Here is a 204,101-nt window from a genome sequence, read left to right as displayed (position 1 = left end):
CATTAAAAGGATACTTTATTTAAAGAGGGAGTATAACTAGTTAACTTAAATAATAACCTAAGTATATTCTAGTTAATTATATAATAAATTAAATTCTTCGGTATAATAGCGGTTATAAAAGGTACGAACAGTTTCCGAGGCGCTTTACTATATGTGTTCGAGCTTATTGAAAGTAGATTATTTAATAATTTAAGTATTACTATTATATTCAATCTTTAAAAAAGTATAGAGGTTGCTCTACGTAGGTATATTATAAATAGTATTATACCCGGGCTTACTACAGAAAATTAATATATATTTAGGGGGGATAGCTTAGTTGGAAAGATCTAAGTTTGGCCCCCTTTCGGTTTTATCCGAAAGGTCGTAGGTTCGAATCCCGCTCCCCCCCCTCTTTTATCCGGTTTTTCGGCCGGATTAAATGAAAGATCTTCCCCGCTATCGCTCTACTAAGCGCTCTTAGAAGAAGAGTATTTATAGCGAAATTAAATATAGGGGCCCACCCTAGTCTAAAACCCTGGGTGTACGTAATTGGGTACGTGTTAAAAATCTTATTCTAATCGAAGACGCGCCGGCCTCCCCCGCTCCGCCAATAGGGTTTAGGAATTGGAACCCTACTTCTAAAATCTATTCTAGAACTACGGTTCCGCTCGGATAGAACCCGTCCGGTAATACAATAATTAACTAATTACATTATCTTATTAATCCCGATAAAAGATCGAAGATTCCAATTACGAAAGTAAGACCCTACTTCCCTACCCTTACTTTAAAGATAGAATGAAAGAAGAATACCCGTTTCCGGAATAAAAAACGCTACCAAAGCGTTAGGTAGGGAGTAGGGTCTAAAGGACTAATTAGAAGTAACGAAGTCTATTAGGACTAAAGAGATAATATATTGAGAGAAGATAAGACGAAAGAAGTAACTACGGCTCCCCGGGCCCCCTATAGTAAGGTGGGACGAAGGGTTCGGGTTAGGGTTAGGGTTGAATATAGAGAAGTTGAGGGTTTTTATCCGGATTTTTAATAATACGGTTTTTCCCTTAGACTACGAACGAAGTAGTACTGTATACCTATTGGGTAGACTAGTATAACTAGTTAGCGTAATAAAATAATAAATAAATAAATATATATTTAATTTATATATTTTTAAAATTACCTTCAATATAATTAATAGTGAATAAGAGGGAAATATAAGGGTATTCCTAAAAATATACATCGATATTATAAAAATAATTCCGTAACTATAAGAAACTTTCGCCGGTAAACTTAGTAATATTATATTTAGGACGGTACTTAATACGGGCTAATATAGCTATAGTTAGTAAAGGGGTAATTATAATAATAACTACCAACGAAAGGGTAATAAAAGGAAATATAATAAAAATATAAATCTAATTATAGAAGAGGTAATTTTAATAATAGAACCCGGTAAGGATAGGGGGGTAGTTTCCTACTAAATTTTATTCAATAAGGCCTACGAATATAAACTACTCTTACTAGGATATATATAAAGGGAAGTAATTAAAGAGGAATTTAATTATAGCGAACTGAAATTCGAATAATTATTATTTACGTACGAATTTATTAATTTCCGAGGTTTAAAGGTACGAACGGGAAGCCCAGGGTAATATAAGGGGGTAATTTTCATTACTATCTTCTTCGACGGACTCTATAGTAGGCTAGTATTATTATAATAAGGACGGAGGGGGTTAGGTTGTTTTAATTATAGTAACTATAAGAGTAGTAATATAAAAAGGATAAAGAGTAGCTTTAATAGTATAAAAAATAGACTAGCCGCTATATATATATATCTTAATAATATTAGTTCAACTTCTAGAGGAAGAACTATTAATTTAGAGGTAGTCTACTCGTATTATTAGAAACGTCTTATCGGACTGTACCCCACCTACCTCCGACTAGTAAAAGTATTCTTTCGAAAATTTCGCTAAGATTCCCCGTAAAATATAGGTATTACATTCTTTCATGACTTGACATACGACGGCCTAGACTCACACTCATTTACTAGGCATTTTACAACGTACTTTATAGCGTACCTTATAGGGCATTTAGCGGCACGGTCGTATATTGTACTTAATTAAGCGATTCGATTAAGTGATTAATTAATTTATATTAATCTATACATTTATAATCTACGTAATTTTTATTATAAAATTGTATACTCTAACTACTAGCGAGTTTCCTTTATTAGGCTTAAGTACTAGCTTAAGTACTAGTTAGCGTACTAGTAGTGTAGCTTCCTCTATCTTATATAGAGCTGCCTCCTCTCCCTCCTCTCTATATACTACTATAAGCGCAACTTCGTCCTCTACTTTGTATATTAATTTAAGATTGGCGGTAATCGGCCTTATCCTCTGCCTCTAAATTAACCCCCTCCCAACTAAATACTATTTATTATATATTTGGCCGTACTTATATCGATACCGTAGGATTACGACCGCGGGATAGTCTTAATACCGGGCGTCGGCCGCGAGTACGAGGGGGTTATAATACTTGTACATACGCTAGCGCCGTCGATAGAGGAGGTTGTATAGTAATAGGTATAGTAGATCGGGGAATTCGAAGATTGGGCGCAAATAGCGTATTAATACGAGGGCGGCCTCTTTAGTGTTTAATACAATTAAAGTCGTAGTATCGTAGATACTAGTTATTCTTAATAAGGCTCCTCTCTAGCTATTAATATAAGTGAAAGTCTTTTTTGTTTAGAGTTAGAGGGTTAGTACGGTTAAGAAGTCGCTTTAGAAGTATATAAGAATAGAGTATACTATATTACTAGGTAAAAGAGTATATATAAGGCGGTAGATTATCGGGGTAGGGGTTGTAGTTAGTCGGTACTACTCCTAGAACAATACAATATTAATTTAAAACTATATTTAGAATTCTCTAATAAACGTTATAAAGCGTTATATTTATTTAATATTTATTTATAAATTTACGTTTAAGGCGGGCTTTTTAGTTTTATAGTAATTCTATAATTGAAGTTTCTATAGCCTTGATTATTTCGAAAGATTAGGTAATAATATAATTAATAAGGTTATTACCTATATTGGAAGGATAATTAATATATAGGGTTTAGTATAGGAGGTAGTATAATATATATATTTGGGGATTATTATTTACCTATAACGATGAATCCTTTTAGGTAATAATTGATTAACTTAATTAGCAATATAGTCCTAATATTAAAATTAAGTTGTTTATTAGTATAATACACTAACCAATCCTCCTTTATTAGTATTAAAGTATATTTAATATAATAGAAGATCTCGTCTTACTACGTAAAGAAGTTCGTAAGTTTCTCGTAAGTAGTATAAAAGTCGTTAACCGTAGTAGTATAAATAATATATACCTAAAGATTATATAATCCCTACCTTAAATATTCTACGAAAGGTAGAGCGGGACTAATATAATTATTACTATTAGCAATACAATTTAAACGTTTAATAATAGTATAATTTAAGGGATTAACCTTATTTTCATTAATATCGATATTATTATTCTAGGAGGGCCGGTTCTACCTAGCCTCTTATACCTATTAATTAATAGCAATTATTCGGGTAATAACGGTAGTAGCTGTTTTACTCTATTTCTCCTTAACCTTCTTAACGAAGTTTTTATTAATATAAAAGATATAGAGTTGGGACTTTACTTAGGGATAAACCTTCTTAATAAAAATTCGCATTGCAGTATTAAAATCGGTAATAGTAATAAGAGGGGGGCTAGCGCTAATATATTGACGATAAATATTAATTTGTACTATTAGCTATTCGAATCCCTCTTACATTTCAATATTAATAAGGCTAAAAGCGTAGCTAAAAATATAATTAAAACTATTCTTACCAATAACTTAAAAGAAGAAGAGTCCCTTATTATTAGTCTTATATATATTATCATATATCTAAACTTAGGGGTTGAGCTTCCATTACTCCTTACACTATAGATGAGTCTAAAAAAGACTATATAGTTTAGTATATTTATTATTAACCTATTTAATAGTATATTAAACGCTCCATTTATTAAGTTCTTTGAAAATTGCTTAAAAGGGATTATAACTAGTAGTTGCCTCCCTCTTTAAAGTGTAATAAAGGTTCTTAAACTATCTTTTAGTAAAGACAAGGCCGGGGAACTTTGCGCATACGTCCTTAGCAATTTTGCGATTTATAATAGCGGATCTAATAAAGTATATGCGCACGAAAGCCTTATACTCATCTTTGAAGATACTACGGATTTGAGGGATGATACCGGGGGGGTGATTGTAATAATCCTCTTTTAATATAAAAGTCCATTTACGACCGTATACTACCAGCGACTTGGTATACCCTTTTTAAGGGCAATTTCTTTTATTGGTTAAAATTAATTAAGAATATTCTTTACTATAGCGAATAGGGCTAAGTGAATATTGAAAGTTAATTCTAATCGGACTAGAGCCGTCGGTAGTGTAGTTGGAAGAGCGTATTTTAATGTAACTATAGCCTTAAAATGCGCTCTATTAATGTAGTAATATTTCGAGACTCTTAAAGGTATTGTACTGGGTCGTAAGTATAGGGATTGTAATAGGTTAGGGATTAATAACTTTATTACCGTCTTTATTATCGTCGTTAAATTCGCTATTGCTAGAGTTGCTAAATTCGCTAGAATCGCTGGAATCGCTACTTAAAGGAGTCTTATACAATTCGATTTTAATTTAGGCAAATATAAGCTCGATTAGGGTAATACTCGTTAGTTAATTAGAATTACCCACACTACGGTCGCACACGGGTTAGGTCGCTATATTGGTTATCTATATTACGGTTAGCTGGGGAAATGTATTGAAAAGTAATATACTAATCCGTACTATCGATTAGATAAGAGCGCTTTGTTAATTTAGTAATAATTAGCAATACGCGATATAGTAGATTAATAAGGGTAATAAGGGTAGTAATGTAAGTTGGTAAATGAAGTAATACAATAAGGTATATACTAGAATAATCGCTAAGTTAGACTGGCTAGTTTGGGTGGCTAGTGTAGTACGAGGGTGGCTAGTACAACCCCTAAATGGGCGTAATGGGTTGAAATTTGGGAGTTTGGCGGGCGAGGTACGAGCGGGACTAGTAGTGGGTATGTAGGGTTAGGGTTGGACGTGGGAGAAGGGGTGGGGTATAGTCCGATAAGACGTTTCTAATAGTACGAGTAGACTACTTCTTAATTTATTAGGAATGTAAGCGAAAGGTAGGTTAAAGTAACTATAGTCGTGGCTATACGTAGGGGACGGTAAATTAGGGGTTAATTTAAAAATATATTAATAATTACCGACTATAATAAGATACGCTCCGTTGAACCTCTTTTATATTTATACAAACTCTATTCTTCTATTAACGAATATTATAGAACCTTATATTAATCTAACGCCTCGGCGCGGTACCGGATTATCCTTCCTACGAATCCGACCTAATATAGGCGTTATTATAAATAATCCTACGCTTTTATTAACGAAGGAGAGTAGCAGCCGCTGAGGTGCCTCTATATACGAGCTCTTAGCCTCCTAACACACTGCTAATAAAAGAGAAAGAGTTCAATAGTACCAAAAAATGAGAAGGCTTCGCCCTCGTCCGGAAGATTGGGAGGATATCCTTAATTCTAATAAAACTTAAACAACTAATAATCCAATATAGAAACAATAGGTAATTTTAAACGAAGATAACGATCTAAATAACTTTACTCTTACTAAGAAAAAGCCCTATAGCTGGATATTCTGGGGATCTTTTACTGGAAGGAGAAAAGGGCTTTGTTTCTTTTAGGAAAAGGAGTTTGGCGGAGTTACAACTCAAAAATATATTTTTTTTATCCTTCTAATAGTAGTAGCTTTTTACCGGGAGTATTCCTTTATTTTCCAGTACGATAATACTCCTTCTTATTCTACAAAGGAAACTCAGAAAGCATTGGAATTAATAGGAATCCCTAGGCTTAGTAAGAGGAGGTTTCTAGCCTACTCTCCGGATTTGGCACTAATCGAAAACGTTTAGTATTGGATAAAGTCATTTATCGAGGTTAAATACGATATTCAGTCTCTCAACCCATTATAGCTCAGAGCAGCTGTTCAAGAAGCGTGGGATCTCGTTCCGGAAGAATTTTTACTAAAGTTAGCTCATTCAATACCGGAAAGGATAGAAAAGATCATTGAGGCAAATGGAGATAGTATTGATTATTAGATAAAATAATAGATAAGAAGATAAGCTACAATAAATGCAGCTCTTTTTTATATTAATACCCTGGTTTATTGTACTGCCTTAGTGGCTTGGCTGGCGGCTTGGCTGTACCAAGCTAACCTTTTTTCCCCCTGCGGAGGTGTAACCGGCGACCTAGTCATTTAGCACTTCACCTGCTGGTTTCACTAGTCGCATATGCCAAAGATTGGGTGCTTCGCCGTGCTGTTCCTGCCCGTTGCTTGCTGCCGTCGGGTGTCACAGTCTGAACAATCTCACTGTTTGTGGACGGCTGGACATGGCCGACGTGTTTACGCAAACAAAGCAATAAGCATGACGCGACTTCACACGATATTCTAAGTCTAAGGAATAAGTCCAGCTCCAGGGTATCGCATCAGGGCCGCATCGCCGCTCCCCCCAACGGCCCCATCCCAGCGCTGTGGTACATGCTGTAAGGTACCTTTTGACACTCCATATTCTATGCCTGGAACTGCCCTGAACTCTGAAGCCTAAAGTGAAATTCCTGAAAGAGGGGAGTCCTGGGCTCATCTTCTTCACTTTTCCCGAATTCATCTCAGGCCAACTGGTACCTAGATATACGACAGTTTGGCTGACCACTCTCTTCACAAAGTGGTCTGGGACATCCAACATCACTGCGGGCTTCTCTCAGCCACCACCACCCTCACTTGATCACACCATCAACAACACCTGACTGCTCTTCTCTGTATGCATACAGCCTACTCGCCTGGCCATACTTGAACAAAAAAGTCGGAGGCTTAGAGGTCGTCTCGATTCTCAGGTCATCACCGCTGCAATGGAGCAAGGACAGGGAGTCCGAGGACCGGGTCTTGAGGATCGCTTGAGGACTATGATCCTCACCAACTCCAACGACCCAGAGCCCCAAGTGGAAAACGCCCCCAACGGTTCATCCCCTCCACAACCCCGGAAGCGTCTCAACCAGGCCCAGCGTCGTCAAATGTCCGCTCAGCTGAATATCGCCATTGACCCTCGTGCTCAACCACCTGATCCTGTCCGACCACAACAGGCCTTGAGAGGGTTTGCGCCTCAACCAGGACCTCCGGCTGGACATGAACCTGCGCAGCGACTTGGGCACCAAGTTGGACATCAGCCTGGGCGTCAACCGGCACCGTATGGTAATGGAGGCCGTTATAGAAATCAAAGACCTCAGTCAGGACCACAACCAACAGCTTATCACCACCAGCAGACCGGCCCTAGAGCCCACCAGCCAAACCCGCCTCATACGGGCAACCAGGTTCCGGTACAACTTCAGGGACATGCCCAACCCAGACACCACGCTTCCCGCTCTTACCACGGCCCAGGCCCCCAGCATTTGGACCGTAAAACCTGGCGACAGCCTCTCAGTTCCGGTCCTAATCCCGGCTCGGCCCACCACACTCCCCAAGGATCCTTCGATGGTCCAGTACCTAGAAATCCCAGAGGGGGTGCGCTTTGGAACCCCGGCAGGCAACCCCAGGTCCGGCCGGAACAGCTCAAGGCACAAACCGACATGCTTGAAGGTCTATGCGCAACCATCATCGCGAATGCCCAGATCGAATACGACGACATCGTTGAGAACGAGACTTTTCGCCAAAAGATCGAGGCACTTGCCCAGGCCGTCATCACCCAGTACGAACAATCTCAGAACGGCTTCCACGACTTTCCTCCCCAAAGCGTCCAGCTCCGGTGCTTCGGCAGTCTTGCTTCTGGGTTTGCTACCAAGGCTGCTGATATGGATTTGGGTCTCTTGTCGCCTCTCTCACGCCTGCAGCCAGATGCGCCAGGCTCTCCAATCCCCCGGCTGATTGAAAAGGCGTTTCTCGAAGTTGGACTTGCCGCTCGCCTGCTTTCAAAGACCAGAGTGCCCATCATCAAAGTCTGCGAAAAGCCGCCAAAGAGCTTGTACGATGATTTGGTGGAGGAGCACCTGAAGAGGGAGAGGGAGATGTCAGATAAGGGAGAAGACGAAGAGAACGACGATCCAGAGCATGATTTGGCCGAAGATGACGAACACGAGGCTGATGAGTCGGCAGGCCGTCATGCATCTGCAGGGGATAAGAAGCAGCAGAAGGAGCGGAAAGAGCACAAAGATGACACGCAAGATCAGCCGAAGAAAGAACGCCATGACGAAGAAGGCAACCCAGACGACAATGGTACAGAAAAGAAAGAGTTTAAACTCTACCAAGCCTTGAATCAAACCCTAAACTCCTATTACGGCACAACGAAAGGTTACTTGAGAAGTCTTGGCGGACGCGATTTAACCAACTCAACAATCAACAACTTTTCCCCAGCCGACTTCCAAAAGCTGAACCAAGTTTGCTTAGCATTCGTAGAGGGGCTCGAGGATCGCCAGCTGCGCGATCGTTTGTTCAGTTACAAGTCTCTGGATCGCTATGATCTTGAGTATCGACCCGACCAGCCTCGCACTCTCCAGGGCGTGTACACGCAAGTCGAGGGCGAGCAGATGGTGATGATGTGGGAGTCTCGTCAAATCACCGAAAAGGACGCGGACAAGGAAGCGCGAGGCCAGATGTGCGTAAACAGGTGGAAGACCCTGCAAGACCATCCCAACTGCAGCGCCGATCCTCTGGGGTATGACAGGGACCTCAAGCGGGCGGCTGATCAACTGCGAGTGCTCCCTTCCATCCAGCTCATGCTATTGTCGCAGGGGCAGTACGAGTCAACTGCGCAGTATTGCGCCAGGGCGAAGGAGTTGGTGGAAGACTTGGTTGGAAATGACACGGCTGATGAAAGGAGAGAGGCCATTACCCTCATCTCGCGCCGCTACATCGACGGCATCAAAGACGAGGCCATACGGGAGGCAGTCAAGGAATTCGCGGAAAGTGTTGGATATTCCAATTTCCACGCGATTGGAAAGAGACACATGAGCTACCACCTCGCTCATGACCTGGAGCATTGTCTCGGGAGAAATCTCTATCCTAAGGATACGGAAGACAAAATCAGCTCGTACATCGCTTTCCTCCGGGGACCTATAGTGAAGTCCCCGGTCGAGCCCTTCGAGTGCGGCTTCGAGACCGCTCTGTCCCCAGACCTCATCGAAACCATTTCCCAGATCCGCTCAATCGGCGACCCATCAACCATGGGCCCTAACCAACCCCGCGATCCCTACCGCGACCGCTTCGAGTTTCCCAAGTCCGGTGTAGGCATCCAGTGCGACATCAACTTCTCCGCCCACCTTGCCATGCACAATACTCACCTTCTTCGCTGCTACTCGTCCTGCGACCCGCGCGTCCGGCCCATGGTTCTCTTCGTCAAGCACTGGGCCAAGGTTCGCGGCATCAACTCCCCTTACCGCGGCACCCTCAGCAGCTACGGCTATGTTATGATGGTGCTACATTACCTAATCAATGTCGTCAAGCCCTTCGTCTGCCCAAACCTGCAACAACTCGCCCCACCTCTCCCGCCTGACCTCACGCCAGAGCAGCTCAACGACGTAGCCTTTTGCAAAGGTAAGAACGTGCATTTCTGGCGCGATGACCAGGAGATCCAGCGTCTGGCGGCCATGGGCATGATCAACCAGAACCGGGACTCCATCGGCCATCTCCTCCGTGGGTTCTTCGAGTACTATGCCCAAAATGGCTCATTGTCTACGTTGCCCGGCAGAGGCTTCGATTGGGGCAGGGATGTGATCAGCCTTCGCACGCAGGGCGGAATTCTCAGTAAGCAAGAAAAGGGGTGGACAGGCGCTAAGACGGTGTTGGAGTCGACGCCGGGTGTGCCGTCCACCGTTGCCCCGTCGGCGCAGCAGCCACAACAACCACAGCAACAAACAGCTGCTCCTCTTGCCGGTCCTTCTCCTGGTATGGCACCTCCGCCTGGTCTCGCCCCTCCGCCAGGCTTCCCGGCACATTCCCCTGTCCCTGCCCCTGCCCCTCCCGCTCCTACGACCGAAGAACCCACCCCGACAGGCCCTTTTACCGAGCAACATCAACAGCCGAAACCGGATGTGGAACTCAAAGAAGTCCGCTACCGCTACCTCTTTGCCATCGAGGACCCCTTCGAGCTCGACCACAATGTCGCCCGCACTGTCACGCACAGCGGCATCGTCGCTATTCGGGACGAGTTCAGGAGGGCTTGGAGAATCATTAGGAATGCTGGGAGGCTGCAGGGACAAGGACAGGGATTCCAGGGACATCAAGGACATCAGATTGGAAGTGGAGAGATGCCAGTGCCTGAAGAGGAAAACTTACTGGAGGATGTGCTGGAGGCTGGAAAGAAGAAGCAGAGGGAGGAGTTTGATGAGTTGTTGGATGGGCTACATGGAAGGGTTTGGAGAGGAGAGGCTGTTGGGGAAGCTCGGAAGGAGGAGGGTGGTGGTGGTGGTGGTGGTGGTGGTGGTGGTGGTGGTGATGCTTGATGGTGTATTTACAACGATTGATGGAGGGTGTGTTATGAATGTTTGATGTTGTCCATATTTAGTGGTTCATGTGGATAATTAAAAACTTGTTTGTTCTTGCTTGATTGTTTGAAGTACATGATAGATGAAAAGCGGTACATGCTCAACAAAAACTCTGAGGTATGATAGAAATGGAGTTCGGACACAAAAAATGAGAGAGGAGGAAATTGAAAAGCATATCGAACTTGTAAGATGGCGTGTTCCTCCCGGTCTTTCTGATTTAAAGTCATTCTTGCTTCAGTTTGCCGAAGAAGAGATGTGACAGGCCGGGACAAACGCCGAGAAGGAGAATCGGTAGCAGTGGAAGGAGACTGGGTAGTGATTGTTCTTGCCCTCAAAAGGAACTTGCTCATCGTACCTTGAGGGTATCCCTGTCAATTTTGGTCAAGTCCATTCCTCCTTACCTACCCAATCCACTTTTTGCCGTTTCTTTGAAGGGATATATCTTTCCTGTGATGGCAAGTGCCACCATTTAACCTGCTCTGACTGCCAGCAGGAAAAATCGTGCATCAGTGGTCCTGAACTACCCGTTCTTTTCCCTTTTCCACGTCATTGTTAAATTTGATCCCCTTTCATCTTTTACCACGACAACAAACTCCGTTCAGTTAGTCGAAAACTGCGGCGATATTTTGAGGCTGATGGATGTCCAAGATGTATCCGTTTCTCAACATTGTTAACATCAAGGTGCACCTGAACTTGAATCCACCACGGCGGCGAATATGGTCACTACGCTATTACTCTTTGCGCAGGTGAGGAACATTCTAGCGGAGTGGAAGGAGCGATGTGTCCATAATCGGACCTATCCTCAGCCATCTTCTGTTGGGTGCTTAACTTGGAAGGCGAATGGTGCCTTGAACCCGAGATAATGGCTGGCTGTTGAGGAAGGAGGGACTTGCAGTAGGTTCATTTTCTTTTTCTTCAGATCAACTGGACCGACCTTGTGTTCTGGGAGGGGGCTTGCAGTACGTAAACTATCGCCCATAGAAGCGTTTTTGTGGCTACAAGGCAGATCTCAAGCAGCTCAGGACGGACGGTTGAATTTGTCCTCTCGAAGCCGCGGCGTGACGTTACCCCTTCGTATGAACGGGAAGGTAAGTTTCCATGATTCACCGATTACTTATATCTAGGACTAGTAAATCTGCTCGGTTCTAAGAGAGTTACCATCAAGTACGAACTTCAATCGGAAACCAGCGCGAGGTTCAGCCACAATATCATTCACTTTGAAGATTTCGAGGAGTGTGTTGACGATCCGGTAACATCGCCCGAGATATCTCTTCTCCATCATCTGCACTCTACATTTCCTCCTGACCCCCTGTGAAGAGACAACGCCTAGGAAACTTCTTTCTCTTGCTAACAGCTAACTAGAGTGTTGGGTCTGATATATCGCTGCCATGCTCATCAGCTTCCAGCGCCGTGGGCATGGAGGGAGGGCCTTTCGGCAGCAAGTGTTTAGCAGGCTCTTCTCTCTTGATAAAACAAGTAATCATACCTCTACCCTTACTTCCCGAAATTATTTGGACTTTTTTTCCTTATAAGCAGTGCCTTTTCTCCATTGATCCGTTTCCCTCTTCTTCTTCTGTACTCCGCTTTGCTTCATTCAGTCTCAATATTTTCCTCTTGAGGTAATCGTTCAATCCTGATGAGATGGTGTTTGGCTGGATCATGATAATGTCAAGGAGAAAGATCGCCTACCCGCAGTTACGGACCCATCACTGGCACTTATCTGGGACTTGTGGGATTGAATAGGATACGACGGCGTGAAAAGAGGAAAGTGTCTAACTTGGTGTTTGAAGCGCGCAAGATACTTCATCTGATACCTGGTACTTTTCGTTTGCGTTTGGGGCCTCTTCATTTCATCTCAATTCTTCATTCACTCGTACATTTCTTCTTGTACATTCTCCTCGCCGCCCATTCTTTTTCAATCTTCCAACCCTCATGATCTCTTGTTTTCACTACTCTATCAAGTCCTCCAACTCACACAGGAACCACTGATCATCATCACCAATATCTCCGTTTCTAACGACATCATTCAAAGTCCATATCATGGGCGCCGATATACGCGAAGCTTGATACTTGGTAATGGTCACAAAAGTGAGCTTTGTGGTAACTGATCTGCTAACAATCTGGCGCAGTTGATTGCCAAAAGTTCAGTCGCCGATCGTCAGCCTCTCAGATATCCATCACCATGCCTTCCTACCCCCAAACCCCCAAGCCTCTGCTGTTCCGTCTTCCGCTCGAGGTCAGGCTCATGATCTATCGCCACGCTTGGAAGGTTGATCCCAAGCATCACACAATCAAGGGCTCTCGTCAACTGATGGAGTCCTACTTGAAGCAACAGCTTACAGCAATTGGGAGGTTGGGCGCCATCTGCCAGCAAATGCGGACCGAAGCCTTCGATGAATATTTCCACCATGCTCAAGCTTATCTACGGTGGGCAACTTACGGTAGTGGTTCCAGAACGCTACATAATCGTTCTTACAAAGAACTCCTCTTAAGCTCTCCCTTACTCATGGCTCATCTGAGACACGTGAGCTTCCACTGGTCCGGTGAGAATGCCCACAGAAAGAAAGAAGTCTCACCCACCCAAGCAGTACACTGGCTACATTGTCTTAAGCAGCTCAGAACGCTTGATCTCGTTATTTCACATGTACACGTGGGGTACTTCTACCACGGCTACAGCTATAAGCAAAAGCAGGTGTTACTGAGCTTGGCAAATTTACGCGGACTAAAGAAGGTGACCATCAAGCATGAAGACAATGGCTCCTGGCTTGGCAACCCAGAAAATTCAAGCTCCCGATTGCACAATTGCGACCTGTGTCGAAAGTTTAAGGAGGAGTTTGAGAATCTAGTGATGACACTGCCCAAGGTATTTCCCTTCTTTTCTATCTTGTTCGCATTCAGAACAGCTTTCCCCCTTGCTGCTTTTGAAATGAGTGTCCATGGTCGAAGTAGTCTACCACAGAGTCTGACAGCGTATTTAGGACGCCGAACCTCCCTGCCAGGCCATCAAAGAACACCTGGGGTGCCTCAACCCTCGTTGGATAAAAACAAAGTCCGACAGAATTTAGTAATGGCATTACCAGGTCACCCAGGTGAGTGTTCATGGGCCCTTTCCATGCTAGCTCCTTGACAGCCGCTGATATATGGTTCTTTTGGCGCACAGCTTCAGGGTCCTTTCCCTGATCCAATTCGGGCCATGAGCCTTTTTGCTCAATGACCACTTTGCTATCCAATCGAAATTTCGGAATCTCATTATTTCCGAGGAATCATTGCTTTTTCAGGTCACGATAGGAGGATTAGATGATCTGTTCAACCCGTCGTCTGTTGTTGGTGCATTCACACACAAGCGGCTTCTTCAGGAAATCTGGGTAATCACTTCAACAGATCAGCTGGTATGGTACCCTTGTTTTGGGACTCAGGGACAGTCATTGATCAGGATGGGATTCAGGTCGGGGGATATAAGAGACGAAGAAAGCGAATTAAGCGCGGTAGATCACAGAATGATATGTAAACCAGCGAAACCCATCTTCCTTCCGATATATATTCTATAGGATGTTTTGCCTCCTTCAGTTCTTCCTTCCTATTTTGCGATCATCACTCCTTTTCTCTCACCTCAAGCGTTCTCTGCACACCCACAAACTACAACCTCCCCAAACAGCTGGCCGCCACGTCTTCATCGCACCAAAACACCAAGCCTTTCCCATTTCTACGGCTTCCCGCCGGAATAAGGAACCAGGTTTTTCGCGAAATGTGGACAATCAATCCACCAGCTCCTACCTACAGCCACGGGACACATGCTTGAACGAAAGATGTCGTTTGCCTCAAGGGACACATCTGGTCAATGCGAGTTTTAGGCCGAGTTCGCTGACAGTTCAGGACCGAGATCTTTTACGATTAGTCCACGTCACACATGGCTATATACGATTCCACTCCAGGTGTGATCGGAAGCACTGGAACATCATCCAAAAGTCCCGTCTGAAAAAATACTGAGTGGTGTCAATTCTGCAAAGTGCAGGTGACATGCCCATTGAGGTAGCTGACAGTAAAATAACACAGCCGAGACTTTGAGGACTGGCGTTGGCAATGTCGAGACCAGGCGCAACCCTTTTTACCGATTAGTAATGAGCAGATGCTTTACACACCTACACCGACTCGCGAAGTGTTCAATGCCACAAGAAGTCTTCGGTGTCAAGTTCATTGCACATGGGTAGTGGAAAATTATGGCTTGACTGCTGGTCTCAAACCATCTGAAAGTAGGAGCTTCGCGCAGGGAGTACATGATCACAGTTGCTGATACAAAAGGGAAGGATTGGATTTCCAGAGACAGAAAAAAGGAAAGAAAAAAAAAGTGGGAGAACATAAGAGAACTCACCCGTGAATCGAACGCGTTACAGCAGCAGCTTTGGAACGGGTCCCGATCCGTTCCAAATCCGTAACCGCTATACCATCCGACCCAGGGGCCCGGCTTGTCCAGTCCTCTTGGTGATGGAATTTGGCGCGGTAGAAGTAGATTATCTACCCTCTGACACTGTAGAGGGAAAGTGATTGGTTATGCTGAAGGGTTCCTATCAGAGCACACGGCTCGGGACCGAGTGTTGGTGGTGGGATGAAAATTGGGATGGAAGGTTGAGGGGTCGGGCGGGCAGTCTTAGGCTTTGGGGGTGTTCACATTTCACTTGGAACTGGAAGTCACGATGGCAACGCACTTTCTTGGTTGGTGAAAGAGCAAGAGGGGGCGTCACCCTTAGGAGGAGTTTTGAAAGGGACTGCTGAAGCTTTTTTTTGTACAAGAGCTACTTGGTCGCTTTCTTAGTATCTTTAACTCGCCTATTGTCATGTCATATGCTCATGGGTTTTGACATTCCATTTTATGGCTACAGGGTAGGTATCCAATGCATCAGAATGACGTTCAGGGTTCGGTGGCGATAATATCAAGGAAATTTGGGAAGGGAACAATACAGAAGACCAGAGGTTCTCACACATTGTGCAACAGTCTACAGCTAGTTCGTGGAGGTGCGTGAATACCAGGCCGTTGTGCCCATCCCAGTACTTGGGTAGGGTCGGGTCCGGGTCTCCTGGTCTCCCTTTTCTTCCGATCACCAATATTTGCCACACGTACACACGCATCATCTTTTCGGCGCCCTATTTCTAGTGCTTTCTTTGGATGAAGTGTATTCCAGATGTATCAGGAATCTCTTTGAGCGAAGTTGAATGTTCTTCGCAAGATGTTTGTTTCGATGGTTTTTGCAGAGGTTGCTTTGCACAATGTGGCTGGGGGTCGTGGTGATAGGTGCCTGGTGATGGTGTCTATCCTTTCCACGTTTCCTACTTTATTTCGCCTCCATCTACAGCAAGGATCGGAGCATCTGTTTTGATATTCCAGAAAAATTAGGTATGATATGTAAGCATACTGCTAGGAAACGTGTTGCCTCCCCGAAGCATGGTAAATTCGATCCTTCTACTTCTAGTGCCTTGCATTTCCCACCTAGAGGTATCTGTTCAAGTGCACTGTAGCATGGAGACATCTGAAACACCGTCTTCCACACAATTTCTGGCGGGTATGAATGTTTCCATATGCTTACAAACTATGCCTGATTTCCCTGGAACATAGAAACGGATGCCCCGGGTCTTTGCGGTATGTACTTCTCACCCCATCTCTGAACCGGCTTCCGATTTTCTACCATTTCTCCATTTTGTATTGCACAGTTGTCACAGCGTAGTAGGGTTTGGATACCTTGAATGTGCAAAGGCTTTACTACCTTAATTGCTAACTTGGACTAAAGACAAGAAGTCAAAGAAGAAAAGGGAAATTACAGAAAGGTAGTTTATAGATGGGTAGGGAGTACAGAGTGTCCCGCGACTCTGTAAAAGTTTCGAAGCCAAACCTACAACGCAAACCTGAACCTGAACCTGAACCTGAACCTGAACTATTGTCGTGAATAGAAGCCATCTTGCGGATGGAAGTCACTGGTGAATGAGATTTGGAGCTCGCTCCTCGCGTACATAAAGACCTCGCATCTTCGTTTTCCAACTTCCTTGGTTCAGCGTCCAAGGCCAAGGTAGAAGCGACGTGGGACTTGACCAAAGGTATTGGGTCATCAGTATTTAAGAAGAAACTGACATACTAACGCTCTGATTCAGTTGATACTTGCCCCCTGACGCCCCAAACGACAGCTCTCTTGTAACATGTCTTCTTCTGACAAGGCCTGGAAGATCTCCCTTAAGGCGGCCGGAGATGGCAACAAACCCGCATCCAAGCTTCCGTTCTTCCGATTTCCGCCCGAGATCCGATTCATCATCTACCGCATGGCATGGAGCGTCGACCCAAAGCCATACAGGATCAAGAGGAGCGGTCAGTTGCGAATTGCTTATTTGAAGAAGCAGCTCTCTTTTGTGGTAAAAATGGGTGCCGTGTCTCACCAGATGAGGGTTGAAGCCTATTCCGAGTTCTTTCACCGCACCCAAGCGTATTTCCGCTGGAACACGCAGATGCAGGGCTACTCATGGCACAATGTCCAGGTCATGGCCAAGATGCAGAGTAGCTTTCTGCTCAAGTACCATTTGCAGCATGTTAGCCTATACTGGCCCGAGAATTATGAGCATCGAATTACGACCCTGAGATGGTTGGAAGGACTCAAGCAGCTCAAGACGTTGAAGATTATCCTCTCCAATGGGCCTGACTTGGAAAACAGGAAGGGCGCGCATTACTCCGTCAATGCTATGCGCCGTCTGGCTGTCAGTTTGGCTCGACGCAATGCCAACTCAGAAAAGCCCTTCGTCACATTCGTGGCCGACAGGCTAGAACTCGTTAATCTCTGGAACAGTGTCGACTGGTTCCGCGCGTTGGTGGAGGGCCTCGCGAAGCCTGTACGTTAAAATTTACTCTTCCTTTTTACCTTTAAGAACACATTTTCCTTCTTCTAGGGCAAACCATCTTTCTCCGCACTTCATCTGCGTTGCATGGTTGCGACAAAGAATCTTTACCAGAATAATGGTCGATGCTAACAACAACAACAAAACAGGACGCAGAGCCACCTCACCAAATTATCGAACAGCATCTTGGCTGTCTCAATCCCCTGTGGGCTAGATCACTAGCGTTCAGGATCTAGACGCAACATCACGTTGCTGGGGATCACTAACCTATTTTATGGCATGTTCTCGACCATGGGTAATCTCTCGGGTCATGCCATACTACCTTACCTATACTGGAAGGTACGCGCCTGTGCGGAGGTGAAAGCGTTTGCTTCAAGCAAAGTGCCAACCTCGGCGATGGAAAGGTCTCGAAAATCGGGAGAATGGATTGGGCCACAAGAGTTCAAAATACGACCGATGTTTGCATGAGGATTGGGTTCTTGGGAAAGTCATAGGGAAGGAGTGTCTTGGGAGTGGTTGCAGATCCGCTTGGCAAGTAATGTCGGTAGGGAAGGAGGAGGGTTCCCGTCTGGTTTAATGCAGGACATTCCCATAGCACCTCCTCCTCCATGTCGCAATCTGGACTCCCGGCAATCACCTCTTACACCTCGAACTACCTCTAGAAGTCATCATCATATTCAGCTATTCATTGTGCCCATATTCGCACAGCGTTTCCACGCATCACCGGTGATGGCCAGCCACTGCTCTTGAAAGACGGCCGCAGGCAAAGAACTGGCAGTCTATACAATGAACACCACAGAGTCAACTCGCGTTTTTCTTTCAATCTTTGTTTTCTTGCTTCCACAACCGATATCTATCAGAGCTTGAATGTTTTTTTTTTTAAGGCGTTGTTGGTTGTGCCTTGCCTTGCAGGTGACGCCCATGCACTCACTGCCCTAGGCTTGCCTTCCCGGGAACTCTCGCGGCGTCCAGTGTGACTCTTCGCCTTTCCCAGGCTTCCCTCTGTTTTTCCTCTTCCATCAATGCTGCTGATCAAGTACTGACTCAAGCCTACGTAGTTGTTCCGTCGTCGTCTTTCTTCCAGCTTCATCAGTTACCTGCCCTCCTTCCTCTCAAATCGTTCGAGACTGGGACAGTACAGTTTCGTTGGTATTCTGTCTCTTCTCAGAGACCAGCGCCTTTCTCTACATCCGGTACCCCCGACCGCATCGCCCTCCTCCCAGCAAAATCTCGACAAGACCCTGACACCATGTCTACCTCAGAACAGGCCTCGAAGGCCTCAACAACTCCGCGCGCATCAAGTTACGACCGCGTAAATCCAGACTCATCCAAGAACGCAACAATCATATCCAGTTTTGGCATGAGCCTCACTGAAGAGGGCAAGACCCCGAGACAATATTCCAGATCCGCCGCTTGGAAACTTCCAGCTGTAGGTTCTTCTTGGAAACAACCTTCAACTTGTTTTGATGCGTTAGAGACCGATCTTCAAGCTCGAGTTTATCAAATGGCTTGCGATCCTCGAACAGCTACAGTCGCTGGAGATCTGTTCTCTGTAGAGCCCTACCAACATGGATTGGGATCTCTTGCACTAGGATCATTTGAGGCTGCCAACTGCCATTGTCATCACCAGCGACAATCTCTCCCACGGCTTCAGAAGCTTGCCTTCAGCGCAGAGACACAACGACACCTAGAGTTAGTTGAGACGACTTTCAAGACTTTATACAAGTTGTATCTCAGAAGCTCGGGCTTACGTCTGCGATACGTCGTCCTCTCCTCTTCTTGCCCGGCGCAATTTTCTCGGTTGGGCCGTTAACGTCGAACATGTCGACTGTTATACAGGAAGACGGATAGAAGACGTACAAGATCAATTACATTAACTGCTTGATCCCTGATTAAAAACGTACCAGAAATAGCTGTAAGATTCGACGTCGACAACACAGAGATTTCCCCGGAATTCTCGGCATAAATAGGTAGTCCACCCATCATCTTACCCCCTTCCCTATGCCTCAGTTGACGCTCCAGACCTTCGTGTGACAAGTTCAAAAACGTTCTTCTTCGGTTGACCCGGGTTCATCCTCTATAACTCAAAGTACATTAATGTTTTACACAAGTGTGCGCGTGTTAGCGCCGCAACTGACACTCAAAGGTTTCAGTACAGAGAAAGGAAGAGCGAAACGGAGGGAGCAGAGGAGACACTCGAATATAACTTCAGCTTTAAACAAGCAGTCAATTAGTCCCGTCCCCCAAAATATCACACCTGGTGTCATCTTCCTAACGCATCTACCTTTACCTAACATTCTGACAATGCTTCAACCCTGCTGTTGCTATTCTCTCCATGTGTCAGGGCAGGTATTCCCTAGATTAGCCAGTCATTGTATGTCCACTCACTTAGTCTTCATCCATTCCCTACCCTCTTGCAACTCTCCCTGTCAAATCGCACGATTCTCGGTAGTAATTCTTCCTATTCCAGCACAGGCAAATTCTCGTAGCGACGAGGGGTTTGGTTGGTGTTTGGTTGGGACAAACAAAGGACGACCCCCTGACTTGGCTTTCCGGCGCCACCAAGGGGTAGCACATGGCTTTGTCAGCAACATTCCAGTTGTCTTTTGTGCCATAGCTGCTTGGAATTATCAGAAGATTGTTCTGCGGTACTGGTGCTGGTAGTGGGACACCTGGTTATTCTTGATTAGTCCTTAAGAACAATGGGAAAATATTCGCGGTTGAATACTTGGTCGCTGTACAAAAAGACACAAATGTTTACTTCACCCAAATCACCTCTAAGAATAAGTTCCAATACTGTTGCAATTGCCAAACGTGCTTTGCCTGCCGTGATTCCTTTCCAACTTTCATATGCTAAATGTATGTTCTCTGTAGAACTGCCGGCTGCCACATGGGGCTCAAAAAGGGGGAGGGGTAGTTCTATAGCTAAACATTTCAGCAGATTGGATGAACTTGATGAAGTGAACTGGGTAGAAGTACCTGCATGTGGTTGTATCCCCCCCTCCTACGAACGAACCTCGAGTGAAGGGCATTTCATTATCTAATAGCCCCAATCTTCCAAACATACCGCCTTCGGTTTGTGGGGAGATAGTCCGCCTTTCCCCAGGTTGAATTTTTCAAGGACCCTTCACATGCCTTGAGGCTCTGCGGACCACACAAATCTTGGTCTATTTATTGCCACCCGATGTTTCTTTCCTTGCAAAATAAATACTTGATATCTTATACTACCCTATCTTCTTCCTTTTTTAAGAAGACTTACCATCGGCCATCAGACAATATTTGGAAGAATTGTGTGGGTGCACCTCTGGACTTGAGGCACCAAGTGCCTTGTAGACCACATCTTCTAATTAAACATGTCTTTTGCCAATGATTATTATGGGGTTTGGAACGCCCTTCCTAGTCTAGCCTTAGGTAACGGCTATGGCGCCGGCTATGGCGACGTCTATGGCTACGGCTATGGCAACGGCAACGGAGACGGCGGATGGAACTTCGCCGGCAATCCGGGCCTGGACGACCACTTTAACTGGGACGACTGGGTCACTGGCAACTTGCGCGGTTTCAACTCAATTCTAGACGACTCGGTCATCGACACTTCTGTTGTCGATAATTCCATTATCGACAACCCGATGCCCAACAACTCGCTCAACCCAGCCATAGACACCTCGGTCACAGGTGAGAGGGGCTCTCTCATCGATATCTTCACCGACCCGGTTATAGGCAACATGATTCCCGAATTCCTCCTCGACCCACCTATAGGCACCTCGGCCATAGGCAACTGGATTCCTGGCAACTCAGTCACCAACAACTCGGCTAGAGTCATCTGGACCTCAGGTAACTCGGCCAAAGGCAAAGCTATCACAGGTAACCGTCACTAACCACTGGGTCATAGACAACTCGGCCACAAGCAACTCAGCTAGAGGCAACCAGATCGTATGCAATCCGGTTGGAGCTAGTCCTATCGTAGGCACTCCGGTTGCGGGCAACTCCATCACGGGCAACTGGGCCTTCGGCAACCCTGTCAACGGCAATCAGGCTACGGCCAACCAGTCCCATGTCGTGGCTAATCCTGTCGTAGGCCCCTCCGTCACGGGTAGAAACCCGCCCACAGCCAATGCTCAACATGCGCCTCTTATGGCCGCTGGGAAGCAGGCCTATGTTCAAGGCCAGAGTGCTATTGTTGCGGCTGATGTTCAGGCTTTTGCTCAAATTCAGGCCCAGGCTGCCGCTCAAGCTCAAGGTCAAGCTACCGCTCGGCAGCAGACTTCATCTGCTCTTATGGCCGCTCAGCGGAAGCGTAGTGCTACCGCTCAGTCTCAGGCTATGAACGATCGGCTGAGGCAGAGAGCCATTGCTGCCGCTCAGGCTCAGGCTGCCGCTCAGCTTGCTACCGGCCTCATTCCTGCTGCCCCAACCACTTCCGATGCCGCGTCCTCGCCTTTCGCGCCTCACCCCTTTGTCGGCTTTCCATCCACTCTCAACTACCAGCCCACGGACAATGCCGTCTCAAAAAACTCGGCCTCAATCGCCGCAGTCACAGCCCTAGCCCCAATCCCCTCACCCCCATTCCAGCCCCAAGGAATCTTCCCCTTCATGAAGCTCCCTGAGGAGCTCAAACTGATCATCTACCGCTTCGTCTGGCACACCACCCCCGACACCTCGCCCTCCGACCAATCTTCCTACCAGAAACGCCTCCAATTCTACTCCAACCCCCGCCACCTGCGCGCCCAGCTCCGCGGTCTCTTCAAGCTCGGCGCCATTTCTTCGGACATCCGCAACGTCGCCTACGCCGAGTACTTTCGCTGCACGCAGTTGTACCTGCGGTACGACTCCCATTTCCGCTGGAACTACTCCGACAGCTGGCACGGCAGCGACAAGCTGACGGAGTCGATGAGCCTGCTCTGGCAGGACGCGACCTTGTCGCCGCTGCTGACCGAGTACGTGGAGCACGTGGCTTGGCACGTCGGTCCCGTTTACCGTCGCGAGCAGTGCGACATGCAGCGGGCCGCGCTGGACTGGTTGAAGAACTGCAAGAATGTCAAAACGCTGGAGATCGTGGTGGCGATGCGGAGCGCCCATGTCCGGCCCAAGGATGTCAAGAGTCTGATCCAGCGTAAGGGTCGGTTTGCTAGCGGTAAGATGCCGTATTCGACCTTCAAGTACTTTCGCTTCTTCTCGTGGTCGATCAATCGGCTGGACGTGCTGCGGAAGAAGGGAAGTCTGGAGAAGGTGGTGATTAGCGTCGAGCCGTTTGTGAATGAGAGCACAAGGGTTGCGGACCGGGGCACGATTGACTTGGAGGCGCTGCTGGAGAGGTCGGATTGGTTCCAGAAGTTCAAGAGGGACACGGTGAAGAGCCTTCTTGCTCCTACTAAGAAGCAAAAGATTGATGCCAAGTCTGGGGTAAGTTAATTGTTATTTCCTTTCTTGAGGGAGATTGTCGACAACTTGAAAGTGGGTCTGTTCATTCACTAACGCATCATTGTTGTTTCACAACAGAAGACACAGGAGCGCTCTTTCTACAAGATCGAACAGCACCTCGGTCACCTCAACCCGTGTTGGCATCGTTCTTACCGGATCTAACCGGTCTGTCGTCTTCGACCTCCCACCCCCTACCAAACCCTTGTTCTGTGGCCGCCTTTCGGCCTCTAGCAAAATAAGGTGCCCTATTCAAGGCAATAGGGAGGGAGGTTATCGTCCTCACCGACATCTGGAAACACTGAGTGGTTCCAAAAGTTCGATGAGGATGTGGAAGGCTTTGCCTATCGGCCTAATATTGGGAAAGCATTCATTGTAATGCTCAATACTCATCACGATGCAGTTTAACAAAGATTATTACCTAGAATTTCCGGTCAAGGGAGTAGTCGCTGGCAGGTAGAGACTCATACAACATTCTACCTGGACACGACGCCCTGGTCGATGAAAGGTTAAACGGTCAGTTTGAAATGGGAACCGTCCGCTTTGAGATGAAGGAAGTCGAACAACGGATTCATCACATACATGTAGCTAGGACCCAATCAACAGAAACCAAAGAGAACCTCCAAATTATGTGGCTCGCTACACCTTGCGCTTTTTGTGACATCGCAATGATATGTGCGGGTAGAAGGAATGTTGATTGCATAAGCAGATATCAGACATGTGCCGCTTCGCTTGGTGCAACAAGAAAGCCTATTGTTCAGCGAATAAAGGAAGAAGCCTGGTAAACCTAGATAACAAACATGTGGCAGACTAGGTTGCTAGGCGACAAAGAGGATTGCAATTACTGATAATCTCTATGTTGTTCCGCTATTAATTGGTCACCGGCAGGTACATACCAAAGAGGTAGCTGCTCCCTACATCAGTTCTTCGCAGCCTTGACAGCCTCAACTTCCTCGTCGAGTGGCAGGATATCCGGCACCGGGCCCAACGGCGTGATACCCTTGGGGTTGATCTGAGGGTGCGAGCAAGTGTAGTGCTTCTTGATGTGCAAGAAGTTGGTCGTCTCACGGAAGGCAGGGACGTTCCAGTAGAGATGGCGCATCCACCTGTGGATGGCTGGATATCCAGACCGGATGTCGCGCAAGTTGCACTTGAAATGCTGAACGTAGACGGGGTCGAAGCGGATAATCGTCGGGAACCTGTTCTCATGGTCAGCATCCCTGTCTTCTCACTCAGCTCCCAGGAGGCAGGCAGGTAAAACTACTCACAATCTCACATCCACCTCGGTCAACCTCTCCCCAAACCAATACTCCCCCTTGCCCTTCTCCTGCACCTCCTTCAGATGCTTCTCGACCTTATCCAACCCCTCAAATAGCTTTGTGACATTCCGCTCATACGCCTCCTGCGTCGTCGCGAACCCGCTCTTGTACACCCCGTTGTTGATGTCATGGTAAACCCACTCATTCACCTCATCAATCTCGGCCCTCAAATCCTCGGGATACAAATCCAACTCCTTGGCCTTGGCATCCTCCACGATCTCATTGAACTCGCTCCCCAACATCCTCACAATCTCACTGCTCTCATTATTCACAATGCGCCCCCCCTCTTTGTCGAACAGCACCGGCACCGTGAACCGCGCGTTGTATTCCGGTTCCACCCCGAAATACACCTCCCGCATGTACTGCTTCCCACCGACCGGGTCAGGCACCACTTGGTCCCCAGCCGCATCCCCACCCTCCTTTCCTTCTTCAGCGAGGGGGAACCGCCACCCCAATGGGCCCATGTGCCAGTGCACAGAACTAAAAGAAATGATGTCCTCTAGCCCCTTGAGCTTGCGCACGATCAGGGCGCGCGTGGCCCACGGACAGGCGTAGCTGACGTAGAGGTGGTAGCGGCCCTTTTCGGGGGGGAAGGGAGAGGAAGGGTCAGAGCGCGAGATGAAGGAGCGGAAGGAGGAGACTTGGCGCTTGAATTCGCCCGTTTTGTCGTTGGGGTCTACCCAGTTGGTGATTGTGTCGGAGGTGGCCATCGTGGGTGTAGTGGTGTTGAGGGTTCTTTTAGTTAAGTTGTTTGGTGTAGTTTCGAGGGGCAACGGGAACGGTTGCAATAGAGTTGAGATGTTGCGGGTTGAGGTTCGGACGACGACGGTTGAGACAAGAGATGAACTGATGCTGCTGCGGGGTAGAAGCAAAGTTGGAGATCTCACTGCAGCGAGGTTGAGACGAAAGCGAAGGCTCATGAGGGATTCACAGGTGTGACGATAGTGTTGATGCTAACTGCGCGATCATGTACAAAAGGTTGTTTACGGTATTTATACCGAAATGCATTTACAGGCCCGAAACGTTATTCGCCAAACATCCACCGTGACGCTGACAAACAAGACGCATCATGTTAGTCGCAGATTACTGAGCAGCCCGAAGTCCGATTGAAAGTCGTCAATGACCTCACTGCATCCCATTGGCTGGTCTTGGCTTTTTGGGCCAATCGTGGCTGGTGTCTTCATTTCGATCTCATCATGTGTGGCTGGTGACAGTACATGGCGGTGCAGGTTACACTCGTCGCGGTCATGTGACTTTGCGTAGGTAGCCAGGGATAGAGGCCGCAACGTCGTTCACATTTGCGTGAACAACGCTCCACAAAGTCAACAAACGAGTCGGGCCCTCCACCTCTCTATCGACCGCCGCCTCGTCGTCAATGGGATTCCAATGAACGTGATTGATTGAAATATCTTTTCACCCCCCATTTAACCCGTTAGGCCGTCGCCATGGCAGACTGCCTGCCCTCTACACCACCTCCTCCATTCCCCGATCACCGTGAACCCGATAATCACGACGACGGATGCGAGTCAACCCAGCCGTTTTCAATATCCTCTCCAGGGTCAGTGATGATCATGCTACCGGTGCGATGATTGCTCGGTTTCTCCCGGACGATGCGAATCCAGCCATACGCCCTTTGTCTGCCCCATGTTCGCATTGTCACGCAGGAGCAGCCGGTCGATTGTCACTGGCACCAGGTTTCGTTCAATATCTCCCCCCTCCTCTTCTCCCCTCCCCTATGAACACCGTGGACTGTCGTCGTTCAGTTTCTCGCAGGCCATATGCTCACAGTACACCGCCCAAGGCTGTGAAGAGTCTTTATAAATAGCCAACTCCTACCCAGTAGGTACGCCTGCTGGAAGGACTGGGTCTCTTTATTCGCCTAGGACGCTGCTGAGAGCTTGGGGCCGATGCGTCTGGAAGTACGCGTTTCAAGCTATCAAGGACCTTTATAGATAGTCAACTCCTACCCAGCATGTGTGCACGAGGCTGGAAGGACTAAGGTTCTTGACTCGCTTGAGACCGTTACTGATACAGATACATTGTCTGCAAGAGCTGCGGCACCATGCTCACTGATCCAAATCCTCTCTCGCCTTCCTCCCTCCCTTCCTCTCGGCTAGCGCTGAATGCCCATCACAACACATGCCCGCTCCGTCTCTCGCAGGCCATATGCTCAAAGCATACCGTCCCAGGCTGTCAGAGGTCTTGATAAATAGCCAACTCCCACCCAACAGGTACGCCTGTTGGAAGGACTGGGGCTTTTGATTTGCCTAGGACGCTGCTAAGAACTATATGGCTGATGCTGCGTCTGCAACAATGCGTCCCAAACTGTCACGGGTCTTTATAAATAGCCAACTCCTACCCGGCAGGTACGCCTGTTGGAAGGACTGGGGCTCTTGATTCGTTTGGGACCGTTGCTGATAGTCGCATCGTCACGCGAGATCGGCGGATCTTCCCCTTCTCAGATTACGCTTACGAATATGGTTACAGGGAGATTGGTGGCATCGATGGAGACATGCCCGGCGGCAAACACAACGAAAGTTACGTAGCGACTACATCCTTCGCAAGCGACGATGACGAGAAACGTTGCAAAATCAACCTCTCTGAACTTAATGGAGTTGTTGCCTGGAAGAACGGTATCGACCTGGAGAAACAACACACATCGGATTTGCGTATCGATCTATACGTAGATACCAAAAAGTTGCTAGCCATGTTCAAACTGCATGGCTTTATCCTACTCAAAGATGGCAACACCAAGAAAAAGCTGTACTTGCTTGTTCATCCAGAGACGATCCAGTCGATCGAGTTCGCTCGCAGTCATCGTCCGCCCGCCATGCAGGGACCTGACGGCGACAACTTCATTTCCCTAGAGTTTACGATGACACAACCACCTAGTCTCGTGGCGCCAACGGCAAACAAAGGGTCTTATGAGCCGAGGCCTCGGTATCAAGCTCTTTTTGACAGCATGAAGTCCCTGGCTACATTGTGCCAGTTCACTGTTTACCTGAACCGCCTCAACCTTACACCGGAGTATCGAGAGCAGCTAGCTTTGCTCCCGTCGGTCTTCTCGTCCTCTCGTCCATTTGGCCTAATGCGGACGGACGAGATATTGGCATCGTTCGACGTTTTGTTCCATGGCGGGCCCGGTCAGGTTATCGACTTGGGCAAGACTGCTCCTCCCGTTGGCACCAATCACAACCAGACTTTGGAAGAAATCGCAAAGGAAACAGCAGCGAAACCGACAGACATCATCCCTCCCCCATATACCAACGATAGCTCGTCTCGGAATGCGCCGGGGTACTTGGCCCCTATTGGTACGGTCATCCTGTTTTCCATCACCGTCACGCTGTCTCTCAAGCAGCAACTAACACTGTGCACTTTCAGATCGAAAGCGACGTATAAGTGAATCATTGTCTCCTGTGACGACAGATGAACAGGTGCAGCCGCCTTCCACCTCGGGCTCACTTCTTCAAAGCCCGAATCAGTTCTCCACCCCGACTGGTACGTCCCCTTTGGTATCATCAGCAATCACCTGCTCCAAGCTAATGCCGTTACCGTTCCAGACCGAAAGCGTCGACGCACAAGCGAGCTCTTATCTCACTCTCCAACTGACAAGCACATTCTCCTCGCAATACGTCGAGTGCTCGGCCGCACCGCCAGCCTCGATGTTCGGGTCAAACAGGTTGAGAAACTGATAACCGAGTGTCTCAATGCCGAAAGCACATGCAGATACGACACAGAGGAGGTGGAGCAAATTTTCGGTTACATAAACACCAAAGTCGACGAAAGAATCGACGATCATTTGTATGATGTGCGTCGCGAACTCGAGGGCGCGCTCCTAAGCCAAACAGAGGAATGGGTGGCTGAGACGGTTGAACTAGCCCAAGAGGAGCTGCGGAAGGAGATCGAAGACGAGTGGGTCGAGGATATCCGTCAGGATATTACGGTGAAGATGGAGAAGATGGTCAAGAGGGAGGTGTTGAAGGACATGGCACAGGCAGTGAAGGTGATGAGGAGTGCCCAGGCGCACAAGGATGATGCGAAACCAACAACACGAAGGAGGATGTCCACCAGTACAGCAAGTACACAGAGCACGGTGACGTCTACCAAGCCGATCCCCTCTGCAACGTTAAACCAGTCGTTACCTGGCGCAGCGGACCTCCAGAACGCCATTAGGGATATCCAGAGGAGGTATAGTCCCAAGATCTCTGCGGAAGAAATGATGAGGGTGTTGGATTTTCTAGGCGAAAACCTCATTGAAGCAGTCAAATACAACGGGTGCGGTACCGAGCTGAAGTGGCTGTACGTGCAAAGATGGGCAGCGAAGCAATAAGAGTAGCAGAGCCAATCTCAGCATCACGTTGAATACATCACACTTTTGGTACACTCTTTCATATCTCAGGCCGTCTCCAGTGGACTTTGCTTAAAGCACGATGCATTCCCAATTCAAAGCGTGCCAGATTCAGTCTTGTTCAGCTGTTTGCATTGGCAAATGACATTTCATTGTCTTGTAACGACCCTTCACAATATCAAGTGACCAACATCGGACCATCTACGTTAATGTATTTCTTCCTCCACTCACTCCCTCAGCCCACTTACCAAAAACTCGCGTCGTTTTTCCTACATACGGATTGTAGCCGAATATACATGTATATGAAAGGTGAGAAGGGATAGGGGCAATAAGTGAAATACAAAACGAAACATACAACACCTGCCCAACTACCTACTAATCAGGCCGATTGATTGATAGTGTCCATTAGGTATCTAAGGGACAGCGGACGGGATCCCGATCTCGTGTGGGTGTTTTTTGTTTCCTACCTCAGCTAGGATAGTCTCTACTAATAACCACGTACATGTCTCGCTTTGTCTTGTTTGTGGATGTAATTATGTTATTTGTTATGTGTTTGGTGTAATGTGGTGTGGTGTGGTGTGGTGTGGTGTGGTCTGGTGTTAGCATACAACCTAAACCAGGCTGGAAGTTTGTGTGTTGCAGGTTAGCCCCTATTCTAGGGCCTAGCAGCACTAGATGCGGAACTGGCCTTCACTTGAGGAGCTGATGGGGGTTTTTGATTGGTGGGTGGCTTTGTATTGATATGCTCAGCCTGTCTTAATTACTTTGGGTTTGTGTTTGGGATGGCCTTGAATAGGTGTTAGATACCACGGGAAGAGAGACGGAGTTTTTTTGTCACGTAGTCATGTAGTACGTGGTCATGTAGCCAAGTAGATATGTCGATAATAATTAGCATCTGAACGGGCCTTGAATTACTTCTCACGTGGTAATGTAAGACAAAATTTTTACAAGTAATTGTCCTCTCTTCTGTGAAATATAATTTAATCACTTTCCTGGCACTTCTACTTCAGCGTTTCTATCGTCATCACCTCATCCTTACCGGCACTAAGCCGGACTCCTTCTGCTTCGAATTCATGTACGCCTTATGTAGAAGGACCATAAACCAAGAAGTAAAAAGTAACGTTCTATTGACTTGACTTTGACTGTATTCATTCACCCAAAAACAGCTCATCTGATATCTACACCGTCTTCCACACCAATCCTTTTAGGCCAATCATCTACCTGATCCGCGCCTTAATATAAGGAACCTCCACATCCTCACCATCCGCATCCTCCGTCACCACCTCGAAGATCAACTCCTTCTGATGCGCCGGGATGGGCTTCTTGCTAATCGTCTCCACCAACTCGCTGAGCTTGAGAGCATAGCGATCTTTGAGCTTGGCAGGCGGGAAGAACGAGGCATACAGCAAGCTGACACCGGAACTCAGCATGGAGATGGACAGACCGCGCTTCTCGAAATCATCAATCAGCTCCTGCAGGGTAATGTCGCCGACCTCGAAGCGGTCCCAGATCTTGTCGAGCGTGACCTTGCCGTTGGGGCCATTGTACTCGACCTTGGGGCTGGCGATGGGCTCGGAGAAACCGAAGAAGGGGAGGGCCAGATTAATGAAGCCGTTCTTGTACTGCTCAATGTCGGTCTTGCCGTCGATGATCTTGTACAGCTCGAGGACGACAAGGCCGGTGACCAGGGCCGTCGTGGTGGCGATGGCGGGAATGATCTTGCCGGCGATGAATTTGGTCTTGTGACGGTCGGCAGGCTCAATCTTGTAGTTCTCAGCGCGCAGGTTGCTGGCGGCCGTGATGAAGTCGATGTGGTAGTTGGTGTCATCGTCCTTCTCAAACTCCACAACATTGAGCTTGAAGCCAGCGAGGGACTTGGGCTCAGGGAGCTGGGACTTGAGGTTGCCGAGCTCCGACTCGTCATCGAAGGCAGTGTTATCTGCGTTCGGGTCCTACTTTCAGTTAGCGTCATCCTCAACACACAACTCGTCGTGGCAACTGCTTACAGGTTCCTTCTCATCAGCCTGAATCTTGACGTTCGAGTCAGGGGAGAAATCAGGCACAATCATGCCCTCCAAAGCCTGGAGGTAGTCGGCCTTGCTCTTGCCCTTGGCATTGATACTATAGTTGAAGGCATGGAGGTTGGTAGCAGCCTCGAGGAAGCTAAAGTGGGTGGGGTTTTCAGGGTCGAACTTGAGCGGGTCAGGGGCGCGCTTGGGTCCGGACCAGAAGGGGGTGCCGGTCGAGGACACGGAGTCCTTGGGGAAGTTGTAAAGGAGCTGCTGAATAGCGTTGTTGTACTGCTTCTCGAAAAGCATGCGAGCCCATTGGACACAATCCTCAAAGGTGAGCGGGCGCTCGTGCTTGAGGAAGTCCGCCAACATCTCCAGCGTCGCCTTCTCGTTGCCACTCTGCTTCAGGGTAGTGTCGAGATAGTTTGGCTGGGTCAAGTAGAGGTTGACAGTCTCCGCAGGCTTGACAAATGAGCTCTCGAACAGCTCACGAGCCCAAGCAATGGTGTGCTCGATCTTGTTGGGGAAACTCCTGAGAGTGCACATGGGGAACGACTGCTCAGGAGGATCCTGGGAGGAAGAGTAGGACTCGGTGAGCCTAGGAAGCACCACTTGCGTGTTGCCCTTGGTGCCGAGGGTACCACTCTCAAGGAGAGGCTTGTGGAAGAAAACGCACCGCCTGTCGACATACGTTCTTGCCTCAACGTTGTCCAGCGCGTTAGTGACGCCATCCAAACCCTGCCAGAACTCCTCATTGAAGATCTCCTCGGTCTCGGGGCTAACGCGATCCTTGAGAGAAACAATGTGGCCTTCGAGGTCAGGGTTCATAGCTTGCACAGCCTTGGCCGCGCAGTCACTCTTCATCTGACCAACGTCCTTGGGGCGGAACAAGAACTGTCTGTTCAAGTTGGACTTCTCAATCGAGTCCATATCGGTAACGGTAATCTTGCCCTCAGGGCCAGTGCCGAGACCAATCATGGCCCAGTTCTTGAGCATCTCACAGCCAATGGCGCCAGCGCCGACAAGGAACTGCTTGACGTTCGAGATCTTCTCCTGAAACTCCTTACCAAAGACCGCGATCTGGCCGTCATACCTGCTTCCAGTGGGCGCACAGAGTTCCTCGGTGCGCTTGGAGTTGGTGGGAAGAGCCTCGAGCGCATCGAAGTACATGAACTGCTTGATGGGGTGGAACTTGCCCGAAACAGCCTTAAGGACTTCCTGGGCGGTAAGACCACCGAAGAAAGCGGCCATGGGGTTGAGGTCACCAGTAGCCTGGTAGCTGAGCTCCTTGAGAAGCTTGTCGTCGAACTCGACGTCAACACCCTGCTGCTTGGCAAACTCCTTGGCCGAGGCGATAACCACAAGCGCATCCTCGTCGTTCATCGGCCTTGGTAGACGTCCCTGAGACTTGGCAAAAGCGTGGAGAGCCTGGAATCCAATATGGAGCTGCTGAGGGCGATCGAACTTGGCGAAGTCGGAGATGACAAACTCGGGATCCTTGAGCGCGTTGGTAATGCTCTTGAACTCGATAGTCTTGGGCATTTTGACCTGCTGGTAGAGACCGCCCTTCTTGTACTGGCCAAGCCCGGACACGTCGCCAATAGAGAAGGTGTAGGGGCCCTTGACGGTGACCTTGCGGGGCTCGCAGCCGTTGAGTCCCTCCATACCCTCGACCTCCGAGAACGTCACATAGTCGCCATCCTCAAGCCCATGCCTGGTCTCGTCAAGCGCAGAAACGAGACCCTCCTCGTCGATTCCAGCCACGATACCGTTAACGGGGTTTTCGCCGTTCGTGTCCATGACAGTAAAGTTATCGCCGAAATCGCAGAAGATGCCGCCAAAGAGACCGTGTGTGTTGACAGCGATGAAGTAGATGCCCTTGGAGTGGCAGTATTCGCCGACAATAGTCTGGAGATCGGTGTGCTGGTTCGTAAGGACGACGACTTGGTACTTGTCAAACTGCGACAGGTTATCGGCGAGACTGTACAGAGGCCACGGTTAGCTACCGAACCTTTGAAGCCCACTCCCGTCCGATTCATAACCTACCTTGGCGACTGGTGGATGTGAACGGGGGTATAAGCATTGAGCTCAGCAACGCGGGGAGCGGTGACCTGGTCGCGAGGCTTGCCGACATCCTCAGGGCGGAGGAAGAACTGGGCGGAGAGGTCGGCCCAGGCGGCGGGCTCGGGGTCGTGGAGGGTGAGGCTCTTGACGCCAGCAAGGGCGACGTTCTTGGCGATCTCGACGCCGAGGCCCTTGAGGCCGACGATGAGGACGTTGGAAGCGCTCATGCGCTTCATGGCCTCGTGGCCCAAGACATAGAGCTGGCGACTGTAGAGGGACTCATCGATCTCGGCCGTGGTGCCGGCTACTGACTCGTCGACTTGCATCCTGGTGACAAGGTCGACCTCGTTTTTCTGAGTGTCCTGGGAGATGGCATCACGAAAGTGTCAGACTGACCAGCGCCAGCTACCAGGAACAAGCATCTGCCATCCCAAGTAGGATTCATGCAGACAAACGGGGTTTCAACTCACTGTCATGGTTCTCTTTAGGGAGATGGGTAGGTCCCCTTCGGATACTTTGCGCTTCCCCAGCTTGGCGACTGTTGATTACGGGCGGGCCGGTAGATTATAGATGGTGGAAAGCTCGTGACGCAAACAGAGCAAAAACAAGAACGAGAACCTAGAGTTGTTGATTCGCAGTGGTTGGGTATTGTAATACTTCAAGTTGGCGATGTTGGTCCAAAGAAAACGCCGATGTTGTAGTTGAATGGCTCGGGAAAACAGACGATCAAGCGCAAGTGCTACTATGTCGTACTATGTCAAGGTGCAAGTGCAAGTGCAAGTGCAAGTGGAAGTGGAAGTGGAAGCTGTCTGTAATCTGGAAGGTCGGGCGGCGGGGATGTCGAGGGAGGTTCGGTCAGCCCCGCCACCAGCTGTCAAGCATCAGGTCAAGGGGAACTGCGGGGAATGGTGATGTGATGCACTGTCCGTCGTTGGCCAAGCACCGCTGCAGCGTGCAGGTCGCTGTACTGCTGTTAGTGCAGTGTGCTGTAGCCTTCACCGTAAGGGGCCTCGCACCTACCTATCACTTGTACATCAAGTGGCTATGCTAGCTACCTCTACCTCTACCCAACCTCGATTCACACTGGCTGTGCCCAGTCTCCTATCTGATCGGAAGTCTCATTGATGCTGAAGCCAATATGTATTGTGGTTCACGCGCACATGAAGGAACTGTGAGGACAGCCATAGAAGGATCGAACTATTACTAACATTCCGCAGTAGTACGAGGCGGTCATGCACTAAGGTACTTGCCCCATGTACCGATGGCGGCAAAACGTACTTTGTACAGTAAGCAAGGACCAGCCACTCAGCCCATCCGGCAGGCAACTCGTGCTCTCTTTTCGTAGTGAGCCAATCACATTCAATGAGGCGCTTGTAGGTACTTCTCCATATTAACATAGCTGCGTAGGTACTTCACCCTTCCCTGTATCGCTTAACCTCCGTCATTCAATTAATTCCTCGTCTTTACCCATCAAGGTTCCTCCCAACGTAAACACCAACAATCTGTGTTTGCGTCATGACCATCACCGACACAAGTTATATCTTTCTAAAAGAACTTCAAACTCCAGTGGGTTCTTGTCCAGCGATCCCTACTTTGGCTCATTGGAGGCGTTGAACTAAGGACCTCATCTCCTTTTCCCGAGATCAGTGAACCGCCTAGCTACTGGAGACCCTTGAGATATACGTCACTATCACATATTAGCTTGTATCCTTGCTGTCTCTATCTTGCCCTTCGCTACCTTGACTAAAGAAACAAGCAAGATATGTGGCATACAGGGGACAACTCACAAGATCAAATCCGCGTTCGGAGGAATGTGGCCGTGAAAACCCCTGGTGTGCAATAGCATCGAGTCAGCACAAGGACATTAACTCCAAATCAACACGGCCAGAACTATTGTGTCTGCGGGTAGTGTTACACCATATAGACTGAGTTTTGGATTTTCAGAAGAAAAAAAGAGAAAAAAAGGCCTGTAGGTTACTAACCGCTCTCCGTATCCGTAATCACTAACACATATTGTCTCGTCAGTATCAATTTCTTCCCCTGACACATCGTTCACTCACGGTTAACTCACCTAGAGATATCCAAAGTGGCCTTCTCGCCAACCTTCATTTCCAACACAGCCTCATCCCATCCTATGCCCGTCAAAGAGCAGCACGTCAGTATCAAGTCTCCTATATATGGGAAAAGTGGACTGATGGTGCGCATATACCTCTGATGAGTCTCCCAACCCCGATTTGCGTGACAAAATCCCCACGACCGATCGAGCTGTCGAATCTGGATATAGTGTTATCAAAACTGAGTAACAACCGGAGACGTGTATGGTAAGCCAAGATTTTTCCAAAGGGATAAAAGAACATACTGGGCTCCCTTTCCATCGGCCTGGCTCGAGTCCTTCAGCCAACCAGTATACTCGATAATCACGGTCTGGCCAGCTTCTGGTTGTGGTCCGGTACCCGCAACGTGAGTGATTTTGTTGACACCCATTGTGTTGTTCTTGCTGGTTGTTTGTTTGCTTGCTTGCTTGCTTGCTTGCTGGCTTGCTTGTTGTCTGTGTCCCGGAAAACAAGTGAGTGGCCGAACAGGAGATATCTCTCGGCGTATGTCGTCCGTTCTGGTCCCTAGTTTATATACCCAGCTCTTCAACCGATATCCCCTTTCTCCGATCTCCGACTTTTGGCGTTTGTTTCTTTCCGACTCGTCCACTTACCTTACTCGAACCTAATCACAAGTCTCCGATATCCGATCACAACCTAACCGTTCTCCAGATATCGGTATTACTGTTCGATATATATTGTCGATCTCCGATCGTCTTCCCCAATTTTCACTAGCTCACTACTAGTTAATGATCGACTTCTCGGCCGACCTTGACCCTAGTCTAGTCTACGTTGCTGAAGAACGGCCGGGTGACTGACACCAATTTTCTTAGCCAAGAGTGGACAAGGGATGCTTCGTGTGTTGGAAAAGGGGTGCGAATAAGAAAGCTAGCGTGGTGTGATGAGTCTCCGAGCCGAGAGGGATCGATGAGCAGATGTGAACAGGTTTGTCAGCGCTGAGGTAAATCGGGGGCTTGGCCGTTAACCAAACACCACACGGAACTTCCTGATGTTTTTCCAACCGAACCGTGAGAGACTTCCTTAATGTGACGTGACTTGGGCATCTGAACCAGATCTCGATCGCGTGGGGTCTTCTAATGGCGGATCCGTTCTCTTCTGGAGCCTAAACAGCGTTCCCTAAAGTAGCCGAGTCAAGGGTAACCTTTCAAGTCGACAAACTATTGGGACCAGGGACCTCAGGTGACAAATCCAACGGCGTGACTTAGTAACCCTGCGAGGCAGATCCGGCACCTAGTGAGGTAAGGCGAGGAACCAACACAACGGTAGCAATGCCTGGAAGCTTGTGATATCGACTGTGATGGCAAGCAGCACCGAGTCTAAGGAGTGGTGGAGATGAGCCAGGACGACGTCACGTTTTTTTTTTTTTCTTCTTCCTCTCGCTAGCCCGGAAAGAGTCTAATTTCGAGGGAATGACTCCCAATTGGAGAGATTTAAGAAAACAACCGAGCAAGAGCTGACGAATATATTCCAGGGAAAGAATGGCGTCCAGGACGGTGTCTGGGGATGACTTGTTGCTGGCTTGCCGTTTGGGGTGCGTGGACGAATGAGAATGAAAGGAGAAAAGGCCGGTGAAAGTGCCCAAAAAAGAGATGACGATCCTCCCATATTTGAAGGAAATGTGGAAGAAACCAACATGGATGATACAGTTGAAAACCTCAGGCTCGTGGCACTTGCCCAGTCTTGTTTGTATTCTTGGGACTCGGCCTGGAGTGTGATTTCCAAGTGAGGTTGGTCGTGGAAGTGCGCATCGGGGAGGAGCTACCTTGCCCTTCACTTAGATGATCGGGTAGAGTGCTCATTGGGAGCCAAATACCGTCCCGCGAAATTTATTATGACTCGAAGATCTCATCTGCATATAAGTCGGTAACTGGCATATGTGGTCTACGATTCCATATCCGCATCAACCCAGATTCGGATCCGGGTGGTGTGTATCTTGCCGCGTGGGCGGTAAGGTAGATGTAGCCCTGACTCTTGACTTAGAGCCTCGCATGTCGCGTAATACCGTCTTTGGCCTGTACCATTGAGCCCTGGAAGGGTACAGTAGACGGCCAACGACCCCGGGTTGTTACCTTAACACACCACCTAGACAAATATTAATCTACTAGATGAATACCCATGTGTGATGTGATCTAAGCTAGTTGATTGGAAATGAGGACGGCTGGTTGTAAAATAAAAAAAAAAAAAAAAAAAAAAAAAAAAAAAAAAAAAAAAAAAAAGGAGGGAAGGAATACCAACAGATCTTTGCTCTGCCGCTAACCCCCAGAAGTTTGGAGGTAGGGCAATCAGCAAGTCTGCATTGAATGAGTTAGTGAAACTGCCTAACCAAGCTATAAGCGGATTTCTTGTGGCAACTTCCGCTGGGAAGCTGGCTTCGCTAGTATAAGATTGTGGCTCTGCTGAAACCAGATTCCGTTGATCTGGTCACTTACAAGACCCCAATATCACATAGGATATCTCATCACAGGTCCTCCAGCTGGTTGATGACTGAACTGGATGCCCCGATCTCGGATAACTACCTCAACCCCCCTGCCTTTATGCTTTCCCGCATCATGATGCAAGGCAAGCAAGTCAGATCTAGGACGGGATGCGACAGGACATCATCCGTTGGTTGTTTCTCTCGTGAGTGGTTTGAGGCTCACTTCCATGATGATGCTCATTATGGTGGTTTATTTCGCGAGCCTTTCTGCTGCCTGTCTCTTTTTTTCTTTAGGGCTGTTCCCTTGACAAATCAATTCTTGTTGGACTGAGTTTAGTACTCAAGTTCACGCTCTGACACAGGCCAACAGAGGAATTGTCCTTTGCAAGCCGTTGTCCGTGTTTGTGGCTGCAGGGCCGCTGATCCACAACGGATTGCAGCTGTCTAAAATGAGGAACGTGCAGAGAATGGTCTCAAGACCATATCCCATACTGGCTTAATCCGTCAAAGGGCGGCTGATGCTTTGAACGGTACCATGGAAAAGCAAGGTGCGCCCAAATTTGCTCTGCTTGAGACATAGCAGCAACCCTGTGCCACGTTATGCTCCCCTGGTGTTTGGCCCGAGCACATGGTAGATGATACATCACATTGTCAATTTGAGAAGAGCAGCCGATCTGAGATTGGAGGCATGGGGTCACTCATATCGTGGATGGAAGTTTGGTAAGGGGCGAGTAGTCAGGCATTCATTTGCCCAGTTGCTGGTGATGCTTTCTTTTTGCCACACAGCGCCCAACTCAATGTGGTGTGAAGACGGCCGAGATGCACGGTACCTTGTAAGATGTGAGCCGAGCAAGAGGGAAGTGGTAGCCGATCATTAGATGGACGTTGTGCAATGAATTGATTGACTGAATTGCGCCGTGGAGCAACATCACGCCAGTCTTTGCTGTTGTGAAGTTGCTTCAGATCGACCCGGCATCTGTCCAGTACGCACAGGCTCTACGAGTTCATTTGCTGGGACCTCCCATCTCCTCCATCGCTACCACCGCAATCTTATAAGGAGGCTGGCGTTTAATTGTAGTGTGCAATGGTAAATATAACGAGGTCCCGGCAACTGGCATGCTGAACTGAATAGGGTGGATAAAGAACTTGTAGCTTGATAACAGTTGAGGTTCCGATGTGACAAATGGGCCATATTGTAATCTCATGGTTCGCTTCACTTCTATCCTCTTGTGCCACCCGAACCGGCAACTATGAACTTTGCAGTGTGTCGGCGGCTGCCTTGCCTACCATTTTACATCTGAATTTTTTTTTGTTGAGATTCAAAGACACGATCATTTATCAGGAATAACACCAAGCCCGCCCTGGTACGGCAGCCTTCCGTCCAGCAGCGTCTATTTTGTACCAAGACGCTGGCACGAGTCGACGATCAGTTCAGAACCTAGACTGGCTGGCTGCCGTGATTTATCCATCGGGTAGTGACTTCACCCAGTAGTTGTTGACCGCGAAAACCTGGGGTTGCGCAACAGAGTGAGGATCTGACGCCTTGCAAAACCTGATTTCAGATACCGCCACTCTTGATCTATCGCCGGTACAGGGTAACTGAACTCAATATGTGTTGTCGGTGTTGCAGTTCGGGCGATGGCAGGCACCGTGTCTCGATCTGCGCAACCACGAACTGCATGTCTTGTGAGAATCGCGGCAACTGCTGCTGTTCCTGGGCCAGATAAGGAGGTAGTCTGGTAGGGGGCGTGGTGAACAGCGACTAGAAAAGATTTGACGAACTTAGCAACTGTGCTTGAGCTCATCAACAAGACAGCCATCCGGGAATCTGCATCATGGTTTTGGCGACCCTGACAACGCGCTTCCGGTCTATCTCTTCGCTCTTGCCTGCATTTAAATGCTTGGCCGCTTGTATCGTTGGTGGAACTAGAGAGCTTTGACTGCAGTAGCCGAAAATTGAGACTTGAGGATTACCACCTGTAGAGCTACCGGAATCGGGATGCTTCGTGCGTGGGATGCGGTAGGCCACATCGTATCATACCTGCAATTAGTCCCAGGCTTCCAACTGCAAGTTAAACTAGTGAAAGTCCGTGGGCCGTTTACGCAGCCTGGTTTCCAGTGTGAAAAGGTAAATTATGAGGACATCTACGTGATTGGCCGTCTGTTGGCATAAGCGCAAGGCCATTGAGTAGTATCCGGTAAGACGGAACAGCTGAAACAGACGGCAAAATCCGCATGGTGATACTCTGATGTTTTTATATTTCGAGTCCATGCCGATCGATGTTGATTGTTCCTGACGATAGCACCACAAGGCTGGTTATGGGTACTTTGTCTTGTTTTTCTCTTATTTTCGAAATGGATGACATCCTCGCCTCAACTGTAGCATCCATAGACGATGCCAAATGAATCTGTTTATGATAGTTCCCCTCGTCTCACACCTTCTCGGACCTCGAAAGTAGGGATTGATACAGCCAGGCGATGAGGCGTTGTTGTGGTTTTTGTGTAGATCGTCACACTCGTGAATCGGGATAGGGGCTGACTGCACGATATCTATTGTATCCAAACGTGCTCGTAAAGATAGCCCAATCGTCATGCTCCCCCCGAAACAAGCCCGGCGTCATAAACAGGAGAAGATATTTTTGTGGAGCAAAGTAGGAAGAAAGGAAGTGGAAATGATGCTGTATAGCAGCTGGCCCAAATCTCCCTTTCGGCCTGCGATGGCTTTTCTCTGGATTTGCACCGTCCAGACCTCAACGTCTGCTGCAATGAATTTTTCCTCTGTCTTGCTTGCTCAACACCCATGGCTGACAAACAGAACAAAACGATAAAGATGTGACTGCGCTGCATCACTGGCCGTGCGGGAAGTTTGAAAGTGTACGGGTGAATCAATCATCCCAACATGGGCTTGCCGTTGGTGATTCGACACTTGGGGGCTATTCGTTCGCGTGGGAATTATCCCGAATTCCCGAAACACCTTGATTTTCGGGTATGGCCAGTTGGAGATATAAACTATATCATAAGGAAATTACATTGGCCACTGTAAAACTCTTGGCCGCGCATCACGTGTCGTTTTCCCGCAACTGGCAAGGAGAACCAACCGATGATCCGTTCTTATAGGTAATCGGTAAGTAGCTATAGGAGTAGAGACACTCGCCGGTGAGCCTGGATGGGTGACCCATACACATGAACGCAGAAGCCTCTGGTGTTCTCACTAACCACCTCGTGGCTAATGCTTGAAATGCTGAGTATGGCACTCCGGGGTGATGATCCTACCAACTTTAAATGGTGTGAGTATCTCGAGCGGGGAGCTTGTTGGGATGAGGTAACGATAACTGGAGAAGAGCCTTATTGGACTCGTTGAGCGTGTTTTCCTTTTTGCAAACAAGGCGGCACAAAAATCGGTGATGAAGCAGGAAAAATCGCGGAAACAATCCAAGGGGTGGCGCGGCAGCGCTCCCACACATTCGCCGGACCACGACCATGTTCGGGTGATCGAGTAAGATGGGGTTCAGGCCATATTATGCCTATATCATGGGAGCAGGTTGCACGTTGCCAAATAGTGTAATTAATCTGTGTGAACACGGACGAATCTTTGGCGATCCAGGGGGCAAATGGCACATAACATCGTGCTGGCTGCAACATGCAACAGGAAAGAAAAATGGTGAAGGATACGAGATGGTAGTAGTTCTTAGACAGCAAACTGCTCCGAAGTTATCGCCAAAAGGGGAGAAGGGGTATCATGGTGTGTCAAACGCGGCCAGAACAGTTGAAGATCAGCAGCGCCTTTTGCTCGTGGTTTCCCGCTAGTCGCGGTCGCATAAAGAACAAGGGACGGGTTTGACAAGCTGCGAGGGTAGGAGAGGCTTGAGCATTTTGGACGGGGGGGAATCCTGTCCTCTCGAATGGCAGGCTGAGCGTACAAGGCACAGAGTACAACGTAGGCTGAATATAGAAAAACCGAGGAAGAGATGGGGGGTGGGACCGTTTTTGGCGCCGCCGTTTCGTTTCCCTTGCGAATCCTGGGTCTCTTGAAGAAACACTCGTGGTTTGGCTGAAGTCTTTGTCTCGTTTCACGCTGGCGGTCTTTCCTTTGGCAAGATTATGAGGTCAATATTCGGGTTTGAGGTATGGCGAGCACGCCATGCCGCATGCTGCTTTTAGATAATGGGTTCTCTTGATAGGCACGGATTGCAGGGCTTGAGGCTCTGTCGTTGCTGAACCATGTGCGGAGGGTAGGCTCAATGTTCCATTGAAATGAGGCAGTGCTAATTCTTTGGCCATGCGATGGAGATTGACGTGGTGTTGGTGGCCATGTCAAGATAACCAACCCTCCACGCTGGCGGAAAAGCCCACAATCCGACCCGCCATGGCACACGGCCGGCATTTGTAGGCAGGGGTGCCTCTAGGTAGGTAGAGGTAGCTGAGGTACTGCGAAATGGCGAAACGAATGTACCATGCTGGCTCAGTCGGTTCAACTGATTCCTGAGCGTGGTGTCCCGTTGGTGGTAGGTAGGGCCAGTCCCAGAAGGCCGGAATGGCGCAAACACGCGTGGAGGAGACCCGAAAGGTGTGGACGGGAGGAGGGGGAAAAGATGGAAGCGAAGTTTTGGGGATGGGGAGGGTGACGACGGCAAGGGAAGTGATGATGAGGCCTGGACATGGACAAGGAAAGGAAAAACAAGAGCGGGAGAGAAATGGTGAACGAGTGATGGTGAGGAGTGAATGTGCGTGCGCGGCGCGCTCGGTGCCTTCCCTAGAAGGATGGCTCCCCTTGTTGCTTCCCCTTGCAGAGGTGGGGAGAAGGTTACACAAGCCAATCATCGATCGTCTTTCGTCAGGAACAGCGAGGATTGGATCCACTCAGTCCACCAAGCGGCAAGGGACCGTAGCATAGTGTAGACTGAGCAGCAGCGACTAGCGGCATCAAAATCAATTCGAAATTCAATTGATACACGCTGGGCAGCAGCCAACCAGACAAGACCGGCTAGTATCGATAGACTCCACCAACATCGAACGCCTTTTGGCAAACTTTAACCAGCGAAGGGAAAGTATCGGATACGTTGTTGCACATCTCAGCTTCGCATTCACTCACCCAAAACAAGCCACTTGTGCGACCGAGTGAGTGGTACAGAGAACATGATCATGCCATGGTGCCAAGCCGTCCATCCTTACCTAGCACCGACGGAGTTGGTACTTGGGTTGGTATCGCTTGTTGCTTTTTACATGCCCGTTCTTGTGTGCAGTTGCGAACTTGCGCGCGCGATGCATGCATGGAAGGAAGGGAAGGATATGTAGAGCCGTGGGCCCGCCCCAGTCTGCACCCACTGCTTCCGTTCCACTTCAGTTCCATCTCTCCACGGCGGGCACAGATGAAAGAGGGGAAGCGCGGGAGGGAGAATGTTCAAATGGAACTGAAGATGAGCAAAATCTGTCCAGGGTTTGGTCCATCACATATCCCGATGTTACCCTCATCCAACGCGAACGACCGCCCGGACGCGAAGAGCTTTCGGTTCAATTGCTTCACCCCTTTTCTGTGCACTTTTCGGGTGAGAACATTGGCATGCGTGACTACCGCGTCGATGAGGAACGGGCATATAGCGCATGGTCAATGCAGAATCAAGATCGGAGTGCCGATCTAGACGGACGCCTTGACGTTTCTTCTTCCGCCCTCACTGAGAAACATAAATCAAACCTACTTGACTTGTTCATTTCGGAGCCCAGAGCCTAGACGGCCTTTCTTTTTTCGTCGGGAAGAAATAGCGCGCACTATCGCAAGCCACCAGGATATTATTGGAAGCCCACCTGGTTCGTGGTGGGTGTGTCTGAAGCCGCTGGACGGCGCGGGAGTCGTCAGCAAGGGTTTCACTGAGGTGCTCATCAGTTGAGGTACTGTAGGGTAGTCATGGAATTGACGGAGCGGAGCATGCGATCAAGGAACCATCGCCGACCAACAACGCGCTCCGTTTCATGTTAGGGGGGAAGTCTCCTCCCGCGCCTGCTAGGGCCGGCGGGTACCCGGTTGGCTAGCGGACCTGTCGGACCCCAGATCCTCTTGGATGTTCACTTGGTGACTTGTGTGGTTGAACGGTCCCCTCTTTTTGTCGCATTTGTCCCCCTTCCCCATTTCCCACCCCGGCTCGAGGTAATATCGTTCCTGGGATCGCACACGCAGCCAAGAGAAACCTAGGCACCCTTGCAACGCAGCAGCAGCGCTTCGCTTCGCCTCCCCCCCCCAGCCAGCGGGCCAACGCTCCCGTGTCTCTCACGCAGTCCAGTCCGTTCTCTCTTCAGCCGGTTCCAGTCCTTGAGTGCTCCTCTCTCCTTCCAATTCCATTCAGGCTTCACTGTCACCCTGGCAGAAGCGACCACCGTCTTTACGTCTTTACCGTCTGCTCAGCACACACACCAACAGTCAGTCCGTCAGGTCCTGCTGCTGCTGCTGCTGTCCTGCCACTCGTTTCATTCTTCCAATCTCCCCGTTCCCTTCTCTTTTTTCCGTCCACTCCCTAGTTCCATTCAGTTGTATGGTGTTGAGACGAACCCTTTGACCCTCTTTGGGCGCCTTTCACACATTCGTTCACTTCTCCCCTCACCCTCGCGCTCAACCTTGTCCGCCTTACTCACTCTTCCTCTCACTCTCACCTACTTACCCTTTCTCTTCCTCCACTCCTTTCATCCTTTTCTTCTGCTCCGTCGACCAAATTCGCAACTTGGTTTTCCGGCACTCCCCTTCGGCGACGTCGTCCTTTGCAAATCCTCCCCACGACTCGTCTGCCGTTCAACCTCGCCGCCGCCGCCAGTTGATTTGTGCTCCCGCGACCAGCGACCAGCAACTCGGACCAACAAGACACCCGATAGGTTGACGCGCCTTGCCTTGGTCCCTCCTTCTCTTCCGTTTTCCGATGCCCGTCTTGTCATGAACTCGTGCACACGAATCCGACTCCGATCTCGACGCCGCCTCTGACGGACTCCTTGTACCTGCAACCCATAGACGAGTTTCCTCGTCGAGCCACTCATTTTGAAAACCAACAACAAATCAACAGGGGACCGATAATCGAGATTTCCCCTAATTTGCCTTGAATGTGAGTGTGGATTTGGTTCGGAGAAGATGGGCTGGTTGGTGCCTGGTCCCTTGGCGAAGACACTCGGCAGGGGAAAATGCGGCTATGGGGAGCGTATTGGAGCCGGTGCGAGAGGCAGGATGAAAAGAAAGCGACTTGGACATAGGGACTTGGCCGGGGCCGGGGACGTCGACGGGGACATCGCTGGAGAGTGAGGGCAGTGATGTCGAAGGGCTAGACGCAACGATCAGCGCTCCTGCGATTCCCTTGCCTTGGACCAGGCCAACAACTCACCGTTCCACAGCTGATCGCGGGGATCACCAATACGCTTGGGCCCAAATTATAGATACATGGATTCACTGACTGTTGCTTTCGTCTTCAGATTACCCTCATTTGGCTTATTTGTCAAGTTCACTCGTTACGACTATCTCCTGACAAGTGAGTCCCTTCTTGCCGTTGCTGTCGACCCTTGCTGTCGCTGTTGCGGCGCTGACGACCCTTCGGCGTAGATTCACACACTACACGCCCCGAGTGCCAGTTGACGCCTTCCACTCTCTTATACCAACATCACCTCAGCATCACCAGGGCAGTGCATGATCAACATCGACTAGGACAAGAACGATGCGGACAGTATCCGTTGTTGCGGCCGCCCTATTAGCGGCCTCGTATGTGGCCGGCGAGCATGTGGGGCCCACCAAGCCCAAGTACTACTTCCCTAAACATGTCAAACGCCAGTATGCCAACGCCACGATAACATCCAACGATGCCCCTATTACCACCATCGATACGTCGTCCGACGCCTTATCGCAGACGACCAAGAGGGAGACGACCAGCAACGACCAGAGCGAAAGCTTGTCGGACATTCCCTTTGTCAAGTCGACTTCTTCGCGCTTCCTCGCCTCGAGCGAACCGCAGTCCGAATCCGAGTCAGACACGTCTCGGGTCACGACGGTGGTGATTGCGAGCACCGTTTACGTTTCACCTTCCCAGCCCACAACAGTCGACTTGTCGACCGCTGGCACAGCCGCTCCCTCTGCCCCCGCTGTCGACACCGACTTTGTTAGTTCCACCGATAGCACTGCGGGCTCCTCTGACTCAACTAGCCAGGGTACCACTGGTCTCTCCAGCTCTGCTACTGACAACAGCTCAACCGACCTACTTGGGTTTCCTACGGGAATCAGCTCTGGCTCTACTACCGAGAGCAGCTTATCTGACTCGACTACCGAGGGCACCTCTTCTGGCGCTACTACGTCACCTGAATCTACTCCGGGAACCAGTCTTGGCTCTACCACGGACAGTAGTACTAGCTCACCTGTTACTGCCACCGACAGGGTCGACTCTTCGGCTTCGGCTTCGGCTTCGACTTCGGTTAGCGATAACACCATCTTGCCCAGCTCCGGCGCCAATGTTACCAGCTCTTTTGCCTCGACCACCGACGCTGTTAGCTCGTCCAGCTCTGTCACAGAGACCGCTAGCTCATCCAGCCCTACCAGCGATAGCGCCAGCTCTTCGGCTTCTGTTACTGGCAGCGTCACCTCGCCTGGCTCTATTGCTAACACCACCAGCTCGGCCATCTCTGCTAGCTCGTCCAGCTCTGTTATAGATATTCTTAGCTTCTTGAACCCTGGTTTCGGTAGTGCTAGCTCTTCGGCTTCTGCTACTGATAGCACTACTGCGCTTGGCTCTGTTGCCAACACCACCAGCGCGGCCATCTCTCCTACCGATGTCGCTAGCTCTTCGGCTTCTGCTACCGATAGCACTACTGCGCTTGGCTCTGTTGCCAACACCACCAGCGCGGCCATCTCTGCTACCGATGTCGCCCGCTCCTCGGCTTCTGCTACCGATGTTGCTAGCTCGTCGGCCGCGTCGACTGATGCATCTGGCTCCTTGACTTCGTCCAGCGCTTTACCCACCGTCTCGTCAGGAGTCATTTCTAACACGACTAGTCCCGACTCGTCTAGCCCTTTGCAGGTCCTTACTCCTCCCACCACCACCGTTGAGCCTACTTCCACGGCCAATGCTACCACCGCCGAGACAGCAAGCACCGAGACAGCCACCGATGGGAGCGCTTCCACGGGTTGGCTCCCGCCTATCATCGTCCTTCCTTCGATCCGGACGAGCTCGACTTCTGCGGCCGATGTAGCAAACTCTACCGCGCCTGCGCTCGTTTCTGGGACTGGCCGTGCGACCAACTCTACCATCGGAACTGCCACGGCCTCCGAGATCATCGCGACAGAGGATCCTCTGATCACCAGCTCGAGCAGCTCCGGAATTCTCCTAGCCCCTACAGGCGTCGTCAATGAAACCTCCAGTGCGTCAACCAACCTAATTGAATCTTTGGCTAGCAATGTCGCATCCTTGGTAGGCAGCATACTTATTCCTACGGGCAATGGAACAGCAACCGAACCCACGGCTCCCGTTACTACGTCGGATAGTGTCACGATTCCCTCGGCGACCGAACCTTATGCTAGCGGCTCTGGATCGGGCGTTATCACGCCTTCCGCCTCGCTGACCACCAGCCAGCCTAAGCCTCCTATGATGTCTTCGGGTATCGTCTCTATCCCGATTGGAAACTCAACTGTTTCCTCAACCAAAGCCGTTGAATCGGGCCCAACAACAACCGGAATCCCGGGGTCCTCGGTGCCTATTATTCCTGGAAACTCTTCGATCCCTGTCACATCCATGTCTGACACAACGGTCGTTCTGCCCCCTGTCACTTTGATTAACAGCACCACAGTAGCGGCCAATTCTTCAACCATCATTCCAGTCATCGTAACGAGCGCTTCAGCTGAGAGTTCGGTACCTGTTTCCTCCTTGGAACCTGTTACCACCACTCAGGTTCTGATTCCCCCGCCTGCGCCGACCACGACGATCAACTATCCACCGGTTACGCAATATACTCCTACAGCCACCGTGTCTAACATGCCGCCTGGCTACAATAGCCCAACCACGATTCTGGTGGACCAGCCTCCTCCTGCGCAGACCCACACCGTGTCCTTCGTGCAACAAACTACAGCGACTGCCCTTCCCACTGACCTCCCCAAGGCGATTGCCCCTGATGACTCGACTGCTCCCAAGCCGGAAGACAACGTTTTTATCCAGATCGGTTTCAACTATGGATTCAATTACCCATTTGTGGCCAAGAACAACAACGCTGCGGCGCAGATCTTCCGCCTTCTCCCTGAGGCGCTGGCGTTTGCTTCGTCCATTGAGTCCCACAGAGTAAGAGTCACGAAACTGATGCCCATGAACACGGTGAACACTCTGGGCTACTGGACCACTCTTGCTGTTGTATCATACCCGCAGGCGTATGTTGAGAGCCTTCGACTGGATGTTAAAATCGCCAGTTCTCCGCTCTATAACAACCCTACCCCGCTGGTTTACAACTTGACAATGCAGATCAATCCTGCCATCGACATTATCCTTGGCTCGACCCTCATTGGCGATGGCTCAGGTGGCGACAGTGGAAGTAACCCGTCCAACGCCGGTAACAACGGCAATGCGGACCCATTTACAAACAACAACAACGGCAACCAGACTTCTCAGCAGCGGGGAACCACGGCGGGAATTGTAGGTGGTGCTGTTGCCGTTGCTGCTGCGTATGGCGCGGCCATGTTCGTGGTTGCCAGGAGGTACAAGAGGAAGAAGCAGGCGCACAGACGGGCGAGCTCCCTCGGCGGAAGCCCGTCGGACATGCAGCAGATGGGCGGGGGCAGCCCGGCTCTCATGGGCGGGGCACTCCTTAGTAGGGACTTTACCGGCTATGGAGGAGTGGCTGGCGGCGCGGCGGCGGCCGGCGCCGGTGCGCCTGGTGGACGGGACAGCCATGGCAGCGGAAGGAGCGGGATGGGTCTCTCCTCTCGGACCGCCTACATCTCGGCCCCCGTTGCCGCGGAAAATTCCCTCGGGTGGAACTAAATGACGAATGTGTGACGGCGACATAGTTCTTGTGATTACTTTTCCTATCTCGACGACTGACACCGACCATTTACGCTTCGATGCCCATGGGGAGAATGTTGTTATTTTGTTTGATGCGACAAAGACTGCGACATTTGAGGCTTTTTGCGATGTCAACGTCTTGGGAAGATGGAGGCGGGAAATAAGTTTTTTTTTAAAAAATAAAAGAGGTGGAGAAGAACTCAACACGTATAGACGATTTCTTCGGGGCTGCCTTTCGATGGCAAACATTTTGTGTGCTTTTTCCCCATTTTACATGTCAAGCATCTTTTTCATACCTTCTATCGGCGGACTTGGTTTTGTATGGCCATGCCGTCTGAAATTCAAAAGCCTGGTACCACAATAAATGATCGCAGCTGCACTTTTTGCTTGGCGGCGATTATGGTAACGCGGGTTCTTTCTAACGTTTAATTATCATTTTTCCATCCTATAGTACATGGTTCGAGGAAAGTCGGCTCCTTGATTCGAGATGAGTGGGCGGCATGACGGCAGTCAGTCCAAGAGGTAGAGAGAAGTTTTGATCAGGAAGGACGACCGACAACTGCGACAGAGGAATGCTTCCGCTCGATGCCCAAACCCAGCCCAGCCAAGCAGCCAGCTCTTTGTGCTCACAAAGGTGGAGAGGTGGAGAAGCAGCAAAGGGGGGAGCGAAAGACCAAAAATAATTCCATTTGACAGCAAAAGTTGGGTAATATTTGTGGAATTGAGGAGATTGAGTCGAAGAGGTCATGCATGGCCCCTGGGGACAGTTTGACAAGGTGATATGCGATGGTTTCTGGTTACCTATCTACATATCTCATTTAGACGCAATTTGCATCTTTAATATTTCAGCGCATACCAAGCAAATCCACAAAGATCGAGACCTTTCTATCTTATTTCTCGGTATCACATATATCGACATTGCACGCACGATGTCCTCAGCTGAGCCCAATTTCTCTGTGGGGGATAATCTGAGATCGCCCTGAAATTTCACGGGAAGCTGGGGCATCCCAGCCATTTAACGTCCAGCATCACAGTAGGGGGAGGGGTGCATTCCCGCCGATCTTGGTGTTCGCCATTGGCTGCCAATAGATGGACAGCTGGCGCGGGGTGGGGACCACTAAACAGGTCATTATGTACTCGCCGGCGGCGGTGTTCATCTCGCTCCTCTTGCCATGGGATTGCACAAACATTCGTGAAGATCAGACGAAACAAACCTACGGGAACTGTAGCGTGTTAAACTGGCGGCAACTGCGGACGGATTGTTTCTTGGAGATCCATCTCAAGTTGGTTCCTAGATACCTGGCCGCGGTCCTCACAGACGCCCCAGCATTACGCGGGCAGCACACGGGCATTGCAGTGCATCCAGCGACATTTCAAGCTTTCCGGGCTCCGGGGAAATCCTGGGGTGCATCCATGCCGTTACCGTTACCGCTAGTGCGCTCCGCCTAAGACAAGCCGACACACCTACGTATAGCACTCCTAACGCACACCGACTGTGCATGTGAATTCATGTCAACGAAGCCTGTTTTGACGACGTCACTTGTCCCAACTCTTTCAACACCCACCACCACTGGATCGAAACGAAACGAACCGAACCATTCGATGCCGAATCGGCATGTGTTCTTCTGCAGACTACCTGAGGTATCCAACAAAGGCTAGCGACACAGAACCAGGGATAAGGGACAGGAGTCACCACCCAATCAACAAAGAAAAGAGAAAAGGGGGCGTCCGCAGGGGGCCATCAAGCTTTCGAGAAAGATAAAGAGAACCTACCCACCACACCACACGGTAAACACCGAAGCACAGCCTGACTCATTGAACTCTTGGAGGTTTTGGAAAATAAAAGAAGAAGAAAAAAAAAAAAAGGAAGGAAGTGTGGAATCGTGCGGCAGCAGAGGACAATGATGACGGCCTCCTCTCGGGATAATTCGGTAGGAAAACAAAGGAGTGCGGCAGTTGGTGGACAGGATGGGCGGGGATGGGCACGTGGGAGTCGGTCTGGGGGCGGGAAAAGAATAGGAACAGGAAGTGATGGGAAAAGTCCAGAACAAAGTCAAAACGGTCAGAGAGCGACAAACGGCGGTGATGGGAACGGTACCGGTCAGGACGACAAAGACAATGGACGACGAAGCCCGCAGTCGCAGCGAGTAGGCCACCAACTTCTAGATTCACATTTGTCATCATCCAAAGCAAAGGATCACCATCACGATCACATGGCGACGGACTCCGACTTGGACTTGGACACAGACTCGGAATCGGAGACCACAGACTCGGAAGAAGACCGCCGAATATCAACCGAACTCCACCGGGAAGTCTTCTTCAGTGCTGTTGGCGAGGAAGAGGCGTATGAGTTAACATCGACCAAAAAGAAGCACAAGGGAAAGCGCAAGAAGGGCAACAGGAGGAGGGGAACTAGCAAGTTCCCAGACCTGGATCATGAAAGTGTTAGCACGACAACGAGCGGTAAAAGTTTCCAGCTGCGATACACGCCAGATGAAGAAAGAGCAGTGGTGAAAAAGTTTGATCGTAAACTGGTGCTTTTCGTGGCCCTGCTTTATATGTTGAGCTTTTTGGATCGGTCTAGTGAGTTATGCTGTTTCTGTTTCTTCTTTCACTTCTTGGCTTTCAGGGGCAACTTTGCTATTCTAAAGTCGTGGTTCATTTCCACAGACTGCCACTTTTCACAACTTCTGTTTGCATGTTGAGCAGAATGCTCACCACCCACAGACATCGGAAATGCCCGAATCGCGGGTATGGAAGAAGACCTCCAGTCCACTCCTCCCAAGGATGGTTGGTACGAGTGGGCTCTAACAGCCTTTTACATCGCCTACATTTGCTTCGAATGGATGTCCCTTCTCTGGCGCCTCATACCCGCCCACATCTACGTCTCCATCATCGTTCTCTGCTGGGGCTTGACGGCATCGCTTCAAGCCGTGGCAGTCAACTACCCTATGCTCATTTTTTTGCGCACAATTCTGGGTATCGGCGAGGCGGCCTTTACCGGAGTGCCCTTTTACTTATCGTTCTTTTACAAGCGGCATGAGTTAGCTCTTAGGACGGCCGTGTTTATATCAGGTAACGTATTCACCTTTTTATCCAACAAGTAACTGCATGCTCATGACCCAAAAAAAAACATTCAGCTGCCCCCCTAGCAACCAGCTTCGCCTCCTTCCTAGCCTGGGCCATTTTGAAGCTAGGCGAAATCTCTCCCGTCCGCCCCTGGCGTCTCCTTTTTCTGATAGAAGGTTTCCCCTCCGTCATCGTCGCCGTGCTCGCCTGGCACATCATCCCTGACTCCCCGCAAACTGCTCGCTACCTCACCCGTCGCGAAAAGAAAGTCGCCGCTCTCCGTCTCCGGTCCTGGTCCTCCTCCTCCTCCCCCTTTTCTCATTCTTCTGCCGGTCCGGGCCTCAAAACAAGCGACATCCTAACAACTCTCGTCTCCCCCACCGCCTGGCTCACCGCCGCAATCTTCTTCCTCACCAACCTCGCCTACTCCTCCCTCCCCGTCTTCCTCCCCACTATCTTGACGTCCATGAACCACACGCCCCTCATGTCCCAAGCCCTTTCCGCCCCTCCCTACCTCTGCGCTTTTATTACAGTCCTCTGTACCGCCTCCCTCTCCGACCGCTACCACAACCGTTCCACCCCTTTAATCTTCCACGCCCTCCTTTCCGCCCTCGGTTATTCTGTTCTTGCCTTTTCCCAGTCTCTCGGTTTGGAACCGGGTAGCTGGGTCAGGTATTTAGCCGTCTATCCTGCCGCGATCGGGTTTTTCAATGTGGTGGTGTTGACGATTGCGTGGAGTATCAATAACCAGCGGACTGAGGGGGGAAAGGGGATGGGGTTTGCGTTGATGCAGGTCCTGGGACAGTGTGGACCGCTTGTGGGAACGAGATTGTATCCCGTGAAGGAGAGGCCGTTCTGGAAGAGGGGGATGGGGGTTTGTGCTGGGGCGATGGTGGGAGTTGCTTTCCTGGCGGTTTTCTTGAGGGTATACCTAGCGAGAAAGAATAGGAAACTCGAGGAGGAGACTGCCTATGAAGGTTTGGGGCAAGATGAGGAGGAGGGGTTGGTTGGTGGTGAAAGGGAGGGAGGAAGTGGGGAAGAGAGGTTTAGGTATATGTTGTAATGCTGCAGTTGGTTGTTCTTGAACCAGCCTAGGCGTTGTGTAATGGCGTAGTATTTAATATAGACTGCGTACTTGACTTGAAAATACACATGGCAGGCTCTCTTGTTAAAGACATACCAGCTATTAATTTGTTCGATCATTCTCAATGACGCTAACATATTCTCGGTTTCATGTTCTCCTTGTAGCTCGGCCACTTCATAAATAAAATACGATATGATCTTCTTGAGCTAGCCACCGAGCGGTCGCAAGAATAACCGAGACATCAACAGTCCAAGGCCAATACCACTCACTTGCTTTGGTAACGAAAAAGGCCGTTACACAACTATGATTTACTTCGACAATAAGCTGGAACCATGCTAGGAAGAATCCTATCAAGTGTTATTTAATCGTAGAAATATTCGGAACCTTTGCCCCGCTCGGATAAGTACATTTCCTTTGAACTCTCATCTTACAACCCAAATTTGCTAAAGAGCAATCAAAATCAAACATACTTGACTATGGGGCATAGTATCCGCATGTTGTCTGTCTTTTTACTCTTTCTCTTCCCGATTCCACATTTGAGAGAAGATGACCCGAGCTAGGCATTCTAGATAACAAGAAGGAACTCTAACAGAACAACAACAACAACATCCATGAACAAACCAAAGAGCACTAGTGATGGATACATCAGGCCCCCGATTATCCGTACCACCTATCCGAGCCGTCCAAACGCATAGATCGTACACCACCTTTCCGTTGATAACTATTTTTCCTACCTTCAATTCCCGAGTCGTCATCACCTTCGTTTTCGGGACACATTACTACCTCACCTCACCAGCAGCATCCCACCCCAACGTATATATCCCATCACTATTGAATCAGCACTCCCTACCTTACCTAGGCAAATCAGTTCAGACTAGTATATACTCTTAAGAGGCACACAGCATTCTCTTCCCCTCCCTCCTAAAACTACTAGTTCCCTGCTGTGTCCATCTATTGTGTCTATTGTGTCACGCCAGAAGATAAAAATCCCTCTTCAAGCAACCCATCAGATTCCATGATCGTCCGTCCGTCCGGCCGCCGTCAGCCCTGAAATGTTGCGTGGCAACGGCAGGGATTCTTGTTACATCTGTCTACATAGACTAGAGATGTAGTCTGGAAAGGTTGATGAGGGGGCCACAGCCAAGGGATGCATAACCAGGGGGGTTGTCAAGTAAGGTCGAGGAAAGGCTCGTGAGGGAAGGAGGCGTCCCGACCAAAACGACGCAGACGCAGGACGAATATGAACGGGACGTTACACATTCGTGTTCCCATACGTGCGTGTTCCCGGGTTTGAGAGAGGGGAAGGGGAAAGTTGTGTCACGATATTGACGAGTACTTGGAAGCAGAGAAACGGGGGTGGCTCAGTTTCCGTTGGCTGCGTGATCATCTGGGAAAACGGAGAGAGTATGTGGATAGGCATGGAGCAATTCAAGTCATCAAGAATGAGTATCTGATGAAAATATTTGTAGCTTATGGAGGTACACAACCCCTGTCCGTTTTGGTATACATGATACTGGTGCTTGAACTACTCCTTAGCAAACCTAAACTGCGTTATAAACATACTTTGAAGTGCCAACTTCGTCAAGACGCAAGTGAACACCCTTTTAGAAGCCATTAGAATCATGTAACACAAGTAGAAGCATCAACCACATGAATCTCAACCGTAATATCCTCCACCTCTTCGACACCTCCCTCATCTGACCCGATCTTCTTTTCCACCACAGCTTTGATTGTCAGTCCCTTTTCAGCAACCGACACATGCTCATCACTAGCAGTTTGTTCAACTTCCTTCAGCTCTGCCTTGACAGCATCGACCTCTATAGCAGTAACAGGGGCTGTAGCGGGTTTCTGGAGAACGGTAACAGGCACAATGACAGATTCAACTTCCTCACCGGTAACTGGGGCAACAGTAGTGTCCTCAACCTTAGGTAACTCCAAGATCCTCTTCTTCTTCTCCTTCCTGGCCTTGGTCTTTGTCTTAAATCTCTTCGAGACCCCCTTCCTCTTTGCACGAAACTTGCGAACAACCCACTTCTTGGCTTTGATAGGTCTGCGAAAGATGTAACGCAGAAGCCTAAGAATCGAGCTCTTCTTTTTTGACTGTTGGCGGGGATAAGGCCCTGATGGCTTCCTGTCATTGTCTCGTTGAATATCAGTAAGGAAAGGAACATTCGATATTTCAGTTACTGGAGAGACTGTAGGTGCAACCTCTACGTTTCTTTTCTTGATAGGCGAGCCAAACGAAATGGAAAGTGCAGCCCTTGACTTGGATTTGAGGTACCTTTTCTCCAGTGTGGTCGGAGATTCGGTGGAAAGACGAGGTGGGTTTGTTGACACACGCGGCAGACATTGAGTGGATAAATTACTGGGAGCTTCTTCCGACAGTAGCCCGGCTTTGGAGGAGGCCAGAGCGCGACCACAGGGAGCTAGGTCAAGCGAGGGGAAGGGTGTTGCTCCTGGATTGTTGGGTCCGGCTGAACTTGGACGCTGTCTGGGGAGCGTGGAGCTGTTACTTTTGCCCCTGTGCAGGGCGGCATTGGCTAAGCTGATGATGAGCTCTGTGTTGACGGCTGAGATATCGGCGATGACTTCCTTGGCGTCGCTACCGTTGAGGCTGGGCGTCTCCCTGTGTTCAATATCCTCAATGTGCTCGACCTCGGGCTTGGTCAACTCCTGCTCGGTGATCTCGATACTTTTGTTATCATCTGCCACCGAGGGCTGAGTTTCACGTTCGATGACTGCATTGTTCTTTGCCGCTTCCTGCTCCCGATAAAGATCTCTTAACGCACCCTCCACAGCGGCTGGGTTAAGTCTATGACGCTGACGAGAAACAACTGACTCCTCACTGCTTCGCAAAAACGAGGAGGTTGAAAAGCCGTAAGATTCCAGACTTGACAAAATGCGTCTGCCGAAGGTCATGGGAGGGGAAACTGTAAGCTCGGGGCTTTTGACACCTTCGGATGGGTAGGAAGACGAAGTACTGCGGACGGGAAAGATTCGGTCGAAGAAAGATTCCGCGTCAAGGGACCTTCTGATCTCCGTTCCGTCTTTGTTAGGCATCACCTTGAGTTCCGGTGCATCGGAAGGGCTTTCGAAAGAGAACATTCGGTGACGGAAAGTGGACGCATTGTTTTCTTCAGAGGTCTGCTTGAAGTCATGGCTGGGAACCAGACCATCACCGACAATTAGGCGAGATGGTGTCGGTCCTTGTTGTGTGTCTTCGTTGTGTACCGGAGTATGGCCTTGCTTCCCGGCCTTTACAGGCGTGTTGGGAGCATCGGTCAATGGTATGTTTTCGAACTCCCCAAAGGACTCGTCCAGGTCGACATGCCCGGGCTGCTGCCAATTGATGTCCTTCTCCTAGAGGCCAGCAAACGTATTGGGGATGTTCAAGCGTCGGCGGCCGGGTGAACCGAGGACACGCTCGGAAGCGTTGAGCCTGTTGTTGGATGGGGGTTCGAGGCATGCTGTATCGCCGCTCGGAGTTCGGGTGGGGAGGCTTAAAGCTGACATAGTGATAGCTAACAGAGTTGACTTGACAGTGAATATGGTTGAGACTGTATATATGTCTGGACGACGGTAATGCTGATGAACCCCCAATCTGGATGCATTCAGAAGTTCGACTTGGCTGTCAAAGTCACCGTGGGACTTTTTTTCCGCCACCAAGATCACTGCTTGCCAACGCGATTGAATAAATCCAACCACTTGCACTAAAAAGTCAACAAGTTGGATGGAAGGGGCTTCCAGCCGCAGCCGCTTGCCAAGGAAGGAAGCATCCATCAGGCCACACTCTCCTAATGTCCGAAAATTCGAGTACAGGAAATGATACAATGCTGGGCCGAGACAGTATTGTAGGGGATATCAGAACGACACATCGATAGTTATGAAAAGAGACTAGCCACCCCTTACGGCGCAGCCATCCTCATCTTCACCATCGCCAACTCTGCGCTCTTTGCCCACGACCCATCCGGCGTCTGTCGATAGCACATCAACTTACCCTCATCACCCACGCTGCCCAAAATCTGCCCGTCATCATCGAACCCCACCCTCCACACCGGCGTCCGATGACTATCAAGCCTCGCAACTTCCGTGACCACATGTCTAACCTGGCCCGGCTGCTGCTGCCCACCCAGCCTCAACCTATCCCCCGCGGTCCCACTCAACCTCGACTGATCCGCCAACCCAGCCCTAATTCCTGACTTCAAATGGGTATCCTGCCCACCGCCATGCTGCGCCGCTGTGCCCGCCAAAGCTCTAGCCGCAGCAGTCCCACCACCACCGCCTTCTTCTCGCCTCCCCTCCTGATGCTTCCTCATCTCCCCCACTCCCCATCCCCTGGTTCCTTCCATCCCTTGTGCTTGCATCTGCAGCACCGGCGTCGACAGTCCAAAGACCCTCACATACCCATCCTGACACGCCGTCGCCACGATATCATACCCCCTGATATTCCCCGGCGCCCACGCCACATCTCTCACCAGCCCTCTATGCCCCGCAACTGGATCCTTCGGACTGATCTCCGCAGCGAGATAAAACTCTTTCGCAGCCGTGGCCACGCCCAAGCTGGCGCTGACCGTGTCTCTAGTCCTATACACCTTCACCGAATCCATAGCCGCCACCACCAGTCCCAGCGCATCCGTGGGCACGCCCGCCCGCAAAGCGGTGTAACACACATCCTGGTTGGGGTCAAAGCGCACCCGGAAGGAGGTCTCCTCACCGCGAGAGGGTTTTGGGCAAACGGTGAATTGGTCGATGCGGGAGAACTCGGTGATGTTCTCTGGTGTTTCGTTTTCCAGCACTTCGAGCGTGCCGTCCACGGATAAAAGGGCGAGGTAGGTGTGTCGCGTGTCGTCGTTGTGCTTGAGGCTGAAGGAGCGGATGGGCGATTTGGGGTTGCGGTAGTCGAAGGCCGGCGTGGGTTTACTGTCGCCTGAGGAAAGAGAGGAGAGGCCACCGCCGACGTCGCGACGAGACGAAAGGGTGTTGGCGCCACCATGGTGCCCGCCGTGCCCGGTGAGGTTGACGCCAAAGCGACGACCTGGGGCGGCGGAGGGGTTTTCGGCCCAGAGCTTGAAGCGACCTTCGATGCCGAGGGAGGCAAGGAGGTTCGGGTAGATGGTTGGGGGGAGCCATTGGAGCTGTGGGATAGAGGTTAGTTTGAGTCTGTCGCCACAAAGTATATGAACGACTTGCCTCTAGAATCTCACCGCCGTGGGCACTCCAGCTATCGCAAACGCGCCACTTGCCATCTTTGTGTCTGTTGAAGACGCGAATCTTGCCGTCGACGGATCCGGTCGCGCAACGGTCGCCGTAGCTGTTGAATGCAACGGCCTGGACCAGATCCTGATGGCCATGGTTCACAATGGAGTCTATGGTTGACTTGCCGTCAATGGCGGGCGGATCGCCTAGGTATTGACTAAATTTGGACATGATTGTGGTTGGGTCTTATGAGCTTCACAATCTGATGATGATGTGCCGGTGATGAGCGAAGAAGGTCGCATGGAGGGATGAAGTGAGGTTGAAGAGCCAAGCAGCCAAGACGCTCGTGACAACCGTGGTTGGTGGGGGGTGAAGTACCGCTGAGCCGCCTGATGCTTGCTGTGACTTTCAGTGGACTTTGACCCCTGGCCCAAGCAACCTACCTGCAGGCTCGGAACTGGGACCGAGATCCACCGGGACATCCCGTCCAATGCCCCGCTGCCCTGTCCGGCCCGGCCCAAGCAAGTGTATGCTTATTGATCCTAAATGGGATGGTGTAGATAGGTCTCAAAGTCTTGGAACCTCTTGTTTGTGATATCAATACCCCAAGATCGTGAGAGACTGGACGTATATGTGCGTCTATATTCTAAATATTGGGAGACATTTATACAAAGGAAGATGTCTCAGTCTACGCAGTCTAAGCCCATAACCAAGAAGCTCTACCCTCTTTTCAAACCCCCAAGTTGTCCTGCTTAAACAAAATCAACGCCAACCGATGCCTCACGAACAAACCAAACAGTCCCACTACTATCTGCATCCCCGTGATCTCCATTGCCAACCGGTCCTCCCGCAACGGGCCTCTCCAGACCAGCCACAAGTTCAAAATCGTAAAGTTACTCGTCTCCACGAACCTCCCCTCCTCATCCAGCGTCACCCTCAACAGTTTCACCTTGTCAAGCGTCTTCAGCGCCCACGCCACCGGCGGCTTCGGCTGTCTCTCTGGCGTCCAGGGCGTCACGCTCGGCTCCAACAGTCCCGTGCGCGCGTTAAACCGCGGTAGACGGTGACGTGGGCAGGGCACAAGACCAAAGAGTTGCGGCACGGAATAAACAAAGTTGAAGATCTGCGGAATCAGAAGTAAAATCAACGTCTTGCTGAAGTGTCCCAAGATGCTGACCACCACGAAAACCATGCCCGCAAAATAGCAGTACGTGTCGCCAACAAAGACCCGGGCGGGGTACCAGTTGTGCCAGAGCAGAGCAAAAGACACACCAAGGAAGGGGAGGAGGAAATAAAGCGAGAACAAGTGGGAGTCCGTAGCCGGGTGTGGGTACGGCGTCAAAAGGTAAAGGCAATCGTTGAAGGCGAGCAACAGAGCGATGACGATGGATTGGGTGACTTCGATGCCGTTGATTCCTGCCAGGATGTTGATGCTGTTGGGACTGAAAATGGCAACCGAGGCCATGTAGACGTAGTATAAGGCGCCGAGGTTGAAGAGCTCGCCTAGGTAAGGTTGTAAGGGGGTCGGGATCACGACAGAGGTGACGCCAAAGTCGACAAAGTAGACAACCAAGAGAGGGATGGAAGCGAAGGCGGGGATGAAGAATTTGTGGCGCCAGCGGATGTCGAAGAGGTCGTCGCCGATGCCGAGGAGGGAGATGGATTGGAGGGCCATGACGGCAGAGAGGTAGGAGGCGAGCTGTTGGTGTCGCAAAGTGTTAGCATCTGTTTTTGTGTGTTTTCGTCTCTAAAGGAGAGGGCAACGGATTGTCGACATACCTTCCCATGCGGAAACCGATGTAGAAACCTCCCTTCCTGTACATGCTCAACATGCATCACCACATCGCGGTTTCCACCTCCGCTCGTGGCCGCCACAATGTCCTTGTAGAACGGAAATGGAATAAAGATAATAACAGCCAGCAAGTACACCATGGCTGCTATCGCGCCCATGCATTCCGGCAGCTCCTTTTTATGGTGTTTGCTCATATCCACGCCTTTCAAGCCGGCCCTCATGAAGGTTGGTCCCAGCCATCGGATCATGGAGAAGGTTGCGCTGAATGCCAGCCCGCCAAGCGCGAGCGAAGCGATGAGTGGGTAGCCATCACCCTGGAAGGTGTTGGCGAGGACGGCGACACAAGCGGCGGAGAGGGCGAGGAGGGAAAGGCTCTCGGCCTGCGAGAGGCAAGTGGTCGAATTATGGTGATTTTGGTGGTGTCCCGTCATCGTGGGGTATGCGATCGTGTTTGCGTCGGTTTCCGTAGTTCGGAGAATTCGAGGACAAGTTCGAGGAGAAAGGTAGCGAATGCGTGATGGCGAGCTACCTGATCATTTGGGGTAACATTGGCCGCTTATCGTGGAACAGTTAAGGAATGTCGGGGTCGAATGGATCGATTGATCAAATTGGTGCTTGTTCAAAGCGCAAAACGAGTGGCGCGAACTGAATCGTGAAGGCGAAGACGAAGTTCCTGGAAATCGGAAGGAGGAAAGAAGGACAAACAAAAGACAGATGTCCAAAATGACGAATACACCCATTATTGTGGGGAGCTTCGGCGCGTTCCAGCCTTGTGGGCCTGCTAATCGCCGTCGTGCTACAGGGGTTTCGGTAGTGTGGTGGTGTGGTGAGACAGGGGTTGAACCTCCAGCCGTTTAATTGACCATCTTTTTCAGTTCCCATTGGACAGGGACTGTACATGGAAGTGCGAAAAGGGGCAACCGCCCGTCATTGCATGTGAAAAGAAAGTTGATGCCAAGCATGGGAATAACTTCATGTTGACAAAAATTAAATACGGCCGTTCAATGAAATAACCATGCCTAATTCCACCAGAAACTAACACTGAAGCTAACACTCAACCCCCTCACATAGTGCCACCACCCGATCGGTATGTATAAGGTATCTCCCGGCTCCAAAATACAGTCCACAAACGGCACCTTTTTAAAGTCCTCATCCCGACCCATTTCACTATTCTCTCTGCCCCCTTCATCTCCTGACTTTACCTCCTCCTCATCTTCTCCCTCCAACTTATCCCACCCTTCAACAACCCCAACATCAACCTGACTCGTATTCCCCATTTCCACGCCCCCCTCCTTTCCCCTTGGCCTCATCCTTCCCGTCTGCTCTGGCCCATACAACCGCACATACTTCCTCCCCACTACTTGCACGAGCAAATTATGGTACGGATCCGTGTGCAACGGAGTGATCGTGCCCGGTGGGCCGAACCAGGCGTTGAGTTGCGGCGAGTCAAGTTCCGGTTGATCTTGACTTGGGTCTGTGGGGTGTGAGGGAGGCGCGGTGTAGCAGAGATCCGGAATCAGAATGTCTTGTCGTAAACGGGGCAGTTGGAGAAAGAGGGGGTGCTGCGCTAGGTATGCTATCTGGGTCTTGTCTTTTTCGGGTAGTAGGTCGGAGGATGATGGTTGCGGTTGAGCTGAGGATGACGAGGAGAGGAAAGGGGATACGTTGGAAGATGAGGGAGTGTAGGGGATAGAAGCGTCAATGTACTTGGATAAGAACTCGCCGAACGAGATGATTTTTTGCCCCCAGCCTTCGTCAACGTAGCTGCGGCCGATTTCGACGGGTACGAGCCGCCGGCCGGAGAGCGTGCGAGATAAGAGGTAGGCTGGCTTGTTCCAGGGGTGGGTGGTGAGTGCTGGCCAATGGTCTACCAGACCTGTGATGATCAGGGGAGCTGGGCCTGGGTTACCGTCTGGGCGAGGTTTCGCAAAGTGTGACTGAAATGCCTCAATGGAGAGGGACTCGGCAGAAACCCTTGAGATCGGGTTCTTGACGGGCGGCGTAAAGGGTTCAATGGTGGAAAAGGATGGCGTGTTTTGCCAGCTGTCGTTGATTCCCTTGATCACTTCGTCTTTGGTGTTGGGAGACGATGAGAGACGTTGCTTCTTTTGTGGTCTTTCGCCTTCCTGCTCATCATCATTACCCTTCTTTGCTTCACCAGCAGCAGCTGTGGTCACAGCTGTCATATCCCCCAGAACATCCTCCAACAACGCAAAAGCTTCATCAACCCACTTCCTGCCGCGGCTTTGGCCCGCAGCCCCAGCTAATATCAAACTCAGATCCAGCGTCTTGACCATTTCATCAACAATCCTCTTCCTTTTCATCCTTTCCTCCTTCCTCTTCTCGTCAGCGTCCTCCTTATATCCCGCATCAGCTTCAAAGTCAAACTCAAGCAAAACTAAAACCGCAAACCTCAAGATCGCCGCATCCGTGTAAAGCTGTCGCCAGCAGGCCGGCACCTCCTTATACATGTACGCATAGAACTTGCCATATGCTGTTTTTGTCAACAGTTCGAGTCTTCTTTTTACCAGTGAAATTGCCTTTTCGCGTTCTGCCCCGGATTGGAGACTGGCATAATCGCTGGGAATGGCATCGCCTGAACTGGTTTCATAGAGCTGCAGGATCCTCGACGCTTGTCGGCATAAGAGTTCGACTAATGGTTCTTTGCAGCCTTCCAGCCCGCAGAGCCGGATGCTTCCCAAAGTTTGGACGTTGGATGGAGGCTTTGGTGAGCCAGCATTCTGGTGAGGTGATGGAGACGATGATGAAAAGGCAGGTTCGTCGTCAGCAATGTAGGCGCATTCTTGAATAATCTGTTGGACTGCGCTTAGGCAAAGCCCGATAAGTTTTGACCTTGACGTAGTTGTCATTTCTTATGACATGACCTTGCTAAGAAGATGGCGGGGGTGTTTGTTTACTTGGCAAAGGATTGTGAGAGGATGACAAAAAGGGGGAAGCTTGAAAGACAGTAGCCAACCAGGTTGACGAATCCCACGTTGATGTCGTGTGCACAGCTTTGATGTGCGCGCGCGGTTTATGCAAGTTATGCACGCATGGCACGTGCTTCCCATTGGCTAACGAGATGATTGGATATACGATTTGCCTGCTGCCAACTGCCAGCTAGTTTAGTGTAGTGTAGCAGCGACATCGCCCACTGGGCTTGTGTAACGTCAATAGTTCATGAGACACTCCGCCATCGAAACCACAACCCGGCAACGGGAATAGCTCCGGTGATTCAGAACCAAATGAGGTCGAGAACGCAGACACTGTGCCACGCGCAAAAAAAAAGGTCGTGAAAAGCAACGCTGCTTTCATTTAACCCTGAATTGGAATGAAACCAGCCCAATAACATGCCCGATTTGATCGTGGATCACCGCCGAAAAAAAAAAAAAAAAAAGAAAAAAAAAAAAAAACTAAAAAAAAAAAACACTCTTCCTGAATGGCGGAAATGATGGCGCCCTTTGGAGCGGTGGCCGGAACCCTTCTGGGCATCCCTCCTTTCAAGGTGTCCCCGGCACACTGGGAGTGACTGGGCGTCTCCTCCTCACCTCAGCTTCTTGTCAGCTTGCTGCAGTTTGCACCACCACAACATGAACCCAGGCGCCAACGCCCACCCCTCTCGACTCCCGGGGCGCCCTTCGCCCGTTTTTCCCTCGGTCTGGCCCCACCCCCTTACCCGACAACTCGGATTCGGCCCTTGACTCAGATCCAAATGATCCAAACTGTCGGGTTTCAAGGTGGAACGCAAAAGTAACAAAGGTCGTGTCGTGCTTACGTACTGTACTGCGCATGCAAATCAACGGCTGCTCGCTTGTTGGGGAAGTGGAATTCGGACCCGACAGTATGGTTTGACTGAAGAGCCGATGTGACATGTCAACATCGACTCCGAAGAACACCTTGGAAAAAGACAAATTTGAATCCTTTCTGTTTCGCTCTGTTGTTTCTCGATTCCTCACCAAATTCCTATGTCTGCTGACTACTGCCGAAACTCGTTGTACTCGGATGCGCGCTCAATGGCGGCTTCTGGCCTACTATGAAGTATACCGGCAATTGCGCATGGACGCGCCGGTCGTTCAACACAGCCTTCACACTGCTTTGGAGTTCCTCTCTCTCCTTCTCCTCCATTCCGTTTTCGATAAAGGGCCTTGCCGACATGGCAACACATAGATCCATGCTTACCTCCTTCATGAGCCGGCCTATGATGCGCTGATGCTGGTCCCTGGGCCACTCACCCACCGGTACCTTCATGACGATTTCCCGCACGTTAATGAAACCTATTCGGTGCATCAACTCGGAGATGCGCTGGGCGATTTCAACCTGGAATCCGTATCTGGTTGAGAGCACGTCGCGCGTAAGATCATAAAATCTTAACAGCGCGTGATCAGGTTTAACCGTGTCATCATCGCTGAAAACGTGCGGCTTCACTTCTACGGACTCAACCCAGCCGCCAGGCTTAAGGTTCCTGCGCCGTACACATTAGCGGGATCAAAAAAAGAGGTGACAGATGACAGAAGCAGTCTTACTCAAATATTCTCCGGAATAGCGTTTCGTTGTCTTTGAGCGTTATACTGACCCAGCGCAAATGGATAAAGTCAAAGTCCGAGTCTTGTACCCATTCGTCTTCGATATCGTCTACCACAAACTCGACATTTGGCGGAATCCAGACAGGTTGAATTGGAGACAAGTCAACGCCTACTACTTTGGCGCTAGGATAAATCTCTCCCACTGGCAAAGTGTCAGTTTGACGTACGAACGAAGCAAGAGTGGCTCACCGCAATTCTTCCTCGGTACATACTCTCGATGGCCCAATCGCCAAATCCGGTCCCCAGATCAGCAATCTTTTGGGGACGAGTTCCGATCGGCGCAATAAATAGTTTTCCTTCCAGTATCTCCTTGAGCATGGCATGCCGCATGTATTCGCGGTTGTACTCGAGGTCATCGTTGGGTATCGGGTATCTTCCTTCGCGAAACGTATGATACCGCCTGGACCGAGCATTAGCAACAGTACAAACGAAGAGTGTTGAGTGACCCTTCCCCTGATACGCACCTTCCATATTCCCAGACGTGGTCATTCACGCTGGATGTAAGAGAGCCATATCGCGACTCGGCTATGCTTGGGTCATAATCCGAGGTGGCTGTGTCCTCTCCGCTCTGCCATTCGCCCTCGGCCAGCGGCTCAATAACGCCCGCACCTTGTTCCATCTCGCTGTCAAGTGGTCCAGAACAGATCTCCTCTCGATTCTCCGGGTTGACGTTTGATTCGATCCTGAGAGGTGTAAGTACCGAGTGTCGAAGCTGGAGGTGCATGATCCACCTCACCTTCTTGGACAAAGCATATGTCGCCTCGCTGCTGGATTCGCTTGGGTGGTTGATGTTCTGGAAAGGCCGAGGGAAGTTGTAGATAAGGAACAGAAATGCCTTGTCGGAGAGATCGTGGTGGATCAGGTAAAAGGAAATCGAAACTGGGGCTCCAGAAAGACGTTACCAATGGGTGCTTATGGTCTTTCGGGTCGGCCTGGGAAGAGACTCGTCATTCACTTGGACTTGTCGGAGAAGCCCCGACCAAGCAGAAGAGAGAGACGAGCAGGCGGGGGAAGGGGTAAAATATCTGATATTGGAGACATAGTATCAAGTCCCAATGAAGAGCTTCAAAAGGCGGAGTGCCGTGGATACTCGGGGCTTATACATACAGTAGACACCGCAAAGAAAACCATAATTACCTGGGCTATGAGGGGCGTGTATAGAGCGGAGTGGGTATGATAAGTTACCGGGGCGCCAATCAAGGGGGAAGGGATCTCTAATGACATGGGCCGGATGCATATGAGAAAACGCCATCTATGCATCTCCAGCACCAGCGCACCGAGTAGCCCAAACTCGGGTCTCAGTCAGGCCCCGTCTGCTACGTGCTAAAGACCAAGAAACCTGAAGCGTTGCCGCGCTAAGAGGTCTCTATGGCCTTATGTAGTGTACTACGTGGAAGCAGAGATTCGAAGTCGGAAACGTACCAGTAGCGTCCCGGCAGCGTAGCCAGGACACACAGCGTAGCACCTTGCAAGCCAGTTCGGCAGACGAACCCCTCCCCCAGCTCTGGATCCATCATCCCACAACCGCTGCGGGAGCCGCAACAGAGCCCACCGTGCTGGGACAGTTCCAGTCTGACACCCCCCTGGTCTCGGGCGGCAGGCCAGGGAGCCAGGGAAGCCAATCTGCCCAGCCGTGCCGACACATACCACACCCAGCAAACCAGACACACCAGAGGCAGGACCAAGCCTGTTACCGACCTGTCGGGCACGAGTGCAGGCATTCCGGTAGAGATTGGCATGGGGTTTGCGAGACCTACCCATGGACGAGCGAGCAAGGGCAGGATTCTAGAATAGGATGTCGTCCCCGAAACAGTCGAACATGCACTGAGGCCGCTTGGCCCATTGGCTTGTGTCGTTTTTACACGTTTGAACAAGCAACGACAAGTCCTTTCCGCATGAGGAACCCTTTTCCATTGGCCATGTGGCACAATGGGAAATCCCAAAGTGACGGATCTTGGAATGAGAGCGGAAACTTTCAGCCGCCCGACAGGCCCGGAAATGGAAGTTGGCGAAGCAGGGAATTGCTGGGGAATCTGCGAGGGATCGGAATGGACGATATGTATCGGGGGACGGGGCGAGTCCACATCTGCCACCGTTGCCCACCTTGTCCTTGTCATGGGAGACCACTCTGGTGGCTACCCGAACTCCCGGGACCCAGCTTTTCTTTTTCTCGTGAGGGGACAGAACATGTCCTCGACCTGAACCATTGTAAGCGATCGGACCGGCAAGAGCTCCGCCATGGTAAATCTGCTCCAAATACACCACTTTTGTGCACCGAAAAAACCGCGCGAGAGGGGAATACAACAAGCTTGTCAGGTATCAAGTACCCAGTGAGTATGGCGCAGTAAACATGATGGTGAGCCCATGGCCTCATGAGCACTCGGCCCCATCGTTTCCCCTCGCATCAAACAGCTTGCCGAGCTATGGGTATACGCTTCAAATTGTTACCGCGTCCAAAAGTAGCGTATATCTGGCAAGGTCTGGCTGGCTACCTGCCCAAGTCCCCGGGTCGCTTCCATGCGTGACTCTAGTGAACTACACGGTAGGCGCACCCCAGGGCAACTTACAAACCACAAGTGTTTTGAAAAAGCGTGTCGATCACCTCGTTGCTGGGTCCAACCATCAGTCAGTTCCTCTGAACAGCCTTCTTCCTGCTTTGGTCAGTGAAGGCAGAGGAGCGGTCAGGTTGACCGTAGAAAAGCGTGGGCCGCAAGAGTGGCCGCCGTCGTGGCTGGCTTGGCAGGCCGGCTGGCTACTGTAGTAGCATGGATGGAGTAAAATTGAGACTGTCGCCGACGAGACGGGGAGTGGTGTGGGTGTCGTGGTGGATGGTCAGTGTTGTGAGTGGTGTCTGGTGTGCGGCAGTTGTTGTGTTGTGATCCGAGCAATGGAAATGTGGATTGACAACTGAAAAGAGGGACCAAACTAAACAGAAAAGATGGAAGCTGGATTATAGGTCGAATCGGAAATCCGGAGACGCTGATCCGGAATCCAGGATTGGAAAGCACATCGTTAGATGGCCCCTTCCTGTACTAGGTATTGTACTTCAACTCGCACTCTGCAATCTCGGAATAGTTGTTCATAATCCCCCGTCCCTTCCTTCACCGCGGACCTTTCTGTGGGACATGGATGTCTGTCGGGACACCTATGCTAGGAGATGGAGTGGAAAGAGCAGCTGGTTACCCAGGTTGATAAATTAGTTCAGTTCCAGCTGTTGGGCAGCCCCACGGTGACAGTGTTCTCAGATGATTCCACGGCAACTAAAGAGTTCACTAAAATCCAGGGACATTCGCCAACAGGAATTCTCGTGAAATTCCACGTTCGACCAGGTGGACAAGTTGCAGAAGTGGAAGCTTCTATCTCATTGCTGTCGTGCAGGAACCTGACTGGCCGTTGTTCCGTTGTCCTCTGGGCAGGCATTTGCCTATTAGGTATGTACCTAGTGTAGTTTATTACTGTACCAATGCCCGTGCTTCGGTCGAGGGATGGCCGCCCCAGGGTGCCCCTGTAGCCTTGGCTGTCAGCAGCTGCCCTGGGCAATTCGCGCTGTACCCCGCCATTTCTCGACCATTTCTTGATACATACCTTACCTTACCTACCTCTAAGTACCTCCCGTCTTGCCTGCCCAAAACCCAAAGCCCCACTACGTAGGTACCTTACCTCTAGCAAACTGGTCGCTCTGGCCGCGTCCTTTCCATCAGGTCACTGCACGCTTTGTGCTGACGCCCCTGCAGTCCACGGCAGTGGTTGATAAGTAATGCACGCTGTGCCCGCCCTGGCACAAAACCACTTTCACAAAGTCGCGTCTCGAAGCGCGTCCGAAGCGCAGCGCTGGTTGGCCGCCCTTCCATGTCAATTAAAGGATCCTGGCCAACATCAACAAAGGAACACTCCTATCAACACCATCATCCCTCACCCGAATTATTGTCGACTGCGACAACACTATCCGACTGACGTGCATCGCCATCACACCAGTATTTTTTTGCCATCGTATATTTCAAGCTACATAGTCCATAGCAGAAAGCTCTTAACGCGGGGCAGGCCGCGTCGCGCATCCCCGTCGGTTTTTTTTCTGCCCAGTGAACAGAGTTCAAGTTAGTTACCTCGAGTAAACTACAAGTGTTCCACGCCGGCGAATATCCCACGACGACGTCGACTCGCCGCCCCGCCTCGACATTCCGTCCCCAGCCGACCTCCCTCGCAGATCCACCCTCGATACCGATTCTCCCTTCGCAATGTATCTCCCTCGACAGCTTATATCAAAACTCTACCTCCACTTGCAAAACACCCGCCATCCACTATCGCCGCCCGTCCTCATCTTGGTCGCTCTCGAGACCGATGCGCTATGTGCCTGCCGTATCCTAACCCAACTTCTTAAACATGACTATATCCCGCACAAGATCCAGCCAGTCGCTGGCTACTCCGACCTCGAACGTGCCGGTACTGAGCTCGTCAGCCCCATGATGGAGACCCGTGGTGGTGCTGGAGGAGTCGTCGTATGCTTGGGAGTGGGTGGCATGGTTGACCTCGGCACAGTTCTGGGACTTGAACCCGAGGGCGAAGAAAATACCTTTGGGGGTGTAGAGGTGTGGGTGATTGACTCTCATCGCCCGTGGAACTTGGGCAACGTTTTCGGCGGCTTTCCCCTCGAACCAGAGACGCAAGAGGCCAGGACATTCTCTGCACGAACCCCCATTGGTGTCAATGGCGGCCGGATAGAGCGAGCATACAAACCAGGCAAAGGCGGCATCATTGTCATGGATGACGGCGACATTGAAGAAGAGCTCTCCAAGGAACGAGATGCGTATTTGGCCCTAGTGGATATGCCCGAAATCGAAGATGATGGCCGAGACTTGGGCGACAGTGAAGAAGACGAAAGCGAGACCGAGGAAGACATTGGTGAAACATCAGTTGTTGCAGGCAGAAAGAGGAAATCATGGTCTGACTTCGACGAGGACGATGATGCAGACGATCGACCTAGACAGCGACGAAGAAGCAATTCGGTGAGTACTTTCCGATTTCTTCATAGTAATACATCTCTCATGCCAGATACAGTCGAGTCCAATTCCAGATTCGCCTCGCCGGCCTCAACACCGTGGTCTCATATCTCTACGCGACGATGCCCTATTTTCCAGTGACGCGCTGGAAGCTCCGCCTGCAGCACAACCACCCAGAGGCCCTTCAGCCAACACTCTCCGACGAAGATTGCTGCGACTACGACGAGAAAACGAGGGAGTTCTGCGCGAGTACTACCGACTGGGTACATCATATTCGGAGCCCATCTCGTCCATGATGTACTCCCTCGCGTCAGAACTAGGTCGTGAAGACAACGACCTGCTATGGTTAGCGATCGTTGGAGTCACGTCAATGGAGCTGTATGGCCGCTCATCTGCCGGTATTGCGGTAGCAGCTCGCAGGTCAGACGCCCGCATTTCCGGTTGGCTCGGCATGCGTGGTGCGAGAATACGACAGCTTCTGCGTGACGAGGTCAGACGTCTCAACCCACCAGAGATGGGAAACGGCCGGGTGCTCCCCGAGACAACGGGAATTATCCCAACAACCGCTCGAAGTCCGGAGGATACCAGTATCAGGTTGTCGCCGGAGCCCAAGTTCCTGCTTATTAGGCACTGGAGTTTATACGACAGCATGCTTCACTCACCCTACCTCTTCTCTCGGCTAAAGACGTGGAGCGAGGCTGGCATGAAGCGATTACACAAACTTCTCGCCAAGATGGGTGTCAGTCTGGTGCAGTGCAAGCAGAGTTATGCCCACATGGACATGATGTTGAAGCGCGAACTTCGCACCAAACTACTAAAATACGCGTCTCTCTACAACCTCGACGAACTTGTCCCGACAATAGACACGGACGGGAAAGATCGCGGAGGTGCCAAAGATGGATGGGGCTTCGTACGCAGTTGGGGTTGGAGGGCAACCCTGAGTGCGCAAGATGTCGGTGTCGTAGTCGGAGCCCTGTTGGAAGTGGGGAAGAACACCACTAGTGCTGATGATCTTCCTGCTGGTCCATCTCAGGATCTTCTCGACGTAGACAACAACCAGGGCCAAAGTGAGGAGTGGATCCCCAGGTTCTGGGAGGCGTATGATGCGCTGGAGGACATTGAGGCCCTTAAGGCTGGCCTTCCCACGGCGCAGTATCTACACAAGGCCATCTTCACCACTGGCACGACAATTTTGAAGAAGAAACAGATATCCCATCTGCGCGCATTCCGCATGTGCGTGGTCAAGGACTCACCAGATGCGACACTCTTCAACCACCCCGGCGCCTTGACCAAGCTTGCCCTCTGGATCGGTGAAGCACTCGCGGAACAGGAAAAAGAAGCCACTGGCGGGAGGCTCGCCCATGGCGGTCGTGGTACACCTCTCGTAGTGGCTAGTCTAGATGACAAGCGCGGAGTGTATGTCGTCGTCGGTACTGGCGGCGGCGGTGGGCCAGACACCAAGTTTCTCGACCGTGAATCGGCCAAGAAGCGAGCCGAAGAAAAAGAGGCCAAAGCTAAAGCCAAAGAGATGCAGCGAAGGATCAAGGACAAGATCAAGGCCGAGAAGAAGGAGGCCAAGAGAAAGGAAAAAGAAGAGAAAAAGAAAGCCAAGTCCGACGCCGGCGGCGATGAGGACGAGGAAGAGGACAACGAGGAAGATAGTGACGACGACTCGGATCTCTCTGATTCGGACTCGGACGACGATGACGAGTCGGACGAAGATGAGGACGAGCTCGATCAGGAACTTGAAAGGGGCTACGGCCTCAACAAATTCGGAACAGCGTTCCAAGACGTGGTGGCGGAGACTAATGCCAGAGTGCGCATCGACAGCTTTGAGCACTGCGTCGTGGAGGTCAAGAAGGAGGATCTTAGTGGCTTCTTGGAAAGTCTCAGCATGAAAGTCGTTATTGGGTGAAGGAAGGAAAAGTTTGGGTTTGCTAATTCTGGGGGGGAAAAAACCATGGGCGGGGGGGCGTCAAAGGGGGTTTATTTACTTGACCAGGGGAGCGGCAAGAGTTCATACCTGTGTCCAACAAAATGAAGAGCCAGAACCACTCGTTTGAGAGCTGGCATGGCATGGCATCGCATTGAGGCTCGGATGATTGAGCTGCACGCCGAGCTACGTACATGCAATATAGGCACTTATAGTATTGAGGCTCGAATGATTGAGCTACCTTTAGCAATGTGCATGCATATATGGAAAATGCTCGTCCAAGCAGATGGGGCTTAAGCAACAGCTAGAACACTTTTTTCTTTTCGTTTCTTTTCTTTTATACCGCTATAGTCATACGGCACATCCATTCACATAACATGCAATGGGCGAGTTACCAACTTTGAGTTACTCTCCAAAATTCTTCGTTTCTTACTTGTTTTTTTTTTCCGCTTTTCCTTTTGGACATACTTGTAAATACATGTGTCAACCGTAAAAACGAACCTCATAATCTCAAAGATAATGGTACACTCGGCCCGGTTTCTCTTTCTTTCTTTGTATACACTTCGCCTCTGCTAGGCTCATACTATGAGTCTCTCACCTCACATACACAGCATTCCACCAAACAGGCAACGATGGCACTGCCCCCTTTGAGCCTTTGAGGCTTCAGAGACACTAAAGTAGTCTGGCCGACCACTTGGCTACCTCCAGATAGTGATGGAGCGGTGATTTTCTATAATAGCAATTGATGCTGGTTTCGATCAATTGTTTTGTGAATGACTAAAGGGTTTCAGTATTGTTGGCATAGAGATTGACGTCGTTTATTGACAGCCGGTAGAGGTATGTAGGTAGGTACTACATAATGAAGCTTGTAGTGTTAAGTGGAGCTATATCGGAGTTTGTTAGTAGTCCTTCCGTCATCGGTTATCTTTTCCCTCTTTTTCTCACCATCTTCCAGAACGCCTTTTTGTTGCACCAGAGTTTCCTCCTTCTCCTTAGACCGGAATCGTCTGCCTACCCCCATACATACCACAAGAAGGAAGATCCCGTCTCTTCTGAGGAGAGGACAGATTCAAGTGGATTTGTTTGGATCGGTACGAGCCAGTCAATGTCTTGGCGGGCTTTGCACTGCCTCCTTTCCTTACTACGTCAGTCCGGCACTATCTTCCAAGTAGGAAAGTCGCAAAGTTGCAAAGGAGCTGAAGAACAACCTGTTTTTCTCAGACCGCCGTGGAGGTCCGATCAGGTGGAGGGTTTTGAAAGAGAGAATATCAAGGGCCCGATTACGTTTGACGACAATAGACTTCGTTTTACCTTTGGTGTTATTAAAGTTGGTGTTCAAGTGGTCGACCGTTAATGACGAAGTGGGGCGAACGACTTCTCATTTTGGGCTTTGGGTCTCCTCGGAGCGAAGAATGATTGGGTGTTGCAGACGGAGCCTCAAAATACCAAGGAGAATTGTTGGTACCAGGCCCGTCGGTTACATGTAATGCTAAAATATAATGGACAGAACATCAACGCGATCGAATTTGCGCATTTTGGTGTCAAGAGGTTTGCTGTTTGACATCGAGCGCAAACTACTTGTATATCATTTACTTCCACGGTCACCCCAAAAAGTGAGATGAGCCGGCCGCCGGGCATGGGTGCCCGAGAGTTTGCGGCGCTGGAATCACTCTCAAGTATATCTTGTCAGAAAATGTCTTTTCCGAAGTCGCCTCCCCTATCTCTTCATCGTACGCCGATTGATGTTGGTTTGGTTGAATGGTGGCCTCCGTTTACCTCCCAGCGCTCCCATCCTCCGGCGCGGGCTCTGGAGACCTGCCCTTCTTGTCACTCGGGCTCCCTGCCCGACAAATCAGAGAGCAGCAGTTTTTCCAGCCAACCTGGCATGATAGCTGGCGCATGCGCTGCCTACACCCAAACGTCCAGAACCCGATCGAATTTGTTCCTTGGCCGTGCAGCCCCTGTCCCAGTTATTAGAAATCCCGCCCGTTGCCCCTCTTTGCAAATGGATGCGAATATCAACCGAGTTCCTTGGGAGAGAGGAGTGAGGGCCCCACGTAAAGTCTGAAACACATGCTGGAGAACAAGCTGAATGTTCGGAAAAAAGTCCGCGTGGAAATGATGCTGCATCGGCAGTAGTGTACTCAAGCAGCACGAGCAGGTACAAGGCAGGTTTCTCGAGCAAAGGAAGAGGAGTCGACTCAGAAACAGCCTGGCCTCTTCATGCCAGGCCCGGCGTCAAATCAATGGGAGGGAGTCGAAGTGAGGCGCCGCACGAAACGAGCGGGCGGATCAGGTTCAGATTCGAGCGGTCGGGTGTTCCTTACCTCCTGGCTAACATATGGTCCCCTGCTAGTCACTCTAGTTCCACATTTTAATAACGGCCAGGACACTTACAGTGGTTAGCTGCAGTTAGTGCAGCAGCTCCAGGGCACTGCATCAAAGGTTGCCCATCTCGCCAGACTGCCGCCGTCATCACCTCCGATCTCCCGCGCATTTTGCCCTGCCTCTCGCCCTCCTGTGCTGCCAATACCTCTCTAGACCTGCTCATCCCATTTCTTTTTCTTTTTGCCATTACAGCCAACACCTCGACATCTTCTCCTATCTACTTCTCTTCACTTCCGTCTTCAGTGCAACCCCAAGGCCACTGATTGCCGCTTACCGAGTCTGCTACTTGAACTATCCTATCGGCCGACGACAATATAAATCCACACCATACAAGGCTGCTTGCTCCCATCGCTCGAGCACCGTCTTGCCCTTCACACAGCGTCTCGTTACCTACGACCAAGTCAATTACAAACGTTAACGGTATCCCTGAGAGAAAACCCACGGATCGTCACCGAACCCCTCCTCCGACCTTTCGGCGCCTACCCCGTACGCGACGCCATTCCGAGTGACCCCTTTCCCTCGAACCGCCGCATCGTGGGACCACCTTGCGAACGACATCAGCATTTGCTAAATAGTACCGAGTTATCCGAAAATGGGCAAATCGTGAGTGACCAAGTCCCCCGAAATCTCCGCGATTCTTGCCCGATCAGCACCCACCACCCGACCGCTTTCTCCGCATCCCATCATCATCATCAATACGCACCGCACACCTGTTTCTCAGCAGTGGAGGAGGGACCGTGATCCGTCTTGCTGAAGTCTCCTCTACCGTCGACCTACCCTGTCCTTCACTCAATTCTACATATCATACAATGGGCCTCTTTACCAGGAGTCGTTCCTCTGCGCAATCTCCCAAAACTGAAAGCAAGATGAAAAGGCTGACACTGAACCCCGCCCGACACAGGCAGAGCAAGCTCGAGCGTGATAAGCTGGAGGAGTTGGAAAAGGCCACCCACTTTGACAAGAAGGAGTTGCAGCAATGGTATAAGGGTGTGTTACCTATCCCCGTCCCCTTTCTCCTATCGCCGACGACCCCTTTGAACACCGCCGCCGCCGCCAACGATTATATGCCCTGACCGATGCGGCGCTGTCCCCCCATCGCAAGCGCTCGCTATGCGCCCTCGTTACCAACCAAATCTTTCGCCTCATAGACAGCCTCTAACAAGTTCATTCACAAACAGGCTTCCTCAAGGATTGCCCCTCCGGCATGCTCACCAAGGCCGAGTTCCAGAAGATCTACGCACAGTTCTTCCCCTTCGGCGACCCATCGTCATTCGCCGACTACGTATTTAACGTATTCGACACGGACAAGTCTGGCACCATCGACTTCAAGGAGTTTATCTGCGCCTTGAGCGTCACGAGCCGCGGCAAGATGGAGGACAAGCTCGACTGGGCCTTCCAACTGTACGACATTGACGGCGATGGCAAGATCACCTACGACGAGATGCTGAAGATCGTTGAGGCGATCTACAAGATGGTGCGTTTACCCTTTCCTACTTATCTCTCTACAGCCCTTCCCGTGTCGTCGCAATCTTGCACGCTAACATTCTGATCCTTCAAAACAGGTCGGCTCAATGGTCAAGCTCCCCGAAGACGAAGATACTCCCGAGAAGCGCGTCAGCAAGATCTTCCGCATGATGGACAAGGACGAAAACGGCAGCCTTGACATGAAGGAGTTCAAGGAGGGCAGCCAGCGCGACGAGACAATCGTATCCGCCCTCTCCTTGTACGATGGCCTCGTCTAACCAAGTTTCTTTTCATCAAGTATCATTCGAGTTCTTTCGTTTAGCCACAGGGGGGGACGGCGCGCAACGGTCTGGCGAAGCAAATTTTACCAAGAGGAGGAGCATGATTTGATGTGTGTTGCAATGCCAACAGGCAAAGCCTCATCTCCCCGAAACAAGGCAGAGCTGGAGTTATAAAGGGTGGAAAAGAAAGAGAAATCAGTTGTTCATATGGAAGCAAGATATCCCAGGGAAAGTGTGATGAACAAGGGGAATGGTTGCGAGAAAGAAGGGAAGAGAGAGGGTTCAGCCATCTCGGCTCGGCCCAGCTCGATAAGTGTGCGCGCATACATCGATCGGACAAGATAACAAGAAAGCACAGCCGGCCACATGCTGTTGGGGCGTCTCAGCTTTGGTTGTATGGTCGGAAAGGAGCCTCGCTACAGGTACCACCCATTCGACCCGGTGCCTAGTCTAGATGCCGGCCGGGATGTGGTGGTCTTTGGGGCTGTGCTGTTCTTGGCTTAGGTCTTGAAAGAGGAGATTCCAGACCTGGTGATCACACGGATTGGATGGAAGGGAGAGGGGAAGGACATGGGAGCACACAAAGGGAAGTCGGAGTGAGAGGGGATAGAGACGGAATAAGGAGGAAGAAGAAGAAGAGAAGGAAGTCGTGATGAACGGCGTTACCTGGCTGGTATGGAACGAACGAACACACTACTACGGTTTGGTCAATTACAACAATGGACGACCTTGACGTAGAAGCTATCTCCCATGCGTCGTGTGTGGAGACTTTTAGGCTTGGTATTTTTTTTCCTTTGAGAGTTTAGCAATTTTTTTCAACGTTTCATCCGTTTCGAGTCCTTCATAATGTGATAACCGGGCTGTTGACTGTAGTCTTTCTCTAATTCCCGCGTACTCCCCCCTACCGCCAGGTTTGACATAAACAGATGAGGTTTATTTCTTAATTTTTTTTTTTATTTTTTGTGCTAGTTGTAAGTCAACACTGCCAACACCCCAACAAGTGACATCATCGTCATCTTGCTCGCCAAGATCAACCCGTTCTGGGATATAATACCAATGTGGGTGTTTTTTATTTTTTTTTATTTTTTTTTTCTCATTTTCTTTTCTTATATTCAAGCCCCCCGTTTTCGTTCAGATGCGTAATGCAATGATCTTTCTGCTTACCCCATTCATGGTCGTCTATGTCTTCATTTGACCTATCTCTTAGTCTTTCCTGATGCAGTTCTTCATCTGTCTCAATACTCACTCCGTCACCTTCAAACCGTATACGGGTGTCACTTGAAAGGATTCGAGACTATATTCTATATAGTCAGTAAGAGGATGGATGTGTTAGCGGTGATATGATTCTGCCTCAAGCAAAAGAGACGTTACCGGGAAGAAGTCCGTCGTGTCCAAAGCCAGATGTAGTTATACATCGATGACAGTGTGTACTGTTATCAATACGCAGCGTGAGAAGCAAAGGCTACTACAATGGGGTATCATCAATAGATACTCGCCCGTCCGTTTCGTATTAAACAAGCCCCAATTAAAACTCCTTTCCCAACCTGAACCCGACAAAGGAGTGGAAGCGAAGAGTAAAAGAAGAGAGCTGATCCTCCTGTTGGCGGAAGACCAGAGAAGAAATCCATCTAGCAAAACAACGCAGACCAGGACCCTAGAAGAATTAGAAAAGGGTAGTGTAGCACAAGTAGATGGCAAAACTATATCAACGCAATTATTCGTCGCTTATATAACAAGAGAGTAGAAACCCATTACGACATAACAGACATATAGCTAGGGGGTCTTAGAAACCCCTTTGGTCGCGGTCGCCGACAACAGTAACGTAACGTAACATAAATAACTAGGAATGGTATAGTGGAAACATAATTCGCGCCCCGAGACACGCATAGACATAGACATAAACAGCAAAAACAAGGTGTACTTTTTCATATACAACAAGAGAGATCAGGTAGGTGGCAACGGAACCTCTACTGCTTGGGACCATAAGCCTCATCAACCTCCTTCTTGTACTTGTTGAGGATGCCCTTGCGGTTGAGCTTCTGGGCGGCCGTTACGAGACCCTGTGATAGATTTGGTTAGCGGTGGGTTAGGTAAACAAACAGATGTAGACAGTGGAAAACTCACGTTCTGGGGGGTCCACTCCTCATCCGACATAACGACACCCTCGATAATCTCAATGCCAGAAAGGCCGCCGGCACGACCGGCGTTCTGGAGCTCCTTGAGAACGGCAGCCTGGAGCTTCTTGTTGTGTACGAGCTCCTCCAAGCTGTCACCCTTGACACCACTCGAAGAGGCGAGCTTCTTCAGGGCGGGTTCCGCGGGAACGATGATGGCGATGGGCTTGGAACGATCCTGGTCGGCGTAGACGCAAATGTTGGCGACGACGGCGGCGGAGCGGTAGATGGACTCGAGCTTCTCAAGAGCAATGTACTCGCCGTTGAGAGTCTTGACGAGGTTCTTCTTGCGGTCAATGATCTTGAGATGGCCGTTCTGGTCCCACTCGCCGATGTCGCCGGTCTTGAACCAGCCGTCCGCGGTCACAGCGGCAGCAGTCTCCTCGGGGTTCTCATAGTATTCGGAGAGCACAGAGGGGCCACGGAGCCAGATTTCACCCTGGGGGTTGGGCTTGTTAGTGGCAAAGTAACCGGCGTCGGCGAAGTCGACGAGCTTGGCCTCGATCGAGGCGGGCATGGCGCCAATGGACTCAGCAGTCCACTCGTTGGGGTTCTGGAGGGTACCCATAGCGGTCGTCTCGGTAAGACCATAGCCGATAATCATGGGGCAGATGGCCATGGAGATGAACTTTTGGGTATCCTTGGCGACAGGGCCACCACCGTTCAAGCAAAGCTTCATGCGACCACCAGTGGCATCCTTGATCTTCTTGAACACAATGGCGTCCAAAAGACCGCTCCCAGGAAGACCAAGGCCCATAAGCTTCTCCTTGAGAGCAAGTGCGCCCCAGAAAAGGTTGCGGAGGAGAGGGCTGCCAGCGTTGACCTTGGCGAGAATGCCCTTTTTGACGGTTTCCCAGACGGCGGGCACACCAACCAAAACGCTGGGTTGAAACTCGCGGATATCGCCGAGGCAGTTGCGGACGGAGGTGTCGGAGAGGGTCTTGGGGTTACCATAACCCATGGTTGAACCCCAGTAGAGGGAGGCGTTCTCGAAAACGAACTCGAGAATGTGAGCGAGGGGAAGGTAAGTCAGGAGGCGGTCACCGGGCCCAACGAAGGGCTGGACTACGGGGCAGACACCAGCGACTGTAACAAGGACGTTAGCATCAGTTCACGTACAGATCGGAGAAAAAAAACAGTTTGCGGCCACTAACCGGCAGCGACGACGTTGCTGTGCTTCAGGGGGACACCCTTGGGGGTACCCGTCGAACCGGAGGTGTACATAATGCAGCAGAGATCCTCAGGGGCGGGCGCGACGGGCGCGACGGGGTTCTGCTTGCCGAGCTGGACAAGCTCGTCGAAGCTCAAGACAGTAACACCGCGCTCGTTCCTGAGAGCCTCAATGTGGGCTTCCTTGACCTTGTTCTGGTTGTTCCAGATGACGTGTGTGATGCCCTTGGCATGCTCAAGAACGCCGTTGAGGGTAGGGAGAAGATGGGGGTCGAGGAAGATGGCCTTGGCATTGGTAGCGACCATGGAGTACTTGAGGCCTTCGGCGCCGAGTGTGTCGTAGGCAGTCACAATGGGCATGGACTGGGTCGCGGAACCATGAGACATGGCGAGCCAGTTCTGGCTTGTTGCGGCAAAGATGTGGACACGGTCGCCCTTGTTGAGGCCGATGGCGCGCAGACCAGCGCCAACGTCGAGCGTGAGCTGCTCGTAGTCCTTGAAGGTAATGAACTCGTAGTGGCCGAGCTCGAAGTAGGTCCAGTTCTTGTCCACCTCGCGCTCCTCACCATCCACCATCTTCTTGACCTTCTTGGTCTCAACATGCGTGTTTACGAGCTTGCGGGAGCCCATGCACTGGGACTCGCCATGTGCGAGGGCAGCCCACTTGACGAGTTTGTAGACGGTATCGATTTCCTCACCGATGGCCTCATTCTCGCCCCATCGCCTGTTTGGGGGTATGGCATGCAGACCGTCGATGGCGAGGGGAATGCGACGAACAGGAGTCTCGCCCTCGACGGGCGTCTGGCCTGGGACATCGAGAGTATAGGGGGGCTTGGCGACCAACTTGGGGACTGGCGTCAACGTTGGGATGACCATGATGGGCGATGGTATTAGGAGTTAGGTAGGTAAAGCTCGAGAGCGTGGGTTTCTCTGTTGGTTGGGAGCGGGAGGGCGCTGTCGGAGAGCAAGCCGGTCTTTATCGAGAAATGGGGGGAGGAGATGCACGGATTGCCGAGACCGCGGTCGCGCTAAACAGAATCCCGCCCTAGTGTCGGTTGCGGGTCTTGGGGGGGGGGGGGGGGGGGTGTGTGTGTGTGTGCGGATGTGGAAGGTCGTGTCGCCGTCTTGTAATCAGCAATGCAACTTGGAGATTGTTGGTGGTTTGGATAGGTATGGAGGTGAAGAACGGGGGAAGAGGACGGGAGAGCGGGAGGACAAGAAGACAGGTGGAGGTGGAGGTGGAAGTAACGGAAGGGAAAAGGAGTTTCTTTTCTGTCTCTTCAGTTCCTCGGACGGGACGATGGCCACAGCGGCACTTCCACTTGAGACTTGGACGGGATGCGCTCAGTTGGGGTTGGGATGTTATTTTCATTTTGGGGACTGCCCACTTGGACTGGCAAGGGGCCCATTGGTCCACAGCCTGCACCAAGAGCCCCACTCCAAAGCCATCTGGCCAGGGCAGATGACGCTAGGCAGGCTAGCGCAGTCGAGCACACAGATGCGTGGCTCGAGCTTTCTCTAGGTGCCGCGGTCTTAACGTGCCCGCTCTTGCAACTCTTGGCCCTTGCCGTCTGCCCTTGCCCGCGAGACTTCCCATGACGAAACAGACAGCTTTGCCTTGAGATGCGCTAATCGAGTAAGGATAGCGCGTCTCTAAACTTCTCCACTGTTGGGAAAGTGCTGTGGCCGGCACAAGTGGAAGCCAACAATGTCACCACTCTATGTAGTGTAGTGTGCCTAGGTACCTCTACGTAACGTTAGAGATGGATACATATGCAGTGCTGGTAAAGCCACTTCCATGCATCGTGTCCATTTCGAGCGCTTCTGCACACTGGAATACACGGCGCATCGCAGCAACCAGTTCGCAGACGTCGTCTCAACCCCCCCCTTTTTTTTTCTTTGTTGATCTTGTCTTGCCGCGACTGACCCTTCTCCAGACCGTCTGCCTCTACCATGAACTTGAACCTCCTCCAGACACTAAACACGGCCTAGTGCTCTCCGATTTGGATCAATGTGGAGCTCTTCCGAACAAGCCGGGCAGACCTTACCTCTAGTGTAGCGCATCACCGTGGACGGTCTCGGAGTATTTGCTGGATTGCCTTTGAATGGACGAGGCAGTAAGCGGGCACTGTTGGTTTCACTATTTAGGCACAAAAGGAAAAGAAACTTGGCGATACTATGAGATGCTACGATGCTTTAGGGTAGGGTAGGGTTTGGGTAGAGCCACAGGAGCGAAACAACGGAGCCGAGCAAGTCGTTACATCGAATGGGACTCTCTCGTCTGGTATTGAAGATCTCGGCCAACGACAACAGCATTGCGCCTGTGATACCTCCATACAAGAATTCAACACCATAGGAGCACAATCACAACATCAGCCCCGAAGGGCTGCGTGTACCACAAGTTCACTCTTCCCAGAGGCCCAGACTCCACGATCTAGCCAACTTGTCGGCTTGGCAAGTTATCCTGAAAGAGGCACGGAAACAAGCGAGAATGGTCCAAGTGGGTGCGCAGGCGTGTGATGACGGTCACTGTGTTTGTTTCTTGGTTTTCGAAGAAGCTTGCTTCCAAGACTCCAAGACATTTATTCCCCGCCTTTTTTTGACATCCGTCCCGAGAGCCTCCACAGCTGGGATGCATCTTCCATGCGCGCATCCCTCCGCCTTCAAGCACCCGTAACCCGAAGTGCTCCGACTCGACCACAAGCCCATGTACATAAGACGGAGTACGGTACGGACCTAGAAAAGGAAATGTGCGGGAGGACAGCAGGGACAGCATACATCACCACCAGGGATGCTCTCTGGTTTCCTTCCCTACAAAAAGCCCAATTGCTTCTCTTCTTCCTGCAAAGCTGTCCGACTGTCGTCTGTTGTCCCGCCGGACCAAGCATTGGAAATGGAGACCCGGGCGGCTGCGATTCGTTGGTCTTCTCCACTCCGGCTGCTCAACAAAACAATGTCATCCCAGTCTGCCGTCTGCCCCGTCCAGGCCAGTCCCTGTGTCTGTCTCTCCTCCTCGCCTCCGCATTCCTTTATTGTTTTTTTTTTCCCAAGGCTCCTTGCCAAGCTCTGTCTGCTCTCCACTGGATGTCGTCTTTGTGGTTTTCTATCTTGTAACTTGCAGGATCGGTTGGCATCTCGCTCGCACTCACGCATTGCATCAAACTGTGCGTCAGTCTGTAAGTGGCAAGTAGCTAGCCAACAGCAACAACAACGAAGCGAGTCCGGACTACGCACACTCAGTGATAACCAGAATGGAGAGGCATCATGAGGGGGGCTGCGAAGAGCTGAAAAGCTTCTTGCGATTGCTCGGAAAAGAGATCAAGGACTTGGACGATGCTGATGAAGGTTTGCGCGCAAAGTGCCTTTCAAGTAAAAAAAAAAAAAAAAAGAGCCTCACATAACTGACTTGGTGAATACAACCAACCAACAAACAGAGACATATGATCTCTACGCCCAAGACCTGCCTTCATCAGATCTGGGGATCATCGATCCCAAGACCGCCGAATTGCAACTCACCGTGGCCGGTCGAGAGCTCACGATCCATCAATCACCGGGAATCCTTTCCTCGGCCCGTGCCGGAGGAACTACCGGAGCCGGTGCGTAAATCAATCAAAGAAAAACCCACCCTCCTAGCCATGCCATTGCACCAGCTCCTCGGGACCCTCACCACCGGTACCCTACCCTCCTTCTGTTTACCCCTGACCCTGACCCTCACTCATCACTCGTCCATTGCTGGCCGCCTGCCCCATGCGACGATCTGTCACTCATCTCCTTAACCGTTGCCCGAGCAACAGCTCTCATTGTTGACTTTGGCATCCGTTATCGATGCGCTTCCATCTTCCCTGCCTGTGCTTTTCCGGCCTATGTTGCTGTAGCATTGAGCACACATATCTACACGTGTGCAGAGCCGCATATGTACAAGTTTAGACTAGTCACTCGTGCGCATCAACATAACATTGTACCTCCCTGCATCATTGTTCTTACTACTTGAACCCTATTTGGACACACGCTATCCAGACCCTGTCTAATACCTCTTTCGTGGCATACTTCCTAAACCCTCCTTCCTTTTTACCCGCTTCCCGCTTTCCCCTTGCCCCCCTCAAACTCATCCCCCCGATTTCAATCCTAGCTTTCACTAAAACTCTCGTCTTCACTCAACAAGTAACATGGCGAATAACCCCCCTTTTCGCAACCTGGATTTCCTCCGCTTCGAACCCTCTCTCCACGCACCTCAACCTCTTCAACCATAACAGTCCCTCGTCGTCTCTATCTTCGATGACAACATCGACAACGACAACAACAGTAATCGAACTAGGCGCCGGCACCTCCGCCATCGTCGGCCTTTTACTTGCCCCCCGCGTTGGTAGGTACGTCCTCACCGACCAGGCGTACGTCTCCAAGCTGGTGGAGCGCAACATCAATGAGAACTGGTCGTCTGTAGTGCAGCAGCAGCAGCAGCAGCAGCAGCAGCAGCAGCCGTCTTTCGTCGGGAGCGGTGGGGGTGGTGGTCAGGGTGGGAAGGGCAAGAAAGGAGGAGGAAAAGGGTCGAAGAAAGCATCATCATCATCGTCATCATCATCAGCAACAGAAGAGAAGGGACCGGGAGAGAGATTGGTTTTCAGGGCACTAGACTGGGAGCAGGATACGCCCACCTCCTCACTTGCTCAGCCGGTTGCTGCGAGTTTCGATCTGGTGGTTGCTTGCGATTGCATCTACAACGAGGCGCTGGTCGATCCCTTCGTTACCACCTGCGTGGATATTTGCAAGCTACGCGGCAGCGGCAGCACCACCACCACCGATAATGGGGGGAGGCCAACGGTGGTAGTGGTGGCCCAAGTACTCAGAAACTCGGACGTCTTCGAGGCGTGGATAAAGCGATTCGTGCAGGATTTTCGGTGTTGGAGGGTGCCTGATGACCTGATGATTGATGGGCTGAAGAGTGAGGGCGGAGGTGGGGGAACATCGGGGTTTGTGGTGCATGTTGGTGTTTTGAGGGAGGGGAATTGAATTATCAGTGAAAAGCCGAGGGCTGAATTCAACGTTAGAGGTGGGCGATACTAAAGAGAGGCAACCTAGTTGCCTCGATTATCATTATTTGTAGGCAAGCTCGAGAGTTGAGATGCTGTCAAAGAGGTTGATCATTATATGATAGTATGTAACGTATTTACCACTGGACGCGAAAAGGCCAAGTACCCAAAACTCCCAGCTCCATTTGAAATGCTCTTTGTAGAGAAGCCCCAAGAAACTGGTAACAAATCCAAGACCGTCTGAAATCCACATCATCCGAACATTTCTGTCTGTGCGCATTATCCCGTTCATCCAATGTGCTGTAGTAACTTTGCAAAGAGTCGAGATATCAACTCCCCTAAACCAAATCCCAAGCACATATCCCCACGAAGCTGTACGCACACCTCCCCTTCTTTCTCAACCACTCCTCCTTAGTCAACCCTCTCGCACACTTATTATCAATCGTTGACACGGCAAAGACGGTGATTTTCTGTCCCGGCACTCCCAAATCAATGGCAGGTATGTCTGTCCACCACCAGAACCCGTCCGTATCCAAGGGTACAAAATCCTTGTTTCTGCCATCTCGCCCCTCGATCGCCACTACGAACAGGTACTGCTTTCCCCCTCCGTTCTTTTCCGGGTCCCAGTGCACGCACACCTTGCTAAACTGAAACCGCACCACTTCGCCGCTGTAGACGGGAATTGTTGCCGTACGCGGCTCCAGGCTGAACTGATCCAGTCCATCTTTGTCCGCGTCGCCGTACCAGCACGGAGTAGGGCCGTCTCCGAGAATGTACTCTTCCCAAGTCAAGACGCGCCCGTCAGACCGGTAAAAGTGTCTCCGGTCCGTTGGAAAGTGCTTTTTGCCGATGATCTCGTTGGGGAGATAAAACATCTCCGGACTAAATTTCTTATGGAAGAGTCTGTCGTCCCCCAGGTGACCGGCGCCCCAGCAAGCGTCAATGATCTTCCATTCACCGCCATCGATGCGAACCGCGTTCCAAGCGTGGTTTGATTCTTCAGGAGGAACAGAAGAGCCAGAGGCTAGATCGTGGTGGCCAAACCCCTTGCCGTGACCGCTGATGAGGACACAGTCGAGTCCGGCAGCGAGGGCAATGGCTTTGTACACATCTGCGTAACCCTGGCAAACGGCCTTGCCGCTGAATATCTGCTCGGCGGGTGACGAATGGTGCGGAATGCAATTATTAAAGAAGCCGTGGGTGTCGTATGCCATGTTGTGGTGACACCAGGTGAAGATGGCACGGGCTTTGTCAGTGGGGGAGTCGAACGGATCGCAGAGGACGTGGGCTAGGTAACGAATAGTGTCATGACGTGGAAGCGAAGAGATCGGATGCTGCGCCGCAACAGTATCAGGCCCGGAGAAGTCTCGGCATATGAGACAGTCGGGACCGACTGGAGGGGCGGAGACTGATCGAGGAATGACCTCGGTGCCATGGGCTTTTCGAGAGACAACGACATCAAATGTAGGTCGGGAGCTCAGCGGGATGGGTGGTGGTGCTGGCTCTGGAACCGACTTGGGTCTGTCACTGAGTGTTGGACGTGGCAGACGGCGGTTGGGAAGGGGTGGGCCCGGCTCTTCCTCGACGTCAGGGAAGGTAGAATGCCTAGCGGGCCGTGAAGGAAGCCTGGGCGGCAGAGATGGGCGTGATGGGAGTGCCGGGGGTTCGCGGGACGCAGCAGACGGAGGCGGTAAAGAAGAACGCGAGGGAAGTCGCGGGGGGCCTTGGGATACGGCGGGCGGAGCTGATCTATTTGCTTCTCTTTCTAGCTCTTGCTGTGCTTCCCGGGCCTTTGCTTCGAGCTCCCGTCGTGTCGGAGGTAGTGGCGGTAGCTTAGCTTGATCGAAAGCTGGCGGTAGTTTCCTAAGAGGATGGCCGGAATCCGATGTAATGCTAGTGCGCGCGGACGAAGAGGCTGTGTTATTCCAGGACGATGCGGACACATTGGAAAGGTGTGAGATGTCGGACGAGTTGGAGTTTCTTCGAACGCCTGGGACAGGAAGAGAAGCCGAGGTTGGTCGTCGAGACGGGAGAGCCGGAGGGGTATGCTGTATAGAGTTTCGGGAGGGCAATGGCGGCGGCTTCTTGTTCACGGTGGGCATCGGCTTGTCTTCGGGAATATCTTGTTCGGTGGTTCGTCGCGGCAGTGGGGGAGGCCTGTCGATAGCGGAAGCAGCCCGAGTTGGGCGTGGAGGAAGCGACGGAGTCGGGAGACCTTCATTTCGATTCGGTAATGTCAGAGGAACAACAGGAATATCTGTTGCAGCTCGAACGGGGGGCGGAGGCGGAGGTCGTTTACCAGCAGTCGAAGGGGCGCTGAAGTTCTTTTGCTGGTTCAGGGCAGCGATGCGCTCCGCCAGCGTGTTAAACTGCGGCTCTTCCACGTCGGCCATCTTGAATAACGGACTATGGTCACACAGATCGCAGAAAGACTGAAAAGATGCGGGAAGAGAAGTGAGAACCAGAAACGAGCTAGGAAGGGGGGGAAGGCTGAGTTTTCAATCTCGGATTCACGCCAGGGGTGAATTGGAGCAACGGAGGCTGAGAGAGTCTGGGCGCAGAGATCGTCCGAAAGGCGAACGGTTGGCGTTACAGATGGGGCGCCACAAAATGCACGTAATCAGGAGTCCGAGAGTAAGTTGGCACGTGGATTGGGGGATGGAAAGATGGGATGGATGCCAGATGCTTGAAGCACATTTGATTACATTGTGTATAGGCAAGAAAGAAAAGGAACAAGAAAGCAGGCAGGTACTCAAAGTTGCAGGAAGAGACAGACACGGAAATAAATGCACTTTGTACGCCGGTGAAGGTGGCCATCGTTACTTAGCGTTGCACTCATAGCCGGCTTTATGGAGCACTAACGTTTAGCTTCTAGGCAGCCACGGTACGGTGGCCCAAGTTTGGGTTATGCTCAATTGACAGAATCTCATTCAAAAAAAGTCCGTGCCAGCTGCAAATATTAGATACGCGCCCGGGCGCGTTAACGTAGATTCAGTTTAGTAATTAAATATTTCTTACATTATATACCACCCTACTTCCTTCTATACATTAACGTACGTAAACACTTTCCCTACAATAACAACGTACTAACTATTAGCGATACGAATATACTATAATCAATTACAATCAACTAGTACGTATATAATATATATAATAATAATATATATATATATACAACTAATATTTAAAAAAGTAAAAATATCCAACGACGGCGCTACTGCTTTGGTGGCTACATTACGCCCGTATACCTTTAAGGGCAAATCTATTATAGATAGTATAGACGAAAATAAAGCCTTAGACGAGTTTAATAATACCTAGCCCTAAGAGAAACGTTTCCGCTACGCTATAAAAAAGTTCCTCAATTATAAGATTAATAAAGCCTATACTATTATAGTAAATTACAAAGTAAGTATTATTATTAAAGTTGGTTAATTAATATTAGAAGTAATTAAACTTAACGGTCAATAATAGACTATCCTCCGTCGCCTTTCTCTCAAAGTATACTAGAAGAGGGGAGAGTACATTGCATTTAAATTAAAATAAGAATATCCGGAGTAATTTATTGGTTTTACTCGTTATTTCTTTAGCGTAAAGACTAATAGACGTACTTATAATAAATATATATTATTTACTAACCCCGGTCCCTTTTTTAAGTGCGTTTCCGATAGTAAGGCTTCTAGTAAGGGCGCTTATACGAATTATTATTATAAGAGCGAGGGTAAAGGTTATTCCTTATGTAAAGGTATATATATAATTTTTTTTAAAATTTTTTATTATAATTATTTATTAATTTTTTATTTAGATTTCGAGTTGGAGGAAAAGAAGGCGAAGGATAAAAAAGTCCCTTTCTTTACTAAGATTATTTGTGGTTGTAAGGTTAAGGATTTGGAGAGAGTTTTGGCTTGGATTTGTATTGAGATCGCGGATCGTAAGATCGATATGCAGAATTAAGTTATATTTTTAAGTAACTCTAAATTAATAGTTTAAACGTAATACCTACGTTTAAATAGTTACTTATATATTATAACGTTTTAATATTAAAATCCTTAATTTTATATTTATAAAAGTTTAAAAATTAATTTTTATAAAGAGAATTTCCTTAATAGGTTTAAATAAGTAAGTATATAATATAATATTAAAAAATGAAACTTAAATATTCTATAATCATTTAAAATAGTTTTCTTTAAATTAAATATAACGAATATTTTAAATAAATATATATAAATATTTTAAGAAGTTTTTTAAATAAATGAATTTTATTTAAAGAATATATATATATTTAAATAATAAATAGTAATTAGTATATTCAAATAAACGCTTTTAAAAATCTTTTTAATAATATTTAAGTTTTATATTATCCTATATAAAACTTTTAGCTTTATATTATAAAATAAAATAATAAAATATATAGTTAATATAAAGAGTTATAATTTTTATATAGTTAATATAAAGTATAATATAAAAAAGAAATAAAATAATTATTAAAGCCTTTTATATTCTTTCTTTCTACCTTCTTTATAATCTTTTTTTTTATCTTTTTTTTATTATTTTAATTATTTTTCCCTTCCTCTCTCCTCTCTACCCTTTTTTCTTTATTTTACCTTTTTTTTCTAATCTTTAACCCCTTTATTAGATCTTCTTCTATTAATATCCATTTTCTTCTACTTCTAAACCTACTTTTTCTCTTATTTCCCTTATTTTATAATATTTATATAAAATTCAAAAGTAGTATATTTATTCTTATATATATATATATATACTATTATAAATAAATATATATTTAAACGAGAAATATATTATATTAATAACTATATAGTAAGGTAAAAGTAATATTTTTTAATTATAATTAAATTATAGAAATTAATATTTAGAGAATATCTTTTAAAATTATATAAAAAGTCTTTATTTAGTATTAACTAAATTAAATTTCTAAATAACTTTATAGAAATAAAGTATTAAATTCTAAAATATTTAATAAAGTTTTTATTATTTTTTCGCCTTTAAAATAGTATTAATACTTAAACTATATATACTTCTTATTATATAAATACTAAATAAGTTTAAATATAAAATTAATAATATTCGAAAATTAAATTCTACTATTATTTATAAATTTATATTAATAGTATTTTAATTTCTATTTTAATTTAAATAAATATTATATAAAGCTCCTTTTATTAAGTCAAAAATATATTTTTAATATATAAAAGTAAAAAAGTAAAACTTAAAATATTATATATATTTCCAATACTTATATTTATTTAAATATATATTATAAAAATACCTATATATAAAAATATTGAAATTTCTATTAATTTTAATAAATCTATTTTATATTAATATTCTTTAAACTATTATAATATAATTAGAAAATAGTTTTTAAAATTATTTAAAATTTAAATATTAAATAAAATATATAAGGTTAATATTAATACTACTTATAAAAATAGGAAATAAGTCAAATTCTATTATATTTTCTGATATTTAAAATATTATTATATAGAGTTACTCGCAAAAGTAGTTTTATTACAGTATAAGGTATCTTATTACTAGTAGCTATTGTTTCGGAGGTACTTTGCAATATTTAAAACCTAAATACAATCGTCTCCGATTGAAGCAAACTCTCTTTGTTCTTCTCTTATTAGATATTACTTTTTTATATTACTTGCGATAAACCTGAGTCTACTCTTTTCTAAGATTATCGTTTCATCTCTTTACTATGGCCTCTAAACGTTGCCTAGTTACTAATATTTTGTACTTATACTATTTCGCCGAGTATTCTACCTAGCTGGTCTATAGTAATTGCGAGGAACCGTTTGTTATCTAAGCAGTTCCTTTTAATATGCTAGAGATAGCTTTCGTTATTAATTCGGATTCTCCTAATCCGAGTCCTGCGCGTGCAATTTTATTTAATTAGCTTTAACTAAAGGTTATTCCCTATAGTAATTGTATTTTAAAACGGGCTCTTATTATTTAAATACCTTTAATTCCGGTAGGAACTAAGAATAGTATATTAAACGAGCTTATAGATATTAGCGTTGCTTACTAATAGTAAACTATTGATCTATTGGAATATAATATTCCGAAGAACGTTTATAATATTATTTTCTAATAGTATTAGTAGTTTATAAAATATTAGATAGTATATAGTAAGAAAATCCTAATTGAAGTAAGAGTTTTAAATTTAATTTTAAGGAACTATAGTAGAAATTTTAATTTATTGGAGGTATTCCCCAATTATTCTGCTTTTATTTATAAGATTGGAGATTAGTATTTTTTTAAGAAGAATTTTACTTATAAAATTAATATTAATAAGGTGGAATTCGTTAGAGTTGACCCTTAGGTAATTGGTAGTAAAATTTAATTTATTAACCTCTATTTAAATTTATTAAAGTTAATTAATTTCGAAGGGCTTTAAAAAGTTATTAAGATCCTAGGCAAGGTTAAAAAGGATTTACCTTTAATTGTTACACTTGTGGAAACCTTTATTATTAATGAGAGCGAAAATTCGGTAGACTAAGTCGCTACTCCTAAAGTATTAATTTCTAAATATATATATAAATAAATAACTTCCCTATAAAATAGTTATATTACCCCCTTTCTAATACTTAAGTATACTTTAGTTTTAAAAATGGAATTAGAGGAAAGAATTAAGTAAGAATTAAGTATTAAATAAGAATTTGGTATTAAATAAGAGCCGGGTACTAAGTAGGTTCTATAAATTAAAAGGGAGTTTGTAAATAGAGTAGGGCTAATTATTAAATATAAATTTAATATAGTATAAATATTGAAGATTAAATATAATTAGCCTACTAGCGTTTTAGTTAATAATAAGTAAATTATAAATAGAATAGTAATAACTAATTAAAAAGGAATATTAGAAAAAATAGATATTCCCCCCTTAGTATAACTTTAAACTATACTTTAGGAGGAAAGTAGTATAGAGGGTAACGAAGGGGGCGATATAATAAATAATATTCGTTTATTAAGTAAGAATATAGAGGAGGAGGGTATATTTATAGATTTAATTAATATTAAAGAAGTACTTACTATTATTAGGAAATATTACTGGGGATTAAAGCTAATTAATTTTAATACGGGCCTATCCGTTCCTATTATTAATACTCCGTCCCCGGCTTTATTAATTCGTAATTAGAAGCGGTAGTTATTATTTATTTTGGGGTTTATTCTATATATATTTGTTTTATTTACTTTGAGAGTTTTAATATTTATTTTACTTTTAATTTTTTTCTTATAATTAATATATATAAAGTATTACTATTATATTAAAAGTGAAAATTTATTTATATAAAGTTGTCTATATATTTAGGTGTTTATTATATATTATATATCTACCTATTTCGTTCTATTAATTCCAATATTTTATAATTACCTCCAATATAAAACCTAATCCCTCTAGTAATTATTATTATACTCTATTCTATTTAGCCCGCTATTAAGATCCTCTATTATACAGTCTACGTTACTTCCGCCTTATCTTATAAATTCTTTCACCTTATTAAAGCTACTTTGCAGTAATACTATAAAATAAAGTAGTAGATTATTTATTATTAATTGATAGTTCATTAATTTATTTCGTAAGTATTTGTATTATATATAGAATAGCGAATTATAGCCGTTACGAACGTACAATATAAAACCTTCTATAATAAACGTATATAGATCTATTATTATTTATAGTAAATATTAATCTAATTCGAAATTCTTATATTATATTATATTTTTTAAGTGCCGGTATTATTCCTAATCCATTTCACATTAATAATTTAGAACTTTAACTTTATTATATTTATAATATAAATTTATTAATTTTCTTAAAATAATGTAACGCCGGCCTACTTACAGCTGGATAGTATATTAATTTTAATAGTTAATAAAATCCTAGAATTCGTATTATATTTAGGGTATAAACATATAGAACAACGCTATATAGTTTTCTATCCTAAATACATTCTAATTGTCCGATACTTTTAATCTCTTAAAATATTCCTAGTAATATTAGATCGGAGCCGATTAAAAATAATTGGAAGAAATTTATAATCTAAATAAATAATTAACTATTACGTAATTGCCTCTACTAATTTTTAATTCGTTAATTAATAATATTTTATCCTCGTATAAAAATATTAGGTATATAGAACGGTACTTCGGGACTATATATTAGTAGAATTTAATCCTTAGAAATTATATTGTATTATATAATAATATTTTAATTAGGGGGGCCCAGCTTAAAAATAACGATTTTATCCGGCACTATACGTCGAAGTTTTAAGATCCTTTGTAATTAATTGCCGAATATAAAGTAATAGAACTTATATACTAGTATATTTACTTTATTACTATAATTGGACTGTATTTATATTGGTATAAAGCTACGCTTCTTAGTTACTTCTACCTATTAATAGAAAACGGATTTTTATATTATTATAGAGATTCTAATATAGAATTATATAATATATTAAGAATAAATATTAATACTAATATAAATTTTAATACTATATTTATATAGTTTTAAATAAGCGTTAATATACTATAAATAATTAAGATCGGGTATAGTCTATCCTCCTTTGCGGCGTTATAGGAGGTCGAATTTATTTTGGACTATTTAAAGGAAAAATTCTTTAAAGTAAATAAAGAATAGCTCCTATAGTAAGTGAAGGTCGAAGAATTTGGTAAAGTAGTATTATAATTCGCATTTACTTATTCTTCGAATAAAATAAGCTTCGTCCGATTTTTGTACTCTCTAAAAAATAGTTCGTACTTTTATAAATTTATTTTCAAGGATTTTAGATATATATTTTCGGAAGATATTTAAGCTTTTTTATAAATTTTGTAACCTATCGAAAGAAATTATATATTTTTGCTTTTAAAGGATAATAAATAACTCTTTATTATTTAGTACCTTTTTAAAATAGATAGTTTAAACTTCTATACGAAGTATATTCGTAGTAAATATTTTAAGTCTATGTTGAGGTACTGTTTTTAAAGTTTTTAGAAAGCGGTTTAAAATTGTAATACTTATTTTAATATTATATTATTCTTTTAAGCTTTTAAGGATTTCCTTACGGGAAAGTTTATTAGTATACGTTTTGAGGATGAAGGTAGTGTACGGCTGAAGGTTAATATATTTATAACCTATTATTGGTAAATAATCTATTATAATCTTTTATAATACTACGAAATATTTTTAGTAGGAAAGGGATATTTTATATTAGTATTGGGGTAATGGATGTTAGTTCGCTTTATAATTTGCGGAGTATAAAAGTTTATAATTGGTAGTAATTGATTTATATCGGAGGCGATTGGATATATCTACTATTTATTAGATAGTATATAGAAATAGGGTAAGTAGGCGTATTTTTAAAGGTTAGTAAATTTATATCCTAATATTTAAGGAATTATATTATTTTAGAAAATTAAATTATTATAAATTAAATTCTAATATATATATTTATTATATTAAAATTATTAAAATATTATTTATTAATTTATTTTTTTCTTTTTATATATAAAATATCTTTTTACTTATATAAAGAGATAAAAGACTAATAAATTTACTTTTTAAGTAATATTATAATATTATTAAAAGATAATTATATTAATTTATAAAAATAAATTCTACTTATATACTAAAGAATTTATATTTGTATATAAAAAGAAAAAGTCTTTTTAATATCTTTCTTTACATTTAGAATTATATAGGAAGATATTAAAAAACATTTTAGATTTTTTCTTATAATATTCTTCCTATTTAATACTCCCTTTTAAAATAATATAGAGTTTAAATAATTTTTAAGAATAATTTAAAAAGAAAACGTTTTTAAATAAATAACTATTTAAATTTAATTAATAGTAAAGCTATAAAAACTTTTACTTTTAAAAGTCTATTAAAAATTAATAAATAGTTTAATACTCTACTTAACTATCTATATTAAAGCTTAAAGAGAAATATATAAGTATATTAAATAAATAAATAATAATCTTTTATTTTATAATATAATTATAGTACCTTATTAATATAATATTTCTTTTTAACTTTTATAATAGAAATATATAATATAGTATTTAATACTACTAAGTAAAAACGTCTAGTTTTATCTTAATAATAGTAATTTATAAAAGAATTATTATAAATATAAATTTCTTTACTTCTTTTAAAATTATATTACTAAATATATATTTATATATATTATAATTTTGAAATTATTCTTTAAAAACAAATAGGAATATACAAATAATTAATATTATATACTTAAGTTTCTAAGTTTGTATTTACTTATAGAATTTAAAAGAACTTTTATATTTATATATAAATATAATATTTTATTAATTTTATATTCTTCTATTTTATAGAAAAATAATATATTATTTAACTATATATAATATTTAAAATACTGAAGTAATTTTAATAATATAAATAAATTTTTAAATATATTTTATAAATTTCTATATATTATTTTAAATTATAGAAGTTAAAGAAATGTATTTAAAAGAATTTATTATTCTTAATATTTATATAATATTAATATATCAAATTATATTTCTATATTTTTATTTTTGTTATAGAGAATATATTTTTATATAGCCTAGAATTGTAATTAGGAGAATATTATTTATATAGTATAAAGTAAATTTATATTAATTGAACCTAACTAGAAGTAATATTTTACTTTCTTATAAAATAAAAAAATATTATTAAATATTTTATTTATACCTTATAATATAATATAAATTTTTATATAAATTTTATAAAGTAATATTAGAGAAGCGTAACTAGTATTAATAAAATAAAATAATAATAAGAGAAGAAAAATGAATTATATTTATAATTACCTTTTATACTTTATAAGTAATAGTGCTTTAAATTCTTTACGCTTTTTAAGGTTAAAAGTAATAATATTCTCTATTTTTTCTAATTCTTAAAGTATTATTTCGTTTATAATCCTATCCTTATCCTTCTCCCTCCAAGGCACTTATACCTCCGTTATTTCCTCCTTCTTTATTTTTTTTTCTTTAGCCTCCTTCTTAAAAAAATACTTAGTATCCTATTTAGTGTAATAATAATAGGTATAAGCGCTGCTAAATTATTAATTGTAGGCTCTAATATATTCGAACGTTGGGCGGAGGGTAATTTTATTAGTATATCGAATATATTCTTCTTTATTATACATATCCTTAAATAAATAAATAGTAATTGCGATTACTTATTTAATTATATTAATTTTAAGGATAATAAACTCTTAGGCCCTATTTTTAAAAGTCTTTCTAATTTCTTATAAATATACAAAGTTCCATTAAAATTAATAATATTAAATTACTTCTAATTTGAAAATATAATTCTAATTTATTATTTTACGTAATAAGATTTGCCTGGTAGCGTTTATATTATATTATTCGAGTTTGTTTAGTAGGTAAGCGGTTTATTCTTCTGCTATTAAAGTTGCGCTTTATTCGGGGGGTGGGGTAGGTAATTCGTAACTATTAAATCGGTATAGCGCTGGTATAATTAGTAAATTTATAGAGGTTGTAGGAGAGTAGTAGGGGAGTAGTTGGGGAGTAGCGGACGGACGTAGAGAGAATAGAGATAAAGTAGCGGGGGAGCGATAGGGAAGTGTATGCGATGGTTGTACGGTGTAGAAAGAAGGAAATTAATTTAGTGAGGAGGTGTGTGTATTTGCTTTTGTATAGGGTGCTAATAATTTTATTGTCATCTGTGGGCAGTTGGATGTACGGACCAATTTTCAATTGAGTATAACCCAAACTTGGACTACCGTACTACGGTCAATATCCACTCTTGTGCATTCTATCTGGGTCTGGGTATGGAGGGCACATTGGTGATTAGAGTTTAAGGTGATAATTGAAGTGGAAGTGTTCGACTCTTAAAACTTTGTTGTAGATTCGATAACGTTATTAGGTAATTCATCTTGAAAAGAGAGACTCGTTCCTGATAAAATGGTTGATAGTCAGTTGGCTTGCCGAATGGCCACAAGAACAAACCGAACATGTCACATTCCGTACCTTATACCTAGACCTTGAATATGGATACTCTTATTATACATCCAAGCGGGCTAAAACAGCACTTCTGATCTGATCTCAAGGCACAGTCTGGAGGAAGGGACTCTAGCTACAGGTCAAGGCAGCTACAGGTAGATTATTTCGAATAACTACCGTAACTCGTGTTACAGTTTTGTAATGGCCGTTTCTAACTACAACAAGCCGTATTAGACTGTCCTTGTTCGGTTTATCGGCCAAGGGTCACATCAATCTTGTCACAAACGAGAGAGACAAGCATGTACTATGTTTGTTGTCGGTGGAGTTGTCACAGCCTTCCAAGGCGTTGAATCAGCCATCGTCCCTGAGACTTCAGCTGTAAAAGGTCCAATGGTAATGGACCAAGGGTACCTCTAAGTGGGGCCTATTGCCGTCCTCCCGTCCCCTGTCCGTGCCTGCCTGCCATGCTGCGCCAACTCGCTACCCCGCCTTTTAATCCCACCTGGGGTTGTTAGGTGTGCCTGGTACCCCCGCAGTGCCCGCTAAAAAGCAGATCAATCCCCCAGTTTCCCATTCCAGGGTGCAGGGCAGTGTCAACAAGCCATCCCCTGCCACAGGCCTGCCTCTTCTGGCAGCCCATCGGGATGATCCACGACAGCGACCCTGAGAATCGGCAACCAAAGAGACAGGCAAGAGCCAGGAAGAGGGAGACTGCCCGCTTTCGACTTCCATCTCGAACTCGATACCTCTACTCACCTAGCTGTAGCCCAGGGCCGTCGCGTCTTGACGGAATGAACCAACTCCTTCAGTCATCTTCATTCTTTCCTCTCAACGGGCGAATGGGCTTTCTCTCATGGCCCGGTACTCCCCAAGAGACTGCAACAACAATCAGATGACAAGCTGAAGTGGCGGCGGTGTGATACACATTGATTGATCGATATTTCTTCCACGTCGCCTACTCGCTGTCACTTTATCCACGGAACGCCAGACTCATCAATCACATATTCTAGGCCTCACTTGGACATTGCTCTTACGGTAGATTTTCCGGCCCGAACAAACAGACGACTCCAGGACCGCCACAGGACGCGGTACCCGACAGCTGTGCACCCGAGTTGCTGTTGGTGCCCAGCCGCAGCGGCCATCAAGTCCCGACCCGTCCCGTCTGCACAGCTACGAGAAGCAGAGGCATATCCACACGTTTATCCATCATCGCATAGAAAAGCAGAGATAGCCGCTCGGCTGCTCGGTTGCCCTGACAGAAAGACTATTGCTTCGACTACCTGTACCTGCGGCATCGGTATTCTGACTTTCCCCCCGCACATCTCCAAGAAAACAAAAAGGCATCGATCTAGATGTCTTTTTCTTACCTGGCTGCCGATTCAGCAGCAGCCATGGCCTCGCACGAGAACAGTCATGCGTCGCCCGCCGTGAACCCTCTCAGTTTCTTGGGCATGCCGTCAGAGATTCAAAAGGACATCGTCAAGCACTGTTGCCAGCCAGACCTCATCTGTCTCGCCCTTGTCTCCAAACACTGCCGAGAACTTGCCGCTTCCCAGCTGTATCGCCAGTTCCACATCGTTTTCCCGGATGAGGATGACCCGTCATTCGACTCCCCCATTGATGGTCTGGCCGCCGGGCTGGATACCTTCGTGACCAGCAATTACGACTATGCGCAACATCTCAGAGATCTTTCACTCGACACCCTTAGCGCCGGTAGCAAGGGGGAAGCCGCTTATAAGCCCTACCTGTTGCAGAATAGCTGCGGGAAGTTTATGAACACTCTTCTGCTACTCGCTCTGCGCAAAGCAAATAAGCTCGAGACTTTCAAGTACGCCCATCCTGTTATGCCCAGTTCTACACGTACCCCGTTACCAGAACGCCTGTGCTAACCTTTGGTGTCTCTACCAGATGGAATATCCGCGTCGAGCTGAGCCGTCCTGTATACGCCGTGCTACATGACATCCGAACCATCGCCCACGTACACATACGCATGCAGGCAGGCCCGTCCTTGTATGAAAAGCCGCCTCCGCTCCCTCATGCTATTCACGCACCGCCGTCCATTGCTCCCGGCCTGCCGCCGGTACACTGGATGCCTCAAGGCACTCATCCGCCCCCGGTTCCTCCGCAGCAGGGTATGGACTTTGACTTACAGATAACGACCGCTAATTCGAACTTTGTAAACGCTCATCCTGTCTATCTTGCTCATAACTCACAGCCCCCTCATCCACATGCTTTCGCTCAACAACAACATCCTCATCTACAGGCTTTCCCTCAGCAGCCTCCCCATCATCATCAGCCTCCCGCTCCCAAGCCTCCCTCCAAACCAAAAGCGCAGAAGCGACCTCAGGTCCTCACAGAACCTCCAACCTTATCAGGATTCAGAAACCTCAAGAGCCTCGCCGTTCTCGATATCGATAATCTAGATATTGTGACAGAAATCAAGACCTGTGTTAGGAACTCGGCCGGGACCTTGACCAAGCTGAAACTGTCTTTTTCACATCTCCTCGCATCACAGGCTCGGAAGCCACCGGCTCCCGAAGTCGTTACGGACGATAGTGATGAGGAGGAATCCGTCTGGTCCACTCCTGGCTCGAGCCCGAGTCCGCAATCGAGTAATGCGGTCGAGAGCACCGGAGCGAAGGCACAGCGGGCGCAGGAGGAGAAAAAGACACAGGAGTCCGTTTTGGGGCGCATCTTCGATGTCGAGCACTTTGTTGTTAAGAAACCACAGAAGGACGTCAAGGCAAAAGAAAAGACATCAGCGGAGGCAGTGAACGCGGATCCTGGCCAAATATTCATCCAAAATGTAATGAAAGCGGCAGAGCTTTTGATGATGGAGAAGGATGACTTACGACGCGAGGCTCTCGATATCATCGAAACTGCCGCCAGTACTTATGTCACTTCGCTAAAGACAAAGCAGCCTGGCGCTACGTCTGCGAGTTCCGAATCTCAGTCTGCTCAGACCAAGGTCGAGGCAAAAGGTGGATCGAGTACAGCGGAATTGGGAACTGGTCCCATGAATTCTTCTGTCCCTGCCAGAAACAAGAAAACGGATGATGAATTCACCCCGGAAGACATCAACATTGAAGAGCCTGAGGGAGAACTCGAACTCGAACCGGGATCCCCAGGTCCCAAAACAGAGGACACAAAGACTGTACTAGAGTTATCACCTTCGCAAACTCTGTCGTCGTTGGTAGCAGGCGGCCTTGACCCCGCTTCTGTCAAGAAGGCCGTGGCCAACTTGGTAGCACAAAAGGTTAACTATCAGACTTTGATCAAGAAACTTGAGATGCATGAGGCACGAGCTAACGACATTCGCAAGGAAACCGAAGAACTGCGCGAGCAAGATGGGCCTGTCGATTGCAAACGCATCGCTAGAACCGAGAAAGAGATTACAAAGCTAAGCAACGGAGTCGAACTAGTTAGGAGCGAACTCAACGTGGTCGAGGCTGAGGTAGCCGATTCGCAAAAGGAGATTTATGGTCTTCGCAACTCGGATACCGCTGAGTCCCAGCATCAGCGGCGGAGTGAATATACGAGAGCTACTCGTGGATTGCCTCTTGAGTCACTCAGCATCTATCTGATCCCGGCAAAGGCGTCGTTCTTCTCCAAGGCCATTGATATTCGGATGCTTACTCGCATCACTCTCCTTAATGTTGGGCCACAAGCACCAATTTGGGCTTACTTCAAGAGCCAGAATGAGGAAAACCCCCTCCCGCTTTGCAAAATCTTCACCGACAACGTCACGACAACTTTCTTGCAATTTGTTTCCCAACTAAATCAGGTAACCGAGCTGTTCTTGCTCGAGAGAGAAGCTAAATACAAGCCCGAGAGCTTCGCTTCCAAGACCCAAACCACCATTGACGATATTCGGCGATTGGCCCTCACAAAGCACATGGCTAGTCTGCGGAGGCTCATGATCAAGAACTTGGCCAGTGCGGCGTGGGATATGAACACCAAAACCATCATGCTATTGTGCAAGCGTGGCAAGAATGTCGAGGAGCTTGCCTGCAACATGAGTATGCGGTGTTTGGTAAGTGCCCCTAGGACTGACCGAATCTATCAGAACAGTTCACTAACCTCGGTGCCTCAACAGCATGTCTTCAACCAGAACGCGCGCTTGCTCGGGAACCTTCGCGCTCTTCACATACCTATCCTCCGTTGCGATGACCCGTGTCCCTCTCTACCGATGGAGGGCAAGAAATTTCTGATCGATAACCTCTCGCAGTTTCCCTTGACGAAGCTAGAATGGATTTCCATTAATGATGGCGACTGCGTGGATCATGTCAAGTTCAACAAGCCGCAATCGGTGGAAGAGAGGAAGAGAAGAATGGCGGCCAAAGAGGCCAAGGGCAAGTCAAAGGCCACGGTGGTTACCGCCAGTAATGGAACATCGAGCAATACAACCCAAAACCCGAACTTTTCTCCCCCGGAAACCTGGGATGATGAGAGTAGTACCGACGAGTGGCATGGAGATGGCGAGTTGACATCTTCGTCGAGCAACTTTCTGGTGCAGTTGGGGACTATGCGCTTCTACGATGTGTGGGGGGTGAGGATCTTCAAGAAGGAGGTTTTCAGTGGCCGTCTTTGAGTTCCAAACATGACGCGCAATTATTTTACTTGATGCCAGCGGAATCGGGGAATATGATAATGAGGGAAATGAAGGAATGATCAATAGCGATTTGTATTTTTACTTTCTGATTTCGTCCAATGAACGTGGCCGACAGGACCTCTGGAACCAGCTGGAGCTTGGGTGTCGAAGCGGTGGTTGGATGGTGATGGTTGCTTTTTAGACATCTGAAGAGGGCCTTTCAGCGTTCGTGTCGGGGAGAAGAGGAAGAACAACAGAAGAGATGAAGTGTAATATACCCAGTAGTTTTTTTCTGCTTGCATACATAAGGCACAATCAGCAATCCACAGTTCCCGCCAGTACTGGTTTGTCTGTTGGCTCAAGACCTCGCGTCAACTTTCTTATACGTTCAGATATCCGACTGATGCGTAATTTCACCTTTGAAACGCCATTTCTAATATTCAGTTTGTTATATCAATTCCTCTCGATGCGTTCATGATCCGTCCTCGGGCATTACTGTATCGTTTGTCATTTTTTATAACCGTTGAACTTCAGTAGGGGTAGTGCCTGCCATTTTCATCAACGCAACTGAAATGTAGGTAGGTTGGATGGTGCGATCTGCTGAGTTTCCAAGCCATCAGACCTTGTGATGAGTTGTTGACGTTCATGACAATTCTGACCAACCAGCGAAACAGGAAAGAGCCCTCGCACTCGTCATCCAGGTTTGACCCAGTTCTTGCCAATGGAAGCAGGTGCATGTAGAGCCATGGAACACTCAATTTACAAGTGATATTTTTGCTCGCCTACTTGCTTAACTACTCGCAATCATGTTGTTTTCTTTACCCTCCCATCCCCCATCACGATCCGTATCATCATATCTTTACTTCTTCCCCCCAGTATTCACTAACATCCCGCCCGCGAATTCACTGATGCCCCATACAAAGCAAGACCACTAGGCTTTTGGCAGAGCTCAGATAGTTCTGTTGGGTACATCTCTCCGTCCAGAGAGGTGTCAGTGGGCAGGCAGATTATGGCTTCCCACAACCATCACGTATCACACTCATGCCAACCGCCGCCATTAGGCCTCGACGGTGCCATGCCCTGGCCAGGCCCCATCTACAGACAACCGGCCACCTGTCCCCAGTCGCCGGCCCAGCCCACTCATACCAGAAAGGCAGCGTCGGTGAAAAGTTCGGGATCGTCTATCAGCCGTGGTCGGAAGAACATCGCTGCCTCGGTTAAAGAATTCTTTCACGGTTTGAGGCCGAGCAACTGTCCCGAACAAGGTTTCACGCTCCGGCATCATGAGCATGATCATGGGTATCCGACGATTGATGAGATCTTGACGGGGGAGCGAAACACTTCGACTGCTATGCAGCCGCGTACCATCAATGCTCAGAGATTCACCACACCCAGGCGGAAGAGTGTAGATTCTGATCCTGGTGAGGCCGAAACTCGGCATCACAACTCGAGTACACCTGATACAATTGTGTCTGAAGCTTGGAATATTCCCATGTTACTTCCTCGAAGAGATTCGAATATCAGTGGCAAGTCGAGGGTTAAAGGTACGTCAACATCCAGCATCTCACAGAGACTGAAGAAGCACCACCACGGCTAATCCAACTAAGCAACCCATATCCCGGCTAGGAAGATCACATCGAGGTTGGATACGAAATCGGATGACGGCCCTAAGGCCACTCATTATCGTGGCGACAACCAAATTTCATCACTCGATGGGACTTGGGCCAACATGGGGGAACGCCGAACGAAAAGCGGAAATGTCCCTACCTTTTCCATGCCATCGCGGAAACCAGTGCCAACCCAAACCGGCAGTTATCTTCCCATATCGTCTCAAGCTCCTCATGTAAGCACTGCTGATTCCCACAACGTTATGTCATCGGCCGTGCCGGGCTATAACAGAGCTCGCTCACTGTTCTTGGAAAAGCAAGAAGCCCGGCGCCAGCGCCGCATTCTGAGAGAAGCCGGTGACTACCTCGGCGTGACAGGGGCGAACCCTTACACAGGAATGTTGGACAATATCACGCCCAGAACGAGTATAGACATGACGGAGTTTCGTCACGGTTTTCCCCAATCATCCCCCAAGGGATCGCCACGGGGTGAAGAAAAGGGGCGCGGTACTAGGAAACGGACGGGTCCTCGGCAGCCGTCAAAACTCAGCAAAGAATCGGAACAATGGTCATCTGCAGCTTCACCAAACCTTAGCCCAATCGTTCAAAGCCAGAGCCCAAGCAACAAGAGTGTAGAACCTGCTCAAACGGGGGAGTCAGCTACCACCAGTCACACTTCAAAGTCTTTTTTAGGGATGGAGACAATGGCGGTTATGGTACCGTCAGGAAGAAGCCTCGCTTCAGCGACCTCATTCCCGTCCAACACGAAATCTCTCAGGTTACGTTTCCATCCACTGATTCCCCGGAGACTGGGCCCTGGTCCGATGGACACCGGTTTCGTCCCGGGCCCGACTGGGATAAAGAAGCCCTTCTCCAGGATCCCAGTGCCAGATCGCTGCCCAGTCTCGCGCAAGATGTTGCCAGGAACCCCTATGGCGCCCGTCCCCAACAGCGGCGAGGTCACTTACCCACATTTGGACCTCACGAACCTGAACCCAGCCTGCCAATGGGCAAATATGCTGATCGAGGATCTGAGTGGCCTGGAGCGCAGTATCCGGGACAGCACCAGAGAAGCCAAGGCATGGGCGAGTTCCATAGCCCAGGACATCAGTGGGTTGGGGCAGGCGCTCCACCTTCCACAACCCCAATCTGCTTGCACACCCATCATCACCATTACTGGCTGCGAGTCCAGTCCTCGCCGTCAGCTCCCCTCCGTCATAAAGGAAATCTGCCCCAAAGGACCCGAAGCCAAGGCCCCTCAAAAGGCAAGAAAGACGTCGGGAAAGAAAGCAGTCAAGACGATTCAGAAGACGTCAGAATCCGTAACCGTATCGTCGTCACACCAGACATCGTCCCTGTCGCCGAGCGCCGTACCCAAGAACGGCTGTTCGACGCCGCTGGATTCCCCTCCCAGCATGCAACCGAACGTATCGCCGAAACTCGCAAGACCAGATCTCCATCATCACCACAGCTGGACTGCATCACTGACCGCGGACCGGGTTGCAGAGATGGCAGCAGAAGATCTGGCACGTGCTTCCCAGGACGAGTTGCCAAAAGCAGCCAGCGTTACTACATCGTCAACCCAAGAGACAATGCGCACGGAGGACTAGGCGAAAACCTCCGGGCGCGTGTCGACGCCTCGTCCTCAGGAACAGCCGGGCTGGGAGATGCGCAAGACGATGAGAAAGGAAGCGGAAATCCAAGACCCAACAAACGGAAAGAGACGGTCACCTCTCATGTCCACTTATACGCGCCGGCCAAGTCTGACGAAGTCGAAGAGCTGGTCGTCGAAGAACCAGAATCTGGCCGATATCAAAAGTTTGATGCAGGCGATGGTGCAGGGGGCAGCGCGGGCAGCGTTTACGCAACACCCAGCGAACCAAAGAACGGGGTCGGAAGGGATCCCGACATCGGCGTCAGGATCGGACACGGCATCAACCACGGGACAGGCCATGACTGGAGACAGGAAAGCTGGGGAAGCAACGGCAGCGGCCGAGTTGGGAACAAGTCCAATAACGTCATTACCAGAACAAAGGAACAAGCGTCACAAGCGTCACAAGCTGAAGGACAGCGCCGGCCACGGCGGCGATGACAACGACGGTCGTTCCAGAAGCCAAGACTCTCAGTCTAAAGTCAGTGAACCCCAGACGTGCCAAGGAGATGGGGCGGCGGCTAGTGACGATCTGTATCGGCTTTTCCCAGGCTTGGCACTCCCTGTCAGGTCGATGGTGGCAGCGGGATCAGGAGGGCCGCCCTTCGAGGTGCCGGTCGGGGTCCGGATCGTGGTGTCAGTAGTGGTTACCTTTGTAGCGCAGTTTGTCTGTGCGTACTGGGCCTTTGTGCGGCCGGTGTTTCATCTCGACTCGCCGCTTCACAAGAGGTACGCACGGGGACAGGCAACGCTGGGAGACGTGGTGGTTTATGTCTTTGCGCTGATGTTTGTCTTTTTTGCGGGCGCGGCTGTGGTGTGGGTGATCAGGGGCACGGTTCTTGTGTGCCGTTTGGTCAGGGCGATTATCGGAGGATTGGCAATGTTGGCGGGTTTGTGAGTGATCACAAGATTGACCGTGTTTGATGGTTGAGGATTCTCGTTTGTGGAGACTTTGTTTGAATGGGTGGATCGTATGGTACGAGTGCGGTGGTACATACTTGAAGCTTCACTTCCAGACGATAGGCACGTTGACATGGGAAGGATGAAGAAGAAGAGATTGTTGCAGTAAGCAGTGCTGTCATCACTATCAAGTATCGCCTAATTGCGTTTCTCAAACTCCGAAAATATGGTTCAGGAAACACCAGGCAGCTTCGGAGTTTGTTGTTTGTACAATGGATATTCTTACGTATCAAGTTGCCCAAGGAGGATCCGTACCTGAAATGAGGGTTGAAGGCGGTGTTGGAAATATTCTCTTATGAATCACAAGGATACAAAGGTGATGGTGGAGCGGGAACGAATTGGGTTCTGCCATGGACCGTGGTGGGACATCAAGGTACTCGGCGAGAGGTGTACCGAAGACCGGACCTGATACTTGCAAACAGCAAGGGGCAGAACATTGGATGGAAGATTTTACCTAGACTGCTAGCTGAGGAAATATCATTACTCTCAGCACAATGGACATTGGTCATAAGATGATCTACAGCAACATTGTCTTGCGTATTCTCTCTTGTTCGAATGCCTTCAGTGTCAAACCGCTCTTCTCTCCGGACCCTCCACCGGCCATGGTTCGGGGATTTCATTGTGAGAGAAACCCCCGCCGTGTGGCCTCCACTGCAAACGCCCCGTAGCCGTGCGTAGTGGCCGTCGCCCAAGCCGTCGCATGCCGCAGCGTCATGGATCAACCTCCAGGATGGGCCGGTCTCGACGTGGCAGCAGTTGAGGCCGAGATCGGGAAGAACCAATGGCGGCGGTCGTGGTTGTCACAGCGTCTGGCAGTGCGTACCTGGGCGGGTGGAACTGGCCAAGTGGAATCGTGCGCGCGGCCAATGGGCATCATGTCTTTAGAAATTCCAGTGGCCACCCAGCCCACCCCGCATTCCGTGAACCGGAGCTCGATGCTGTCCTCCGAATATCGGCGGGCCGCCCCAGCCCTGCCGTCACTGTCGTCTCTTGCCCAGTGCTTCGTATCGCAGGCGGATTTGCTACAAGACTGGACGAAATCGAGCCACGAGCGGATCGCCAGGCGGCCAGGGAGACAGAAAGATTGGTTTGACTTTAGGTGTTTGTACATAGAATAGATTGATGTATATATGCGAATGGGGAATCGTAGTCATCGGTCCCAACCTCTTGACACGGGCAAAACTTAAAAAGGTCCGGTGTCTGCCCGCTTTCGCTTTCTTGCCACGGCCGTCTCAGTCTCACCTCCTTTCCCGCTTTTGCCAACTTTCTCCCCAGGAATCTTTCTACATCCCAACACTTACCCTACTTTATACCCGGGATTATCAAGCCTTGCCATCGTTGTGTCTTGTTGATCGAGAACCGAAACCAAAAACCGAGAAGGATAACTGCATCGCCGATATACGGTTCCGCCTCCGAGATTTGGTTGAGACATCAAAGCCCCCCAGACCTAGCCGAACCGGAAGCTAGACAACCCCACGCCGGTTTTTCAACCCATCCATACAACAACCTACAGTCCCGACACCAGACCTATTTATTTGCTGTGTGCCGGTTTTCTTCCCAAGACTTCTTTCTTGTTGTCCCCCGATTGTGACAACGTTATATACTTCGCCCTTTCCTTCTCCAACCAACCAACCAACTATTCCCAGCTACCTCACCAGCCAGGGAACCACCGACCTTCACATAACCGCCACCATGCCGTCAGCAGAGAGTACCCCCCGTACCCTTTACGACAAGGTCTTCCAGGCCCATATCGTCGACGAGAAGCTTGACGGTACCATTCTCCTCTACATTGACCGCCACTTGGTCCACGAAGTCACCTCTCCTGTAAGTTGTTTGAGCGCCAGATGCTGAGGGAGCTCCGGTTTCGCAGTCCAGTGCCCAGTACTGACCCCTTGTCAATAGCAAGCTTTTGAGGGCCTCGAGAACGCCGGACGCCAAGTTCGCAGGCCAGACTGCACCCTCGCTACCACCGATCACGTAAGTTTAATGTCACCGCACTGTTTTCTATCCTCGCGTGGGTGCGCATGCAGCGTTTTTGCGGCCATGATACCTTACCCCTTCGCAATCAATGTGTGGGACTGCAAGCTGACCGCGGACCCGCTGTAGAATGTCCCTACCACCTCCAGGAAAGCGCTGAAGGATATCGCCAGCTTCATCAAGGAGGATGATTCGAGGACGCAGTGCGTCACCCTCGAGGAGAACGTCAAGAAGTTCGGCATCACATACTTTGGCCTCAGCGACAAGAGGCAAGGTATCGTCCACGTCATCGGCCCCGAGCAGGGCTTCACCCTTCCCGGCACCACGGTCGTCTGCGGTGACTCCCATACTTCTACCCATGGCGCTTTCGGCGCTCTCGCTTTCGGTATCGGCACCTCCGAGGTCGAGCACGTCCTCGCCACCCAGTGCCTTATCACCAAGCGCAGCAAGAACATGCGGGTTCAGGTCGACGGTGAGCTTGCGCCCGGTGTGAGTTCCAAGGATGTCATCCTCCACGTTATTGGTCAGATCGGTACTGCCGGCGGTACTGGTGCCGTCATCGAGTTCTGCGGCTCCGTCATCCGCAGCCTCAGCATGGAGGCCCGCATGTCCATCTGCAACATGTCGATCGAGGCCGGCGCCAGAGCCGGTATGGTGGCTCCCGATGAGATCACCTTTGAGTATCTCAAGGGCAGGCCCCTTGCCCCCCGGTACGGATCCGAGGAGTGGAACAAGGCCGTCGCCTACTGGAAGTCTCTCGCCTCCGACCCCGATGCCAAGTACGATATTGATGTCTTCATCGACGGCAAGGATATCATCCCCACTGTTACCTGGGGTACCTCCCCCGAGGACGTTGTCCCCATCACCGGTGTTGTTCCCGACCCCGAGACCTTCGCTACCGAGGGCAAGAAGGCTGCTGGCCGTCGCATGATCGAGTACATGGGCCTCGTTCCCGGCACCCCCATGGAGGACATTGAGGTCGACAAGGTCTTCATCGGCTCCTGCACCAACTCCCGTATCGAGGATCTTCGCGCTGCCGCCCAGGTCGTCAAGGGCAAGAAGATCGCCGCCAACATCAAGCGCGCCCTCATCGTCCCCGGCTCCGGTCTCGTCAAGGACCAGGCTGAGGCCGAGGGCCTTGACAAGATCTTCCAGGAGGCCGGTTTCGAGTGGCGCGAGGCTGGTTGCTCCATGTGCCTCGGCATGAACCCCGACATCCTCTCCCCCAAGGAGCGTTGCGCCTCTACCAGCAACCGCAACTTCGAAGGTCGCCAGGGTGCCCAGGGCCGCACCCACCTGATGTCCCCCGTCATGGCCGCCGCCGCCGCCATCGTCGGCAAGCTCGCCGACGTGCGCAAGCTCACCGACTACAAGTCTAGCCCTCATGTCGAGGCCGCCGTCATTCCTGAAACCACCGCCACCGCCAAGGCCCACGCTGATGAGCGCATTGAGGAGGACGATGTCGAGAAGGACAAGCTCGCCGACCAGCCCCAGGACTCCTCTCCCCAAGTCAACACCTCGGTCTCCAAGTCCTCTGCTGGCCTCCCCAAGTTCACCAACCTCAAGGGCATCGCTGCGCCCATGGAGAAGGCGAACATCGACACGGACGCCATCATCCCCAAGCAGTTCCTCAAGACCATCAAGCGCACTGGTCTCGGCTCCGCCCTCTTCTACGAGATGCGTTACAACCCTGACGGCAGCGAGAACCCCAACTTTGTCCTCAACCGCGAGCCGTACCGCTCCGCCAAGATCATCGTCTGCACAGGCGCCAACTTTGGCTGCGGCTCCTCGCGCGAGCACGCCCCTTGGGCGCTCAACGACTTCGGCGTCAAGTCCGTCATCGCCCCTTCCTTCGCCGACATCTTCTTTAACAACTCCTTCAAGAACGGCATGCTGCCCATCCCGCTCAAGGACCAAGCCGCTCTCGAGCGCGTGCACGCCGAGGCCGCGGCCGGCCGCGAGATCGAGATCGATTTGCCCAACCAGCTAATCAAGGACGCTGACGGTAACACCCTCTGCGAGTTCGAGGTCGAGGAGTTCAGGAAGCACTGCCTCGTCAACGGGCTAGATGATATCGGTCTGACGATGCAGATGGAGGATAAGATTGCCGAGTATGAGGCGAAGATGAGCCAGCAGACGCCTTGGTTGGATGGACGCGCGTATCTCAAGAGGAAGGGACAGGGTGGCAAGTTGGTGGCCAAGGCGGTCCCAGTACCGAAGACCAACCGCGGGGAGGAGAAGAAGGAGCCGCTCGAGTGGTAAAGAGTCATATGGCATCATCAACAAAAAGTCAAAGGGTTCCAAAGAAGAGGAAAAAAGGTTAGCGCCGCCATAGAAAGGGAAGCGGCTGGTTGTTAGCGGACGAATGAGTCATGGTGTTTTTTCTTTCTCTTCTTGCTTGGTTATGTCTTGCTTTTCTTACAAACGCTTGATATCACGGTGCTGCGGTTGCGGGTTTTTGAGTTTATCATGGTCTCTTTAACTACGGTCTTGGCGGGGTGGACAGTCATCAACGAATGACTCCACAGTTGTTCTTCTTTTTCAGCTACGTATATATTCATGGCGCATATACATTACCCGGATGGGTTTATTTCCTCATCAGTATAATTTCTTGCAATACATACTTGTTTTAGTGAGAAGTGATCTTCAAGCAGGAAAAACACACGGACATGGGTGGACATCCGATGTGATCGAGAGTTCGGTAAGCTAACGATGAAAATCCGTGGGTGCTTGTAATTATGCCCTAGAGAAAGAAGAACGCCATACTATATGCCCTTCTCAAGTACGTTTTAAAATAATACATCGCCGCCTTTGTTTCAATGATACACAAACTCGCTTCTTTCTTTCAGAGATATGGAATCAGAAAAACCCCGGCCCTTTCCCCCAACAACGCCGTTCGCATAGAACTCCAAATGTTGATGATACATCGTCAAAGGCAGAGAGAAAAACAGCTTAATCCCCCCTTTTACATTTCTCATCCTCTTTTCAATCTTCTAAACTCCCCGACTAAACCCTTCTCGTAGGAAACCTCTCATGCGCCCACCTGTTCGCCCGCGCATTATTCAACGTCGCCGGCGAATGCTGCACATACGCACTACTATCCCCATCCCCATCCCTGCTCGCCGCCGCCGATGACTTCCTGGGCGACCCACCGGCAGCAGCAGGATAAATCTCGCTCTTTAACGGACTCGGCTTCACGGGGCTGTGCTGCCTAATCAGCCTATCCGCCAAGTCTCTCTGCTCCAGCGCCGCCATCTCGCGGCCGTTGCGGGGCGAAGGCGCGTCGGTGCCCACGCTGGCTGTTCGCTTGAGTGGGGAGTTCATGTGCTGGTACACGCCAAGACTGCCGCCGCCGCCGCCTGCTGCTTTACGTGGTGGGTAGGGGGTGGTGCCGGCGTGGGCGACCTGTCTCTTGCTAGGTGTTGGGCGGGCGGTCATCGAGATGGTCGAGGGGGTGTTGCCGTAGCTGTTTTGGCGGAGGAGGGTCGTCGGGGTGCGAGTAGTAGTGGTGGTGCTTGAAGAGGTTACTGATCCGAAACTGGGTCGGCCGGTGGTGATGGGTGTGTAGGGTCGCGCCGCGGGAGTCGAAGCGTCGGTTTGTGTTAGTTCTCTGCTCTGCTTGAGGACACCGTCGGGGTCGAAGTGTTTGGAGTAGTTTGGGTTCGGATGCGTTTCGAAGCCGCGGCGGATGATGGTCGAAGGGGTGCCGATAGCTACCGATTCTTCTTCCAAAACGTCGTCGACAATCGAGACCTGGGTCGCTACCTCGCGGTAAATAGGGTACACCCGTGGGTGCACGTACTTGATGTCGTATTCGTGCATGACTTCGCGGTGGATGATGTTCATGTCCTTGGATTGCTGGGTGAAGCGGGAGGTCAGGAGGAGCATCTGAGCTGTGAGGAGGAGCTGGAGGATAAGGATTTTGAAGACGGTCACGCTCGGGCGCGGGTCGAGGGCTGCCAAGGGGAGGAAGAGCATGTAGATGAGGACATGGCCGGGACTGAAGAGGCAGAAAATACGCAATGTTGCCGGGTACGGATCCCAAACGGCCACCTCCCAGACGTCGCGCGTCTTGTCGGGATGAGCGCGCGCCTCGGCCGATTCGCCTTTTGCAAAGTTTTGAAGATATCGAAGGGGTGTTGGGGTGGACGGCGAAGAATCGACTCGGACACGGTGCGCGGAAGGGGTTGAAGGGCCTTGAGCCTCGACGTTCGCTTCGAATAGTCGGTAGTGGCGCGATCGGGTCATGGTGTAGAAGGCATTGAGACCAGAGATGGGCATCAGGGCCCAGATGAGGAAGTTAATCTGTCGCATGCAGTCAGAATATCGTTCACTATGCCGTATAGGTCCCTCCTAAAAGTAGTGAAGCCTAACTCACCAATGCCTTTGTAAAGCCGCTGGAGGGAGCATCCGAGAAGACATCATCGTCGACAAGCCCTCCACTAATGTTTGCGTTCGCTCTCGCAAGTAGGAAGAGAACATTCGCAATCAGACCAAACCAAGTGCCGAAAGCAGTCGAGTCCCAATCGAAGCTTTGGATTTCCTCCGAGATCCAGATATAAAAGTCCATAGGGTTGAGAAAGGCCTGTATCCGCTCGGATAGCGGGCGTCGGCGCACCAGGCGACGAGGTGTTGGAGGCATGTTTGGATTGTGATGATGACGATATTGTTTGGTGATGACAGATTGCGACAGCGCAGAATCGATGTTTGGGGCCGCCTTCCCACTCGGTGGTGTTTTGGTAGAAGATACGAGAGGATTGTGCGCAATGATGTGACGGTGTTGCGCAGTCCTTAGTTGTGTATCGTGTGGTGAAAGGGCACCGGGTTGTGCCCGGATTGGTTCCAAGGTTGGTCAAAGAATGATGATTTCTTTTGTTTACTTTTGCATTTGCGTTGCTCGGGACGCGGATCGAGAAATGGATTGGAAGCTCTCCCTCATGGAGATTGACCCCGGTCGCAGTCAAAGTTCAACCAGTGGCGGGCGAGGCGCAACCGAGAATTTAGTGAGCCCCAGCTGTGTCAGTGGAGTTTTTAGAACCTGGCATTGCTGAAAAGAGGGGTCGGGTGGGTTTGGCTGTGACAGCGGAGCTGCTAGGTTTAGCGCGGACTGTTGACTGCGAGTGGAGCCCAGTTGGATCCAGTGCGGGCTGCGGCTAGGTTGGTCAGAGCTCCAGTCCGTCCCGTCATCCTGGAGTACCTGGATGGACGACGACAGCCGACGTCGACATCAATCGATACGACCGCAACCGCAACCGCAGGCAGGCTTCGACATTCCCTACCGACGCTAATACAAACACACATTTCAGAAGATTTATTCAAGTTATTACCAGTCACTCAAGTTTCTATTGTCGCATAGCCCTCGTTCCCCGACCGATACCCGACCCAGCCTATCATGGCAACTTCCCAAGCAGACGCTAGGGACCGTCAGTTCCTGGCTGTAATTGGAGACGAGGTGAGTGTGATTTTGCAACTAGGTCTATATCTGTCAAGGAGCTAACAATTATCTAGGACTCCGTCACGGGACTCCTCCTTGCAGGCATTGGCGTAGGTTCCCGTATGGTCCTCGGATGATATGCGGTAGCTGAGTTCTAATACGCACTCGAATCGTAGCACGTTACGGCTCCCCCTGATTCGCAAAAGAACTTTCTTGTGGTGGACAACAAGACGGATAACGCTGCTATCGAGGCGGCCTTTGAGCGCTTCACGACCGAGAGGAAGGACATTGGCATTGTTTTGATTAACCAACATGTAAGTGCGGGTCTTGGTTCAAAGGGGGGCTTGTGGGGAGATATTTCTTAGTATTGACAATTCTGGATGAAATGGGTAACTGACGTGGAAGACACAGATTGCTGATAGGATACGGCACCGAGTCGACACCCACACCGCGGCCTTCCCTACCGTTCTCGAGATCCCGAGCAAAGACCACCCTTACGACCCCGAGAAGGACAGTGTTCTCCGCAGAGTCCGTCGTCTGTTTGGTGAATAAATGTGTTTGCCCAGTTGAGCATGGACATAACGAACGGGGAATGATACGGCATGATGGAAGGAATGGAAGCAGTCAGGTTCATGGGGGCATAGCGGAATCAATGTGCCCACGACATCACAGCGGCGGCGCGCAATGCGGGAAACTTAGAATACCTATAAAGAAGCAGAACGACGGGAATGTTTCCTCGGAAATGGTTACGCCTAAGCATGTTTAAAGGCAGAAACAGTCTCAAAAACCAACTACTAAACGCGAAAAACTCCAGTACTACCAAAGCAAAACCCATACAAATGCTGTTGCCGTGCAAGTGCCATCATCCGATTCGGTGCCAAGAATGAGTTCATTAATCCATCATGCGCAGTATTCATCCAAGGTTTAGATTAAACATGCCATATCCGTTGTTAATCGTCAAATCCGCTCGCTCTTCACCCAGATCAGAGATCGTCAAGGAAGCCAAGGGTCTTGCGACCAAAGAAGACGGTGGCGGTCAAGCAGGTGATGTGCTTATCGTCGCTGTTGTAGACATCGGCCTCAACAGTGTACTTGCCCTGTAACGATCAAACCGTCCATGTCAGCGAATATTCCCAACAACAGCAGCAGTAGTGAGAGAGGGGAATTGGGCAATAAAGAACGTACAGGTGGGATCTCCTTGGGCAGCTCAACGTTCTTGGTAATCGAGAGTCTGCCCTTCTTGATGGGGCATTCGAGCTCCACGTTCTTCATCTCCTTGCACAGGTCGGCAGAGGTGTTGATCAGGCGGATGTAGCCATACTTGACTTGCAAGTTGACGTATGCCCCTTCCTCGATGGCCTCCTTGACAATACCAGACGCCTCGATTGTCAGGGTCTGACCGCTGTATGTGACAAACCATTAGCTGTCTGTTTCTGAACATGGTGAAAGACATGTGACATACGCCTCAGGAGGGTTTGGTGTCAATATGACCTCCTCGATGGTAACGATGTCATCTTTGCGATCGGCCGCAGCGTCACAGAACCTCAAGGGTGACTTTCCGGGAACATCGAGTTCATCGTTGGCAGAGACGCTGTTCTCGCGATAAACGCTAAAAGCAGCCGCGCTCGTGGAAAGGAGAGCGATGACAGCTGCGGAAAGCCTCATGGTGAGTGATGGTAGCGATTTGTCACGGTCGGTGTTCGGCGCGGAGATGTGTTATGGAGACCCTGGAGAGGATGGGACGTGGTTGAGAAAGCGGGGAATATAAACGCTGTCCACCGCCGAGACAGTTACCGACAGTTCGTTGTGTTGAGTTGCGGGATGTCGGCCACAGGGATCTCACGAGTCAAATCGGAATGGCAGTTGTTTACAAAGATGGATGTCGTCGTAGATGGAGACTCCAAATGATACCTCTGATACCAGGAACGAAACAAGCCACAGCAACTGGAAGCGGAGGCAGTCAACTGATGGCGAGCGAGATAATGGGCTGGCGTGACTGGCTGGGTGAGGTTGATCCTGGCTACGCAACCAACCTGCATCAGGAGAGATGGACCTCCACAGGAGGTCACTGGTTGGCCCAGTCGTAAAAACACACGCAAACACTCCCGCTTTGGCACTCTGCGCAGGCCTCTCACAACGGAACAAGCGAGAGACGTCATTGGGGCATGACGGCGAATGGCGGGTTCGTTTTGCCCCAGCCTGCGGCCACTTCCCCAACTTTCTTTTGTCTCGTTTACCTAGTCTTATCATGTGAGTCGGCGCGGATCCACTTATATGTAAACTGGACCAATCACGACTATTGAGCTACTGCGGCAGCGCCGTTTCTGAAGCATTGAGTTCTTGGTTCCCAGCTCCTGTCGAAGGATCTTTCGACTTTCATTGCTGGGACTGGGAGTGACGAGATGCCATATCGGTTGCCCATTCTCAGGGTACGTATACTACACTCAGCGCACTGAACGACACATAACGCTATTTTTTGTTTTACTGATTAACATCCTTTTGTGCCTTCGCGACATGACATATGGGCGTGCTTTTTAAAACCCTTCACTTTACGTAGGGTTCGCTTATAGTCGGAACCCTGGTCGTCAATTGTGCTATGTATTTCGAACATGGCGTTTTTACCAAACATCGAGATCAGACAACAAACCGACGGACTGACCGAAATCGCATACGTAGTGCTTGGAACTCAAACATGGATTTCCTAGACTAAGTTTCGGGAGCGTTGGGAAGTTGGGTTGTCCCTCCGTGACAACTTCGGCTATGGGGGCCGTTTCGTTGCGATAGTCCTGCCGAAGCTGCCATCATTGATACGCCTTTGTGCAAGAAGTTCATGTCGCCCAAGAGATACAGTTTACAACAATGGTTGGAGTCTTGGAACAGCGGCCATGTTGTCGCGCAAACTGGAAAGCAGATAGGCAGCGTATCTCTCTGGCCTCGGGCAGATGTCAGACGCACTGATTCAGGCTGGGTCAGGGATTGTTGATATCATATGTGTTTCCGGGCGTATCACTGAAACGGGAATGATCGGGACGAAGAGTTTCGCTCAGTCGTTCGGCGGCTTGCAGTCGTCTTCATCGGTTTCGGGGTTGTTGGACGAGGTGATTATGCAATATGTCAAATAAGTTGTCGGACAGCAATCAAAGCCAGAGGTGCCTTTTCACACAGGAGGTGGAAGACAGAAGAGAAAAGAAAAGAGGAAATAAAGCCCAAAGGGCAAGCGAGTGAGTTCGTGACGGACGGGTGTATTAAATGGAGAAGGGGAAATAAAAAGGAGCAGATTGCAGAGTTTCATGTGAATGGCTGCGCCTGGTTGAAGGGTCCCACCGTCCAACGTGATGAGATCATGAGAAAGACATGACAACATTGATTGGAGCGAGTATGTAGCAACTGCAGCAACGCCGAAGCATTGCAGCCACACCTTTGTCAAACTAGAAACCCACTTTGTACGAATAAGCACTAGTGTCAACACTGCTCACGGCTTCGATGATTCGCTCAACTCGACGCCCACCAGCCAGCCAACCAGCCGTTTCCCAACACTCAACAGTGCGACCGAAGTGACCTTGTCCGAGGTTGAGCATGGGCGCGCGTAGTGTAGATCGGAGCTGGCTTCCAGCAGAAGACGGATCGTCGAACGACATGCAAAGCGCCATGATAAAGGACATATCTTATCAATCGTGGACATTGAAGAGGACGGAATTCAAAGGCGGTGCTTATCGAGATATTCTTGGGTTCAATCGCTGTGACATTGGCTGTTTGTTGGACGGCGGTTGCGGTTGGATGACACCCACCACCTCGAATCTCCGACGCTCACCACTCATCTTCGTCCTAGGCCGAACAATAACTGGGGCGCGGATGCACGCCCCTAAAAACAGGAGTTCACAGTCCTGGGGCTTTGAACGCAATCTTTCCAAGAAGCAGACATTCCAAAAGGCTTCGTCCTTATGTTGAGACGCATCCGTCGCTCTTGAACGGATTGTCACCGGCGTCAAGAATGCAAAATATAACACGATATTCGACCCGAAATACCATGCAAGGCATGTACACTAGGTATAGAGAAAGTACTGACATCCAAACCCGCGTTCTTGTCATTGTCGCTGCTGCCAACATAGCCATGGGCTTTTCCCGTTTCCGGAACACAACCCCGTTTCTGTTGCCCGCTGTGGTTATCATCCAGTGAGCCCAGGTACCTGACCTCCTAACCTACCACCACCACCACGGTAGATTGATTTCCGCGACGCGGGTCCTAGGGTTGTCCACGCTCCGAGGTGCTGCATCACGTCTAGGTACCCCATCTCCACGGGTAGGCCTCCATAACCCACGATAGGTGGCCATTGCGCAAATAGCCTTAATGAACCGCCGTACAAGTCCGTTCTGCCTTCGGCCCTCGCGGCGCGCCTTTTCGTTGATGGAACCCTTCGGCTTTCCACCTTGCACAGTCGCACGCACCCCGCCCCGGCCTCTTTCCACAGTCCCTTCCCTCCGCTTCGTGGTTTCCTTTCAGGCCCCCTCCTCCTTGTCCCTCTAAAGACCCCTCCACACTGGCTGGCTGCTCGATCGACAATTCAGCATGCAAACATTTCAAAGCTGCATGCTTTTGCTTCATACCATGTCGCATATCAGTCACAGTACTGACGTTTCTTAGCATTTTCATTTCCTACTCTTCTCCGCTGCCGTGAGCTTAGTGGCTCGGGCCGGACTCTTCGGTTGCGTTCTTTTTCTTCGTTATCATATGGCGGCTGATGCCGTGGGGACCTTTTTTTTTTTTTTTTTTCGATCGCAACAAAACAGCCAAGCGTCGCCTACAAAACAGCTGCTTCCTTGGTTGATGGCCCCCGCCCATAGTGGCTGCTGCGAGCTACCAAGGCAGTCTAGAAACACATCGGGCAGAGTAGAAAGTGGTTGCGCTAACAATTTCCCGAGACCCGCTGGGTACCGTAGGGCGAAAAAGACACGCAGCAGAAGTGCGAAACAGCTGAGCGAAACACAAGCTGGAGAGCAGAACCAGGAATCCAAGGAAATAAGACCGCCGGCAGCACGTCCACAGTCCACTTGCAGCTTTTATGTCGCCCGCACCGAGGACGCTCACTGCACACAACCTAACAAGGCCCAAGGACAAGCCAAGAACTGGACAGGTTCCGATTTGGGGGAAGGCCTGTGCCACGGAAATTTCCACGGCTGCCGTGGGCTGTTTCGTCTGATTGGCCCGTGCTCCTGCTGAGCACTGCAGCGTCCCTCCAGTCTTGCCCGTCCTGGGGGGGGTGCCCGTGGTTACTCTTGACCTACTGCCCGCCTCTGCCCTTTGCACAAGAGAGAGCGTGAGAGGGCCACGCATTGGCAGTGGCTGAGGTCAGTGGTGAGTTCCCCCGGTCCCGGTCGCCGTCCCGGGCAATTCCCATTCCCATTCCCACTGCCACCAAAACGAAAGGTGCGCAACGAAGAGAACTTGAAGCACCTCAGCTGCAGTGCTGCGACCGACTGCGACAGGCGAGACTGCGAGTGCAGCCCGCCCGCCTTCCTTCCCGTCTTCTTCCTTTCTGAGATGACCCCCAGAGCCAGACACTGCCAGAGCGAGGGGCCCCAGAGAGGGCCGCCCGCGCGGGCACGGCAGTGGACAGAGCGATTGCAACCAGCACCACGCCAGCGCCAGTCCAGAGTCAGACCTGAGTGAGAGTGCAGGCAGGACAGACTTGAGAGGGCAGAGGGCAGAGTTCCCAGAGTGCGAGTGGGCCCCCCTCTCTCCCTCGCACTTCCACTTTGCACTCGATTTCCCATTCCTCCCGTCCCCTTCCACTTGAATTCTCTGGTCTCTTTCTTGGATCTCTTGCCCCCCCTTCGTTTCCGACACCTGCCTACCTATTCATCTCTCGCAACAGTCTTGATCAGGTTCGAACCGACTTTCCATTTTCGCGCACACACGACGCTGCCCGGCCGACTTTACCTTTCTTTCGTTCCTCGCGGCGCAATCTGTTCCCTTCTCGACAAATCCATCTCGTCGTCGTCATTCACCACTGCGTTTCTCCTCGCTTTTGGGCTTGACGCTCGCCACTCCTCCTGCGCAGAAGAACACGATCCAGATCCCGAGAGCGACCTCAACCTGACGCCCGACCTATTCCTCTTCTGCAGACTTGGTCTTTCAATCTAGGCTTCGACAGTGATTGACGCCGCCTGGGCTCTCTCCTCAAATCCTCGAATTCGACCTTCGTCATCAGTTCCGACGTGTCCTTCCGCCCGACCGAGCGTTCCGCTGCCGACTTTTAACCCTGGCTAGTCCATACGACAAACGGGCAATATAATCCAAGGCTGTCTCCCAACGGATGAAAGCCCCGGCTTTTTCGTCAAGTTGTGCTCGTCTCTCTGGTCAGAATCAATTGCGTTGGACAGCGCGCCAGCATGCCCTTCGACCTAGAAAGATAACCAGTCAACAACACCCTCCCGATACCCTACCGAAACCGCCGTCCCGAGGTCTTTCCATAGATTATGACCGACAAGCTGCCGTCACTGCTGACGCCAATCGCGCCTCCTAGTCGGACTTCATTCTCCGTCTCTGCTGCCGTTCCTGTCCAAGATGGTATACGAGCGCAGGAGAATGTTGAGGAAGAGCCGTACACCATCAGGTGTATCTGCAAATACCCCGACGATGACGGAAACACGATCTACTGTGAACTATGCGATACGTGGCAGCACATTGAATGCTACTACCCCCACAACTCTGAGGATGCTCTCCGCGATCCAGACTTTGCACACTTCTGTGTTGAGTGCCAGCCAAGGCCCTTGGATCGGGAACGAGCCAAAGAAAACCAGAGGCGCAAGCTTACAACAGGCGTCACTGAAGGAATGACAGACAAGAAGAGCAAGCGTCCTCTCTCAAAGAGCCACAAGAAGAAGCCGAAACCGAGCGACCTGCCATTGACTGGTCAGCACTCGAAAGCCGAAAAGCAAGCCAGCACGCAGGACAGCCATCCTCCAACGAAGAAATCGAAAAGCTCGCACAAATCTAGTCATTCGGTTAGCTCACAGGCTGCGAAACGCAGTCCACAATTCGGTAGCACCAAGTCCAACCATGCTCATCCTCCTAGTCCTGCGGCGACGCCACCTGACCTGCCTGCCGACTTTGAGATACATACCTATGCCCCTGCGTTGCTATCCGGCTCCAGCGACCGAGGTGTCGAGATTGTACATACCAACAGTTTTGCTAGCCTCCAGGTGTCAAACGCCATCTCGGCTTGGCTACGAGACCACAACAAACTCCAGAAAGAGACGGGTTGGGCCTACGCTGACATTTTTCAACCTCTACCCCCAAATATTGATCAGCTAAAAAGGCCAGTGGATATTGAGCTTTCACGGAAGACACTCGGTCAAGGCACCGTCGCTTCTTGGAAGTGCCTCAAAGCGCCATCGGCTATTGCTCATAACGTCCCTCTTGTGGAACTGAATGGGCAGATCGGTATTCAGAGCAGTTATTGCGCAGATCCCGATAGCCGGTGGCAAGAGCTGACGTCCCCGCTTCCTTATGTCTTCTTCCACCCCATGCTTCCCATTTATATCGACACCAGGAAAGAAGGATCCCAGGCTCGCTATATCCGACGAAGCTGCAAGCCTAATGCCATGCTCGAAACATATCTTTCAGACGGCTATGAGCTTCACTTTTGGCTTGTAACCGACAGGAAGGTCGCAGCTAGGGAAGAAATCACACTGCCCTGGGATTTCCGATTCCCCAATGAGAATAAGTCACGGATGCTCCGGGTCCTGGGGCTCAGTGACGAAGACACTTCAGCCCACGCCGAGTCTTCTTTGGACGATGGGGAATACCAGGCACTTACGAGCTGGCTGCATAACATCCTTTCCGAATATGGAGGCTGTGCGTGCAACCTTGGATCAGAATGTGCATTCGCCCGCTTCCATCGGAATCATTTGGGCAAATCACAGGCGCCAGCAAACCCACCAAAGACCAAGAAGCGAAAAAGCAAAACACAGAGTTCGTCCACCATCGGCACAGGGCCAGCAACGGACAGTCGAGCAGCTAGTGAAGGCCACCTTGAGGATGCTCCCGAGAATGATCGCCGATCAGTGTCTGGCTCAGCACGGAGCAAGCCTTCAAGCCGAGACCTCACCCCCACGGCCCGCCAGGGATCATTCGACACTCTTGGGATATTAACAGAGCCGACCGATCGGGACAAGCGGAAGGTCTCCATGATCGAAGAGACCTTCCGCCGGATCGAGTTACAGCAACAACCTACCAAGAAGCGGAAAGCACGCGGCTCTGATGCGGCTACTACCTCCAAAAAAGGTAGCAAGAGCAGCGCTACAATCCAGACGACAAATGCGACGAATGGAGCCGACGAACGCCACTGCCACTTTGCCAATGGTGAAACAGCAATTACCAGCAAAGCAACATCACCAGCAGCAAGTGCGAAATCTAGTCGGGTCACCAAATCGAAGAAAACCAGTTCAAGGAAAGGATCTGTTGCCGTCGTTTCCCATCCTGTTCCTGCGCAGCCAGTCCGTTTGCCGTCTCGCCCCAAGTATGCCGATGCTGGTACTCAAACGAACCCCGACACCGAGGCCAACCCTGCACCCTCGCCGGCACGACCGAAAAGGAGGTTGGTTTCGGTCACGATGCGCATCATGCAGCATCATCGCTGGCTGAAAGAGCAGCAGCGCAAGCAACGACTGCTCAATCAGGCGGTTGCTACTGTCCCAATGGATGTGGATACTCCAAAGGACAACAAGGCTGTGGTTTCAGTTGCTGGTTTGGTTCAGGATACAACTTTGAAGCCCAGTGCACCAGCCAAGGCCACCACAAGTGATGTCGAGATGCCCGACGCGCCCACCGTATCAGCGAGTCACTTAAAGGCTACCCAAAGTACTTCTGTCGTTACTGCTCCAAAGAGCAAAGTCTTGGATCTGAGGGTTCCCATGCCACTTGTTCCGCCCTTTCCAAGTTCAACCTCTTTGGCCTTGACCTCTACCACTTCTTTACCTGCAGGGACTTCGGTGGCTCAGTCATCATTTTCCGTTACTGGTCTGCCAAGTCCCCTGGGGCCGTCGTCTATCAATGGTCTGACTGCAAACCCAAGCCCAATAAAGAAAAAGTTGAGCTTGAGTGATTACACCAAAAGCAGGATGAACAAAGCTGCGGCAGCTCGCCCATCGGTTAGCGTGCCCTCTCTGAAGCCCAATGCTGCTTTGGACCAGCCAAAGCTGACCACCAGTGACGACAATGGTGGAGCTGCTTCTGGCTCCCCAACCACGGAAAAGGTGACTGATACGACTGGCTCGACCACAGCCGCTTTGGCCTTGACAACTGCAAGCAGCTCTGTGTAACAAGTATATAGACTAAGGTCTTCCCGTGTATGGATTAATGGTGGAGGATGTTTTCAAGTATTTCTGTTAGCGGCTTCTTACTCAGTGTCAGTTTTGAGACTTGAGTCATAGAACCCCGACATTTGAGCGAAGCAGCCAGGTCGCTGTTAGGTCCGGGCCGATTGCGATATAAAGTTTTATGCTACTTTTACGTTTTTCTCACAAAATGGGTTTGGCGGTTGGTGATATAATTAACGTGGCGTTTGGGATATTTTCTTTCCTGGTCCGGGAAACTGAGTTTTGTGGGACGGCTTCCTTTCAAGCCTTGGAGCCCCGTACTGGTCGGGAGTTTTGTGAAACCGGGTTGGGTTGGGTTCACAGTGGTTGGTCTTCCATGATATGGGTTGGCTGGCAGGTTTTCGGAGGGGGTTATTCATTTTGTCTGTTATGCGTGCGAGGAAAGACAGGAAGAGAAAGATGAAATGATCAAAATGGGAAAAGCGCAACACCATCACGTCACTGGATTTCTTGGTCAAAGTCATTGGATGGGTATGTCAAGGGACATGTCTCAACCCTTTTTTTTCCCTGCCCAATCTTGAACTTCGTTCTCACTTTTTTATCTTCGTTTCCTCTCTTTCAATCCCCCACTTCTTTTTATGATGACCAATGGATGGCTGGACGGATGGATGGATGGATGGATCACGGCTTCTTTTCTATCTACGCTACTACGCTACTCAAGCAATAGTGATAACGCTTTGCCAAGGCAGTTGAGGCACTCATTGAATCTTCGAAATGTTTCAAGTCGTTTACGATACATTTGCTGTATTTTCTCGATTTCGTTGGTCAGAACCTCAGGCATGTGTCTTGATCCAACTTTATGGGCACGGAGAAAACTGGTCATTTTGTCCTCGAAATGTCTTCTGCTCTGTTGTCAGTTAGTCAAGAGGGCTTGGAAAAGGAATACTACTACGAACTTTCTGTACATGACATCCAGTCACGGTATCCCCCAGCCACCTATATATACACGACCAGCCACCCAGCAGTACATGTATAGATATCCTGTTTGCTCGATGAAATGTTGTTGCTAGCTGTTATGTTTACTCGGCTAAAATACATACATAGCTATCCATGTAGCTTCACAGTTCCTACCGTGAATCTCACGTGTATAAAAAATACAAAGTGTCTACCATACTACCTACAAATTCAGTATTCGTATTATGCCTTACCGAGTCTCGGCCGGTTCCAGTTTCAAGACCAAAGATGTTGAGGATGTGTATGTGGTGTTCTATATGCCTCGGGGCACAGGCACAACATACTATGATACTATAGTGTAGTGCGACAATCACACATTTTCTTCTTCTTCTTCTTTTCTGCTAATATAACGGCGAGTCTGAAAGGGTCTGTTTTTTTCCCTTCTTCAGTGACTTGAAGAGGGGCTAACCCGTGGGTGCGACTCTAAACTCGGCACGCGAATGTATGTGGGTAGATATGACGCCGTATTCACTTGGTGTAGTTCAGCTAAAAGAGAAAGAGAAGAGAAAAAAAAAAAGAAGAGAAAAATAGAAGAGAAAAAAAAAAGAAAAAAAAAAAGAAAAAAAAAAAAAGGCTTATCCCTCTTCGAGCGCCCGACAGTGAGTAGGAGAAAAGCAACATGCTTCTTTAAAGAGCTTGACTTGCCGCACCGTTCCTAATGTCCTCGCGCACCTTTTTTAACTTTACGCACCACATGTCAGCTATTATAATTACAAGCCGTTTTCCTATAGAAATTTCTATATTTTTAATATTTCTAAGTATTATAGTGTACTAAATTAAAGAAGGGTGCAGTAAGTCGTAAGGGTGCGCCAAATTATAAGGGTATGCCAAATTATTTAGTAATATTTTATAATATTGAACGAATAATAATCCTTTAATTTCTATAGTAATATTAAAGTTCTATAAGGTTCTTAATTATCGTTTACAATTAGTAGATTACTTAAATCACTACCTAACTATACTTTATGTAAGTCTAGGTCTTTTAAGCAGTCTTCTAATAAGTAAATCTATCTAACCTCCTTATTTACTACCTCCTTCTCCCTCCTTCTAACTGCTACCCGCTTCCTCCAATTTACTATAGCGTAATCTAAATTAATAAAGTACTCTTTCTTAATATTATTACTATTAGTAATACTTAATAGAGAGTTTGGTAGAAAGCCCGGTTCTATTAGAGCAAAGCACTTATAGGAAGTACATACCGGACGGTTAGAGGAAGAGGAAACTAGAATTAGAACTCTCGCTTTACTTTTACCTAATCTTTTTAATCTACCCCTCTTATATTTTAGTAGCTACTTTAGTAATTAATTATTATTATTAATAATAATATACTCTTACTTGTTATTAACGGTATTAGCGGTATCGAAAGCCTCCAAACTAAGACTAAAAACTTTAATTCGAAAATAATTACATCTCGCACTACAAGGGATACAACCACCTCTCTTAATTCGAACTACCCCGCGGGGACCTCAAACTCCCTTACTAATACTATTATTACTAATAATAGGGGTAAAAATAATAGCCTTATTACTAAAGGGACTATATTAATTCTTTAACCTCCCTTTAACAACCGTTTTAATTACTAAAACAACGTAGAAATACTAGTCTTATATATTTAGTACCTCCTTAAAATACTAAAAGGGGTAGTAGTCGATCTTATTAATTAATACTCTCTAGGGATTATCGTAATCGTACCGCTTTAATAATTTATAAGTATATAGTAAGTTATATTAGTTTCTAAAATTACTATAGTAAGAGAGGAGCTCTTAAGGGCGGGGGTTATAATTTAACCGTATTGTACTAAACACTTTTATATATTATTCTATCAATATATCTAGACCCTAATTAAATATTTAAAGTCTATAATTGCCCAACTAACCCTTATATAAATAGTTACGATATACCTGGGTATTAAACGAGGTAATACCCTCCTTATATAAATTATAACGCTTTTAAACAATAGCCTTAGTAATATAGATTATTCTATTAAAACCTGCGCGGACTAATAATCCTTCTACTTTAATACTAATATTAATAGATTCGTTAGGGGAAATAGTCCTACTACCGAAATTAAAATTAATTTTAATATAATAGCCCGCCTACTCTAATTTACTAAATATAAATTCGTCGTCGATATATTTTAATAATTTTAGTTAAGTCTCTCTAAAATTATTATTTATAAACTACTTAATATTAATAAAAACTATTAAATTACCGCTAAATATTATATATTACTAATAAATAAAGAAGACAATTTTTGTCTATATTATTTAGGTAGGTAAGGAGCCTATCTAAACCTTAGTTCTAGCGGTAGTACGTACCTTCTAATACTCTTATTAAAGCTTCTCGAAATTAGAATCGTTATAATCGTCGCTAGAATTATCGCTTTATTTAAATTAAATAGACTAGGGGGGTTAGAGGGAGGAAAACCGTAAAAGAGACTAGAGGGTTAATTAGGGGGGAGACTATAAGCTACGCCTACTTTAGCGGGCACCCCTCCCTCTACCTCTCCCTCTACCTCTATTATATTAAGAACCGTACCCTTAATAACCACCCTCTTTTACCTTATCCCTCTACCAATACTTTTTAATAATAGTAATAATATTATTATTAAAATACTATATACAACACTACTACTATCGACCAAGGAATATAGACTATAAAATAATAATAAACTATACATCTCTATCTATAATAAAGACTTTAGGTAATAAGATCTCTAACTCCTCTATCGCCCCCCGTAACTATTTGAAATACTATTTAAATCCCTCCTCCTCCTTCTCGTTATTAATAAAATATTAAAAGATAAGAGCGGTAGTATATATAAATATAATAATAATATTTATAATTAGCGGTTTATAAAATTTATTAATCTTATAAATAGTATTAATTATTAATATATAGGGATACTACTATTATAAAAATTCCTACTCCTTAAATACTTAAAACGCTAAATAAAATATAGTACTATTATTGTTGTCGAAGTTGGTATTAGTATAAATAACCAACCGGTTACTATCGCTAAACTCTACCTCCTTTTCTAATAATTATACGAAATTTTAAATATTAGTATAATTAATTTACTACTCTTTACAAATACGGAAACGTATATTAGAGCAATCTTTAGTAATAAATAGAAGTTCTAAATATTTATATTCGGCGAACTATTTAATAATATAAATTAAGAATTCTCGTTGGGCGAAGAAACTATAAATATATTCTATTTAATTATTTGTAATAGTAAGACGGACTTTAATAAAAACGGTTATAGAAGTAGTTAGAGGATAATTATAATATTCGAAATTTATAAATATAATAATATAGAGATTTTCGTCGCTAAATACACACTTAAACTTAAATCTAAATAAGTAATTATATATAGTCTTCTTAAAGCTATAATAAAAGCGGATAATCTCTTTAGGGATAGGGTAATCGCGGTATTTAGTATATTCGTATTATAGTTAATTAGAGACGAATTTACTATTATAAGTACAAAATTGCTACTTTATTAACCCTATATAATAATAGTAATAAAAATCGTAGACCGCTTTAATAAACGCCTATTCCTTTATAGGATTAATATAAAAGAATTTATTATTTTTATTAATTAACTATACTAGTTCGTCGGTTTAGGGAAATTCTAATTAACTAGCACTCTCATTATCGCCCGCAATAATATAAAAATTAACTACAAATAAGGATCGAAATAACTATAATACTATAAAGCGGTTAATAATTAATATTAATTATAATATAAATATTTTACTATTAATTATTTAATTAAATATAGTCGGTTTAGCGGGTATAACGGTAATTAGGTTAGGGGTATATAGTTATATAGTAATAAAATATAGCCTTAACTGTATAGGAAAATATCGCATGTTAAAATTATTGAATTTTATTAACATTTTATTAGATATTACATAATATCTCAAAAGTGGGTTTTACTATATAAAACGCGGGACTTTATATATCAGCTATTATCAGTTGGTATATAAGGAAAAAGGGGTACGGGAAGTTAAAATAGGGTGCGCGAGGATATTAGGGACGGTACAGCAAGTTAAGCTCTCTTTAAATTTGTATATATCCGCTTAGTTCGTAAAACTCTTACAATATTACGCGATATATTTTTTTTTTTCCCCTCCTTACATCTTAAGGTATAGAGACTCGGACTTAAGCGTTATAGAACTGCTAGCTAGTCTTAATCGCTCAGCCACCTCCGATAGCCTATACGTCTCTTCGGACCCACAGGGCCAAATGGTTGTAATATCCGGCCCACCACCCTTACCTACCTACCAATCCGGATATTACACTATTTGGCCCTATAGGTCCAAAACGACGCAGTTATACTCCGGTTTAAGCCTAATATAAATAAAATAGTTTATTATACGCAAACCTCTAAATTTCCCTAAATTTCCCCAAATATTATAATCCTAAAACGAATAATACGTATACTAAATTATACCTAATACTAATATACTTATTAGTACTATCTTCTCTTACCCTTCCTAATTTTAATAATATACTTATATTCTACTAACTATATTTAGTAATCTAATTAATATTTACTCTTTTATTTCCTCTACCTCCGTCCTAATTATAAAATTCTTATTATTTAAAGGAACTATATAATAAATTATTTAATAAGACTCCTTCTTAATATTTACTAGAATATTCTAATTAACCTACAAACGAAATCTATTTTAAAAATATATTTATTATAAATATATTTATAATAAATATTAATATTAATATAGAAATTAAAGATATTTAACATTTATTTAATAATATTTATTAATATATTAGAATCAACTATCGGACAAATCTATTATATTACTTTATTTATTTATATATTTATTAGGGGATAAATATTTCCTAATAATATAGTAAATATTTAAAAATATTTATTAGCGTACTTTAATACTTTAAAGTACGTAAAGTCTTTACGGATACTGGTATTTATATATACTTTAAAAAAAATAAAACTAAATACTAACTAAAAAGGGAAGAAACCTAACTTAAATCGGACGAATACCCAACCTAACCCCTAATTAAATATATACTTTAAATATATTTTAATAAAACCCTCCATACAAAATTCAAATCTCTCTTAAATAAACCGGCATTTTATACCTTTCCTACCAACAAATTCGTTAAAATTAGTAATATAACCTACCCTACTACTATTAAAGACGTATTTAATATTTTATAAATCTATTCTCGCCTCCGTTCTACCTATAATACTATATCCGAAATTATATTAAAATTAATAGAATTACTTATTACATTATATATATAATAACGTACTTATTAAAATTCGTACGAATCGAAAGATAATATTCAAAAAAAAAGAAAAATCTATAATCGTATAATTATAATAGCATTTATTATTATAAATTTATATATACTTTAAAATAGTATATTTATCCTAAAGCTACTTAATATTTACTTTAAAAATAGCTCTATATAGTTACGTATATATAATACTCTAATTCAATTCAATATAATTTCTTCTTATAAAATCACTTTATAAATTATTAACCGCCTTATTAATATTTTTATAATACGTAATTTAATACCTAAATCCTATAGGGGGATTTTAAAAATCCCCCTATAGGATTTAAATATTTATATTCTTATTATTATCTTATATATTTATATAATTATAAATAAATTTTAAACTGGTTAGTTATAACTGGAATATAATTATTATCTATAATAATTTTAATTTTATAAACCGTATATAAAGTTTTAAAATTGGCCGGAAGGACATAATACAGAACTTTACTACTTATCTCCTTATTAATAGTCCTAATATTAACGGGCCGTTCAAACTATTCTAATAGCGCCTTTATATTAAATTCCAATTAGAATAGTTTTTTATATATTTAAGTATAACGCTACTATCCTTTAATAATACAGCCCGCTATCTTACTAAAAATCGATTAACCTTTATAATTGGATAGAAATTACAATAATCTATTCTTCACTTCCCGGTTATCAAACGACCGAAAACTACTAAAAATTATATTTTACAAACCCTTACTATTATAGAAAATAAAAGTAAAATCTCCGGTATTTATCGATTTTATAATAAACTCTTCCTTAATATCTTTAAATTTAATATAAATAATTTTAAAGACCGACTTATCCTCGTCAATAGCAACTAAAAAACAATATCCTTTATTCGTTATATCGTTCTCGACTAATTCAAAGCAGGCTATATATATAATTATAAATAATAGATCCTTATTATACTTACATTCTTTTACATTCTTATAGACTATATTAATATAATATTCTAAGTTTTTTAACCTTTTATAATATAGGATATATAGGGCTTTAAAAAAGGTAAGAGGGTAAAATAGTACAATACTATATTCTATAACAATCAGTCTCTATTAAAAAATATATTCGCTTCTAAAATTCTAGCCTTTCTTATCGCTAAACTCGTCAATTATAACCTTATTTTAAAATCCAACCTTATTAAAATATTCGTATACTAAATTATATTAAATACTGAAGAAAAATTTATTAATCGGAAACTTCTTTCTATTTATAACGAAGTCTTTTTTCTATTTACCTAATCTAAATATAAAACATCTTCGAGTATAATAAATATAAACTATTATAATATTTATTATTACTTTTATAAATTATTTATATTTTTCTTATATTCGATAAAACTATCTCTTTAGGAAATTATAACATCCTCCAATAAATAATAAATCTTCTTCCTATCCTATTTTATAATAGTAAATTAAATAATTATAAACCTAAAATACTCTATTTAATATAGTTATTTCACTCCGAGGTTACAAACGAACCGTTCGCTAATACTATCCTATATTCTAATATAATATAATATTCTATAGCCAGCAATTAATAGAAAGCGATTAATATAATTCTCGAATATATTAATACTTCCTTTACCCTTAATATTAAGTAGAATAAAAACTCGATTTATAATACGAAGATTCTATTCGTCCGCCTTTCTACTATTAGCCCTTATACTGTAATTATTTGCAAAATTGTCGAAAACAATATACGAACGTATTAAGTAAGTAAATATATAAAACCATCTACTAATAAAAACGTTATTAATTATACTTATACAATCTATTAGAATAGGTAGGTACGTTAGGGATATACGACTTTTCAACTATTCGATTACTCGGGATTTAATACCTTTAATATCTTATAATTTAATTTTACTATATTATTAGAATTAAAATTCGATACATTTAATATAAAAGAAGTCCAACTACTACGGGTAAATAAGCAAATTATAATCCAAAACCTTAAAAAGGGTATTTAGCAAATAGAAAAGAATATAAGAGAAATAGCTATCGGTAGTAACAAGGGTAAATAAATATATTTTAACAATAAGGTTGAATTTAATAATAAAATAACGTAGTATATTCCCAATAAAATATTAAGTATTTATATAAATTAGAGCCGAATTAATTCAGAACGCTCTATCTATTTATTAGTCCCACATAATTTTCGTATTTCTATAGAACCGATTCCAAAATTACACAATATAGTAAGATTTATATAGAATCTAGTATAAGAATACCAATATACTTATAATTAATAGAATATATTAATTTAATATATTTAAATTTAATAAGAGGAATTAATTAACTCTCCCCCTATCGGATTTATATAAATAATATACTTATATCCTACATCGGAATTCTATCTATATTAATTCAATATATATAAATTTAATAGGGGGTTAGCTAATTATCTCCCCGTTAAATTTATATAGACCCTAACGTAAATAAAAATATAAACCCCCTTCTTAATAAAATTATAATATTAGCAAACTCTAAAGTAAATACATTATTAGAAAGTAAATATCTCGCTACTAATAATACTAATTAAATATTAAATAATTAAATAAAACTTTAAAGTCTTCTAAATATTAATTTACTCCTAGAAATAAATTTTAAAAATAAAATTTCAAAATATAGAAAATTAGTTAGAATAGAAAAGCTTTTATTTAAGAAATTAGAGGTTATAGAATATATAGGCGTAAGGGAATAGAGACGGGTTGGAACGGATATTGTAATACTAATTCCTTTTAAGGGGTAGGGGTTGGATTAGGTTAGTATTAATAAGGTTAGTATCATTATTAATAATTATATTAATTAACAAAAAAACTATCGTCATTTGAATTAGACTTTAAATTAAATAGAAGGAATTTCGAAGCGCAGGAAGTTACCTAGGACGGAAGCCTCTATTAAAAGTATAGAACCTATTGGGGGGGGGGTACGAGAGTAGAGGCGGGTTGGGATAGATATTATAACGCTAGGGCTTCCTTTTAAGGGGGGTTAAACTAGTAAAAGCTAGTATTAATTATACTAGCTAACGTAGAGAGTAGAAGCGGGTTAGAACGGATATTATAATATTAGGGCTTTCTTCTAAAAGGGGTTGGATTAGGCTAATATTAATAAGGTTATTAATAATTACATTAGTTAATATAGAGAGTAGAGGCGGGCTAGAATAGATATTATAATATTAAAGCTTCCTTTTAAAGGGGGTTAAACTAAGCTAATATTAGTAAAATTATTAATAATTGCGCTAATTAACGTAGAGAGTAGAGGCGGGCTAGAATAGATATTGTAATACTAGGGCTTCCTTTTGAAGGGGGTTAAATTGGACTAGTATTAGTAAGGTTATTAATAGTTACACTAATTAATATAGAGAGTAAAGGTAGGTTAGAATAAATTTTAAATTAGATAGAAGGAGGTTTAAGGCGTAGAAAATTACTTAAAATAGAGAAACCTTTATTAAAAATTATAAAATTTATGGAAGGAGTAAAAGAATTAAGGCGGATTAGGATAAATATTATAACATTAAGGCTTCTAATATTAGTAGGTCGGCGCTTCGGCCCCACTAGGCTTATAATTATCGTCCGAACTTTCCGATTTTAATAATAAAATTAATAAGAATTATAAGTATTTTTTCAATATAATTTATTATTTTCGTTTAAGGTTTTAAAGAATTTATAAAGACGATAATTTATTATAATTAAATTTAAATAGTAAATTATAATAGGTTATTTAAATATAGGGAAATTGGATTGAATAGTAAAACGCCCGGAATAATTTTATTTAGCCGCTATTCTTATAAATTGAAAATTAAGGGAAATATTTTTATTTTTACAATATAATTTTCTATTTTTATTTAAAGTTTAAGGGAATTGAGGAGGTATTTGAATAGGCTTCCTATAATTTTCCCTTTATAGGATTTAAGTATTAGGTTATATATTATAATATTTTTATATTTTTCTCCGTTATTTTCTTCTCGGTTTTAAATTTCTATTTAGGAGATTGGAGGTTATAGAATATATAGGTATAAGGGAATAGAAACGGGCTGGAACGGATATTATAACGTTAGCTCCTTTTAAGGAGTAAGGAATTAGATTAGGCTACTTCTAATATTAGTATCCTAATTAATATTATTATTAGTAGTTGCATTAACTAATAAAGAGGCTATTATCCTTTAAATTAAATTTTAAATCCGATAAGAGTTAGATTATTATATTAGCGGCCCTCCTTTTGGTAGTAGATAGTAAGTTGGTTTTTATATTAGAGTTGGGCATAAATTTTAAATTACTAAGATTAATAGTATTAATAATGGAGCTTCTTACGGCACTTATAACCGGACCGCCACATTTATAATATAGTTTATTAAAGGATGAATTTGAATTTAAATTTAAAGAATATAAATTTGAATTTGAATTTTAGAATAGAGGCGGGCTGGGACGGATATTGTAACAAATACTACAATACTAGAATTACCTTCTAAAGAGTAAAGAATTAGATTGGACTGTCCCTAGTATTAGTATCCTAATTAATATTATTATTAGTAACTATACTAGCTAATAAAGAGACTATTATCCTTTGAATTAAATTCTAAATCTAATAAGAGTTCGATTATTATATTAGCGGCCCTCCTTTCAATAGTAGATAGTAAATTAGTTTTTATATTAGAATCGGGCGTAGATTCTAAATTACTAAGATTAATAGTATTAGTAATAGAATTTCCTATAGTACTTATAGCCGGACTACTACACTTATAATACAATTTATTAGAGGATAAATTTGAACTTGAATTTAAAGAACTTAAGCTCGAATTTAAATTTTAGAGTAGAAGCAGGTTAGAACGGATACTATAATAGATATTATAATATTAAGGCTTCCTTTTAAGGGGGGTTGGATTAGGCTAATATTAGTAAGGTTATTAATAATTACGTTAATTAATAAAGAAAATAAAGGTAGGTTGGGATGGATTTTAAATTAAATAGAAAGAAGTCTAAAGTATAGAAAATTGTTTGGGATAGAGAAATTTCTATTAGAAATTATAAAATTTATAGGGGGAATAAAAGAATAAAGGTAAATTAAAATAAATATTATAACATTAGGGCCTCTAATATTAGTAGGTTAGTACTTTGGCTCTACTAAGTTTATAATTATTATCCGAACTTTCTAATTCTAGTAATAAAATTAATAAGAGTTATAAGTATTTTTTTAATATAATTTACTATTTCCGTTTAAGGTTTTAAGGAGTTTATAAGGGGGATAATTTATTATAATTAAATTTAGATAATAGGTTATAATAGGTTATTTAAGCGTAGGGAGATTAAATTAAATAGTAAAATATTTAAAATAATTTTATTTAATTATTATTTTTGTGAATTGAAAGTTGAAAGAAATGTTTTTGTTTTTATAATATAATTTTTTATTTTTATTTAAAATTTAAAGGAATTGAGGAAATATTTAAGTAAGCTTCTTATAATTTCCTTTTTATAGGATTTGAGTATTAAGTTATATATTATAGTATTTTTATATTTTTTTCCGTTATTCTCTTTTTAGCCTTATTAAGTTCGATAATTAGGTTTAATTAGTTAATAATATACTTACTAATACCAATTACATTAAACTTATTATTATAGCGTCCTTCGCCTAATATTAATACTAATTATATTAAGTTTTACCCCCCCTATAGGATTTAAATATTTATAAATTACGTTTATTAGTAAGTTATTCTTTCTTTTTTTAGGGGGTAGGATATTTTTAAAAATTAATTAGAAGAATATTATCCGGCTATTGAAATTTACTATTACGGATATAATAAGAGGGTAATACTAAGTATATAACTCTAACACCGGTTATATTAAATTTACTATTACAGCGTCCTTCGTTTAATAATTAATATTAATTGTATTAAGCCTTATCCCCCCTATAGGATTTAAATATTTATAAACTACGCTTATTAGTAGGTTATTCTTTCTTTCTTTAGGGGGTAGAATATTTTTGAAAACTAATTAGAAGAATGCTATCCAGCTATTAAAACCTATTATTATAGATATAATAAGAGGGTAGTACTAAATATATAACCTTAATACCGGTTATATTAAACCTACTATTGCGGCGTTCCTCGTTTAATAATTAATACTAATTATAATAGTCCGAATAATAAATTTACTTTACTCCCGGGTAATATAATGCTTATTTGGTAGGAAATATAGAATATACGTAAGTAGTAGTAATAGGAGAACGAGGGATACTAAATTGCTTTTTTAAACCTATTTCCTATTACCTTTATTTCTATTTATAATGTTCTAATTAATTAAGCCTTACCCCCTTTATAGGATTTAAATATTTATAGACTATATTTATTAGTAGGTTGTTCTTTTTCTCTTTAGGGGGTAGGATATTTTTGAAAACTAGTTAGAAGAATGTTACCCGGCTATTAAAACCCGTTATTACAAATATAATAAGAAGGTAGTATTAAGTATATAGCCCTAATACTAATTGTATTAAGCCTATTATTATACTAACTTCTTAACCGGACTGTAGTCTTAGGAAGCGTTTCTAAAATAATTCTTTAAAGTATTTATATTATTGTTAGGTAACAAATCCTCTTTGCCTGGGTCTATGCACACTAGGCTATGCCGAGCCGGATTCGGCTCGGCGTAGCCCGATATAGTATAGAGTAGGTATAGATAGTTGTAAAAGGATCCGTTATATTAACGGACTCTCTTCTTCAATTAATTATTATTTATAATTAGAAGTTCTTGTTTAATAATACTATTTATTAATACGAGATTTAGGTTGCAATTAACCGTAGTTCTTTAAAACGAATCCGTTACTTAGTAACGAATCCGTTATGTATTAATCCCTTTAACGAATCCGTTATTTACTAGATTCTTTTCTCGAGACGAATCCGTTACTTAGTAGAATAATAACTACAGTCTTAATTCCCTATAATACTGTAGTAAGTAGTTTCTATAGTTTTAAAATCGAATTAATCTTTTATTTCTTTATTACTTATAAATTATTTTTTATTTATATTATATTTCTTTATCCCCCCGGAGTTGCGTCCCGTAGTATTAAAGTAAAATAGTATTTATTTAAATAAAGGCCGATATTAAGAGAGCCGATAGTTTCTATAAATTATATAAGTAGTATTTTTATTATTTAGTATAGGTAAGTGTTGATAGTTATAATATTAGAGTTTTTAATTATTATAGACGAATTTAGTACTAATTTAATAATTATATTAAATATATTATTAATAACGAACTTTTTAATAATAGTAATAATTCTATTTGCTTTCCCTATTAGATTACCGATTATAAAATATTTAAGAAATATTTTTATTTTATCCTTACGAAATATAATAAATTTGTTATTAATATATAAATTAATTAGATTTTTATTATTTAAGGTATAAGAGGTAAAATAGTTGGAACGAGCGCGAGGGAAATAGTTTTGACTTTATATTAAATTAAACCCTTTTACTTAATTATAATGAATTAGGCCTAAAATATTAAGGGTAAAGGAAAGGAGGTTTAAATATAATTAAGGGTGAGTTTTTTATTATTTAGTAATTTAATTTATTTTACTAATACTAAGCGGATATAAGTTAATTTTATATAATTTAGTAAATTTATTAAAAGGTATTTAAAGGATTTTATATATATTTGAGGTCGGGTGAATATAATAAGATTTACGCGGAGAGTTCTTTTCGAAGGATTTAATTTTAAAAAAGAGACGGATTTAGTATTATATTAAATATTGCCCATAGTATTTTAAGTATTATTAATTATTACTATACGGAAGAATTTAGCGTTAATACTAGTATTTTAATCCTTTATTAATATTATATTAATAGTTGTACGCCTGGTTTTTATGTTAATAATTTAATTTATATCAAAGGTCCGGTTTTATTCGAGAAATGTTAAAGAAGATTATTAAGTTGCTTAGAGAATTAAGTCCTAAGTAAATCTAGCCGTTTTATTACTTTTATTATATATTTAAATAAAATATTAAACTTTATTATCTTCTATTATAATAGGAATATTTAAAATACGTATTTTTAGATCTTTTAATAGTAGATACTACTGTCCTATTGTCGAAGTGATATTGTAGGAAATTGAAGTACGAAATAATATTAAATCCAATATTTTTATACTTAATATTAAAAGAAGTAATTCTAATATTATAATAAAAAATTATTTATTTAATAATTCTATTATTCTTAGTAAATTATTTAATATTTTTAGTAAAATAAATTTTAAAGGAGAAATTTTAGCCGGACTATCGACGGATTTAGTTATATTTAAAATTAAAGATAAAGTTAGCGAATTTGTTACTTACCCGGCGGGAATAAGTGTTAGAAATGTTAATATTAAAATTGGGCGTTAGAATAATATTCTTATAAGTATTTCTGTAACCCCTATTACTTACGGTAATTTTGTGCCCTTAAGAGTTAATTAGGGTATATTATTGCTAAGGATTCCTTTAAGTTTCCTTTTTAGTAATTTCTTCCTTAGATTTTAGTAGCTTAATAATATTATAGGGTAATTTAGGTACGTTTATCCCTATAAGGTTATATATTTATTTTATAATTATTTAATATATTTTTATTTAGAATAGGGAATAGGCTTATATAGGTATTTAGATATTCCTAATTACTTAGTTAATTTCCTTACCGGTCCGTCGGCTCCTTTAATTAAATTTAGAGGAAGTAGTAGTAGTAATAGAAGATTATTTTAATGGGGAGTTACTAATATTTTTAATAATTTTAATAATCCTAATAGCCTTAGGAATTCCTACGGTAGAGGATAGCCTCTATTACCTCCCTTCTAAAGTTTAACCTTCTTAGGTAGAGGGCTCTCTGGTGGTCCCCTAAGTTTATTATTTGTAGCCTTAGGTTATTATAGTATTAACCTTTTTAATAATGTTTAGATAGTTAATAACGATTGGAAGGCGTAGGAGATTGGTATATTTTAATTTAATATTCTTTATAATAAGTATTAAGGTTATAATATTTTCTATTTAAGAAAGGTTTTGTACTACTGAGATTTCTTTAATTGGGAAGTGAATTATTAAATAGGTGTTAAGGGCGGTTTAAATTGTTTCCTAAAAATATTTTTTTATTTTTAAAATTTATTGAAGGGCGAAGTTATAATATAGTAGACCTCCGAATTATTAGCCGAGGACTATAAAACCTATATAGAATCCTTTGAAATTTTATTTTAATTAATAGACGTACGATTTAGAATTGATTTAAGTGAAGCGGCCTTATAATTATAGAAAAATTAATTTATTAAGGCGCGCAATATTCGTAAGAAGTCTATTTGTGTATTCGCTAATTATTTGTTCTATTATATTCGGAGATAGGGCAATACTACTGATTATTAATAATTATATTATTTTTATATTAATTTATATTTTACTTTAAAGGGCCTAATAGATAAACCATTTATAAATGATATTAAGGAGTAGTATTTATGTTTTATAGATGAGAAAATAGAAATATAATAGGAGGTGTTTTAGAAGTAATATATTAAATTAATTATTTATTTTAAATATAAGGACGAAGAGGTTATTAAAGATTATAATAAAGAGAATACGTATTGGAGAGGATTTAATTTTTATTAGAAGGATTTATTATATAATTATTATTTTTTATAGGGTTATAATAAAGGATATTAGAATTAAGGATTAAATAAATAATATTAGTAGAATAAATAAAATAAGGAGGAAGATAGTTATAGGTAGAATAAATATTATTAAGGAAATAGTAGATATAATAATTAGTATTAAGAATATTTTCGTTAGTAAAAGATTGATAGCAATAGTAATTTATATTTCCGAGATTATTATTATTTTTATAAGGATGTATTTAATTTAAAAAAGAAGGTTAAGGAATTTAAAGAGTTTAATTATATTGTTATTAATGAAGGAGAAGAAGATAAAGAGGAAATAATAAATTTTGTGTATAGTATTAAAGATATTTTAGATAAGAGGGAGAATTATATAACCGAATTTAATATAATACTAGTTAAATTTATTAATTGGGTTGAATATTATTAGGTTTTAGTTAACCTTAGTAAAATAGAGGAGGATAAGTTAATTAATTATATTAGTTAGTTCTAAATTGAGATAGGCTTTTTTATAATTAACGGATATAATTTATTAAATATTAAGGAAAATACTAATTTCGCTTTCTAGGAACGTTAAATTATTGAAGCGAATTTTGTATTAGTTATTAAACCGGTATGTATTTTATGTAAAATAATCTATTTAATTATATTTATTAGTAAAGATTTAAATAGTCTGGAGGTTAATATTTATTTGGATTTAGGAGCGTTTAATATTTTAGTTAGTAAGAAGTTTATTTATAAGTTTATTAAGAACTTACGTTTCTTTTCTATAGCCGGTTTTCGAATTAATAGTATTTTAAATAGTAAGGAGATTATAAAATAAATAGAATTCGATTTTTATATATAAGGATATATTTAAGGAATATGGATTAATAGGTATTTTCCTATTCGAGTTAATATTGTAGCCGATTTTGTACTCTATTTATTATTTGGAATTTGTTTTTTTTTTAATTATGGAGTAATTTTCGATTTTATATTAGGAGAAGTCTATTTTCGTTTAATTTATAATATAAAGGTGAAGGGTTAGGCTTTTAGAAAGATTAGAATAGAATATTATACCTAAATTTATAGAGAATTAATATATTTAATAATAGAAGTATTATAAGTAGCTTTATATAAAGTAATATTAGTTAGGAAAGTAGTAGTACTTGCCTTTATTAAAATATAAGTCCCTATTTGATATATCGATTTACTTTAGGATTTATAAAGATTCGACTTAAAGGCCTATAACTTTCAAACCGATTATAATAATATCCTTAATTATATTATTATTTATTATATAGTAAAGAATATTATAGTTTTGAATTGTATTATATAACCTATTATTATTAGGGCTTATAAGATTATCGGATATATTTACGAATATATAGGGAATGAATTTAATATATTAGTAAATAATTATAATTTTAATTATTTTATATCTATTATTTAAACCGGGTTTATTCTAAATTAATATATAATATTTTTTAACGAGGAGGATTAATAAATAGTAATAATAATTAAAGAAGCGGATTTAAATATACTAATTCCCTTTTAGAAATTAAAATTATTTAAATTATTAATATAAGGCTTAAATAAATTTAATAATATTTTTAAAGCGAAATTAGTATAAAGAATTAATATTTATTATAATTCGCTGGAATTTATTAAGAAATTTACTAAGTTAATAGATAATTATAATATTTTTTATAATTAAAGAATAATCTTTATAATTAAAGATAAGAAAATATATATTAATTTAATTGAGGGTTAGTAAAATTAAAGATAATAGGTTTGTGTTTATTTATTAGGATATAAGGATTGTGTTTTTTTTAACGAAATATACGATTGGTTGTATGTTTAAGGAAGAATAAGTTTTATAAATTAGTTGGCGCCCTTAGCGTGCCCTATTTTTATTATATAGTATAAAGGAGTTAAAGGGGAGAAAGGATAAATTGTTTCCGACCTTCGGCCGTTGAATAAGGTTATTATTCTAAATATATATCTTTTCTTAATTAGTAAAATATTATAAATAATATAGTTAGTTATATTATTTTCTCTATTTTTAATACTTTTAATTTCTTTTATTAATTATTAATATATTTTAAATATAAAGATCGTATAGTAATTATTAACCCCCGAGGGTTCGAATAATCTAATATTGTTTTAATAGGCTTTAAGAACGTTCCGGCTTTTGCTTAACATTTTATAGATTGCTATTTTTTCGAATATTAGTATTTTGTTCGTATATATATTAATAATATTATTATATTTAGCAAGACGGTTGAAGAATATTTTAAGTATTTTCGAATAGTATTAAGTATTATTAATAAATATTATATTTATATTAGTATAGATAAGTTTTTTATAGGGTATTTATTAGTAAAATTACTTAGTTATATAGTAGATAGAGAAGGAATTAATTGTATTAATAATTATATTATTACTTTTAAATAAATTAAATTCCTTAAAATTTTGGAAGTGTTAAAGATTTATATTAATATAGTAGGATAATTTCGGTTAAGCGTTATATAGTTTTAAATTAAGAATATTCTATTTAAATATTATAAAATTGAATTATTCTAATAAGAATGTAAATTAGGAGAATTATTTATTAGAATGTTTAAGAATATTCATAAGGCTTATATTATTAGGATAAAGTTTATTCCTATTAAGGAAGAATAGAGGTTTTTCGAGATTATATAGGCCGATTTATATAATTAAATTAATTTTAGTATTATAATTATTCGTAGTTATTCTTCTTTAAAATTAATATATATAAGTAGGATTTTAGTATAGTAGCCTTCTAGTTTATAAATAAATAGAATAGCGAGGATATATTTAGATGTAATATTCCTATTAAGTAAATTTGCTTAATTACTTTTATTTTTCGAAAAATAACCCTTATTGAAAAGTACTATAGTTTTATAGAAATTAAGATTGTAATAATAATTTGGACTTTGAAGAAATAGCGGAAAATGGTTTAATTTAATAAATATCCTATTACTATTTTAATAGATCATTCGCCGGCGAAAGGGATTTTAAAATATATATTTCTAATTATTATAAATTTCATTAAAATGAATTTTAAATTAATTAATACAGTAAATTAGGTATTATAATTTTAATTAAATATTTTCTATATTCTAGGATTATTAAATATTATACTTAATATACTATTACGGCTTCTAATAGAATTTAATTATTATACCGATTATAATAATATAGATTAATTAGAAAATTTATAAATAAATTAGGCGGAATTAGCGGCGCTAAATTTCTATTCCGCTATACTAGTATTAATATAAGAATTTAAAGCGAAGATTATAGAAGGTTATAAAACGGATTTGCGGTATTAAAAGATTATTAATATATTATATATTGTAGTTTAATTAATAGTAAATTTGGTATTTCCGCCGAATTTATTATTAAAGCGTACGGATTATAGAAGTTATTTATTAGCCGGCCTATTTAAATTCTATAATAATATTCTTTTTTATATTAATTATAATAATAAAAAGTGGATTTATTTTCTTTTAAATTATATACCCGAAATTCTAACTTTAGTATATAATAAAAAATAATATATTAGGGTTAATTATATAATAGTTGAATTTAATTATATTTATTTTTATTATAAAATATAGAAAGTAAAGTTATATATTAATTATTATTGAATTTATTAAAAGTATTAGACTAATTATTAATTAATATTAGGGGAGTTTTAACCTATTCGTTCTTTATTATAACCTTTTTATATTATAATTATTAATTTTATAATTAATATACCTATTATAAATATATAAGGGACCTTTTGGGCGCTACTAAGTTATTTATTATTAAATATTATAAATATTAATATATATAAGTTTAGTAAGAAGGTCCTATTAATAACCAGTTATTCTATATATATAATTAAGGATTAAGCAATAGTAAAATTATAAGTTTAGGGTTTTACTAATTGGGGTATTTTATAGAGGATTATTAGTAATTAAAATATAAAGTTCGTATCCGAGATATAGAGAAAGATTTTTTTTGTTTGTAGAATTAAGTTACTTTACTTTATAGTATATTATTCTTAGATAGATAGATAATTTAAATATATTAATTAAATTATTAAGACTACTATTCGCTTTTATTATACTACTTCTAATTAATTATAGACTAATATTCTATTTGCTATTTAATATTAGTTTAATAATTTAATATATATTATATTAGGAATAAGTTTAAATAAAGTAGTATATAGGTTTAAACTTTAATTAATATTAGATATTTTTATTAGGTTTTTTAATAAGGAGATTCTATTTAATATAGCAGCCTTATAAGTATTTAAGTTAGAATATTAGAAGGAAGTAGCTAAATTAATTAATAAAGTAGATATAATAATAAAACAATATTATAATATAAAGTATATTCTAATATAGTTTAAGGTTGGGGATATACTTTATATTCAATTTAGTAATAAATATAAGTTATTTAGAAAATCGAAGTAAAAGTAGTTAATATTAAGATTAGGTCTATCTTATATTATAAGGAAGGTTAAATATTTTATTTATAAATTCGATTTTTAAAGGATTTAAAGCTCTATTATATAGTATCGGTAGCTTAATTATATAGAATAGTTAAGGGCCTAAATCCCTTTTAGAAATAGGAAGATCTTTTTACCGAGATAGAATTAAATAATTAGGCGCTTTTTATTTTTAAAAGAATTATAGAGCGTTGTATAAAGGTTTATAAACGTAGGGGCGAAGTAATTAAATTCTTAGTTATAAAAAAAATATATTAGGAATAAGTATATAATAGTTAAAGCGTTCGGTATTAGTGAATTTTAAAAGGAAAATAGTACGAAAATATAAGAGAAAGTTCCCTATTAATTAGTAGAAAGAGAGAGAATAGTTTAGATACATTCTATTAGAGTGGACGTTAATTAAAATTATTTTGTATATTAATATAATTATTATTTTATTAATTATAGTAAAGGAGAAAGGTTTAGTAGTAGAAGTATAGTCTATATTTACCGTCCGAGGAGATAGAACGAATTTATTAGCCCTTTAATTAATAATAAATTTATTACCGGTATTTAAAGATAACCAAATTTATTATTCTCCCTACTATTAATAAAGGGGTACTGTACAGGCTTTAATATATTTTCCTTATTTATTTTATTTTATTTTAATTTATTCCGTTGTATAATATTTATTTAACTTAGTATTCTTTCCTTTTTCTTTTCTCCTTTCCTTTTTCTCTCCTCTAGTAATTATTACTTTCTTTCAATTTTAATTTACTATATTAACTTTTTTTCTTTTTTATATTAGAAGCCTATAGTTTATTTTTTCTTTTAAACCTCCCGCTCGTTTTTCTTTATAATAGTCGAATCCGCTTACACTTTTTTTATTTTACTATTATCTTTATTATAAAAGAATTATTTATATTTTTTTACTTACTTTCCTATCCGTAAGCGTATTTATTAAAAATTAATTTATATACAATTAAAGGTTATAGTAGATTATTTACTCTTCGCGGAGCTAAATTAATATTAATATATAGTTACTAAAATTACATTTAATATTAATACTATAATCTTTAATAGAATATATAAATAATTTAAAAATTATAATAAGGAATTTATTAAATTAGTTTATACCGTCCTATATAATTTTATTAAGGACGCGGAGGGATATATTGTATTTAATATATTTACCTGTTCGGAAGAGATTATTAAAAAGTAGGTAGTTATTATTTTTAAGAATAGGATTATAATATAAGTATTATATAGTATTATTAATTTGATTATAATATTTATTTTATTATATAAAAATATTATAGTAGCCTTATACTATTTAGTTCGCTAATGGATTTAGGTATAGATTTAAGATTTTTGTATGTGTACGATATATATTACGGCGGTAAATGAAATTATTAGATTCTTTAAACCTACGCCCGTAGTAAGAAATTAGTACTTTAATTCTATTAATTAAATTATTTAATATATTTCTTTACGTTACTACTTAATTCCTACTATAGAAACCTGCTTAGGTTTTATTATAGACGTAGGTAGCGACGTTGCTAAAGTGTACCCTATTATATTTTTAGTCCTCGTTAGATCCCTAGTAGTTGTAAATATTCTTTTAATAATTATATTTAAGAATATTACGGCCTTTATACCCGTTGCGATATTTCGGCTCCTTTTTAATTTATATTTTAATTTAAAGGGAATAAATACTAATTGGTAAGTTTAATTAACGACCCCTAATAGTTGGATTAAGGTATATATAGGGCTTTAGAAGTTTAGTATTTTTAAATATATTAATCGAATGTTTAATATTATTAATTAAGACGGTTATATTACTATATATAAATATAATTTATTAAATTATTTATTAGAAATTATTTATATTTTAGCGGGTTTAGTAGACGGCGGTAATTTTATTATGAAATTATAATTAATCCTTACCTTTAAAATTATTTATAGAATGATAAATAATAAGCCGACCTTTATAAATCATTTTTAGGATATAGTCTAATTTTTTATTTAGGATTTTAAATTTAATTATTAATAAGAATTATTTTATAATACTCCGTTAAGTATATATAACGATTTTATTAATTTTATTAAGGATAATTAAAAGTGTCTTTTCGTTATTAATAAATCCGATTTGATCGGTAGTAATTTAATTAATAAAGTTATTATAGTCCGTTATTTAAAAAATGAATTATACGAATTAGCCGAAGAATATTAAGATGCGAACGTTTTATATTTAAATATTAAGGAAATATTTAATAGGTTTTACAAATAGGTTAATTATATTTATTATAATTACATACGAAAAGTAATATATTCGGAGTTATTAATAATTAAAAGTATTTATAATTAAACTATTAAGATTGTTAATATTTAAAAAGAAGAAGGCGCTACCTCTAATTAGAAGAATTATTTACTTACTTAATCCGCCTTCCTTACTTATAAAATAGCGAATACATCGAATAACCTTCCTAAGTAAATTACTAACTATCTTTTTTATTTAGGTATAGCCTATTTAATTAAGATTCGTCCTAGTGTATTCAATAATATTAATTACTAATTGTACAATTAAATTAATAAGCTCGTTACTAATAAGATTTTTTATTTTGTAGAGACTCGTATATATAAGGTAGTTAAAAAGAGCGCTTATTTCTAGGATATTATAACCCGCTATTTAATTACTATTAAGGAGGATATTAAACAATTAAAGAAAGCGCTTTAAACTATAGAAATTTTAACGCTTATTAAATATATTAATAAATTAGTATTATTTAATATTAAGATTATTTTTTAAATTAAGAAGATTCCTATTCGTCTATACTAAGGATTTAGTATTAGCGGATCCGTTATTCGTAGTAACTACGAACCTACTAGTAGTTAATTATTTAGCCCTCTCTTTACTATAGAGAATCTTATAGGGTTAATCCGATAGTTTAAAGTTATTAATATAGCTATACTAAATCCGCGCTCTAATCGGATAAATTAAATAATATTAATTATAGTAAATAGTAATAATAATAAAGATATAACGGATTTAAATTTACCCGTTAGTAAAGCGAATAAATAAAAATAATATTATTAGAATTTAAAAATATACTAAATTTTATTTACGGATAATAACAGTCCTATTAAATCTAAACCCCTATCTACCAAAGTAAATAAATTTATTAACTACCTTAATAAATAATCCGTCTACGTTCGTTAATAATTCTTACCGCCTTTGGGAATAAATTTACTATTACCCTTACCTCTATTATTATTATTTAGGAAAGGAGTTAAAGTTTTTATAAAGTATTTTAATAATATAGAAGTAAGAACGTTGGGATTGGTTTAATACGTTAAATATAGTAAGATATTAAGTAATTGAAAAAGGGATAATAATTCTAATAGGACGCCGAAAGCGCAAAATATATAATATAAATAATTAAATAGTAAAGAAGAGGAGGATATAGTAATTATCTCTCCCAATTTTAGAAAATATTAAGTAATAAATCCTCTTCGCTTAGGTCTATATATACTAGGCTATACCGAATTAGATTCGGCTCGGTATAGCCCGATATAGTATAGAGTAGGTATAAATAATTATAGAAGGATTTATTATACTAACAGACTTTCTTCTTTAATTAATTATTATTTGTAATTAGAAATTCTTATTTAGTAATACTATTTATTAATACGAAATTTAGGTTGCAATTAACCGTAGTTCCTTAAGACGAATCCGTTACTTAGTAACGAATCCGCTATATATTAATCCTTTTAACGAATCCGTTACTTACCGGATTCTTCTCTCGAAACGAATCTGTTAGTAACGAATCCGTCACTTAGTAGAATAGTAACTACGGTCTCAACTCCCTATAATACCGTAGCAATTATCCTTAGTACTAAGAGCCGATAATTTTAAGAGTTTATTGTAGGAAGATGACCTTTTTTCTAAAGGAATTATATAATGTTATATTTTGTAGTATCTTCTAATAATAAGGGAACTAGCTTTCCCCTTATTAAAATTAAGTAAATAATTAATAAAGTAATAATATAATTTATATTAATCTTTAGTATTAAAAGATACTCCTTTCTTCGTCGGAAGTGCCGCTTTTATTATTAATTTCTTTATATTACTTCTTTATTTCCTTTATATCTATTAGTATTTCCCTTGTCCCTATATATACGGTTTATAAAGTAAGTACTAATTTAGCGATATTTACCTAATTCTTCTTTACCTTGTCCTATATTTACTATAGAGCGCTTACTAATTTATTATATCTATTTCGAATATTAGTATAAACTTCTTTTATTAACGCTTAAAGAGTCCTAATAGTATTTTTAGTACTCTCTTCTATACTTACCGTTCTACTTTAAATTACTATCTCTACCCTAGCTTCTATACTTTAAATAATCTCTTTACAATTTTATTAGAATAAATTAATTTAATTTAATATATTAGTAAAATTAGTAGTTACTTATATTGAGAGCCGGACGTATATATTATAAAAATTGCAGTTAATAATATCATTATACTTTAATTATTATACTAAAGTTTCTTTAAATTAGTAATATTTTCCGAAGGCGTTTAGAAGATATATATTAGGGGTAGTATATACTAAAAAATAATAATACTATTTATAATTATACTAATTTAAATAGAATTAAAGAGGGTATTAATATAAAGTAATATTTAATTTTATTACTAATCTTTTTATTCGTTCTATATTATAATTCTAAATACTATAGTTAATTCCCAACGAGGTTAATATAAAGTATAAAGGTAGGCTCTATACGAATCGGGTTATTACGTAATAAGAAAAACCTATACGTACGGTAATATAAAGGGTAGGTCGGGGTTTAATTATATTTTAAATTTTATTATCCTAATATATTATTAAGGATCCCCCGTTTATAATCCTAAAAGAGATTGCTATTATTAATTTCGAATATACTTATATAATAAGGCTACTTCGGATCCGAATACAGTATACAAAATATTATTAACCGATTAGTAAAGTATTAAAGAATATACCTAGTAATATAGTTAGTCCAATACTCCTGAAACTTTATTAGAAGGTATAGTATTAACGCTAATTTAATATAATATATATAATTCGCTATAAATAAATTAAAGATATTCGATTAGAAGTATAATTATAATATACCGTACTTAATATTCTTAATATTATATTCGGATAGAATAATAAGAATAATTACCTAAATTAAGGAATAATAATATTTTAAAATAATAAATATAAACGGACTATTAATAAATTCCTAATAATTTAATTAATAGAATTAAGAAATATAATCCTTATATATTAATTAAATACGTTTAAAGCGGAATTGGATATTATGGAAGGATAGGGTAATACTATTAATTATTATAATTATAAAAGGGAGGTCGTCGGGATTAATATTCGAAATATATAAATTCTCCTATAAATATCTATATTAATATATAATAATTTTAAAAGGATATAATAAGGAGATTTTTTTATTTAGCCCCCTTATAAATTAATATATACCGGATTAAATTACTAGTTTCTACTTTATTATAATTCTATTTATAGAGCCTTTTCAACCTCCTTCTATTCTTTTTAAGCCTTCTTCCTAGACCTCCTCCTCTTTAAAATACTATTATACCCTTCTTCTAAGCGGAGTTTCTTTTATATTAATTTTAACGTATAGTTACTACCCTCGCTATTATTATTATTAGGAATATTACAATCGGTACTAATATAATTAAATAAATTATATATAGGTATTAGTTACTCGCCTTAAGTAAGTAGGGCCCGTAGCGCCTAATTCGAAGTAGTTAGGGCATTTACCAATTATATAATAGAATTAGCCGGGGGTTAAATAGAAGTTAATTAAACTTAACCGTATAAATATAGTAATTTAAGTTAATTTTATTATATAACGGTCCGTATCTTTATTAATATTAATCGTATTAATATATTCGGAGTAACCTCTTTTAAAACTCAATCTATTTATAATATTCAATTAATATATAGCTACTCTGTTAAGTCCGATTTATTTATAACGAACTTACTATTACTATTATAGAGAAGACCGAATTAAAAGGATATATAAGAAAAGTTGGGCTTAATATTTAATATACCTATTTATAATCCCTAAAAGAATTGTAATATTTATAAGAATTTATAATAATAATACTAGAAGTAAGCCTTTAAAGTAGTTTTACCAATCTCGATTTAAATCCCTATTTATTGAACCCTAACTTATTTATAATAAACTTACTATTATTATTATAAAGAGGACCGAATTGAAAGAATATATAAGGAGAATTAAATTTAATATTCAATATATCTATTTATAATCTTTAAAAAAATTAGGAATAAAATAATAAAAGATTTTCCTATAATTTTAATCGGGTATATAACTCTTTAATAATATAATATTATAAATTAAATAGATTGTAAATAGAAGAGGCGATATTAGATTAATATTAAGCATAGTATAAATAGGCGGGACTAACCTTATTTTTAGAAATTTCTCGAAAATTCAATTGAAATTAAGGACGGTTGATATAACTAATATTTAATCGGAAAGGATTTAATCGGAAGGGATTTAATCTATTTTATAACTAAAGATAATCGCTAAAACGGCTATAAGTAGGTAGTACGTAGGTAAATAATATATTTTAATAATACTAATTACTACCTCTATATACTAATATTACAATTTAATATTATATATATACAAACCCCTCTCAACCTACTAACTAGGAGGGAGCAAAATGTAAAATTAATATACAAATACAAATTATAAGCTAGGTCCATTTACTTCGTATACTACTAACTTACTAAATAAAAAAGAGTAACAATTTTTAGGGATTAAAATAATAGAATATAAATTATTAATATAAATTTTTACTAACTAAAGTATTATTAACTCTAATATTATAATCCCGTATCCGTTCGTCCGTTGCTATTATATAATTATTAACTACTATTACAATTTAATTATATTAAATAAGATATAATAAGAATTAATTTACCGCTAAATAGCCTTATATAATTAAATAAACTAATAGGGTAATTACTATAGTAGGTTTATAAATACGCTTAAAGCCTAACCATTGCTACTTTGTGTATTTAAATTCAATATTCAAAAATATAAATTAGAGAATACCAAAACGAAAAAGTAAATATAATTCGGGTTTTAATTCGAGGACAAAATTAATATTATATATATAAACGTAAGCGCCACTAAGGAACAAACGAATTTAATACCCTTTTTATATTATAGACTTATATAGAACTAATAATACTAAAAGGAAAGTTAGTCCTAGGCCGGAAAATATCTAATATAAATACCTCTAAATCCTTTCCCTAAAATAATACTATAAACCTCCTTAATATTAATTCCCTCTACAATTTCTAATATTTAATATTTATTGCGACCGTACTTTTATAATAATATTAAATTCTAAACTAATAATAACTCTTATTAAATCTAATAAGGAATTGAATTATAGGCGAAGAACCTCATTTATCGTATAACCCTTATATTCCCTAGGCTTATAATTAACTAAATATATCTCCTACTATTAAATTTAATAAGGGGCGCCCCCCTATCGGATTTAAATAATATAATATATACCTTACTACTCGGGAAGAGGGTTTAATAAATTATTAATAATATTAATTATAATAATAGTATTAAAAGTAATTAAAATAGGACTATAATCCTCCGAACCGCCTATTTTAGTATTATTATTATTACGGCAAAGAGGAATAGATTGTAATAAATAATAATAATCCTATTTAGTAGAAGATTGAAAGATGAAGAAAAGAGGAAAAACTAAAATATAAAGAATAACTATAATAAAAAGAAGATAACCCTATGCGTTACTAAGTGTTGGTGGGTCCCGGGCATTCACTAGGCTAAGCTATTCACTAGACTAGGTACAGCCTAGTCCCCACTCTATGCCCTACTTAGACCGCACTATATTTAGCCTTCTAGACTCTACTAGTCTCCCTCTCTCTTTATAGTACTTAATTAATCGAATCTAACTACTTAATTTTATATTAGGAGGCTAAGAGCTCGTACACAGAGGCACCTCAGCGGCTGCTACTCCCCTTTGTTAATAGAAGTGTAGGATTATTTATAATAACGTTTATATCGGGTCGGACCTACGGGAAGGATAATCCGGTACTATACTAAGGCGCTAGATTAGTATAAGGCTTTATAATATTTATTAGCGGAGGAATAGAGTTTATATAAATATAAAAGAAATTTAATAGAACGTATTTTATTATAATCGGTAGTTATTAATATATTTTTAAATTAACCCCTAACTTACTATCCCCTACGTATAGCTACAACCGTAATTACTTTAATTTACCTTTCGCCTACGTTCTTAATAAATTAATAACTCTTCCTCTAGGAATTGAACTAATATTATTAAAATATATATACGTAGCGGCCAATCTATCTTTCGTACTATTAAAGTTATTCCTCGTCCCTTTCGTACTATTACCCCTATAATTATTATAATTAAAATAATTCAACCCCCTCTACCCTTATTATAATAACGCCAACCTACTATAAAGTCTATTGAAGAAGATAATAATAAAAATTACCCCCCTACGCCGCCTTAAGCTCCCCGTTTGTACCCCTAAACTTTGGAAGTTAATAAACTTATATATAAATAATAATTATTCGAATTTTAATTCGCCGCAATCAAACTCCTCTTTAATTACCTCTCCTCATATATATCCTAATAGGAGTAATTCGCATTCGTAAACCTCGCCGAATAAAATTTAATAAGAAACTACCCCTCTATCCCTACTGAATTCCGTTACTAGGATTACTTCTTCTATAATTAAATTTATATTTCTACTATATCTCCCCTTATTACCCCTTCGTCGGTGGTTATTATTATAATTACCCCTTTACTAATTATAATTATACTAGCCTATATTAAATACCGTCCTAAATACAATATTACTAAATTTACTAGCGAAAATTTCTTATAATTATAGAACTACCTCTATAATATTAATATATACTTTTAGGAATACCCTTATATTTCCTTCTCGTTTATTATTAATTATATTAAAAGTAATTTTAAGAATATATAAATTAAATATATATTAACTCTCTATAGTAAACCCGGGTATAATATTATTTATAATACGTTTATATAGAGTAACCTCCGTACCTTTTTAGAAATTAAATATAATAGTAATACTTAAACTATTAAATAATCTATTCTTAATAAATTCGAATATATATAATAAAGTATTTCGGAGACCGTTCGTATTTTCTACAACCGCTATTATACTAAAGAATTTAATTTATTATACAATTAACTAGAATATACTCGGGTTATTATTTAAATTAACCGGTTGCGCCCCCTCTTTAAATAAAACATCCTTTCGACGGCTAATATTAATACAATAAATAAAATAATAATATATATAGAATAGTTAGAAGGTTTAAAGAATATCGAACTATTTATATTATATTGTTAATATTAAATATTTTTAGGGTATAATCTATCATCTTCTTCATTTTCGTACCCTCTTACCTCCTCTTTGAATATTCCTTCGTAATTATCTTATAGTAATAACCCCTCCGATTTTCCCCGTCGCCCCCCTATTATTTTTTAAATAAATTCTAATTTTATTTACTCCCTTTATTATTAAAAAGGCTATATATATAACCGGTATATTTAATTGAAATTATTAAATACCTACTATAAATATAATATAATAAGCTATTTCGTAGCAGCGTACCCGAACCGAACCTATTATAATTGTAATTAGGTCGGCTATTTAGTATAGAATTACCTTATCCCCGCAAATACCCCTTTATATAGAGCGAACGCTAAATTAATCGCAATTAGAGTAGTAATTATAACTATTTAGAATAATATAAGTGGATTATAAATGTACTTAGAAATAAGGTTATTAGTAAGGATTTATAGAAATTAGTAGAATATACGAAGGTTAATAAATTTAAATATAGAATTAAATTTAATTAGTAAATATTTATTCCCATTAAATATAAAAATTAATTTAGTATTCTATTATCTTATTAACTTCTCCCTTCAACCTATTTCTATATATAGTACGATTACTTATTTTATTAGAATATATAATTCTTATAGTACTAAATAAATAAAATAAATTATATTTACTATAATTAAATCCCTAATTATAGAAATTATCCTCGGTTATTCCTAATTTTATAAATAAAATTCCGATATTAATTAATAGCAATAATTATTTTAATTTCGTATTGAAGCCGGCGATTTCGTATTAAATATAGTACTAATAAAGGAAATATATAATATTATAGCCATCCTAACAGGGCTATAATAGGATTTAATTCCGCTATTAGACCTTTGGGAAATAGTAAGAGTAAAGGAGGGTTTTTACCCTCCCGTATATATAAATATCCCGTTCGAAATCCCCTCTTCCTTAATATTAAAATTTATAACCCTACTTATTATAGCGGAATCGGCCGAATCGCCTCCGGTCCCTACCCCCCTAGTAAAAATTTTTTAAATAATATTTAATAATATTTACCTTATTCTAATACCCCCTACGGAACTAACATTACTATAACCCTTAGAATTATTAGAGGAAATAAAAAATAAATTTACTATCCCCGAATTAATTATCCTACCGGAATATAAAGAATTCTAATTAATATTCGAAACTTCTACTATACCCTTACTCTAATATAATCGGCTAAAATATTATATTAATTTAATCGAGGGGGAATTAATATTTTAGGGACTAATTTATATATTAAATATTAAAAAATTAAAAGTATTATACGAATAGTTAGCGGAAATACTTTAAAAGAGATAAATTCGTCCTTCTATTAATTTAACGAGTATTCCTATTATTTTTATTCTAAAGAAGGGTAGAAAACTAAAATTCTATATTAATTTTAAAGCGCTAAATAAAGTTACAAAGAAGAATCGGATAATATTACCCTTTATTTAAAAAATTCTAAATCGGTTATTATCGGTTAAACTCTTTATAAAATTAAATTTAAAAGACGTATACTATAAGATTTGGATTTGAAAGGGAAATAAAGAGAAGATAGTATTTCGTATAAAGTACGGGCATTATAAATTTTTAATTATATTAATAGGATTAATAAATGCGCCAATAATATTTTAAACGTATATTAACAATATATTAATAGGGTTAATAAATACTATATATATTATTTATTTTAATACTATTCTAATTTATAGTAAAAATAAAGAAGATTATATTAACTACGTTAAGGAAATCCTTTAACAGCTATAAAATTATAACCTTTATATAAATTTAAATAAATATAAATTTTATATAAAGTGAATATTATTTTTAAAATATATTATTTCCCCGGAAGGTATAATAATAAATTTAGAGAGGGTAGTAATAATAGCGGAATAGGAAACTCCGGCGAATATTTATAATATTTAAATCTTCCTAAAATTTATAAAATTCTATCAACATTTTATAATATTATATTCTAAAATAACTATACCCTTAATAAAATTATTAAAAGGGGATAAATAAAGGCCGTTCGAATTTATAAAGGAAGCAAAAAAAATATTCGTAGAATTTAAGAAGCGGTTTTAGGAAATTCCTATATTATATTACTTCGACCCGGTATTATAAATCCGAATAGAGACGGACGTATTAGATTTTGTAATTAGGATGGTTCTTATATAATTATATAATAATAAATAATACCCGGTAATTTTCTTTTTAAAGAAGAAATCGCCGGAGGAAATTAGGTATAGGGTTGGGGATAGAAAGTTATTAATAGTCGTAGGAGTACTAAAGGCGTAGAAGTAATACTTATTATATATAAATAAACTATTCCTAATAATTATAAATTATTTAAATTTATAATATTTTTAAAAAAAGGAGCGGGCTAGTACGAAGTAGAATTGGTAGGTATTAGAATTAATAATATATAATTTTAAGATTAAATATTATTTAAGAAAATTAAATTTAGTAGATAAATTATTAAAAAAATTATAATTATAAAGAGAAAAATAGAAGGTAGGGGGTAATTACTTATTAATAAAAGTTATTAAAGGGGGCGAGGAAAAAGGTTAGGTAATAAAGGAAAATTAAATAATAAAAGTATTAATAAAATAGGTAATTTTAGTTAATATTAGGAACGTAAGCGAAAGGTAGGCTGAGGTAACTACGGTCGTAGCTATACGTAGGGGACAGTAAGTTAGGGGTTAATTTAAAAATATATTAATAGTTACCGACTATAATAAGATACGCTCTATTAAACCTCTTTTATACCTATGCAAACTCTATTCCTCCGCTAACGAGCATTATAGAGCCTTATACTAATCTAACGCCTCGGCGCAGTATTAGATTATCCTTCCTGTAGGTCCGACCCGATATAAGCGTTATTATAAATAATCCTATACTTTTATTAACGAAGGGGAATAGTAGCTATTAAGGTACCTCTATATATAAGCTCTTAGCCTTCTAACACGACCCCTCCCTTTATAAGTTCCGTCCTTAGAACCTCTATAATAAACGCCGGGTACCGTAGTGTTATTGGACATTATTTATTATAACTACTAACGTTATATTCCGAATTATAGCCGCTCCGCTATTAGTAAACCGCTTACTAGAATATCGGTATTATAATATTTATTCTTATAAATTCTAAATATAGTTATAAAGCCGGTATTAGATTTAAAGTACTAACGTGCCGCCCGCCAAAATATTAGTATTGTAATATTTATTCTTATAATTCTAAATATAGATATAAAACTATTATTAAATTTAAAAGTTAACTAGGTTCCCAATTATTATTAAGACCGTTATTCCGTAGGCGTACAAGGTAATAAGCTTCATTTTACCCAATAAGGAGTGCTATACTAAATTTAAAAGTATTAATAAGTATTTTAGAATATTAATATAAATATACCCCGTAGTTCCTCTCTTTAAATACTCTTTATTATCCGCGTTCGCAATATAGCTTAATACTTTCGTAAGGTACCCTTCGTTATTTATACCTACTATATAATACTTATATAATTAAAATCCGGGGCTCCTTTCGTAGGTTATTCTCTATTATTCGTATTTATTGCGATTTATTACAATATTTAAATACAATCCCCCTCTTTATAAATTCCGTCCTCGGGACTTTTATTTTCTTCCTCTACTCTTTATAATTTTATATATTATTTCCTCTATAAACCTCCTTTATTTATATTATTCCTTCTTAATCGCCTTCCTATTACCTTTATTTTATTCTTTATATTACTCCCTCCGTTCTAATAATATAATTCTTAACCGCTTTTTTTACCCTCCCTATTATAATCCGAATTACATACCTTCCTATTTTCCGCCTTTTTCTTCTACCTTTTTACAGCCGCCATTACTACCTATTCGTCTTATTTTTCCCTTTTTAATTATTACCTTCGTTTTATCCTTCTATTTACCCCCTCTTATTACCTATATAATTATTTAATATTTTCTTTACCTTATATCATTTTATATTCGCCCGCTTTAAATTATATTCGCTTACTTCAATTTATATTCATATAAGGACTTCCTCCTTTATTTATATAATATCCCTTCCGCCTACCCTCTTCGCCTCTCTTTTCTTCCTCCTCCTATCTTTACCTTTATAATTATATTTATTACCCCTTCTCCTACTTCTACGGCTACTTTATTTACCCCCTCATTTAAATTACCCTCCGCTATAGACGTATATATTTTTATTATATATTTACATACTAATCCCTATCTTCCCTATAAACCCAATTAATATATTCGTTTATTTTTCCTATTTTCTTCCTTTTCGCTTTATCCTTTCCTTCCTTTTATTTTACGCTTATAATTAATTTCTAATTAATTATTCCTTTTTTATCCTTTAATAATATTTACCCCTTTGTTTATTTAAAATATAGTATCGCTTTAATTTAAATATTCGCTAGTACTCTAATTTTAAATTTATACGAAGTATTCTATTTAATTAATATATATACTTACTAAATTAAAGGTACGCTATCTTCTTTTTATTACCTTTCCTATTTTTTTTTTTTTTTTTTTTTTTTTTTTTTTCTTTTTTTTTTTTTTTTTACTAACGTCTTCTCCTTCTAGAATTCAACGAGAGATTATAATATTCATTATCGCTACGCCGCTATATATTTAAAGTCCCCTATAATATTTATAACTTCTAGAATAATATATAGAATATAGCGGCTGAGATTATATATTTTATTAATATTAATAGCCCTCTACCTACTCCCTTTTTATAGCAGTTACATTAGTCCGCAGTAGTATTTTAGGTTATAATATAAGCGTACCTTATTAATAATAATTTCCTTATAATATTATTTAATATATTCCGAATTAGGAATTTCAATTGTAAGGACTATTCGAAATTTAACTACTATAATATTAGTAATATTAATATTAATATCGATCCGGTAGCTCCTATTAGTAATCTTATTACTAATAATAACAGCTCTCCTATAAATATTTCTATATTAAATTTTTTTATTCGTATTACCCCCTCCCTTAATTGCAGTTAGGGTCCTTAGTATTAAATAGTTAATAGGAGATTAGTATTTATAAATAGGAAATTAAATAAATTATTAGAATTTATAAAGGAGGATTATAAATAGATAGTATAAGGTAGTATTTACGAATATTATTAATAGGTATAATAATATATAGGAATATTCCTCCTAAGGTTATAAATTCTAATTCTATATTAATAATAGCGGACGCTATTAAGGATTTTTTTATTTAGAGCAATAATAGAAAATACGGATTATATTTTATTTAGCGCTTTATTAGTATTTTATATTAAATTAAATTACCTTCCTTTCCTATTTTTCGTCCCTTTTAGCGTTTTTACTTTACGTCTCCGCCTTGCATTTTTATTTTTATTTCCCTACTTTATATTTTATATTTACATTTTATATTTGTATTTTACATTTGCGTTTTACATTTTATATTTGCGTTTTGCGTTTGTATTTTATATTTTACACCTACGTCTTACATTTACGTTTTGCGTTTGCGTTTTACATTTTACATTTATATTTTACGTTTGTATTTTATACTTACATCTTGCGTTTGTATTTTGCGTCTACATTTTACATTTTATATTTATATTTTATATTTATATTTTACATTTTATATTTATATTTTACATTTTATATTTTATATCTACGTTTTACGTTTGCGTTTTGTATTTTACATTTGTATTTTGCGTTTTTATTTTAGATTTCTAAATAATTATTATTCTCCTCCTATTATTTAACTAACCCTTATTAATTTACTAATCAGCCTACTATTAGTACGCTACTATTACATTTCCCTAACTTCGTATTCTTTAAAAAGGTCCGGGCAATTTATATCCTTTTATAAAACTTATAAATTTTCGTCGTCCGGATACCCCTTCTATTTAATCTAGAATTAACATTAATAGCCGGATTTATAATATTTTATAATTACCTTAATTTTATATTAAATATTATCCTCCTTAATATTTATAATTTCCCTTCGTAGTATCGCTGCAACGGGATCCCTATAGTACGGTTCTAGTAGAATAATAGGGAATATTAAGTAGATTTAATAATATATAGGGAATACAAATCAGTATACTATCTTCTTTTCCCTAATAACTTTAATAATTTAAAAGGGTCCTAAAAATTTGTTTATTAATTTAATATTTAGGTAATATTATTAAATATATTTCGTATTAAATAAAATTTAATTTCCAATATTAAATTCCTTTAACTTCCGAATTTTATTATATTATTTTATATATTCCTAATTAATAATCTCTAAGGCCGCTACAATTTTTAACCGTCTATAAAATAATTTATTAATTTAATTAATAATTACTATTAAAAGGATTATCCTCTACCTTCGCTCCAGGTCTACTAATCTCCGAAAATAATACCCGAAGAGTAATTCCGAAGGGGACTTTCCAATAGTAGTATAGAAATAATTATTATACGTTTATTGTATTAGCGTAATTTTTTCGGCTTAATTAATTTATTCTATATTATAGAAGATTCGGAAGTATAATTCTAAATTCTAATTTTGCCTCTCTATTTATCTATCTATTTAGGGGTATTAAACCGTATTAAAACGTTTATAAATATTTAGGAATTTATAGTAAATTTTTTAAAATTAGTTTGTAAAAAGGTTACCTCGGTCCGATATAATAGAATCCGGGAGGTTAAATTGCTAGAAGACATTTTATTAAAAAAGGAATACAAATTACTAAATATTAATTATCTTCTATATAAGGATATGTAAAATATATTTAGTAAAATAGTTAATAATAATAAGGATTATATTATAAATCCAATTAGATACAGAGTCGAATAATTTTAGTATTCTAGTAATAAAATCGTACGAAATATTTTATTAGGGGATAGTAGGGATAGGTAATAACCCTAATAATTTATATAATCAGTAATTACGAAGCTTAACCTTCTAATACACTAGATATTCATAAATATATAATTCAACGTTAATTATAATAGTAGGTTAGTAATAGAATTAATTAATATATTTCAATATTTTCCTTTAACCCGGGTATCTAATTATTGTTATATTATAATAGGTATAAAGTAATTCGGCCTATATCTATTCTAAAATATAAATTTAGTATTAATATTATAGAGTTCCATTTTCCTTTATTTTCTAATTTTTTATCCATTTCCTCCCTTCGCCATTCTTCTATACTTTTTCAATAATAAATAGGTCTTCCTTTTATATTTTTAATAATTATTATCCTAATAATAATAACTATTCTTTATTCTTCTATACCCTTACTACTATTATATATTTGCTTATATTTCCTATAATAATACTTTCGTCCTCCCTTTTTAATTTAGCGGCGGCTTCGCCCGCAAACCTTACCTTCTTCCTTATTACCCTATCCTCTCTATTATTATTCTCAATTTCTTTTTACTTCTTTCCTTCTCTATTTAATTCGCCTTCCCCTTATAAATTTTATTTTTCCTCCCGCGATTCGACCCTTTTATTCTCTAACGCCTAACCCTCTTTTATTTTATTTATATCCTATTATTATTCCCTCTCTTTTATTATCGTCCTTTAAATCTCCCTTCCAATTAAAATTATCTATTTTATTAATACTTTTATTATTTAATTCTCTTTTATTATCCGACCTTTCTCTTTACCCCCTTTAATAACTTTTATTAATAAATAATCGCCCCCTACTTCCTATTCTTCTCTTTATAATTACAATTTCTTCGATAGCCTATTCACCGAATTTAATTTTCCTAGACGATATTCAATTTTAAAATTATATACTATTAATTCTAATACCTACTAATTTTATTTTATATTAGCCCGCTCCTTTTTTTAAAAATACTATAGGTTTAAATAATTTATAATTATTAAAAATAATTTATTTATATATAATAGATATTACCTCTACGCCTTTAGTATTCCTACGACCGCTAATAATTCTCTATTCTTAATCTTATATTTAATTTCTTCCGGCGATTTCTTTTTCGAAAAGAAAGTTACCGGGTATTATTTATTACTATATAATTATATAAGAACTACCCTAATTATAAAGTCTAATATATTTATCTTTATTTAAATTTATAATACTAAATTGAAGTAGTATAATATAAAAGCCTCCTAGAATAATTTTTTAAATTCTACAAATATTTCTTCTACTTTTTTTATAAATTCGAATAGCCTCCGTTTATCCCCCTTTAATAATTCTATTAAGGGCGTAATTACTTTAGAATATAATATTACAAAATATTAATAGAATCCTATAAACCTTAGGAAGATTTGGATATTATAAATACTCGTCGGAGCCTTTTATTCTACAATTATTACTACTCTCTCTAAATTTATTGCTACGCCTTTTAGGGAAATAATATATTTTAGGAACAATATTCGCTTTATATAAAATTCGTATTTACTTAGGTTTATATAAAGGTTATAATTTTATAGCCGTTAAAGGACTTCCTTAATATAATTAATATAATCTTCTTTATTTTTACTATAAATTAGAATATTATTAAGGTAAATAATATATATAATATCTATTAGCCCTGTTAATATATTATTAATATACGTTTAAAATATTACTAGCGCATTCGCTAATCCTATTAATATAATTAAGAATTTATAGTATCCGTACTTTATACAAAATACTATCTTCTCTTTATTTCCCTCTTAAATCCGAATTCTATAGTATATATCCTTTAAATTTAATTTTATAAAGACTTTAATTAATAATAACCAATTTAGAATTTCTTAAATAAGGGGTAATATTATCTAATTCTTTTTTATAATTTTATTTAATATTCTAAAATCAATATAAAGCCTTAATTTTCTACCCTTCTTTAATATAAAGATAATAGGAGTGCCCGTTAGGTTAATAGAGGGACGAATTTACCTTTTTTAGAGTATTTCTACTAATTATTCGTATAATATTTTTAGCTCTTTAATATTTAGTATATAAATCGGTCCTTAAAGCGCCGACTCCCCTTTAATTAAATTAATATAATATTTTAACCGATTATATTAGGGTAGGGGTATAACCGAGGCTTCGAATACCGACCGGAATTTTTTATATTTTAGTAAAATAATTAATTTAAGGACGGCGGGTTCGCCTTCTATTTCCTCTAGTAACTCTAAGGGTTATAGTAGTATTAATTCTATAGGGGGTATTAGAATAGAGTAAATACTATTAAATATTATTTAAAAAACTTTAATTAGGGGGGTAGGGGCCGGAGGCGATTTAATTAATTCTATTATAATAAATAGGATTATAAATTTTAATACTAAGGAAGGGGGGATTTCGAATAGGATATTCGTATATATAGAAGGGCGGAAACCCTCCTTTACCTTTATTATTTCCTAAAGGTCTAATAGTAGAATTAAGTCCTACCGTAGCCCTACTAGGATAGTTACGGTATTATATACTTTTTTCGCTAGTATTATATTCAATATGAGATTACTAGCTTTAATATAAAATTAAAATAACTATTACTATTAATTAATATTAGGGTTCTATTTATAAAGTTAGGGGTAATTAAGGATAATTTCTATGATTAGGAATTTAATTATAGTAAAAGTAATTCACTTTATCCGTTTAGTACTATAGGAGTTATATATTTTAATAAGATAGGTAATTGTACTATATATAAAAATAAACCGAAGGGAGAAATTAATAAAACAATAGGGTACTAAATTAATTTTCGTATTCGACGGGAATAAATACCTACTAATTAAATTTAATTTTATACTTAAATTTATTAACCTTTATATATTCCACTAATTTCTATAAATCTTTACTAATAACTTCATCTCTAAGTATATTTATAATTTACTTGTATTATTTTAAACAGTTACGGCTACCGCTCTAACCGCGATCGGTTTAACGTTCGCTCTATATAAGGGGGCACTTGCGGGGATAGGGTAATTCCGTACTAAATAACCGACCTAGCTATAATTGTAATAAGTTCGGTTCGGGTACGCCGCTATAAAATAGCCTATTATATTATATTTATAGTAAATATTCAATAATTTTAATTAGGTATATTAGTTATACGTATAATTTTTTTAATAATAAAGGGAATAAATAAAATTAGGATTTATTTAAAAAGTAATAAAGGGGTAATAGGGAAAATCGGAAGGGTTATTACTATAGGACGATTAAAAAGGAATATTCGAAGAGGAGGTAGGAGGGTATAAAAACGAAGAAGACGACGGATTATACCCTAAAAATACTTAATATTAACAATATAATACAAATAGTTTAATACTCTCTAAACCTTCCAACTATTCTATATATACTATTACTTTATTTATTATATTAATACTAACTATCAAAAGGACGCTTTATTTAAAGAGGGGGCGTAATTAGTTAATTTAAATAACAATCTAAATATATTCTAGTTAATTATACGATAAATTGAATTTTTTAGTATAATAGCGGTTATAAAAGTTACGAATAGTTTTTAAAGCATTTTACTATATACGTTCGAATTTATTAAGAGCGAATTATTTAATAGCTTAAGTATTGCTATTATATTTAATCTCTAAGAAAATACGGAGGTTACTCTATATAAACATATTATAAATAATATTATATTCGGATTTACTATAGAGAATTAATATATATTTAATTTATATATTTTTAAAATTGCCTTTAATATAATTAATAGCAAACGAGAGGGAAGTATAGGGGTATTCTTAAAAATATATATTAACGTTATAGAAATAATTCTATAATTATAAGAAATTTTCGCTAATAAATTTAGTAATATTATATTTAAGATAGTACTTAATACGGGCTAGTATAACTATAATTAATAAAAGGGTAATTATAATAATAACCGCCAACAAAGGGGTAATAAAGGGAAATATAGTAAAAATATAAATCTAATTATAGAAGAGGTAATTCTAATAATAAAACCCGGTAAAAATAAAGAGGTAGTTTCCTATTAAATCTTATTCAATAAAGCCTACGAATACGAACTATTCCTATTAAAATATATATAAAGGGAGGTAATTAAGGAGGAATTTAATTATAGTAAACCGAAATTCGAATAATTATTATTTATATACAAATTTATTAGCTTCTAAAGCTTAAGGATACGAACAGGGAGCCCGGAGCGGCGTAGGGGGGTAATCTTCGTTATTATTTTCTTCAATAAACTCTATAATAAATTAATATTATTATTATTATTAGTCTTATACACGCTAACTATATACATAGTCCGCCCAGTGGGCACACGGTACTACTTCGCTCGTAATTAATAGGAAAAACCGTACTGTAATAGCCGGGTAAAAACCCTCCGCTTCGCTATCGCAACGGCGCCGTATTAGCTCCGTACCTTCCTAATTTCCTTCCTCTCGGTATAACCTCACCGTTATAACCGAGGCTATGAACTTGTGTTGTATACGTAGCCGACCCGGCTCCGGCCTATAACCGTCCTTCCTTCGTCTTCTTACTATAATTTCTCTATAATTAGTAGTCTTTTATTTTATTTTTTTTTAATTATATTATTCTAAGCCGCTTAAATATTTCTATAAAGGAAACTTCGACCCGGCTTTCTCTTTCCTTCCCTTCTTTCTTCCTTATATTATACTACTACCTTCACCGTATTATATTTATATTCTAATTAAGTCCGCCACCGCTATTCGTCTATACTTAATTTGAATTAATATTATTACTACTTTATAATACTATATAAAAAACCTAATAGCATTATTAAGAAGATACCTACTTTAAAAGCGGTTAAGGTTATAAAGGCTACAATTTCCCCTAATAATTCGGAGGATAATACTACTTCGGATATAGTACCCTTTAATATTAACCCTATTAATTCGCTATATAATAATACCCCTATTAAATTTATTACCTTCGAAAAAATTCAAAAATATTTATTAAAAGAGATATTAAAAAAGAAAAGCGTTATTATAAGGTATTTCCGGATTCCTACAAACTATAAATAATATAAGGCTTATATTCGTAGGCTCTAACGTACCCTCCCTCTAATTTATTAGAATATAATTGTCTTTAGAATTATTTTTAATTAAGTTTAATATCTTTAAAATCCCTATAAATATCCGTACTATTACTATAGTATTTTCATTTCTAATCCGTAAAGTAGTCCGTCCCTTTATTCCCTATTATAAATATTGGTTATAGAAGAGGACCGAGGAGTACCTAAACGCTAAACTTACTCTTTTAGTATATACTTTTATCGAAACCGCCACGGTTCTATATAATTACAATACTACTAAGGGCGATCTTAAGGTTTTTATTAGTAAGGTAGAGGCTGTAGCCGTTATATAGGTTACAGCGGACTATATTAGCGCTAAACCCTCTTCTATTAGTAATTTCCCGGCTTTTAATTCGATAATTACGGTTAAATCTCCTATTAAAAAGAGAAAATTCACCTATACTATTATTAATACTTCTATAGACCTTACTATATTTTATAATAATATCGTTATAATTTATTTCTATATTACGAAGGTCGAAGAATCCGTCCGCCTTCTTTCTAATAAAATTAATATAATTACTATTAACATTATACGTATTAGTAAGGGAATAATAACGGTCCATACTAAGTAAAATAGCTTTAATATTTACTTCTCCGCTATAAATACCCCGTATCGCTCTTATATTAGTATTTCTACTAACCTCCTTCGTATAACTTATTAATATTAAATAAATTATTTATAATATTTATAATTATATTTTAATTATAAATCTAATTAACAATTTAACTTCTATCCGGCCCCGCTATAATATAAAGACGGTACCTATTAGCGTTATTACTAAGGATTTCGATAAAGATAATAATAGAGGTTCTAATTTAGAAGATAATTATAATTTTAAGGAAGTTAAAATTTATAGCGATACCGATATAATATTGGATAGTAGCAATATAAAATAATTAATTCTTTAATTCCCTTAGTTTAATTGTAATTTAATTTTCTTCTAGGGTTACCTTTAATATATTTAATATATATTTAGTCGGCTTCTTATTGGTTCTAATACAGTTCTATTCTAATTTAATAGTTACCGGCTTCGGCCGGGTCTTTTATATACACAATTAAATATACTAATCTATATCCCTAAACATCTCTTCTATTTCCCTTACTTTCTTAATTTTAATTACTAATTTATATTCTTATAACCTCCCTAACCGCAAGGCCTATTTTAGGATCCATTCCGTATTCATTTTAAATTCGTTATAGAATTCCTCTTTATTTATCGGTTATATAAATATACCTTCGCCCTAAAGTTAGGTTTATTCCGTCTCCTAATATTCTAATATTAAATATTCGAATATTTCCTTCCTTATACTATATTAGTAATATAGTATTATTACTTCCAGTACTTTTCTTTTAAAAAGGAATATTCGTAAGCCTATCTTCCTAATTCTCGCTTATATTAGTAGGGAATTTATTACCTTTAATAAATAATACGGCGCGGAATTTTTGTCCGTACTAGACTGTATATAATACTATAGCGTAATTCTATTGAATTATATTTATACCTCTATAATATTAAAGTATTTTCTCTTTCTTATAGCTTCTATTACTTTTATATACCACTTTACTACCTATTCCCTCCTTATTACTTCTTTTAATTATTTTTCTTTTTCCCCTAGCGTAGGTTTTTTCGCTTTTCCCTATAGTACTAATATATTTTCGAATAACACTTATCGCATAGCCCACTCAGCCTTCGCTCTACTATTAATTAGTATTAAGTTTAATAAATATTATATCCTTTAATTCTAGACTTCGGCCGTTATTTATATTAATATACCCCATATAAAAGTTATAATTAAGGAATAGGTTAACTACTCCTCAAATACCCGGACTCTCTTATTAAAATAAAGGTTAAGAGGGGGGTAAAAGGTCTTCATTTTAAGGTTAAATATTAATACCACCTTATATATACCGGAAATTACTTATAGATAATTATTTTAAATTGTAATTAAATCCTATACTAATTTGTAGAATTCCCCTATCGGTTCCGTCGGAATATAGTAAATTAATATACTATAGGTTATTACTATCCTAATTACTTTAATATAAACCTTTTGTGTTTGTACGAGGCTATACCCCTACGTCTTCGCTGCAATTCGTACTAGGGTATATACTTATATCAATATTTTTTTCTTTACTATTTAAAAGTACGCTCTATAAATGAATTTACAATCGAACTATACACTTAAGAACTGTACTATCTCCGTAAGTACTAATTAATAGCTTTCTAAATTAATTATTTCTTATTTAGGCTATTATATTCGTATAAAGTAAATAAATTCCAATTTTACTACTTCGAACTCTATTCCCCTTTCTATCGCCTATTTATAGTAGACTTTTTATATAATTACGAGTTTTTTATAGTTCTCCCTTATCGACTTTAAAAAAGCTAGAATATTAGTATCGTTGGCGAATTTTATTATAATAGTACTTTTAAACCTTTTTAGTACTTTATATAATATTATAATAAAGAGGAGGAATAAGATTAGAGAGAGGGGGGAGTTTTATAGTACCCTTACAATTATATAAAACTCCTTTAATATTATTCTATTAAAATAGAAATTATTTATTCTATTTAATAAGAAATTTACTACCTAATATAAAAATTATATTGGCAATCCTTTTTCCTAAAGTATATATAAGAACTATCTATAGTTTACCCAATTAAATACCCTTTTAAAATTGAGGAGAAGTAGTAATATAATTACTTTTAACTCTTATATTATATATACCGTCTCCATTATAATTCTTATTACGAATTTAATTAACTTCCTTTTCTAGTTTTCTATTTAACCCTTAAATAAGAACCTATACTCCTCCGCTGCAAATATAAGCTATTCTATAATTATAGCCTCTAATATTTTACCTATACAGTTTAATAGGGCGATGGGCCTCCATACGCCCGCAATCTTTTATTATACCGCCGTTTTACCGGGCTTCTTTAAAATTATTATTTTAGTATATTACTATTATACTAGGAATAATCTAAATATAAAGCTCCTTATTACTATTATTATTAAAACTTCTACTAATTTACGCCTATATACTTTAAAAAATTTATTAGAAATTTAATCGCTCCCTAGCACTTTATTAAATACTATCCGCTATATCGTCTTTACTATATTATTAATATTAATTATATAATTTATTATTAATTAAATTTCTTATTTTATATACCAATCTAATAAATAATTTATTAGTATATTAACCGCTAGAAAGAACCTCTCCGCTAAAACTTTTACTTTATTTTTATAGTTCTTCAATTCCTTATTATTATTTTCGTAATACAATATTAGTATTTTAGGTAATTCGGATAATAAATAACTATATATCCTTCTCTATTATTCTAATACTTATAATTTTTTTAAATCCCTAGACGCATTCTCTACAAATATACGCCACCGCTTCGTTTGTACAAACTATATAGCTTCGTCTTATTTCTATTTTACTTCGTTTAATTCCTATTTCCTTATTAATATTCTTTTTAATTTCTATATATAGGTTACCCTTCTTATATATTTAATTACTTCCTTTATATCCCTATCCTACTAATCGGCTCTTCTACTAACACTTCTCTTTTATTTTAGAACTACCTTATTTATAATCTTAGTTAATTAGGATATTAATTAATCCGCCGCTCCCTCTAATTCCTCTACTATCGAAATTATTTATAGGATTGTAATATATTCGTTAATAAATTCTTTAACCTTCCTAATATTTATAAATACTTAATTATATTCTATATCGCCCTCCTTCGGCTCCTTTATAATTCTAATATAAATAATTACTAATTATACTTAGTAGGCCAATTTAATAAGTACTCCGTCTTTTATTATTTAATATATAATATATAATAATTTTATAATTTAAATATAATCGATCGTACTATAGAATTCGCCTTTTATTATATTTCCTAATCTTATTAGTTCGCTACGTAATATTACGAAAGTTAATCGGTAATTAACTACTAACATTAAAAATACTCTACTACTTCGATTCTCCCTCCTATAAATATTTTAATTCGGGTAATAGAAATTTATATTACCTATTATAATATTTCTTCCCTTTAATTTCGATACAATCTCTTTAAAAGGGGTCTACTAATACGCTTCGGGTTTAACGTCCTAAATTAATAAATATATTAATTATATTCGTACCTTTTTAATACTTTTTCCTAATTATATTATTATTTAATCGTTTCCCTACTTGTAATTTTACTATTCGGTTGCAAATTATTTACTAATATATATTACTATATATTCCTAATTAGTACTATTTAATATCTAATAATAAAACGTTTTAATATTAAATATACTACCCGTAGTTATACTTCGGCTTAACTCCTATATTACTATAATATTATAATAGTCTTTTATTTCGAATACAATCTTTATTCTATTATATAACTTCATTATATTCTAATAAAAAATTTTTAAATTTATTAAGTAAACGGATAAGGTTCAGTAAACTTTTAATATAATTAGGGATTCGTTTTCCGTATAATATTAATTATACTAGTAATTTATTATTACTATTTCGTACGCGCTCTATTAAATTAAATTTTAAATATCCTATACTCCTTTTTATAAATACTATACTTCTTAGAGGAATAAACCTTCTACTATTAAGCTTCCAAATCTTTAAATAAGGTATTAAGGATATTAATATTATTATTTTCTATATTAGGGCGGATTTATTAAAGGGTTGTAGGGATAATTTGGGTAATTTTTCAATAATTTTAATTTAAGGCCGGTATATTATTAATAGTAATCGGTATAAATCGTAGGGTATACTCTCTTAATTACTCTATAAACATTATTAAAGTATAGCTTTTCGTAATTTTTATAAGTAAGTATTCGTTTAATACTACGGTATAGCCTTTATAATTATAAAGGAAGTATTTCCTAAATTCGGGTCGTTAATTAAAGGGGTAATTAATTTCAGATTCTACTATAATTGTACTAGGGTATTTCTTTTTAGTATAACGGGAATACCACGCCTTTTTCTTATTAGGGTAAAACCGGCTTAAATAACCGAACTCCTAATAATTATAATACTATTAAGGAATTACATTTCATTCGAAAGGCTTATAATAGAAAGCGTTATCTATTTAGAGGAGGGAATCCTTCATTAAACATACTCCTTCGTTTATTATTAGCACTTCAAATAATAGGGAGCCCCTTTTACTCCTATACTTCCTTCGCTATACTTTTACCCAGATAATATTAATACTATTCTTTTCGAATAAGCCCTTTATTAATACTTCGGGCTTTAAATTATTAATAAACATCTATAATATACCGTAGGCTATTACTAAAACCGTTCTAAAAATAACCGTAGTATTTTAATAGAAAATATATATTACCTAAATTTAATTCTTAAAATTCTAATATCTACCTTCCTTATTAAATATTACTATATAGTCTCTACTAAAACGTAATTTCATTACTACTTTAACTTCGGCCTTAGGGTATTTCTTATTAATTATATTAATAATTTCTACTACTATTTATTATTTTTTATCGGCTAGTAGGGGTTTTCCATTTAATTTTATTATTAAATACTATTTAATTCGGAAAGGAACGATAATTTAAGTACTTATTAATATAAAATAAAGTTTCTTTATATTCGTAGGGGGGGCGTTCGGGCCCGTAGCGATTGCAGCCTAGGATTTTAGAGGGGGGGATTTCTAAATCTTTATAATTTCGATAATTATTTTTTTCAATTTATTAATATTATCCCGGAATTGTTTTATATTATTATTAATAGCCTAAAAACTCCAGCCTCGGACGTGTAGGGTAGCCGCCGCAATTTTAAAAAATTTTTTAACCTACGCCGCCCGGGTAATAGATAGACTATTAACGCCGGGGAAGTTTATAGCCTTCCTTATAAATTTCTTTCGTTTTTCTTAAAATAGGTCCGAAGTTTCCGAGGCTTTTACCGGCTCTATATTAATTCGGGGTATTATCGTTATTATATCGGCTCCGGCCGCCCCGGGTATATATTAATTCAATACCAACCCGCCCCCAACGCTTCTAGTCGCCCTGATACCCGCACTTTCGATACGCAATTAATACAATATTATAGAGGGGGGTAATCGGACGTCCTAAACACGATTCTGATGTCAAAAACGATTTTGTCGCTGTCGTCGACCAAGTACCCGCGTTTCAACGTTTTCGCGAGCTTTTTTAAATAATTATAATTAATTAATATTATTATAATAAAGACGGAAGAGGTTAGGTCGTTTTAATTATAGTAACTACGGGAATAGTAATACGAAAGGAACGAAAAGTAGCCTTAATAGTACGAGAGATAGACTAGCTACTACGTATATATATTTTAATAGTATTAATTTAATTTCCGGAGGAAGAATTATTAATTTATTAGGAATATAGGTAAAAGGTAGGTTGAAGTAACTATAGTCGTGGCTATACGTAGGGGATAGTAAATTAGGAGTTAATTTAAAGATATATTAATAATTACTAATTATAATAAAATACACTCTATTAAACCTCTTTTATATTTATATAAACTCTATTCCTCCGCTAACGAGTATTATAGAATTTTATATTAGTCTAACGCCTCAGCGTAATACCGGATTATCCTTCCCGCGGGTCCGACCCGATATAGGCATTGTTGTAAATAATCCTACGCTTCCGTTAACGAAGGGGAGTAGTAGCCGCTGAGGTGCCTCTGTGTACGAGCTCTTAGCCTCCTGACAGTTAGAAAGGAGATTTAAAAAATAATAATAGAAGAGAGGGAATAGTAATAGGATATAAGCAAAATAAAAGAGGGTTGGACATTAAAGAACGAAAGAGTTAAATTATAAGAAGAAAAATAGAATTTATAGGGGGAGGACAAATTAAATAAAGAGGAGAGGAAGTGAAAGGGAGTTAGGAATAATAGTAAAAAGGACGAAGTAGTAAAAAAGAGAATAAAATTTACAAATAAAATTACTATTAAATTAAAGAAGGAGGATAAAAGTATTATTATAGGAAATATAGGCGGGTATATAGTAGTAGCGAAGGTATAGAAGGACGAAGAATAATTATTATTATTAAAATAATAATTATTAGAAATGTAGAAGGAAGACCTATTTATTATTAAAGAAGTATAGAAGAACAGCGAAGGGAGGAGATAAGCGAAGAATTAGAAGATAGGGGAAAACGGAATTCTATAATATTAATACTAAATTTATATTCTAGAACGGATATAGGCCGAACTATTCTATACTTACTATAATATAATAATAGTAGAATACCCGGGCTAAAAGAAGATATTAAAATATATTAATTAATTTTATTATTAACTTACTATTATAATTAATATTAAATTATACGTCTATAAATATTTAGCGTACTAAAAAGCTAAGCTTCGTAATTATTAACTATATAAATTATTAAAGTTATTACCTATCCCTACTATCTCTTAGTAAAATATTTTATACAATTTTATTATTAAAATACTAAAATTATTTAACCTTGTATTTAATCGGACTTATAATATAATCCTTATTATTATTAACCGCTTTACTAAGTACGTTTTATATATTCCTATATAGAAGACGATTGATATTCGGCAATTTACATTCCTCTTTTAACGAAATATCTTCTAATAATTTAATCTCTCGAATTCAATTATATCGGATAGAGGTAGCCTTTTTACAAACTAATTTTAAAAAATTTATTACGAATTCTTAAATATTCGTAGACGCCTTAATATAACTTAGCACCCCTAAATAGACGGATAAATAGAGAAGTAAAATTAAAATTTGGAATTATATTTCCGAATTTTCTATGATATAGAATAGGTCGATTAGGCCGAAAAAATTATACTAGTATAGTAAATATATAATAATTATTTTTATACTATTATTAGAAAGTCCCCTTCGGAATTACTCTTCGGGTATTATTTTCGGGGACTAATGGACCTAGAGCGAAGGTAGAGGATAATCCTTCCGATAATAATTATTAATTAAATTAATAAATTATTTTATAGGTAGTTAAAAGTTGTAGCGGCTTTAAAAGTTATTAATTAGGGGTATACGAAATAGTATAATAAAGTTTAGAAATTAAAGGAGTTCGACGTTGGAAATTAGATTTTATTTAATATAAAGTATATTAAATAACGCCGCTTAAATATTAAATTAGTAAATAAATTTTTAGGACTATTTTAAATTACTAAAATTAATAGGGAGAAGAAGATAGTATACTAATTTATATTCCCTACATATTACCGAATCTATTTAGTATTCCTTATTATTCTATTAGAGTTATATTAAAAGGATCCTACTACGGTAGCGCTACGAAGGGAAATTATAAATATTAAGGAAAATAATATTTAATATAAAGTTGAAGCGATTATAAAATATTATAAATCCGGTCGCTAATGTTAATTTTAGGTTAAATAAAAGGGGTATCCGGACGATGAGAATTTGTAGGTTTTATAAGAGGATATAAATTACCTAAACCTTTTTAAAGAATATAAAACTAAGGAGATATAGTAGTAGCGTATTAGCGGCGGGCCGACTATTAAATTAATAAGGGTTAATTAAATAGTAAGAGGAGAATAATAATTATTTAAAAATCTAGAGTAGAAACGTAAAATATAAATATAAACCGTAAAATAGAAATATAAAACGCAAATATAAAATATAAAATGTAAATATAAAATATAAATGTAAAATATAAGATATAAACGTAAAATATAAATATAAAACGTAAAATGTAAATATAAGATATAAATATAAGATATAAAATATAAATATAAGATATAAATATAAAATATAGGTATAAAATATAAAATGTAAACGTAAAATGTAAATATAAAATATAAAATGTAGATATAAAATGTAAATGTAAAATATAAGACGTAAACGCAAAATATAAATATAAAATATAAATATAAGGTATAAAGTAGGGATATAAAAATAGAAATATAAGGCGGAGACGTAAAATAGAAACGTTAGAAAAAATGAAAAATAGGAAGGGAAGGTAGTTTAATTTAATATAAGATATTAATAAAGCGTTAAATAGAATATAGTCCGTATTTTCTATTATTGCCCTAAACGAAAAAATCTTTAATAATATCTATTATTATTAATATAAGATTAAAACTTATAATTTTAAGAGGAATATTTCCGTATACTACCGTACCTATTAATAATATTTGTAAATACTATTTTATATTATTTATTTATAGTCCTCCTTTACGAATTCTAATAATTCGTCTAATTTCCTATTTATAGACGTTAATTTCTTATTAACCATTTAATACTAGGGACCCTAGCCGCAATTAGGGGAGGGGGTAATACGAATAGGAGAATTTAATATAGAGATATTTATAGGAGAGCCGCTATTACTAGTAATAAGATTGCTAATAAGGGTTATTAAATTAATATTAATATTAATATCGCTAATACTATAATAATTAAATTTTAAATAGCCTTTATAATTGAAATTCTTAGTTCGGAGTATACTAAGTAATATTATAGAGAGACTATTATTAATAAAACGCGCTTATATTATAATTTAAAATACCGCTGTAGATTAATATAATTATTATAGGAGGGGGGTAGGTAGGGGACTACTAGTATTAATAAAACGTACAATTTTAGCCGCTATATCCTATATATTGTTCTGGAGGTTATAAATACTATAGGGGACTTCGAGTATGTAGCGGTGCAGCGATAGCGAATATTGCGATCTCTTATTAAATTCTAGAAGGGGAAGACGTTAATAAAAAAAAAAAAAAAAAAAAAAAAAAAAAAAAAAAATAAGGGAGATAATAAAGGGAAGATAGCGTACCTTTAGTCTAGTAAATATACATACCAATTAAATAAAATACTTTGTATAAATTTAGGGCTAGGGCGCTAATAAATGTTTAAATTAAAGTAACGTTATATTTTAAATAAATAAGGGGGCGGATATTACTAAAGGATAAAAAAGGAGTAATTAATTAGAGGTTAATTATAGGCGTAAGGCGAGAAGAAGGAAAGGACGGAATGAAAAGGAAGAAAATAGGGAAGAAAAGCGAATATATTAATTGGATTTATAAAGGAAATAGGAATTAATATATAAATATATAATAAAAATACGTATATTTATAATAAAGGACGGTTTAAGAAAGGGGGTAGATAAAATGGCCGTAGAATTAAAGAAAGGGGTAGCGGATATAATTATAAAAGTAAAAATAGGAAGAAGAAGAGAGGAAAAGCGAAGAGAGTAAGCGGAAGGGACGTTATATAAATAAAGGAAGAGGTTTTTATATAAGTATAAATTGAAGTAAGCGAATATAATTTATAGCGGGCGAGTATAAAATAATGTAGGGTAAATAAAGTGTTAAATAATTATATAAATAATAAAAGGGGGTAAATAGAAGGATAAAATGAGAGTAATAATTAAAAGGAGAAGGATAGAACGAATAAATAATAGCGGTAGCTGTAAGAAGGTAAGAGGGAAAAGTAGAAAATAGGAAGGTATATACTTCGGATTATAATAGGGAGAGTAGAGGAAGTAATTAAAAATTATATTATTAAAAAGGAGGGAGTAATATAAAAAATAAGACGAAAGTAATAGGAAAATAATTAGGAAGGAATAATATAAGTAAGGAAGGTTTATAGAAGAAATAGTATATAGAATTATAGGAGGCGGAGGATAGAAATGAAGGTCCTAAGGACGGAATTTATAAGGAGGGGGATTGTATTTAAATATTATAATAGGTCGTAGTAGGCGCGAATAATAGAGAATAGCCTACGAGAAGAATTTTAAATTTTAATTATATAAGTATTTTGAAATAAGTATAGATAATAGAGGGTACCCTACGAGAATATTAAATTATACTGTAAATATAAATAATAGAGAGTATCCGGGGGGAGGAACTATAGAACGTAATTATATTAATATTCTAAAATATTTATTAATATTTTTAAATTTAAAGTAATATTCTTTATTAAGCAAAACGAAACTTACTACTTCGTACGCCTATAGGATAACAGTCTTAATAACGGTCGGGAACCCTATTAGTACTTTAAATTTAATGCCGGTTTTGTATCCGTATTAGAATTTATAAGAATAGATATTATAATACTAATATTCTAGCGGGCGGTACGCTAGCGCTTTAAATTTAATACCGGTTTTATATTTATATTAGAATTTATAAAAATAAATATTATAATACTAATATTTTAATAGGTAGTACGTTAGTACTTTAAATTTAATACTAGTTTTATATCCGTATTAGAATTTATAAAAATAAATATTATAATACTGATATTCTAGTAGGCGGTACACTAGTACTTTAAATTTAATACCGGTTTTATATCCGTATTGGAATTTATAAGAATAAATATTATAATACTAATATTCTAGCGGGCGGAACGCTAGTTCTTTAGACCTAATACTAACTTCGGGGCCGTATTGGAATTTATAAAAATAAATATTATAATACCGATACTCTAGTAGGCGGTTCGCCGGAGGCGGAACGGCTATAATCCGGAATATAATATCGGCGGCTATAGCGAATAATGCTTAATAATACTATAATACCCGGTATTTATTATAGAAATTTTAAGGACGGAATTTATAAGGGGGGGGGTTGTATTAGAAGGCTAAGAATTCGTATATAGAGGTACCTTAGCGGCTGCTACTCCCCTTCGTTAATGGAAGTGTAGGATTATTTATAATAATATTTATATTGGATCGGACCCGTAGGAAGGATAATCCGGCACTATACTAAGGCGTTAGATTAGTATAAGGCTCTATAATACTCGTTAATAAAGGAATAGAGTTTGTATAAATATAAAAGAAATTCAATAGAGTGTATTTTATTATAGTTGGTAACTATTAATATATCTTTAAATTAACCCCTAACTTACTATCCCCTACGTACAGCTACGACCGTAGTTACCTCAACCTACCTTTCGCCTACGTTCCTAATATTTTATTAGTAATTTTACAAGTTATAAGCCCTCTCTAACCTTCCCTATAATTGTATTTTAATAAGCGATAAGCGCATTCTTAAAGCGTATCGTCGGCTTTAATCGCTAATTTTAATAAGGTACTATAGTACCGGGTTTAAAGAAGTAACCGCGACCTTTATCAACTTAACAACTCGCCCGCTCGCTTACAAGTTACGTAGTCTCGCTATATAAAAATTCTTGTTAATATTTATTATTTAGCGACCCCTCTATTAAATTAGTTATTAATTTATTTATTGAATTAGTTATTGGTTTTGTTAAATTTATTATCGAATTAAGTAATTCTATTATTAAATTAATTGGTAGTTAATTTAATGATTCTTACCCTTCTTCTCTTTTAAACACACAATCTCAATTTAATAATTACTAATATATTGAACCTTCTTATACTAACTACGACTACTAATTCGTTACTAATTCCCCTTCTCAATAATTAGAATATCGCCGACTAATATTAGGGACTTATAGCCGAATTTAATTACTTTCAATTCGCTAAGTACGTTTTTAAGACAATTTTAAAACCTAATAAGGTAACGGATCCTGAGAAGTATAATACTTAATAGACTAAACGTACTAATGCTAATAAGATTCTCCTCTCTATTCTTAAAACCCCTACTATTATTACGATTTTAACTATTAATAAATAGGATAGAATTAATAGAGACCCTAAGGTTATATATAATCTCATTCAATCTTATATTGCTTATATTACTAACGAAGCTTATAATAAAGTCCTTACCGAATATTTGGCTATTAAACATACTAACTTTAATACTATAACTTCTTTCCTTACCCATTATACCTTACTTTACAAACGTATTAAAGACGCTAAATTTAAAATTAATAATAATTTTAAGGTTATTTTTCTTTATAATATTATAAAGACTATTTACCCTATCGATATTAGATATTAGGTAGCCGCGTTAGAGGCTAACGAACTGGATATTAGTACTTTCTTAATTAAATTTAGTAATATTAGTAATATCGAATTCCGTACTAATATTAACATTAATATCTAGAGGTCAGCTAATAATAATAATAATAATAACAAGAACAATAATAATAATAATAATAGCTCAATAAATAAGAAGAAAGATAATAGTAAGAGAATCGACTATACTAATTGCAATAAGAAGATCTACACTACTTAGAAGTATATCTCTTATAGTTATTATATTAGTAAGAAGGCGGATATCTACTAGGTCTACTACCCTAAAAAGGCGTCCAATATTTGGAAGCCTAAGAAGGATATATTGGCTAAGAAAATAGCCGCCTCTAATACTAGTACTAATACTCTTACTAATAACGCTTCTACTAATTTTACTACTCCTGCTACTACTACTAACTCTACTTTATTATATAGAGGTAGAATATTTATAGGTATGTTGGGTATAGGTAATAATATGAATTTTTACTAGAGCCCCTAACTAACGCTATTAAACATATTAACTATAATTAAAGTAATTAATTAATCAATTATTCTTATTAACTTTAATTTTAATATACTTATAGTAATTTAATTAAAGTCTAATAGGCTCTAAGGTAATATTAATTTTAATAATTAAATAATATTCGAAATTTAATTATTTACAATTCTAATTATATAAATAATATTTTTAACCACCTTAAATAGTTTATAGATATATAGCTATTACCACATCCAGCCGTTTATATAGTCGGTAATAGAACTTCGATTTATACTTACTATATTAGTACCGTTGAACTGACTATAGCCACTTTAAATAATATTACTATTAAAGTTAGAATTAAAGACTATATTTACAATCCCTCTACCCTAATAAATCTATTAACTATTAAAGGTCTTCTTAATAATAGTATAGTCTAGGGTATAAAGTCCAACCAAATATTAGCGTACGGTAAAGTTATAATATAGTATAAATAAATTAATAGCCTTCTAATCCTCCTAATATTTACCTAGCCAAACTTCCCCCAAAACGTTCGTTACGCTATAATAGTATTAATTAATTACTTAATAATATACCGTCGCCTTATATACGTAGGTAAAGACTAGGTTCTCAAAATTTATAAAATAGCTAGTATTAAATTAAATAATACCTAAGACTATTTCTATAAAATATATATTAAAGTTAAGGCTTACAATATAATCCCCAAAATCGCCAATAAAGTCACAATTCAACTATTAACATATATCTATATCAATATCGTTTCCTATACTCTACCTAGTTATAAGGGATATAAATATATAATTTATTTTATTAATTAAATTATTAGCTTCTACTAAGTAAGGTTTATAGTTAATAAAAGTAACGCCTTTATTTAAATTAAAGAATTTAAAAAATAGGCTAAACTTTAAAATAATAGGCTTAAAATTAGGGCATTTAATTTTAATAGCGGCCCAAAGTTTAGCTTTAACACTAAAGAATTTCAATATAGTAAAATTATTAATTAGGCACGTATAGAAGGCGTAGAATTATTGAAATTAATACTTTATACTCTATAAATGTAAGGTAAAATCGAGAGAGCTAGTGCTATTATTATATAATGCGCTAGAACTTTAATAATAAACTTTAATATCCTAAAATATTTATAACCTTTTATAACTAACTATATTATTAGAATTCTCAACTTTCTACCTTCAAAAACTTATAATAGTAAAAGCCTATAGGAGTTATTCGCTAATATAGCCAACTTCCCAAACGAAATTAAAAAACTATATTTTAAGCACTTAAAGTCTTATTTCTATACGGCTTACTACTTTATTAAACTAGAAAAACGACTATAAAGTAATAAATTTCATACCAAAGCTTAGAAGGGTCATTTTATCAGTTTTAATAATATTTATAATCGTATTATATTTATTTGGAATCCCTATACTAGCGAAATCGTTAAAATTAATGTAATAACCTTTCTTAAGGAAGATCCAATTAACTACAAAAATCCAATCCGTAATAATAATAGTAACGTTATTAAACATTACATTATCTTTTCAAACCAGACAATCAATAAAATTAATAAAGTAATAGACAACAGTTATTAAATTTAAATTAAAGTAAATAATACAATTCTATAACTATATTTATAAAAAGTAATAAAATTACCCTAATAAGAAGTTAAAAAGATATAGGAAATAATAATTACACTATTACTATCGCTAGAAATTATACTAACACCCTTAACCGCTCTAATAATTATAACCGTATCGGCTACTATAACCGCTTTAATTAATTCGACTACTCTAGCAATTATAATAGCTTTTCCGAATATTCTAATTAATACAGTACTACTAGTATTACTATTACTAATATTGACCCTATTACTAACTCCGGCTCTAGGAACTTCACTAGTATATTCGTCGCTAGTATAATCGTCGCTAAATCTGCTATAACGTTAATTAATAAATTCACTAGTCAAAGAGACTATTGAATATAATAATAACCTTCTTAATTTTAAGAATCTTAATAAAGAAGACCCTATACCTTATAATTAATGCGACTAATACAATTTTAATAAATTGACTATTTATACTACTCCAAGTACCCCGCTACCCAACAATCTTCAACAACCAATTTCAATAGCTCGACTACCGCCGATAGATATACCAAACCCCGCTCGTATACAATAATATAACCCGTTACTAACATTACAAATCAATAAGCTACAACTTTAACCGAAAATAAACCTAGAGAAACAAATTTCGAATTTAAACCCTCCGAACCCGAATTTAGGCCCTCCAATCCCAAATTCGGACCCTACAACAATTCTACCAAACCCTATAAATTGATAATCTACACAAATATAACTAAAATAAGGAAGCTAACCCTCTAAATTTAATATACAATTACTAAATATAGAAGTAAGTAAAAGTAAACCTCGTTGTACTACGGCCAAACTAATAGATTTTAAATATAATATTCAACAGGTAAAAAATAGTAATAGTAATATTATTTAAAATTCGGTAGATTTACCTAATAATTTTTATAATACGGTAGAGGGATATTTAATTAAACGCACACCCATCTACTACTTTACTACTATTAAAATTGATTATAATATAGTAATTATCGCCGCTGGCAAAATTCAACGTTTTATCCTTAAGAATTATCAAATTACACATAAGCAGAGTAACTTTGAATTACACTAATTACTAGTAATAAAAAAGTAAGTTAAAGTATTCGAGGATAAAGGAATTTATACTTTAGTCCTTAGATTTCTAAATATAGAAGTTCTACCTAGAAAGTAGGTATATAATGAGAAGTATAATATTGATACTAAAAACTAGAAAATTAGAGTTAGATAGGTAGTTTATAGAAATTTCGAATAAGGCAACTAGGCGGTATAAAAAATCTATATAGTAGTAGCCTACTCGGTTAGTATTAGACTATTCTTGGTAATAATAGTTATAAATAATTATAAATATTATTAATTTAATTTTGATACTACTTTCTTAAATGCCTCTATCCCTAATAATACTTAATATTATATTAAATAACTAACAGCGCTTAAAAAGCCTATACCCGGTTATAATAAAGAAAATATAGTATACTAACTTACTAAGGCACTCTACGGTCTTAAACGTTCCCTACTTTATTAATTTAATATTTTCGTACTAATATTAAAGTAAGCTAGCTTTATACTAGTCTCTACAAACTTTTACTTATTTACTAATAAGGTACTAGGAATACTACTAGTACTATATATTAACAACCTTCTCGTTACGGCACTAACTATTATTATTATTAATTAAATTAAAGACTAGTTTACTAACTATTTCAAACTCAAAGAATTAGGACAAATATACACATTTTTAGGTTATAATATTGTAAAAGACCGCCAGACTCGTACAATCTTTATATCCCAACAGCGATATATTAAATCGGTTATTATTAAATTTAATAATAATAACAAGCTCCACGGCGTTAAAACACTATAACTACTAGACTATAAAATCTATAAGGGTAATAATATATTACTAAAGGAAGCTAAATCTTACCCTAAAAAGACTAACTCCTTAAATTAAATCTTAATAAATACCCGGCCAAACATTGTATTTACAATTAATAAACTATTAAAGGGTATTAAAAAGCTTACTAACCGCTACTTGATTATTATAAAGCATTTATAGTAATACCTATCCGAATATTCTAATTTAAATATCGAATTAAGCGGTATACTCTCGCTATTAACAGCCCTATCCTTTTATATATATACGAACGCCTCTTTTACTAATAATATTCCTTTAAGGAAAAATATAGCAGGCTATATTATATTCTTTATTTATAATCCCGTCCTTTGGAAATTAAAATAGTAGGATCTTGTTACAATTAATATAATAGAAATAGAGTTTACTAATCTAATTTCAACGGCTAAGGCTTTCGATTGGGTTAGTAGTATATTTGATAATTTGAACGTGAATCTGGGATTTTATAAGATTAATAGGATCCTTTATATAGATAGTAGTAATGTTAAAGACTGGATTCTCAACCCCAATCTACTTATTAGAAATAGATATATCGATATATAGTATAAATAGTTAATTTAAGAGGTGGATAGGAAGGCATTTATAATTAAATATTTGCTGGGTAATGAAATGCTAGTTAATAGTTTAACGAAGCTATTAAAACTAAATAAGCACGCTAGATTTATTAAATTAATAAGTATAGTTTAGAAGAAGGTTCCTTAGACTTGAAATATCCTCAATACTATAAAAGATATTATAATATAAATAGTATACTAGAGGTTTAGACTCTCTTTGGCAATCTTCTAGTCTATAGGGGTATATTGGTAGGTCCCGGGCATTTACTAGGCTAAGCTATTCACTAGACTAGGCACAGCCTAGTCCCTATTCTGTGCCCTGCCCAGACCGTACTATATCTAGCCTTCCAGACTCTACTAGTCTCCCTCTCTCTCTATAGCACTCAATCAATCGAATCCAACCGCTTGATCTCGTTGGTAATCTCACACTAAGGCTATAGTGCCGAAGTAACGGTAGGTAGCGTAAGTTCTAGGTCTAAGGCGAGTCCTAAGGTCTGTTTAACTAGCGGCTAAACTGCGCCGTTATATTACCCCCCCGTTTAGAAAAGACTCGCCTCGAATCTTTTATAAAATAGAAAGAAAAAAAGAAAAAATCTAGTACACGTATACGAATTAAACTAACGACCTTCCCGGTAGAGGGTACGTACTTTCGTAATTAGTAAGTAGTAATACCTTTAGGGTATTAACCTATTATATACTATACTAACGTTCTAATCGCTATTATTTAGTATTTATACGTCCGGAAACAGGCCTTATTATCCTATACATCGCACTTACCTCCTCCTACAATAAAATTTACACGTCCTCTTACTTCTTCCTTCTTATCCTCTTTATACTTTTTTATATTAGAAGATTATTATTATTATATATTAAAGCAATTTCGTTATTCGCTATTATTATAATTTACTCTTATAACTATTGTAGTAGTCTAATTATTTTTAGGTAATTATTATAATATTCCCTCAATTTTATAACCGCGTTCTTAAAGTTACTAGCCGGGTACTATTCCAAATCCGGATCCTAACCTTTCTATTAAGCCTAATATATTAACTTACTTCAATTTATTTTAAATAATATAATTTTCTCTATTTTATATTTAATATTATTATAAACAATTTCTCCCATCGGGTTTTTTACTCCTTAATTAAGTAGAGGGTTATTTAGGAATTTTCTCAATTAATTAAAAGGGAATTAATTTAATATTTTCTATAAAAATAGGAATTAAATAAAGTAAATACTACCCTTCCTATTAATAATAAAAATTATTACCTAGTTAAAGGGAAATTTAATTTATTATTCGGTCGGTCTATAGATTAATTTTTCTTAATAATAAATATACAATCCCCTATATCGAAATTTAATTCGCAATATTTCTTATTCACTTAAATTACTTACTTTCGCTAAATATCCTCGATATTCCTTCGGGTAATATCTATATACTTTTAAATTCATTATATAATATTGCGGACGTCTTATCTATTCAACCGTTCTATAGGGGGAAGTTCTTCTAAATTCATTATCAATACCTAATTAGAGAAAATTAGTATTAGGAATCCGAATAAGATTTTATAGGGTTATAGGCCTATACTATTTTAAGGTAGGCTATTTTAAATATAATTTAAGGCGGGGATTATTTCTAACTAATTATTTTATTTATAGTTAATAAACGGCCTTAATTACTAATTTATTTATTCGTAAAGATTTTCGATTTAATTAGTAGTTTGAGAATAATTTGCCGAGGAAAGCGATTATTTTATACCTATTCTTATAATTAATTCTTATAAAAAATCTAATTTAAATTAGAGTCTCCTATTATTAATTATTTCTCTAAGTGGGCTAAAGAATCGGAAAGGGCCTTCGTAATATAACCGATAAACTTTTTTACCTATAATAATAAATTTATATAATTAAAGCCAGGTTAATTTAAATAGTGGATCGATTATGTTTATTAAATTATTAAATCTATATCGGTTTATTAGCATCTTCTTAAAATTAATTACTATTCTTATTTAAGGACGTTTAATTACTTTAATAGATTATATTATCCCCGGTATCTTTCCTCTCGGGTATTTTAATATATAGTAAATTATATAATTAAATATGTATCGGTCGACGTTACTTACTATACCCGGCTACTAATATTTAGCTGATATAAATTTCCTAATTTTATTCCTACCTAAATAGGCTATTATAGAATTATTATAATAATTCTAAATAGTTCGGGTTTTTAATATATTATTACTCCCCTCTAATATTACTAACTATCCTTAGAATAATAATAATTATTCTTAGAATAATATAAAATTTATCCCCTCTTTAATAGTTTTTATACGGTAGGCTTCGAGTGTTAAGTCCGTTTTATTTACTTCTAATAGGAAGTATACCAATTTATATCTAGAAGGTTTTATTAATTGTAATATATTTAATATATATATACGGATAGTATCCTCCCCTTCTCTAATAGGTTTAAAGAAGTATATTATATACTAAACCTCCTTCCGAACCTTTTAATCCTTTATATCCTCCAATTTCCTAAATAATATATTTATTATTATATTTTCCTTACTTAAATAATAAATAATTTAAAAATAGTATTAAAATAGCGCTTCCGCTTAAACTACTTATTTTGTATTTAATAACCGTTTTATACTAAAGTACTTTAAAATTTTATAATTTATAATAATTATAAAAGGCTTATTTCTTTAGACCTTAATAAATTCGGAGTACTAATAGGCTAGGGCCTTCATTACTATTAATATTTTTTTATTATAAATAGGGTAATTATATTTTATACCCTATATTATCTTAGAGTAATAAACTACTAAGTACTACCTATCCTTATATTTTTATATTAATACGCCGGTTAAAATACTATTAAATACGTGCGTTTCTACCCATATTTTCCATTTAAAGTTGAAATAGGTAAAAACAGGTACTTTTAATAATTATATTTTAAAAGTATTAAAGGCTACCTAATATTCTCCGTCCTAAAGGAATACTTTACTTTTCCGGGTTAGTTTTATTAAAGGCTTTGCTATATAACTATATTCTCAAATAAATTTCCAATAAAAGTTATAGAAATTTAAAAACGATTATACTCCTTTAATAATTATAGGGTTCTTCTAATTCTTTACAATTACAATTTTTAAAGGGTCGACGGATATACTATTAACACTAATAATAAATTCTAGAAACTTAATTTCCTAAATATAAAATTCATATTTATCTAAGTCGGCTTGGAGGCTTATAGCCCTTAGTCTTTAAAATACCTTTTTAATATAAATTTAGTATTCTTCGAAATTATCGGAATAAATTAGAATATCGTCAATATATACACTATGAAAATCATTAAAATATCCTATTAACGCGTCGTTAATATATTATTAGAAGGTAGAGGGTCTATTAATTAATCCGAAAAGTAAAACCTTATATTTATACGCGCTATACTGAATTCAGAAAGTCGTTAACTCTTTATTATCCGGGTATATTCGAATTCAGTAAAACGCTTATTAAATATTAATTTTAAAAAAAATCTTTACTTTTAATATTTAGGTAAGGGTCTCTTCGATTAAAGGCAACGGGTACCAATCTTTTTATATAATTATATTCAATTTATAATAATTTATATAAAATTTTAATTTTCTATTAATTTTAAGGACGAATAATATCGGTATTACTTAAGGTATAGAATTACTTTCAATAAAACCCTTATTTAAATTCTCTATAATATATAAATAATAAACTTTTAATTTATTAATACTTATTTTATATAAGGGGTTATATCTTAAGTCTTCGGCCTATAAACTTTTTTACAATTCAATTCGATAATTACTATTCCTTAAATCCAACAGGGTATCTAATCTAATTTTATTAAAAATATTAAGATTTTCGTAATGAAATATTAGTACTTTCTTTCTTATTTTGTCTATTAATTCAAACTCGTCCGGGGTCGCAGGATATTCTTTATAATATTATTCCTTAATAAACTAATCGATCTCGTATAGATTAATAATACCTAAATATTCTTTTTTTACTATTTTTATTAGGCTAATTAAACTAATAATAATTATATTTAATATTCGTTCCTTAAATTAAAAAGTACTTCTCCTCTAATAGAAATACCCTTAATTATCCTTCTTTTGCTATTACTATAATTTTTAATTTCTAATAATTTTTAATATTATTTAAAATCCTCTTTAAAATTTCAAATTCGTTCCTTAAGAATTTCGGAAGTAACCCTCTCTAATTATTATAATAATAATATATCCGGATCCTCTAAAAATTCCTTTATTCGGTTTATCTTTCGTACTATAAAGTTTATAAATTAAATACTTTTCTATCGGAAGAAAATCGTAAATATTATAATAGTAATTAATTTTACCGGGGTTAACTTTAATTTCTCCGCTTCTATTATCGCCTCTAATTCTTTAATTCAATTTCTTATAGTAGCGCCGTTTTATCGCCTCTTATCCTTTTTTTCTATTATTTTCTCCTACCTTACAATTTCGTCCTAGTACTTAGGATTTACTATTATAATTGGGCTATCTTTAATATAAATATTTCGTACTTAATTAAAATCTCATAGCTAATTATTATTAAATAATAGCTAATATTGTAAATAATTAATAGTAATATTATAATATTCAAATTATAATTAGCCAATAATTATATTATAATAAATATCGGCTATTACAAATTATTCGTTCTAAGCTGTATAATATTATAGAATAATATTAACCCTTATAATTTAATTAATTTTTTTATTCGTATTATCGGTAAAAGGGCCTCCAATATATATTAATTTAAAATCATTTTTAATTTCTAATTTCAATAAACGTATTAATTATTCCGCTATTACTTTATTAATTAAAATATAGGATACAACTCCTAAATTTATAATAGCTTCTTTAATAATAATTATAATTCTATTATTATTTATAATAGCGGGTATTATAAATAATTTACCCCCTAAATAATTATAAAGGAAGTTTTTATTTGTATTATTAGGTAGTTTCCTTTATTTAAACTATATAGACCCTATTTTCCTTAAATAGGAGTCTCCTTTATTTAAAGCACCTAATTTTTTAATTCCTTAACCGACTTCTCCTCTTTAATAGCTTCATTATTTTTAATACTATAACGAATATAAATAGTTTAAAACCGGCTACAATAATCCTAATTACTTTCTACAAAGGTTTTAATTAAACTAATTATTTTACTAAGATAATCCTTTATATAATAGCCTTATTATTTGCAATTAAAATAAATACCCTTATAATATATTTCATTAATCTCTTCCTTAAACAGAACCTTCTAATTAAAATTAGAATTACCTCTAATTAACGAAGAGCCTCTTCTATTTTTACCTTTATTACTACTATTCCTACCCTTATATCTAAATATACTAATAAAGGAAATAAACTATTTAATTACCTTCTAAGTATATACAATTTATTTAATAGTCTTTATATAACCATCGAAGTCGATAGTATCGAGGGTAGTATAGAGAACTATTCCTATTTAGAGTTTTATAGAGAGACAATAGTAGAAAGCTTCTTTCTACTAAAATTAAGTAAAGTAGTATTTACTAGTAAAATGAACAAATTTATTTTTAAAAATATAGAAATCGTCTTAATATATATATAACTTTTCGAAATCCTTAAAAGTTTAATGAATAATATTAGGATTATTATACTATTATTTAAAGTAAGTTATTAAATCCTTAAATAAAATAATTTAATTTAGAGAATTATTATAGAAATAAAACTATAGGTCCTTAATTATATAGCTAGTAAAGCGATTCTTAATATAGGCCTACTTAACCTCGTTATTTATAAAGTAATCAACATTCACCTTTAATTTATTAGCAATTAATTAATACTAAATTTTAAAAGTAATTATATTTTTAATTTTATCAGTATAAAAAATAGGAGGGTCGGAAATCTTCGAAGATTTACTATTATTTAAAGAGAAAGTATAAATAGACAAACCTATACCGGAGGTAGTACTATAATAATTAGTATTACAAATAATATTAACTACAGTTTAATTTAAAGAATTAATTTCCTTCTCTTTCTTTATTAAAATAGTTAAAAAATCCTCTACTATTTCGCGCTAAGTTTTAGTCTTATTATAGGAAAATCTAGTAAATACTTCCTCTAATTCGTCGCTAGGTATATTAAATTCGGGTTTAATGCCTTATTTATAGAGTTGGTAAGCCTTATTATAATTAGCCTTATTAATAGCATTCTCCACGCCCTTAGGATAGTTAATACGCTAATTACCGTTATTAAACTTATTATCGTCTATATTCCCAACGGTAGAGCGGAGTCGAGTCTTAGGAGGTTTCTTAGTATTACTATAAATTAATTTGAAATATATAATCTAATTGTAAAGATCGGATATAGTACGGTCTAACCATATAGAAATAGTATAGACTTCCTCTATTTATTTCTTATAGGCGAATATTGCGAAAGTACGCGCCTTCATCTCTTTAAATATTACCTTCGGATATTTCTAGACTTCGGTGATAAAATTATTGTATCCTATTAAATTATTAAAACGAATATAATTAGCGTTTATATTGAAAATTAGCTAAAATAGAAAGTAAGGTTCTTTATTACTAGTAGTATAGCGTATAGCTATTTTTTGGATTTTAGTTTGGAAGTTCTTATTTATATTTTCCTTTATATTAGGGAATTTTAATTCCTAAATTTAAAGAAGTATATTAATTATATAATATTTAAAAGTAGCATCCTTAAACACTTCGTCTTTAGTATTATTATTGGTATTATTATTATTAAAAATTATTATTTAAGTTTTATAAATAGTCGAAATATAATATTACTCAATAAATTTACAACTCAAACGAATTTTTACTATAAGGTCTTTCTAATTTAATTTAATAAAGTCGAACGTAACTTCTTTAACAGTTTGCGCCTTTAATTAGGCGGTTTCTTCGGGGTCGCGCGCTATTGTATATAGTTTTGGGATTAGCGATAAATATTGTATTGTAGGGTGCGGGCAATTATTATATCGCACGCGATCAATCTTCTAATTTCGGAAAAAAGGGTAGGATATTTTAAATTATCCCCAATAAATTAGATTAATCTTTCGATTATTATAGTAAAGAGGAATAGATTATAATAAACAATAATAATCCTATTTGGTAGAAGATCGAAAGATGAAGAAAAGAGGAAAAATTAAAATATAAAGAATAACTATAATAAAAAGAAGATAACCCTGTGCGTTGCTAAGGCTGTAGTACCGAGGCAACGGCAGGTAGTATAAGTTCTAGGTCCAAGGCGAGTCCTAAGGTCTGTCTGACTAGCGGCTGAACCGCGCCGTTACAATTATTATTTTTAAAATAGCCGAGTAAAATTGGGTTATTATTAAATAGAGCTTCTATATTCTCAATATTACCTACTATCGCATCCTTGCTAAAATTATTACTAAAGAGCAGCAATTGAAATTATTTACTATTAAAATAAACTCTAATATCCTTAATTTAGCTATTTAATTATAATTATCCGCTATCGGTCCAAGGCTATTTAAATAATAAAGAAATATTATTAATTAGTAATCTATATTACTTTTTAAAGGGTATAAATAAAATATCTACCTCTATTATAATTATTTACTTTTAACTATTAATATAAGCGATAATTTCCAATTTACTAACCTTATACTCCTCCCAACCTATCTCCTCTATAAATACTTTCTATTAATTAATTTAAATTATTAATTCCAATTACAACAATCTAATTAATATTTAAACTAAATTCTTTAAATAATATATAATTTAAAACTCTAATAGGAATAGTATTAGGAATGTAGGCGAAAGGTAGGCTGAGGTAACTACAATCGTAGCTATATATAGGGGATAGTAAATTAGGGGTTAATTTAAAAATATATTAATAGCTACCGACTATAATAAAATACGCTCCGTTAAACCTCTTTTATACCTATACAAACTCTATTCCTCTACTAACGAATATTATAGAACCTTATATTAATTTAACGCTTCGGCGCGGTGCTGGATTATCCTTCCTACAAATCCGACCCGATATAAGCGTTATTATAAATAATCCTACGTTTTAAATAACGAAGGGGAGTAGCAGCCGTTAAAGTACCTCTATATACAAACTCTTAGCCTCCTAACACAACCCCTCCCTTTATAAATTCCATCCTCGGAACTTCTATAATAAATACTAAGTACTATAACATTATCGGACATTACTCACTATAACCGCCGACGCTATATTCCGGATTGTAGCCACTCCGCTACTAGCGAACCGCCCGCTAGAATATTAGTATTATATTGTCTATTCTCGTAAACTTTCAAATACGGCTACAAAGCCGGCATTAGATTTAAAATATTAATATACCGTCCGCTAGAATATTAGCATTGTAATATCTATTCTTATAAACTCTAAACGCGGGTACGAACCTAGTATTAAATTTAAAGCGCTAGCGTGCCGCCCGCCAGAACATTAATATTATAATATTTATTCTTATAAATTCTAAATACAAATATAAAATAAATATTAAATTTAAATGTCTAGTATTCCGTTTACTAGAATATTAATATTATAATATTTATTTTCGTAAATTCCAATGCAAATATAGAACTAATATTAAATAAAAAGCGTTAGTATTCCGCCCGTTAGAATATTGGCATTATAATATCTATTCTTATAAATTCTAAATACGGATATAAAATTATTATTAAATTTAAAAAATTAACTAAATTCCCAGCTATTATTAGGATTATTATTTTATAGGCGTATAAAGTAATAAGCCTCGTTTTACCTAACGAGGAGTACTATACCGAATTTAAAAATATTAATAAACACTTTAAAATACTAATATAAATACGCCCTATAGTTCCTTATACTAAATACTCTCTATTATCCGCGTTCGTAGTACAATTTAATATTCTCGTAGGGTACCCTTTATTATTTATACCTACTATATAATACTTATATAATCGAACCCGAAATTCCTCTTATAGGTTATTCTCTATTATTTATGTTTATTATAATCTATTATAATACTTAAATATAATCCCCCTCTTTATAAATTCTATCTTTAGGACCTTTGTTTCCTTCCTCCGTCTTTTATAATTCTATATACTATTTCTTCTATAAATTTCCTTTTTTTATATTATTCCTTCTTAATCTCCTTCCTATTACCTTTATTTTATTTTTTATATTATTCCTTCTATTCTAATAATATAATTCCTAACTACTTCTTCTACTCTCCTTACTATAATTTAAATTACGTACTTTCTTATTTTCCGCCTTTTTCTCCTACCTTTTTATAATTACTATTATTACCTATTCGTCCTATCTTTCCCCTTTTAATTATTACCCTCATTTTATCCTTCTATTTACCCCCTCCTACTATCTATATAATTATTTAATATTCTATTTATTTTATATTATTTTATATTTATTTACTTTAAATTATATTTACTTATTTTAATTTATATTCGTATAGGAATTTCCTCTCTTATTTATATAACGTCCCTTCTACTTACCTTCTTCGCCTTTCCTCTCTTCTTCCTCCTATCTTTACTTTTATAATTATATTTACTATTCTCTTCCCTAGCTCTATAACCGTTTTATTTACTCCTTCGTTTAAACCGGTTCCTACTATAAATATACGTATTTTCACTATATACCTATATACTAATTTCTATTTCCTTTATAAATTTAATTAATATATTCGTTTTTCTTCTCCGTTTTCTTCCTTTTTATTCTATCCTCTCTTTCCTCTCGCTTTATACCTATAATTAACCTTTAATCGGCTATTCCTTCCCTATCTTTTAATAATATCCGCCCCCTCGCCTATTTAGAATATAGTATTACTTTAATTTAAACGTTCGCTAACGCCCTAACCCTAAACTTATATAAAGTACTCTATTTAATTAGTATATATACTTGCCAAATTAAAAGTACACTATCTTCCCTTTATTATCTCTCCTATTTTTTTTTTTTTTTTTTTTTTTTTTTTTTCTAACGTCTTCTCCTTCCAAAATTCAACAAGAAATCACAATATTCGCTATCGCTACGCCGCTATATACTCAAGGTCCCCTATAGTATTTATAATTTCTAGAACGATATATAGAATATAATAATTAAAATTATACGCTTTACCGATACCGGTAGCCCCCTATCTACTCCCTTTTTATAATAATTATATTAATTTATAATAGTATTTTAAATTATAATATAAGCGTACTTTATTAATAATAGTCTCCCTACAACGTTACTTAATATATTCCAAATTAGGAATTTTAATTATAAAGATTATTCGAAATTTAACTACCGTAATATTAGTAATACTAATATTAATATTAATCCAATAACCTTTATTAACAATCCTATTACTAGTAATAACGGCTCTCCTATAAATATTTCTACGCCGAACTCTCCTACTCGTATTACCCCCTCCCCTAATTGTAGTTAGGGTCTTTAATATTAAATAGTTAATAGGAGGCTAGCGTTTATAAATAGGAAATTAAATAAATTATTAGAATTTGCAAGGGAAAATTATAAATAAATAGTATAAAATAATATCTATAAATATTATTAATAGGCGCGGTAGCGCGCAGGAATATTCCTTTTAAAATCGTAGGTTTTAATCCTATATTAATAATAGTGGACGCCGCTATAAATTTTTTTATTTAGAATAATAATAGAAAATATAGGCTATATTCTATTTAGTGCTTTATTAGTATCCTATATTAAATTAAATTACCTTCCCTTCCTATTTCTTATCCTATTTAACGTTTCTACTTTATATCTCCACTTTACATTTCTATTTTTATATCCCTACTTTACGCTTTATATTTACATTTTACATTTACGTTTTATATTTCTATTTATATTTCTATTTTATAATTCTTATTTACGTCTTACATCTCTATTTTATATTTTATATTTATATTTTATATTTACGTCTTATATTTATATCTTATATCTATGTTTTACGTTTACATTTTACGTTTATATCTTACATTTACGTTTTATATTTATATTTTACGTCTTATATCTATATTTTACATTTATATTTTACATTTTATATTTATATTTTATATTTCTATTTTGCAGCTTATATTTATATTTTATATTTCTATTCTATATTTCCAAATAATTATTATTTTCCTCCTACTATTTAATTAACTTTTATCGACCTAATAGTCAGCCTGCTACTAGTATACTACTACTATATTTCCCTAACTTTATATTTTTTAAAAAGGTTTGGGCAATTTATATCCTCTCGTAAAACCTATAAATTCTTATTGTCCGGATATTTCTTCTATTTAATTTAAAATTAATATTAGCGGCTAAATTTATAATACTTTATAATTGCTTTAATTTTATATTAAATATTATCCTTTTCGATATTTATAATTTCCCTTTACGGTATTGCTATAATAGGATCTTTATAGTATAGTTCTAGTAGAGTAATAGGGAATATTAGGTAGATTTAATAATGCGCGGGGAGTATAAGTCGGTATACTATCTTCTTTTTTCTAATAATTTTAATAATTTAAAAGGGTCCTAAAAATTTATTTATTAATTTAGTATTTAAATAGTATTATTTAATATATTTTATATTAAATAAAACCTAACTTCTAACGTTGAATCCTTTTAGTTTCCGAATTTTATTATATTATTTCGCGTACCCTTAATTAATAACCTCTAAGGCTGTTATAATTTCTAATTACTTACAAAGTAATTTATCGATCCAATTAGTAATTACTATTAGAAGGACCGTCCTCTACCCTCGTTCTAGGTTTATTAATCCCCGAGGATAATACCCGAAGAGTAGCTCTAAGAAGGATTTTCTAATAGTAGTATAGAAATAATTATTATATATTTATTATATTAGTATAATTTTTTCGGTTTAATTAACCTACTTTATATTATAGAACATTCAAAAGTATAATTCTAAATTCTAATTTTACCTCTCTATCTATCCGTTTATTTAGGGGTACTAGGCCGTATTAAAGCGTTTGCGAATATTTAAGAATTTATAGTAAGTTTTTTAAAATTAGTTTATAAAAAAGCTACTTTTATCTAATATAATAGAATCCAGGAAGTTAAATTACTAGAAAACATTTCGTTAGAAAAAGAATATAAATTACTAAGTATTAATTGTTTTCTATATAGGAATATATAAAATATATTTAGTAAAGCGGTTAATAATAATAAAAATTATATTATAAATCCGATTAAATATAGGGTCGAATAATTTTAGTACTTTAGTAATAAAATTATATAAAATATTTTATTAAAGGATAATAGGGATAAGTAATAATTTTAATAATTTATATAATTAGTAATTACAAAATTTAACCTTCTAATACATTAAATATTCGTAGACGTATAATTCAACATTAATTATAATAGTAGGCTAATAATAGAATTAATTAATATATTTTAATATCTTTTTCTAATCCGGGTATTTAATTATTATTATATTATAATAAATATAAAGTAGTTCGGCCTATATCCGTTCTGGAATGTAAATTTAGTATTAATATTATAGAATTCTATCTTCCCCTATTTTTTAATTCTTCACTTATATCCTCCCTTAACTATTCTTCTATATTTCTTTAATAATAAATAAGTCCTCCTTCTATATTTCTAATAATTATTATTCTAATAATAATAATTATTCTTTATCCTTCTATACTTTTATTACTATTATATACCCACTTATATTTCTTATAATAATACTTTTATCCTCCTTTTTTAATTTAGCGGCGGTTTTGTCCGTAAATCTTACCCTCTTCTTTACTATTCCGTCCTCTCTACTATTATTTTCAATTTCCTTTCGCTTCCTCTCCTCCCTATTTAATTCGCCCTCCCCCTATAAATTCCGCCTTTTTTCTTATAATTTAATCCCTTTATCCTTTAATATTTAACCCTCTTTTATTTCACTTATATTCTATTACTATTCCCTCTCTTCTACTATTATCCTCTAAACTTTCTTTCCAATTAAAATTATTTATTTTATTAGTACCCTTACTATTTAACTTTCCTTTATTACCCGACCTTTTTTTTTACCCTCTTTAATAATTTTTATTAATAAATAATTGCCCTCTACCTTCCGTTCTTCTCCTTATAATTACAATTTCTTTAATAATCTATTTACTAAATTTTTTCAATTTTTCTAAATAATATTTAATCTTAAAGTTATATACTACTAATTTTAATATTTACTAATTTTACTTTATACTAGTCCGCTCCTTCTTTTAAAAATATTATAAATTTAAATAACTTATAATTATTAAGAATAGTTTATCTATATATAATAAATATTATTTCTATACCTTTAATACTTCTATAATTATTAATAATTCTCCATTTCCAACCTTATACTTAATTTCCTCTAATAATTTCTTCTTCGAAAAGAAAATTACTAAATATTACTTATTACTATATAATTATATAAAAACCGCCCTAATTGCGAAATCTAATACATTTATCTCTATTTAAATTTATAATATTGGATTAAAGTAATATAATATAGGAATTTCCTAAAATAGTTTTTTAAATTCTACGAACGCTTCTTCCGCTTTCTTTATAAATTCGAACGGCCTTTATTTATCCCCCTTCAATAACTCTGTTAAGGGCGTAATTACTTTAGAATATAATATTATAAAATATTAATAGAATCCTATAAACCCTAGGAAGACTTAAATATTATAAACGCTCGCCGGAGCCTCCTATTCCACAATTATTATAATTCTTTCTAAATCTATCGCTACACCTTCTAGGAAAATAATATATCTTAAGAACAATATCTATTTTATATAAAATTCGTACTTACTTAGATTTATATAGAAATTATAATCTTATAGCTATTAAAGGACTTCTTTAATATAATTAATATAATCTTCTTCGTTTTTACTATAAATTAAGATATTATTAAAGTAAATAATATATATTATATTTATTAGCCCTATTAATATATTATTAATATACACTTAAAATATCGCTAATACATTCGCTAAACCTATTAATATAATTAAGAATTTATAATACTTATACTTTACATAAAATACTATCTTCTCTTTATTTTCCTCTCGAATCCGAATCCTATAATACACGTTCTTCAAATTTAATTTTATAAAGACTTTAACCAACAATAACCGATTCAAAATCTCCTAAATAAAGAGTAATACTATTTAATTCTTCTTTATAATTTTATTTAACGCTTTAAAATCAATATAGAACCTTAACTTTCTACCCTTTTTTAAAATAAAAATAATAAGAATATCTATTAAATTAATAAAGGGATAAATCTATCCCTTCTAGAATATTTCTACTAACTATTTGTATAATATTTCTAATTCCTTAATATTTAATATATAAATCGGTCCCTAAAGTACTAATTCCCCTTCGATTAAATTAATATAATACTTTAACTAATTATATTAGGGTAAGGGTATAACCGAAGTTTCGAATACCGACTAGAATTCTTTATATTTTAGTAGAATAATTAGTTCGGAGATAGTAAACTCGCTTTCTATTTCTTCTAATAATTCTAAGGGTTATAATAATATTAGTTCTACGGGGGCTATTAGGGTAGGATAAATATTATTAAATATTACTTAAAAAACCTTTACCGGGGGGTAAAAACCGGAAGCAATTCGGCCGACTCTATTATAACGGATAGGGTTACGAACTTTAATACTAAAGAAGAGGGGATTTTAAATAGGATATTTATATATATAGAAGGGTAGAAACCCTCTTCTACCCTTATTATTTCCCAAAAGTCTAATAGCGGAATTAAATCCTACTATAGCCCCGCTAAGATAATTATAATATTATATATTTCTTTCGCTAGTATTATATTCAATACGAAATTGTTAGCCTTAATACGAAATTAAAATAATTATTACTATTAATTAATATTAGAATTCTACTTATAAAATTAAGGGTAATTAAGGATAATTTCTATAGCCGGGGATTTAATTATAATAAAAATAATTTACTTTATTTATTTAATACTATAAGAATTATATATTCTAATAAAATAGGTAATTATATTATATATAAAAATAGGCTAGAGGGAGAAATTAATAAAATAATAGGATACTAAATTAATTTTTATATTTAATAGAAATAAATACCTATTAATTAGGTTTAATTCTACGCCCGAATTTATTAACCCTTATATATTCTACTAATTTCTATAAATCCTTATTAATAATTTCATTTCTAAATATATTTACAATTTATTTATATTATCCTAAATAATTACAATTACTACTTTAATTACAATTAATTTAATATTCGCTCCGTATAAGGGGGTACCTGCGGGGATAGGGCAATTCCGTACTAAATAGCCAATTTAATTATAATTATAATAGGTTTAGTTCGGGTATATTATTATAAAATAATTTATTATATTATATTTATAGTAAGTATTTAATAGCTTCGGTTAAATATACCGGTTATATATATAATTTTTTTAATAATAAAGGGAATAAATAAAATTAAGATTTATTTAAAAAGCAATGAGAGGGCGACGGGGAAAATTAGAAGGGTTATTACTATAGAATAATTAAGAAAGGATATTCGAAGAGGAGGTAAGAAGGTATAAAAACGAAGAAGACGACGGATTATACCTTAAAAATACCTAATATTAGTAATACAATATAAATAATTCGATATTCTCCAAACCTTTTAACCGTTCTACGTATATTACTACTTCGTTTATTATATTAATACTAACTATTAAAAAGACGTTTTATTTAAAAAGGAAACGCAATTAGTTAGCCTAAATAATAATCCGAATATATTCTAGTTAATTATATAATAAATTAAATTCTTTAGTATAATAGCGGTTATAGAAGGTACGAATAGTTTCCGAAGCGCTTTATTATATACGTTTAAATTTATTAAAAATAGATTATTTAATAGCCTAAGTATTAATATTATATTTAATCTCCAAAAAGGTATAAAGGTCGCTCTATATAGGTATATTACAAATAGTATTGTACCCGGACTTACTATAAAGAATTAATATATATTTAATTTATATATTTTTAGGATTACTCTCGATATGATTAATAGCGAATAGGAGGGAAATATAGGGGTATTTTTAAAAGTATACATCGATATTATAAAGGTAATTCCGTAATTATAAGAAACTTTCGCCGGTAAATTTAATAATATTATATTTAAGACGGTATTTAATACGGACTAATATAGCCGCGGTTAATAAAAGGGTAATTATAACGACGGTTATTAATAAAGGGGTAGTAAAGGGAGATATAGTAGAAATATAAATTTAATTATAGAAGAAATAATTTTAATAACGGAACCCGGCAAGGATAGGGGGGTAATTTCCTATTAAATTTTAGTCGGTAAAGCCTACGAACGTAAACTATTCCTATTAAAATATATATAAAGGAAAATAATTAAAGAGGAATTTAATTATAATAAATTGAAATTTGAATAATTATTATTTATATATAAATTTATTAACTTCCGAAATTTAGGGGTACGAATAGAGAGTCCGGAGCGGTATAGGGGGGTAATCTTTATTACTATCTTCTTTAATAAACTTTATAATAGGCTAGTATTATTATAATAAGGGCGGAGGGGGTTAAATTATTTTAATTATAGTAATTATAAGGGTAGTAGTATAAGAAGGATAAGGAATAGCCTCGGCGGTATAAGAAATAGACCGGTCGCTACGTATATATATTTTAATAGTATTAATTTAATTCCCGGAGGAAGAACTATTAACTTATTAAGAATATAAGCGAAAAGTAGGTTAAAGTAATTACGGTCGTAGCCATACGTAGGGGACGGCAAATTAAGGGTTAATTTAAAAATATATTAATAACTACCAATTATAATAAAATACGTTCCGTTAAACCTCTTTTATACTTATATAAACTCTATTCCTCCGCTAACGAGTATTATAAAGCCTTATATTAATCTAACGCCTCGGCGCAGTGCCGGATTATCCTTCCTGCGAATCTAATTTAATATAAGCGTTATTATAAATAATCCTACGCTTTAAATAACGAAGGGGAGTAGCAGCCGCTGAGGTGCCTCTATATACGAGCTCTTAGCCTCCTAATAGATAGCCCTATATTAACGACGTAAAGGACCTTAATAACTATTACCTTCCTATTTATAATATTATTAAAATCTACAATTATAAACTTAATAATAAGAAGAAGGCGTATTAAATTTTCGTACTTAGGGTTATCCTCAAACTTATTTTAATTTACTACATAGTAGGCGATAATATAAAAATATATTATACCAATTTAGTAAGTACGGACTAATATAAATCCCGCAATCGCTTAGGAGGGTTCCACGACCTAAATAAACTAATTAAAATTATAATTCAAAAGGATTTTTACAAATTTATAAATTATAATCGACTTGAATACTATCGATTTAATATCTTTCTAAAAGGTAAGGGAAGGTTGTAACGTATAAACCTATTAAAGAAAAAATTAGTATAGTAAATCTAAATTTTATAGGGAGGATAACTAATTACTAACCTTGTAAATAATTCTCTCCTCTTACTAATTAGAGATAGTCCTATTAATTTATAGGAGGTACTACTTAACCGTCTTAATCTACCCAATACGGTACAAGCGACCTATAAATTATAAAATTGTGGTGATGTTCTATACAAATCCCAAGCTAATTCCAATATAATATTATATATAAGTATTAAAACCTACTGTATTAATACTAGAATTTAGAATAAGAATATTAATAGTAGTATATTAATTGTTCTATTCCTTAATAATATTCGTATACTTTTAAACACTCTAATTTAATATAATTACCTTTACTATAAAATTTATTTTATAGAGGATTAAAAAAAGTATTTTAATGAAATTAATTAATAAATTTAAAATTAAATCCAATAGGGGTAATAGAATCTACCCCTATAGGAATTAAATATAAAATAAACGAGGTATATACTTATATTTATATCCAAAGTTAGTTAATAACGATAAGGATACGTTTGTTTTAATAATGCGAATCGAGATACTTTCTTAAAATCTATATCTAAAATAGTAATTTTCTATATACCTAAACGAATATTTGTATATAGTCGACGGATAGGAGGATATTAGAATCATAATTAAGAGAATTATATATATATACTAACCCGCTATTAAAGTTCAATTTCACTAAAGTATCGACTTTATTAATACTAAAATTTATAACAGTCTTAACCAACTTTCTACCCTATAATACGGCGCTAAAATTTTATATAAATATTAATTTTCTATTAAACACTACCTTAATTTCCTTATAATTAATTATAATATTAAATTAAAATAAATCTTAAATATATATATTTTAAACGAAGAATTATAAGCCTCGTACTAAAACAGGGCCAAAGCCTTTTAGTTAATCTTCTGTACTAAAGGTTATAATAATCGCCTTTTCTAATTATTCTATAACTAATATCAAATACTTATTAATTAACACTTAAACTCAACCAACGAACCGTTTACTATATACTAAATATACTCGGTATACCTCTATAAATAGAATCCTTAAAAATAAGAAGACTACTTACCTATTAAATAATTAAAGAGGAGTATCTATACCTCTCAATAAAAAAAAGACTTATAATTCTCTTATAATAATATTCGTAATATTAATAATAATAATACCTTTATTGGAAATAAACTGTTAAAATTTAAAGTAGAGTACCTACTATTTATAACCCTATTCGAATTAAATAGTATAGAAATCCTCTACGACCCGTTTAGAAATATTAGTATTAAAAATATAGGATTCGGATTTACCCGCTTCGTAAATATTAATAATTTTAAACTTTTTAAAATTAAAAGGTTTATTAATAGTAACCGGTAATTATATATTATCCTAAAGCATTATAATAAAAGCCTTTATATTAATAATATTATTTAATAGTAGTATTGTAAAGTAAAATACTATTAACCGGCGGGGGACTTTTCTAATCTACTACTATACAATAATATCTATATTTCTTAAAAATTATACCTCATCGGCAATAATACGTTCGAAACGGACATTTTTATACACGGACACACGTACTTCGTACCACTTACTAATATAGAAGGTAGATTTAAACCTCTTCTAAATCGACCCTAAATTATTATTATAAATTAACATAGGAAGATAAAATAGCATTCACTCAAATCCTATAGGGGGATAGCTACCCCTATAAAATTTAAAATAGATTTTAAACTTATTTTTTATATTTATTTAAGTCATTTATTTTACTATTATTTAAATTATTTAAACCTTTATTATTTAATCTATTATTATTAAAATTATATTTATTATTATTACCTATAACTACAACCTTACCCTTACCTTTAAATTTAATTTTAACCTTACTCTTACCCTTAATATTCAATCTCTAAATAATATAATCTTTAACCTTTAATCTATTTAGGAAATTACTAGTATTATATAATAATTTATAAATAATAATTTAATAACGGAAATAAATAGATATAGCTATTAAAACAACTATCCTAGTGGTATCGGATATATTATAGTTCCAAATATACTCATCTATTAAATTATTAAAACGCTCTTAAATTAACGTCCGCTAACGCCTCAGATTTACTATAGGTATTTAATTATAAGTATTAAACTATATATAAATATTCAAAATATTATTAAATATTTTAATTACTTTAATAAACGTCTAAAAAATTAATACAACTAATATAAGAATTAGGGTTGGGTATACCTACACAACTTTACCCTTAGCTTCTATATATTAAAATTCCATAATATATAATATTACCGCGTTTAGGTAGGTTATAGTCTTGCCGGTTCTGACCTCGTTAGCTAATATCGTACATTTGAGTAAGCTTTTTTCTAAGCGCCGAATTATATACGTATTTAAAGAAATAAATTAATAATAAATAATCTAAATCCTATAGGGGAAGAGGCGGGATAGGCTAACCCCCCTTATAGAATTTAGAGAAGGAACTTACAATTTACAAATTAATTAGTAAGGTAGAAGGGATTTCCCCTACTAGGCTATAGAAGGGTTATTTATATTATTAGCTAAAGATTAATTCGCTTATCCCTCCTTCTTAAAATACTAATACAAAATACTAAATTTATAATATTTAATATTTTTATAATTTTAAAGAAGGGTAATAATAGTATTTATATCGATAGGTCCAATCCTACCCCATAATTCTATAACGTAATAGAAAACTATATAATTTTAAAGTACCTCCTTAAAAAAATACTTCCTTTAAATAATACTTACTATATTATAGCGAGCCCGGAGACTCTTCTCGGCCAACTTTTCAATTTCGCCCTCCTAGGAACTTACTAGAAAATTATTTAAAAGAACTATTTTAATACGCTCCCGGGCTTATATATATTTATCTATTATTATTTTAACGAATTCTATATTAAATTACTTATATATAACGAAATTTTTAATATATTAAATAATTCCGAAAATCTTATTTTATATAAATATATTCCTAAAAAGCGCTAAAATCTTCGGAATTTCGAACCGTCCGATTTTCGTATTATAAAGGAGGGTAATAATAACTACTAGCAAACTACTATCTATTTTAAAAATATCCTACCCTTTAAAGTTTTTACCGAACTTAATAATTTTAATATTGAAGTCCTTAGTAATACTTTTCTTCTTATATAATTATTGGAAGGTAAATAAATAAAATTAAAAGTAGACTAAATTAACTATATACTATTCTAAAATAGGAACGAATTATAAGAATCTAATAATAATAATATTTAATTATTTATTAGAGCCGTTACTATTAATAATAAAAATATTATTAATATTATATAGGATTTTTTTCGTAATTTCGTAAATATCCTTTACTATATTTTATACTTAATTACTATTAATTTCAGCGTTATCTTTCGCTAAACCCGCTATATCTTATATATTAAATATAAAAAGCGGGGCCGGCCTAATATTATTAAAACTATTAATACTACTAATAATAAATTTATAATTCTATCTATACTATTCGTAAAATTAAATGAAATATACTATAACCTTAAATTAATTATCGGCCGAATACCCTAATTAAATATTCCTAACTAATAGGTCTATAACCTTTATAAACTATAATATACCGCCACCTTTAATATTTAATTAAAATATACGAAGGTATATAAACTAAATAATAAGGGTAATCGCTTTAAAGTATATTATATTACGCTTCTACGCCGATTTATCCGCTTTCTCAATAAAATCGCTATAGCAAATAGTTATAATATAAAAAAGAATATTCTTTACCTTTACAAAAGTTCGAAAGATATATCCGTATATTGTATTATCTACTACGTAGAGAATAATATTTCTCTATATTCTCTATAAATTAACTATAGAACTACCCTACAAATCCTTTTTAAATTCCTAAAACGTTTTTAAATATTTTAATAGGCCGAAAATTAAAGAGATTATAATATAATTAATAATTATTTAAGGCAGGTCTAAATTATATAGGGGGTGAACGAATATTTAAAGCAAGTTTAAATCTTATAGGGGTGTTACGGTACTATATAACATAGTCCCGTCCCTCTCGGCGTTCCGCTACCGCAACCCAACCGTCCTTTAGTTAGCTCTATCGAATCTCCACTTGGTTCATGTACATAGTCTAGGAGCAGAGTTTTCGCTACTCTCTTCTAATCTTCTCCTCTTCGTACAATATTACGTCTTCTCTAAGTTCTTCCTAGTCGGCATCGTGACAAGGGGGCGATATAATTCTATTTAAATCCCCCTATAGGATTTAAATAAGGGTTATACTTATAATCGCAATTTAAATATTAAATTAGAGCTTTAATATTTATATACCCCAAAATACTAGCTATATAATTTCCTAAAGGAAGAGCACTATAATTAATCCACTAAATAATTATTTACCCTAGTAATACTATATTTTTACTTTTTTTCTCTACCTACCTCTTCCAATATATATTATTTATAAATAGTATTTTAATTTTAATTTACTTAAAAATATTATTACTTTTAACCTATTATATTATATTAAACCCCTCTATTAACTCCCGCACCTTTTAGATATCGCGTGCCCCTATATAAAAGGGATAATAATATTTAAATAAAATATTACTAATTTATTCCTCTCTAAAGGTTTTTAATTTTGTATTACCCTTTTTATTATCCGCAATCTTATATTACTCTAACAATAGATAATACAATTATTATAAGGTATTCATATTATATTTATTAAAATAAGTATCGTCTACTTCGGAATTCGGGTTGTACACTAATTTTATAGTACTAGTCTTTTCTAATACTATTTAAGTAAATTAGAAGAATATCTTTTACTAACCGATAAGGGGGCGGGAGATATATTTTACTTTAATTATAGCTGGATTTAAATCCGATAAGGGAATAATAAATCACTTCTAATCGAAATTAGACCCGATTTTAATAAGAATAATCTAACGAATTAAATTTAAATTTAATAAGGGGGAATTACAATAAATTATAAAACTAAATATAAATTCTATAAGGGCGTAAGAATAATTTATAAAACTAAATTTAAATTTAATAAAAGTAAAAGAAAGTATAATTAATTTATAAAAAGAAGGAAGAATAAATTCGTTTTAGAAAAATAGGGGTTCTTATACCCTAAGAATACATACCTTTAAATTTAGGGTAGGTTTTAAAAATTCTTATTTAAATTTAAAATAAATTTTTAAATTTTTATTTAATTATATCATCCCTTATTTACCCTTATAGGATTTAAACAAAAATATAATAAACTTCGCTTAAATATTCGTCGGAATTCCAAAACGCTTAGTACTTACAGCTACCTCTTCCTTTTTTATAATATAATACCAATTTTCACCCTTTTAACGGATAGGCTTATACTTACGTACATACCTGTAGGAAGAGCCGTATACAGGGTTAAACTTATAGTATTCGAATTACTACCTATACTTTTAATTATTTTTAAATACTATACTTTTTCTAATTTAGCTAATCTCCTCTTTCCCGCGCTCGCCTAATTACGAATAATCCATTCTAAATTAATAATAAACGCTTCTAATATAATAAATATAATATATATATACTCTATAATTAATATATTACTATAATCCCCTAACTACTTCTATACTTCGAATTTTAAAATAATAGTAAAGAGATCTTATAATATACAAATAAATATTTATCCGCTAAATTTATACATAAATACATATATAAAATTTAAAGATATAAAAATTTCCTTAAGCAAATCGAAGAGCCTAGGAATATTAGGATAGAGAATTTTAATTATAATAATTATAAAATAATCTAACTAAACCAAAATAAAATTAACTTTAAATAACTTTATTAAGTAATTAAAAACAACTCTAAACTTCTTTCTTAAAACAGGTAATAGGAGACCCAAGGGGGGGTAATATTTATTATAATATTACAAAAGATAAACCGTAATAAGAATAGTACCAAAGCATTAAGCATTAAAATCTATTATATAATTATATAACTCCCCTAATATAGAAGTCGGGCATAGCCCGAACTCTTATAATAATTTTTTAATATATAATTTAAAGTACAATATATTAATAAAATTGTATATTTCTTTATACTTTTTTATAATTTTAATATATATTGCTTTTTCTATACTATTCTAAATACAAAGCTATCGA

At 39.5% G+C, this 204,101-nt stretch overlaps 34 protein-coding genes and 1 pseudogene across 35 annotated transcripts; 21 read left to right on the top strand and 14 right to left on the bottom strand.

Annotated features, from left to right (window-relative positions):
• Positions 1–301: 301 nt before the first annotated feature.
• Positions 302–388, top strand: B0T23DRAFT_t312 (annotated as a pseudogene). The gene has a single exon. The product of its transcript is annotated as a tRNA-OTHER (tRNA).
• Positions 389–6,784: 6,396 nt separating this feature from the next.
• Positions 6,785–10,792, top strand: B0T23DRAFT_447199 (uncharacterized protein). The gene has a single exon (XM_062840995.1). The coding sequence runs from the start codon at positions 7,012–7,014 to the stop codon at positions 10,591–10,593; it is 3,582 nt and encodes a 1,193-aa protein (XP_062690230.1). The 5' UTR covers positions 6,785–7,011; the 3' UTR covers positions 10,594–10,792.
• A 2,025-nt stretch (positions 10,793–12,817) lies between these two features.
• On the top strand, positions 12,818–13,700 carry B0T23DRAFT_323831 (uncharacterized protein; the record flags this gene model as incomplete). Its single annotated transcript, XM_062835376.1, has 2 exons — positions 12,818–13,498; positions 13,614–13,700. 2 exons carry the CDS (start codon positions 12,818–12,820, stop codon positions 13,698–13,700), a joined length of 768 nt encoding a protein of 255 aa, XP_062690229.1.
• A 3,118-nt stretch (positions 13,701–16,818) lies between these two features.
• On the top strand, positions 16,819–17,741 carry B0T23DRAFT_323460 (uncharacterized protein; the record flags this gene model as incomplete). Its single annotated transcript, XM_062835358.1, has 2 exons — positions 16,819–17,499; positions 17,655–17,741. 2 exons carry the CDS (start codon positions 16,819–16,821, stop codon positions 17,739–17,741), a joined length of 768 nt encoding a protein of 255 aa, XP_062690228.1.
• A 3,117-nt stretch (positions 17,742–20,858) lies between these two features.
• Positions 20,859–23,085, top strand: B0T23DRAFT_364626 (uncharacterized protein; the record flags this gene model as incomplete). Its single annotated transcript, XM_062836345.1, has 4 exons — positions 20,859–21,336; positions 21,395–21,960; positions 22,075–22,905; positions 23,002–23,085. The coding sequence occupies 4 exons, from the start codon at positions 20,859–20,861 to the stop codon at positions 23,083–23,085; spliced, it is 1,959 nt and encodes a 652-aa protein (XP_062690227.1).
• Positions 23,086–23,839: 754 nt separating this feature from the next.
• Positions 23,840–24,949, bottom strand: B0T23DRAFT_322548 (glutathione S-transferase; the record flags this gene model as incomplete). The annotated part of the gene is made up of 2 exons (XM_062835306.1): positions 23,840–24,119; positions 24,189–24,949. 2 exons carry the CDS (start codon positions 24,947–24,949, stop codon positions 23,840–23,842), a joined length of 1,041 nt encoding a protein of 346 aa, XP_062690226.1.
• An 875-nt stretch (positions 24,950–25,824) lies between these two features.
• B0T23DRAFT_322641 (uncharacterized protein) lies at positions 25,825–26,064 on the top strand (the record flags this gene model as incomplete). Its single annotated transcript, XM_062835310.1, has 1 exon — positions 25,825–26,064. One exon carries the CDS (start codon positions 25,825–25,827, stop codon positions 26,062–26,064), a length of 240 nt encoding a protein of 79 aa, XP_062690225.1.
• Positions 26,065–26,420: 356 nt separating this feature from the next.
• B0T23DRAFT_387286 (uncharacterized protein) lies at positions 26,421–28,974 on the top strand. The gene is made up of 3 exons (XM_062837676.1): positions 26,421–27,550; positions 27,621–27,737; positions 27,800–28,974. Exons 1-3 carry the CDS (start codon positions 26,752–26,754, stop codon positions 28,567–28,569), a joined length of 1,686 nt encoding a protein of 561 aa, XP_062690224.1. The 5' UTR covers positions 26,421–26,751; the 3' UTR covers positions 28,570–28,974.
• A 554-nt stretch (positions 28,975–29,528) lies between these two features.
• Positions 29,529–33,486, bottom strand: B0T23DRAFT_364618 (putative ubiquitin-protein ligase). The gene is made up of 4 exons (XM_062836344.1): positions 33,134–33,486; positions 32,646–33,025; positions 30,594–32,580; positions 29,529–30,539 (listed from the first exon to the last, which is right to left on the bottom strand). Exons 1-4 carry the CDS (start codon positions 33,137–33,139, stop codon positions 29,805–29,807), a joined length of 3,108 nt encoding a protein of 1,035 aa, XP_062690223.1. The 5' UTR covers positions 33,140–33,486; the 3' UTR covers positions 29,529–29,804.
• An 836-nt stretch (positions 33,487–34,322) lies between these two features.
• B0T23DRAFT_431712 (putative peptidylprolyl isomerase) lies at positions 34,323–35,147 on the bottom strand (the record flags this gene model as incomplete). The annotated part of the gene is made up of 6 exons (XM_062840339.1): positions 34,323–34,350; positions 34,451–34,492; positions 34,646–34,666; positions 34,735–34,795; positions 34,873–34,937; positions 35,023–35,147. The coding sequence occupies 6 exons, from the start codon at positions 35,145–35,147 to the stop codon at positions 34,323–34,325; spliced, it is 342 nt and encodes a 113-aa protein (XP_062690222.1).
• An 8,637-nt stretch (positions 35,148–43,784) lies between these two features.
• Positions 43,785–44,705, bottom strand: B0T23DRAFT_221979 (uncharacterized protein). Its single transcript, XM_062833748.1, has one exon. The coding sequence runs from the start codon at positions 44,208–44,210 to the stop codon at positions 43,866–43,868; it is 345 nt and encodes a 114-aa protein (XP_062690221.1). The 5' UTR covers positions 44,211–44,705; the 3' UTR covers positions 43,785–43,865.
• On the top strand, positions 44,605–48,598 carry B0T23DRAFT_447183 (uncharacterized protein; the record flags this gene model as incomplete). The annotated part of the gene is made up of 3 exons (XM_062840994.1): positions 44,605–44,692; positions 44,886–46,351; positions 47,357–48,598. The coding sequence occupies 3 exons, from the start codon at positions 44,605–44,607 to the stop codon at positions 48,170–48,172; spliced, it is 2,370 nt and encodes a 789-aa protein (XP_062690220.1). The 3' UTR covers positions 48,173–48,598.
• Positions 48,599–49,868: 1,270 nt separating this feature from the next.
• Positions 49,869–52,464, top strand: B0T23DRAFT_447175 (major facilitator superfamily domain-containing protein). Its single transcript, XM_062840993.1, has 3 exons — positions 49,869–50,776; positions 50,921–51,268; positions 51,334–52,464. The coding sequence occupies exons 1-3, from the start codon at positions 50,095–50,097 to the stop codon at positions 52,323–52,325; spliced, it is 2,022 nt and encodes a 673-aa protein (XP_062690219.1). The 5' UTR covers positions 49,869–50,094; the 3' UTR covers positions 52,326–52,464.
• Positions 52,465–53,762: 1,298 nt separating this feature from the next.
• On the bottom strand, positions 53,763–57,861 carry B0T23DRAFT_414981 (WD40-repeat-containing domain protein). The gene is made up of 5 exons (XM_062839576.1): positions 57,537–57,861; positions 56,344–57,481; positions 55,723–55,867; positions 54,686–55,251; positions 53,763–54,487 (listed from the first exon to the last, which is right to left on the bottom strand). The coding sequence occupies exons 1-5, from the start codon at positions 57,771–57,773 to the stop codon at positions 53,967–53,969; spliced, it is 2,607 nt and encodes an 868-aa protein (XP_062690218.1). The 5' UTR covers positions 57,774–57,861; the 3' UTR covers positions 53,763–53,966.
• A 294-nt stretch (positions 57,862–58,155) lies between these two features.
• On the bottom strand, positions 58,156–60,015 carry B0T23DRAFT_364606 (glycosyl transferase family 4-domain-containing protein). Its single transcript, XM_062836343.1, has 2 exons — positions 59,322–60,015; positions 58,156–59,241 (listed from the first exon to the last, which is right to left on the bottom strand). The coding sequence occupies exons 1-2, from the start codon at positions 59,763–59,765 to the stop codon at positions 58,273–58,275; spliced, it is 1,413 nt and encodes a 470-aa protein (XP_062690217.1). The 5' UTR covers positions 59,766–60,015; the 3' UTR covers positions 58,156–58,272.
• A 280-nt stretch (positions 60,016–60,295) lies between these two features.
• On the bottom strand, positions 60,296–62,329 carry B0T23DRAFT_387259 (Clavaminate synthase-like protein). Its single transcript, XM_062837675.1, has one exon. It carries the CDS (start codon positions 62,202–62,204, stop codon positions 60,354–60,356), a length of 1,851 nt encoding a protein of 616 aa, XP_062690216.1. The 5' UTR covers positions 62,205–62,329; the 3' UTR covers positions 60,296–60,353.
• Positions 62,330–63,297: 968 nt separating this feature from the next.
• Positions 63,298–65,169, bottom strand: B0T23DRAFT_322536 (S-adenosyl-L-methionine-dependent methyltransferase; the record flags this gene model as incomplete). The annotated part of the gene is made up of 5 exons (XM_062835304.1): positions 63,298–63,796; positions 63,858–64,059; positions 64,130–64,317; positions 64,382–64,796; positions 65,025–65,169. The coding sequence occupies 5 exons, from the start codon at positions 65,167–65,169 to the stop codon at positions 63,298–63,300; spliced, it is 1,449 nt and encodes a 482-aa protein (XP_062690215.1).
• A 14-nt stretch (positions 65,170–65,183) lies between these two features.
• Positions 65,184–66,150, bottom strand: B0T23DRAFT_221921 (uncharacterized protein). Its single transcript, XM_062833747.1, has one exon. The coding sequence runs from the start codon at positions 66,032–66,034 to the stop codon at positions 65,273–65,275; it is 762 nt and encodes a 253-aa protein (XP_062690214.1). The 5' UTR covers positions 66,035–66,150; the 3' UTR covers positions 65,184–65,272.
• A 1,590-nt stretch (positions 66,151–67,740) lies between these two features.
• On the top strand, positions 67,741–70,862 carry B0T23DRAFT_387255 (CDC45 family). Its single transcript, XM_062837674.1, has 2 exons — positions 67,741–68,920; positions 68,973–70,862. Exons 1-2 carry the CDS (start codon positions 68,153–68,155, stop codon positions 70,827–70,829), a joined length of 2,625 nt encoding a protein of 874 aa, XP_062690213.1. The 5' UTR covers positions 67,741–68,152; the 3' UTR covers positions 70,830–70,862.
• Positions 70,863–72,491: 1,629 nt separating this feature from the next.
• B0T23DRAFT_387252 (uncharacterized protein) lies at positions 72,492–73,275 on the top strand. Its single transcript, XM_062837673.1, has one exon. The coding sequence runs from the start codon at positions 72,541–72,543 to the stop codon at positions 72,913–72,915; it is 375 nt and encodes a 124-aa protein (XP_062690212.1). The 5' UTR covers positions 72,492–72,540; the 3' UTR covers positions 72,916–73,275.
• Positions 73,276–74,044: 769 nt separating this feature from the next.
• B0T23DRAFT_431704 (putative neuronal calcium sensor 1) lies at positions 74,045–74,977 on the top strand (the record flags this gene model as incomplete). Its single annotated transcript, XM_062840338.1, has 3 exons — positions 74,045–74,222; positions 74,414–74,709; positions 74,798–74,977. The coding sequence occupies 3 exons, from the start codon at positions 74,045–74,047 to the stop codon at positions 74,975–74,977; spliced, it is 654 nt and encodes a 217-aa protein (XP_062690211.1).
• A 1,880-nt stretch (positions 74,978–76,857) lies between these two features.
• Positions 76,858–79,409, bottom strand: B0T23DRAFT_344516 (putative long-chain-fatty-acid-CoA ligase). Its single transcript, XM_062835943.1, has 3 exons — positions 78,309–79,409; positions 77,105–78,240; positions 76,858–77,040 (listed from the first exon to the last, which is right to left on the bottom strand). The coding sequence occupies exons 1-3, from the start codon at positions 79,198–79,200 to the stop codon at positions 76,948–76,950; spliced, it is 2,121 nt and encodes a 706-aa protein (XP_062690210.1). The 5' UTR covers positions 79,201–79,409; the 3' UTR covers positions 76,858–76,947.
• Positions 79,410–81,575: 2,166 nt separating this feature from the next.
• On the top strand, positions 81,576–83,331 carry B0T23DRAFT_407259 (uncharacterized protein; the record flags this gene model as incomplete). Its single annotated transcript, XM_062839172.1, has 3 exons — positions 81,576–81,669; positions 81,759–81,924; positions 82,578–83,331. The coding sequence occupies 3 exons, from the start codon at positions 81,576–81,578 to the stop codon at positions 83,329–83,331; spliced, it is 1,014 nt and encodes a 337-aa protein (XP_062690209.1).
• Positions 83,332–83,510: 179 nt separating this feature from the next.
• B0T23DRAFT_221812 (uncharacterized protein) lies at positions 83,511–85,842 on the bottom strand. Its single transcript, XM_062833746.1, has one exon. It carries the CDS (start codon positions 85,742–85,744, stop codon positions 83,690–83,692), a length of 2,055 nt encoding a protein of 684 aa, XP_062690208.1. The 5' UTR covers positions 85,745–85,842; the 3' UTR covers positions 83,511–83,689.
• A 1,067-nt stretch (positions 85,843–86,909) lies between these two features.
• Positions 86,910–87,140, top strand: B0T23DRAFT_285480 (uncharacterized protein; the record flags this gene model as incomplete). The annotated part of the gene is made up of 1 exon (XM_062834248.1): positions 86,910–87,140. A coding segment is annotated over one exon (231 nt), but the record flags the coding sequence as incomplete, so codon positions are not given.
• Positions 87,141–96,487: 9,347 nt separating this feature from the next.
• Positions 96,488–99,994, top strand: B0T23DRAFT_221775 (uncharacterized protein). The gene is made up of 3 exons (XM_062833744.1): positions 96,488–97,191; positions 97,272–99,396; positions 99,460–99,994. Exons 1-3 carry the CDS (start codon positions 96,716–96,718, stop codon positions 99,952–99,954), a joined length of 3,096 nt encoding a protein of 1,031 aa, XP_062690206.1. The 5' UTR covers positions 96,488–96,715; the 3' UTR covers positions 99,955–99,994.
• A 969-nt stretch (positions 99,995–100,963) lies between these two features.
• B0T23DRAFT_344503 (uncharacterized protein) lies at positions 100,964–104,311 on the top strand (the record flags this gene model as incomplete). Its single annotated transcript, XM_062835942.1, has 4 exons — positions 100,964–101,498; positions 101,562–102,216; positions 102,255–103,299; positions 103,334–104,311. 4 exons carry the CDS (start codon positions 100,964–100,966, stop codon positions 104,108–104,110), a joined length of 3,012 nt encoding a protein of 1,003 aa, XP_062690205.1. The 3' UTR covers positions 104,111–104,311.
• Positions 104,312–104,885: 574 nt separating this feature from the next.
• Positions 104,886–105,265, top strand: B0T23DRAFT_407255 (uncharacterized protein; the record flags this gene model as incomplete). Its single annotated transcript, XM_062839171.1, has 2 exons — positions 104,886–105,112; positions 105,142–105,265. The coding sequence occupies 2 exons, from the start codon at positions 104,886–104,888 to the stop codon at positions 105,263–105,265; spliced, it is 351 nt and encodes a 116-aa protein (XP_062690204.1).
• Positions 105,266–105,752: 487 nt separating this feature from the next.
• B0T23DRAFT_221709 (putative 3-isopropylmalate dehydratase) lies at positions 105,753–108,481 on the top strand. Its single transcript, XM_062833742.1, has 3 exons — positions 105,753–105,996; positions 106,075–106,149; positions 106,279–108,481. The coding sequence occupies exons 1-3, from the start codon at positions 105,865–105,867 to the stop codon at positions 108,409–108,411; spliced, it is 2,340 nt and encodes a 779-aa protein (XP_062690203.1). The 5' UTR covers positions 105,753–105,864; the 3' UTR covers positions 108,412–108,481.
• Positions 108,482–108,810: 329 nt separating this feature from the next.
• On the bottom strand, positions 108,811–110,899 carry B0T23DRAFT_221715 (uncharacterized protein). Its single transcript, XM_062833743.1, has 2 exons — positions 110,528–110,899; positions 108,811–110,454 (listed from the first exon to the last, which is right to left on the bottom strand). Exons 1-2 carry the CDS (start codon positions 110,789–110,791, stop codon positions 109,156–109,158), a joined length of 1,563 nt encoding a protein of 520 aa, XP_062690202.1. The 5' UTR covers positions 110,792–110,899; the 3' UTR covers positions 108,811–109,155.
• Positions 110,900–111,424: 525 nt separating this feature from the next.
• Positions 111,425–112,310, top strand: B0T23DRAFT_221660 (V-type proton ATPase subunit F). Its single transcript, XM_062833741.1, has 4 exons — positions 111,425–111,601; positions 111,658–111,693; positions 111,760–111,897; positions 111,995–112,310. The coding sequence occupies exons 1-4, from the start codon at positions 111,542–111,544 to the stop codon at positions 112,133–112,135; spliced, it is 375 nt and encodes a 124-aa protein (XP_062690201.1). The 5' UTR covers positions 111,425–111,541; the 3' UTR covers positions 112,136–112,310.
• Positions 112,311–112,566: 256 nt separating this feature from the next.
• Positions 112,567–113,248, bottom strand: B0T23DRAFT_398729 (putative phosphatidylglycerol/phosphatidylinositol transfer protein; the record flags this gene model as incomplete). The annotated part of the gene is made up of 3 exons (XM_062838380.1): positions 112,567–112,680; positions 112,769–112,985; positions 113,046–113,248. The coding sequence occupies 3 exons, from the start codon at positions 113,246–113,248 to the stop codon at positions 112,567–112,569; spliced, it is 534 nt and encodes a 177-aa protein (XP_062690200.1).
• Positions 113,249–114,289: 1,041 nt separating this feature from the next.
• On the bottom strand, positions 114,290–114,445 carry B0T23DRAFT_323550 (uncharacterized protein; the record flags this gene model as incomplete). Its single annotated transcript, XM_062835365.1, has 1 exon — positions 114,290–114,445. A coding segment is annotated over one exon (156 nt), but the record flags the coding sequence as incomplete, so codon positions are not given.
• Positions 114,446–117,707: 3,262 nt separating this feature from the next.
• Positions 117,708–120,996, top strand: B0T23DRAFT_221650 (uncharacterized protein). Its single transcript, XM_062833740.1, has one exon. It carries the CDS (start codon positions 118,061–118,063, stop codon positions 120,905–120,907), a length of 2,847 nt encoding a protein of 948 aa, XP_062690198.1. The 5' UTR covers positions 117,708–118,060; the 3' UTR covers positions 120,908–120,996.
• Positions 120,997–175,544: 54,548 nt separating this feature from the next.
• B0T23DRAFT_289118 (uncharacterized protein) lies at positions 175,545–175,793 on the top strand (the record flags this gene model as incomplete). Its single annotated transcript, XM_062834263.1, has 1 exon — positions 175,545–175,793. A coding segment is annotated over one exon (249 nt), but the record flags the coding sequence as incomplete, so codon positions are not given.
• Positions 175,794–204,101: the final 28,308 nt, after the last annotated feature.

This window comes from Neurospora hispaniola (assembly GCF_033458365.1).
Source record: "Neurospora hispaniola strain FGSC 10403 chromosome Unknown B0T23scaffold_7, whole genome shotgun sequence".
NCBI classification, from domain to species: domain Eukaryota; kingdom Fungi; phylum Ascomycota; class Sordariomycetes; order Sordariales; family Sordariaceae; genus Neurospora; species Neurospora hispaniola.
The sequence above is the reverse complement of the archived record's forward strand: the minus strand, read 5'-3'. Positions and strand labels throughout refer to the sequence as shown.

Bases quoted from the DNA above. Each gene is read 5' to 3' on its own strand.
- B0T23DRAFT_447199 (XM_062840995.1), top strand. From the start codon at position 7,012: ATGGAGCAAGGACAGGGAGTCCGAGGACCGGGTCTTGAGGATCGCTTG.
- B0T23DRAFT_387286 (XM_062837676.1), top strand. From the start codon at position 26,752: ATGCCCGGCGGCAAACACAACGAAAGTTACGTAGCGACTACATCCTTC. The intron at 27,551-27,620 runs GTACGGTCATCC...GTGCACTTTCAG, and splicing joins GGGGTACTTGGCCCCTATTG to ATCGAAAGCGACGTATAAGT. The intron at 27,738-27,799 runs GTACGTCCCCTT...TTACCGTTCCAG, and splicing joins TCAGTTCTCCACCCCGACTG to ACCGAAAGCGTCGACGCACA.
- B0T23DRAFT_364618 (XM_062836344.1), bottom strand. The intron at 32,581-32,645 runs GTAGGTTATGAA...GCCTCTGTACAG, and splicing joins CACATCCACCAGTCGCCAAG to TCTCGCCGATAACCTGTCGC. The intron at 30,540-30,593 runs GTAAGCAGTTGC...AACTGAAAGTAG, and splicing joins AGGCTGATGAGAAGGAACCT to GACCCGAACGCAGATAACAC.
- B0T23DRAFT_221979 (XM_062833748.1), bottom strand. From the start codon at position 44,210: ATGAGTGGCTCGACGAGGAAACTCGTCTATGGGTTGCAGGTACAAGGA.
- B0T23DRAFT_447175 (XM_062840993.1), top strand. From the start codon at position 50,095: ATGATGACGGCCTCCTCTCGGGATAATTCGGTAGGAAAACAAAGGAGT. The intron at 50,777-50,920 runs GTGAGTTATGCT...CACCACCCACAG, and splicing joins GAGCTTTTTGGATCGGTCTA to ACATCGGAAATGCCCGAATC. The intron at 51,269-51,333 runs GTAACGTATTCA...AAAAACATTCAG, and splicing joins GACGGCCGTGTTTATATCAG to CTGCCCCCCTAGCAACCAGC.
- B0T23DRAFT_414981 (XM_062839576.1), bottom strand. From the start codon at position 57,773: ATGTCCAAATTTAGTCAATACCTAGGCGATCCGCCCGCCATTGACGGC. The intron at 57,482-57,536 runs GCAAGTCGTTCA...TCTATCCCACAG, and splicing joins ACGGCGGTGAGATTCTAGAG to CTCCAATGGCTCCCCCCAAC. The intron at 55,868-56,343 runs GTAAGTTGATGT...CAACTCTGTTAG, and splicing joins GGGCAGCGTGGGTGATGAGG to CTATCACTATGTCAGCTTTA.
- B0T23DRAFT_364606 (XM_062836343.1), bottom strand. From the start codon at position 59,765: ATGACGGGACACCACCAAAATCACCATAATTCGACCACTTGCCTCTCG. The intron at 59,242-59,321 runs GTATGTCGACAA...CGACACCAACAG, and splicing joins ATCGGTTTCCGCATGGGAAG to CTCGCCTCCTACCTCTCTGC.
- B0T23DRAFT_387259 (XM_062837675.1), bottom strand. From the start codon at position 62,204: ATGACAACTACGTCAAGGTCAAAACTTATCGGGCTTTGCCTAAGCGCA.
- B0T23DRAFT_221921 (XM_062833747.1), bottom strand. From the start codon at position 66,034: ATGACAAGGACAAGGTGGGCAACGGTGGCAGATGTGGACTCGCCCCGT.
- B0T23DRAFT_387255 (XM_062837674.1), top strand. From the start codon at position 68,153: ATGTATCTCCCTCGACAGCTTATATCAAAACTCTACCTCCACTTGCAA. The intron at 68,921-68,972 runs GTGAGTACTTTC...TGCCAGATACAG, and splicing joins AGCGACGAAGAAGCAATTCG to TCGAGTCCAATTCCAGATTC.
- B0T23DRAFT_387252 (XM_062837673.1), top strand. From the start codon at position 72,541: ATGTCTTTTCCGAAGTCGCCTCCCCTATCTCTTCATCGTACGCCGATT.
- B0T23DRAFT_344516 (XM_062835943.1), bottom strand. From the start codon at position 79,200: ATGGTCATCCCAACGTTGACGCCAGTCCCCAAGTTGGTCGCCAAGCCC. The intron at 78,241-78,308 runs GTTAGTGGCCGC...TCCTTGTTACAG, and splicing joins CAGCAACGTCGTCGCTGCCG to TCGCTGGTGTCTGCCCCGTA. The intron at 77,041-77,104 runs GTGAGTTTTCCA...AATCTATCACAG, and splicing joins AGGAGTGGACCCCCCAGAAC to GGTCTCGTAACGGCCGCCCA.
- B0T23DRAFT_221812 (XM_062833746.1), bottom strand. From the start codon at position 85,744: ATGGCCGACGTGGAAGAGCCGCAGTTTAACACGCTGGCGGAGCGCATC.
- B0T23DRAFT_221775 (XM_062833744.1), top strand. From the start codon at position 96,716: ATGTCTTTTTCTTACCTGGCTGCCGATTCAGCAGCAGCCATGGCCTCG. The intron at 97,192-97,271 runs GTACGCCCATCC...TGTCTCTACCAG, and splicing joins AATAAGCTCGAGACTTTCAA to ATGGAATATCCGCGTCGAGC. The intron at 99,397-99,459 runs GTAAGTGCCCCT...GTGCCTCAACAG, and splicing joins ACATGAGTATGCGGTGTTTG to CATGTCTTCAACCAGAACGC.
- B0T23DRAFT_221709 (XM_062833742.1), top strand. From the start codon at position 105,865: ATGCCGTCAGCAGAGAGTACCCCCCGTACCCTTTACGACAAGGTCTTC. The intron at 105,997-106,074 runs GTAAGTTGTTTG...CCTTGTCAATAG, and splicing joins TCCACGAAGTCACCTCTCCT to CAAGCTTTTGAGGGCCTCGA. The intron at 106,150-106,278 runs GTAAGTTTAATG...GACCCGCTGTAG, and splicing joins CCCTCGCTACCACCGATCAC to AATGTCCCTACCACCTCCAG.
- B0T23DRAFT_221715 (XM_062833743.1), bottom strand. From the start codon at position 110,791: ATGCCTCCAACACCTCGTCGCCTGGTGCGCCGACGCCCGCTATCCGAG. The intron at 110,455-110,527 runs GTGAGTTAGGCT...TGCATGCGACAG, and splicing joins GCGGCTTTACAAAGGCATTG to ATTAACTTCCTCATCTGGGC.
- B0T23DRAFT_221660 (XM_062833741.1), top strand. From the start codon at position 111,542: ATGGCAACTTCCCAAGCAGACGCTAGGGACCGTCAGTTCCTGGCTGTA. The intron at 111,694-111,759 runs GTAGGTTCCCGT...CTCGAATCGTAG, and splicing joins TCCTCCTTGCAGGCATTGGC to CACGTTACGGCTCCCCCTGA. The intron at 111,898-111,994 runs GTAAGTGCGGGT...TGGAAGACACAG, and splicing joins TTGTTTTGATTAACCAACAT to ATTGCTGATAGGATACGGCA.
- B0T23DRAFT_221650 (XM_062833740.1), top strand. From the start codon at position 118,061: ATGACCGACAAGCTGCCGTCACTGCTGACGCCAATCGCGCCTCCTAGT.